The 273,950-nt window shown below is 53.2% G+C and overlaps 2 protein-coding genes across 6 annotated transcripts in view; one reads left to right on the forward strand and one right to left on the reverse strand.

The window, feature by feature from the left end:
* The first annotated feature begins 94,451 nt into the window (after positions 1 to 94,451).
* Positions 94,452 to 237,311, forward strand: GNAO1 (G protein subunit alpha o1). The gene is made up of 8 exons (XM_062007512.1): positions 94,452 to 95,140; positions 95,265 to 95,307; positions 149,693 to 149,834; positions 195,864 to 196,024; positions 220,473 to 220,601; positions 222,377 to 222,506; positions 230,065 to 230,218; positions 234,357 to 237,311. Exons 1-8 carry the CDS (start codon positions 95,023 to 95,025, stop codon positions 234,542 to 234,544), a joined length of 1,065 nt encoding a protein of 354 aa, XP_061863496.1. The 5' UTR covers positions 94,452 to 95,022; the 3' UTR covers positions 234,545 to 237,311.
* Positions 237,312 to 245,102: 7,791 nt separating this feature from the next.
* Positions 245,103 to 273,950, reverse strand: part of AMFR (autocrine motility factor receptor) — a 69,465-nt gene continuing 40,617 nt past the window's right edge. For 2 of the 5 annotated variants that reach the window (XM_062007508.1, XM_062007511.1), the window contains exons 9-14: positions 272,125 to 272,315; positions 270,628 to 270,731; positions 268,282 to 268,416; positions 265,894 to 265,977; positions 261,506 to 261,690; positions 257,964 to 259,421 (exon numbers count right to left, since the gene is read on the reverse strand). In XM_062007508.1, coding sequence (XP_061863492.1) covers positions 259,271 to 259,421; positions 261,506 to 261,690; positions 265,894 to 265,977; positions 268,282 to 268,416; positions 270,628 to 270,731; positions 272,125 to 272,315 — 850 coding nt within the window. In that variant the 3' untranslated portion in view covers positions 257,964 to 259,270. Of the gene's footprint in view, positions 245,318 to 257,963; positions 259,422 to 261,505; positions 261,691 to 265,893; positions 265,978 to 268,281; positions 268,417 to 270,627; positions 270,732 to 272,124; positions 272,316 to 273,950 lie in introns of those variants that run through there. The other 3 variants (XR_009819739.1, XM_062007510.1, XM_062007509.1) reach the window with 3 other exon arrangements.

A 273,950-nucleotide genomic window follows, 5' to 3' on the forward strand; every position in this document is an offset into this window, starting at 1 on the left:
ATGGTTTTTCTAATCTCTCCGTATTACAATCTTAACTTTGCACCTAGTCATGCAAATTGGAAGCAGGCAATGCTAAGGTTAGCCAGAAGGCATGATTTGAATCAAGTAGATTAAGAGGAAAGTGTCTGTATTCCTTAAGTAACTGGGTACACACTTCCTACAAAAACGGGAAAGTGGTTTTCTCCCCAAGCATACAAAAAGATTCACACTGGGGAACTGCACACTTAGGCAACTCCATACGTGTTTAAGCTGTATCTTCACACTTGGTGCATGGCTGTAACGCAGACACGTGCAAAATCAGAAGTCAAAAGCACTAAAGAGAACTGTTTTAAAAGCTTTCTTCAATAATAACCGAATCTGGAAAGAAAATACCCCGAGATTGAAAGCATAAAAATGGTATATATTATCATGATTCATTTAGATTAACACTGACCCTTAAGCAAAGTTCTCGTGAATGTCAGGCACATTTAAAGGTCCCAAAATAAGACATTTTAAAAGAAATCCATATTGCTATTCATCTTACAGCACGATCAATACCGAGAGCGTAGACCTGCAGGAGAACTGCCAAGTTCATAAGGCAGAAATCCGCTCTCTTAACCTCCAATAATCTTTCACTGCTTGCTAGTACATCACCCGGTTCCCACCTCCTCGCCCCTCAAACTGCCTGTGCCTTCCTCCAAACCAGAGTTTGCAAAAACAAGTGCCCAGGCCAAAAGCGAGCTGAGTGGTTGGGAAGCCCTGAAACGAGACATCGTCACCTGGCAAGCTGGGGGGTTTGACCTTGGCATCTATTTTTCAAGACTTGGGGAGGCAACATCAGATTTGACTGTTTTCCTCCAGGCAGCTCTTTGTTGAGCCTTTGGCATCCTGGAGTTTTCCCCCGTCTCCGCTGCAAAGTTTTTGTTTTATAGAAAGCGAGTCAGTGTTATCAGAGAGACCGTAACACACCAGGCACTGCCTCTGTCCTTCACCTCGGTTGCTCTGATGCAGGAGCAGAACAGCTGGAAGGAGATGAAAAACGGGCACAGTATCATATTATTCTTCTGAATTCATCCAGTTTCTCCACTGACACAGGCGTACACATGAAATTCTGCTCTGAGGAACACCTCCTTGGTGAAAGGAGCCAATTCCTTTATATTCTAAGAGATAAAACTGGGAGAGAACAGTTATTTTAGGCCTTGGCTTATAAAATCATAGAATGGTAGGGGTTGGAAGGGACCTTTAGAGCTCATCCAGTCCAACCCCCCTGCAGAAGCAGGGTCACCTAGATCAGGGGGCACAGGAACATGTCCAGGTGGGTCTTGAAGCCCTCCAAGGAAGGAGCCTCCACAACCCCTCTGGGCAGCCTGGGCCAGGGCTCCCTCACCTGAACAGGGAAAGAGTTTTTTCTTATGTTTAGGTGGAACTTTCTGTGTTCCAGCTTCATCCCATCACCCCTTGTCCTGTTGCTGGCTACTATAGAAAAAAGTGCTGCCCCAACCTCCTGACACCCACCCTTTAGATATTTATAAATGTTAATGAGCTCCCCCCTCAGTCTCTTCTCCAGACTAAACAGCCCCAGTTCCTGCAGCCTTTCCTTGTATGAAAGATGCTCCAGTCCCCTGATCATCTTGGTGGCCCTGCACTGGCCTCTCTCCAGCACTTCCCTGTCTCTCTTCAGCTGGGGAGCCCAGAACTGGACACAGGACTCCAGATGAGGCCTCACCAGGGCAGAGTAGAGGGGGAGAAGAACCTCCCTCGACCTGCTGCCCACACTCTGCTTGATGCCCCCAGGCTGCCATTGGCTTCTTGCCCACGAGGGCACATTGCTGGCTCATATTTAGCTTATTCTCAACCAGCACTCCCAGGTCTCTCTCTGCAAAGCTGCTCTTCAGCAGTTTGACCCCCAGCCTGTCCTGGTGCAGGGGGTTGTTCCTTCCCAGCTGCAGGACTCTGCACTTGTCCAACTCTTCCTCTTTCCACCCTGTGCAGCCCCCAACGTTTAACAAAGCAGTTCGGGTCTTAAAGACAGACAAGTTCCTCTTTTTGTTTTTTTGCTCCTAGCTAGACAGAGGAGAGGCCTTCTAATTAATGTCTTTGCTGTGAGGAAGGCTAGAGCATAATTTCCAGAGTTATTTACCCTGTTTGGCCAGAGTTGCTGGGCACCAGCCAGCCAGTCAGCATAGATCAGAAGCAGCTTTGCAGGTGGTAGCTGGGGGACATGAGAGGGAAAGCTGAGGTTATTGTGTTGGAGATGGGATACAAACTTGTGGGAGTTCTGCAGCTCACCACACATTTTATATTTCTATTTGATTTTGCTTTCAGCACTGTATCATCAGCACACCAAAATGAGCTAGAACCTTCTTTTTATGTGTGTGTGTAATCAAATGCAACTGCTTCCTAAAGGTGTCTGAGCACCGTCTCAGCATGGTTCAGGCTGCTCAGCTGTTGGTAGACTCACCTTGGTCTGCAAAGCCTTGGTCTGTTGATTCACAAGAGCTCAGACTGTTCATCAGGCCTCTGGGTGAGGCACCTTCAGGGAGGTCAGGCTTGTAGGGCTGCTGCTTTCTCAGAATGGACTCCTTCCCAAAATAAGCTCTGACGTGTTTACAGCGCAGAGTAACACTGAAACATTTACAGAGGGGATGGTTTTTGAGACAAAGAGCTTCCTTCAAGTGCTAAATCCTGTATATACTGTTCCTTCTACAACCCCTCTTTACCATGGCTGTAAAACCTCTGGTTTCCCTTCGGTAGCGGGGTTGGATGAACAAGTGCACGGCACCAATGATGTGCTGTTCTCCAGGCTTCGTGCCTGGGAGACACTACGAAGCAAGACTCCTGTGTGTGTATCCATTGATCTACGGCAGCTGCAGCACAAGCAGACGCCGGTGTTGTGGATATGTGAGCTGCTCTGTGATTATGGATCCATTAATAAACCGCTTGCAAGATATAATTATGCACATTAGGTGTGAAACGCAACCCACTTACGCAAGGTCTGCGCTGATGGGTTCTGCAAAATTCAGCAGATGAATCGACTCCTTTCCTCCAGAAGAGTTTTTATTTCCCTACTTCTACAGCCAATGCTCCCAGCCAGAATATCCTCCCTGAAGTCATCCCATCAGCAACATGAAGCGTTACTGAGCAGTTCATGGACCCACAGTCATGTGCAGAAACCATCCTGAAACACCGTCACTCACCTCCAGAGCAGCCTTTCATGTCTAGCCTGCATACACCAGCATAAAGATCTGTCTTATCTGCAGACTCTCAAAACAGCCTTAGAGGGCCATGGGCAACGCAGAGGGCCAGGAGCTGTTAGAGTCAGTTCACACCTGTGGAAACGCTTTATGCAGAGATGGATATAGGGGCTCCAAATAGAACACCACGCTGCTTTCAGGGCTTGGCTGAGTCCAAAGTTGATACCTAAACATCTTCTGTAGCACACGAAGTGAGATAAGAGCCATGCCACAACAGTTAAAACAGAATGATCTAATTGTGCATTCCGAGTGGGAAGCTGCCTACCAGCTAAAAAATGCTAAGCACGGCAGGTATGAGGGAGGCAGCAGCACCTGACGCCTCTTCTCTAAGCCAGGCTACGAGAGAGATACATCTGTCCTTTCCAGACACCAAAGCTGGAATCTTTTTCCAAAAAGATGCCTGCAGGTGCTGCTTAAAATAACTGAATGGGACTCTCACATATCAGAACATGACTCCTGCCTGCTGCCTTTGTTGCTCCTGAGCATTTGGAGTACTCAGTCAGGACATGAGACACCATGCTGCAGCCCAAATTCCTAGCCTCCCTACTTAATGACTGGAGTAGCTGCCTTCACATCTCTGCTTCAGCCTGTGTTACTACCACAGTGTAATAAGACACTGAAATAAGAAGCCAGTAAAGACAAGCATCCTTTCCCAGCCAAGTGATCTGGACACCCTGGGCCATTTCTGGTTTTGACCCTGGCTGTTTAACAGTGTGCTTCACAAGCAATAGTCTCTGTTTCAAATAACATACCTGTGTGGCATGTCCCACAAAAGCACAGCCTGTGCAGCCTGGGACATCCACCTGAGTACACTCTTCTGACCCTTGCATGCCAGCCACTAAGAATATAATAATACATATTATAATAAATGATACCAAGAGTAGGGGTGTGCAACTAAAGGAGTGTGATATCAGATACGGGAGTCTGATGATGGCTCTCTGGTTATTGAGCTTGGCATTGTTTTAGGAAAAAACAACATCTTAATGAATTGAAAATCTGTTTAAATTCTTCCAATTAACCAGGGGAATACAGGTGGTTTTTGTAGAACCAGCAGGAAATACAATTCAAAAGCATCAGACCCAATTATTCCTCCAACAGAGGCTGAACTACACAACTGGAGATCTAAAACAGATTATCCCAGGAGGCTATTTGACTTTCATAGCAGTTATTTGGAACAGTGATGCTGAGCATAGTACAAAGCCATAGAATGTGTACCTATCTGTACATGTTTTGGCAATGGCAGCTTTTATATTAAAACCCTTTTTTCATTTTACCAGTTGCAACAACTGTGAAAAGAAATACTTCCTGAGCTCAGGGTGTCTGCTGCCTGTCAGGACAGAGTGCCTCTTCCAGCCTTGCCTGTGACTTTGGGGATATCACTTCACCTTCTCATTCCTCAATTCCCTCACCTAAAAAATGACTTGAGATCTCCAGATCCCTGCGTAGAGAGCCAGGTGCTGTCATTATCCCCGCTGTTGAGCAACCAAGAGGTTTAACTGAGCACAAGGGATGAGTCACCCCAGCCTACATACATAAAAGGAAGTGTTTAAAAACTGCCTTTGTGAAATTAGTTCTGAAGATGTTGTTATCAGCACAGAGCTCATGGCACACAACTCTCTGTTGGTCAGGCACAGCTTTTCCTGGGTGTTCTCTGCTGTGCTGCTATCAGCCACACCATCTCATTTCATCACATTTCTTAAGCCATTTAAAAACACCTTCTTCAAAAGTATGTGCATCTTTTTGGGGGTGGCAATCTTTGGTAGAGAGCCTTTTACACATTTTGAAAACCACAGAGCATCATGAGATCAAAAGGGCCAGACAGGTTCTGTGATCTTGGAGCCGTTCTAGAAGTCCCTGCAGATTTTCAGATCTCAGGGGCTTCCAGGAATGCACAATGCAGACAGTTGCAGTTCCTCAGGGCCAGCACGAGCCAGCTGTAGTACTGAGTAACAACCCAAAGTGAACACTCAGGCTATCTCAGGTTTTCTTCCAGAGGAAGGAATCAGGGTGACACTAAGTGGTCACAAGGCAGTCAAAACACACACATACTGTAGTAACTTTCAGCAGCCAATTCTGACAACCTAGATGCAACACCATCTCTCTAGATTAATTGTATTTGCTCCTCTATTTCCAGTATTCAGGGTGTTGGGTTTTTTATATCCCCTCCTGTTAGTATACACAGCACTCTGAGAAACTAGTTAGCTCAGTTGGTGCCTGATGTGAGAGAGGAGCTTGTGTGCAGAACAGCACAAACACCTGGTCCTGCAGCCATCCCTTTGTGTTCCTGCACGTATAGCACAGGGTCCAGTCACATTCAAAGCATGGAAATCCAACACTTGTAGGGATGGCTGTTCATGGGCTGGATTTGAGATGATGGAGGGGAAGAAAGCTGAACTGAGGGTGGCTCAAAGCCCTGCATGTTGTTTCACATGGCAGTGTTTATCACTGAGCCAGCTGTGTTGCAGTCTGTTAGACTTTTGATTATTTAAACATAAGGAAAAACTCTTTCCCTGTTTGAGTGAGGGAGCCCTGGCCCAGGCTGCCCAGGGAGGGTGTGGAGGCTCCTGCCTTGGAGCTCTTCAAGACCCACCTGGACACATTCCTGGGTGACCTTATGTAGGTGGGAGCTGCTTCTGCACTAGATGATCTCTAAAGATCCCTTCCAATCCCTACCATTCTATGACTGGTACAGGTAATTGTCCAAGTGACTCTTCAGATTCAAAAGAGACTATTCCTGTAAGCTTTGAGCTCTGATTCTTGTCTCTCATAGATCCAGTGGTGGAAAGCAATTACATTTCTGAAGCTTTTTTTTTTTTAACCTTCTGTAAAGTGAAGGCAGAAACTCCCACCTGTAATCACAGGTTTGAAGATTTTGCCCAACTGAAAGGAAAATATTGCTAAACTTCACAGGAGGGTGATTTGCCACAGGCACAGCTTAGCTGGAAGTGATTTGCTGGTGGCAATCAAAGAAGTTTATGCACACACACACACACAAAAATCTCTACTCCCAAAATGCCATATCTTTTTAGAAAAGTCAGACAACTCCAGGTTTATCAGCACAATGTGTATTAATCTTAAAGAGAGTTGTTAAAACACTCTGTTCTGTTCTTATTAAGTTCTCCTGAACAGATTGTAAGTCAAAGTTTTCCTACTGCCATTCATGTTTCCTGGGCACTCACTTTATCACACACACCCAGCTTCAAGTTTGCCTCAAAAAGCAGCAAAACACTGTCGACTTCTGAACCATCAGTTTGTGCTAAAAGTCTTGTTCTTTAAGAACTAATTTCATTTGCAAGGTGAAAGTTGCATTTGAGAAGAGAGCAGAGTCCTGCTGTCCTGTCACACACCAAACACATCACAACCTCTGCTGCCATATCCCATCATAATAAAGGGGTTGGTGGCTGTTTCCTTGTGCTTTCAGAGGAATCAGTGCTCCACTTCAGTGAACACAGAGGCTGGGAGACAAAGTTAGGAAGCACATTGTCTAATGAGTCATTCAGGGCTGTAGGAAGAGCTGCTGCCATGGACAGATGGATCACTGGGAGGTGAAGTCTCACTGAGGCTGATACTGGAAATTATCGACGTTTAACTCCTCTCTCTATCAGCACATTCCATCACGGGCAGGTTGGGAGCTCTGGCACACTGGGTCCCAACCACTGCTTTCTTCATGGAGCTTGTAAAGCTTAAAAAAGCCAGACCAAGCTGGCTGCTGCTTTGGGGCTGCACCAAACTCTGCCTTAGAGAGCAAAGGAAAGCCCATTCCTGGGGTGTGTGCTGCTGAGGGAGCTGCCTTTTCACCTTCTTTCCATACAGTGCTGTTATTGTTTTTCCTTCACATTGATCTTATCCTTTGAGAATTTGGAAGGGATTTCAAAGAGGCAGCAGGGTGTTGACAGTAACTTTGTGTTCATGCTTCTCCTCTGTTGCTAGAGCTATTTGTTTTTACTGACTAGGAATTAGGATGGCCCCAGTCCTCCACCTTGATCCAGATGGGCACACCCTGGGTCAGAAGAAAGTCTCAGAGACTTTCCCTTGACTTCATAAGGGCACAGAAGTGTCCCTATGCAGATTTGATTGCACATTCCAGGTTGAAGGGTGTATATGCAGCCGCCTCTTTGCCTTCCTTATGTTCCAAGAGAGATTCCTCAGCACACTCTGCCATAGGATTTTCCTGTTAGATGTGGAGTTCCCACCCTCAAATCTTTAGTGTTGTAATTTGCTGCTTTTGTGTAATATGCTCCTCCTGCCCTGGCCTGTGCTTACCAACAGGAAAGAGCAGCAAAAGAAACAAGGCACAGGAGCAGCAGAAGTGGCTCTTCACCTCTCCATTGCCTTTGTGGCTTCCATTAGCAGAAACAGCATTTGTAGATGTCCAGTTAAGCTCAAGATTGACCCACAGAACAAGGAGAAACAAAAGTCACTTCTAGTTCCACCAGAAAGAAATTCCAGTGGCTACTCCAAGCCCCTAATCCAGCTGTGATTGGTGTATCAAAGGCAGAGCTGGTTTCATCAGAGATCCTGGATTTTGAACAGTCTTAACTGGGAGGAAAAACAGCCCATTCTTGAAAGCTGAAAAACACAGCTCAAACACCAAGTTGAATCCTGTTGCAGAGGAGCTCACGAGTGACAGCATTCTTCACAAATCCAGGCTGCTCTGGTGACTGTTAAAGCAAAGGTAGGGTGGTTGCCTCAGGATTTGTACCTCCACTCCTCCCTTCCACCCATATCACCCAATTCAAAGGCTTTCAAAGGAACTTCTGAAACCTGCTTTCCTCCCACTCTCAGATTTGCCTGAATTTGATGTGCAGACTCAATTTGTGGTGTAGAACAGAGGAAGAAAGGCACAGAGATGTGGTGATGTCTTGCACCTTGGTTTACTATGAGTCCAGGATCAAACTGAGTTTGTGCAAGGTGTGACTTTCTTGGACAAAGCCCTTTCAGGACAAGGAGAGTGACTCCTGAACCTCTCACAGGAAACATCAGCTGAGGTTCCCAGGCTGGAGCCAGACCAACTGACCTGTGTCTGCAACACAGAGCTGTCATATTGGGGAGGGGTCAGCACCTGGCTGTCTCATCTTCAAGTGACAACCCCACTCCCAGAGTTCAGATCAGATCACCCAGGGTTTCCAAAAATAGTCCCATCACCAAAGTTCTCCTGTTCAGCCATAATGCAGCAGTACCATTCCCTAACCCTGTTCTCAGAGACAGCTGAGGATTTTTGGCTGCATTTTAAAACAAAAAGGCAAAGAGAAGGAAAAGAAAAAGCAGGGGGTGGAAAACAGCTTGAGGGAGATGCCTGGCATGGAAAAGCTTTAGCCTAAATAGCTGAGCTTTGGCAAAGCTGTAAGCAGTCAGACTGCTTCTTGCAATGAAAACCACCCCACACACTTGATTAGTGCATACCCACTCAAAAAAACACAGACATCTCCTGTGTCCACAGAAACCTGTGCTCCACAGCAGATAACGTGAAGCCCTTCATTACTGCTCACCCTGCAGCAGCAAGATCAAGATTAGGTAGCAGGAGAACATTGAACTCTGAAGATAACTTGAGTCCTGGGATAGATTTCTCCTGGGAAATCAGTCTCCATCATGAGAAATTGCAGAGGGAGTGCAACCAGCCTTGCTATAGAGCAAAGAGCAGCTAGGAAGCAAACCAGGTGACACAGGCTCCTCAGCACTTACTCTATGCACAGCCATTTACACAGGCTAACCACGAGCAAGTTCTTCACATCCACATTTTAACAGACACTATCTCAACCTCTGGTAGTGTAAATTGTCCATGCTTACAGAAAACTAGTTCTGGTAGGGCTGATGACACCAGTTTGTAGAGTTCTGCATTCAGCACTTCTCAACCCAAATTGCTCTTCTGCCTGGGAATTTCAGAACAGTTCACAGACACATTTGCAGGGCCACTGATGGATGGAGTTCCTTTTTTGGCTGCTGCTGCTTCTGCTCTAGGGTTTATCTGAGCCCAGTACCCTGGGGTGTCCTTACAGCCAACCTCATCCTCTCACTCATTTTCTCCAGACAGGGGTTTTCCACGCTGTTGTCAGCTCAGAGGTTGCATCTGTGCATTTTAGCTGGCAGCCTGCTGTGCTTCATCTTTCTGAGGAAAGATGCTGGATGGGAGCTTTTCCTCCCCATTTTCATTATCTACTTTTCAGCTCCTTCCCTTCACTTCCAACCTGGAACAGCTTCAGAGTACATCTAGCTACTTTATAAAAGGGAGACTCCTGATCATCTGCTGTTTGTGTTCCTTCTCCTTCAAAGCTTTATTTTAGTTGTGGAAATTCAAAGAGAATCCTTTGGGAATCTAAATGAGCCACTTGAGAGTGTCAGAAGATTCAGGGAGCATCCGACAGCTGATCAACCAAGGATGTCTGGTGGGCAGCTCATGATGCTGGGAACAGTTTGTTTCCTCATCACTTCTCTTTTGCTTCTTAAGAGCAGCTTCCTTGATGTTATCGTGCACCAACAACTTTATGAGCATCACTTTTGAGCTTCCCAGATCTTTTGCCATCCAGTGGTTTTTGCCTTCTTCCACCACATTGTCTCTTTACTTCCACTTCTTTTGTATTTATGGTCATTTTCTCAGCAGCACCAAATTATTCACCTGTTTCTTTGGTTTGCCTCTAGATAAGAAGCAGCTACAATTAATTCAGGATCTGTTCTCATTTTGCACTCTGCAGACTGACTTCCCACACTGTTGGATCCTGGCCTCTGTCAAATCTGCTCTCACTCAGTTTGGCAACGTGCTCATTTTCCACCATGGTAACTTAGTGGCTCTTTGCTCTTGTAAGGAGTCTACTACCATTCAGAGTTTTGCCCTGTAACACGTCTTTATGTGGCAGGAACCTGAAGCACTCCTCATGCTACTGTTTTAGGGTCAAAGAAGAGGGTATCTTTGGCCACCTAGTTTAACTTGAGCACTTTGACCACTCCAGTAAGAGACAAGTATGGCTTCATGGTATTCATACCTTCAGCTTCACTGGTGACCAGTCTGCATGAAAGTGTGCTGAAAATCTGCAATGGCACTCAAGGATTTGCTTCCTGATAGGTCTCCTTGCAGGCAGAACAGTTCTTCATCATAAAGGTAAAGCTTGCAGGTTGTTTTGAAGGGGGAAAGAAGCTTAACTGGCTGTTATGTTGCAGCTCCTTCCCAGGTGGTAAGATGCCATGGCAGACCTGCTTCTCTGCCAAAGGAGGGACATGGTCTGGGCACCACTCAGCTGAGAGGGACAAGACAACAACCAGGGGAATTGTGCTTAGCAGAAGACACTAACCCAAGCACTTCAACTTCCACGTGAGAGCTGCTGACAGAGCATTTCGGAGCAGAGTTCTCAGGTCCACTCTTCTTCCTGTCTCAAGGTGTCACCCACCACATTGTACATCTTGGCTGCAACAGGCTGGATTCCAGTGGGTTTCCTGCCTTAAGCTCTACATGGCTGGAGTTTTACCTCCCATAGATACCTGAAAGTGTCTCCAGGAAGCAAATTCCACACCTACCCCACCCTGAGAACCACAAAGCTGGGAAAAAAGTCTCCACTTTCTGACCACTAAAAGAAAAAATCCCCCAGTCATTTTCCATTCAATTGGATAGTCCTTGACTTGCTTTGGAGCACACTGAAAGCAAGGCTGGTTGAGTCAGTCTGGTCTCCAGGTAAGGAGAGCTCAGTGACAAAGCCACACACCACTACTGTCCCCACCCAGACTCAGGAGTACACAAAGTCCTGACAGTGCCCTCCCATGGGTCTGTTTCCCAGCATTTATCACTAACACTGCATTTGGGAGTAAGGTGGTTGTCAGCAAACATCTGACACGAGCCCAGCAGCGCTGTGCAGCGGTTCAGCACTGCCTGGGAGCTCCTTGCTCCCACAGCTGCTGTCTGCATGCTGCCTTTTGCTCTGCTTGCAAAGTGCTTTGAAAGTAAGGTCTGCACTTTGTTTTTGTCTCTGAAGCTGCCTGTAATCCACCTTTTTTATGCTTATGTAAGCAAAACCGAGTACCTCATGTAAGTAGCTGCAGTCCCAAGCACAGAGACAGGCTGTTAAACACGCTGCTGCTCTGGGCTTCCAAACACTGTCCTCCTCCACTTTCTCAAGCGCTGGTTTTGTGACAAGCAAGAGCTTTCCTCCAAGCAAAGTGGCATTGCCACAAGGCAGGAGTGAGAAAACAGCATGAGGAGTTGTTAAGTTACATTTGAGACAGCCAGAGCAGAGGTGTGCATGAATATGGACACAAAGCCAGGGCTCTCCAGCTCCATTCCTCTGCACGCCTTTAACTGCAGAGGAAATGCTCGTGGCAATGCAGGATGCAAAGCTGATCATGCTTTGCTCTGTAAGAAAACATATGTAGCTAGGGAACACATGACTACCAAAAGATTAAAAGGAGACTAAAATCCAGCACTTTGTAGTTCCACCAAGTACTTGGAGGTTTTTTTTTCATCCTATCTTCTCTTCAAAGACTTCAGAAAATACATTAGAGACTGAAAAAGGACCCCAAAGCCTGTGAGCAGACATAGGGAAACTCAGGTGCAGTTTATGTTCCTGCTCAGCTCCATCAAATAAGGTGGAGCAAAACAGCAACTGCAACTCCAGGACCTCAAGTCACAGCCCCAGTCTCCTGCAACAGCCAGTTTTACCCTTACCATTTGATTATAGATTGGTGCAAGCTGCCCAGCATTGAACTCTCCCACTGCATCCTTGTCCTTTCCTCTCTCCTTAGCTCACCAAGTGTTTCAGAAACTCTTGGGCCCTTGCAGAGATCATGTTCCCTCTCTTACTTCTGTGCACATTCCACTAATCTACTGAGAAACTATTTTAGTTCTTCATTGTCTTCTTGGTTTCCCGAGTTTCATTTTAAGCACATGAAGCCTTTGCTATGACAAGCATTCCCCAGCAGTATACCTCTGCCCATGCACCTCCAACTCAAATGTAGTGCCAAGCACCTGCAGGAGATGCATGTTCAAAGAGACAACCACAGTTTCTTGGGATCTCGAGCCAGCAGCAGCTATTAAAAAGTCATTTGGGGCAGAGGATGCTCCAGCTGCTGATGGCTTGGGAGGAAAACAGAAGACCACTCCTATTTCTGGCACTCCTGGCCCAAGACACACACACGTAACACAGAGCTCAGAGTTCCTTCTACAGCAGCAGAACATAAGCTTCAGTCTAATTTTCCTCCTGAAGCTTCATTGCTCTTGTGGGATTTTCTGCCCTGTCCTAGCCCTAAGGGGTTGGCTTGTCAAGCACAGCCTTATCCTTACTTGTAGCAGCAGAACCAGGAGATGAAGAGCAGCTGCCTTCTTTGCATTGCCAATGTGTTTCCAAGGACCAGGGCTCACCAGAATGGCCTCAGCTCGGGAAGAGTTTTACCCAGCACATGCCTAAAGGCCATTGACCTGAACAAGACTCAGGCTTGTGCTTCAGATTTGTTCTGAATTAGGGTCTGAAAAGATGGGGTTTTTTTTCCCTGCTCATTTAAACATGGAAACCCAAGCCTCTAACACACTCTATTGAAATGTCTCTCCACTCCTGTTCCATCAGCTCGTGAATCTTGTGGCAAGGCCATTGGTTATAGGTTACTGCAACCATGGCAGAACCAGAACCTTACATTTCTCTCCACAGCATACATTCATGACCAAGATCTATGATGTTTTCTTGCTATCAGATTTAGTAAAGTCCTGGAAGCTTGTGGCATATGATGGACTCTTTGAAATGTTTTCCTTGGACTGAATATCAAGTTGCATTTTGATTAGGGGAACCATATTCTGGGGGAAGGCAGACAGTGATGAATTAACAATTTCCTATGGCTTTTTCAGGCTAGCTATTCATTTTAGGTGCAATAAAGTTGTGCCAATTGAATAATTCCACAGAGGCACTGATTGATTTGGAATGTAAAGGTGTAGCAAAGCAAACACCCCGAGAGTCTCAATCAGAAAGTGTGCAGTTTGGCTTAACTCTGATATTTTAAAAGGACCAATTGTTTTCCCAGCTGTGGCAACTTCCAAAAAGCTTTTTCTTTACAAGTTTATGTTGAGGGACATCACTTGCAAAACCCAGAACAGCATTTTTTGGGCTTCAACCATGCAGTACTAATACCAGTCTAGTCTCACCTGTCACGTCCTGCTGCTGCTTGGGTATTTCTAATCAAACCCATCATAAAGGAGCCAATGCTGGACCTCACCCACACCAGAATGGGGAAACTTCAGGCAAATGTGGAGTCACCCACTGGAACCAGCACTTACTTCCCTGAGAGCTATGACCCTCTTGGGAAGATTTGGAAAATGCAGCTTACAATAAAATTCTCCACCATTCGAAGGCAAAAAACAATTGGTCTATATTTAGGTCAAAGAAAAATGAAACAGTAGTAAACCCAGTGAATTGTAAGGAAGTCTGAGCAGTTGTGCTCAGGGGAACACAGCCACAGAGGAAGGGTTGTGCCAGCAGTCTGCCCCTGCTGCCCACTGTCAGAGATGTCCTCAAGCAGACTGGTACCTGCAGCCACATTTCCAACCCCAGGGAAGTACCCTTCAGAGGCACTGGTCCAGCTGAAGCCAAGCCAGGGATGATCTGCAGCCTGAGCTGTTTTAGGGGCTGTCTCCTGCAGTCTGAGTGGCTGAAAGGAGCTGAGAGCTTTCATGAGAACTGCTGCCCCCAACAAGCCCCAGCCTGTTGCCAGGCCCATGCAGTGGGATGTCCAACCACGAGAACAAGTCTGATGAGAAGCAGCTGAGGGAGCTGGGGCTGTTTAGTCTGGAGAAGAGGAGGCTGAGGGGAGACAGGAGGACTCTGCAACTCCCTGACAGACAGGAGGCTGCAGGGAGCTGGGGGTTGGGCTCTGCTCCCCAGTCATGAACGACAAGACAAGAGGAAAGGGGCTGCAGTTGCCCCAGAGGAGGCTGAGGTTGGAGCTGAGGCAGAGCTGTTTCCCTAAGAGGGGTGTGAGCCCCTGTGCCAGGCTGCCCAGGGAGCTGGGGCAGTGCCCAGCCCTGGAGGGATCCCAAAGCCCTGGAGCTGAGGTGCTCCAGGAGCTTCAAGGGCTTTTCCAAACAAAATGATTCCATGATTCTATAATTTCAACTACTAACTCAGTATGAAGTTTAGAACAAAGCAACCATTCAAATGCCAAGTTAAAATGGCATTCCAAGCCATACAATTGTTTGGAATTGTTCTAATGGGACCATTCTGCACTGCTGCCAGAGCTGGAGGCCCCAGAGACTTCCACCTCTCCATCAAACTGGGCTCAGCCTGGCCCTTGGGTTCAAGCTAATTGGAGCAAGCCACAGACAGTCAGAGCACAACCTCCTCTGCTCCATTTGTGAAGGAAGCTCCTCTGAGAGCTGGATGGCTCTGCACGTTGCTGGGAGATGAATCCATGGACTTTCACTCACAGGTCAGCAGTTCAGCTCTGAGGGGGATGAGCAGTGACAAGCTGATTGATCTCAGATGGCCAATCGCTGGTCTCCACAGAACACATTGGCTGGTGTGTGTTTGGTGTCTCAGGGACAAACATCCATGGCAGAGAAACCAGCTAGCACAGCTCCTCTGCAAGGTCTGGAAGGAGACATGAAAACATCCTCTTTGCTTATGCTCAGAGGGGAATGCCTTCACAGCAGCACTGGAGCACGCTGGGCTTGAGAAGCTGGCTCTTGCCAAGGAGCTTCACAGCAGCTCTGAGGAGCTGGGCTGCAGTTCCTTCCCAGCAGAGGAGATGAAGAGTTGCTAACAGCCCCTCTGCATGCCAGCGAACTTGATGCTCACCCCTAATTGGAGAAACACTGACCACGTTCTCTTCTAATCAGAAACTGTTTGTATTAAGGCTAATAACATCTCCCCCATCCTTCCAGTGCACAAGTTAAAACATGACCCTTTGCAACTCATCCACTGTCTAAAGCCTGTGATGTTGTAGCAGTAATGCATTTCTTAAATTATGTCCAGTGGGGCAGAAAGAGCCTCAAGAACTCCTTCTCTCAGGAGGGTCATTTATTCTGACAGAAATGCTAAAGCATATATCTTTCTGTCACAGCTCTGGCCCTCAGAAGAATTTCTAGATACAGAACTGCTTTTTTCATTTCTTTCATTTAAACATTATTAATTGCCTCCCCAGCCCTCTTTGCTGAAAACAATTGTCTGGGGTCAGACATGAGGGCTGTTGTTTCCATTCCTGCTATGCACAAAGGACTGCTTCATTACAGAGCCTTTCTGGAGGAGCTGCAAAGGCACTGATCCTGCTCTCCCCTGACTTCATCCTGGACTGGCTGGTTCACTACCAAAGGGACTGATCCTGCTCTCCCACAGCTGCACCCTGGACTGGCTGGTTCACTACCAAAGGCACTGATCCTGCTCTCCCACAGCTGCACCCTGGACTGGCTGGTTCACTACCAAAGGGACTGATCCTGCTCTTCTCCAGCTGCACCCTGGACTGGCTGGTTCACTACCAAAGGGACTGATCCTGCTCTTCTCCAGCTGCACCCTGGACTGGCTGGTTCACTACCAAAGGGACTGATCCTGCTCTCCCACAGCTGCACCCTGGACTGGCTGGTTCACTACCAAAGGCACTGATCCTGCTCTCCCACAGCTGCACCCTGGACTGGCTGGTTCACTACCAAAGGGACTGATCCTGCTCTTCTCCAGCTGCACCCTGGACTGGCTGGTTCACTACCAGAGGGACTGATCCTGCTCTTCCCCAGCTGCACCCTGGACTGGCTGGTTCACTACCAGAGGGACTGATCCTGCTCTTCCCCAGCTGCACCCTGGACTGACTGGTTCACTACCAGAGGGACTGATCCTGCTCTTCCCCAGCTGCACCCTGGACTGGCTGGTTCACTACCAAAGGGACTGATCCTGCTCTTCCCCAGCTGCACCCTGGACTGGCTGCTTCACTACCAGAGGGACTGATCCTGCTCTTCCCCAGCTGCACCCTGGACTGGCTGGTTCACTACCAAAGGGACTGATCCTGCTCTTCCCCAGCTGCACCCTGGACTGGCTGCTTCACTACCAAAGGCACTGATCCTGCTCTTCCCCAGCTGCACCCTGGACTGGCTGGTTCACTACCAGAGGGACTAATCCTGCTCTTCTCCAGCTGCATCCTGGACTGGCTGGTTCACTACCAAAGGGACTGATCCTGCTCTTCCCCAGCTGCACCCTGGACTGGCTGGTTCACTACCAGAGGGACTAATCCTGCTCTTCCCAAGCTGCACTCTGGACTGGCTGGTTCACTACCAGAGGGACTAATCCTGCTCTTCCCCAGCTGCACCCTGGACTGGCTGGTTCACTACCAGAGGGACTAATCCTGCTCTTCCCCAGCTGCACCCTGGACTGGCTGGTTCACTACCAGAGGGACTGATCCTGCTCTTCCCCAGCTGCACCCTGGACTGGCTGGTTCACTACCAAAGGGACTGATCCTGCTCCTCCCTGACTTCATCCTGGACTGGCTGGTTCACTACCAGAGGGACTGATCCTGCTCTTCCCCAGCTGCACCCTGGACTGGCTGCTTCACTACCAAAGGGACTGATCCTGCCCTTCCCCAGCTGCACCCTGGACTGGCTGGTTCACTACCAGAGGGACTGATCCTGCTCTTCTCCAGCTGCACCCTGGACTGGCTGGTTCACTACCAGAGGGACCATGGCTAAGATGTGCCTCCCAAAAGGGCTGCAGAGCCAGAGAGGGGTCAGTGCACCCCTCATTTGGTAGCTGAGCTCCTTGAAGGCAGCAGATTCACCAGCAGAATGAGCAGGACAGCTCCTTCCCTCCAGCCCCACAGCTGTTTGTGCTTGGCTTGTCCCCATGGGAAGCTGCCTTGGAAAAGTGGTAAATCCTCCAAGGAGGAGCACAGTCTGCTGGGGCCAGTGGGGAAGGGAGGTGGGGGCTTTGTTCTCGGTCCCAGCTGCAACACCTTGCCCTGGGTGAGCCCTTGAGCAGCAGGACCCCACACAGCCCTGGGCAGACACAGGGATGGAGCACCCAGCACTGCTGGCACCCACAGCAGGGACAGGACAGCACAGGTTGCTTCTCCCCACCAGCCCTTTGCACCCCAAAACGTGCATTAACGTTCATTAATGGTGGGAAAATCCATGGGAGTGCTCAGAGGAAAAGTGCTGGAGAACCAGGAGGTGCTGCATTTGCATGTATAATGGCACGTTTGCTGCTCCCTCCTCTACTCCCCCTCACCTTCCCCTCCCTGCTTCTGCTGCCACAAATTGGGAAGAGGCAGGATCTGTGCCTAGGCTCATTTGCTGGTGATTTGGTTAAGGCAGGGTGTAGCCACAGCATGCAAATACTCTCTTGCTTCCTCTTCTGCCTTGAAGAAGGTGCCTCTGCAGCCAGCCTGGCTAAGCCAGCAGTGGGGAGCTGCGTGTCCAGTACCAGACTCTGAGCCCTGGCCACTGCAGTTCCTCTTTCTGAGGCAAAACTGGCCAGGGATGATCCTGCATTGCCCTGCATTGCCTCCATCCCCATGGCGAGGGCCCTGGGGCTTCCCAGCAGCTCCTGCCCCTCTGGGACAGCACTGGCAGGGTTCCACCTCTCATACAGCTCTGTCCTGCTTTAAGTTTGGAGGAAGGCTCAGCTGGGGCACTGCATGGGAGCACAGAGGCTGTTCCTCCCAGCACTTTCCAAGCCTCCCTGCCTGTGTTCAGGGCACACAGGGACAAAGAGGAGGGCAGCCCTACATTCATGCCATGAGCTGCCATGTACACTCCCTCTGTACATGATGGTTCCTGTGCCAGCTCTAGCTAGGATTTACACTGGAAACAGCTCATTCCAAGATAGAAAACCTCATAGTTTCTATGAGGGTGCCAGCACAGCTCTCAGAGAGAGAACTGAGTGCTGCAGATCTCCTTGCAGTGGCCTGGATGGGACTGGGACCCTTTTGGAGGGGTGCAGCAGGCTGCAAAGAGCTGGCAGGGGAGAGCCAAGCTCCTGAGGGGCAGAAATGCAGGGAGCAGCAATCACTGTCTGCATCTCCCACCACAGCTCCTCACCTTCCTGCTGCTGTGGTTGCTGTAGTCAAATCAAGGCCTGATGTCAAAAACAACCCCAGCTAATGTCACTCAATCCTCCTCAGCCCTTTTGGCAGATTTGTCTCAGTCAGCAGCAACCACATCCCTCCCCAGTGCCCCATGAGCTGAGACCTAAGCAAAGACCCTCTCCTGAGCTGTTGCAGTCTCCTCCTGGGTCACATCAGCTGTGTGCAGCCAGTGCTGGTGGCAGTCTCAGCCTTTTCCATTTGCAGCACGCAAGGAGAGAGTTGGACTAACACCTAAGCAGCCTGGCAAGGAAATAGTCAATTCATTTGCCCCCAGCCACCCCAAACAAGCCCTCCTGTAACAGTGGCTGCTCCATACCCCCATCCCAAAGCACCTGGCTGCACACAAACAAATGTGAGGAAGGCAATTGAGGGAGGATGTCTAGGATGAGAGCAGGGAGGTGGGTATGCTGTTTACTCTCCTGCCTCCCTGTGACACAAGCAGCTTTCCTGCAAGGCCACACTCCCTTGGCTGGGTGCTGCTGGTGAGCTTCTGCCACACCTGGCTCAGCACACGAGGAGGAAGAAGCCTGGTCCTGCTCCCCAGCACAGGGGGAATGTGAAGAGGTGCCTGATAACCCCCAGGCTTTTGTGACTCTCAAAACCCCCATGAATTGCTCTACCCTTGGGCTCTGGACCAAAAGCTTTTGCTCCATCCCTTCCATGCAGCATCTTGTAGTCATTCCAACGAGGCCACTCTCTCAGAGGCCCCAGTTCAGCACCAGCCTGGGAAGAGCTGGCCTCCAGCTTCAAAGCCTACACACAGAGAAGCAAACACTCTGGTGTTTGTGCTGCCAGGGCCCTGCTCCCTGCTCAACCCTGCAATCAAACAGCACCTTTCTAACTACCATGAGGCAGAGGTACATTAGCTCCTAGCAGTGTCCCCAGACAGACCTCAGGAGCTTCTTGGACCATTCTGTCACTGCCTCCAGGCTTCTGGACCACGAAGAAACCCCATAAATCATTCCTGAAGCTGCTGAGAGCCTCAGCTTCTTTCCTTTTCTCCAGGAGACACTCTTGCTTTACCAACTCCCTGCTCCTTGCTTCAACACCCAGACTCAGCATCAGCACCACAAGAGCAGCACCACAAGAGCAGCACCACAAGAGCAGCACCACAAGAGCAGCACCACAAGAGCAGCACCACAAGAGCAGCACCACAAGAGCAGCACCACAAGAGCAGCACCACAAGAGCAGCACCACAAGAGCAGCACCACAAGAGCAGCACCACAAGAGCAGCACCACAAGAGCAGCACCACAAGAGCAGCACCACCCACCTCCCACTCCTTCACCTTTACCTGTTTTGCAGCATTTCTTCCCTTTCTGCCACGAGCAGAGGCTCAAGCAGCTCCTGAGCCCAAAATCAGGCACACAAACCCTTTCTCTTTACAAAAGCACCATCAGTGCTCCATCTGACCACAGCCTTTTATGGCCCTGTGGGCAACAGGCTGATACTCCTCAGCTGTGTCTCCCCAGGTGCCTGGGACGAGCCCTTTGCCATGCCTGCCCCTCTGAGCCCAGCGCCATGGGCTGCCCTCCTCCCTCCTCCCGAGCCCCTGGGCTGCTGCTGGCGAGGGCAGGATGCCTCAGGGGCTGGCACTGGGGACTGTACAGTCCTGGGAAGGGTTTGAGGATCCATTTTCCCCTTGAGTATGGGAAGCTCTGGGTCTGGTGTGAGAGAAGTGGGTGCCCACATCAGCAGAGTGAGGAATGAAGGAAAGCCATTGTCTGGAAAGCACAGAGGCAGGTTTAATGTCTCTGTAATGTACATTTTATGTAATGAGCCCAGGGCTGTGTTTCCCATGTGCTGTAGAGAGGCACTGTGAGAGCTGCTGGTTGGAGGCATTGAAAGCATAAAGCTTGTCCAGGGAAGGGGGCAATATCTGTGTGACAAGAGCTCGAGTCCATCACAAGATGAGGGAGGGAGCTGCCAAGGTGCCCCCCACACTTCCCAGCAGGTTGGGAGCTGGTGCCCACTGGAGCTCACTGGGCAGCTCAGACTCCTTACAGACAATGAGCTCTCTGAAGGCTCTGGGCTGTCAGATGTTCACAGAATCACAGAATCCCCCAGTTCTGGGGGCTGGCAGGGCCCTGCAGAGCTGCTGCAGCCCCAGCCCCTGCTCCAGCAGCTTCCCCTGGCTCAGGGGGCACAGGAACGTGTCCAGCTGGGGTTGGAAACCTCCTGAGAAGGAGCCTCCACACCCTCCCTGGGCAGCCTGGGCCAGGGCTCCCTCACCTCAGCACCAAAGGACTTGCTCCTTGTGTTTAAGTGGAGCTGTTTGTGTTCTGGCTCATGTCCCTTACCCTTTGTCCTGTCCCTGGGCACCACAGAGCAAAGCCCATCCCCATCCTCCTGACACCCACCCTTGAGGCATTTCTCAGCACTGCTGAGGTGCCCCTGAGCTCAGGCTTCTCTTCCCCAGGCTCAACAGCCCCAGGGCTGCAGCCTGGGCAGCCGGTGTGAAGGTGCTGAGCTGCAACCATGGGGATTTCTGATGCAAACTCACAACCAATCTTTATTTGTGGGTAAATCCCAGCCAGAAAGCAGGGCACACCGTGGAGCAGGGGCACAGCCAGCACGGTTTGCCTGCCCTGGGAGTGCATGGCTGGGTGAAAAATGCAGCAGAGAGAGGCTGTGAGCTGGCTGCTGAGCCTGCAGAGGCAGGCAGCGTGGGGAGCCTGGCACCAGGATGTTGGAGCAAAGGGCAGAGCTGTGTTCTCCAGCAGCAGCTCAGCTCAGGCTGCCCCCTGTGCAGAGCTCTCCAGTTTTTGTCTTCCTTGCATTTGACGCAAAAAGAAAGCTCCCAATGCCAGTCTGCTGCCTTTTCTCCCCTCCTCTCCCCTCCCAAGCAAAAGCTCCCCCCTCCCAAGCCATGGAGTGAGTGGGCATGTTTATGAGCTGAGAGAACACCAACCACAATGCTATTTTTAGGTCTGTGTTTTTGATGAGCATCTCTGCCTTTTCCATGATAGAAATCAGCCGTTGGGTTGAGTTCTGCTGTGAGGTTGGTTGTTTTGATCTGAAGGTGGGATTGTCATTGCTGGGAAGCACCTGGGGAAGGTTTGTGTCCTACAGAAAGCTGGGCTGGGCTCTTCTCATCTCTTGTCAGGATCCTTTGCCATGTGTTCTCATTTAGAAACGTGCTCTTTGCACTTGGCCAGGCAGGAAAAGCAGTTGGAAAGTAGCACAGACAGGAGTGACCTGTGGAGCCTTTTCCCTCCTCCCTGTGTCTCCTGGGAGAAACAGGGCACCCATAGGCCCCTCTGTAAGGGAGAGGCTGCAGGAGCTGGGGCTGTGCAGCCTGGGGAAGAGAAGCCTGAGCTCAGGGGCACCTCAGCAATGCTGAGAAATGCCTCAAGGGTGGGTGTCAGGAGGATGGGGATGGGCTTTGCTCTGTGGTGCCCAGGGACAGCACAAGGGGTGATGGGCACAGGCTGCAACACAAACAGTTCCCCTGGCCCAGGAGGAGCAAGTGCTTTGGTGCTGAGGTGAGGGAGCCCTGGCCCAGGCTGCCCAGGGAGGGTGTGGAGGCTCCTTCTCAGGAGGTTTCCAACCCCAGCTGGACACGTTCCTGTGCCCCCTGAGCCAGGGGAAGCTGCTGGAGCAGGGGCTGGGGCTGCAGCAGCTCTGCAGGGCCCTGCCAGCCCCCATCACTCTGTGAAATGAATCAGCTCCTAACCCTCCTCATGTGGGTATGGCTGCCTTTGCACAGCAGGGACTAAGCCAGAGCAGAAGGTGAGCTGCATTTGGCCACCAAGTCCTGTGGCCACGGTGCACCAGCTCCTAAGCCACTTGGCACTTGGGCTTCTGACACACAGCAACACCATGACCATGTGGGGCAGCTGGCTGCAATGGCTGCTTGCATAAATAAGAACAGCAACTGCCTTGTTCCACGCTGGTGAGGTGCAAAGTAAGCCAAGAAGCCTATCACATCTTGAGGTGATAAGGGCATTGCGGGGGTGCTGGTGGTGCACGTGGGGTGGCTTTGCCAGCCAGGTAGAGAATCACAGAACAGAAGGAACATAAAAATCCGTGTGTGTGACTTGGAAGAAGAGACCTGGTTGCACCCCAGCCCAGCCCAGCTACGTCTGTGAAACGGAGCCACGGTTAAAACAACAGCCAGACGTGTTTTGGTTTGTCTTTTTCCTTTCTGAAGCGCTTTAGGTCTCTCATTGAGGAAAGCTGGGAGGTGACTCACCCTCAGCCTGCAGACCCAGGGCAGGGGAAAAAAGGGGGGAAAAAAAAGGAGGGGAAAAAAACCCAACCAAGAAACCAAGCCCAAAGCCCAAGCATTTTGTCCGCAGCCGTTTGGGTGCGTTTGCTTTCAGTGTGCCCGTGGGCAGCCCGGCAGAGCCGCCCTGCAGAGCTCCCGCTGCACGCAGCCCCGTGCCAGCCTGGAGTAACCCACACGTGCTCTTTGATGTGGCTGAGCCTGGCAAGACACGAGGTGGGTGCAGGTGAATGCTGCTCTCTGCAAGACCTGGGCATCCCGCTGCCACAGGCACAGGGGGACTGTGGCCACCGCACCGTGAGCCTGCAGGGGGGTGAGGATGTGCCCCAGGAGGGCTCTGTGGAGAAGAGATGGACCTTGATGCTGTTTACTGGGAGCTCAGGGGGGCACCCTTGGTGAATGCATGAGGAAACACATCAAATCCTTGGTTGCAAAGTCCCCTGAGCACTGTTGATGCTTAAACAGGGGCTGCACCTCTGCACGGGCACGTCGGGCACATCCCCACTGGCCTTTGTGTGCCCCTGGGCATGGGGGGCCCCCAGAGGGTACCCCCAGGAAAGAGCAGCTGAGGATGGGCTGCGTGAGAGTTAACAGTGAAAGGGAGGGCAGGGAGAAGGCTCAGATGCTTCAAAAGCCTCTGAGCATCTCAGACCAGTAATCTAATAGAAAATTATAGGAGTTACCGCCAGTAATGGGTTGATCTTGGCTTTGACATTGCTTTTAGCCCCAAGCTCCATATTAAATAGGCCAAAGCCCAGAGAAGTGCTCTCCACAGATTATTGCTTAACAAAGCAACCCAATGGATTTTCTGTAAAGATTTCGGCGTTCTCAGCTTCAGCCCACGTTCCCTGGCTGTGGGGGGCCCAAGGAGCTCAGCTCTGTGCCCAAATACCCCCTTCCCGCAGTCTTTGAGTACCTAAGTGGGTTGTGTGATGTGGAAGAAAGAGCTGAAAGGAAAATGAGGCTCTTGGAGGGCTGGGAGCAGACCAAGAGAGGGGTTTAACCCACTGCTGCTCATTAGGAAGTGACTCTGGAGGAGAACAGCGAGGGTGATGCTCAAGGGCTGCTGAGGGCTGGGGGGAAAGTTGTCTTATAAAGGCTGCAAGTGCCCCACAGGGTTTTGTGGAGGGAGGGGGTGCCCTGCAGGGCCTGAAACGCTTCAGGAGCCAAGGGCATCTTCCCTTTCCAGGCTAAAACACCCCAACCCCTCAGCAGCTCAGAAGCTCCACCTTGCTTGTGAGCCCGCTGCCTGGGCAGGCTGGCTCTGTGTCAGGAGAACACAGCATCCAGCCGGGCTCCCTGCCGCTGTGCCAGCAGCCCTTGCACAGCAGGTTCAGTGACTTTCCACTGGGGCCTTAAGAATCCCATTTTGCTTTTAAATTCGCTGCCTCCAGGCAAGATGTAGCAAGTTTTGATGCACATGGTGCCTCTTTGTCTGCGGAGCGGTCTCACGCCTGAGGAGGGGAAGACAAACGCCAACCACCAAAACCCAAGCTCTGTCCGTAGGAAGGATGCTGCTGTGTGGAATCATGGAAGCCACGAGGGGAGCTGGGGCAGGGCTTGCCCCCGGGCACACGCTGCCAGCGGCGGCTGAGCTGGGCTGCCCCGGCAGCCAACACCGCGCTCCCTCGCCGGGCCTGGCTCGCACAGGGGTTATTTTGGGAGCAGAAGGAGAGGGGAGGCTCTGGCCCCCATCCCGCTGCCGGCACAGCCACCTTCCCCACGGGAGCTCCTGCAGGAGCCACCCGCCGCCCGCCTCTCTCTGCTGCTGCCAGAGACGGGCCACAAACAGCAGCGGGAGCCCGTTAATGAACGGCCTGGGGCGGGCAACATCTTCCTTCCATTAGGATCGAGAAATAGTCTCTGCTTCCACTGTGTGTGTGTGTGTGTGTCTGTGTGTGTGTGTGTGTGTGTCTGTGTGTGTGTGTGTGTGTGTGTGTCTGTGTGTGTGTGTGTCTGTCTGTGTGTGTGTGTGTCTGTGTGTGTGTGTGTCTGTGTGTGTGTGTGTGTGTGTGTCTGTGTGTGTCTGTGTGTGTGTGTGTATGTGTGTCTCTGTGTGTGTGTGTGTGTGTGTGTGTCTGTGTGTGTGTCTGTGTGTGTCTGTGTGTGTGTCTGTGTGTGTGTGTCTGTGTCTGTGTGTGTGTATCTGTGTCTGTCTCTGTGTGTGTGTCTGTGTGTGTGTGTGTGTGTCTGTGTGTGTGTGTGTCTGTCTCTGTGTGTGTGTGTGTGTATCTGTGTCTGTCTCTGTGTGTGTGTCTGTGTGTGTGTGTGTGTGTGTGTGTCTGTGTGTGTGTCTGTGTGTGTGTGTCTGTGTGTGTGTCTGTGTGTGTGTGTGTGTCTGTCTCTGTGTGTGTGTGTGTGTATCTGTGTCTGTCTCTGTGTGTGTGTCTGTGTGTGTGTGTGTGTGTCTGTGTGTGTGTGTGTCTGTCTCTGTGTGTGTGTGTGTGTGTCTCTGTGTGTGTGTCTGTGTGTGTGTGTGTGTGTGTGTCTGTGTGTGTGTCTGTGTGTGTGTGTGTCTGTGTGTCTGTGTGTGTGTGTCTGTGTGTATGTGTGTCTGTCTCTGTGTTTGTGTGTGTGTCTGTGTGTGCCTCCTTATATTTAACCCAAAGCCAACCCTTCCCCTGGCATCTGGATCCCCTCCAGCCTCCACGGGATGCTCTGCCACCAAGGCCGCACCTGAGCAGCTTCAGCTCGTAGGATGGGGATTTTCCAGATGCCTTTGGGACGCTGCTCCCCAGGTGAGGAAGCCATTACTCGTGACAGAACAGGGGGCAGAGCCAGTGAGCAATGCAGACAGCATGCCTGGAAGCCTCCTGCCCAGATTCTGTCCCTTCCTGCCCGCCTGGACCCTCCTGCTCAGGGTGGATGGCGTGTGGCAGCTCCAGACTCGTATGGAGGTGGCCTTTCCCTCTGAAAAATGGGTGCTGCTGAATGGGGCTGGCTGAGGTGGCTTAGCTGAACCAGGCCTGGGTCTGCAGTGGTCTAGGATCTGGCTTCAATGAGCAGTTGAAGTGGAAAATCACCCCTCACAAAGCAGGGATGGGGGTCACTGCAGTGGTGAGAGTGGTCTCGGTGTGCTGGGCATGTGGGTGCAGGGGTGCCTGCAAGGGTGGGAGATCTCCTTTGCAGAGCACAGAAAGGCCTGGAAGGGGTTTTGTCACAGAATCACAGACTCTCAAGGGCTGGAAGGGACCTGGAAAGCTCATCCAGTCCAACCCCACTGCCAGAGCAGCACCACCTAGAGCAGGGCACACAGGAACTCGTCCAGCTGGGTTTGGAATGTCTCCAGAGAAGGAGCCTCCACAGCCAGCCAGCACAACTCACCTCCCTCCAAGGCACCCAGCATCACGTCCCCACTGCAACCCAGGCAGGGCTGCCTGGGCACAAAGCTGCCTCAGCCCCTTCTCTTTCCCACCACCAACCCTTCAGGCCCTTTTCTCCTCACACCAGAGTCAGTTTTTACACACAAAGCTTTGGTCTGTCCTCCATACCCCCAAGTGCCCGAGCGCTGATGTCCTTTCCTACAGGCAAAGCACCACACTGAGAGATTTCCCCCCCTCACCCTACTTGAGATCAGCACCACACTGACAGATTGCCCACGGCCACCAACAGCCCCACTGAGCCAGATCACTGCCATCTCACCCGCCCCAGCCCCCGGGCTCACCCTCTCCCTCCCTGGTGTGCCAGAGATGCCTTTGTTGCAGTGGCTTTGGCAACAGCTTCTATCCCGATGCGTTTTCCAGGAGCACTGGTGAATGGGATGTTTGTCTCCCAGGCCTTTGCAGTTTATCCAGGCGAGTTTATTCTCAGGGAGTGGCTGGGGTTTGTGTTGCCCCAGCCCCAGGAGCCAGCACGAAGGGCTCCAGTTCCCAGGGACAGAATAAAGCCGTGGGTTGAGCCGGATCCGTGTGCGACGCGGCGCCCTTGGACTGCGCCCAGAACAGAATTTTCCACCCGTTTGGGGCTTTGCTGCAAACCTGTGGCAGAGCCTGGATTTGTCAGACAGCTCATTCGACTCCAGTATCAGAAATACCCTCCCCAAACACAGAACTCACTCCTGAGCTCGTCTGGAAGGGGCTGCGGTGGGTTGGCACGAGCCGCTCGGGCAGCTTGTGGAGGGGAATAAACGAACGCAGGGCACCCGCTGGCTGTCCCCAGGTGACTGCAGCAGGACCTCCAGCTGAATGCATCCTTCCACACCTCCCAAAAGCTTGCAAAGCCAGTCAGTTGAGTGGCTGGTAAACTGGAAAAGCCCCTGTCCCCTCGCCCTGTGCTGCTGGTGGGGACACAGCCCGCTGCCCCTTGTGACGGGCACGTTCCCACGAGCGCTGATGGCATCACTGATGGCATCGCTGATGGCTGTTGAGGTTTGCCCTCAACAGGTCTGATGTCTTTGAAAAGAGAAGGTCTAGCAGATCCTGCCTTGGGTGACAGCCCAAATTGGAGCACTGGAGCTTCAGTCTGCCTTTGGCTTCCTATTTTGACCAAACGAAAGCTTCAGGGACCTGCAGCTCCCTGCAATGCTCCAAAGCCCAACCAGCCAGCAAACCCTGCTGAGCCACATCCTCCCACTGCTGGGGCACCCCTGCACCTCGGGCTGCTGGCAGCAGTGGGGAGGAGGAAAGTGCAGTTGTTCATCATTGAGTGACTCAAAAAAACAGTGAGGGTTTTTCTGCAGGGCCCTCAGTCCACGGGCAGCCTGGACCAGCAGCCAGCTGCCTGCCTGGGAGATGATGCGCTGTGGTACCCACACATGCCGGCCTCAAACCAAGTGATCACCTGCATGGTGAAACAATGATCTCAGGACAACCCAATGCCCCTGAAAAGCTCCCAGCTGAAACCAGACCCAGGGAGAGCAGCAACACAGGATTGACCCAAGGGACAGCCACATATCCCGGCTGCGGATGCTGCTGTCAAACACCCCTCGCCGTCGGTCTCTTGGCTGAGCTTCTCTTGAGTAAGGAGTGTCTGAAGTGGGATTTCTCACCGTGCTGTTGTCCCTTGGAAACCTCCATCCAGGCTGCAGCCCTTGCCCCCAGCAGGCAGGGAGCTCTCAGCCCTGTCAGCCCAGCCCTGTCTGCTCGCTGCGTCCTGGCGAGGGGAGAGGGATGGCTTCTGGAGCAGCAGAGCGAAACGTATCTGATGTTGAAAACAAAGTCTGGAGTTGATTAGAAGCAGCCAGCCGCAGAGAGGGAAGAGGGCACTTCTGAGGGACCGCACAAAGGCGCTTCACGGGGCGTGCGCTCACGTCGGCGCGGCTCCTCCGCGGCCCAAATTATTAGAGGATCCAGATGTGCTCAAAGGCACATCCCCAGCACAGGATGCTGAAGGCAGTCTGAGCACCCACAGAGGCTCCTGCTCCCTTTTACAACCCCACAGATGCAGCTCACACCTGCTGCTCTTCCTGGCATCCAAACCCTCCCCTGCCCAGGTCTGGCTGAAAGGCTGCAGGGCCAAGGACGTGTCACCTCAGGGGAGCGCAGAGGCTGCAGCACAGGCTTAAGGTTAAAGCTTAAGCCCGGGTGTGTTGTGGCCACACACCAGCTGATTGGTTGCCTGGCTGCACCCAGCTGTAAGTCTCAATTAAATTCTGGCAATTAAGGGACAGTAGCACCGCTGCTCCCGGGAATGCCGAGCTCAGCCCTCGGTGGTGAGAGCACCGCTGCCCCCTGCAAAACACCCCATGTCACAGGTAAGGCAGTCTGCTTTGCAACAGCTCAGATCCGTGCAGGGTGGCTACAAGCTGCTGCTGCCCTCCCCAAAAGCAAGAGGGGATGGCACTGCCCTCCAGAGCAGGTCTCTGCTGCCCCTCCAGCCCTCAGCAAAAAGCCCCGACCTCTGCTCTGGGGGTCCCGCTGCAGCCAGCGCTGGTTGTACAACCAGGGCCAAACCCGTCCCGTCCTCCTCAGCTGCTCGAGCCGTGTGGGAAAGGAGCTGCTTGTGAGCAGAGCCCCGTTGGGTGAGTCCAAACAAAACACATGTGATGGATTAAAAATAAAAATGCTATTAAATTCCTCCAGGATGTGAAATGTAACAAAAGGGCTGTTGTGTGGGGCCGGGAACTCGCTTGGGCAGACAGCTTTGGAAGGACCACCTTGGATTTACTTTACCCCACTATTTTTGGCCTCTTGTGTGCAGGTTTTGCTCCTGGTCAGCGATCTAGTCATGCCCCTGTCTCCTCCTCTCGGGTTCCCTTCGCCCCACGCCCCCACAGCGGGTGAGCTGGGGCAGCCAGGCTCCCAAATGGCAGAGAGGCTGTGTCAGAAAGCAGAGCTGTCCCTCCCTGCCTGGGAAGCCGTGACCTTTCCCAGCAAGCAGAAACAAAACCCGACAAATTCCAGCCAGTTTCAAAACCAGGGCTGCAAAGCCCCAGTGTGGCCTGGGAGCGGAGGAGCCCTTTACACATCCACCCGGGACGCTGCTCGCCTTTGGTTCCCAAACACTTCGGTCCAAAAATTCACTTCAATTTTCCTCTTTGTTTTGTTGTTGGGGTTTTTTCCCCCTCCCTCCCCCAAGAGGAATATTTTAACCCCAGCAAAGCCACACGTTGCACGAGGGTTTTGTCAGCTGTGGCGGGTTGGGGATAAGCTGTTGCTGCCCCAGCAGTAGCTACGCGCCGGCGTTTCTCCTTCTCCCCACAGCCCCAGGGCTGTTTTCTGCCCTTTGCTGCTCTGTGCCCAGCTCACATAATCCCTCCTTCTTCTGCTGGCTGCCTGAGAGGAGTCTGCCAAGCTGGAGGAAGGCCCAAAGCCCCAGCTCGCTGCAGCTCCTGAGGTATTTACTGGGGCAGAGCCTCCCTGGCAGCTGCTGAGAATGAGCTGCTTTGTGCGGGGTGGCTGCGGGAGGGTGGGGGAATGGGAGTCCCCCTCCACCATCTCCCCCCCTGCGGGTGTCTGGGGTAAAACCAAAGCTTCCCAGGGCACGGTGGCCTCCAGGTGTGAGCTGGGCATGGTCCAGAGGCTGAGCAGGGAGGGTGTGCACACGAGAGCAGCAGCGTGTGCTCGGGGCCAGCTGAGGACGTGGGGACTGTCCTCGTGGCTGTGGGGCAGATGGGTTTCTGCTCCTGACGCTACAGCTGCTCAGATCCTTTCTTCTCGCAAAGATGGTGATAAAAAGTGGCAAAGTGGCCTGAGTTTGCAGGACCATTGGGGTCTGCAGGACCTTCTGGGTTTACAGGACCCCGATGTGCAGGAGTGTACAGCCGTGGGGTGTGTGAGGCCGCAGAGGGATGGGGGAAAGGGGGTGGCTCTGCCAGCTGCCCCAAGGGTGGGCTGATCACAGCAAAGCTTCTCCTCATGTTCCAGCAGAACTTGCTGCATTCCAGCTTGTTCTCGTTACCCCTTGTCCTGTCACTGGCAACCACAGAAAAAAGAGTCACCTCATCCTCCTGGCATCACCCTTTAGGTACCTCCAGGATGAGGGAACCCTGGCCCAGGCTGCCCAGGGAGGGTGTGGAGGCTCCTTCTCAGGAGGTTTCCAACCCCAGCTGGACACGTTCCTGTGCCCCCTGAGCCAGGGGAAGCTGCTGGAGCAGGGGCTGGGGCTGCAGCAGCTCTGCAGGGCCCTGCCAGCCCCCACCATTCAGGGATTCTCTGAGATGCTCATACGAGAGCTCTGGAGGCAGTGGGACCATCTGCATCCTCTCTGTGGGATGGCTGCCTGGGTCAGACCTCATATACCCACCACTTGACCCCTGGGACACACAGAGAAACCCAGGTGAGAAATGAAGGTGGGTGGCAGGGGCAGCTGAGCCTCCATCCGTGTTCTTCCGTGGTCACTGGCCATTATTCCTCACACAGTAGCCACCCTGCTCTGCCTGGAGGGAGAGGACAGTTCAGCACTGGGAGTGGATTCATTTGGGAAGTGATTAACAGCACGGTGATAATTGAACTCTATCCCCAAGTGAGTGGCAGCTGGATGTGCCAGCAGGGCAGCCTGGCACGGCTGGCACTCCCTCCTCCTCCTGCCACGGGCAGAGGGGAAGGATTTCTCCAGCAGGAGAGCGCATTCGGTGTTAAAACGGGGAAATGGGGTTTCCATCGATCGCGTTTCTCTCACTGGCTTCTCGCAAGTGCTCATTAAACTTTCATTCAATTATCCCAGCCCACGGTGGGGGGATTTTAATCCTTTTCCTCCCATCCTTTTCAGAGGGAAGAGGTGATAATGGATGCATCCACCCAGCCCTCCCACGGAAGGGAGCCCCTCGGAGTGCAGCTAATTTGATGGGGGAGAGGCAAATCTTCCTGCAGGAGGATGGAAGAGCAGTGGCGGTACCAGAGAGCCACCGGGTAACCACTGACGAGGCAGAGCAGGGAAAGCTCTCCCAGTGCCATTAATGCTCCATGTGTCAGAGCTGGAGGTACCAGCGAGAGGAAAACAACATCGTTAAGCAGGACACTCTCCCGCTGGAAGGGGAGGCACGTTTATATTCTGACAGGGGATTATCTAGGCAGCAATAACAACAGCAGGAGTGCTGCTGCTGCTACTAAATCATCATCACCCGGCGTTGCTGGCTGCAGTGGGACACACGGGTGTCAGACAGCTCCGGTGGGGTTTGCAGGGTGAGTGATGCACAAGAGCAAAAGTGGAAGAAGGTGGGTTTGCAGGGTGACGGGGGACAGGTCCCTGCCTGCTCCTGCCTCCATTTCCCCCTCTGCAGTGACAGCTGGGGGCACACTGTGGCTGCTCAGCTGGCTGCCACGGGATGATCTGAATGCGTGTCCATTTGCTCTCTCTGCCAAGGCTGAAATGGCACATGGTGCACACGACATCAGCCACTGTTTAGGACGGAGAGCTGCAGCCTGAGCTTGGCCATCCCCATGTCCCCTGACATCTTCCGTCTCCAAACAGGGAACATCAGGTCTGGATTTGCCTCTGCTCTGCCTGGAAGAGCTTTTCCCCCTGGGACCATCCAAGGACAGCCCAGCTGAGACACAGTGCCAAACCCAGACCTTGTCCGAGCCTGAAGGTGGGCTTGTTCTTGGATCCTTTATCACATTGTTGCTTCCAGGCTCATGAGGGCGTTTGCCATGAAGCTTGGGACAAATGTTCACCCATCTGCAACGCTGCCAAGCCCAGGTTTGGCTCCAAATCCCGTGTGCTGACCCATCTCTGAGGACCACAGGTTTCAGAGAGACGTGTCGTTCCCACAAGCAGCACGGCACATCCGTGTGGCACCGCTGGGCACGGCCTTCGGGAGCGTGCGAGCAAGTGTTCAGTGTCAGGGAGACACGGCGCTGGCCCCGCTGGCTCAGGCAGGGCCGGGCAGGCAGAGGAGAGCTGGGCTCTGGCTCATCTCTCCAGCCTGCCTCAGTGGCTCCATGGGAGGGTGGGAGCCTCCCTGCCTGCACCACGCTTTATCTGGGTTTCAAGAGAGCTTTTGATAAAAAACCACAAGGCAGACGGCGGCGGTGGCTGAAAGGCATCGGGGATCCAGGTAGTGAAGAAAGACCTGGCTCCTAATCAAAAGGTTCCAGGGGGCTGGCTGCTGCTCGGGGTGGGAGGGGGATGCTCCCTCCTCTTTGGAATGGGAGAGGGGGAGTGAGGCTGCAGCTTGGCTGTGAGCCCTTCTTGCACACGTTCAGCTGTGTTTTGCTGCGCCCACTCCCTTTGCTCTGCCTCCTGTGAAGAGCTGGTTTGTCTCCAGCCTCGCAGTGGTTTGTGCAGCCCCTAGTTCAAAGGCAGACGGGGCACAGAGGAAGGAGGGTCGTGCTCCTCATGGGCATGAGCTGCTGCCCCATGCCGTGCCCAACACAAGCAGCTCAGCCTCCCTTTTGCCATCCCCCTGTGGACATTGGCCTTTGGAAGGAGGGAAGGGAGTCAGAAGCCAGGCTGTGCTCAGAGCGCCAGACAAGCGTGGCGGCCGAAGGGATGGGAGCTCTCTCCCCAGTGCTTGCAGTGAGCTCCAGGCTGGAGCTGTCCTGCCTCATGCAATTATTCCACAAGAATCTCGAACTGGAACATAGTTAAGAAAGGAGGTGGGGGGTGGGAGGGTGTGGGGCCGTAGGCAGGAGCGTGGGCTGTGCCGGGGAAGGTGGAGGCAGCCCCTGCCCTTGGCCGTTCTGTCCCCACAGAGGCAGGTGAAGCCTTTACCTTAAAATAAAAGAATAAAGAGGATTTGAGTCTTTTTGTTCCTCCTTTTATCTTGGAAAGTCTCGCTTTGAATCAAGCTTCTGAAGAGTCAGATCAAAGTGGCGGCATCTGTCTGCAGAACCCCCCGGGTCACGGCGCTGAGCTGTCCCCAGATAACCCCCCCCAGGGCAGGCATCCCTGGCCAGGATGCAGGGACGGGAGGGATGCTCCCTGCAGACAGCCCATCCGTGGCTGGAAGTGCCCTCATAAATACCCAACACAATTTGCTTCCCAGCACCGGCTGTGAAGCCCTTGATGGTCTCTGTGGTCCCTCCCTCATGTCCCTGTAGGCAAAAAGCTTATTTAAACTGATGATTAAATGTAGCTGGTGCCTGTGTGGTTCGTGGGGGCCTCAGATCCCTGGGGATGGGGGCAGGGAACACCTCCAGAACCCCTTTGCCTTGGTAGCTTTAGAGTTTTCTCTGGCTGGAGGCACCTACAAAGCCCCTGGGCCGCAGCTGGCTCTGCTGGACAGACCCCCTCAGCACAGAGCCCCCCTCCCCCCTCAGCCAGCCAGCTCACTCGTTTCTGGGAACTCTTAGCCATGGCAAAAAAAATTTCCCAGCCCTGTGAGTGACTCACGGGGGAGATAATTGGCCACATCACTTATTTTCCTTCCTATTTCTGCCTAAGGAACCATCGTCCCCAGCAGCCGGCGCTGGGACACCCTGGCTTGCTCCGTTCCCCTTTGTTTTGTCTGACTTACTCACTCCAAGAGGGGTTTCTCCCACTGCCAGAGCCCCCCCTCAACAGCAGCAGAGCAGAGCTGGGGATCTGTTCAGTCCCTGGAGGAGCCACCCTGCTGAGGGGATTCTCCAGTGGCTACAAAGGGTTGTGCTCATGGTGAAAATCTCTCCTTTCCCCCCAGTCCTGCCCCCCACCGCACCGAGGCCTCGTGCAGAAGTCAGGGCAAGACCCACAAATGCCCTCACACCTCTGTTTTTCTGCAAGATTGAGGCTGAAGAAGAGAGAAAGAAAGAAAGAAATATCTTTCCAAGCAGCCCTGAGCTCACACACCCCCCAGCCTCTGGTAGCCAGGGGCTGCCTGGCCCGGGCAGGGGCTGCCGGCCCCACCACGCACCCCACGCTGCTATAAAAGTGTTGCTGAATCAGACCTAAGCCAGGCCTGGAAATTCCTTTGGCGTGAGCTGAGGGTTTCAAACCACACAGAGCTTTTGCATTGCAAAGCCTGGCTTTTTTTTTTGGTTTAAATATACATCTATATTTTAAATGCATCTGTGTGTTTTGATTCGGGAGGGTGGGGGCTTTGCTGCTTTCCTGTGGGTTTACTTGGTCCCTGACCCGATGCTGCTCTGCTCCCACGTTAAAAGCTTTTGCCTTCCAGCTGCTGGCTCATTAACACAGCTCAATTAATGCTCACTCCTCCAAAGGTATTGGATTCCCAGTCCCTTCTCACCACGCTGAGCCCAGCTCTTCTGCTGCACCGTCCTACCCAGAGCCAGACCACTGCCCCTTCTTTATGAACGGAGCTCTCCCCCTTTCAGCCCTGGGAGGGGGGGATTCGTTGTGGGTCACTGGAGCAACACCACTGCAGAAGGGCAGGATGGGGAAGCAGAGACACATCAGCTTGATCTTGGCTTCATCTCACCACCTAGAGAGTGCATTTCAACACATGTCCTGGTTAAGTGGGACCGTGGGGTCGGCTGGCCACGACCAGCCCAGGGTGAGACCCTCCCCGTGCTGCTGCTGGGGCATAAACCAGCTCCAAAACCATGAGAGATGGCAAGCAGGCAGGCTGGAGGGTTCTCCAGGGTGGGATTAAGATAAAATCATTTCCATCTGAGCCCCTGCTGACTGTGGCTGGGCAGAGCTCCTGTCACACACCCCTCCAGCCCTTCCCCTGCCCACCCCCGCAGAAAACACCTTTGGAGGGAGCTTTAGATACAGCAGCCTGAAGTTTGAGCTGGCACAGCAGCAGCTGAGGTGGTGCTTGGAGCCACACTGTGCTGGCAACTGATTTAACAAAAAGATATGATCATAGAAATGATTTTACAGATGCACAATCAGAGGGAGGGAGAAGGGGGCTGCTACAGCAATGCCTCACCTCTGGGGAGAGTGAGGAAAGGCTCGCTGTGAGCAGCACCTTTAACGCTTCAGTTGCATTCCTTTGCTGCCTGCTTAGCAGAGGTGGTTTGATTTTGGGGACCAGTCAATGCTTCAGAGGCAGAGCTGCTGTCTGAGCAGCCCAGCATGGGACCCCAAACCTGGAGTCCTGGGGTGCTCTGCAGAGATCTCTCCCCTCACGGGGGATGGTGACAAGAAGCCCCAGCAGCCTCACACCAGCAGGATTCATCCCCTTCCCTCATTTCCCAGGCTGCCCAGGCAGCCTTCTGATAGCAGAGGGTTTCTTTTGAGCAGTTTCTCATTACAGCAACAAAACAGAGGTGAGTGGGACAGAGGGGATGAACTGCTCCCTTTGCTTTGCCAGCACGAGGGTCTCCTGGTCGGGGCAGGTTGGAGGCTGGGAAGGCATCAGGGAGGGATGGGGCTGGGACCCTCAGCCCCACAGCAGCTGGGAGGCCCCAGGGAGGGCAGTGAGACGCTGTGCTCACCGGGGAGAGGAGAGCAAAGACCCTTCAAAGGGATTTCTGTGGCAAAGGGGGCTCTGACTGCCTGTCTTACCATGATTCCCTGCCCTCCCTCCCAGCCCTGCCCCAGCTAAAGGAATCATCCCCGTCCCGGGCTGTGGGTGACACAGTGCATGGAGGTCTCCAGCCCAAATATTTAACATCCAGCCTGCAACCACTTTTCTGGTAGCAAATTCCTTTCCAAAGCTCCCCTGCAATTTGTGGCAGGCAGACCTGGTTTGAGTCTGAGGATTTAGCACATTTTTGCCGCACCGTTTCGTGCCCAGAGGCCCTGGGGCCGTGTTTTGTGTGGTCTGGCCACCCCTGGCACGGCATCCCCACCCATCCTGCACGGTCCTCAGCAGCAGGGGGGCACTGGACACCCCTCTGCTCCCCATGCAGGGGCTCTCCCCACAGCCCCTGTGCCCCTTTACATCTGGGGCTGCCGCCAAGGCTCAAGGTCGTTTTGTTGTTCTTTCATTTTCCATTTTATGTGGTTTGTGGGCACGTAATGGAAGGTGGATTCTGGAGGGGTTTGTTCTCTTGCCAGCCTGAATTATTAATCTAGCCTGGCTTCTTTCTTTCTGTTTTTCCTTTCCCCCCTCCCTGATTTTACTTCAGGCAGTGGCAAAGTCACAGGCAAAGTCACCCTTGCCCCAGCCTCCCGTGGCATTGCTCCCCAACACACAGCCCTGCTCCGACCCAGGGCAGCGAGGAGCTGCCAGCCCTGGCAAGCATCCAGGCTCTTACCTGATGCTGGTGCTCAGTGAGTCAGCAGGACTAGTGGTGAAGTGCCTAAATACTGATGTGTGGCAGCCCCACATCTCTGCCCTCATGTAATCCGTGAGGAAGAGATGGAAGAGAGAGTGAAGGGTGAGTTAAAGCCTCCTCCTGCATGGGGAGACGCTGCCTGTGCCAGAGGAGAGCGCAGGATCATAGAATGCTGGGGGCTGGCAGGGCCCTGCAGAGCTCACCCAGCTCCAGCCCCTGCTCCAGCAGCTTCCCCTGGCTCAGGGGCACAGGAACGTGTCCAGCTGGGGTTGGAAACCTCCTGAGCAGGAGCCTCCACACCCTCCCTGGGCAGCCTGGGACAGGGTCCCTCACCTCAGCACCAAAGGACTTGCTCCTCCTGGGCCAGGGGAACTGTTTGTGTTCCTGTGCCCATCACCCCTTGTCCTGTGCCTGGGCACCACAGAGCAAAGCCCATCCCCATCCTCCTGACACCCACCCTTGAGGCATTTCTCAGCATTGCTGAGGTGCCCCTGAGCTCAGGCTCCTCTTCCCCAGGCTCAACAGCCCCAGGGCTGCAGCCTTTCCTCCTCACACACACGTTCCAGCCCCTCAGCACCTTGCTGTCCCTGCCCTGGCCTCCCTGGGGATGGGCACACAGGGATGTGTTACCATCCTCACGGTGCTGGAGTGGTGAGAAATCAAAAGCCTTGCTCAAGGCAACGCAGGACCAGACCTGATCCATCTGTCTGCACCCTCCATCATCTTCCTCACCCATCCCCAGCCATGGCCTTAAGGGGCTGCAGACCCCCAGGGGGTCTCCATCCCTCACAGCAGGAGCATGCAGCTCCTCATCCACTCCACTGAAGTCACACTGTTGGGGGAAGAGCCCCCACCCTGCTGCCTTCCTGGTTGCTGGCAGGAGGGAGGCAGGGTGGTGACGCTGCAGCTCTGCTTCCAGGGTGTTGCTGGCCTTGACACCCACTGTGTTGGTTTTAGGTGGTTCTGGCCCACCCAGCTGCACCCAGGGCTGCCACTCACCTGCCTGCCATCACGCTCTGCTTTAATTAGCACAGTGGTTTAATGAACACAGAGTAGCCGAGTCAGTTTTGGCTGTGTCTCTCCCCACTTTACATCCCCACTGGTACTGGTGAGGGGTGATGGGAGCCTCCAGGTTTGCAGTTCTCCTTTCCCACTGCTTCCATCCATGGACAGGCACCAAGCTGCTGGGACTAGGGGCACTTATTTGTGCTGGGCAGACTGGGACAGCATTGAATTGAGCGTTGCCATACAGCTGGTGAGGAGGGGAAGGTGCTCTCTGCCATGGCTGGGTGGATCTTGCTGCTCTGAGGAGTCTCTGGAGGGACTTTGCTAAGGAAGCCCCCGGGGGAGCCCCTTCGGCAGCAGAGACACAGAAGCACTCGTTGAAAGAGGCGCTGGGGCCGGAGCAGCCCCTGGCTCTTTGCCCTCCTCTCCCCGGTGAGCACAGCATCTCACTGCCCTCCCTGGGGCCTCCCAGCTGCTGTGGGGCTGAGGGTCCCAGCCCCATCCCTCCCTGATGCCTTCCCAGCCTCCAACCTGCCCCGACCAGGAGACCCTCGTGCTGGCAAAGCAAATGGAACAGTTCATCCCCTTTCTGTCCCACTCACCTCTGTTTTGTTGCTGTAATGAGAAACTGCTCAAAAGAAACCCTCTGCTATCAGAAGGCTGCCTGGGCAGCCTGGGAAATGAGGGAAGGGGATGAGTCCTGCTGGTGTGAGGCTGGTGTGAGGCTGCTGGGGCTTCTTGTCACCATCCCCCGTGAGGGGAGAGATCTCTGAGGAGTCATGGCAGAGCACCCCAGGACTCCAGGTTTGGGGTCCCATGCTGGGCTGCTCAGACAGCAGCTCTGCCTCTGAAGCGTTGACTGGTCCCCAAAATCAAACCACCTCTGCTAAGCAGGCAGAGGTTGTTTCACCCCTGTGTGGCTACAGCCCAGCGCACGGGGGATGCGAGGCGTTCAGATCGCCCCCTCTGAACGTGCCCTTCCGTGGGACCTCGGCAAGTGGGGAAAGCAGCAGGAACCACCAGCACGGAGACAACCTCTGAGCACCAGGCTGGGCAGCTGGGCACAGCCTCATCTGCTGCAGCAGCGAGCTGAGGCTTGGCTGAAAGAGAGGTGTTGGTGCAGAAACGCGGGGCTGGGGATGCTCGGCAGGACACCGGTGCGGCTGCAGCGGCCTCGCAAAGCCGGGGAGAGGCGGCAGCGCTCCGTGCCCCCCAGCCAGCCCGCACACGGCTCCTCTGGCTCAGCCGGCGGCCACCGACGACCCGTCCTGGTGGCAAACGCAGCATCTTTGATCTGCTGCCTCCCAGCCTCAAATATCTGTGTGCTGCACTCCAGCCACAACCCCTCCCCCGGACTAGGGAGAGGGAAAATTACACGCTGTGATTTGCAGATCTGGTGGAGATAAAACTCCCACTGGAAGGCAGAGCTGGAGATGCCAGGGCTGATGGCGCTGGGCTGTGTGTGCCGTGCCCACTGCCCTGGCGCTGGGGCTACACTGCTCCCAGGAAAACTTTCTCCTGCTGGGAAACTCCCTCCTGCCCTGCTCGGGGTGGCAGAGGAGCAGGCTGATGCCATGGAACCCTGAGGGTGGGTGGCTCCATGGGATTAGATGTGGGAGGAAAAGCAGAGCAGTGATACTTATAGGGTGGCCAGTTACATAGTGAGAGGGTTTGGCCTCAACTGTGCCCCTTTGCTCTGGAAGGGACAGAGGGGATGTTGGGGACAGAGGGGATGTTGTTGGGGAGAGGGGATGTTGGGGAGAGGGGATGTGGGGACAGAGGGGATGTGGGGACAGAGGGGATGCTGGGGACAGAGGGGATGCTGGGGACAGAGGGGATGCTGGGGACAGCCAGCTCCCAGGAGACCCTCAGCAGGGAGTGAAGTGGTGGGTACAAGTCCCTCTGGGATGATCCTGGGAGGGCTGCTGGGCGGAAGGGCCATGGCAAAGCTGAAAGCTGAGAGGAGCTCAGGAAGGGGAAAAAAACCCAAACCCCTGACGTGTGGCATATTTCATAACATGAGATGTGAGACTTTAATGGCCTAGGAGATACCAGAGAGGACAGGAAGCCTCAATGTGTAAGTGGCCCATGAAGCCCAAACACGTGATGGCATCACCACACTCCTTCACCCGCAGCCCCCACGGACAGACCCCACTCACCCGCAGCTCTGCTGCTCCACTCAGCTGTGCAGCAGATCCTGACCTGAGGAGCTGCAACAAAGCAGTAAACAAGGTTTTAAATAAAAAGTGATGCTGCCCAAAGCCAGGCTGTGGCAGGAGAACTGAGCTGGGAAAGCCTCCCAGCAGCACGGGGGGTGGGTGCGTCACCGTGAGTTGTGGCTGGTGCTGTATATCTGCAAAGCTGGGCAGTAAATCCTGTCCAGAGGATCTCCCTGAGCCACTGAGGGACAGTCACCACCAAAATTGATGGCTTAGGGGCAGCAGAGCCATGCCATAAATATAAAAGCCATGTGGGAGAGCTGGTCTCTGTGCTTCCCCAAGGGGAAGCTCATCCCCCTGCCCATCATCTCCCCCAGCCCAGGGTTCTCTCATTTTGGTTTCATAGAATTATTGGGGTTGTTAAAGCCCTTGAAGCTGCTGCAGTCCCAGCCCTGGCCTCACCCTGCCCAGCCCAGCACTGACCCACAGCCTCAGCACCTCAGCTCCAGGGCTTTGGGATCCCTCCAGGGCTGGGCACTGCCCCAGCTCCCTGGGCAGCCTGGCACAGGGGCTCACACCCCTCTCAGGGAAACAGTTCTGCCTCAGCTCCAACCTCAGCCCCCCCTGGGGCAACTTGAGGCTGTTTCCTCTTGTCCTGTCACCTGGGAGCAGAGCCTGACCCCCAGCTCCCTGCAGCCTCCTGTCAGGGAGTGTCAGAGAGGGCTCCTGGCTCCCCTCAGCCTCTTCTCCAGGCTCAACACCCCCATTCCCTCAGCCCCTCCCCAGCCCCTTGTGCTCCAGCCCCTTCCCCAGCTCTGTGCCCGGCTCAGGCAGGGCTGGCACGTCTCTGGAGCTCGGGTGACTGAAAGCGAGGAGCCCCGTCGCTGTGCTGCTGACGGGCGGGATTTAATTACCTTAAGCAGCAATTAAGAACCCTGCGCCCCCCCCCCCCACCCCGGCTCCGGCGAGAGCTGCGCTGCGGCGCCCCCTGGCGGCCGCGAGGGGCCGGAGCGGGGTGACGGGAGCGAGGAGCGGGATGTGGGATGCGGGATGCGGGATGTGGGATGCGGGATGTGGGATGCGGGATGTGGGATGCGGGATGCGGGATGTGGGATGAGGGATGCGGGATGTGGGATGCGGGATGCGGGATGTGGGATGCGGGATGAGGGATGCGGGATGCGGGATGTGGGATGAGGGATGCGGGATGTGGGCAGCGGGGAGGTCGGGTCTGCAGCCTCCCCCCAGTGGGGAGTGGGATGCGGGATGCGGGATGCGGGATGTGGGAAGCGGGATGCGGGATGCGGGATGAGGGATGCGGGATGTGGGATGCAGGCAGCGGGGAGGTCGGGTCTGCAGCCTCCCCCCACGAGTACCACGTGGAACCATCACGCGAAAGGAGGGTCTTTGGGTGGGCGGGGACGCAGCCGGGCTGAGGCGAGACGCTGGGAACTCACCCAGCCACCAGAGCTGCTCTGATGAGAAAACGAACCAGACTCGTGTAGAGTCACAGAATGGTTTCAGCTGGAAGAGACCTCTAAGCTCATGGAATGCAGCCTCTGTCCCAGCTCTGTCACCACCAGCCCACTGCCCTCAGTGTAACACCCACCCAGCTCTGAAACCACTCCAGGGATGGTGACTCCAGCAGCTCCCTGGGCAGCTCCTTCCAATGCCTGACAGCCCTGGCAGCACAGAAACTGCTCCTCACACCCAGCCTGAACCTCCCCTGGGGCAACTTGAGGCTGTTTCCTCTTGTTCTCTTTGTTGTTACCAGGGAGAACAGGCTGACCCCCACCTGGCTGCAGCTGCCTTTCAGGTACTTGTAGAGAGAAGGTCTCCCCTGAGCCTTTTCTAGGCTGAACAGCCCCAGATCCCTCATCTAAGACATGCTCCAAATCCTTTCCTAGCTTGGTAGCTGCCTCTGGATCCTCTCCAGCATCTCGATGTCCTTCTTGTAGAGAGGGGCCCAAAACTGGACACAGTATTGGAGGTGCAGCCTCAGCAAAGCCATGTCCAGGGCAATGATCAGCTCACTGCTCCTGCTGACAACACTGTTCCTGATCCAGGCCAGGATGCCCTTGGCCTTCTTGCCCACCTGGGCACGTTGCTGGCTTGTGTTCAGCTGCTGACACCCAGCACTCCCAAATCCCTCTGTGCCTGGCAGCTTCCAGCCACTCCTCCCTAAGCCTGTAGCACTGCTGGGGGTTGTTGTGGCCCAAGTGCAGGACCCAGCACTTGGCCTTGTTGAAACTCATGGCATTGGCCTTGTCCCAGCCATCCAGCCTCTCTAGATCTCTCTGTAAAGCTTCCCTGCCCTCAAGCAGATCCACACTTCCACCCAGCTTGGTGTCAGCTGCAAACTTACTAAGGGTGCACTGGATCCCCTCATCCAGATCATTAACAAAGATGTTAAACAGGAGTGGCCCCAGCACAGAGCAGTGCTCAGATATGAAGAATAAGGGAAAGGGAGGACACACTCACCCAGCCTCTAACCCCTTTGTACTGCTCTCACCCCAAGAACCGGGTGCTGTCCTCCTGGGGCTCATCAGGGGCTGCAGCTCCTCTGGTTTCAGCAAACCAGAAACAAACTCTATGAGCAGACACCTCTTGTGGAGTCATAAACAGCTGAGCAGGTCCAGGCCGCTTTGTAAGAGCCTGGTGAAGACACAGAAAACCAAAGCATCGCTCAGGATGGTGCCATCCAGCTTTCCCCACGTCAGTTTTAAGGAGTTTTATCACTTGAGGCGCCTGCTCAGCTTCCAGAAGCGTGGGCTGGCGTTGCCCTGGGACACTTTTGAAGCCTTTCTGTGCATTTGGGATGCTGTCAGAAGTGCTCTTGCTGGAGGCTGCTATGGCCTGTGACCACCTTTCATGTCCTATGGCTACAAAACCAAAATAGCCCTTTGTAAGAGGTCCCAGGGCTGGTGCCTAAAGCAAAACTTAATCCCATTTGGCTTTCATTTAGAAACCTGAATGCCAGCTGTTAGCAAGGCAAGTGCAGCCCACAGCCAGGCTCTGGGCTGTCAAACCAAAGCAGCTTTCATGAGCTTTGACCTCAGATTTGACCCCAAATCTTCCTGGTATCTGTGCTCCCCAGGGCCACAGCTGCCAGGAGCTGCAGAGAGCTCTGGATTTTAGTCAGATGCCCAGGTTTGCATTGGATTTGTTTTTGCAAACCTCTCTATTAAAAACATTGTCAGAAATAGAAGTTTCTTATGATACAGGAGTTCAGCCAAGGCCATCCTGTGAACTGAAACTGATTCAGAAATCTGAGCTTGATGGCAGTGTGCAGAGGTTGAATCACCCTGCTGAGCCCCATCAGCAAAGGCAGAGGCAGACCTGTGTTTGGGGAAGACATAATTAGCAGAGATCCCAGACCATTAACTTCATTACTGCAGCTGTGATTAATAGCCACAGCAGCAGTGTGGAGCATCACTGGGGAGGATCCCAGCCTGTCAGTGATTTCCCACCCCCAGGAGCTGCCTGAAAAGAGGATTGAAATACATTTCCAGGCACTAGCTGCTCCACAGAGCAGGTACTGCTGAAAGGTAGGAAGCTCAAGCCTGCCTTGGGAAAGGGAGCCACAGAGCCCTGTGGTTTGGTGCTGGACTCACAGAGGCGATGGAGTGATGCTGGGGCCTTGGGGCTGTTGGGTTTACACACACCCCATCTCTGTACCACACCATCACCTGTGCTCTGGGGCTGCAAACACCCCCTGAGTCACTCCATGGGTGGGCATCATGACACTTGTTAGTGTATGAAAGGCTCCTTCTAATATATAACACTGGTAATGTCACAGTGATCTGCTTGGGAAATGTTGGGGTGTGTCCCACAGCTGAACCCACTGGCCCTGGGCTGAGACACTCGTGAGTGGTTGATGTGGCACAGCTCATGCTGCTCCCCCTCCCAGGCTGAGAGTGGCCAAATGCATGTCCTGAGGGGATTTCCTCCTTGACAACTAATCCAACCTGCCTGAGGCAAATGCTCCTGAGTAACAGTCAGCAGAATCCCAGCATGGTGGGTGCTGGCAGGGCCCTGCAGAGCTGCTGCAGCCCCAGCCCCTGCTCCAGCAGCTTCCCCTGGCTCAGGGGGCACAGGAACGTGTCCAGCTGGGGTTGGAAACCTCCTGAGAAGGAGCCTCCACACCCTCCCTGGGCAGCCTGGGCCAGGGCTCCCTCACCTCAGCACCAAAGGACTTGCTCCTCCTGGGCCAGGGGAACTGTTTGTGTTCCAGCCTGTGCCCATCACCCCTTGTGCTGTCCCTGGGCACCACAGAGCAAAGCCCATCCCCATCCTCCTGACACCCACCCTTGAGGCATTTCTCAGCACTGCTGAGGTGCCCCTGAGCTCAGGCTTCTCTTCCCCAGGCTCAACAGCCCCAGGGCTGCAGCCTTTCCTCCTCACACACATGTTCCAGCCCCTCAGCACCTTGCTGTCCCTGCCCTGGCCTCTCTGCAGCAGTTCCCTGTCTCTCTGGAGCTGGGGAGCCCAGAATTGGACACAGTATCCCAGATGAGGCCTCAGCAGGGCAGAGCAGAGGGGCAGCACAACCTCCCTGGCCCTGCTGCCCACTCTTGATGCCCCCAGGCTGCCAGTGGCTTCTTGCCCAAGAGGGCACCTTGCTGCTCGTTTAGTTTATTATCACCCAGCACTGCCAGGTCTGTCTCTGCAGAGCTGCTCTCCAGCAGGTCACCCCCAGCCTGTGCTGCTGCAGGGGGCTGTTCCTCCCCAGCTGCAGGACTCTGCACTGGCCCTTGTTGAACCTCAGCAGGTTCCTCTGTGCCCAGCTCTCACCCTGCCCAGCTGGGAGGTCTGGCAGCACAGTCTCTGGTGAATCAGCCAGTGCTCCCAGTCTGGTGCCAGCAGGGAACTTGCTGAGGGTCACTCTGCCCTCCCACCTGGGTTGTAGATGAAGATGTTGAATCAGACTGAGCCCAGAACCGATCCCGGTGGAACCCCCCGGCCACAGACCTCGGGCTCGCCCGGGCTGCGCCGCTCCCCGCCGGGGCTGAGCCGGGCTCCTGCGCCGGGCTGAAGGTGGCAGCATGGACCGGGAAAAGCGAACGGCCGGCAGCAAACCTGCCCTGCCAAGAGCCCCAGGGCGTCACGGGCTTCCCTTGCTACAGGCCAGAAGCAAAAATAAATAAACCACCAAGCTCACAAAGTGCAGCCTTGCAGACTCAACAAAAGCCGTGTGTGTGTGCAACTGCGGGGTCATCTAAGCTCACACAAGCCCTCTGAGGAGCCTGTGCTGATCCTCACCTTCCTACCCCAAAGAGCATATACTCTGGGTGTAATTTTTAGTGACAAGACTAGGGGTAATGAACATAAGATTGAGCACAAAAAGTTCCACTCAAACTCCTTTGGTGCTGAGGTGAGGGAGCTCTGGCCCAGGCTGCCCAGGGAGGGTGTGGAGGCTCCTTCTCGGGAGGTTTCCAACCCCAGCTGGACACGTTCCTGTGCCCCCTGAGCCAGGGGAAGCTGCTGGAGCAGGGGCTGGGGCTGCAGCAGCTCTGCAGGGCCCTGCCAGCCCCCAGCATTCTCTGATTTTTTGTTTCACATGCCAGAACAGTTGCAGCCAGGGCTGCAGCAGGCAGCTGGTGCTTTCCCTCAGAACAGCCTGCTTGGTGATCCACAGCGCTGATTTACTGTGAGCTGCCACAGGCAACGTCACTGCCCCAGCAGGAGGGCTCAAAACCATGTTGGACCACGAGGATGTAAAACATGGATTGTGTAAACCCAGGGCTCTGTGGCAGGGAGAGACAAAAATGGCTCTGGATGATCAAAAGCTCTATCAGAGCTGATCACCACCTTCCCCCCATCCTGGGGGTGCTGGGACCCTGGGACTGGGGTGTACAGGGCACAGCCATTGCAAGCAGCTCTAAGTGCAGCTCCTCTCTCACCCCAAAGACATCTGGCTCATCTGGAAGAGGCATTGGAGCTGCCATGGCCTCATCCTTCATGCAGAAATGCTCCTTCCCCCATCCCGAGGCAGTTATTGGGCATTTACTTGGTGGTCCAACCACCCTCCTTGACTAGGTGGCACACAATGATGGAGAACGGGAGGAAGCAAAAGAAACTGGAAGCAAGTCAGTGGTTTCCTGCAAAAAGGCTGCAGTAGGAAGGGGAGACATGGCCTGAAAGCAGGACACAAACATCCCGAGGTGCCCAGAGCATCGCCCGTGGCCCCACGATGCTCAGCACCTGTGGGCTCGTGGCAGAGGGGGACAGAAATGCAAAGCAGCCGCTAATTTTCCTGACATTGAGTGCTGGAGGACCGAGCCATCCTTCTAACTAACTGCAATTGCTTTTGGACAAAGCAGGAGGGAGGGAGAGCACCCTCTGCCCACTGGAGCGGGGAGCACGAGGCTCCAGGTGGGAATGTGGGTGCTGAGGGAGCTGCGGCTCGGGCTCAGGTGCCGCCGGACCCCGGGGAAGGGGCTGAGCCGGAGGTGATGGGTGAGATGGGGAGGAGCTGCCCGGCCCCTCTCAGCCCGTCCAGAGCCGGGGGCCGCGATGCTCCGCGCTGCAGCACTTCTTGCAGGAGCTGCAGGACCCGGCGGCTGCAGAGGGTGAGGGAGGGGGCTGCGCCAGGCATTTGGCTGTGTTTCATCTTTCTCCGAGAAAAGCCGTGTGTAAGTGACCATAGAGCCACTTTGGATGGACCAGCCCTGCCCTCACCCTGCCCAGCCCAGCACTGACCCCTCAGCACCTCAGCTCCAGGGCTTTGGGATCCCTCCAGGGCTGGGCACTGCCCCAGCTCCCTGGGCAGCCTGGCACAGGGGCTCACACCCCTCTCAGGGAAACAGTTCTGCCTCAGCTCCAGCCTCAACCTCCCCTGGGGCAACTTGAGCCCCTTTCCTCTTGTCCTGTTGCCTGTTACTGGGGAGCAGAGCCCGACCCCCAGCTCCCTGCAGCCTCCAGTCAGGGAGTGTCGGAGTGCTCCTGGCTGCCCTCAGCCTCCTCTCCTCCAGTGCCCAGGCTGTGGGGACATTGTAGCAATGCAGAGTGAAGCAGCAAAACTGGCTTCATGCACTCAGACCTGTCAAAAAGTTAAACCCAAGGGATTACAGGAACTTATGTGAGTGTTGTGTGAAGGGACTGGGAGGAAAAGCTGCAGCAGCAAGTGGCCGGTGGCAGCAGGGGAAGCGCCCCAAGGTCTGATAAGCCACGGGGACACAGTGGTCCTGCTCCATCTGCCTGGCTGATAAATCAGGGTGGCTGGCGCCTGCTGAAGGCCAAGCAGCACCAGCAGCACCAGTAGCACCAGCAGCACCAGCAGCACCAGCAGCTCCCAACCTCCTGGAAGGTGTTCTGCAGCATCCATGAGTGCCCAGCAGCCCCGGGGCTGGAGACAGACCCAGCCTCGCTACGTGTCGCCTCAGTTTCTCGCCCTTCTCCTGGGACCAGGCTGCTAAAAATAATCCAGAGGCAGCAAAGAGAAGGGGATGAGTACTGGAGCCTCAGTAGCTTTGCATCACGGGGCTGCTTCATCTTGGCAGATGGGGCTGGGCGGGATGATGTGGCTGCACTCTCATCCCAAGAGGCCCTGGGAGCTGGGAGGAATCTGCCATTCATAGAATCAGAATGGTTTGGGTTGGAAAAGCCCCTGAAGCTGCTGCAGTCCCAGCCCTGCCCTCACCCTGCCCAGCCCAGCACTGACCCCTCAGCACCTCAGCTCCAGGGCTTTGGGATCCCTCCAGGGCTGGGCACTGCCCCAGCTCCCTGAGCAGCCTGGCACAGGGGCTCACACCCCTCTCAGGGAAACAGTTCTGCCTCAGCTCCAACCTCAACCTCCCCTGGGGCAGCCTGAGTCTGTTTCCTCCTGTACCATCACTTGTTACTGGGGAGCAAAGACGTTAGTCTTTGGCCCCAGCTCCCTGCAGCCTCCTGTCAGGGAGTGTCAGAGAGGGCTCCTGGCTCCCCTCAGCCTCCTCTTCTCCAGGCTCAACACCCCCATTCCCTCAGCCCCTCCCCAGCCCCTTGTGCTCCAGCCCCTTCCCCAGCTCAGTGCCCGGCTCTGGCCACGCTGCAGCCCCTCAGTGTCCCTGTGGCAGTGAGTGAGGGGCCCAGCACTGAGCACAGCCCTGGAGCTGCAGCCCCTCAGTGTCCCTGTGGCAGTGAGTGAGGGGCCCAGCACTGACACAGCCCTGGAGCTGCAGCCTCCCCAGGGCCCAGCACAGGGGCACAGGCACTGCCCTGCTCCTGCTGCCCCCCCAGTGCTGATCCCAGCCAGGCTGCCCTTGGCCTTCTTGCCCCCCTGGGCACGCTGCTGGCTCCTGTTCAGCCACCAGCACCAACCCCCCCAGGCCCTTTCCCTGCAGCATCTTTCCAGCCTGGGCTTGGTGAGGCTCAAGGACAGGAGGTATCACAGCTCCACTGGAACACTGAGATGAGCTTCCTCAGGTTTCTTCTCTCTCTCCAAGGGTGGCTGACTGAAACAGCTGACAGGTCTCCAATGTTTCAACAGACCCAACAAGCACCAGAAATATCATTTTTTATCCCCCCTCAGTTGCTCATGTGTGACATTTGCACCCTCTGAGTACATGCACTGGGGAGCTGAGGGGACAGCAGCCACCAGAACCAGTCTCCAGACCAGGAGTGAAGAAAACCCCTCAGCAAAGGAGCTTCCTCTGGGCAAAATGGAGATACTAAAAAGTCCAGTTGGGTTTGGTATGAGAAAAGGGTGACTGGATGGAGGGAAATGTTTCACTTCAGAGCCTGAATTACCACCTCAAATCGCACTGGGGGACACTTGGAGAGGAGATGCCAGTAGAGAGAAAGTGTAAAACCCTTCTGAGACAACTGATGGGGAAAAGTCTGACTGGAGGGGGAAAAAATGGGGTGTTTGGGTGGGTTTTCTCCCTTCCTAAACAAAAAGTGATGAATGAGAATTCATGAGAAGTTCATGTAGACGTGACTCTGCCTGTTTGTGTGAGGGGCAAAAACCAAGCAGCAAAGCAAAGCCACGATGCTGTGGCTCAAAAGACTGTGCCTGGTGTGTGGCATCCATCAGCCCCCAGCTCCCGTGGTGGCAACGGGGATAAAGCCCAGCTCTGAGGGGATGAAGAGCCGTGGGCAGGGGAGCTGGTCCCCGCTGCCGGAGCGATTCCTCGCCAGCATCTGCCAGGGCAGATTAATGCCTAAGTAGGTTGTGGGCTGCCTTCCAGCAGCAGTTTCAATAATCAGATGCCTCGTGCTGTTTGGACAGAAATGAAGTTGCCTTGTTACAGCAAAGAAATAAATGAGTTGACATGAAGCAGCTCGTTTGCTGGGGATGTTAAAGCTGGTGACAGCCCCAATTCCTGCCTGGCAGGGCTGGGGGGGGATGTGACACCCCCCAAGCTCCCTCCCAGGCTGCAGCATGGCTTGTGCTGCTCCTGGGTCTCCAGGAAAGCTCCTGGGAAAAATGTTAATAAAGCCCTGAGCTGATGCTTGCAAGGTCTTGCAGATAAAAACCCCAACAGGAGCAAATTCCAGGCTCCCAGGGAAGGGGCTGGGCTGGGGCTGGGTGTCAGGGCCAGGGTCACACCTCGGGGCTAGGCTGTGCTGCATCACCTCAGGGGGCAGAAACGGGACGGGGTGGGGGGAATCAGCTCTTTTCCATCAGCACCAAACTGCTGCCTGATGCTGGCAGAACACCCAGCTCGGGTTGGAGTTCTTTGCAGCTCTTTTTCCTCTTCCCACAGAGAGAAGTGGCTGCTTTAGGAAGAAGTCACAGATCCGTGCAGGTGCAGTCACTGGCACCGAGCCATCAGGCGCCCACCCAGCCCTGCCGAGGGGCTCGCACACCTCCCGGGGCTGCACCGGGGCTGGCGACCCCAAACCGTCCTCATGTGCATCCTCATCCTCCCGGAGGCTTCACTTGGCGCCGGCCCAGCCCCGGACGGGAGCTTAAGGGCCCGGAGAGGCTGGGCAGGGGATTAACAGAGCCGAGGCGGAGCTGAGGCGCAGCGGCTGCGAAACGGGCTGCGGAGGCGCCGGGAGGCGGGAGCGGGGCCGCGCTGGGGACGGAGCTCGCTGGGAGGGAGGCGAGGGCAGCGGCTGGCGCGGCCGGGAGCGGGCACGGCCGGGGCAGCGGCTCCGCGGAGCCGTGTGTCCCGGGGCAAAACGTGTGTCCCCTCCCCGGAACGACACACAGGCTCCTGCGGCCACCCAGGCTGAGCCCTGAGAGGATTACGGGGCTATTAGCGGATTGCGGCCGGGGGGGATGTTTGGAGAAGTTTGCTCTCCCTCCGCTGAGACACTCGTGGTACCCAGCGGGTGCCCTTCTACACACAGCCCCGGGTGATGCCAGGGCTGGGCTCCCCATCCCTGTGTCCCCCCACAGAGTGCCGGGGCTGGCAGGGCCCTGCAGAGCTCATCCAGCCCCAGCCCCTGCTCCAGCAGCTTCCCCTGGCTCAGGGGCACAGCAACGTGTCCAGCTGGGGTTGGAAACCTCCTGAGAAGGAGCCTCCACACCCTCCCTGGGCAGCCTGGGCCAGGGCTCCCTCCCCTCAGCACCAAAGCACTTTCTCCTTGTGTTTAAGTGGAGCTGTTTGTGTTCTGGCTCATGTCCATCACCCCTTGTGCTGTCCCTGGGCACCACAGAGCAAAGCCCATCCCCATCCTCCTGACACCCACCCTTGAGGCATTTCTCAGCATTGCTGAGGTGCCCCTGAGCTCAGGCTTCTCTTCCCCAGGCTCAACAGCCCCAGGGCTGCAGCCTTTCCTCCTCACACACATGTTCCAGCCCCTCAGCATCTTGCTGTCCCAGCCCTGGCCTCTCTGCAGCAGTTCCCTGTCTCTCTGGAGCTGGGGAGCCCAGAATTGGACCCAGCACCCCAGATGAGGCCTCAGCAGGGCAGAGCAGAGGGGCAGCACAACCTCCCTGGCCCTGCTGCCCACTCTTGATGCCCCCAGGCTGCCATTGGCTTCTTTGCCCATGAGGGCATGCTGCCTCTCAGACAAAGGCCACCATCAGAGATGAGGAAAACTGTGGGGTGAAGACAGGGTGAAGACCCTGGCAGGACACAGACAGCCCTCAGAGCCCTGAATGGGCTCATGGAGAGAATTTGTTGGCATCTGCACTGGACAAGCTCAAGAAACACCTGCAACTCAGCCAGCACTGGCCACTGCCCATGGGGTCCAGGCAGCTCCCCTGGGAAAGCTCCTTCCCCCAGGGCTGGAGGGATCCCTAAGACTTACAGTTGTTTAACCTGAAAATGTAGCAGAGGGGAAGGAATCCAGGATATGTATCAACAGCAAATCCCATTATTGGCCATTGCACATGCTGTGGCTGAGTGGGAAGGGCAGGGGCTGCACCACCCCCAGGAGGGCAGGGGACAGGCAGTGCCCCTCCCCCTGTGCCAGGGTGCAGGATGAGTCCCTCCTCATGCTCCTGGGGAGCAGCCCACGCTGACACAGTGCTGCAGCTTTTCTCAGGCTGGCAGAGGCAGAGGCTGCCTAAATATATTCCCTGGTATTTATAATTCACGGAACAAGTGGAAGCCACAGGGCCTCTGTGCTTGCCATGTGTAACACCTCTTGCTGGTTCCATCCAGCTCCTTAAACCCCCACGTTCACTTGGTATTTGGGGTCATTTGGGGATATTTACCCATCACCTCAAGGGGGAAATTCCAGGTTAACTCATTTTCACTCGGTGCTGCTCCTGCTTCTGCTTCCCCACATTTTCCACTGCTCTCAGGAGGCAAAACTGGAGGCACAAAGCTGAAAGACCTGGTGAAGATTTCACACAGGGTGGGGATCAGAGAATTACCAAATCATGTTGGTTGGCAAAGCCCTGAAGCTGCTGCAGTCCCAGCCCTGCCCTCACCCTGCCCAGCCCAGCACTGACCCACAGCCCTCAGCACCTCAGCTCCAGGGCTTTGGGATCCCTCCAGGGCTGGGCACTGCCCCAGCTCCCTGGGCAGCCTGGCACAGGGGCTCACACCCCTCTCAGGGAAACAGTTCTGCCTCAGCTCCAACCTCAGCCTCCCCTGGGGCAACTGCAGCCCATTGCCTCTTGTCCTGTCATCCATTACTGGGGAGCAGAGCCTGACCCCCAGCTCCCTGCAGCCTCCTGTCAGGGAGTGTCAGAGAGGGCTCCTGTCTCCCCTCAGCCTCCTCTTCTCCAGGCTGACTCCAGTCCCAGAGTGGGCCTTAGTTACAGCTCCAGCTCATTGTCTGTCACTGCTGGAGCTGGAGTGGGCTCTGTGGGAGCCATAAGATGGCAGAAATGAGGTGCCCCACATCCAACCTGCTGCTGTCCTGCACCTGCTGTGCTGTGGGGTTTACAAGGCACTGCCCAGTTGTGCTTCTTGCCAGGAGACACTGCTACTGCCCCTTCTGCTGCTACCACTGCCAGCAAGGAGAGGCAGGGACTGGGGACCATCCTGCACACACCAGCCCTGGAGCATCCCGCCCCTGAGGGATGCAGAGTGAAATGCCTGACCCCAGCCCCTGTGGGATCCAGGGGGTGCCTGGGGAGGGGGTTGCCTGGATATTGTGGAAATGGGCTGGAAGTGCTTCCCCTGTGTGATTTACATCCCTTTCCTCACCACACTATGCTCCAGCACCAGGCTCAGGTGTGTCTGCACTCTCCTCCCATCTGCCCCAGTGAGATTCTCGCTGCCAAAATCCTCTCTGGAGTAAAGCAGTCCCAGCTCCCAGCCCCAGGAGGGGGAAGTCTCACCCTAAAGGCAGCTCCATCAGCTCATGGCATCTCAGGAGCTGCTCCATCACGCTTCAGATCAGCACCCAGCTAATTACCTGCAGCAATAAGGGAACCCCTTGTTTGTAGTGAGTGTCTGCTTTCAAACAGTGTTTTACACAACATAAAAGGATTATTTGATAATTAACCATCTTCTCAGCCCTGCCCCTATTGAAGTGATGACATTAAACCATGCACCGTTCTCTCCATTTTAAATACCATCTAGAAGTTGATTAGTTTTGATTCACTAAAGAGCAACCCATTGAAATATTTAATCACCAGGAGACCTTTTTCATAGAAATGTGAATGTTTGATTATTTCTGCATTTCTTTTTTCTTCCCCCCTGGTAATTGCTCTCCTCTAGCTTTTGCTTACACCAAAAAAGAAGAGAAAAGAGGAGGGAAAAAAAAAGTGTTGAAGCAATTTTCCTGCAAGGAAAGAATGAAAATAGTCCTGTGATTAACACCTGGAGCATCCTTGGTGTTCACTGCCTGGCAGAGCTCCAGGTGGGAGCTCTGGTTGCCGCTGTGAGCTCGGCTGCCAGCCTCAGGACCAGCAGCCTGGGGGGATTTTCCTTTCCCAAGGAGCTGGTCCAGGCTCCTGGAGGAGTAAGTGGAAACAGAGTGGTGAGGTGAGGCCATCTGCCCCAAGGGATGGATGGTTTTAGACATGAAGAGCAGAGATTTCAGGACAGACAGGGCTGAAGTGTGACAGCAGGCTGTGCAGATCCTCAGGCAGGGACACAGTGTACAGCATCCCATGAGCTGGAGCATCACCCAAAATGGTGTGGGGATGCAGGGCTGCACAGATACTTTGCCCTCAGTTCAAAAAGGACAGGGAGCTGCTGGAGAGAGCTCAGTGCAGGGCCACAAAGGTGATGGAGTGGAGCATCTCCCTTCTGATGAAAGGCTGATTGAGCTGGGGCTCTGCAGCTTGGAGAAGAGGAGCCTGAGGGGTGACCTCGTTCATGTTTACAAATCCATCAAGGATGGGTGTGAGGAGGCTGGAGCCAGGCTGTGCTCAGTGATGGCCAGTGACAGGACAAGGGGCAACAGGCACAAGCTGGAACAGAAGAGGTTCCAAAGAGACACAAGGAAGGATTTGTTCCCTGTTGAGGTGAGGGAGCCCTGGCAGGGGCTGCCCAGATGGGCTGTGGAGGCTCCTTCTCTGGGGACATTCCAACCCAGCTGGCTGAGTTCCTGTGTGCCCTGCTCTAGGTGGTGCTGCCCTGGCAGGGGGTTGCACTGGATGAGCTTTCCAGGTCCCTTCCAGCCCTTGAGATTCTGTGATGCTGTGACAGGGACCCCCTTGCCTGCAAAAAGGGATGATGAGAGCTTCTGGTGTGCTAAATCCAGGAGGAGAAACTTTTAGAGGGGGGTGCTTATTGCCCTTAAACCTGCAGGGAAATGCATCAAGGGCTGAACAGTCACCACATGCACTCAGGGACAGGTCACTGCCAACCTGCTGCTCCAAGCAGGGATGGACACAGGGCACTAAGGGCCAGACATTTGCATCCTTTCTGAAATGGAAAGAAAAAGAGCAAACCCTGTAGCAGGAGGCTGAGGAGTCACCAGGAGGAGCAGGGTCCTTCCCCGAGCAGCCGTCTCTGCTCGGCTGTGTCTGCGCCCGCACCCGCAGAGGGAATAAACCATCTGGATGCAGACACACTTGAAATTCAGCTCCTGCTCCACGCCAGTCATCGGAAATGATGTGTTTGTTGTGAAATGAGGCCAGGAGAGCAGTGTAGAAAGCTTTTGTTTTTTTCCAACATGCCTTAAATAGCCAGAACGTCCGTTCCATCGGCAGTGAGATTCTTACCCGTTTGGGTCAAATAACGAGGATAATGCTTTTGGCTTAAGGAGAAGACTCCCAACATCAGCAAAGGGGAAATGCACATTTCAATTTGTAATTTTAAGTTGCCAATTTGCATGCAAATGTATATTTAGAAGCCTGAAAGAGCTAAATCATATGTTTTTGGCAGGCTTTTACGTGCAAAAGAAGCCTCCAGCGTGGATACGGGTTTGTATTAAATTCCATTATGTTGCTCAGGGAAAGAATAAAGTAAAAGCTGCAGAAAAGTGAAGGAACCCTGAGAAACGCAGCCAGGCTCTTCCTTGGGACACATCCTGTCATCCAGCTGCACCCATGAGACCTGGGAGCCTTCAGCCCCCACTGGAAAGAAGATCCCGCATTGACCCTTGTGGGTTGGTCGTGGCAGCGTTGGCGATGCTGCGTTGGCCCCAGGTTTGGGATTTGTTTCACCTTTCAGACAGTTTAGGGCACAGAGTGGTGCTGGTGGATGCTGTGGGGTCTGGGAATCCCCAGAACCTCTTGGCTGGAGCTGAGGGGATGTCCTCTCCCTGCCTGCTGAGGGGGCATATCCCTGGGGGTTGTGCAGAGCCCGCACTGCAAAGCCTTGACATCCTTGGGGCTTTCTTTGCTATTTTCCCTTCTACACTATACAGGGAGACTTTTCCTAACTTTTGACCTAAAGGACCCCAAAAACCTTTGGCCTCACCAGAGCTTTATTTAGTTTCCCCATGGAGAGCATTCAGCCTGCATGACTCAAACCCACAAAGCCTGAAACCACCACTGCCAGCAAAAGCCGCCGTAACCAGGAACGACACAGACCTCTGCTGCACCACTGTGTGAGGGAAACTCCTCTGGGCAGTGGCACACTTGAAAATAACCTTAAATGTGCCTTTAGAATTCTTCCCCTACTTCTTTAAGCATGTAATTGCTTTTACTTGCAGTAATCTCTACATTCATGGTTTGTTGGTCCATTAACCAGCACCCTTTCACCTAGAGTTTGACTTGCCATGAGCACCCATGGGGCTGGTGAGGGCACCTGCTTGTGTTCCCCTCTGGTTACACCCTCTCCTGAGTGCCATTTGGTTTGTAAACGAGGTGATTTGGGTTGCAAAAGGAGAGCTTGCCTGTCTCAGCACCCAGCACACTGGTGTTTGGCTCCAAGCCCTGCCTGGCCCCGGCCATGCCCTCGCTCCAAGGGACAGCGTGTTCTGTGGCTCAGAGCACAAAACGTGAAGGATCTCCCACAAGACAAAAAAAGTCTGAGGAATTAGAAGCAGCAGCGTTGCTAGGGAACCAGACATGAGCACTCAACTCCATCTTCCCCTACAAGAGTCCAAGAGAAATCCCTGAATTTCAGGTCACGTGCAAAAAGGTGTTTGGCTGGTGGCTCCCGAGCCTCCGGGATGCTGCTGGTTGGCAGAGCCAAGGGCTGCTCCTGCACCCAGGGAGCAACGACCTGGGATTCCCCACAGCCACCTGGCACACAGAGAGGGCAGCAATGGAGAACAAGGCCAGTGATGAGGGATGGAGGAGATGGAGAAGGATGGAGAGGATGGTGATGGAGGCCTGCCCTGGACTCTCTCCAGCACTTCCCTGTCTCTCTTGAGCTGAGGAGCCCAGAACTGGGCACAGGACTCCAGATGAGGCCTCAGCAGGTCAGAGCAGAGGGGCAGCAGAACCTCCCTGGCCCTGCTGTCCACACTCTTGATGCCCCCAGGCTGCCATTGGCTTCTTGCCCACGAGGGTATGTAGCTGCTCATGTTTATTTGCTGCCCACCAGCACTGCCAGGTCCCTCTCCCAGAGCTGCTCTCCAGCAGGTCACCCCCAGCCTGTGCTGCTGCAGGGAGTTGTTCCTCCCCAGATGTAGGACTCTGCCCTCATCCTTGTTGATCCTCATGAGGTTCCTCTGTGCCCAGCTCTCAAGCTGGTCGAGGTGTGAATATGAAGAGGGTCAATATGAGCGATGCTAATGAGAATCCCAGGGGCTGAGGCTGGGAGCACTATGTGTTCCCCTCACGGCCACCCAGCCTCAGTGGGGCTGCACAGCACCCATCCCCTGTCCCTGCAGGGTGCTCATCCTCGTGTTCTTCCTCACTGAGCTGGAAGTTGGACCCTGATGTGTGGCCACGTGGGATTTTGGAGCCCTGACACGCCTCTCACCGTGTTGTCTTCCAGCCCAGGAGCCAATCGGTGTCTGTTACTAAACATAACTCTCATTGTTCCTATTTTTTTTTCCCCTGAAAATATTCCAAACATCTTCCAAAGCAAAGCCCCAGAGGATGCTATTTTCATCTCCCCAGTGGGCTGAGGAGCTAGCTTTTTTCCCACCCACCAAAGCAGCCACCATTTTACATGGATTCATCGTTTCTTGCCAAGTTGCTTGATCCCCAAGCAGCCAGGGAAAGGAGCTGGTGCTGGGCTGACGCCTCTCAGACCTCACAGTTGCTGCTGTGCTGCTTTTCCCCTCTTCCCTGAAAGGATCTTGATTTTCTTAAAACTTCCTATTTCTTCAGCACCAACAGTTGCAGAGCTACCAGTCTCATCTTTTCCAAGGGACAGTAAACTGAAGGGAACTGAAACCAGGCAGCCAGAATAAGAGGAGAGCTGCTGGCACTGCAAAACGCCACCTGGATCTCAGTCCCTGCCCAAGGCAGTCGAGGCACTGCAGTATTTCCCACATGAAGCCATTTGAAAGGAGTCTACAGCACAGGGGAATGATGGCAACAGTCAGTGCTGAGATTCAGCTCACCATCACCCAGCATTGCCAGCAAAGGGGCAAATTTCAGGTGCTCTGGATTGATTCAGAGCAAAGACACTTATCCATGGTCCCCATTGGAGTTATTGACTCCAGAGAGAGGATGGGGGGCTGCAGGTATGGAAGGTGAGTGGTGGGCAGGGCAAGAGACATGCAAGAGAGAGGCTGAGCAGGTTGATTTTGGAAGACAAGACTTGATAAGCAGAACAGACCTCACCTTTGCTCCCTGGGCTACAGAGAGCCATAGGCTACAGAGGGCCATGGGCTACAGAGAGCCATGGGCTACACAGAGCTATGGGCCACAGAGAGCCATGGGCCACACAGAGCCATGAGCCACACAGAGCCATGGGCTACAGAGAGCCATGGGCTACACAGAGCTATGGGCCACAGAGAGCCATGGGCCACACAGAGCCATGAGCCACACAGAGCCATGAGCCACACAGAGCCATGGACCACACAGAGCCATGGGCCACACAGAGCCATGGACCACACAGAGCCATGAGCCACACAGAGCCATGGGCTACACAGAGCTATGGGCCACAGAGAGCCATGAGCCACACAGAGCCATGAGCCACACAGAGCCATGGACCACACAGAGCCATGGGCCACACAGAGCCATGGGCTACAGAGAGCCATGGGCCACACAGAGCCATGGACCACACAGAGCCATGGGCTACAGAGAGCCATGGGCCACAGAGAGCCATGGGCCACACAGAGCCATGAGCCACACAGAGCCATGAGCCACACAGAGCCATGGACCACACAGAGCCATGGGCCACACAGAGCCATGGACCACACAGAGCCATGAGCCACACAGAGCCATGGGCTACACAGAGCTATGGGCCACAGAGAGCCATGAGCCACACAGAGCCATGAGCCACACAGAGCCATGGACCACACAGAGCCATGGGCCACACAGAGCCATGGGCTACACAGAGCCATGAGCCACACAGAGCCATGGACCACACAGAGCCATGGGCTACACAGAGCCATGAGCCACACAGAGCCATGGGCCACACAGAGCCATGAGCCACACAGAGCCATGAACCACACAGAGCCATGGGCTACACAGAGCCATGAGCCACACAGAGCCATGAACCACACAGAGCCATGGGCTACAGAGAGCCATGGGCCACACAGAGCCATGAGCCACACAGAGCCATGGGCCACACAGAGCCATGAGCCACACAGAGCCATGAACCACACAGAGCCATGGGCCACACAGAGCCATGGGCCACACAGAGCCATGAGCCACACAGAGCCATGAACCACACAGAGCCATGGGCCACACAGAGCCATGGGCTACAGAGAGCCATGGGCCACACAGAGCCATGGACCACACAGAGCCATGGGCCACACAGAGCCATGGGCTACAGAGAGCCAAGGGCTACACAGAGCTATGGGCTACACAGAGCCATGGGCCACACAGAGCCATGGGCTACAGAGAGCCATGGGCCACACAGAGCCATGAGCCACACAGAGCCATGGGCTACACAGAGCTATGGGCTACAGAGAGCCATGGGCTACACAGAGCTATGGGCCACAGAGAGCCATGGGCCACACAGAGCCATGAGCCACACAGAGCCATGGACCACACAGAGCCATGGGCTACAAAGAGCCATGGGCTACACAGAGCCATGGGCCACACAGAGCCATGGGCCACACAGAGCCATGAACCACACAGAGCCATGGGCCACACAGAGCCATGGGCTACACAGAGCTATGGGCCACACAGAGCCATGAGCCACACAGAGCCATGAACCACACAGAGCCATGGGCCACACAGAGCCATGGGCCACACAGAGCCATGAGCCACACAGAGCCATGAACCACACAGAGCCATGGGCCACACAGAGCCATGGGCTACAGAGAGCCATGGGCCACACAGAGCCATGGACCACACAGAGCCATGGGCCACACAGAGCCATGGGCTACAGAGAGCCAAGGGCTACACAGAGCTATGGGCTACACAGAGCCATGGGCCACACAGAGCCATGGGCTACAGAGAGCCATGGGCCACACAGAGCCATGAGCCACACAGAGCCATGGGCTACACAGAGCCACTGTCTTTTATGTTTCTGTGGCATTCAGGGCTCAACTTATTTGCCCACAGTAAGAGCAGTTTTGTTTGAGAGGTGCCTTATCACAGCTGAGCCCAGAGGGGAATGCTCAGAGGGGAATCTGACATCTGGCTAAGACCCAAGGACTCTAAAGTAGATTTTCATCTAAAACTCTACATAATCCTCTGATAAGGTAACCTGAACTGGTTGTCTGTCACCCTTTTGCTACCAAACCAACCCCAAGCTCAGTAATGACCTGTAAGCCCCCTCAACCAGCTCAGTGCTGGGAAAACAAGGGGATGTTTGTACCTACCCAGAGCTGCAGTTCAATCCTGCCTGGCTGGGGGAAGCGTGCAAGGGGATGGCTTGTCTGGGGAAAATGTAAACCACTTCCTCCTTCCTTTGGCATCCCTTTTCTAAATTAGAACTTGAGCAAGTCCAAGCTCTGGGGAAGAGGATGCTGGGGAGAACCCCGTGTCCAGGTCCCAGCTGGACCTCCGGGCAGCCTCTAGCCCATTCCACCCACCCTCATCCCACCGTGATCTTCCCCTGACCCACACCTCAGCTTTCCTCCATTGCAGACTTTGCCCCAAAATTCATAGCCTATGGGCAGCCTTTGGCATGCCCATGAGGGTGAGGGACCCAGTTCCCTCTTAGCTATGCTTATTCTCCCTCTCTTTCTCCTGCTTAATATCTCCAGCCCCTGCCACCCCCCCTGTGCCAGACACCTGCCCCTGAGACACTGCTTTAGCCCTGCCAAGGGATTAGGATTACACACACTGTCAGGCAAAAACATGCCTGGGGAAGAAAGCACTTAGTGTTGTGTTATTTTTTTTCCTAAGTAGGTAAATATCCTTGTGGAGTGAAATATGAATATCCATCTCCAGGCTCAGGGTGGGATTTGGTGCCCTAAATCTCTCTCTCCAGGGGCCAGCTCTCCCCATGGGGTTTAACCTGGGGTGACCCAGGCTGGAGCATGAGATCCATGTCTCAGGTGAGGATGAGGCTGGTTGGCACATCCATCCCATCCATCCCAAAAAGCAAAGGGGCTGAGGGGAAGGGCAAAGCCTGCTGTGAAACCTGGCTGCTGAGCACAACACAGGGGGTCTGCGGGTGGGATCTGAGCCTTTGCAGAGGCAAATGTATGGAAATGTTTCCTCTCAGGTCGATGAGGTCAGCAGCCACTTCAAGGGCTATTTTATTCACAGGGTATTTAAATGTGCTGATTCATCAGTGTCCTAGTGGGAAAATCAACACAGCAGTGATGCAGAATAAATAATACCAGAAACCCACAAACGTGCCGGTGAGGCAAAGACCAGGGACAGCCAGGGCTTGGCTCTGGACCTTGGCTGTGGGAGCTGCTCAAATACCACAGCTATTATCCATCCCGGGCTCAACAGGCACAAAAAGCAGCTGAGCACACAAATAATGACCTCACCCTGCCCAGCCCAGCACTGACCCACAGCCTCAGCACCTCAGCTCCAGGGCTTTGGGATCCCTCCAGGGCTGGGCACTGCCCCAGCTCCCTGGGCAGCCTGGCACAGGGGCTCACACCCCCCTCAGGGAAACAGTTCTGCCTCAGCTCCAGCCTCAACCTCCCCTGGGGCAACTTGAGCCTGTTTTCTCCCATCCTTTAGTGTTTTCCCAAGTGGTTAAGTTTCAGTCTCAGGTAGGGGAAGCTGTGAAAGTCACCCAAAGGATCAGAGGCTGGGGGGGGTGGAATGTGGGGGAGGGCACAGCACTTCCTAAGGTCCCAGGGGGTGGGATTAGTGCCAGGCATGCTGATTTTGCTGCCAGGGCTGGAGGAGGACTTGACCCGAGCAACAATGGCTGTTGCCATTGGACGGGGGATGATGGAGCTGGAGGTGCCACTGTTCATCCACTGCTCACACTCACAGGGTGGGTTGGGCCAGGGAGAAGCAACACATCACTAGTCAAAATTCCTTGGAATCTCTTCCCTGATTTAATCTCTGGGGCTCTGCACTGGCTCCTTGGCTTTGACACCAGTTAGCTTTTCTCTTTGCCTGCTGAACCTACAGTAATTCCTCTTTGGGGCTTTTTTTTTGGTTTCTTTTTTCCTTTCAGGCTTGACAAAAAAACCCACAAAAGCTAAAAACATTCAGAAAAGAAGATGAATAAAATACAATCAACTTACCAATCACCAGTTGCTGGAAGCAAAGGCTTAAGGGAGAGAAACCACCAAGCCCAGTCTCGTGAGGATGTCAGTTCCCACTGCCAGCAGACTGGTGCCCGTGGGGACCCTGCCCTGTCACAGGAGACCCCAGTGCCTCAGCCTCACTGGTTTTGTGGGCCCAGCTACAGTCCAGCATCACATAAGAGTCTTCTCCAGACCTGGAAAAACAAAAGTAACCACCTAGATCTCTGCAGAAATGATGATGGGGAGGTAGGCTTTCGTGTCATAGAAATGCTCTTCAAAGAATTGCTTTTCTTCATTTGCTGACATTTAATGGTGGGAAGCCAGAAGGAAAATTCCCCTCAGGGTGGGTGACACTGGGTCTGCAGTTTTTCCACTAAAGTGAAAAAAAAATCCTGTAGGTGGAGCAGAACAACTCATTCCACACTCAGGACCTTTTGTTTGGTTTTAATATTTAATTGAGGAGAGGTAATTTTGTAATTAAAGGGCAGTTCAAGGCCAACGTCTGAAGCATTTCGCTTAGAAAGTGGTGAAACAAAGGGCTGTGGCATTTTGGGAAGATGTGTTGCTGGTTTTACTCACACCCTGTGCAAAGGCATCGGGGGAGAGCCCTCCAACAGCAGGATCTGTCTCCTCCTGCTCTTCCCAAGGGCAGCAGCGCCCAGGTCAGCTCCTGGCAGAGGTGCCAGCCTTGCCTGGAACCACAGAAGTGATTTTATGCTGTATTAAACCCCTTCCCAAAGGCAGCTTTGATGCCCAGAGCCCACTTGTGCCTTGCAGCCATCTCTGTGCAGAGACATCACTCCAAACCCCAGGGAAAAAGTAAAATCCTGACCCTTATCTTCAGTGTAGTCCCCCAGGTACCTTCCTCAGGGGCTCTGATGGGCTGCTGATGTGACAGGCGTCTCCTCTTCCCTTGTGGTGGCTGTTCCCAGCAGCATCCTGCCACGCAGCTCCTGGGAGAGATGGTGTCCCTGAGTCAGGGCAGAACATGCTGTAAGATGCTGGTTTTGGACATGCTCTTGTTTAAACCCAAGGATTTCCAAGCTTGGCATGGTTGACTCAAGCTTTCAAACTAAGAGAGAAGGACAGGGAGCTGCTGGAGAGAGCTCAGTGCAGGGCCACAAAGGTGATGAAGAGAGTGGGGCATCTCCCTTCTGATGAAAGGCTGAGGGAGCTGGGGCTCTGCAGCTGCTTGGAGAAGAGACTGAGGGGTGAGCTCATTCATGTTACAAATGCATCAAGGGTGGGTGTGAGGAGGCTGGAGCCAGGCTGTGCTCAGTGATGGCCAATGACAGGACAAGGGACAACGGGCACAAGCTGGAACAGAAGAGGTTCCAAAGAAACACAAGGAAAAACCTCGTCCCTGCTGAGGTGAGGGAGCCCTAGCAGGGGCTGCCCAGATGGGCTGTGGAGGCTCCTTCTCTGGGGACATTCCAACCCAGCTGGCTGAGTCCCTGTGTGCCCTGCTCTAGGTGGTGCTGCTCTGGCAGGGGGTTGCACTGGGTGAGCTTTGGAGGTCCCTTGCAGCCCTTGGGATTCTGTGTGAGGGGGGTGAGTCCCAGACCAGGCCAGTCCTCTGCAGTCATGGAGGACACGAGCAGAGGGCAGTGTCCTCGTGGGGACTGGCGCTGGGGATGAGCACACCTAAGGGCCATGGGGATGTCCTGGGGATGGACTGGCCATGGGGATGCTCTGGGCATGGATTGGCCACCAGCCTCCAGTGCTGTCTGGCTGCCTCTCCCTGTGCCTGTCCTCCCACTGCCCGCCACAGTCTCCTTGCCATCATATATCCAGTTGCCTGAAGTACCTGCTCACCGGATAAAAGATGACGTTTCAGAGGCAATTAATATCCAGGGAATATATCTCTCTGCTTCCTATGCTTGTACATTTGTAACCTGAGTCTCTGCACTGAGTTCTTTCCCTCTGCAATGCCCTCTGGGGACAGCTGATGCTGGGGGGGTGGGAGGTGGCTGCCCCCTCCCCAGCCCAGCACCACGACTCAGACCCCACGAGGTCTCCTGGGTCTGGCCTTGTTGGGGCAGGGCTGACCCCGAAATCTGCCAAAGGCCAGGGGCAGCATCCCTGGGACAGCTGCCTTTCTCCTCCCTGTGGCTCAGTTTTCTCTGGGGAGCCATGCCCTTGCTTGAAATCTGAAAGGCATTGAGAGGGCTGAATTACCTGAGAAACCCCCCAAAAGTTCAGGAGATTGTGTTTCCATTACATCAACCACACAGCTCTGCCTTATCTCCAGAGTGATGCCGTGGAGGCTCCTGGGCACCACAGGTCACTCCCACCCTCAACTAAAGGCATCTCCCTCAGCTTGTTTTGTGGCTTGTCATCTGCTCCAAGCAGGGGCATGGATTTGAGCAGAGGGCCCATCAGAGATGCTTGTGTCACGGGTTGTGTGTGGCCTCAAGTGGTTTTCCTTCCTGAACTCGCCAGGAGCTAACCAGCTACCACCTACATCAATAACATCAATGTTATTCTCCTCCAGACCCTCTCCTGTGCAGCTGTCAGAGCTCTCAGCCTGCATGTGCAGCTGGTGGAAACCTGGGCTCTGAAACTATAATGCCCAGGAGCAAGAGTGTGCTGGAGTTAAGCCAGTAAAGGCTGAGAGGTGGTCAAAACCCTCCCAGCATCCTCAGAAGGAGCAAAGAAGTTCTGCTAAAGCTGGGGGAAAGATCCCATCTCACCCAGAAACTGCTTCCAAAAAATCAAGGCCATTTCTTGCAGAACAAGCTTCTTCCAGCTTAGCAGCAAGGGCATGCAGCTGGGATACAGGGAAACGGTGCTGAAGAGCTTCTGGATCAAGGAGCAGCAGGTGAAGGACAGAGGGACCCTCAGCAAGTTCCCTGATGGCACCAAACTGGGAGCACTGGCTGATTCACCAGAGGCCGTGCTGCCATTCAGCCAGATCTGGACAGGCTCAGAATTGGGCACAGAGGAACCTGCTGAGGTTCAACAAGGGACAGTGCAGAGTCCTGCATCTGGAGAGGAACAACCCCCTGCAGCAGCACAGGCTGGGGGTGACCTGCTGGAGAGCAGCTCTGGGAGAGGGAAGCAAATAAGCATGAAGAAAGGCCACAAGACTTGGTGCTGTTTAACCTGGAGAAAGAGGAGGCTGAGGAGGGACCTCATCAACAAGTACCTACATAGTGGAAGTCAAGAGGATGGGGAGACACTTCTATCAGTAGTGGCCAGTGACAGGATGAGGAGTAATGGGCACAGGCTGGAACAGAAACAGTTCCCCTGGCCCAGGAGGAGCAAGTCCTTTGGTGCTGAGGTGAGGGAGCCCTGGCCCAGGCTGCCCAGGGAGGGTGTGGAGGCTCCTTCTCAGGAGGTTTCCAACCCCAGTTGGACACGTTCCTGTGCCCCCTGAGCCAGGGGAAGCTGCTGGAGCAGGGGCTGGGGCTGCAGCAGCTCTGCAGGGCCCTTCCCACCCCAGCACGCTGGGATTCTGTGGCTCTGTGAAGATGAGCCCCATTCTGCAGCCAAGGCTCTTGGGATGGATGCAGTGCTGAGCTGGTCCTGGGTTCTGCTCCTAGCACAGGATTGAAGGAGGCCCTGGCAAGGCAGTGCCACTGAGCCAAGAGCAGGGCCACAGGCACAGCTGCTCTGACATCAGCACTCCCAGCCCTCACCCTCTGGAAGTGCTGCCTCTGCACCAACATGTAATTTAACACTGGCACAGCCCATCTACTCCACACTGACCTTGAAGAGCATCTTCACTGGGCTCTTGTCTTCCTGGCAGGCACTGCAGGAGGTTGCAACGGGTCTTGCTCCTCACAGGAAGGTTTTCCACTGGGAAGCAGCAGTCCTGGGGAATGGGAAGATCAATCCCCCTGAAACAGAGAGAGGGGGAAGTACAGCACAGGGGGCTGGGAGGGGGCTGGGTTTGCAGGGAAGAGTGGGGAAGCAGTAAGGTCCCTGGGCTGGGTGTCACAATGCCCTAGTCCTCCTCCTCTTAGTAGTCCACTTCTTGGTTTTAGGATGTGAGGTACCCATCTGCAGTGGAGCTGTGTTGCTGTGTTCTGGTCTTGTGGGATGATCTTAGGCTCAGCTGAGCTGACTCCCAGTGCCTAAAAACCGTATTTCTATCCCCAGGCCCCATGGTCCCTTGTAAAACATGTAGCCAGAGGAGACCCAGGCAGCATGAGGAACAACAGCCACCCTGGCACACCTCTGTGCTCAGAGGTGGTGATTCACACTGCTTCCTTCATAGACTATAAAATAAGCCTGGAGTGATTGATCTCAGCTGTGGCCATCAGCTTCCAGATGCTGGCATGGGGGGACACAGCCCTGAGTCCTGCCTCCCTCCCTCCTTCACCAATCCAAGCAGCCTCCTACCAGAGCAGCTGCAGTAGAAGTGAGGCAGGAGAAATCCCCCCGCTATTGTTTTGCTCCATGTCCCTGAGCACGTTGTCCTGGGCAGCCCAAAGGCAGGACATGGCATCTCCAGGAGGTGGATCTCTCACCTGCACCAGGGCCAATGGAGGTCTCCAGGGTGTTGCTGTCACCACCTGACTCTGGACAGGGTGGATCATCTCCAGGAGATGCTGTACTCTCTCTGTTGGCCATGGAGAGAAAATTGCAATGCAGTTTAATGAAATATTAACATCTGAGCAGCCCTTAGAGAAAGAAAAACAGAGCTGCCCTGAAAGCCCTACAAAGCAGCCCAACTTCTCCTCCTTTGGCTCGTCGCAGAGCAAGTCCATGTCCCCTCTGCCCTACGGTCTGAGGCAGGGACCAGAGGCCACCCTGCAGCCCACCCTGCCTCACTGCCAGCTCCTCTGCAGAACATCTTTTGCTGGGTTTCCATGGAAACCAGCATCACACACGTGCCCCACGTCAGACCCCGTGGGGGCCTTTCCTCCTGCCTCAGCTCCAGCATCACCCATCACTCATTGTGGTATTTCCTGGCCCGTGGCAGCAGCCAAGAGCCGTGGGGCAGAGAGCAAAGCTGTTTGCTCAGTAATGCAGAGGACACTGTGGGCACACAGCACACACCTTTTTCTCTGCACGATGCACTTGCAGGTGGCATGTGAAAATGCCCAGCTCCTGGCCTGGGATGATGCAAGAGATGTGTTCCCTACAGAGGAAGAAGATCCACACGTGAAGCTTTTTCTTATTGTAACCTGACTCAAATGGATTTCTGGCAAATAATCACAGCTCTGCTCTCCTCACCCTGACCCTTCTCTCTCCTACACACATTTCCCTGCAGCTCAGCTCCCTGCTTCTTCTCCCAGGCTGTCACTGAACGGCGTCACGGCTGCGTAAGGAGGGACGTGTGCTCTGAGCAGCTCGAGGGAGATGCTGCACTGGCTCTGCTCCATCCAGCACTGCAAAAGGGACTGAACTGCTTCATGGAGCTGAGCTGGGAAAGGAGCTCATTCCCACTGTGCCAGGCTGCTGGGCAGCGTGCAGAGCTCTTACAGCCATCCAGCTTCTTTCCCCCAGCATCTGGAAGCCCTGTAGTTCCCCTGCACCATTAAAGCCTTTATAAAACAGAATCCTGACGATTCTGCAGGTTGCCAAACTAACTGCTCTCTCCCATGTTTCCAGACACATTGCTCTGCATCTTCCCCACTACTAAATCACAAATGCTTCTGCAAATGTGAGGCAGCTGCCACCTTTCCTGGGCTGTAACACCTCAGATGTGACTTTTTGCCCCTTGCCCCTGAGCAGCAGAGATGAAAAGCCCACTCACAGTTAGCAGGAGATGCTTAACCCCTTCCCACCATGGGAGTGAGAAAACAAGTGTTGTGCTGGTAAATACAGCCCCAGGAAAAAGGAGGCAAGAGAACAACATCCCTCAGCCAGCAGCCTCGTGGAGTGGCAGCGATCTCCTGCAGTGAGCTGCAGCACTGGCAGCAGCCACATCAATGCCTATAAGGATTTGTAAACCACCTTACAAGTCCCATGGCTAAGGGTTATCACTCAGGAAAAGGTCCTAATTCAAGCAAGGGCGTGAAAAAGGCCACAATGCTTTTGAAAAGGAGATATTGTTCCCAGCTCCAGGCAGCTGTGGGGATGGTTCCACCTGGAACTGACACGGTGAGGTTATGGGAGATGCACAAGAGTCCTGCTCTGGGCTGAGGTATGAACACATTCACTCCTTGTTTGATCTGGTTTGTCTGTTTCTTGAGTGGGGATGGAATTTGGAGACAACCTGTACTCCTGAAACAGGTGTTTTGTAGCCCTGTGTGTTCCCACATCATGTCCTGAGTGATGATCAGCAGCACCTCAGCCTCGTTGGGGTCACCAGGGTCTCGCCCTGTTTGGGCACAGCTGCTCCACACACCCCCAGCACCACCTCAGTGGGTACTCAGCCCTAGACACGTACCTAATGCTACAGACTGGAACAAGGCTGGGCAAGTCTCCTTGTTCAGCCCACAGCCCAAGGGCTTACTCCCTCCATCAGGATCTTGAAATCACTCTGTTTACTAAGGAAAAAGTAGCTTTTCATTCTTTTTCCTGCAGCCTTGAACCTCCAGGCTCCTGAAATCCAGCACTTTGGTGTTGCATCACCGCTGTCTCTGCTTTCGGGATGCAAACTGTGCAGTAAGGGTGCCACGTCCTTGTCCTCACAAGCTCTGAACCTTGTATTTATCTCATGAAAATTGCTATGCAATGCAAATGACTCCATTTCTAAGAGGGTTGGATGGAGGGAGCACATTCTCAATGCACAGGGCAGGGGATGAGGAACAGCCTCCATCCCTTGCAACTGCTCCGAGCCAAGAGGGAATCAAAGTTTTGTACCAAATTAGAAACACGGCTCCTGCTCCTGCCTGCAGATCTGTGTTCTGTGAATACAGCCAAAAAGAATCAAACAAACCCAACCCAATAAACCAAGAAACTTGGCAGGCACTCCTTCACTTTGAGTGGATTTGCTTTGACCAACCACACAGGGTTTCCACGTTGGCAGCATTGCCAAAAAACATGCCCCGTGGCAGCAAAGTGAAGTCCTGGGGGGCAGTGGGGAAGCCCCAGAGCCACAGGGATCAGAGAATCACAGAATCATTTCTGTTGGCAGAGCCCTTGAAGCTGCTGCAGTCCCAGCCCTCCCCTCACCCTGCCCAGCCCAGCACTGACCCACAGCCTCAGCACCTCAGCTCCAGGGCTTTGGGATCCCTCCAGGGCTGGGCACTGCCCCAGCTCCCTGGGCAGCCTGGCACAGGGGCTCACACCCCTCTCAGGGAAACAGTTCTGCCTCAGCTCCAACCTCAACCTCCCCTGGGGCAATCTCAAGGACATTTCCTCTTGTCACTTGTTACATGGTTGAAGAGCCTGACCCCCAGCTCCCTGCAGCCTCCTGTCAGGGAGTGTCAGAGAGGGCTCCTGTCTCCCCTCAGCCTCCTCTTCTCCAGCCTCAACACCCCCATTCCCTCAGCCCCTCCCCAGCCCCTTGTGCTCCAGCCCCTTCCCCAGCTCTGTGCCCAGCTCTGGCCACGCTGCAGCCCCTCAGTGTCCCTGTGGCAGTGAGTGAGGGGCCCAGCACTGAACACAGGATAATCTGACATTCTGGTGCACACAAATGCTTGGGGATGCTCAGCTGGCCATGGCACTGGGGAGTGTGTGGCATACACAGATCTTCTGGTGTTCCCCACTTCTCCATCGTGAGTCCATCTGTATCCCACCAGCTCTCCCAGTTTACACAGGGACTGCAGCAGTGTTTCTGAAGGAGTGGGATGCTAATCTATAATCAATGCTCCGGAAACCCAATGCTCTGGGATCTTATCTTTATGCACTGATTGCAATAAAGCCCTGAGTGATTCCTCTATTTGAACAGCGCCAGTCAAAACACTTCACATCTTGAATTTCATGGGGTGGATATCGCTAATGAACTCACTTCTGCATCTTCTGTAGTTCAAAAATTGTCGTCTGGAGGGTGAAGGGAATCATAACATCTTCCTTGCAACCTGCAGAGAGGGAAAAGGGAAGAGCTCTGTCAAATAAATGATTCATTCCCCAGCCTTCTCCCAGGCTAGGTGCTCGTGTTGGTGTCTTAAGAAGCTGTCTCCACGTGTGGCTTCTCTAATTGCATGGTGAGCAGAGTCAGTGATGTCCTGCTAGGGGCAAATTGTATGGGCAAATCGTCCCTTGCTGCTGGAGACACCCTCCACACATTGAGGGAAGCAGCCCCTCTCCTTGAGCAAAAACCTCTTCTTGCACCAGCCACCCTGACAGCCCAGAAATCCCAACCTGGCGACAAGTTAAAGGGACAGGACAGAGAAACAAAGGAGCATTCTATATCCCCTCAGGGCAAGCACATATATTATTGACATGAACAAGATGCCAAAATCTACTGATGGGCTGCTGTACACCAGTTTCTGAAAGAGTCATTATCCCACCGAGTTTCCAGCTCTTGATGACGCAGAGGATAAACAGAAGTTTCCTGCACAGCGCTTCATAAACACCCTGATAAATGCTCATAAGCAAGGGGCCTGGGGTGGGGAGGCAAGGGGCAGCAATCCTCTTTTATGAGAAATGAGATTGGAAAAATGGTAATCTCCTAAATGGGCATGGCTGGTGGGCTGATAAACAGAGCTGCTGGTTATTACAGTGATGAGCTCAACAGAAAAAGTGTAATCCCAGCCCAACTGTTCGGGAGATCACTGCTCAGCCTCGGCCCCCCGCTCCCAGATCATCACATTAGGCTGATGGGGGAAAATAAATGAGATCCCTTTGTGCCAGGTTGTATAATGGCATTGAACAGAAGCACTGAGCTTCATCTGGGGACTCAGGGCACTTCCTAGGCTGCCTCAGGGAAAAGGGCCCCAACCTCCCTATGTGCAACTCTGTCCTCTGCTTGCCTCTGTTCCCTGAGCATCTCTGGCTCCACCTTCCCCACTCAGCAGCAGTGACCAGAGCTCTCTTCCTGGGACCTTTTTTAATGGGGTCTGTTTCCAGCCAGCAGCCACTGGTGGGCACTGGTACCTTCCTGCCTCCCAGCAGCAGCCCAGGCAAAGCCTCGCTGAGAGGACCAGCATCCAAGCTTGCTGCTGTGCGCACAGGGAGAGGTGTCAGAGGACCAGCATCCAAGCTTGCTGCTGTGTGCACAGGGAGAGGTGTCAGAGGACCAGCATCCAAGCTTGCTGCTGTGTGCACAGGGAGAGGTGTCAGAGGACCAGCATCCAAGCTTGCTGCTGTGTGCACAGGGAGAGGTGTCAGAGGACCAGCATCCAAGCTTGCTGCTGTGTGCACAGGGAGAGGTGTCAGAGGACCAGCATCCAAGCTTGCTGCTGTGTGCAGAGGGAGAGGTGTCAGAGGACCAGCATCCAAGCTTGCTGCTGTGTGCACAGGGAGAGGTGTCAGAGGACCAGCATCCAAGCTTGCTGCTGTGTGCACAGGGAGAGGTGTCAGAGGAAGCCCAAAGCACAGCTCAAGGACTTAAATCTACAGGTTATAGGTTGTTTCTTGTCACAGTTGCCTCGGTGGGACCACAGCGGGTGGCTTTGCATCCTCGTGCACACACAAACCATCTCCAGGCTGCCAAAACCACAGGCTGAGGCCAAACTAAAGACAAAGGACAAAAATGCCACTTGATTTATTTAGCCTCAAAATGCAGGAGGAGTAAAGAAAAAAAAGAGGCCACGTAAAGAGCTGTAGGCAGCGTGACAACAGTGACAGGATAATGACTACCCAAGCAGCTCCCAAACGCCGTATGAGCATCACAGACCCACAGCATCAGCCACACCAAAGAAACACAAACAGCACCAAGTTAAATCAGCCAGCCAGCAAATCAAAGCTCTCCCCATTCTGGGAACATACCCTCAAGTCTTTCCTTCGAGCCTTTGCAAACGAGGAGCTCCGTGCAGTTGGCTTGGAAGGTGTGTGCTCAGTGCAAGTGGAGTCAGAGGGATGGAAGGGCAGGGAAGTTAGTTTTTGAGGCAGTAGTTGGAAAGAAATAGTTTGGGACACAGAGAATAACAAACAGGCCTCAGGCATTCGTGGTATTTATGGGCTTTTTCTTGTTGGTGATGTATTTTGCAGGGAGGGGAAAACCTAAAACAACGCTGGCAATAAACAGGACAAGCAAAGCAGCAACAAGAGGATGCTGGTGGCCAGCGGGCTCCGAGGGCTGGGGGGCAGCTCTGCCCTGCTTTCTGCAAGGCTGGGGGAAAAGATGTCAAAGTACAGATGAAACGACCTGTGCTGGTGTAATGACGAGGTACAAAGATGAAAAGGTTTGGTGTGGCTGAGCCCATGATTCACATTCAAGCATCAGGCTCTAAAAATAATACCCAAAGTTGTGCTTGGGGGGAAAAAAAAGGAGCTTCTTCCCCTCCCTCCTTTTCCCCACCTGAACAAATGCTGACTCCAGAGCTCGTTTTAGGGTGGACAAGGGTGTTCAGGGTCATGATTTACAACCAAGCAGCAGGAAAATGGGATGGTTTGAAGGTCTTTGTGCCAGGACTGGGTCTGGCTGGGCTGGGGCTGCATGATGCAGGGCCATCCTCTGCTCAGGAGGTAATCAAACACACAGGAGGCTGGAAGGAGTGGGCATGAGTCACCCTGGACTTCAGAAAAGCTTTTGATGCCTCAGCACATGAAAAGCTTTGCTACAGGGGCAATAAGATAGGATTGGAAAAGAGCGATTCTTGGAAAGATAAAAGAGCTGAGGACAGGAGTGAGGGCAGGAAAGGCTGCAGACATGGCACACACTTCTGCAGGCCACAGGAGCATCGCTGCCACAAGCACTGTGTGCCACAGGGCCCCGTGGTCTCCTAGGGAAATGGGCAGGAGTGGTGGCAACTGAGCCAGTAGCACAGATTTTAGCTATGGGAAAACCTCAGCTGCGCTCCAACCCCTGAACTGCAGCATCTGAGGGCTTTAAGGACCTTGTGAACAACACAAAAGGCCTCAGCATCTGTTTGTCTCCCCTTTCCTGCTTTCCCCAGGAAAATGGAGGTGGAAGTTGGTCTCTTCACCCAAGTAACAAGTGACAAGAGGAAAGGGGCTGGAGTTGCCCCAGGGGAGGCTGAGGTTGGAGCTGAGGCAGAACTGTTTCCCTGAGAGGGGTGTGAGCCCCTGTGCCAAGCTGCCCAGGGAGCTGGGGGAGTGCCCAGCCCTGGAGGGATCCCAAAGCTGTGGGGCTGAGGTGCTGAGGGCTGTGGGTCAGTGCTGGGCTGGGCAGGGTGAGGGCAGGGCTAGGACTCCAGGAACTAAAATGATTCTATGATTCTATCCATTCCTTCCCCCTACTGCCTTTTGCAGAGCATCCTGAGTGGGATTGGAGAGTGTCCCTTGCTGGGCTTCAGGACAGGGAGTGATCCCCAAAGAATTTTATTCCCCAAAAGAATGCAAGACATCTCCTTAAGAAAGATGAAGAAGTTCCAGCCCACTGGTTTGATGCAACTCAAACACCATTTGGCTGGTCTAGGAAGGGCTAGGTGTAGAGAACAAAAGAAAATCTCATTCTCCATGGCATTTAATTGGTTGAGAAAAGAAAAATCCACATTATTCCCCCCTAGCAGACAGACTCTTCTATAAACACTTTCAGCCCACTCTAAGCTCAACACAACACCCAACACCAGCTCGGGCAGAGCCTGTGCCAGCAGCCATCCCACGGCCACTGCCCGTGCTGGGGAGAGCAGCCACAGCTCCTAAAATAAACCTCCTCCATCCTGCCCCTCCCTGAGGCTTGGAAGAGGTCCTGAGGGCTCTGGTTTGTTCTCTGCCATCCCTGCTCCTGCTTGCTCTGAGAGCTCAGAGGCTCGGGGCTGGGACGCTCTGCTGCTCTGCACTGCTCCCCCTGCTCCTCCAAAGCTTTTAAAGAGCAGCTGATAGGAGATGTGGCATATTTCAAGGACAATTTATGCAAAGAAGGAAAAAGAAGGCCCTTGAAAGCCTGCTCAGTGCATGGGGTGGTATTGGAGGCTTTTACACAGACTCTGAAGCCTTTTGTCCTGTTTCTGTGGGGATGAAGTGCTGTGAAGACAGCTGAGGTGGAGTTGTGAGTGTGCACCAGCCTGCACACAGCGCTGGCACAACAGTGTTCTGCCAAACCAGAGGTGGCCATGTCTGTGAGGGAGCCCTGGCCCAGGCTGCACAGGGAGGGTGTGGAGGCTCCTGTTCAGGAGGTTTCCAACCCCACCTGGACACATTCCTGTGCCCCCTGAGCCAGGGGAAGCTGCTGGAGCAGGGGCTGGAGCAGCTCTGTAGGGCCCTTCCAGCCCCCAGCAGGCTGGGATTCCATGATTCTATGATCATCCCTTCTTCCACTGAAATGCAACCCATTGTGGGAGAAAAGAAGCTGTTTTAACACCTTCTAATTTAGGGAGGATTCTGGATTAAAGTGTGGCTGCACTCCGTGCTGTATAAAAATTAAGGTAAGAAGGTGAGCTTGCCTCTTGCAATTGAAATCAAGGCAGGAGATGGGGGGAGGATGAGACAGAGGCAACATGGGACCAAATCTCCTAATTTAGGACAAGAAATAGAGTTTTTGCTCCAGCTGGGATCTGGCAGACAGCGAGCCAGGGCTCCAATCCCCTCACATCCCCTCCTGTCATGCAGGAGCTTGTGGTGTCAGGGGCAGTGCAAAACCCAGGACAAGCAACAGTCCTTCCCCAGGCACACCGGTAACAACACCCAGTGCTTCCTCCCCAGAGGAGCTGGGAAGCTTCATTAATGGAGAATTTCAAGGATCTTTGAAATCAGCAGCTGAAAGAGGCTCCAGAAATACAGAGCAGTTTTATTTTTAGAATGGATGCACAGTCAGAACTCTCTCCTTATTGTCTGAAATGGGCTTTCTCCCAGGCTGGAAAGGCCAGCTGGGCTCTCTGAGCTCAAATGCACTGCAGCGTGAGGAGAGGGAAGAGAAAAACAGAAAACACAGAAAAAGAAACCCAGTGTGGTGGGGTTTTGCCTTTATATTAGGAAGGATGATATTAAAAAGCTGGAAAATGCCACCAAGGTACCATAAACCAGGTGGCCATGAGAAAACCTGGATTGCTGGAGCATTTCCTGCCAGGTGAGCAGCAGCAGGAGAAGCCAAAGCTCCTCGAGCATCCCTGTACCGGCAGCACATGCATGGGCATCGCTGAGGCAGGTCCAGCCACAGTGAGCTCCTGCCAAGCAATTTGCCAGCCCCACAGGGAGTCCAGGCACTCACTGGGAGCAGCCAAATTAGCAGGGCTTTGATCTGCTCAGACCAGGCATCTTCTGGGAATAAGACCAGCCTCCAAGCCCAGCTGGAGCGGAAGAGACGCAGCTCAGCCCTGGCAGGAGGGTTTCTGCCAAGCCTTGCTCGGCTCCAGCCATCACCTTGTCCTTTCCCCAGGGAGCTTTGCTACCTCCAAAAGCCTCTAGAAATTAATACTTACCCTAATAATCCACTTCTGCTTATCATTTCCATTGACTTCTTGCATTCTCTGTTCGGGGTATGATTTAGCTCTGGTTTATTCAAAGAGGGCTGAAAGGAAGCAACACAAAGAAGACACGTAAAACAGGCTGAACAGAGTACAAACAAGATCTGTTTGGCCTTGAGAAAGGTACAATTCCTATTACAGACAGGACTGAAGGACTGTTTGGACATATTTGAAAGAGACTAGAACTGTTGTCTGTAAACCTGAGGTTAAGCAAACTGCAAGTGCCCAATGATGAGCCAGACTGAGCTCTGCACACAAACCCTGCCAGCTGGACATAAGGAGCTATCAAAGTGAGATGCTTTGATCAGAGCATCTAAGCATTCTTTGCCCAGATATTGCCACAACTTAGCTTATCACCTGAGGGTTAGTTTCAGAAGGCAGTGGTGAGATTTGGGTGCCCTATAGATATAAGCACAGGTAGAGGGGAGAGCAGAAAGAAATCATCTCCCCTTCTCTGCAGCCTTACTGTTCTCCATAAATGGCTGCTGTGGTTGGGTGGAGAGAGGAGTGTGCAGAAAACAGGGTGAAGCAGCACCTGGGAGTTGAACCCTTCACCCCACAGCCAGTAGATCCCACTCCCTCAACGGTGTGGGAAAGGGGAGGAAGGAAGTGTGGATGAACAATGAGCAGCAGGAAGTGGTGATGGCCACCCCTGACCAAAAGCAAGGGCCTGACTCAGCAAACATCAGCTGAATCATAGAATCACACAACCCCAGCATGGTGGGGGCTGGAAGGACCCTGCAGAGCTGCCCCAGCCCCTGCTCCAGCAGCTTCCCCTGGCTCAGGGGGCACAGGAACGTGTCCAGGTGGGGTTGGAAACCTCCTGAGAAGGAGCCTCCACACACTTCCTGGGCAGCCTGGGCCAGGGCTCCCTCACCTCAGTACCAAAGGACTTGCTCCTGGTGTTTAAATGGAACTGTTTGTGTTCCAGCTGATGTCCATCATCCCTTGTCCTGCCACTGGGTACCATAGAAAAAGTCTCTTCCCATCCTCCTGACACCCACCCTTTAGGGACTTGTGTTTATGAGGTCCCCCCTCAGCCTTCTCTTCTCCAGGCTGAACAGCCCCAGGGCTCACAGCCTTCCCTCATAAGAAAGATGTTCCTTGACTGAGACAAGCTCCCAGCAGCCAAGGAAGCAGCCTCAGGGAGCTGCAGCCCGTGGTTCCCCTTGTGGTGATGCCCAAGGGTGAGGTGGGTGTTGGGGCTTGGCCACAGTGCACCCAGCCCATCATCCCTGTGGGAGATGTGCCCTCCACATGCAGCATGTGAGCAAAACAGTCCTGGCAAAGCACCCTGAGGGGCCAGATCCCACCCTTAGCCACAGAGCAAGTGCACTCCATGCCCTGGACATTGGGGTTTTAGATCAAAGGCAGATGGGAGAAAAATGGCTTTTTAAAACACCCAGGTCAAGGAAGGCAGTGCAGAAATGGATGTCTCCTCAGATCTCATCCAGAGGGTGTTTTCCTGCTGCCCTGTTCTTTCCATCTTTCAGTACAAACACCATCTCCCCTCCAGGACTTTGGGAAAGTTCCCATGTTTGACTTATCTTTAAAATCTGGCCTTTGGTGCAAGAGAGCTTTGCTCTGGGGTACCTGGCTGGGGCCTGACCCTCACAGACACACTGTACATAGGGCACCCAGTCCCTGTCCTGACCCACACACCAACATGAGAACCCACCAGAAATACAATCAAGTATTACTAAACAATGCCTTTTCCTCTCTCCTCTTGCTCTGTGCTGAAGTGATCTAGAGGGCCTTGGATCATACATGGCCTCACGCAGCCAACAGATGATCACTCTGATTGTTATTAACAGTGGAAGATGTTATCCTGTTCTAAAGCATTGCCCTGAGTGCTAGTCCCCTGTGGTGTCCCTGGGGTGCTGGGTCACAGCACTCTCTGCTTGAGGGTTGCAGAGTGGCCAGAGCACCCCTGGGTGCTGCCAGAGCATCAGTTTTGGCAGATGGGCTTGGAGTGTGGGAGGAGATGGGGAGAAAGCTATCTCACCTCCCTCAGCTGTTGAGCCACTGGCCAGCCTGGCCGCTGCAGTGAATGAGCACACAGCATCCAACAGCTTGCCTGGGAGGAGAAAGAAAAAGCCAGGCTTGTGTGCTGCCAGCCAACACCCGCCCTCCTCTCTGAGGCAGCTTAAAAAAGCCATTTGCTATATTCATGCTGATAGCCCAGTGTCTGTCCCCCACCACCATGCACCTTTTCCCCTCCCCTGCCCCAAAAAGCAGAGGTTGGTTTGAGGAGAATAATGCTGCCTTCTTCTTCACAGTGGATCTAAAAGAGTCAGAGACAGGAGAGGCTGGAAGAAGACAGTGCTAGGGAGAAGTGAATTCAGGAGAGCTGCAAGCAAAATACAGCTGTAGCTTAGAGGCTGCAACAGAAAATGTAGGGCAATAAATTTATAGAGTGGAAGAGACTTCAACATTGATCAAAAGTAGAGAGAAAGCATGAGGGAGATGGGGAAATAACAGAAACTTTAATTCAGGATCCTACCTGCCAGTGTAATAAATATTAATGGATAGGCTGGAGCAAAGGGAGGCTCTTTGGGAAAGCAGTGGCAAAAAACACTGAGATTGATTTCCCATCAAACAATATTTGACAAAGCAAAGCAATTAAGGGCTGAGAAAGAAAACCTAGTTTTAGCAGGGAGTGATACACAGGACAAAATGGATTTCCAAAGAACAAGTAATCAGAGCTTTTGAGTCCACCTCAGGCCTGCCAACGCCGGCCTGAACCCACGTGCCCAGCGCTTCACCAGCCCCTGCCCTCTGAGCACCCACGCAAGAACCAACAAAGTGTCTGTAACCTCAGGGCTCTGCAGGCTCCTAAAACTTGGACTCATCCACAGAGGCCACTGGCACTCCATGTAATGAGCCATGTCCACATGTTGAGCACCAGCATCAACGTCTGGTCCCACAGCCACCGGTTTCAGAGCCAAAAGCAACGAGGAAATACAACTGACAGCTTTTTATCCTCATGAGGCACTGGAAACTATTCCTGTCCACCACTGGTTCCTCTGGCAGGGTAAGTACCTACAAATGTTGCTTCTCAGCCTGGACACATATCCATACACGTCCTCACAAGAAAATACTTGTCCCCAGCACGTTAGCCTGAGGCCTGCTGCTCTTCCAGTTACCTTGGTGGGGTTTTGTCCAATCTATGCTAACAGATAGGCACAATTTGGCCTGAAGGCACAGTTGAAAATGGCCCTGCATCTTTCTCTTTCAAAGAAGGTCACAGTTACTCATGAAAAACCTCATCCTGCTGATTCCCAGTGAATCCTATCTGTGTGGGGAAGCTGGGAGGGTTCTGCCTGGCTGGACGGCTGGTGATGCACCCTGTGAGGGACTTCCACTGACACCAGTAGTATTGCAAGTAGGGAATTTGCTGACTTTTTACTCCAACAGAAACTAGCTGCTGCTTGCTATTTTCAGCTTTCTCAAGTGCTGGTTAATTGCCAGCATACAAATCCATGAGGGGGTCTTCCCCTGGCAGGATGAACCCCCTTGGCGTCCCTCAATGAGCCAGAAAGCAAAGCTCCTTCACCAGTTCACCACCCACCTCATCCAAACCAGGCTCCTCTGTACCACACACTGCAAGAGGAGCTCATCAAAGCAGCCTGTTAATCACTAGAGTGACAACTTAGACACTTGCATGACTAATTAAATAATTAAACACAGCCTGACAACTGAGGAACACAATCACACATCTGAAAATCAAACCCACCTCCCAAGCACTGGCAGCCAGGAGTAAGAAGGGATTCACCACCCTGTGTGTCCCATCACTGAGAGCTGCTGATGGGTTGTGTCTTTCTGATTACAGACCCAGCGTAAGGAACTGCACCACCACGCTCTTGGGAAGCCTTTGATCTCTGTCCAAAGAACTGCTGAGTCCTTGGGCTCAGGCACATGATGATGGGGATGATGGAGTGAGGACTGGATGCTATGTGCAGCTCTGGGAAGACCTCTGTGTAGAGTGTGTTAGCCCAGCCTTTGAGGGAAAAGGTTCAAGAAGCTGCAAACCACACTGCTGGTGCTGAAGCAGAATCCCAGTCTGAATCTGGTACAGGAAAGGTCAGATTCGTGCCTTATCTCCTACTAGACTCGCAAATTTAACCTTGGTGTCCTGGTTTTGGCTGGGATAGAGTTACTTTTCTTCCCAGTAACTGCTCCAGGGCTGTATTTTGGGCTTGCCTGAAGGGAATGTGGGTAACAGAGGGATGTTTGGCTGGTGCTGCACAGCATCGAGGCCCTTTCTGCTTCTCATCCCACTGAGGGCCCTGGGGGTGGGGGGAGGCTGCTGTGTGCACCAGCAGCTGGGAGGGAGCGTGGCCAGCACAGCTGACCCCAACCAGCCACAGGGCCAGTCCAGACCACAGCCCATCCTGCCCAGTACAGACACTGGGGGGTTGGCTGGGAGGGGGGATGGCTGCTGGGGATGGCTCAGGGGTGGGGAGCAACCGCATGGGGCAGCGCTTGGCTTTGGTCTCTCCTCATTGCTGTTGTTACACTTCATTCTTCTTCCTGTTATCATACTTGAGTTGTTCTTATCTCAACCCACAAATCTGATTTTCTTTCCCACTTCCTCTCCTCATCCTACAGGAGCTGTGGGGAGGGGCAGGGAGTGAGGGGCTGTGTGGGGTTATTTTGCCCACTGGACTGGAAACACGACACCTCAGTCCTCAGCAAAAAGCAAATCTTACTCCCTCCAGCCATGTGTACCAGACCCAAAGGGTTAAAGACTGTTGTTTTCCAGCCCAGAGAAGGCAAGCTATCCCACCTCCTCCAGCCTTGCTTTTTCAAGCCAGCTTATAAAACCCACTTAAAATATTAATATGGAGATGGTCAGAACTGCACTGGCTAAAGGGGAATTTGGAAAGATTAATTCTCTAATACAATCCAAGCCTTGATTTCATAACCTTAGAAAGCAGATTCCCTGAGACTCTCCTGGGTTGTGGCACAGCATCTCACCTGGGTTGACACCACCAAGACCTGGCAGAAGCCAGAATTTGGCATACTTTAATTCTTCAGGAAACAGCAGCATGGCAACATGGACTTGAGGAAGGAGGGAGAGGAGATGGGAAATCCAGGCTTGGGATGCCGCCAGGTTTTTACATTCTTCATGACACAGTTTGGTGCTGGCTCCCTTGCCTGGTGTGATGAGCCTGAGAAATAACCAGCCAGTGTCTTCCCAGAGCAGTGCTGTCAAGGTGGCTCATGGTTTCCACACTGCCCACAGTGTGGTGACCCTTGAAGTCACCAGGAGCCCCACAAGCCCCCAGGTACCCAGGAGGGAAGTTGATTATTCCTTTGCATGTGGTGATATTATCTGGAAGAGCACTGGCATGCTTCCACTCCAGAATTTTACTGACACACAGATAAAGAGGGGGAAAAATATCTTCCTAAAGGAATAGACAAGGTCTAACATCCATTTCAGTTCCAGAATAGATCTGCTAATGACTGCACCTCACAGCATAGCCTGTCTAGAAGAACAAAGTACTTCCTCCCAGTTCCCAGCATCTCACAAACCCTGAACCAGCTTAATAGAAACTCTTTTCTGGGTCAAAGTGGTTGAACTAGTGAGAAACCTCGATGTGCCCAATCTTGTGTGTGTTTCCACTCTGCTTACATAAAGTGATTAGTGATAAACCGATAAAAATCCAGTGTATGGATGAAGCAAAAAGAGCTGGAGGAGCCCATCACAGGGCTCCCTTGGAGCCCTGCACACCCCAAATGCAGAGCAGCTCCTTACCACTGCAAGCTGAGAAGCAAACCAGAGGATAACATTGATTTCTGCCTGCTCCAGTCTTTGAAACCAAACCCTCTCCCCTGGGTTTGCTGCTGAATGCCGGGCGCTGACACTACTGAGCATGCCTCAGCCCACTGTGCTGCTCTGAGGGGGAGTGAAGATTGCCCAGCCTGGGTTATCCAAAGCAAGAACAGATCCTCCAAATGGCAACACTGCTCTAAACAACCATGGTGTCACTAAGAGACATGGGCTTTCCTCATTGCTAACCATGCAAACAATTTCTGTGCAGCAGAAGTGTCGGTAGGTAGACGAGAGGCAGAGGGAATGGATCTCCCCAAGTTAGAGAAGCACCAGGGCAATTTTGAAAGACTGCTCAGGCACTCAGGAGCTTAAACTTTGTCAGCCTCCAAAAAATTTACTCTTTCTGTCTATATTTACAAATCTGGGTGAGAGACTGTCTAGAAAAGTAGATCCATTTAGTCTCTGTAGAAGAGGTGTGGTGGGGACTAAAAGTGTGTGGTGGGGGACATGGAGGAATGATGCTACCCCATAATTCACAGCTCCTCCAGGTGTCCAAATATGGCCAGAAATGTAAAAAAAGCATCCAAAAACATAAGAAAGCATCCAAAAATCACACAATTCCCAAATCCTAGAATGGTGGGGGCTGGAAGGGCCCTGCAGAGCTGCTGCAGCCCCAGCCCCTGCTCCAGCAGCTTCCCCTGGCTCAGGGGGCACAGCAACGTGTCCAGCTGGGGTTGGAAACCTCCTGAGAAGGAGCCTCCACACCCTCCCTGGGCAGCCTGGGCCAGGGCTCCCTCACTTCAGCACCAAAGGAGTTTCTTCAAGGCTCAGAGAAATAAGTTGCCTTCACCTACACTGCACTGGCACAATGAGAGCTCTTGTTTGCTGAATACTTGTAAAAAACAGTGCTTGTTTTTTCCATCTCTGAGTAATGTCATGAGTTTGGCCTCGGGAGATGGTGTTGGAAAAACCAGGCCCCTTTGCATCAGGCAGAAACCTGTGCTCAGGTTCTCTGACACATGCTCAAGCGACACCCTGGCTCCAGCCTCTGTTTCCTCAGCACCTCAGTTTGTTGATTTGTAAAGTTGATAAATACAGACCCACCTCCAGCTCCTGCGTAGCTTCACCATTTGTCACCTCAGTGATATCAGAGCTGGGATGGGCTGAAGGTACAAGAGTCTGGTAGTGGAGGGTTACAGCTGCAAAGGTGATGATTGCCACGTTAATAATTAGCATCTGCTGCCATCAGAGCCCATAAGACAGGTCCAAGCAGGGATGAAAATGCTGTGACTGAGCCAGCATCTCCAGTGGGTTTGTGGCTGCTCACCGAGACTCTTCAGCTTCTCACCACCCTCAGGGACCAGCACAGACTCTTGGAGTCTTAGAGCAGGGTCTGTATGTCTGGCAACAGCAGCTGATCCTCTTCCTTGCCAAATGAAGCCCACAGACTTTGCTTAGATCTTTTGCACAAACCTATTTTGGAAAAGAGAGAAAAAGACAACCCTGCAATGAAACCTCATGTTTCTTGCCCTGAAAAAAATCCCTATTCACAAAGCACAAAGCTAAACACAGCCCCCAGCAGCTCCCAAAGATGACCTCACTCAGTGAATCACTTGCTGCCTGAGGAAGATGCTCACACTTGCCTGAACAATGGAATCCAGATTACCCTTCTGCTGCTTCAGGGCCTGGTGTTTTCCACCTGCCCCTTGATAAGCTCTGCCTTGCCATCACTCCCTGCAGCTGAAGAGCTTCACAGGGGCCTCAGCACATGCCTGCCAAATCATCTCAATGTCTGCTTAAACAGCAGAGATGATCAGCAACACTCCTGTCCCATTCACATCACATCTCACTGAACCTTAACAGACACGCTCTGGAATCCCTCTCGCTACCAGCAATCTTTTTCCATCTCAATTGGTCTCTTGATAACCCAGCCAGGATTGCAGATGCAGCTGGAAAGGTGCCTTCCCCCCATGACCAACCCCTTCCCCAGCACCTCTTCCCTCTGCAGATGGAGCAGCACCAGGCAGGGGGAGGTTTGCAGAGAAACCAGGAGTTGGGAAGCATAATCCCAAACAGATGGCAGCTCTAGCTGTGCAGCCTCAGAAGGGCACTTTTAAAAGTAAATAGCAACAAATGTTTTGGTGTGTAATGCGTTGAAATCTTGATCTCACACTGAGCTTATTTTCTGAGGGTTTTTTTTTTCCCTGTGACAAATGGCTGAGGAGAACTGCTGCTGAAAAAAAGAAGGAAAAAACCCCCCTCAATCAATTAAAGGTTTGAAAAACAATTGTGTTTCAAAATCAACAAGAAGAATTCATGAAAATCAATCCTAATTCAAGAGGGTTGCACTGATTTGTTCATCTTTCCCTGCCTAAGCAACCAAAGCAATAAAAAATGATAGCTCCATCTCAGGCAAGGAAGCAATTGAAACTTCAAAAACCTTCAACATCAGCTGATGAAGCTTGATGCAGTCTCCATGGCCTGAAAGCTAAATATTCTGCAAGAGAAGCAATGTACCAGGCGGATGAGTGGGAGTCTCAGATAACTCCTAGCCCTTCAGCTTCCTTCTCTCAACAAAGCCAAGCAAACCAAGGTAAGATTGTCCTGCCACAGGGGAAAAGCAAAACTGTTTGTATCAGCAAAGGTACTGCACAGACAGGAGCTGCAGCGGTTGCTCTTTGCCAGTAGGAAACAGCCACTCCAGTCTTCCACTTTGCCCACCTAGGGCCACCACTGCAAGGCCACCACCACAGGGCCACTAACAGGGCAAACTCCCTGGCAAGGAGACCTAGAACTTGCAGTGCAGACTTTGCTACACCTCTCTGAAATGCCCCAGTCACAGGGACACAGGCAGCATGCCACAAACTCTGGAGCTCTTAAATCTCGCTGCACAAAGTTGTCCCAGAGGAGAGACGTGTTGGGAAACACAAAGTGGGTGGATTGGGCACCTGCTGCTCCCTAGATCTGGTCCCACCTCAGCATCATGCAAGAAGAAAGGCACTTTTCAGGCTGTCACTCTGGTATGGAGGGTGTTTGGGGGATCACAACTACATGTGCTGAGAGATATCTGACATAGCTCAGCATGTTCAGATCCATTAATAGTAATAGCTTAGAGGATGGTGCAGTTTTATTATGTTAAATGGAATAATCTTATGTTTCATAGAATCATGGAATGGTGGGGGCTGGAAGGGCCCTGCAGAGCTCATCCAGCCCCAGCCCCTGCTCAAGCAGCTTCCCCTGGCTCAGGGGGCACAGGAATGTGTCCAGCTGGGGTTGGAAACCTCCTGAGAAGGAGCCTCCACACCCTCCCTGGGCAGCCTGGGCCAGGGCTCCCTCACCTCAGCACCAAAGGACTTGCTCCTGGTGTTTAAATGGAACTTTTTGCGTTCCAACTTATGTTCATTGCCCTTTGTCCAGCCCCTAGGCACTACAGAGAAAGCCCATCCCCATCCTCTCAGCGCTTGCCCTTTTGGTATTTATCAGCACTGATGAGGTTCTCCCTCAGCCTTCTCTTCTCCAGGCTGAACAGTCCCAGCTCTTCCTCATAAGAAAGATGTTCCAATCCCCTCAGTAGCCCTGTGCTGGCCTCTCTCCAACAGTTCCCTGTCTCTCATGTGTCGATATTGCCCCAAATTAATGACATTTCCACCAGAATTTCCCACTCAAAAAGGGGGTGGGGGGGACACATCCCTCTGCCAGGATTTGCCCTGCTCTAAACTGACCTGAAGTCATGTGAATGTGATTCTTGCAGCACCCAGCCTTGTACAAACAAACCGTGCCCAACCACCTTCAGGCAGCTTCCTGGCAGCACAGGGAGCATGCAGAGCCAGAGCAGGGCCCCTGGTCCCCACAGGCTCATAGCATCTTGCCTTGACACCATTGACAACAGCTACTGAGTTGTGTCTTGAGGCAAGCAAACTCAAGCTCAGTGTGGGTTTAAAAGTGTTTGGGAGATAAGAGCTTCCTAGATAGGAAAGACATGCTCCCAAAGGATGGTTTCTGTTTAAGAGGCAGCAGCAACAGCACCTTGTGTCACTGTAGAGAGAACTGAAACTACAGAACAACAGAATCACAGAATGACAGGGGTTGGAAGGGACCTCTAGAGATCATCTAGTCCAAATAGTTCCTTGCAGTGGAGATGGTTTATCTGTGGGTTGTAGGCATCTTCCCAGCTCTCCCCAGCGCTCTCAAAAAGGGAGATGGAATTTGAGCCAGAAAACGAAGCTGGGAATAAGTGTGGAACGAAAAGAGAAAGGTGGTTAAGAGAGAAGGAGGAAAAACCTGGAGACAAAAAGTAACAGGAAGAAAAAAGGAAATGTAAAACACAGTCTGCAGAAGGATCTCACACATCTGAGGTTTGCACTGGTTCAGATTTTCTTCAGCCAAGGCTCTTCTCTCCATAAAGCAGTGAATTGGTTGAGACTTCCATTTGCCCAGTACAGTCACAGAAGTTATCCAGAGACACTCCATCCTTCTTCCTACGTGAACCAGATGAAGGTTTTAGCAGGAAGCCAGTAGGGACCTACATGTCCTGCTCTGGTCACAACCCAAAAGATTTAGATACCACTTGATAACTCTGCCTATATTTAAGGATTCAAGGCTCTGTTGTGCTGTGTCCTGCAACACACTCCTACTATTGCATCTCGAGCAAATGCTTGGGGACTTGCCATAGCACTGCAACAGGAATGGTAAAGAACATTGTCCTGGTTTCCACCAGGATAGAGTTAATTTTCTCACCAGTAGCTGGTACAGTGCTGTGCTTTGGATTTAGCGTGAGAACAATGTTGATAACACAGGGCTGTTTTTAATTGTTGCTCAGCACTGCTTGCACTAAGTCAAGGACTTCTCAGCTTCAAGTGCCCTGCCAGCAAGAAGACTGGAGTGGCATGAGGAACTGGGAGGGGACACAAGCAGGACCCCAACTAGCCAAAGGGCTATTCTACACCATATATGCCCAGTATCCAAACTGGGGGGAGTTGGCCAGGAGGGACCAATCGGCACTCGGGCTCTGGCTGAGAAACTGTTAGCAGGTGGTGAGTGATTGCAATGTACATCTCATGTCTTTTTTGGGAGTTCATTGCAGTCTTTTTCTGTTATCTTCCTATATTAGCACACAATATTATACTGTGCTCATATCTTATGTATCATTATATCATGTATACCATTATATCATATACATCATTCCATATATTACATTATATTCTATCTTATCATAGTCTATCATTCATGATATATAAGATGAATTGTTTTATATTGTCTCATATCATCTATCTCATGGTCTCCTATCATGTATCACTTATATGATATGACATTACATTACAGGACATCACATGGTGTTGCATTCTGTTGTATTATAGAGCATTTTCATTTCAGTTATTAAACTGCTCTTATCTCAAGCTGTGAGTTTTACTTGGTTTTTATTCCTCATGCCACTGGGACAGCAGGGAGGAGTGAGTAAGTTGCTGGCTGGGGTTAAACTATGACAAATCTTTTTAGGGAACAGAGCAGCTCCTTTCAAGGTGGCAGAGCTTTGGGATCTCTCTGTGATCCTCCCAGCAGCTTAATGTCCTTGTACTGTACTCCACAGCAAAACATCCTGGAGTTTCACCATGCCTCAGTAGAGGCCAGGATCCCAGAATCAGAGATGGGGCTGAATTTCTTACAAGGAAAGAAGAAAACGGGCAGAGATGTACGTTCTGGCAGTCTGTGCCTGGACCAGCCCAGCAACACAAGCATGTGTTTGCACTGTGTTCAGCGCTGGCATCACCCAGCAACCAACGATGCTGTTCAGTCCCTGGAGAAGGTGCAAGAAGGTGATGGAGTACCCCAGGCCAGGCTGGCCTCCTGGGGCAGTTCCTAGCATGGTGCAATCACGGGGTACATCGTGGCAGGGCATAACTATTGTACCAAAGGCTCATAGCCAGGGCCAGCTGGCTCACCTGAGCACAGGGAGACAGTCCTGCCTGTCCCACTGAGCCTGGTCCTGGGTCAGAGAGGGAGCAGAGGCATCCCTTTACCTTGCAAGCCACACTTACAAGTGGGTTACTCTTTCCTCATATGTATCCATTCTATCTGTTCACTTAGCTGGGATTTACTGGGAATGATTTTCTGCAGGGTAAAAGATTAAAAGTGTATTTATTCCTGAGCCAGACAGTCTGTGACCCATTTGCTCCAAAGGATACAGGAATTACAAGACCTCGCTACTTTTTAATGTCAAAACTGCCCTGGATAGATCCTCAGTTCCTTGTTGAGCTTTGGCTTGGTTATTTTGTAATCCCATACTAAGGTACACATGGCTGATGTGAGGGCAAGGCATGTTTTATTTGCTTGACAACGCTTGTGGAGCTGAGCAGCCCGAGATCCCTCCTGAACCACTCTCCTCTTGCTAGGAGCACAGATGCAATTGGGACCTTGGCTTTGGAGATATATGTGCCTCTGAGGTTAAGTTCATGCAGGTCAGGGCTGGCCTGAGACAGAGGAGATCTATTGTTATCACATTAACCTCCAAACCCTTTATTATTATCAAGAAGAATAAATGGCTGCTAAAACCCTTAGCCTTAGAGAAAACACATCCAGCCTGAATTTGCTCTCAGTACCTTCATCCGAACAACTTCTGGCTTTGTACATGGAGGTGAAATCCTACCACATTCATCTTCAGTACTCCAATACTCACCTCCCATCCCCCCTCGCCTTGACCTATTTTGTTCTTCATATCCAGCAAAGCAAAGGAGAGAGGGTAGAAAGAAACATCATTCTTGTGCATCTGCTAAGGGATCATCTACCTTTGTCCAGCTCACAAATCAAGAAGCTATCAATATCTTACATTTACACAATGCTGTTCATCCCACATACAAACACCAAACTATAGGACTATCTGTATCTCATGTCTGCTCCTGCAGAAAGGTGGACAAGGGCAAGTGATTAATAATTCAGTGTAATTGTCCCCAACAGTGTAGGAGGTGAAGAAAAGTACATGACAATCCATGAAGAATTCAAGGAGAAAGCAAGAGGCAGCAAGTCTAATGCGTGAAGTAGCAAAGCAGGTTGGCAGAGATTCCACCCCAGCATCCAGATGTCCTGGAGACAATTCTGTTGGGAGATCAGGGAATTCATGCAGTGCCTTTGGAAAGTGCATTCTTCAGCCACAGAATAAGCATTTTCATCCAAACCTGGGATCTTCTGGTCCAGGCAACAGTCAAATGTATCTCAGATAAACTGGACTACTACAGAAGTCTGGATTCTTCACGCTGTGACAACGCATTTTTCAACACCTTAATCATTAATGTAGCACTTGAGCTGGCCAAATGTGAAGTCTCCAACACCATTGAAATCAAGGGGAGCTTTGCTGCTACCTGGTGAAGCTGCAAGAAAGAGCCAACAGCATCCCTCCAGGGAAATGCACTCCTCTTGGTCAGTGTTACAGTACTTCCCGGCCATGGTCGGCTGCAGTAGTTAGAGATGGCTGCCCCATGCCGAGTCTCCTCAGTTCCCATGAGGCCAAGGGAGGCTGAAGTAGGAGGGTATGTGAGGATGGCACATGGAGGGTAGCTCTCTCCTCTTGCACCTGCAGCTCCTGACAGGCTGTCACCTGGGGATATCTTCAGCTCGTCTTGAGTAATTTTGTGTATTTGATAACCTTTGATGGATCTCTTCTTCACAACACTCTTCTTGCTGTTTGCTGCACCTGGATGGGGTTTAGCACCCAGCCAATATTTGGATATTAACTGATACACCAAATACAGAATTTGCTTCAGGTACCGTTTCATCCTTGACCAAGCTGTCATTTCCCCAGATACAACCTTCTCAGAGCAACATTGCCCGTTTCACATGTGCAGAATTTGCTCTCTTCCATTCCCTCCCAGTGAAAGCAAGCCATTGACTTAGAGCACTGGGAGGGATGCTCACAAAGGCTGACTTCTATAGGGTCTCTTCAAAATCAAAGGTGTGAGATGATTCCCATTACTCACTCTCTGGAGCACTGCTGGAGCAGTGTCTCTTTCCCTACACTGATTATAGCCTCTGCCAGCTGAAGCCAGCCTCCATGAATCACATCAGTACTTACAATCAGGAAGCACTGCATGACACTGAAATAACACTTGGTAAAGCTGATGCTTATTTTAAATATTTCAGCATGTATTTCTAATAGAAGAATGTGATAATTCTGTCAAAAAACCAACCCCACCTGAGTGCAGTGCTGACAACTGAAACAACTAAACAACCCTAGAAGTTTTTGCAGAGAAAAACAGAGCAGGAGCTGTATGCAACTAACTAATGTATTTGTACTTGGGGTTAGCTTCTGAGAGCTGTGAAGGAAAGATACACTCCCATTTTCAGGGATTGAATTAGCTTTCCACAATCAGATCACTCCTCAGGACTGTTTGTGTGAATGAGAGCTGCAAGGTTTCTGGCTAGCATCTCTGTAGAAACAGGAATCTTCCTGAAGTGCTGTACACGGAGCTGCTCACATTGTCTACCCGCCTTTCGCATCTGATGAGAGCAGCTCAACACAATGACACTCGTATGCAAGCAGTTGTGTGTTTGAGCTTGAATGCTTAATGCAGAAGGTTAAGTTCAGTTTTGCCAAGACCAAGCAATGACTTGATTTTCCTACACAGAGGAAGCAAGCCTATGCCTAAGCAGCATTCCTGGGTTGTGGCAGGAGTTGTTCCATCTCCACTAAACCATCACCCTTGATACTGCGGGAACAGGAATGGGAAGGGGCTGAGTAGAGGGCTTGTCCTCCTTAAGCCCCAAGCCAAGGTCAGCTACTCTGTCTCATTTTTTGCACTCTCTCACCCTTGCCTGAAAGACAACATTGTGTAGCTTCAGTTTCACTACTTTTCCAGGTTATTAGTGCACCTGCTGAATCATTCCTCCCATTATACATTTCTTACTGCAGAATGTGGACAGAAGGAGGCTTCTTCCCCACTTCCAGCTCTGCTCCATTGAGGTTCTCACATCACCAGCAAAGTGTGGATATCCACACTACCATACAAGCAGATACCGGATCAGATGAAGGAACAGAAGAGTGTATCTGTATGTAAACCTGTCCCAAACAATGAAAATGCCCTCAGGTGAATCTGTACTGATTCCTTCTCAAGGATCACCAGCAAAATAGTTAATAATGTAGCTTATGATGAAAGGCCTACAAGCCTTTCTCTTTACCTGCCTTGTGTCCTTGAACCACTAGAAAATGGAAAACATTGATACTGAAAAGTTTCCTTAGAGCCCTGAGTTGAAAGTCACTGCAGAAAAGGGAGAGGAGTTCACACCTCATTAAGGGTTATTGACAAGTTCTTTCTCACTTTGAGAAATCATAACTGGAGGCTCTCTGCAGACTTAGGTAATCTCCTGTTTCAGGCCACACAATACATTTCTTTTCATAAGAAGTAGTAGAAACCATTAATTTTATATCAAAAATCCCCCAAACCAACGCCTTTACTGTGGGTCCTCCAGCCCCAGTACATGCAGTTCTCCTCAGCTTTCCTGGCAGATCTTCTAGCTGGCATTTGTTGCTTTCCCCTGAACACATCCTGATCTCTCTCTGTTCTCCTCTCCCTGACATGAGAGACCTGAACACAAAACTTTCTAGGTTTAGTTCCAAGTCCTTTGAAGACAAGCTGCTCTACCTCTCTGTCATACAAATGTGTGTGACAGATGGCAAACACTTCTAGCCTCTTCAGTCCTAGCCCAAAAGCCTTCACCTGATTCCAAGACAAGAGCTGTCAGTGACTCCCAGGCTCTGGAGTTATCGTTGTCGACCCCAACAGGCATGAAAAACTAACAACAGAAGTAGGATTTTCAGCATCTCTCTAAACTTGGTCCAACTTCTTGATACCAAGTATAATGCAGCTCATATTCTTATCTGCTGGTTATTTTGCTGTTGTTTTTAACCTTGGTATCTCATTCTTAGTTGATATCTTGCTGATACCTCATCCTTATCTCATTGATATCTCATATCCTGCCTCACACCTCTTCCCTTAAAACAGGTCTCTACTTCTCCAACTGGCTACTCAAATTCTAAGGTGAGTCCTTGTTTGATTTGCTGCAGTAGAACATATTTGTGGAGTATGGAAGTGAGTAAGAGCGAAGTAAGGACATTTGCAATTTGAACTAGTATCTGTGCATTTCATTAATCCTTCCTCCATCAACCACTTAACCTTTATGGGTGTTCTTATTGCCTCTCATCGTATTGATTTCTGTCCACTTCTCCAATTTAGTGAGATCATGCAGTATTTTAAACCTGCCTTCCACTGCATAACTAGGTTTAGCCAGGGGGTAATTGACATCAATTTAAAGAATGAAAAATTAGGCTAAATATCCAGGGAAAACTTCCTAATGGTGAGATCTGCCAGAATGCACTGTTGTCTCTCCATGGGATTGGTGGATGCTCCATTAGCATGTACATTAAAACTGTACTAAAGGAATAGAAGATTATAGATAGGACAGAGCAACCCTGAAGTGGGAGGGGAAAGACAAGTTGCAAAGCACTGCAGGTTGCCTCCTATGGTCAACTCATCCTGGACTTACTCCAGGATGAACCAGCAGGATCAACTAGTTATGGGGATGGGATCAAGTGTGATGCTCCCTGCAACATTAAGACTGCAACATTAGGTCAAAGATTCATCTTTCTTGAGGCCCACAGGACAATTTTCCCACCCCATTTTACTACCTCCTGGAAAACTGAGAGGCACATACTGGTGGTATCTGAGAAGAGGTGCTGGAATCAATGCAGGGGTTTGCAACTGCTCCCTGAGGCCACGTCTGGACTTCAAGACCCAGATGGACTTGCCAAGTCCTGGGTCCAGATGTGTTCCCTGGCTCCCACCTCATCACACATCCTCTTACGTTCCTATAAAAGTTCCTAGGCTGGAGGAAAAGCCAGCCATAGTCTGGGCTGCACCAAAAGCAGCATGGCCAGCAGGTTGAAGAGGTGATTCTGCCCCTCTGCTCTGCTCTGGTGAGACTCTCCCTGCAGCACTGCATCCAGCTCCAGAGTCCTCAGCACAAGAAGCACACGGAGCTTTTGGGACGAGTCCGGAGGAGGCCACCAAGATGATCGGAGGGCTGGAGCATCTCTGCTATGAGGAAAGGCTGAGAGAGTTGATGGTGTTTGTTGGACTTGTTCAGCCTAGAGAAGAGAAGGCTCTGGGGAGACCCTATTGCGGCCTTTCAGTACTTAAAGAGGGTTTATAAGAAAGATGGGGACAGATTTTTTAGCAGTCTATGTTGTGCTAGGACAAGGGGTACTGCTTTTAAAAAGTGTAGATTCAGACTAGATATCAGGAAGAATTCTTTTACAATGAGGTGGTGGAACACTGGCACAGGCTGGCCAGCAAGTGGCAGGTGCCCCATCCCTTGAAACATTCAAGGTCACGTTGGACAGGGCTTTGAGCAACCTGACCTAGTTGAAGATGTCCCTGCTTGTTGCAGAGGGGTTTGGACTAGATAACCTTTAAAGGACTCTTCCAACACAAACTGTCCCATGATGCTATGATTCTAGGAAGAAAGCCCTGACCTGGGTAGTCAGAGCTCTAGATGGCGAGGTACATAGGAGGACACACCTCTCCCCAGTCTGGATGCAGCCAGTGGAATCATTAGAAGTACCCATCACCCACAGGAAGACAACACACCTGAGATCACAAAGTCATCATCCCTTGGGCACAGTCTGTTTCCATCAGTTCTGGTTACCGTCCTTCACTTCTTGAAGAACCTACTATCAATCTGATTAATTTTTCTAGCAGAATGGTCGAAAACTGATTGCAGAAAGAAGTTTCTAGGTTTTGTTTTCTGTTTGTGCCCAGGCACAGAACAGAAACATGGGAGAAGAAGGAGGACTTTGGTTTAAAATACACTGCTGACTCCCAGGTTTGTAAAGATAACAGCCCAAGCAGAAACAAGCGTGTTCTTCGTGCACCTCAGATGAAGTAGTTTAATTGCAGGAATGGACAGAAAAAAAGGGTTCTCCTACCCACCTTTTATGGAGAGGTTCTGTCACACTAAGACAAAAACCCCAGCTTTCATCTGAAGTTGTTACTGCCAGCAACCATGTTTTATTAAAGAGACTTCTGTCAGCTCCTGAAACATGGAAATATCGTTTCCAGCAACAAAACCCAGCGCATTCATCTGAAAAGCCAAGAGGCTGCTGAGGATTTTGACTGTTTGGGGGGAGGAGGCAGGCTTTTTTCTTTTCAGATTCTTGAAATTTGTCTGCCAGCAGATTTTTCAAAAAACTTAAATCTCCCTCTAAGAAAATTTGAAAGGAAACATTTCCATCAGCTCTGCTCAATTAGCAGCACCACAAAAATGGCTCAAAAATGGCTCAATCTCACAGCTGCTTCCCTGAATCTTTCTGAGAGTTGAGAGAGCAGGGGGAAGATTTGCCCATTTCTGATTTTCCCTTAAGAAAGAAATGAGATGGCGTTCATGTAGTGATACTCATGTACATTGGACAAAGGCTCTGCACTAGTCAAACAGAAGAGAAATCATTTTCTCCATGGCAGGAGGTTCAGGCTACAAATTTGTCAGATAATGAGTAGCCAGAGGCTGATACAAAAGACTAATTCTCTTAGTAAAACCCTTGGAGAGTATCCCACCACACGATTCCAAGGCTGGCGAGCTGCTGGAGAAGATGGGGAGCAAATGCAGCCATCTCACGAGGACAGCGCCGCTGGATTTCTTGATTGTGTTTTTCCTATACGGCACTTTTCGTAATGCCCTCTGGCTAGAACCATTGCAATGAAACCTATTGATTGAAATTCTGATCCTATTGATTTTACACAAGAGATTTACACTATGAAAGAGCAGGAACTGCTCTGTAACCGTTCCCATCTCCGTTTACTCCCTGCTGAACACACGTGGGGAGGCTTGCTTGTCCATCTCAATCCCCCGAGCTTCCAGAAATAAATTACTCCCAATTCAAATATGCAGAACCTATCAGCTCACAAATGTGTGGTAAATATTACAGGTCCCTGAGTACACCAACATTATTTATGAGGTTCTTTTGTCTGCTCCCATCTCACGTCTCCTCATTAACTGCATGTCATGCTTTTCCCCTTCATTTCAGGGTTGTGGAAGGAAAATGGAAAGAAGGTGTTGTGGGAGGAAAGAGGAATGGGAAACAGTGCTGAGAAGATGTTTGCCTGGAATGAAGGTGCCAGGGAAGTTGAGCTTAAAATACTGTAAGTGCTGTTAGAAATAAAATTTTTACACCTAAAGGATACAGATATGGGAACTGCAGAACTCAGGACAGCAAGTCAGAAGATCCCTGAGGAGGCAGTGAGCAGAATTCCAAAGAGGAAAACCAATAGTGAGCACACAGTTACCCACAACCAACAGCACGAATCACAGCCCTGCCTACCCTGAACCCCTGCAAGGCAGCCTGGACTGAGCATTCCCTTTCCACAACACAAGGATGTTCCTGTTAAGCCTCCTGCAGCCATTTTCTTTTTGGCAGAGAGTTAAGAGTAGGCTTTAGAGGCAAAATCATCTGCCTAAACATCCACATCTGCTTCCTAACAACCAAATTCCCCTTGGTAGACTTTGTGTTTATTCAAGTGATAGGTGTCCTTTCTATAGATCGGTCACCAGTCCTTGATATTGTTGGTTTTGGTGTGATGCATTTTAGTCTGCTGCACTCAACACTTCCTTCTTTCCTCTTGTGATCTTTTTATAGTCAGACTGTCACATATCAATCAATGTTATGGATTAAAGTCAAATAGATCATGACTTGTCCGGGCCAGTAGGAAGGCATTTTAAACAAAGTCCTATCTATTTCATTTTCCCCATTGACATTTGTTTTCTCCTGTATTTCCAGTCTTGTGAAATGGCAAAACCTGGCAGGAAAATGGCAAGACTTCAACTCGCTAGAGTTCCCTAGATGTCATGGAATGGTTATGACCAGAAGGCAGGTCATTTGGTGAGAAGACACAAAAAAACCCTCATCACAGCTCTGTCAGCTACACTGATGAAAACCATAATCCAAAATGGTGGTGAAACTTGATGCCTCGCATCAAGCATGGAAACAACTGGCATCGCAAGCGCTGATCGAAGCGATGTAAGCGTGAGGAGCTGGAGAAGGGCAGGTTCCACGAGCCGCACTGCGGGGCGGCCGCAAGCGCCACGGCTCACGGGCGTGGGCGGTGTGGGAGACCCACGGGGAATGTGGGCAACTGGGGCCTCCATGCTGCGTGGGGCTGGGGTCCGACTGCCTCGGGCCTCCAGGGACCCGACGCCCTGACAGACCCGCGGCGGCCGCCCGGCCTCGCCGGCACTGAGGTGCTCGGCCCCGCACCGCTCGGCCCCGGCATTGCCTCAGCGCCCGGCACGCAGCCCACGGAAGGCGAGAAGCTTCGGCCTCCCACGCCACGGCTGCTGCCCTCCGGCTGAGGGGGAAGGCGCCCGAGCCTGGGTCACGGCCTCCCTCTGACCCCAGCCGAACGGGACGGCTGCCCCGGCCGCGACCTCTCTCCGAGCCGTGCGGCGGGGCGGCTGCACAGCCCGGGCCGGACCCCGTCGAGCTTCTCCCCTCAGGAGAGCCGCGGCGAGTCCCGCGCCACGGCCGGGTCCCCGCTGCCGGCCGGAGCGATCCCTGCGGCCGCGGCTGAGGCGGGGGCTGCGCCGGGACGGCTGCGAGCATGCGCGAGCCGCGCGCGTCACGGGAGCGGGCGAGGCCGGCGGGAGCGCGGAGCCCCGGCGCGCCCCCGCTCTTTCGCCGCCGCTCCCGCGCCTCTATTCGGCTCCGCCGAGCGCTATCAGCGCGCCCCGCCGCCGCCGCCGCCGCCGCCCTGTAGAGACCCGCCGTCCGCTGAGGAAGCGAGACCGCGACAGCCGGGAGCACGGGAGAGGGAAGGATCCTCCCCTCCGCCGCCAACCCTCTTCCTCCTCCTCCTCCTCCCCCGCCTCCGCCTCCGCCTCCCGGCCGGGAAGAGCTCGCCGTGCCCGCAGCAGCCCCGCTGGATGCACTGAGCGCTCGGGCGCGGGGAGAGGGGCAGGAGGGAGCCGGGAGCCCCGCCGCGGAGCCGCTGCGCTGCCCGGAGGCTCACGGCCATCTGCTTTAATTCTTTGACTCCGCGGCCCACCCCCCCGCCCGCCGGTGGCTGGCTTTGCCCCTGCCTCTCCTCTGAGCCCGCGGGAGCCAGCCGAGGCGGCGGCGGGGGCTGTATTTTTTAGTATTTTTTATCCCCCTCCCCCTTTTTTTTTTTTTTTACATTTTTAATTGTTTTTTTTTTAAAAAAACCCACCATTTTTCGTCGCCGCCATGGGATGTACCCTGAGCGCCGAGGAAAGAGCCGCCCTGGAGCGGAGCAAGGCCATCGAAAAGAACCTGAAGGAGGACGGGATCAGCGCCGCCAAAGACGTGAAACTCCTCCTGCTCGGTGAGAACCCGCCGGCGGCCACCGGTCGCCCCCCGTCCCCCTCCATCGCCGCCACCGAGCCCCGCTTCCCCTCACCCGCCTCCTCCCCCACACTTATCCCCCCCTACCATCTCTCTTTCAACAGGGGCCGGAGAGTCGGGGAAAAGCACCATCGTGAAGCAAATGAAGTAAGTCCCGTGGAGGGGGAAAGCGGTGAAGGGGGTTGGGGGTGGGGAGCTGAACGGCGTTAATGGGGAGCGGGGCGGGGGCTCGCTGAGGTGAGTGAGGGCCGCGGGCGCCATGTTTACCTGAGGGGACCGCGAGGGCGGGAAGGCGGGCGGCGGGGGGAAGGCCCCGTCACCGCCGCTCCCGCTGCTGTTCGAGGCCGATGTGGTGCTGAAGTGTCGCCGGTGGCCTCTCCCCGCGGCGGGGGAGGGTGGGAGGGAGAAGGTGGGCTGCGACGGCGGTGGCCACCGCCGTCGCAGCCCACCTTCTCCCTCCCACCCTCCCCCGCCGCGGGGCGAGGCCGTGCAGATGTCCCCATGAAGCGACCGCTGTCACTTAAGCTTAATGTCGGGGTGTGATCTGCCGGCTCTGCGGATTTCAGTCCAGTCTCCTTACACCGCTCCAAAACCCGTTTATGTTGAGAATTGTTTTTAGCCTCTTTCCTTTTCCTTAACGAAAGGCTGCTCATCACCAAATCACATCTCGGGGATGGTGCCCGCGGTGGCTTCTCTGCTGAGGCTCCCTTACACACCCTCTCGCTCTTGTTTAATCAGACGTTCCCGTGCAATAAACAGCAGTGAAAAACCCTCCAACCGCACGGTCTCTGCCGACCGTGGCTGGAGTTAATTGCGTCCCAAAGGGAAGCAGGTGCAGGGGGAGGCTAATGAAGGGGTGGAGGTACTCCCGTGGCGTCGTTATTCTCTTCCCTTTACCTCATGGTTAATTAAAATACAATGAAATGCCCCGGCCTTCCACCAAAACAGACATGACGGGCTGGTTCGAGGCGGGCGCCATCACGGAAGACGCTCGGGCGCTGCCCGGGGGTCGGGGTTTCGGTTGGGGAGAGGCGGCGAGAGTGTTGCTGCTTGGCGATTGCCGGTGGTTGCAGAGGGATCGGTGTCTGGGAGGGGCGCCCGGGTACCGGGGTTGCTTAGCGAGGGCGAGAGGCGGCAGAGCTGGGTGTGGATGGGGTGCAGGGAGCGGCGGGGGGGTGTGCAGGCTGCAGTGCCGGTGCCTCTGCGGGGGGCTGATGCCGTGCGAGCCCGTGGGCAGGTCCCGGCGCGGCTGCGGCGTTCAGGCGGTTCGCGTGGTGGACAGCGCCCAGCGCGGGGATCGAACCGCCGGCAGCGCCGCCGCCTTCGGCTCCGCTCGGCTCCTCCCGCCGGCGGCGAGCGCCGCGCTCGGCTGCCTTTCGGAGAAGGTCGGGGGGAAGACGAATGGGCTCGGAAATCGCCGAAGAGTCTTGTCGCCGCTCGGCAATCTGTTGCCCTGTAGCCGCCCCGGGTGTGCGTGTGCGTGTGTGTGTGAGCGCGCCGCGGGCGCAGATCCGGGCCTTCAGCCCAGCTCCTCGCCAACCACAGCAGCTTATCAGGGGACCCGGATATTTCAGTATCAGCTCCATAGCCGCTGTGTCCAGCCCTCGGGGGTTCACAGGGAACGAAACCGTCATCCCCGCCCGAGGCAGTCCTTTTCCCAAGGCACTGCGGGGCTGGGAGGTCTCCCTGCGAGGAGGCTCCCCTCCCGTGCACAGCGGTCTCCGCAGCGTTTCCCACCGACATTTGTGTACTCTATTTCTGTAAAGGCTTAGAGCGTCTTCCCCTTTCACGGTTTTAAAGGGAGCTTTCCACCCCAACAGTTCGATTTAGGGCTGAGGTGGGGTGCGTTTGGTTTGCACTTGTTTGTGGATTGGGGGAGATGTTACTGCAGATGAAGACCGATAAATTATTTAATCTCTAGGAAGTGCTTCTGCAGAAGCATGCTGGAATGGCGGGCGAGGGGGTTTGGATGAAGGGAGAGGCTGTAGGTGCCACAATAGCAGTGCAGCAGTGCATACACCCAGAGCCCATGGACGGGAGAGCAGGCAGTGACCACGCTGTCTTACACAATTAGTCTATGGTGACTCTTGCTTTCCAAAGAACAGAGCTCTTGGGTTGTTTTTTATTCAGTGAATTGCATCAAGATGATAACCTGTTTGCTGGACTTGATCAGTATATTGAGGATTGAAATAAACCCTATGTATATATATATATATGTATATATGCACATATATACATATATTTCCATCAAACAGTCTCAGAGTAACGAGTGCTAGGCTTGTGGCTTTGTACCTGACTTGCAAATGCTGAGAAGACTGCTGTGGTGAAAGGGCTTGTAATGTGGTAAACTGGGAGGTGTCTGTCAGTGTGGAAACTCCAGTGAAGTGTGGGGTGGGGAGAGCAGTGTTGCTATGAGCACAGCAGCATCTGGAGGGAGCGGCGCAGCCGTGGGCACCGGGGAGAGTGATGTGCAGGGAACAACTCAGGGAAATTAACATTCCTGAAAATTAATTTAAATATAATGTAGGCATTAGCATTTCACCTGGTCAAGCTCCATTAGGCAGGCTTGCTGAGAGCCTAATGAATTCTTAATAAAGATTAAATCACATGTTCATTAGATTTTGATGAAAGAGACTGCTATTTTATTTTCTTAGTGCTGTGTTATTGGTGTGCTTCTAGATCATAAATCTCGTCCTCATGAATGACTGAAGCAGCTTCACACTTGGATATTGCCTGGAAAAGAAGCACAGGAATCTGTAGACAGTTGAAAAAATGCTAAGTCAAAGGAACAGAGAGCAGACATTTTTTACAGAGGACTAAGGAGAGGTTACACTCTGTCCAGCCAATCCTTGAAATATTAGGTATCAGGAGAAGAAGTGACAGGTAGAAACTGCAATAATTTGAGAGTGAGAGCGTAGCCAGGATGGGGATTAGGATTTGTAAAATTAACTGTAGGGATCTTTTAGTGAAATATTTGGAGATATATTTCATTGGGTGAGCAGCAAGTTACCCAGCAAAGAAAGAGTTGCTGGTGGATGGCAGAGAGGGTGGAACCGGGGGCTAGCCTGTACGTTTCAAAAAGGAGCAACACAGCTTAGGAATGACACTTTTCTTAGCACCCAAGCTTACTTTGACACCCTTACCCCTTTCACTTTGACTACACCCATCTGGGCTGCATTATTTTTTCACAACCGGTCCCACAATCCACTTCATGCCTCAAAATGCAGGGTCAGGGCCAAGCTAGCCAGGGGAGCAGTCCCAAAAGGCATAGCTGTGCCTTGCAAGTCAATGAGACTCCAGAGTGTGCCACAGTGTTCAGAATCAGGCTGTGACCAGATTCTATTTTCACTTGGCTCAAACTGAAAAACAGCTTTAACCAAACAAATCTGGGGCCTCCTTTGAAGCTCCAAGCCAGAGGGTGAGAGTTGCTGGACGAAAGACATCCGTCTTCCGCTCCCACCACCCCATCTCAGCAAATTCACTTTGATGTAGGACTGCAATGGATGTCAACATTGGAGTTTTTTTATTTAGATCTTATGTCTTGAAAGAAATACTAAATATGTGATCTTCTTTCTGCAGCTGTAGCATGGAATTGAGACTAGGATATTTTTGTGGAGACTTACAGCTCTAGTGAATGTATTTGTTTGTCAAAAGCCCCAGCCTAGGAAGACACCAAGCATATCTGTGCCTGTTACTGCTCAAGCAGGATACTTAAATACATGCAATGGTCCAGTGGTGAGCAGGGATGGACTGCTTGGGTGGGGATGCCATCAGCATCAAGCTTCTAGGGAATTCTGTGTTTCATCGCACTAGTGCAGGGAGGCTGGGTTAACTGGCATGGCTTCAGAGGGAAGGTCCTGCCACCTTCTCAGCAGCAGCCGTTCTGGATGGTGAGCCAGGGCAATACTTCACCTTCCCAAAGGAGGTGGTTACTGATGGCTGTGGCATGCAGAAGAAGACACAGCTTCACCTGCCCACAGGAAAAATCTTGGGATTTGGGGTTTGGGTTTGGATTTTGCCTCTGCAGAAGCAGTGGCTTCTGTCCCCACTGAGCTGGGAGCAGAAGGCTGGGTCCTGCTCCCTTTCGTAAGATGCTGGAGCCTCCATCCCTGCATGTCCAAACAGCTGTGTCTGGCTTCACCAGCAGTGCTGGCAGTACCTCAGTCATTAGGGTTCTTTGCTGTGCCATTTTTTCTGAAATGTTTTCATGTGTGATGTATGAGAAGAATGGGAACCTGCAATCAGGAGAGAAACACATGGGTGTACAATGCTTATCTTTAAATATCTACTATCTGCTCTCAAACAGCCACCAGTCCCAATAGCCATCTGATATATTGTTTTGACCTTTTTAAAAAAGCCCCTCCAAACAGCCCCAGGCTTTACTTGCTCTCTGTGTAAGTGAATTACTTATAATCTAATGAACTTCTTCAGAGGGAGCAGCAGTCCCCGCCCACTGGTTTTACAGCCCATCTCAGCAATTTGATGGTAAATGCCATTGGAACAAAATGATGTGTTGTGAACACCCACTTGAGTGCTCTTTGCTACACTCTGTGTCTCAAAGCTATAGTGACTTCACACTTGCAGCCCCTTCCTCTGGGAATAACCTCAGCCCACGGGGGCTTGTAGTGTGGGGCTGCTTTACCTCAGCCATGTGTGTCTGGGGAGATAACTGCAAGTTGTGTCTTCGTGGTCTGTCCCACTCCTCAGCATAGTTTTTCTGCCCTGCAGCACTGGGTGTGGACCCTGACTCGTCCCTGCTGTCCAGGAACTGTTTGATAATGGTGTGAGCTGGCAGTCCTGAAGCATGAACCTCACTAGAGCATGAGGTCAGGCAGAGCCAGGCTTATCCTTCATGTCTCCTGCTTTGTTTTACAGGATTTCTGTGACTTAAGGCCCAAAGTAGGGCAGTGACAGGCAGCGCCTGGGCTGTGTTTGATCTGGGTTTCAATAAGCAGGGGAAAGAGCTTCAGCCTTTATGATGAAGTTGTGTCAGTCTCCCCAGACCTGCTCCAGCACACTTTGCCCTGGCTGTGGATTTGGCACAGGTCCTATCGCACACTGTTGCTGTTCAGACCCCAGCAGGGAGGCAGCTCTGGTGGGGCTGTTGGGGCAGTAAAACCTGTCCCAGGTAATAAACCTCCTGCTGTGGCAGTTCTGGGATGTAGGGGTGGCAGCTGATGCCTTGAGGAAGGCAGAGCCTCCTGCCGGGCGTGAGAGATCATCCCGCTGGGGTCTGCTGCGGGACAGGGCCCTTCCTCCCACTGCAGCTTTTTTCCCCACCTCCTTCCCAGGTGCTCTCTTGCACCCCTGGATGCTGTGGGTGCCATGTTGCACACCATGCAATGGCACAGTGCAGGAGGTTGCCTCTGAACCAGGCAGGAATAAGAGCTGAGAACAGAGGAAAGCAAAACTGTTCATTTTGGCTTGCAGTTGCAAAGGGCAATCGTGTTTTCAGCACTTCCTTCCTTCCTTTTGGATTATTAATTGTGCTTATAAACCAAAGCATTAACCACCATAGTTTGTTCTTTTATAGCTAAGGTTCTTGTTATTAGGCTGAGAGAGATTTCAGAGGAAAGCAGTAACAGTATTAGCAGACAAGACAGAATACATTTTGGGTTTGGGTTTTTTCTTTTTCCCTGACAGTTTGTAATTTGTTACTTGTTTTAGGGACTCATGAAAGTAAAAATATCTTTCAGTGGCAACACTGAACTGCATAGCTTCTCCTCTTTCAACCTAGTTTTAAAACCTTAAAGGAAATTTGCCTGTCATATTCTGACATGACACATCTAGTTCTGTTGGAAATGTTTTAGCAATCTAATGAGATGAAAGCGGTTCTTTTAATGAGCTCTGAAGAAAGAGACAAATCTGCTGCACAAATGTATCCAGGGATCTGTTTTGTTTTATGGCTTGGCTGACCCAGAAGTTGTAAGAGACATTAGACTGAGTCATGGCAAATGAAAAAAGGTGATTTTCCTCCTCATTCTGTCCTTCCCATCTGTCTGGGACACGCACCTGATGTCAGTTCTGCAGCATGCTTACCTGGGGAATATGGGGAAGATGATCAAAATAGGAGAGGAATTAAAAAGACAAATAATGGAGGTAGAGCACTTTGTTGGCTCTTTTGCTTGTTCTGATCAGGAGAGAGAGGGAAATGAGGAAATGCTTCACTGCTGGCTAAGGCCAGAGCAGGTTGCTGGTCACCTGGAGAAGAAGAGGCAGTTAATAATGTTCTTACAGACTCATAAGCAGCTACCTGTGGTGGAGCGAGTTTCCTTCAGCTGCTTTGCAGAGTTACAGCCTATCCTTCCTTGTAGGTATCCAGCTCCCCTGGTTTCTTCTGCTTTTGCAGGATAGAAAATCACAAATGAGTGCTGCAGCTGCTGAATTTGCAGCCCCATAGCTTGATGCAAGGGTAGGATCTAAGAGCTTGATTTTGCAAACTTGTGAGTTCATTCACCTCCTGCTCAAGCTGTGAGGAAGGTAAAAAGCTTTCACTGGGAGCCAGCAGCAGTTCCCAGCACACAGAAGGACCTATCCTCTGTGCACTGAAGTCCATGGTTAAACTCTGGCTGCAGAAGACAGGATCTGGTCCATTATTCATTATGAGAGTGTGAAGCTCTGGCAGAAGAGAATTATCAAAACTGTCTCCAATTTAGGTGGTCAGGGCACTTAAAAGTCTTGTCACTCTTCCTGGTGCAATTGCCAGTCTCCTGAGATCCGTGGTTTCTGTTGGGCCTGAAATTGCCTCTGTGAAGCCTGGACTCACATGATGACTGGGTGAGCTCTGTTTTCAGGGGCCCTTTGCATATTTCTCTGTTTTGTTTTTGAAGGAAAATTTCCAGTTTACCTCATTTCAGAGAAAAGTTAAATAAGAAATATCCTTATTCTAGCCCAAGGGTTCAAGAATTGGGAGCAAAATAAGAAAGAGCCCAAATAAAGATGAGGAAGCCCAACACATCTCAATCACTTGGTTGGCTTTGAAGCCTGATTCCTTTTGTTTGTTTTTTTGGTTGCATTAGCAAAATTGAAACCAGCAACCTCACTTATTTCAAATCAATTTGAATGCTACTGACCCCAAATCCTCTCTCTGACCTCACTGGACTTTGGGCCAAGTTCGTTTTATGCTGAAGGTGATGTCTGTTCAATGCTTAATTTTATGAGAGCTGATGAATTTCAGATGCTCACATATATCCAGCGGGATACTGGAAATGGCTAAATTTCATAGAATCACATAATCACAGAATGGTAAGAGGTTGGAAGGGACCTCTAAAGATCATCAAGTTCAACTCCCCAGTTGTTTCATTGACAAAAATAAAACCAGGAAAGAGAAAAGTCTGGAAATCACATTTTAAAATGCATTGGCACAGCAACCTAAGGCCATTTTCCCTGCATCAGAAATTCTTTTGTTTCATTCTTAGAGAGAAATACTAATGATTGTTTTTGCTACAGTTTTCCTGATGCTGAAGAAATGATCTTCCTAATGTAAAAATCCCCCTAAATTGTTAATTGAAACATTCTCATTTTATTTTTAAGACCATCCATGCAAATGGCAGATGTAGGGAGGCTGGAGGATTACAGTCCTGATTATATGATGCTGTTAGGATTCTGCCTAAAATCACAAAATGCAGAAGGCTGAAAAATGCTACTGGATAAAGCAAAGGAACTGATGATTTTCTAGTGCTGAGCAAAAGGGAGGAAAAAAAGAGTCCTTTAATCCAAAGCCCAATCATTGTGAGTTTATTGTGATGATAGAATAAAACTCTTGATGGAGGCATTTCTTAGCTTACCAAGGAAAATGCTTACCCTCTCCAGCTTTCAGGTTAATTGAGAAAGAACTGAGGATTGCTCTCTCACAAGGGAGCCCAGGAAACTGTCTAGTAAGCTGTCATCATGCCTATTTTCAAATTGCTAATCAATAAGATTTCTGACATTGAAAGAAAAGGCTTCTCAGAGCTGAAATTGCTTTGTTTTTCTTTATTCCTGGGCATATCCTGCTCAACTTGGTCATTAAAGAGTTGATTGGTTTATCAGCAGACCTCTCATCTGACTATAACACCTGTAAGCTTAAAACAAAAGAGCCAAAGTGTACTTGAGAGAGAAAAGAAGTGTAGGTAACAGAGTCTTGCCATGACTTAACAAGTTTGAGCTGTGGCTATTAGTAACCTTGCTCTTCCCCATCAGCACCTCCTGTGGGATTTTGTGTCCTCTGGAGCCAAAGACAATTTATCATATGTTGTATTTGGCACAGGATAGCCTGTCCAGTCTTTCAACAGAAATTCTGCTGCTTCATGTTGTAAAAGTTGTTTTTGGGGAGAGGTTTGGAAACATCATCCCAGGAAGAAAAGAAAGCCTGAAGGTGTTGGCTGGCTCTGTTTAGGATCATGGTGTTCAGGGAAAACTTGGAGCAGGTTTGGCAGAGACAGGGTACAATACTGGTAGGAAATACAGAGTTTAATAACAAGGAAAGGGACTTTCTTCCCTTTGGCATGTGGCAGGCTACTTTGTGTGGAAATGTTTCACATCCTGAGGCCATGAGGAGCGTCTCCAGGAGATACATTAGCGAGCAGAGAGGGGCTGAGCAGGCTCTCGCTGCTCCAGAACACTCTACTCCAGAAATATCCTGTTCAGAGAGGTATTCACCGCACTGTTAGCACCTTGACACGGAGGCTGGGAATGGATGTTTCACCTCTGTGCACGTCCCTTGTCTGAAACATAACCCCCCAGTGTGTAAAACAGTCTGAAAGGCAGAGCAGTGACTCAACATGCTCTCAGGCTCTCCAGCAGCTTCAGATTTGTATTAAATGCAACTTGAACACACTGTAACAGTCTGGTACAAGACTTGGAGCGTTGCTGCATCAGCTGGGAATGGTTACAGAAGGGTGTGAGATAAGATCAGGCCTGAATTGTAGATGACAAACGTGTGTACTGCCTCCTAGCAGAATTTGGTGATTTACCCTCTCCCTGTTAAGGATGGATTGGAGTTAGTACCTCCAATTTTAAAGCATTAAGCAAAAGTGCATAAGAAGGGCTGAGGACACAAAATAGATGTTAGGCAGAATAATCTAGATAACAAATGAGAGGTTTTATTGCTAGATCTCTGGAGCTGTGGCACAGGGAAGCTGGCAGTGTTATAGTGATGTTTCCTCATTGCCAGTACAGTGCCCCTTATTCATTACAGCCCTGGTCTTTGCTGCTTCTGTACCATGGGCCTTGCTGTAATCTGTTGCCTACCTTTACAGCAAAGAAGTTACCTCATTTTGATGTCTGTCAGTGAAATAATACCACATCTGTATTTCTGGAGGAATTTTGTGTGGAAATGGTGTGGGTTGGCTCTGTATCTCCCCAAAGTTCATGGTGAGACGTTCAAATCACTTCCAAGGCACCACAATGTACATCTGCACGCCATAATTTGAGGTCATGATAGCTAAGCCTCTGTGAGTTCACCTTCTCTCTTGTGCTCTTATGTGGCTGGCATGGCAGGGCATGTGCTCCTTCGTAGCATGGAGGTTTCTGCCTGGCTTCACCCACTGAGTGGACATACCATCCTCATACTGAGTTTTGCATATAACAAAAGCAGGTTGGCTACATAAATGGTGCAGAACAGAGATTTTGATTCCTCTGCCTTGCTGAGGCCTCATCTGGAGTCCTGTGTCCAGTTCTGGGCTCCCCAGCTCAGGAGAGACAGGGAACTGCTGCAGAGAGGCCAGGGCAGGGACAGCAAGATGCTGATGGGCTGGAACATGTGTGTGAGGAGGAAAGGCTGCAGCCCTGGGGCTGTTGAGCCTGGGGAAGAGAAGCCTGAGCTCAGGGGCACCTCAGCAATGCTGAGAAATGCCTCAAGGGTGGGTGTCAGGAGGATGGGGCAGTCCAGTGCCAGGACAAGGGGTGATGGGCACAGGCTGCAACACAAAACCGCCACTTAAACACAAGATAAAAAACCCCCTCAAGGTGCTGAGGTGAGGGAGCCCTGGCCCAGGCTGCCCAGGGAGGGTGTGGAGTCTCCTCAGGATGTTTCCAACCCCAGCTGGACACGTTCCTGTGCCTCCTGAGCCAGGGGAAGCTGCTTGAGCAGGGGCTGGGTGACCTCTGCAGGGCCCTTCCAGCCCCCACCGTTCCAGGACTCTATCTGTTGGGAATCTATTCTACTCACCAGCTCTTTACATCTGTAAACAGTGCAAAAGGGTATTAAATCAGGGGCAGTTACAGCTTGCTGCAGCAAAAAAACAGCTCTTTCCACTGGCCAAATAGAGCTCCTTCCACATGGCTCATGAGAATGAGAATGGGGTAGATGCTCCTTTCCAAGGTTAGGTGGGGACTTCATCCCACAGTCTACACATTCTAAAATGGGCAGATATTTATCTGCATACCCCCAGCACAGCCACTGCAGAGCCTTTCTCATCACACTTCATCAGCACCACTAACAGAAATCACTGGGCTGAAGGAAAATTGCCATGATGAACATACACCTCAGAACTTCATCGTACTGCTCATTAATCACAACTCACCCTTCGCTGATTAATTATTTAGCCAAATTGGACAAATTTTTCCGCCTGAATGAGAAGATATTTACTTAATAAAGCAGAAAGCTCCTCGTAGCATGCCCTTGTTTTCCTCAATTTAGCTGCATGAGAAATTTAAACCCTCCTGATCTACAGCTCAGCAAAAAACAATCCACAGTGCTGTATCAACTTGTTACTTTCAAGGTGGTTTCTGCCCAGCCAGTTCTTTAGCAGGAAACCCAATGCTGCTCAATGTGTGCATTTAAGATGTTCAAATTGAGCTGTAGTTACAGGAGCTGATGGTCCTTGATGTGTTATCTGCATCTCTCTGTGTGTGCCGAGTACTGGGAAGCAGGAACAGGAGAGTGCTTTGCCAAATCCCAGCTTGAGGGTCAGCGTTCTCCAACGTTGACTGATGGCATCAGGGTCTGGATAGAAAAGAAGAAGGGCCCCCCAAGGCCCCCATCCTGACTGCAGCCTTGTGCTTGATAGGAATTCCCCTGCAAGTGTGTGGCTGGGACCAGGCAGGTGTTCCCTCTGCAGTGAGATGGGATGTTCAGGAGAGATGAAGGCTGGTGTTGGCACTGGGGGATCAGGCACTGGTAGTGAGTCAACGTCTTGGTATATTCCTTGGTGATGTTGATGTCAGTTAAATGTCTTTCACTGTAGCTAGTTATTAAAGAAAGCAACAAACCCATATGAAGAGGACAGAAATACCAGGAGACAGCCCATAAATGATAAAGAATTCAAAATTAATGCTTTCCATATGCTTCAGTAAATCATTCAGAATTGAGGCTTGATTTATTTACTTCTTTATTTCTCTGCTTCTTCTGCTTAGTGATCCTTCCAAGAAATGAATTTAGTTCAAATTCATGTTTGGATAAACAAATAGTAACATTTTCCCTACATGACAGAGCATGAAAATGGAATTATAACCCTGGTACTTTTAGTTCTCATCGGCAAGAGCAACGTGTACTATTGTGATCGAACAAATAGGTGAGACCTTCTGGCCTGAGCAGACATTCCAAATGAAATTTAAATGCTTATTTGTTTAAGTACTCTTTCATAAGACTTTGAATAGGTTTTTGGACTTTCCAGTAAAATATAGATAAAAACTTTCTCACGCAGTGTCCATAAGAATGACAGAAACCCAGCCAAAGTGGGGTGTGTGAATTCCACAGCAACTGGATGCATAGATTGAGATCTTTTTATCATCTGTGTGGTTGTGAGACTGCATCTGGAATGTTGTGTCCAGTTCTGAGCCCCTCAGTTCAATAAGGACAGGGAGCTGCTGGAGAGAGTTCAGCCCAGGGCCACAAGGTGATGAAGAGAGTGGAGCATCTCCCTTCTGATGAAAGGCTGAGAGAGCTGGGGCTCTGGAGCTTGGAGGAGCCTGAGGGGTGACCTCGTTAATGTTTACAAGTGCATCAAGGGTGGGTGTGAGGAGGCTGGAGCCAGGCTGTGCTCAGTGATGGCCAATGACAGGACAAGGGGCAACAGGGACAAGCTGGAACAGAAAAGGTTCCAAAGAAACACAAGGAAGAATTTGTTCCCTGCTGAGGTGAGGGAGCCCTGGCAGGGGCTGCCCAGATGGGCTGTGGAGTCTCCTTCTCTGGGGACATTCAAACCCACCTGGCTGAGTTCCTGTGTGCCCTGCTCTAGGTGGTGCTGCTCTGGCAGGAGCATGGCACTGGATGAGCTTGGAGGTCCCTTCCAACCCTGGAGATTCTGTGATGCTGTGATTATAAAAATAACCAAGATCATACTGTTTTTATTGTCTCTCTCATTAACTTGGGCACAAACCCATGCAGTGCAGATCCTGTCTGAAGCTCTCTAACACATCCTCCTCCATCTGTTCTCCAGGAGAATCCTCCTCCTTCAGCAGAATGATTGTCTTGATCTTTCTGAAGACTTGCTCAGTGCTTAACCCTGCACTGGCAGTTTTCAGAAGCACTGAGCCCCACAGCTGCCTGATTTCAAGACAGTAGCAACTGCTCAGTGGTGCTGACAGCGAGGCCACAGGACTTGTGCTGCTGCCAAATTAGAGATGCTACTAATCTGTATGTAGTTAAGTCCCAGTGTTAGGCATAACTCGTGTTTCACTTATGCTCAGATCCCAAACCCCAGAACAATTGATGTACACCAGCATCACTGGGCTCCAACAGAACTAGGTTATTGCACACAAATAGGTTTGTGTGCCCCTAAGCTTTGCTGAAGACCCCATCATGTCTGCTCCTGCTCATTGCTACCTGATTTTAGTGTCACCCCGTGGATCCAACCTTTGTCTAGATATCCATGCTGTTTCTCACACCTCTTGGAAAATATCAATCAGAGGGGGAAATAACCAAGCTGCTTACATTGTGGCCTTCTGCCTGCCACCATTTCCTATTGACCTCAGCTGCTCTCAGGTACCAGCTCTCAAGTTTGAGTTACAATTATTTGCCATGTTACTTGTATCAGGAGAAGAAAAGATACTGTCTGGTTTCACTGTAGCATTTTGTACATGTATTTACTGACTTACAGAAGTGAGGTTGTGTGAAATCGCTTGGGACTAAGTTCCTCCCTACTGGGTACTCACAAAACTGCATCTGAGATGTACTGTTCAGTTTTGGGTCACTTAAGCAGAGGAGTAAGCCACTGGTAAATTGGAGCCTCCAAGGTGTTTGGGGCTGGTGCACAGGGTGACTGAGGGAGCTGGAGGAGGGGAAGCTGAGGGGGGTTTCACTGCTCTCGTCTACCATGCAAAGAGGGCAAGATAGAAGATGAAGCCAGACTTCTTAGAGATACACAGTGAAAAGATGAGAGGCAAGAGACCTGCGTTTCATGGAAATGGAAATGGAATAGGAGGAAAAACTGCTTCATGGAGGTTGATGCAGAAGTGGGAAAACAGAGATTCATCATCCCTGGGATTCTCAACATTCAACAGGGACCTGAACAACCTGACTTACTGAGGTGGTAGCTCTGCTCTGGGCAGGGGCCTCTAGCCCAGTGATTCAGTGATTCTATGACAAGAAAATCTGAAGTAATCTTTATTCAATGTTCCTACCTTCTGTTTTAACTAAAGAACTACCCCTCTGTTGGAAAGCAGCTGAGGGACAGTGTTGCACAGCGTTACCAGGGTTTTCCCTCAGAATGCACAAAAAGCAAAGCTTAGCTGGGGATATTGGGTTACTGTTTTTAATTCCCCTTCACACCACTTTGGTTTGTTTCTTTGCTTCTGTGTGTCGCTTTCTTGGGTTTATTCCATGCAGCATTTCATGGGCAGCCTTCTGAAATCCTAATTTTGGGTTTGATTAACATCTCTTTTTGTTGGTGGTGTGGTTTAAGTCACCTCTGTCTGTCCTTGCTCAGCTCTGATAGTGTGGTGATGTATGGCAGTGCAGTCAGGCAAACTCTAGTGCTGATCTGGGTTAACATAACTGGGAAAAACCCCAAACCAAAACAAACCCAGAAAGAAATGTCCATCGAGTGCTCTCACAAGGCAGCAGTGAAGATTGAGATGTGGGATTGTATTGAAAGATTCAGTCACTCCTGGCTAGTTCTGTGTGTTAGGGCTTAGATTTGAGGGTAATCAGTCACGTGCAAGAACTTTGAAAAGTAGTTTTCAAAAGTCTTTCTGTACTTTTAGGCACTTAAATGACAGACTGGTTGTTTCCATACCAGCTTCATTATCTCCCATTAGTTCCTGTAAAAGAAATGCAAATCTTTTCACTGGGGTGAAGTTTCTGTGGTGTTTTAAACGAATTCCTTGTCATCCACAATGCAGTGAAAGGGAAAGTGCAGCCATTTGGTGCCATTTCAGTGTATTCACACCACCTTTTATGCTTTGGAGGTCAAATCCATTTAATCTGGTTATGCTATTTCAATCACATTTACATTTTTAATGCAAAGCTCAGGTTTGCTTCACACTAGAATGGTCTCTCTGGTTTTGTAACAATCTTTAGTTGTCCTGGGCTTTGGAGACTTCTCTCTTTTATTTCCCCTTGGCCTTAGACACACTCTTTGTAATTTATAAGGTAACTTTCCTCCACTGGGTTACCAAAATGCTGCAGAATCCTGATTAAACAAGTGGTGAAGGACATTTTCAAGCTCTGCTTTATTGGGAACAAATTCTGCAGCCTGCATGCAAAGCCTGGTCTTTCTGTGGTTAGCCTAACAGGGGTGGTTTGCTCAGGTCTGTGCTGCCCTTTAAAGGGAACAGTGTTGCATGCAGAATCACTGTTCTCACTCAGCATCCCATTCAGTCAGCCATCCCAGGGCTCCCTTTGCCTCACAAGGGCTCACCAGTTCACAGCTTCAGTAAGACACCTTTTGTGCTCTTACTGTAAGTAAACCAGGCTAGCAAGTCCATCTTGTGAAAGGGATTTGTCACATTCATACCCACACAAAAGCTCCAGAAGGAGTCTGCTCCATCTCCCTTCTCTCCACAAGTCTTCTGGTTCCTCCTCTCCTTAAAGGAAGCTTTCACACAAGCAGCCTTTTTTTTTTTTAACCCAAGAAGAAGGTGCCATGTGTTAAGTAACTTAGGAAGTATCAACAAGACACACCAGACAGTTTAGTGGTTTCTGAAGCCCCACTTGCTTCTGAATTTGAGCAAACCACCTCTCCCATTGGCTTGTGCACTAGTGACCTTCGGCTTTAACTAAGTTCCAGCATTGTCTCCTGAGGGAATGGCAATCAAGGTCTCAAATACTTGACCTGTAGCATCACTCATAAACCATCAGGAGACAAATGGGCAGGCTGGCAGAAGTTTGGCATCACCAGCCAAGACAAGAACTTAGTGCAGACAGTGAAGTGGCAGACAAGAGGCAGAAAGAGCTCAGTCTTTAAAAGCAGGAGCCAAATGGGGAATCATGATCAGGTTCAGGCTCTGGATAAGAAAATCAGGTTGTTTCCTAAGCAGTCATCCAGAAGACTGACAGCAGCTTGATACAACACTACACAGGCTGGACACTGACATCTTTATGTGAACCTTGCTCAGAGCAAGTGCCAAGATTAAGTGGCTGAGAGCTGTCAGAGCTGGTAAGAAGGGCAAAGGCTGGCAGGAGAAACGACACCCCCCATTCGCAGTGTTAGATACACGTAGTAGGATGTGACAAGAAGAGAGTGCCAACAAGGAGAGATCCTGGTGAGCCCCTTTCTCATGGTGAGTCTCCAAACACTAATTTCCTAAATGATGCTGCAGAAGCAGCACCCAAAACTCTGCAAGCTAAAAGATAAAATGATACCATGTGTTTTTCCTTACTTAAAATATGTCCTTCCATAAACAACACTAAAGCACAAAGGAAGGGAGGAGGAACTGTTTCAATTCAGCTTCAGTTACAAGCAAGCCTTCTCTAATCTCTGATTTATTCTCCCCTAGAAGACCTCCTGAATGTAAGTTCTCATGAGTAGTGGTCCTGACTGTAAGTGGAGAGACATCTGCCCAGGGTTCATGCAGTGTATATCCAACAACAGCGTGGCGAGCGACGAAATAAAAGCCAACGTACATAGGAACAGAAACAGATCTTATATCCAATAGCAAAGTAATGCTTAATTATTAATGACTCAAGTGCTGTAGTCTTTTCACTGAGCAGCAAAACATACCCTGAATGTCTCTCAGGTTATGTCACACTGACAGAGCATTGCTGTCAAAGACAATGTCAGCTTTTCAGTGATGGATCAAATGCCCTGTATCAGAGCGAGAAAGGTGAGTATTCAAATGAGAATCTCAGTATCCTCTGATAAGGAGCCAGGAATTCCAGGCTCAAGACCTGATTGATGGAAGTTGTCCTTGTCCTGGACAATATGGTAAACAGCTTCAGAATAATGAATTACAAGCAGAAATTGTACTAGTCAGTGATGGAGTAGATCATGGAAAGGTCATTTTGTCCAGCTCTGCCCTAATGCAGAACTCGTCTTGATCACATACTCCTCAGTGTTCTGTGTGATTTACTTGAAAATGACCTAAAGACACCAGGATTTTCACACCTGTGCATCACTCCTGACTGCAGATAGATTTTGCATTCAAGAATTTCCTCCAGTAGCCTAAAATGTTTGTGTGAAACTTCCTCTGGCTTAGTAGAGGAGAGCTCTCAACAATATCAGCTGTTGGAGTTAACCCTATCCCCACCAAACCCAAGACAAGAAGAAATAGGAACTGGTGAATCTCTGGGCTAAACTGTATCTTTCCTTTCTCTTTACCAAAGTTTGGGTGGAAACATTGATGAGGCTTTCCCTTTCCCATACTGAAGATTTCCAGTGTGAGAGGCTGTCCTCAGCCACAGACAGGAATTGTTCAGTCCCCACAATGGAAGGAAGTGGTTGGAGGAAGCAGCACTCATCCCAGGTGGAAGGTTTCAGTGGTTCCATCTCACATCTCTCAGTAAATTTGCAATAGGCTGTGTGGGAGAAACCAGACTCAAAGCTGAAAGAAAGACTGAGCTAATGGCAAACAAATCTGAAGTAGAGAGGTCATGGCTAGGCTGCCAGGAGCTGGAGGCAGCTTTTAGGGAACAGGCAGGAGAAATGTAGGAGTGATTATTATTATGCTGTTTCCAAGTCCTGGCTGGCTAGGCTGACCCAGCAGAACAGAGACTGTAAACCCACACGTGGCTTTTTGTCCTCTGCATTGACAAGTGTGTAGCTCTGTGGTCTTCCACGTCTTCTGATGTTTCAGAGAGAGCAATAGAGTTAATAAAGGGACTGGTCTGTCTGAAAAGCAGGCTTCAAGCTTCACAGAACAAGCATGGGTGTTATTTGGCCTCTTGGTGGTTTTCTAAATGTAGAAGATGCCCAAGAACTTGCTGTATCTGCAGCTGGTGCTTGCCAGAAACGCTTGTGTGATCTATATGGATGAGTGGAGAGAAGGGGGGTGGGAGAGAGAAAAGCCTTGGAGGGGAAACAGCTGAGAAGATACAAATGCAAATTCAATTAAACAGAAGAAAAGGAAAATCCAAACTAACACTGACACCCTGCACAAGGCTGCTGACGAGTCTTGATTTCATCCCTAAGCCTCTTGAATGAAGGAGGCAACAGTGAAGAAAATAAATGATCACCCTGGAAGGAGCTAAATTGGATGATCAGGAAGATACACAGATCAAATACGGTTCAAACATGGATCTTCTGCTATGATGTGCCCAGGGCTTGTAACAAATCCACCCAGAAGGATAGATGTGGGGCTGGTGACCATTCCAAAGCTTGTCCAACGTAGGAGAATTTCATTTTTCCAAAAGGACTGAGTTTATGTGACATCTGGGAGGCTTGAAATGGACCATGAGTGTAATCCTTTTGCTTTCCACCCTATGTAGCCATTAGAGTGACCTTAATTGGATATATTCATGTCACATGAAACGATGGCACTTTGCACTCGTTTTGCCTTCTGCCCTCAGTTCGGCTGGTATGGGACACAGAAGGTGATCTGCACCTCTTGTTCTGGTTGCTGCTGGTTTCTCGTTTTGCAGGAGAGGTGTGCAAATGCTTGGTGTCATAGGCTGTTGTAGCAGAGAAGCTGAATGGTCTTTTCTCTCAAGATAAACTGTCGTTCCTCTAGAAAGTGGTCGTCATCAATTTATTTCAGCTTCGTTCTGCTCTTTGCAGCTGCGTGAGGAGCGTGTTCAATATAACCAGTTATTCCAACAGCTTCATTTCTCCCCTAAGTATTTTGCTGCTTTTGGAGTGTCACCACAATCCCATTTAAAAGCCTGCTGATAGTAATTGAAAGCCATTTTAAGCTTGCATGTAGTATCAGGGCTTCAGCTGTGTTTTATTTCTGTCAAACAGAAATAATAGTCAGCTATGACATATACTGGGAAGCCAAACAACAGCCAGGGCTGCCACGCTTCTGGAAAGCTACATTGCTGCAAGAAACTCAACAGTTGAGAACCCTGGGAAATGAATGTGAGTCTCCCCAAGGGCTTCAGTGGGTTTTTTGACGGGGTTATGGGCACAACGTGTCATCAGCAGCGGCCAGAAGGAGGCGAGGCACTTGGCCTTTCCACAGAGGGTCTTCAGCCTGAGTTTATGAGGGGTGTTGTTGATCCTTCACCAGAAAGCAAAGAGGAACAGAAGTGAAAGGGTGCTGGCTGGGCTGGACTAACGGTGTTTAGACAAGTGGTCTTCTAGACCACGTGCAAAAGGGCACCAGCTTTGCTGAGAAGCAGAAGTCTGATGCTATCTGTTCAATTCCCCCTTCTCCATTATTTTAGCTGATATCATCTATATGCTAAGTCAGTCCCAATGAATGGCATTTTAAACATCCATTACATTATCACAGTCAGGCCAGGCTTTAAGTAAAGGAGATTTGGCTTGTTCTTTACACTGTTTGGCCCCTGTCCTGAATGTACTGCCATTATAACCATGGATTATCTGCACTGGAGGTTTTCTTCATTTCCATTAGGAGAAAAAAATTCATTGAGCACAGCAAGGGCAGGCTGAGATGGCAGGAGGAGATTGGCTGTGTGCTGACGCCTTTGTTATCCCTTGAGCAGAGCCTGACATCCCCTGACACTGCCGGGGCCTTGGCGAGGGGCTGTTATTTGTTTCAGTGTGTGGAACACATTGTTTTCCAGAAAGGGAGGAGAATCAGCCCTTTATTGAACAGGAATCACTGGGCACCCCAGTCACCCAGCCAGGCACTGAGGTTTGTTGATATACTTGGCTTTTCAGCAACTGCCTTTGTTGGGCTTATCTTTTGGTGTTTAAGGTGGATCTAGGCTCTCCTTGTCCTTCCCAGCCCCTCTGCCTTTTCTAACATAAAAACACAGGGACAGAAAGAGAGGGCATCATATTTTTCAAGCTTAGTTATCTCCATGAGGACATTTCCCTGAGATACACAGCAAACTTCTGTAGAATCACAGAATTGTTCTGGTTGGAAAAGCCCCTGAAGCTGCTGCAGTGCCAGCCCTGCCCTCACCCTGCCCAGCCCAGCACTGACCCACAGCCCTCAGCACCTCAGCTCCAGGGCTTTGGGATCTCTCCAGGGCTGGGCACTGCCCCAGCTCCCTGGGCAGCCTGGCACAGGGGCTCACACCCCTCTCAGGGAAACAGTTCTGCCTCAGCTCCAACCTCAACCTCCACTGGGGCAATCTCAAGGCCATTTCCTCTTGTCCTGTCACTTGTTACATGGTTGAAGAGCCTGACCCCCAGCTCCCTGCAGGCTCCTGTCAGGGAGTGTCAGAGAGGGCTCCTGCCTCCCCTCAGCCTCCTCTTCTCCAGGCTCAACACCCCCATTCCCTCAGCCCCTCCCCAGCCCCTTGTGCTCCAGCCCCTTCCCCAGCTCTGTGCCCGGCTCTGGCCACGCTGCAGCCCCTCAGTGTCCCTGTGGCAGTGAGTGAGGGGCCCAGCACTGACACAGCCCTGGAGCTGCAGCCCCTCAGTGTCCCTGTGGCAGTGAGTGAGGGGCCCAGCACTGACACAGCCCTGGAGCTGCAGCCCCTCAGTGTCCCTGTGGCAGTGAGTGAGGGGCCCAGCACTGACACAGCCCTGGAGTTGCAGCCTCCCCAGTGCCCAGCACAGGGGACAATCCCTGCCCTGCTCCTGCTGCCCCCCCAGTGCTGATCCCAGCCAGGCTGCCCTTGGCCTCCTTGCCCACCTGGGCACATGCCATCTGTCCTGCTGCAGGTTGCCTCAGTTCAGTGGGTTTCTCCAGCCAACTTACAGGTTATGAGTGGCCCATACTGCTCTGGTAGGCAGTGTAAGCTGGTTTGAGGATTGCAGTACACCCACACAACACAGGTTGCTGCTTGCTGGTCTCTTCTTCATCACCTCACCCCTTGTGACAAGCCCCATGACACATCTGTGTTAAAGTGGAAGCCAGCCCAGTGTAGTGGCCTCATACTGTCCTAGAGCTTAGATATTTCCCCTCTGAGAGACACCACATGAACATAGATCAGAGTATGGAAATACTTTGGAGCTCAGACTATGGAAACACTTTGGAGCAGAGACCAGGCTACATTTAATTCACTTAAAAGTTGAGGAAAAAAAACAGGCTTTCAATTTTGGCATGAAGCTCTGAACCAGTGGCAGTGTGCAAACTAGGAGGGGTTTTTCTCTCTGATATCAGGGAAGCATTAACCAAGATTTTTATGACAGATTCATGATACAGTCATCCCAGAGTGGCCCAAGGGGAGCATTTTACAGGGGTTTGGTCATCCCAGGAAAGTCTTCAGTTTGGAACTATAAACCCAGAAGTGAGTGCAGGGACACTGGTCTCAGACTCTGCTCTGCACCAGTGCCTTGCAGGCCAGTTCCTCCAAGACACCAAGCCAAAAGGGAAGAACAACTGCTTTTATCTGCCAAACAAACAGGGACCTGGCTACAAGAATCACCCAGCAACCCTGCAGACACAGCTGCCTGCCCTGCTCCGTGCTTGCTCATCTCCTTGCTGCAAGGCTGCAGGTGCAGCTGGTTTGCAGATCAGCCCTCAGGACCAAATGTGCTCTCCAAGCCTGCACCATGCTTCAGAGTTGGGTTTGGTACGTGTCGTTCATACTCAGACTAAGTTCAGGTCTCTTTCTTGTTAGGGCAGCTGCTAAGGTAAAGATTCAGAGGGCCAAGTGACTCACCAAGTGTTCTGAGTTCCTCAGCTAAGAGGTTCTGCTATAAATAATTGTTTGCATGGAGGGGAGGACACACAGACATGCAGACAGCTCTTACCTGGCTTTCTTTAATCCCAGAAATATGTCAACAGTAAAGCAGAAGAGCCAGAGTATTTTGTCATGTAGCTATAAAGAACAGCAGTAAAATGCTGTTTGCTGACCAGGATGGAGGTGTGACTTCAAACCCAAAATGAGAGCACTCATGATCCTTAGATTTGTGCTCAGATAACTGATCTGGTGCTTGATGTCTCTGGGAACTTGGCAGATAAATGTGCTGTCTCACAGACACCCAAACCCATTTCATCTGATATTGAACTTTCCATTCTCAGTTGATTTCTTACATTATGAATTTCTAAAGAAAATCCATCTCTGGGTGCTGCAAAACATGAGGAAATAGAGCTCTTATCACAGCTGGGAGAGGAGAATAGCCTGGTTTTTAAATGCCAGCACAGAACAAACTGAAAACAACCCAGGCCTGTCCAGTCCAGCTGAGGTGTGGAGGGTTCCTGTGCTCAGTCCAGGAGTGGGAAGAGGTGTGGAGATCCCATCAGGCTATGCAAGACAGAGCATATTCCACCCTCTGGGAAAGCCTGGTTGGGGTCCATCAGCTCAGCACATTTGTGATGCATCAAGGCAGATTTTCTCCCCGGATGCTGTTGGATTCTGTGTTAGCATTGCTCGGACCAGATTTGCTTTGTTGCCATCATAGTAAACATGGTACATGTGAAACTCGGGGCCATGAGCCAGTATAAAGGGGATAAGATAATGGATGTTACTTGAGCCTTTGCCTGTCTTTGTAGTCAGAGCAGTTATCAGAAGGCACTAATCCCTCTCTGCTGATTATCCACTGCTGAATGAATCCTCATACGCTCTCCAGCAGCAAAACTTGAGGGTTTTCAGGCTTGGCAGAGCTCAAAAGACCCAAGAGCTTGCCATTTATTTCCGTTACTATTCTGTTTCAATTTCAAAGCAGAGTTTTCTGCTGCACATTCCCCACTGGTTGATCACAAAAGCAAACGAGGGAAATTGTTATTTTTCATCCCAAACCTTTTGTCCTTTCCGTTTCTCTCATCCACGTGAGGCAACTTCGCTGGTCGTGAGCCGAGTGAGCAAAGGGAGCCGCTTTGTTGGGCGGTGGCAGGGAAACATCAAATGTCTGGTTCCATGGTAGCAATTTGCTCCTGAAATAAAGCAAGCCTTGATAAGTTGCTCCTCTCAGCTATATTTGTCCTAGTAAATAAATATCAGCAGGGTCTGAGCACAAACACACGTTGGTTTGCCCTGTTTAGCTATTCTGAGATCATAGAATCACAGAATGTTGGGGTTGGAAGGGACCTTTAGAGCTCATCCAGTCCAACTCCCTGCAGAAGCAGGGTCACCTAGATCAGGTCACACAGGAACGTGTCCAGGTGGGGTTTGCAGCCCTCCAAGGAAGAAGCCTCCACACCCTCCCTGGGCAGCCTGGGCCAGGGCTCCCTCACTGAAACAGGTTTTCCTTTTGTTTAAGTGGAACTGTTTGTGTTCCAGCTTCATCCCATCAGCCCTTGTCCTGTTGCTGGCTACTATAGAAAAAAGTGCTGCCCCAACCTCCTGACACCCACCCTTTAGATATTTATAAATGTTAATAAGATCACCCCTCAGTCTCCTCCAGACTAAACAGCCCCAGTTCCTGCAGCCTTTCCTCAGAAGGAAGATGTTCCAGTCCCCTGATCATCTTGGTGGCCCTGCACTGGCCTCTCTCCAGCAGTTCCCTGTCCCTCTTGAGCTGAGGAGCAGAACTGGACACAGGACTCCAGATGAGGCCTCAGCAGGGCAGAGTAGAGAGGGAGAAGTACCTCCCTCGACCTGCTGCCCACACTCTTCTTGATGCCCCCAGGCTGCCATTGGCTTCTTGGCCACGAGGGCACATTGCTGGCTCATATTTAGCTTATTATCAACCAGCACTCCCAGGTCTCTCTCTGCAGAGCTGCTCTTCAGCAGTTTGACCCCCAGCCTGTGTTGGTGCAGGGGGTTGTTCCTTCCCAGCTGCAGGACTCTGCACTTGTCCTTGTTGAACCTCAGGAGCTTCCTCTGTGCCCAACTCTCCAGTTGGTCGAGATCCTACTGACTGGCAGCACAGCCTCTGGGGAATCAGCCAGTGCTCCCAGTTTGGTGGCAGCAGGGAATTTGCTGAGGGTCCCTCTGTCCCCTCACCCAGGTGGTTGATGAAGATGTTGAGATTGTGTCAAGCTGACAACGTTTCCTCCCCATCAGACAGCCCCATGCTTGTCAGGACTTGGTCAGCACAGCAAATACCCCTGGAAATACATTCCATTAATGCTAAATGGCACGTGCTTTTGATGAGTTTGCTGTTTAGAGGCCAAGGTTTCTATCAATGGAACGATTGGCCTCTGTGGGGCCTTGGAGCGGTGGATTTGCTCAGAGGGAGCTGTCGTTTGCCAGCGCAGGGCACGCAGGGGACATCACACCCTCAGTGCCCACACTGCCCAGCCAGCTTAAGGACAGCAAGTGATAAGTGTGGGGCTTAAGCAGGCCAGAAAAAGCCCTGAAGATTTGTCTTTGAGAGAAAGATTCAGTTTTCCAGGATAGCCATAAAAAAGGTCATTAACTGTTCGGCCACATGCTCAGAGTGAAGTTCCTCATTTGAACCTCCCAAAGTCAGGATCGTGCTTCTTCCTGCCAGGCAGCAGCACCCAAAAGAAAACAAAGCAGCAGCAGGAGACCAAGCAAAACACGACAGTGACACTGTTTCCACTTGGAGCAGCGGAACCTCCCCTAATTTGGGCTGGAAAAGTGGAGCAAGTGGGAAGAGGTGATCTGATGGGTTCAGTACATAAACACACTGGGTCGGCGCGGAGCCGCAGGTGCCGCACGCTCTGCAGCAAAGCTCATCACAGCCAGGAACAGGCAAATTCCAGCCCTCCACCATCATTCAATTCCCTACAGCCCTTCCTCGAGAATTCAAAGGCATTCCAGAGCTTCCAGACCCAATGCTGGCGTTTAGTTGGGGGTTTCAGCTGTTTGACAGACAGGATTTGCAGTGTGTGTGTCACTCCTCACTTAAACACACATCTGGACCTGACAAGGCTGCCCCACCTGCTGCACACCTGAGACCCAGAGAAGATGCTTTTCTTCTCACTTCTGATTAGCAGTAATTAGATGAGGGAAGTCCATAGTGATGGAGGAAGTGTCTTCTCTGTGCAGAACCACGGTGTGGAAGGGAGCAGGACGGCTCTACTGCCGTGATTTACTCGGGGTTTCGCCAGAGCACACTCAAGCTGTAACCTGAGCGAGATCCATCGAGCTAGGAACTGTACATCCAGCACAGAAAAGACAGTGCCTGATGCAGAGGCATATGTTGCCTCATATCATGGCCAAGAAGCCAATGGCATCCTGGGGGCATCAAGAAGAGTGTGGGCAGCAGGTCAAGGGAGGTTCTTCTCCCTCTCTACTCTGCCCTGCTGAGGCCTCATCTGGAGTCCTGTGTCCAGTTCTGGGCTCCTCAGCTCCAGAGGGACAGGGAATTGCTGGAGAGAGGCCAGTGCAGGGCCACCAAGATGATCAGGGGACTGGAACATCTTTCATACAAGGAAAGGCTGCAGGACCTGGGGCTGTTTAGTCTGGAGAAGAGGAGACTGAGGGGAGATCTCATTAATAGTGACAAATATCTAAAGGGTGGGTGTCAGGAGGTTGGGACATCCCGTTTTTCTGTTGTAGCTAGCAACAGGACAAGGGGTGATGGGATGAAGCTGGAACACAAAAACTTCCATTTAAACATAAGGGAAAACCTGTGTCAGTGTTTGAGTGAGGGAGCCCTGGCCCAGGCTGCCCAGGGAGGGTGTGGAGGCTCCTTCCTTGGAGGGCTTGAAGACCCACCTGGACACGTTCCTGTGTGACCTGATCTAGGTGACCCTGTTTCTGCAGGGGGTTGGGCTGGATGAGCTCTAAAGGTCCCTTCCTACCCTACCATTCTGTGATTCTATGATATGTTCTGGCTGATTCTCCCCTCTCCTTGTAAACCTACAGATTAATCAAATCATGCATTGAACAGTGAAGAGTGAGCACTGGTTTGGTCCCTCAGGGGTATGTACCTGTCCCTGAGTGAGGGAACAGGGAGGATTTTCCTCCTCTACCTAGTCTTGTATTTCCATAACTCTTCCAGGAGCTCAATGCCTTTGAGGCCTCTACCACATTGGGCAAAATTGGGCCAAGAAACTGAAACATTGCCACAAGAAGTGCAGGAGCATCATGCAGGAGCAGACGTGCAGCAGGTGATGTGCTAACCATGGGACCCTGAGGAGCAGGCTGAGAAACTTGCAGGGGGATCCTGTCACCTGGTATCCAAAACCACTGCACAAATATGAAACCCAGTTACTTGTAAGCATTGTAAGCAAGCAGGCAGACTGAAGCCACTCTGAAAACACTCACCACTGAGACGTTGTTTTGACAGGGAAAACTGAGCTTACTAACCAGATTCAATGAATAGAATGCCACTGATGAACAGACACTGCTGAATTGCCTTCTACAACGCAGCTGGGGAACGAGAGAACAGGAGCTGAAACTCCCAAGTTCACAGCCCTCACCTCATAGAGCCTCCCCCTCCGTTTTCCCTGAAGAACAACAAAGCAGCTCAGATGCAGGTCCTGGCACAGCTCACAGACGTGCTGCTCTCTAGCAGAGTCGCAGGATATTATTCTCCAATGTAGGCCAGGTTCAGGAGTGACTCTGGAGATGGTTCAGATGCATGTCAGAAGGAAACTGGTCAGAAAAGGGGTGTGAGGTGGGTGTGAGCAGTGTAACTTGCAACACATGGGCACTCAGTGGGAGAGTGAAATTGGTTTAAGTGAGAACAACTGACAGGGATTTGGGGTGGGGGTGGCAGGAGAAGTACAAACTCTGAAAATGGCCTTTTGCTTAGAGGAGAAGAAATGGAGAGGCCAGGAAGGGATCTGTTTGTGGTGAGAAGCAAGTACCAGCCCCTAGGAACAAAAGGCCCTGTTTGCAGGATGTGCCCTGAGGAAAATGCAGATCTGTTCCAATCTCCCAGAGCTCCCTCTTTCTACTTTTCTGCTGTGCTGTGAGCCACCCTCCCTGCCAGCCCCACGCCCCAGGATTCACTCAGGGTTTGTTGATTAAAACCAAGCCACAGAAGAGCGTTGCCAAAGCTGGAGAGCAGCTGACAGTCCCCAGCCCCTGGGACTTTGTTTCCTAGTTTCCTAAGAGAGGGAATAACATTCAGTGCTGATTGCTTTGGAATTAAAAAAATGACTGAAAGAGGATTGCTGCAGCAAGAGGGAAATGTGGAGCTCACATTCTGTGTAGATGGCTTGTTAGGTCAGAGCTGGAACACGCTTTGATTTGTATTCCTGGTGATCGTAACACAGGCACTAATTGGCCAAAGAAGCAAGGGATCTTTGTTGCTGTTGCAGTTTAATGAGGAAAATATTGTGTGATGTGATGATTATTTTGCTAGTCAAAAAGCAGAGGAACAGAATGGGGAAGAAAACCTGTGAGTGAATAAAGACTGTTATTTTAATGAGTATTTCCTTGTGATAGTAAGGTGCTGTGTTCTATAACCAGTCATTAGCCCTAATATGTCCTAATGTTATACCATTATTGGATGAATTAATCTTTAGGATTATATTACATGTGATATTATAGAACTGTTTCCTTTAGTATGCTAAGCATTTTGCCTGTGCATACTTCTGCTCACATATATGCTCCCCTTTAAGCCAAAAGGACCGCTCGGGGACTAAAAGGAGGATTTGCATGATTGGAGTCTTTTGTGTCCTGTGCTTGAACACAGGCAAATCATTGCTTATGTTTGTAAAAGCAATATATATCTCTAGGAGACAGCCCTGTGTTCTGGAAAGTGAGGCAGAGACATTTGCTGAGCCAGTTTGGAGCTGGATTCTGTTCTCAGTTAAATCCAGTGGTGCAATTCCCCTCAATCCAGTGGGGTCACCCCACTACCCAGTGGTAGGGTATTTTGTTTAATGAGTGATTTGCTGTGATGTGGCAAGACTAGATGGATAGATGAGCATAATACCTGTCCAGGGCATTTTTGTTAGTGAATCTCAGAGCATTTCACAAAGTGAGATCAATATCTTTGCTTCATTTCACAGGTGAGGAAACCGAGGTGGGAAGGGGTCAAGGGACTGGCCTGTGCATCTGGCGGTTTGTTGAGCAAGCCAGAGGTCAGACCCAGAGAGTTTCCCATCTCCTTCCTCCTCCACATCCTAAAGTCCAAGTCCTCACTTCCCAAAACATGTCCCCTTTCAGCAAGCTCAAGGTACTTGCTGTCTTCTTCACACTCTGTGCCTCTTGGAGAGAGGCTTTGTAGCTCTTGGCAGCTGGTCCTTTTGAGCCTAGGGGAGAGAGTAGGATGCTCAACATACCACTGTATTCTAAACAAAGCAGCATGAAGGATCAGGAGCAATAGAATGCCAGGGATCCCTGCAGCATTTGGAACAACAGGTTGGTGCTCCTCTGGGTTGGAAGGGCTGTATGTCACAGCCACTCATTCTCATTCAGCATCACTCTTTGATACCTTTGGGTCTTGGAGGAAACGAATCTGATTCACTGAGCTTTCACTTCACATGCTACTGTATGGCTGTGGCTGAGGCCTGAGAGCCTCTTAGCTGATTACCTCCTGGATTTTAAGTAACAAAACAATCCCAGTTCTTCTTTGAGGCATAATCTAAGCAAATATTATTTGAAATGAAGCAGCAGCAGCGTTGGGCATCTTTAAAACAGGTGACAGTGTGACAGCCAAAACTGGAGCAGTCAGTGAATGTAACTGGATCTTTGCTTTAGTAAACAGTTGTGTGCAATATAATATAATAATCCATTTGAGCTTGGGAATTTGTTTCTTTAAAAACCTAATTGCCATGTTCAGATTCTGTAGCTCTGCTCAGTTTCAGTGCTTGCTGTGCTTGGAAGCCACTTCAGGGTTCCTGCTCCTGCTCTTCTTGCAAGCAGTCTCATGATATCTCCTGGATTTTCCTGGAAGCCCTAAAAGCCCCGAATGCGTGGGGATTTGAGAGACCTCAGTTCCTTTTCTCTTTTTTTTGGGGGGGAGGTGGGAAATATCCCACCCTCTGTAGAAGCACAAAGTCGACACTGGGCCATAAACCTTACAAATCCAAATGTAGCTAGAAGGAAGTATGTGTGCTCATCATACTTCTAAGAGCTTTGAAAAATGCAGTTCTTATATGGAGCAATTTCATACCAGTCATCTCTTTTAAGACCTGAACATCTGCACAACATCTAACAGTCCAGGTGTTCTTTTCCTGCCTTGTGCAGGGACCACTGCCAGTGACCATGGCTGCGTGGCTGTCATGTGCTTCAGCCCCCCCTCAGCGTCTCTTGCCTTGCTCCATCCTGGGGAAAAGGGCTCTGGCAGACCTACTCAGGGCAAGAGATCTCTCTGTCTCCTTGCTCTCTTGGTCTTGAGGTTGAAAAAATTTAATCTTTGTCCCTAAAAATCAGAGAGCAGAGCGTGCACCCCCCAGGACTGGAGCTGCTGCAGGAACGCGCCATTGGCAGACAGATGTTTGTTGCAGTTGCTGTTCAGAGTACGATTTCTGCCCTGCAGCCCTTAAATCACTGTACTGGGAGGGGTGCCTGACAGAAAGAAAAGCTGTTTTAGAAAAGAATGGAGGGGAAGGGGAAGAAACACCATCTCCTTTGCTGGCATTTCACAGGGGGCATGTCCTCCGAGGGGCAGAGCCAGGGCCAGGACTGCTGCCACGCACTAACAGAACGGGGCAGCCGCCCCCCACGTCCTTGGCAACAAAACAGTATTTTCCATATTAAATTGCAGAAGTGTTAATTATCTGGGTTCAGTAATAGCAGTAGTTATTTATTGAGGCTTACTGCTTTCCTGCATGAGCAGGGTCTGGATCCCCAGTGGAGCCATTCATCAGCGGGCTCGACAATGACAGGCCGCTGCGGGGCTTTGGGAGCACAACAAAGGCTTCTTCAGCGCTCGGAGCGAGCGGAGCTGGCTCCTGCTATGGTACAGATTTGACAAAGGCAAAAGGAAACAGAGTCCCTCCCTGATGTGCATTTCTCTTTCTGTAGTGTATTTCCTTCCCTGTGCTTCTCATAGCACTTTATGCCAGACAGAAAAGTGCTGTTGTGTTACTTGCGCTTCACAGAGGAGAAACTGAGGTCTGGAAGGGGAGAGCAACTGGGATAGATGTTTTTGGCTAATCACTGTCAGAACAAGGAACAGGAGCAGTGCCCAAGTCCTAACTCCCTGGCAAACCCATGCATTCATCCAGCTGTAGTGAAAGCCATTCTATTTCCATCAACTTGGACTGTGAGTAATAGGCAGAAGGGAAATACAGACAGTAAAGCAAAATTTTATACCCCTGTTTCAGGAGCCACCAAAGCTCCACTTTCTTCCTCCTTCATTTCTGTCATTTACTTTGGGGACAGGCTGCACAGATGCCACTGCAGTGTACTTCAGGCTCTAAGGGTATTCATAGTAAGCAGGCTCACTCCACCCAGGCTTTTTCTCCAAGCAATCTTTGCTGCTGCTGCTGTTGCAAAACATTTTAATTAATCTGGAATTTTAATTAATCGTAACCCTGCTGAAAATGCCAAGACAAAAGCAGCAGTGGAAGGAGACAGTTGCTCAGGTCAAAGCAGCCCATCCTCAGTTAGCTGTGCTGGTTCTGAGGTGCTGGCAGATGGGGAGAACACTGGCTTCTCAATAGCATTTTAAGATCCTAGACAAATACGGTGGCGTTTTTATCAACTTGGGAGGCCTGTTCTGAAGCTCTGATGGTGACACACTGTTAACTGGAAAGCTGCAAATCCCAAAAGGATTACAATGACCTTTTTTTTTCCCCCTAGATCTCCAACTGCTTCCAACAATCACTCTCACCAAAGCACTTAAAATGTTCTGTATTTTTATGAAGCTGAAAATGAGGCCGTTTGAAGACTGATTCCACGTGCAGTGAATGAACAGCAGGGCTGCATATTTCCACCTTTGCCTGAGCTGCTTCCCCAGACATGTTGTACACCTTTGGATGCTAATGGCTGACAGATCCCCTTCTTGCTCAACATGTCTAGAAAAGAAAAGAATCTTATTCCAGCCTTGCTACTTGTCATTTGCCTACAGTGCCCAGTCAATTGTGACTCCTTTGGTCGTGTAGTAATTGAGGTTCATCTGTCCAGTGGTATGAAGGCCTGGACCAGCACTCAGCACACAAACTGATTCAGCTTTCTGAGCCTGAAGGCAATTTTCACCCTCTTAAAATGGCTTTATGCCTTGGTGTACAGGCTGGGCAACCCCCAGCACACCATAAATAATAGATTCTGAAAATCTGTACAAGCTTTATTTATTTAAACACCTAAATATTTAGAATTTCATGTCATTGGCATATTTACCCCACTTGCCCTGCAGTAAAAGGTCTCAGAAGGGTTTCCACCTTTGTAAAGCTGCTGTGTTTACAGTCTGTTGGCTGATGTGTGTTTAAGGCCCACAAGTGAGGCAGACAGGATTTCACCCTCATGAGTTTCAAGTCCTTCCCCTGCTCTCTCTGGAGAGCTAGTTGGATGAGTTGCACTTTTCAGCACAGAAACTCCTCTTTAGAAAGCACAGCCATGAGGGTTTTCAGGGTCTTTGCTCACAAAACAACCCAGTTCCCCAGTTTTCTTCCAAATGCTGTGTGTGAACTAGTGCAGAGCACAGAGATTGGGTTCACCTTGTGCCTTTCCCATACGCTCTCCGCTGCTCTTTGTCACCATTTCCCCTCCCACCAAGGCACGTGCTGAAGAGCAGCAGCTCATCTGTGCAGGGAAAGCCTCTCCCTGCACACTTGGGTTGTGCCTTCTTGGTCGTGGCTGCCTTTCCAGGCTGGGCTCAGGCCTAGCCATAAGCAATTTGAAGGCTTAGCAATAAGCAGATTCCAGTGACTTGCTAAAGAGCAGAGAGGAGGGAGGAGAAGAATTGCTCCCCATCTGAGGGCTTTCCCCTCCACAGTAACTGATGTTTCCTTCTCAGCTGCTTATGGGGCACAGCTGGCTAGGTCAGCTGCATCCCTGGCTGCATCTGAGAGCTTGGAGATTAACTTCTACAGGAGCAGGACCAGAACTGTTTTCATTCACTGAGATTATTTCTTCTTCTCTTGCTATTACTAATGTAACTCCACAGAGCTCCACGAGCCTCAGCACTGCTGCTTTGGAGGGTGAAAGCGAGGATAGCCACCACACACTATAGCCTGGGGCTGGTGCTTTACTCAAATTGATGAGCTTCTTGCAGAGATAGCTCTAAGTGACTCAACTCTCAATCTGTTTAGAACCAGCTTCCTAGATTGAGGTGGAAATTGAGACTGAGTAAAGTTACTCCTCATCCCCCAGGTTATGCCTGGAAAGCAACACTTTGCCTGTGCACATTTCCTTATCACGAGTGGTACCTTAATGGCAAAACCCCCTGGCTCAAAACCGTTCAATTCATCATTTCCATCATCTGGAGGTGAGGCTGTGCACTCCAGGGCTTTCCTGTTCTTATGGGCTTATCTGCAGACCACAGTTACTGCCTGGCATCCTTAGCTGAGCCAGTTCCTCCCAACACAGCCTGTGGGAGAGGATCTGCACCCCTTGTCCCCGTGCCTTCAGCCATGCGAGAGGCAGCTCGTGGGTTTAGCTGTGTTACACGGGCACAGGCAGTGCCTGAGCTGAGCACACTTCACCTTCTCCTCCACCATGTGCCATGGATTCAGGCAGAGAGGGAGCTGAGTGTGTGTCAGCAGTGGGATCCCTGGGAACAGGTCTCTGACTGCAGGATTAGTCACAGCTGACATTGCTGTGGTGAGCACTGAATAGCACTTGGCTCTGCAGATCTTTAACTTGATGGTGGAGATGTAGGGGAGAAGCTGGAGCTGGTATTGTGACCAGGGAGCGAGCCAGCAGGTGATTTGCCCTGGACAATGGGTCTGGGAGCATCCCCTACCAGGTTCCTTCTCCTCTTTCCAGGCAGGTACAGTAAGATACAATCATGTGTTCCATGCTCTTAAACACCAGAACACTTCCCATGTACAGGGAGCATCAAGGAGAAATGCAAAGCATGCATGGAAGAGGAATGGTGACATGAAAAGCTTAGTCCCAAAGGGCTGAGGGAGAGAAGACAGAATGCTACAGGATCCTTAGAGGTGCAGAGGAGGGAGACAAAAGGCTGGTTTAGGTAGTGCAGACTGCAGAGGTTCCTGTCTTGGCAGAGGGAGATAAGGAGAAGCACAAGCAGGAAACCAGTTTGCTTGTGAGTACCTGGCAGAGGGCAATGTGGGTTAGGGAGCAGATTGCAAGGGCTGCTGCTCAAGGTACCCATCCAGTCCCCATTTCAAGACACAGAGCTCTTTTTTCCTAAGGAAATTGCTTTTCTCCTGGCTTTAAGGGAAGTCTCCTGTGCAGCACAGCTTCCATGCTGGAGGCCTTTAGTTTTTTAGGTGTGACAAATTTGAGCTGATCCCTGGAGCCTCCCAGTCACAAAGGGCCTTCTGGCTTCTGGCTCTTGGACACTCTGGCCCACGTTGTGCCAGGTGAGATTTGCTGTGTGAGGCCAGACAATGTGACCTGATCTAGCTGGACCTGCTTAGGTCCCTTCCAACCCCTGCCATTCTATGATTCTGTGATGTCCTGGGAACTCATGCTGTGTGAACACAGCTCTTGCTGTACACCAGGCAAAGCTATCACTGTATTTTCCTATGGTCACTTCTTTTCTCCCCTGCCCATGTAACCTCACTCATTGTCTCACTTTTTCCCCTTGTACTTGACATTTTGCTTCCTCTGAAACTTACCTTTTGTTTTTCCAGACATTTTGGGGTTTCTAATAATCTTTCCTCAACAGACTTTTTACCCTTTTATTTCTTCCTCCTTGTTTTCTTCAGCCACAAGTTTCCACAGCTCTTACAGCTCCATTACCCTTTCCCAGCCTGCCCAGGAGAGGGCTGGAGCACACATCCCACTTGCCTTCCAAATGTTGACAGGATGTTTTGGAGGATGAGTGACTGACAGACAAACACCAGCCTCAAATACTCTGAACACCCTGTTACTAATAGCTTCATTCTTGTTAACACAGTGAGCAAAAGTGCCCTGGAAAGGGACAGGCCATATTTTTAGCCAACCTTAAACTTGGCTTCTGAAATACCACGTTGTGCTCAGGTGTGTGTCTTACTCACTGGACTCACGTTCCCCAAGGAGATATTTAGAGGGCTGCTTTTCACTCTGACCTGGTAGGCACATGCCATCAGGCCCTTGGAAGCGTGTTTTCTTCAGACACCGTGCAAATCTGCACAGATCTGCATTAGGCAGGACCCTGAAGCTCAGCTGTAGACCATAGGTTAGTAGGAAGTAAGAAGTGGGAGATGCCTCTGCTGTGTGTTTGATCCTTAGACCTGCACAAAGGAACCAACAAAGATGTAATTTGAACCCTATTAATTGATAACAGAGTGACAGGGTTATCACTCCAGTCCCAGTCACCTCCAACATCTGATCTTGATGATTTCAATGTATCTCGAAGCAGTTCAAATACAGAGCAGCTTAGGGGTGATGACTAAGGATGTTCCTGTGCTGGCCTGGGATGGGCATGCCCTTGCCTTTTCCTCTCTAGTGGTGTTAGGACAAGATAGATTAAGGAGCAATCTCTTGCAAAGAGTCTTCAGTTTGTTAAGCTTGTAAACAACAGCAAGAGTGGAAACCATTGCAAGATGGGTAAAGCTTAAGAAATGCCAGCTGGGATTTCCCTGTGACGTGCCTGTAAGGAATGTGTGCTACTTAACAGGGCTAATTTCTTGTGCAGTGCCTGTCTCCTGGTTTCCTGGTTCTCTGTGCACATCTCCTACAGCCTGATCACTCAGGTCTCCTCTTGCTTCTCAAGGCCACCACAGCCTTTAGAATCACAGGATCATTTTGGTTGGAGAAACCCTTGAAGCTGCTGCAGTGCCAGCCCTGCCCTCACCCTGCCCAGCCCAGCACTGACCCACAGCCTCAGCACCTCAGCTCCACGGCTTTGGGATCCCTCCAGGGCTGGGCACTGCCCCAGCTCCCTGGGCAGCCTGGCACAGGGGCTCACACCCCTCTCAGGGAAACAGTTCTGCCTCAGCTCCAGCCTCAACCTCCCCTGGGGCAACTCCAGCCCCTTTCCTCTTGTCACTTGTTACTTGGAAGAAGAGCCCGACCCCACAACCACAGCCTCCTGTCAGGGAGTGTCAGAGAGGGCTCCTGTCTCCCCTCAGCCTCCTCTTCTCCAGGCTCAACACCCCCATCCCTCAGCCCCTCCCCAGCCCCTTGTGCTCCAGCCCCTTCCCCAGCTCTGTGCCCGGCTCTGGCCACGCTGCAGCCCCTCAGTGTCCCTGTGGCAGTGAGTGAGGGGCCCAGCACTGACACAGCCCTGGAGCTGCAGCCTCCCCAGGGCCCAGCACAGGGCACAGGCACTGCCCTGCTCCTGCTGCCCCCCCAGTGCTGATCCCAGCCAGGCTGCCCTTGGCCTCTTGCCCCCCTGGGCACGCTGCTGGCTCCTGTTCAGCCGCTGGCACCAACCCCCCCAGGCCCTTTCCCTGCAGCAGTTTCCAGCCCCTCTGCCCCAGCCTGGAGCTGCCTGGCCTTGGTGAGGCCCAAGGGCAGGACCTGGCCCTGAGCCTTGTTCAGCCTCATCCCATTGCCCTCAGCCCATGGCTCCAGCCTGGCCAGGGCCCTCTGCAGAGCCTCCTGCCCTCAGGCAGATCTATGCTCCTGCCCAGCTTCGTGTCAATCTGCAACCTGAGGGTGCACTCATCCCCTCATCCAGATGACTGAAGATGTCAAACAGAGCAGGCCCCAACACTGAGCCCTGTGGAGCACCACTGGTGACCAGACAGCAACTGGATTTAACTCCATTCACCAACAGGGTCCCCTAAAAAAAAGCAGGCTCCTCATGGGCCATTACTGAGGACAAGCAGGGGGACCTTCCCAAGTGAGGAGGCATGGAGGCTTGGCCTCTGTAGTCCCAGCCCAGCTGTGGAAGCTCGGCAGCGTCCCTTCAGCCCAGCACCCCACACTAGCTGCCCTTGCAAGCAGCCAAGCTCTGAGCAGTGCTTTGACACCCAGCCAAAACGATAGCATTTCAACTTGGCTGTGGTCTGTCTCTTCACAGCACTTGGTGTCAACACATCCTTCCTGTGAGTGGCCCGGGATGGGAGGCAGCACGCTCAGCAAGGGGGTTGTGCTCACTGCTCTTTTAGGCTGGAAAGAAGCCAGGCATCATCAGGGTTGGGGGGGGCTGGTTTGTTGCTGGCATTTTTTTCCTTTGTTCCCTCACTGGGGACACAAACCATTTTGGTGAACAGCATTAGAGGCTGCTGTGTTTGAAGTGCTCTCATTCATTTGCAAGGGATGACTTGTTTATGGCAAAACAGCTCTGGAGCAATTATTGCAATGCAAATGGAGAGGTACACCTTTTTCTTTTATGGATTAGCCACGAAGCTCTCAGTACAGGGAGAAGAAAGCAAGACCACTAGCTTAGGAAAACAAAGAGGGATCACAGAAGTGAGTGTTGCTGTGCCTGAATTTAGTACTGAGGGGTACCATCAAAAATTAACAACAGCCATATAAACAACACCGTGTAAGACGTGGTGTTGAGCACAGAGGGAGCGTGCAGTGGGCTGCTAAGTGCCCACATTGGTTTTACTGGCTTTCAAACTGAGGGGATGTTTTTTCCCCTGACATGATCTGGTTCTGCTGCCAGTGCCAGCACTACCCAGTATTCCCATTCATGTTTGGGGCAGTACTGTAAGAGTGCAACTCAGCACAAAAACACTGGGCAGAAGCTTGCAAGGGCTGAGGTAGACAGCATCAGAAACAGTGCTGCTGACATAGCCCAGAAAAAAATGATGAGGTAAAACTCAGTTAGAAATATAAAGGAGCTGCATTTAAGAGGGAGAAACTAGATTGTCCCCTGGCTGCAGCTGTCCTGGAAGTGCTTCACCCAAGTTCTTGTGTGGGTACATTCTGTACCAAGCAGGTGCTCTGCAGGAAACAGACTCAGTGTTTTGGAGCCAAGAGCCCAGATCTAAATGACTACAGCAAAGGAAACCTGCCCTTGTTGACTGCAGGAGCCTGTAGCATTCCCTCTCTGTGAAATACCCTCTGTGCATGGGGGTGAGCAGAGCAGACACCCTTCCCCAAGCACGCTCTGCTTTCAGATGCCACAGCTGCATGTCCACTCATGAGGAGGATGGCAAACTGTCTGCTGGTTATAGACAGACTGCTTGGGAAGGGCTTTTCTCTCCAAACTCAGAGGCATCTTTTCTGCTAGCAGGGCTTTTTCTGTTCCTTTGGCAGTTCCAGCTGGATATGGAAAATCCAGCCCAGCTGCAGACTTTTAAGACATTGTTTTAGGACAAGACCTGTCAGGAGGAATGAGGCATTTTGATGGTGAGTTGCTTCTGCTGGGGCTGTCACATGTGCACAGGAGAGGCTATGTTTGTCTTTGTGCCTGCTGTCCTTTCTGTATCTGGAAAAAGCAAGAGCCAGTGCAGTGTTTTCCTTTGGCCATTCAGCACTGAGTGTACCAATAATAGCCCAGTCACACAGTCAGAGCTGAGGGGAAGGGACGAGGCTCTATCACACCTGGGACAAAGCTGCTACTCATAATAGACAGAATGTGAGGCTCTCAGCAAGTTTCTCCAATTGCCTTTGCTCTTGGCACAAAGCTTTGGTGCCCTTGGTACCTGTGGTGTTGGAAAGTAAATATGAAAGGCAGGTCAGAATTTGTATGCTACATCTTCCTGTAGCTGAAGAAGTCAGAACGAGTTCCTTCAACGGTGAAGACAGCAGTGGGGTGGGAGGGGAGAGGCAGCCTGGTCACCTCTTGGATGTTTTGGTCTAACCCATGGTAATAGGTTGGGAGCCAGCTCTGCAGAATTAAGACACCTTTCCTTCCCTAGATCAAGGAGAGGTTGAAGAAAAGCTTTTGGAGGACAGGGTGAGATGCATTCAGACTTCACAGGCTGCATTGGTTCGTGATTGATTGCGTGGCAGGGAGTGCTTTGGGAAGCCCCATCACTCCTGAATCCTGCAGCAAACAAAACCCCAAAGCCCCCCAGCAGGATGCATTGCCCAGACCATTGAAGGAAAGCAAGTTATATAGGAAGATAGTAGGGCCAGTTTCTCTGCTAAGACTTGTCCTCCAGCCAGGTTGTCTGCTGAATAACTGCCAGGCTCATGGAACCAGGTCTGTGTGCAGGTGTGAGCGAGCATCAATCCTCAGAAGCCAAATGGTGAAAGTTCCCCCAGTCAGAGACTTTTGCCAGCATGTTTAACCAAGAGAAGAGGAGGCTGAGGGGATACATGGTCACTCTGCACCTTAAGGGGAGTCATAGCGAGGTGAGGGTCCCTCTCTTCTCTCCAGTAACAAATGACAGAACATGAGGAAAAGGATTGAAGTTGCACCAGGGGAGGTTTAGACTGGACATTAGGGGGAACTTTTTTACTGAGAGGGTTATTGAGCATTGGGATGGGGGGTCATGGAGTCACCATCCCTCGAGATATTCAAAAGACATGCAGATGAAGTACGGAGGGATGTGGTTTGGTTTAGTGGTGAGCCTGGCACTGTGACGGGAGTGGTTGCACTCGATGATCTTAAAGGTCTTTTCCAACCATAAAGATTCTGTGATTCTTCAGGGAGTTTTTACTCTAGGTTGTTTTTTCACATTTCTCTGCCCACTCTCTGCCTTTCACCCCCATTTTCTAGATATTCCCCATCTGTTCCCTCCCCGTGTTGTTTTCTTGTGCATTTTCTATGCCTGCTGTAAATCCCAACAGCCATCAAGTTCTAATTGAACTCCTGAACCCACCCTGTTGGAGTGTGTGCTGAAGCAGGCAGGACAAGCCAAGCCAGCCCTGCTGCTGCTGCTGACAGCGATTGTGCTCTGGGGAAACAATTGACAAACATTCTGCATTTAGACAAAGGGGGAGAGGACACTTGTATTCTGCAACTCTGCTCTGCAGAGCACCAGTGTTCAAGTAGGACATTTTAATAACATCCTTCATGGACAAGTGTTCTGCTTGGAACCCTTTTTTTTTGCTCCCTCCACTCAGACAATTGTCAGCCAAGGGACTCACAGGGAACAAAATGGAAGTAAATCTATTCAGAAAATTAGAACAGTCTGCATTTCTTTCTCTCTGGGCTGGATTCATTACTAGTGGGGCTTTAATCTGCATTTTTTTAGCCTGAAGCACACTCCCACTCTTACCTCTTCACAGCCATGCTGCTCTTCTCACGAATAAACAGCTCCTCCCGGATTGGATTGTAGCTCTGTGCCAAAGGCAGGCTGATGACAGGGGAAAAACAAGCAGATGCAGTCCCAGGGCCCAATCCAGCTCTTTGGGAAGGAAAGAGAAACCCTCATGGACTTCAGTAGAGTTTCTATCCAGGCCTTAACAGTCCCTTTGCTGACAGCTAATCGCAGAGAGCCCAGGGAATGGGGGTTGTAAGGGCTCTGTGTGTCTTGCCACCCTCTGTCAGGTATCTCAGGGGGCTTGAGCCCGCAGTTGCCCCCCACGTTGCACTACCAGGCGGTTCCATTTGGACTCAGACACGTTGGCTTTCCATGTGATGTGATGCAATTCCTTCTGCTGCTGCAGGTTTGCAAGGTGTCAGTGAAACAGTGAGTTCCTGAGTAGACAACCTCACAGAAGGAAGGATCCAAACTGCCAAAGGCAGTTTGAAGGGAGCAGGGTAGGCAGGGGCAGCACTGAGTGGGGACTGACATTAATATTGGTGCTCCAAGAAGAGGAGAGCGAGTAAAATCATTAAATGAGGGTCAGTTGAAAGAAAAACAAGCCAGAAATATGTAGAGGGAGGGGACAAGGGAGATCTGAATGGAATGATCAGGAAATCTTGTTGGTTTTGAGGTGGAAATAATCCTCTGAGCTGAGGCTGTTCTCCAAGCCCAGGCTGGAGAGACTTCTGCCTCCTGCACAGGCACCCATTGAGCTGGGTCACTTCTGCTACTGCTGCATCTTTCCATCCTGGCTATTTCAACAGCTAGTTTCTTTTTATTTCTCCCACTCAGTTCTTGTGTGCTTCTACAGCTAGGGACCAGCACTTTCAGCAGTAACAGGCTCACTACAGCTTTGAATTAGGAGGACTTTTGTCAGCCCACTGTTCCTGTAATTTACCGTGGTTTAGAGTGATAATGAGGATTTGGGTATGTAAAGAAACCCTAAAGTACACATGGAAATCAACATAAGGGAGTGTGACTCTGAGCCCTGGGCATTAGTGACTGTGAATGGGTAGTGAGTGCTTAGCAAAACAGGGGAGACAAAAGCCACACATAATCTTCCTGGGCTGGCAAATGCTGTTTATCTTATTTGTTTAAATGACTGGAGAACAGAAAAGCTTTTCTTTCCTTCTGTTGCTCTCTAGCTGCGTTACAGTTTAGCCATAGCTGTGCACAGTTGCTTGCTTGACTGTGGCAGGGAAGCCATCCTGGCCTGGCCCAGTATGGGACTGGGAGGTGGTCTGGAAAGTCCAGGAACCACGGGCATGAGTCCATCTCCCCACCACAAAACCCAGCAGAATGGAAGCGCTCCTTTCAGGCTTGTGTCTGAAGAACCACAAGTGAAAAACAAGAGGAGAGAAGTCCTTTAAGATTAATGTTCCTTTTGGGTAAAAAAAACTCTGAAATGCTTCCTTGCCAGGGATAGTTTCTAGCAGCAAACATCAGCTGTGGTCACCAATAACCCTGGCAGTGGGTATGGGCCTGCTTTGGGTGGCCAGCAGCGTAGCTGCACGTGTGAGTGGGGTGGAAGCACCTCGCTGTGCTACCGGATTCTGTGGCAGTGCAAATCGTTTGTAGCATTCTTGGCACTCAATTAGTGCTCCCATCTATAATTTCAGAAGCCTTGTTCTAAGAGGAGGGGGGAGGAAATACATCAGGGCTGTTATTTCTGCTGGCAACGCTGCTGCTAAAAATAAGGACATGAATGACATGGTGCAAGCTGTATCTGGATTTGTCAGTAGACAATTTTTGACTGGACAGCAGGAAACATTTCTAATGATGAAATGTGTTATGTTGTGGATTGTTATTCCTAGAGAAGAGGTGAAAGCCTCATTGCCTGGGAGCTTTTAAAGGGAGGATTTAGGAATGAAGAGGGAACAATCTTGCATCATGCTCTGATGGTCTTGAGCGTTTGGGGGTCCCTGAGAGGTATCCATGAAGAACAAGCACAGAGATCTCCCTTCCATTAGCCAAATGGAGCAGTTTCATGGTTGTGTCTGGTTCCTGGGGCTCCAGGGCTCCACTTCCCAGGGCCAAATCCTGACTGCTGCCTGGTGAGTGTGGGCTGCTCGCTGCCTCACGTTCCCTGGTGGGAGCTGCTGTGGCCACACCACTGCCCAGTCAGCAGGGCAGCTGGTGTCCCTGCTGCAGAGACTGATCACATACTTGTCCTGCCTGCAAGAGCTGCTCCTGGCAGGCTGGAAGTGTCTGGACAGATAGTCTGCCATTTGCCCACCAAGAGGGACAGCACCTCCACAGTGCTCCAGGATGTGAGGCGTGGGATGGGGACCCCTTGGGACACCACAACCCACACCTTCGAGACCTCCCCCACGCTGGGGTTTGGTCCCTGGAGAGCATGTTGGAGGGGGTTCAGCACGTGCCACCTTCTAGAAGTCCCCAAGAGGACAGACCATGGAGGGAAGAGAGCAGCTGTACCTCAGCTCTGCCCAGTCCTTGGGGTTTTTCCTGAGGGACTCCTGCTTGATTCATCAGTCTCATTCCCATCTTCCCCATTCCCTTGCCCCTTTCTCAGGCTCTTGTTTCGGCATGAGATGAGATAAATGTGATTCCCAGCTCTCTGCTCCCGGGCAGAGGTGGCTGTCACAGTCTTGCCTGCGTGGGGCCACCCAGCTTGCCTTCCCCAGCCCTGCCTGCACCCTGCCAGGGCAGCCCAGCAGCATTTAGCATGAATTAGTCCATTAACTTTATCAATTGATTGGTTTAATGAGCCACTTGTTTGCCTGAGGTTACTCAGCAGTATTGCCTTTGCTTATAGATTAGGTGCTGCTTCCTATCACACGTTCCCCACAGATGATGAATCTGTTATCTAGATATTAGTAAGCTACAATCATCACTGTTTGAAGGGGATAATGGCAGTGCTACAAAGTGCTAAGTCAGCTCTGCCTCACCTGTGCTTCCCAAGACCAGATAATCTATGTATTTGTCTTCTTCCCACCCAAAGAGCAGGGGCTGCTCCCAGCACCTCACCTCCCCAGACCTCACAGGAGGAAAGCTGGGGACTGCAGGTGAAGGGAGGAAAGTCAGGCCACAGAAGGGAGGTCTGTGCTGTTTGGAGAACTCAAAAGCTTTGAGAAACTAATGAGATGTCCAAACTTTCCAGGATACTTTCTGGAAACACTGAAGGCTGCCTCATCAGAGCAGTGCATCATGCAAAGGCCATCAGTGCACCCACTACGTGGGTGGGAAGAGAGAGTGAAAGTAGTCTGTGCTAATTAAACCTCAGCCTCTGTCAATCTCATCAGGCCTCTCCAGAAGGCAGGAATGTTTTACACCAGGGATGGGTAAATAATACAAGAGATAAGCTTAAACTCAGACAATCAGATGTGGAGTAGATGTGTTACACTGCAGACTTACCAAATCTTACTGGATGCCCTGTGATGCGCCTCAGTGTTGCTTTGCACTGTGGTGTGTCTTCCTCTCAGATACCCTTGGGAAAGACTTACAGACATTTCCAAATTAAATCAATAAGGGTTGTCTCAACTGAAGGTGAGGACAAGGGAGATGACAAAGACTGATGAAAGCAGTAGGAGGAAGAGACTCATTTGCTGAGATGATTCTCCCATTGGCGTAATGGGCAAGACATTTACACGTGTGAAATGCAGTTTGCTCTCAGTTACTGTGTCTACCTAGAGAGCCTTGCTGAAAGTGTCTTGCTGAACCAGAGCTAGTCCATACACCAGTGACAGCTGCTTTCACCATGGCACTTGCTGCTTCTGCTGGGGTCTTGTGGCAGAGGAGGAGGGGGAAGAGGTGCCAGGCATGCGCTCTGAGGGCTGTCCCCAGAGGCTCCCTTCCCAGCAGGCTCAGCTTTGTTTCTTGGTAGTGCAACACTCCTGGGGCTCCCATTAGCACAATATGGGCCTGGCAAGGAGAACTTAAGTGCCAGCCTGGCTCTGAGCCAGGCTTTCAGATGCAAGAGAGCGTCTGGCCAGGGTACCCCAGACACTTGATTCTCGATCCCTCCATTCCCCTCTGGCAGGAGCTGCCATGCCAAAGGCTGGCACGAAGCTCTAGGAAAGTGTGAGGGCTTGTCCCTCACCTGATGAGCACGAGAGAGGCTGCCTCCAGCCCTTAGTGTGCACCCTAAGGATCCCTTCAGGCTGGCTGAGTCACCCAGGGACACGAGGGAGCTCCTCTGCTTTCTGCCAGTGCTCAGCCCGTGGCCCCCTGATTTGACAGGGGTAGAGCCACCTCCCTCTCTCGTGCTGCCGCTGAGCAGTCATGGGACAGCTCTTGGATCTTGCAACAAATCCCCACCTCACTCTGCACAGCAAGGACAAAATTATTTGTGGTCTTTTGGCAGTGGGTGGCTTTCATTGTGCCATATGTCTGTATTCTTCCACTTCTCAGTTCAGGCATGGGAATGTTTGGCAGCACTCTTCCTCACAGCCCTGCCCAGTGCCCCAGCAGCCTCCCAGGGAGGCAGTGACCCACTGTCCTGCCCCAGAGAGACACACAGCACAGCAGGACCCCAGAGCAGAGCCCTTGGTGTGCCCTGTGCCAGGAAATGCCACGAGACACTGGTCTTCAAATCCTTTTTCAAACAACATTGTGAATAGCTTGGCTGAAAAGCCTGGGGAAATGCCACACAAAAGTTGTTCCTTTCTCTTTCTCAGGGCAGTTGTAGGTGGGAGATTTGGAGCTGAGGCAGGGCCTCCTCCCATTCCCAGGGATAAGTCACCTCTCTCTGGATGTATCTGCTGAGTTAGACCAACCAGGGTCTTGTTCCCCACTGGTATTTTCTGAACAGTGGCTACATTTGGGAATGCCTGAAGAGTTAATGTTGTTGGACTGAATCTTAGTGGCAGGGAAGAGCTGTGCCTTTGTCTTCCCTCCAGATAACCTGTTCTCTCAGTACAAGTGTAGAAGTGATGATTTAAATATATCCAAATGCATGTAATTAATGACAAGTGCAACATACCTCCTTCCTGCTGTGAAACCTCATTAACAGTGTGGGTGGAATCCCAAAATACCCTATCTGCCACGTTTCAGCTCAACCCTTCAGCTGGGAAAGCCTCTACCCAGCCAGCAGCCCCAAGCAGCCAGGCTGCAAGAGTTCAGACCTATGCTCTCGTGTGCCTGAGCAGTGGGGGGCCGAAGCAAGCCTTTGCCACCTCCTATTTGAAGAGGTGTCTCCTTCTGCTCCATCCCAGCTGTGTTGCAGCTGTAGGTGGAGATTTCCATGAGGCTCCAGTAAGTAGAGGCAGCAGAGGCTTTGCAGCCCCACTGCAAGAGGCAGCACAGTTTAGGCAGGTAAGGTTTGGGGGGTTTTGCTGGCTGTAGCAGCAGGAGTGAGAGGCCAAACTGCTGCTCCTCTGCCCAGGATTTTGATCACATCTACACCAGACCTCTCCATTGTGATTGCAAAATTTTCCAGCAACAGGGGACCCATTGCAATCTTTGGGGTTTTTTCCCCAGCAGCCAGATAGTGTCTGTCACACTGTGATCCACGGGGTGTGAGCCTTGGTTATATCCTCTGACGGACAGGCAGCACATTGCAGGACCGGAAACACCGTGACTCAAAGATCTCTGAGCTGAGATTAGTGGAGGCTAATGTCAGCTTGGCAGGACACCCAGGGGCTTGTGGCAAGAACACTGCTTGGAGCTGGGGCCCCTGAGCTGTAATTGTGCCAGGGAAGATGGGCCAGGATACGAGGAATGGCATAATCGCTCTTTCCAGAATTGATTCCTTCTCGGCTTAACATGTTAAAATATCAAAAGTGCTGAAAAAACTCCCCCCATCTGCTACCAGAGCTAATCAAACACATCAATTACTGCTTCAGAAAGACAGTTGCTGCTAGATTTGATATCCCAAAAAAGCAAAGCTGCTTTCAAGCATCTTTTTCTTTCGGCTGAGTGTTTTCATGACAGCACGCGATTCCTAATGAGCGCTCGTACAGCCAGGACACACAGCAAAGCATGTCAGCTGTTGGGCTCTAGGCACAGGGGAGGTAACTCTGAATCCCCAGGGATTTCTGGAGAACCAGGGGAGGCTTTGGAAACTGTGGCTGTCACAGGAGAAAATGAGTGCATCTTACCAAAGCCTTGCTCTGATACACCGAGACACGTGCTGACCCTTAGTGTCTGGGTGAAGCACACACGGTTGCTCTGTGCTCCTCTAGTGGGATTTGCTGGTGGTATCTGAATGTGAGGATGAAATGCACGGGGTGATGGAGAGGCTGTGTGTGTCCCTTGTTGCCTCTGTTGTCCACAGAATATTTGGTTATGGAGAGGGACATCAGAAAAGGTTTTGAAAGGCAAAGTCACCTTCCAGCTATCAAAACACTTCACATGAGGCAGATGGGAAACCAAAAATACTGTTCAGGTTTGGGCAGTAAAACTGACATTGAACCCATTTGCCTCATTTTTCAGGCTTTGATGATAGTTAATGACAGCTTACAGAAGTTGTAAGTGATCTAAAAAAGCCATAAAAAGCTGCTTTGTGTCCCTGTTCGGAGGATGAATTGAACAAAACCATTACGGGGCTTTAAAACACCGTTTTGACTTTGTAGAACCAGCTGTGGGATGATCCAGCTGCACTTGGATCCCCTCTGCATCTAAGAGAACATTTAAGAGGATTAATCCCAATAATTTTAATTCAACAAAATGACCTTATGTAACATTAGTGAGGAATTAATGAGAATTCTCTCATGTGGGTCACCACCAGCCCGCTGGATTGGTTTTTCCCGGGGGGGGTTCTCACCGGTCTGAGGCAGAGCATGGACAAAGTCGATTGAGTGTAGCACATTGCATGGGATCAGAAGATAAGTCAGTTGTTGGAGCAGGAGCCTTTCTGGTTTTTTTTCCTCCTCCACTGAGTTATTCTTTGGGAACACACAAAGAAGAACGCAGCTGTAAGCCTCTACTGGTGCTATTTGAAACCCTTTTGGCTGCGAGGCTTTTTCCACAGAAAAATGCAACCTCATGGAGTGCAAATGCTGCTGCAGGGATCTCTGTGGTCCAGCTGCCTGGGTTTAATGGGAAAAAATAAAAATCCTCCTCTAGTTGTTCCTGACTGTGTTTCTTTGCTGTTCTCACTGAGCCGAGCAGGATGCGTATTACAGCTAATTAGGTGCGTGTAGGGGATTCAATATTTGAGCTGAATATTAAAGGCCCCAGGAGAGGGCACATTACCAAAGTTACACAACTGCACATTTCAGTGGAACCAAACTATGCCAGTGGCCTGACACTGCAGAAAGCCCCAGTCTGCACCACTCCTGCTTGGGGTGGGACCTGGGGGTCTGGGGCAGCCTCTGCCTGAGTCTTTTGCGTCCTGTCTGGGCAGATTTGTCCTTTGGGATCATAAAACCCAGGTTTGGGCCAGGAAGCAAGACAAGCTGTTGGATTGCATCTGTATTTTAATCTCTGACTGTGCCCTTAGTCCACCATCCCTTGTCTCTGTGCTGTAGGAGCAGGGTCTGAGGTTTGGTTTTGGTAGAGATAGTACTTGTGGTCAGGCCCTCAGCGTGTGTGGGAGCACCTGCATGGCCTCCACCACAGAACCAGGCAATGGTGGAAGTTGGAAGGGCCCTGCAGGAGTCACCCAGCCCCTGCTCCAGCAGCTTCCCCTGGCTCAGGGGGCACAGGAACGTGTCCAGATGGGGTTGGAAACCTCCTGAGAAGGAGCCTCCACACCCTCCCTGGGCAGCCTGGGCCTGGGCTCCCTCACCTCAGCACCAAAGGACTTGCTCCTCCTGGGCCAGTGGCACTTCTTGTGCTCCAGCCTGTGCCCGTTCCCCCTTGTGCTGTCCCTGGGCACCACAGAAAAGTGTTGCCCCATCCTCCTGACACCCACCCTTGAGGCATTTCTCAGCATTGCTGAGGTGCCCCTGAGCTCAGGCTTCTCTTCCCCAGGCTCAACAGCCCCAGGGCTGCAGCCTTTCCTCCTCACACACATGTTCCAGCCCCTCAGCATCTTGGTGGCCCTGCCCTGGCCTCTCTCCAGCAGTTCCCTGTCTCTCTGGAGCTGGGGAGCCCAGAACTGGACCCAGGACTCCAGATGAGGCCTCACAGGGCAGATTCACCAGAATTCTGTAAACAAAGAGCTCATTTACACCATCCTCAGCACTTGGGAGCAGGGTAGCACATCCAAGTACCAGGACTCCTCTGTTCACTAGTGCAGGTAAAAAACCTATCATGAGGGTGAGTGATGGGTAGAAGCCCTGGACTGGTTGACTCTGTGCACAGTTGGGCTCAGTGATGGTAACACTTCTCACGAATAAGCCACAGGATGCTTCATTTTCCTGCCTTTGTGATGCTGCATTACCAGGTCCCTGTTGAATTTGGGTGGGGTACTAGCACCATAGCTAGGTTTGCTTTGCCTACTGAGTGAAGTGTCAGTGCTGGTGTCTTTCATGGATTGCATCCAGATGCAATCCATCTTTTATGGACAGCAATTCCTTACTTGCAGGATGCAGCAGACTGCTGATGCTCTGATGCTTGTTGGATGCACACACTTAAAATCCAGTATTTCACTGCACTGCTTCCTGTTAGAAAATGGAAATGCTGAAATAGCCCCCACAGAGCAAAGATGGAATGGCTCATTGGGGCACCCCAAATGCAGGGTACAAAAACCCACTCAGCACCCTGATGCAATGAAGGACACACATCTCTCCTTGCAGCTGCGGTGGGGATCACCCCTCTGATCAGCCTAAGGCCAGACTTAAGCATTGGTGTGGAACTCAATTAAAATATCATAATTAAAAAAGACAAAGAGCTGTTTGTAAAGGGCCCCAGGGACACAGCACCATGTGGGCAGTTTTCTTTAGTGCACCTTGTTGCTCGTTTTGCTCTGTATGAAACTGGGATTAAGAGCATCCTGCGTCTGCTTCGCATGCCTCAAAATACACTGAAATCAAAGGGTTTGGGGAAGATGCACTGACTGGTCACTACATCATCATCCTTAGCACTACAGGCAAAAATGAGATGGCAGCAAGATCCATTCTGAGTAGACACAGAAGAGCTTCTTATAACTTTCTAGCTGTTTGGCCAGCAGTTAAAGCCCAGAAGGACGTTCACGGCTTCACTGAGACCTCCTGAAGGCATCAGAGTTACTGGCAGGTGTTGGCCACAGGTTTAGCTGCCTCAGAAAAGCAAGAACCCTTCCACCATGTTCAGGTTGCTGAAGCCTGTGCAGTGGATTCAGCTGAGCTCGTGCATTTCCAGGGCTGTAGGTTTTGGCAGCACTGACAATCCCCTGATGGATTTGCTTCTTTTTTAACATGAACCAGCTGGTTTGTTTGAGTCACGTCTTTGCATGCACAGAATACTTTGGTGGTAAGGATTCAGTTTGGAGTGACCCAAAGGCATTTCCTCCAGCAAGGAGATTTCCCCCAGCTGGGAGTCTATCACAAGGCTCCATCAGTATTTCTTGGACTGATTAAAAATCCAAGTTGAGAACATCATGCTCTTTCAAATGAGCTCCATTTGCAGGTTTTTCTCCCTGACCCTGGCTAAGGAAGCTGCCTTTCTCTTAAAAAGTGAGCATGTAGGCAAACAGTCAGTCTCCATCTCAGAGGGCTGCTTGTGGGAAAAATCTGCACGGTGTGTCACTCAAGCACAGCCAGAGGGGGGAGAAGAATGAGAGTTTTGAGAGATTTGCACCCTGTCACAGAGGTCTCAGCTGTGCCTTTGCAGCCTTTGAAGCATAAGGTCATGGGCATCTGTGTTGATTTAGTTTAACTTAATCCAGGAGTTTTTAATCGCATTTCAGGCTATTAAATGAGTGAGAACAAAATCACTGGAATTTAGCTTCGTAACTCCCATGTAAACAAACTTTTTAACCTCATAGCAAGCTAAAAATACATTTTAAAGTAGCTAATTACCTCCAGCAGGAGAGGTAAATCCAGGTCTGAATCTAGCAGAAGATTCTCCATCAAGCTTTGATCAAGCCTTTCCCTTCCCTGCATGTTAAGAGTCAGATTTCCACATTATTATTTTGGAGCAAACAAAGCTTACAGAGTCTTCAAAATTAGGGCTCTTTCTCCTTTGACTCTGCCCAGCCCCACCAGAATTACTTGCTTGATTCTGATATGAAAAAGAAAAGATCATTTTTGAAAGAGAAATAGGGGAAGAAGAGAGAAAAGGAAATCATAAAAGTGGCTGTATCCCAGAATTCATGGTGTCACATCTGCTTTGGGGCAGTCACTGCCCTAAACGTGGCTGTAGGAATGGGGCTCTCAACAGCCCAGGCAGAAATGCATCAGTGGGCAAATGCTCTGTTGTCTCTTTGCTGCCACCTCCCTTCTGCCATGGGCCAGGGATCTCCTGCAGGCACAAGCAGCACCTTACACTCAGTAGCATCTTACAGAATCACAGAATGGTGGGGTTGGAAGGGACCTTTAGAGCTCATCCAGCCCAACCCCCTGCAGAAGCAGCTCCCACCTAGATCAGGTCACACAGGAATGTGTCCAGGCGGGTTCTGAAGCCCTCCAAGGCAGGAGCCTCCACACCCTCCCTGGGCAGCCTGGGCCAGGGCTCCCTCACTTGCATCTTGCACTCCTTGAGTTGTCTGGGAGTGTTTCCCTGCTCACATTGTCCATGTAGACTTCAGGAGCTCGCCATACAGAGCACTTGGGAGAGCTGAGCCTTCCTGCCACAGAGGGGAATGCTGCAGAGCAGCACACAGCCATCTGAGGTGAAGCAGTGGGTGCTACATGGGATGCTACACCACTGCAGCCAAATCAGGGCAGCGTCCCTCTGGCACCAGGCTCTGCACAAAAGATGGACCCTAACCTTGAAGTACCTTAACTTTTCCAGATGAAGGTGAGGATTGCCCTTCTAGGAGCTGGACTGATTGTTTGCAAGGTGTTTGCTCAGGATAGGCTTGGAGTGTAATAGTCTGGTTTCATTCCAGCAGCTCACTGTAAGTTTAGGGCTGTGCACTGACATGGGAAAGCTTCATTCAGCTGGAAATATCTCCATGATTGAAAATAAGTCAGCTTAGTAAAACAGAAACAGTGTGGGGTTTGTTTTCTCTGGTAGGCAACTGGGAGTCTCTACATATGTCTTTTGCAGTGCTGCAGAGAGTTTGAAACCACACCAAGTTCCCTGAATTTATCAAGGACCGTTTCAGAGGCACCAGCGGGAGGTTTTGGAGTGATGTTGAAGTGCAGGAGATGAAGCAGGGCTGTATCAGTCAGGAAGGGAAGAAGCTGTGTGCAAAGCTGTGAAAGGGAGGGTAGACACCAAACACTTGGGAGGAGGAGGAGGAGAAAGGGTGTCCACAACAAGCTCCTCCACTGAGCACTGCCAGCTCTCTCCCCCTGGCAGAGGAAGCTCCAGTTATGGAAGACTGAAAGGCTGGTCTTCAGACCAACCATCTTTTAAGGAGCTTTTTCACTGCTTCCTTAAAGGCTCTGCTGGTGCCATCCCAGAAATGCAAACACTTCTCCTTGAGAGCTCCTGGAGGGCAGGTGGGGTACCAGGAGATAGGGAAAAGATGTAAACACAGCATCTATCTCTAAATATAGCAGGAAGAAAGAGGAGTAAGAATTATAGACCAGTCAACTTCTAGAAGCTTTCAAGAGAATTGAACTATCAATCAAACCATTTGCAAGCACCTAGGAGATAAAAAGGGAGATGAGTGACATGGATTATGCAAAAATGAGGCATGTTGAACTAATCTCAGTTGGTTTCTCAGCAGAAAGAGGAGAAGGATGGTCGGTGCCATATCTAGGTTTTGGGAATGGTTTGACACGGTCTGACTGAACTTTCATGAAGTGACCTTGAAAAACAGTCAAGATAAAACTATTTGAGATCTCAAGACAAAAATGGTTGTGTAGCACAAGTCATTCCCACAGAATACAGTTACCAGTGGTTTGTGGCCAGAGCAGAGGACTCTCTGCAGGGGCCTGGGTTGATTTCCATCAGGAAAGGGGATGATGATACATCATTACACCTGACAGTGCTGTGGAGCTGGGAGAGGTGCTTCAGCACAGCAGAGGATAGCTTGGGTTATATAAGCTTGGCAGGTTAGAGAAGTGAGGACTGTGTGCAGCCTGGGGGACTGAGCCTGAAGGAGGAGGAGGACCCAGTTGGAGAAGGTGCAGGGAAGAGTTGTTGCAGTTACTAAACCTGGCTTAGGTTGGAAGGGCTGGAAGGCAGGTGCCAGGACAGCTTGTCTGGGGCAACTGTAACCTCTGCTCCAGGAGGTTTTTGGACTAGATGGGTAAATATTCCCCTCAGGAGTGACCTAGGCTCCTTGTCAGCCCTGGGCTGAGACCCAGCCCTACCACGTGTGAGCTGTCGGGTGCTTTGTTCTCAGCTGCTGTTTCACAGCTGCTGGGACGTACAGCCAAGTTCTCTTAGGCTTTGCCTTTTTGATACCTTCCTTTGGTAGTGAAAAGCTGAAGGCATGTAAGTGCTTTGTTGAATGGAATCCAAAGTGAGCTGCTACTCAGAGTACACCCCCCTTTCCAAGGATCTCATCTATTTTGTAATTAAACAGGGATCACTGAGGCACTGGCCACTTCTTTGGGATTAACGACTTGCTGGGGGATGGCAGAAGATCTGATTTGCAGTGGAACCATTTTCCTTGGCAACTACCTGTCTGTTAATGCCACTCTGAAATGAGTATGACAACCCAAGATGCAAACATAGGGGCTTTGCTGTTAGCAGCTGAGGGATGGGGGGCAGGCACTAATAGATACATTAGGCAAGGAGGTTGCTTCAGCCATCTCTCACCATTGCATTCAGAGCACCGTGTTTCATTAGTCACTTGGTGAATGAAATGGCTTTTTAATTGCTCAGAATCGCTTTTGAAGTGACAGCATTGTCTCCCCCCCTCCACAGCCCCTGGGGATCCTCTTCAATCCCTGTTCTTCCTTTGTCCTGGAGAGAACCAGCACCAGTGTGGCAAAGAAGAACCTGCCTGCAGCAGTTTCCTTTGTGTTTCAGCATCAGAAACAGATACAAGCCCTGTAGAGAACAGAGGAGTCACATTTTTTCCTACTGAAAACTCTCAGCTCCTGTTAATTTGTGGGTTGCTTAAGGAGTAGCCCACCCTGCCTGAACCTTCACAGACTTCTTGACATACTGCTCACTTCTGTTAGTTCCTACACACTTTTTCAGTGGTCACAGCCCAGCACAGTATCCAAACCCCATTGCTTTTTGTGTCCTGTGGCACACAAGCTGGCTCAAACTCCCCCTGGGAGTGTGCTGGGAGCTGGAGATGGCCTCTGGCTGGTGAAGCACGGTGGCAGGCAAGAAGAAAGGTGCATCCCAGGTGGGTGGGTGGCAGCACAAACACTTCCAAAGGACTGTGGAAAAAACTGCCACCAGAAAACCACCACAGGAGTTCATCCATCAGATCACCAAGGCGGGCAAGAGGAGAAACATTTGCTAAAGCATTGAGGACAATAAACCAGTTCATAGTGTCCTAGCAGGCTTTGGAACTGCACTAGTCAGTGGGGATTTGCTCACTCAAATATTAGGTAATGTGCTAACTGTCTGATTGATTGATCTGTAGGTACTTCCTACAGCTAAACTTCAGTGCTGGCATCCCCAGGGCTGCTCTCAGTCACTTCCCAGACAGACTGCACACACCAACAATCCAGGGTGTTTTTCTCCATGCTCTTTTCTGCCCCCTTTAAGAGTAACTCTTTCATGGCTGTGCTGTGAAGGATGGCAGCCTGTTGCCCAGTCAGCAGTATGTTCACTGAGGGATCTCAGGGCCCTTCTCCATTGCTTGATTCTGCCCCTTCAGCACAAGGAGCCCTCTGACTGGCTGGGAAGCTCCCTGGCTCAGTGTTCAGAAACAGAAGTGAAGCAACAACTTCATGACACAGAGCCAGAAAGAGTTTAAACTGTGAAGAAGACCAAAGCTTGCCTCCTTCCCTGTTCAGCCCTCTTTTTTTTGCCGTATCAAGTCTTCAGTTGATCTATGTCAGTGAAAAGCAGAAACAAGCCAGCCCTAGCTGTGGGCACCACTCTCATCCCCATCAGCACAGCTGATGGCTGGGCCAGACTCACTGCAGCTGCATCCTCCCACAGCCCTTACACTGCCCCTCCTGCCTGTCTCCTCACCCCTTTCCCACCCCCTCTTACATTTCCTTCTTGTAGTTACCCCAGAACCAAAATCCAACCCTGGGTCAGGCAGTCAGAGGGTGATTTCTGGTGATGCTTTTGCTCCCCAGCTGCCTGTTCCCTCCGGGAGCCCCGCTGTGCCGAGCTTCTTGCCATCCTGCTGGGGGAACCACTGCTGCACAGTCTCTCTTGAATTCAGAGAGGATTGGTGCAGACCCTCATGCTTTGTGTCAGCTGTAACTCTTCAGGTTTGACAAAGAACACGTTTCCCAGAAGTTGAGCAACTTTTCTGAGTAGCGGTGAATCACCGAAGGGTCCGTGAGGTGCAGCTCCGACAGCTCTGCTCTTCTCCCTTCCCTTTGCTCTTACTCAGCTGCCACTGTTCCAAACCTTTGGCTTCACACAAAGTAAAAGCTGCAGAGTACAAGGGCTGCTGTTGCCCATAAGACCTCATCAAAATCAAAACTAGCTAGAGCAAAGAAAGAACCTGACAAATCGGCGAGTCTGGATGTACTAAATCTGAGAGGTTTTCACCCCTCCCTGCTCTTCTCAGCCAGAGTGAGACAGGCCAGCAGGCTCTCCTGCTGTTTCCAGCACACCATTCTCCCTTCCTGGAGCTGAGGTACCTGAGCAGAGGGCTCTGACCAGTTCCTAAGATCAATAGCTTCAGAATTTCCTGGCCACCAATTAACTGGAACTACTGCCTGCCTTGGGCTGCCTCTGCTCGTGGCCGTATTTTGCCAGGAGCAGCTCCTCCCAGCTCAGTGTTCAGTGATGTGTGAGCAAAGGTTGTGATGGGGAGAGCAGAGAGTCGGTTGCTTGTGTTAGAAAACCTTTCTGTGAGCTTCACATCAGGGGAAGGAGATCTGTGGCTTTGTCAGCATGTTTCTATCAGCCTTGTTCTTCGTGTAGTCATCTGTTAATAACACAGGGCTGGCATCCAGCCCTGCTCTCCACTGCCATCCCAGCACTGGATCTATTGCAGGCTGCCTATGATCCCCACTCATGCTCCCTGACCCCAGGGGGATGCCAGCATGGGTCAGGACCTTGGCTCCTGGCTATCTGATTTAGATTACACACTAAGAAGGAAACAAAATCCTGTTAGGGAGAGGATACCAAGTTCTATCAATGAGCAGATCTGTTACTGAAGGACTCTCTGTTGTCCAGTGAGATCTGAGGATGAGCAAGCAAGGGCTTCATTTTGGCTAAGCAGACCACCCTCTCTGCTGTTATTTAAGAGACAGGATCATAACTTATGTCTTCTCTGGGAAGAGCTGTTGTCAAACACAGTCAGCTCTGCACATCTTAGCTGTTTTCTAGACACATCTGGGCTTAGCTCTTGAGTTACCTAGAGGTGAAGAAATTACAGGGGTAAGGCTTCTGACCTGAGCAAGGGACTGCAAGGACTGCTCCATCCCTTAGTTGCTTGAGTGGAGTTTAGTGGAGGCCAATGTGTGGAGCATCCAACACGCAGATCTGATGGGACTCTGGGTCTTGCTCCCACGTTGCTTCAGGAAGGGACAACATGACAGGCCTTGAGGTGGCCAAACTCCCAGTGCTGTTTTTAATGGAGAGGGGAGGAGAGAGGCAGTGGGAAGCATTGTGTATACTTTAGGTGCTACACAACCAAGTCATTTCCCCTGTCCATGCCTGTGTCCCCCTGCATACAGAGGTATGACTTTGGTTCCCTTTGTAAGGCACCCCAGGGGTTACTGTGAAAAAGGACTAGACAAAAACTAGGGGTTTCTGTCACTTGTTTCAGTGGTTAAGATCTGAACTGATGGTCATTGTGAGCATTGAACATATTGCCATAGACTTGAACAGCAGAGATCATGTGGGACCTGGAAGCCTCCTGCTGTGACCTGTAAGCTGCAAACACGAGGCTCTGCACTTCACTTGGGAGGGAGGTACCATATGCACAGTCCCTGCACAAAACCTCCTTGAGAGAGCAAAAGGGATGCTAATTCCAGGCACTGGGCTCAGACACACAACCAGAGAGGTTTAAAAAGAAATGCTGACTAAATTAAGTGACTTGAGCTAGCAGATGTGCTCTTCAAAAGAGCACAGCTCTCTTTTAAATGTCTCTCCCATTGAAATGACATTCTCAAGAGGTTTTTGTCCTTTTTATTTACTTCAGGATCATCCATGAGGATGGCTTCTCTGGAGAAGATGTGAAGCAGTACAAGCCAGTGGTCTACAGCAACACTATACAGTCGCTGGCAGCTATTGTACGTGCCATGGATACCTTGGGCATCGAGTACGGTGATAAGGAGCGACGGGTAAGTCAGTGTCACCAGTGCTTGGGTACCTGGAGACTCCAGAGCTCAAACAGGAGGCATTGCCACAGTCTGGGTGTGTTGGAGGGAAAAGGAGGGAGAGGGGAGGATTTACCTCGCTGTTGTGTGCCTATTGCACGTGCAGTTTGTGCCACAAACAGAGGCATAGGCACAGTTGCACATAACGTGCCCTTTGCACACCTGTGCGAGGAAGGGTGCTGGGGACTCTGCATCACAACAGGCACAGCCTCTCATGCATCAGCCAGTACAAAAAGGGTCTGTTATCTAGGAACAGCCTGCACAGAGGCTCTGACAGGCTTGGGGAAATGGAGAACGTGTGTCTGTGTGTGTGCTGGGTACAAGGGCTGCAAGGAGAGAGGTCTCGGTGCTGTTCAAATCCCTCCCACCAGCTTGCTAATACAGGAAAGCTTGTAGGATTAACTTGACTTCTGTGAAGACTCTGCTGGCTTTCACTCACACATCCTCCATTCAAGTGGACCCAAACAGCAATTTGACTGGCAAACAAGAGGATGCATTACTTCAGTGAGGTTCTCTTAGGCAGCAGCCTTAGCATGTGTCTTATCAGAACAACTCTGTGGTATTTGGCAGCCCTCTCATGCCACACACCTAGGCCAGCCTGTCCTTTTACAGTTGCTGCTCTGTTGTTACTTTAACCAGCTGCCTATTTTTAAACAGTGGCTCCTCTGTCAGGTGCCCCTGCCAGGTTCCTCTGCCTTTCCTTTTGGCATTTCTGCCTCAGACCAAGCCCACGTGGGGAAACTCAGAGCCCTGGAGAAGTCAAGGCCACGCTTTTTGTGTGCTGCCATCCCAGAGACAGTAAAATTGCTTGGCTTCACTGGAAATAAGATGATTTCAGACCTGGTGAGGGCAAAGTCCTGTATGCCACCGAGTTCATCATGACTATTTTTAGGTAGCTATCAAATGACAGACGTACAACATGCCCCAAACTCCTTATCTGAGGGCTGATAGTAAAAGCATTCACAAGAGAGGATGCCAAGGTCCTGCTGTGGTGTTACTGTATGAAGAGGCACCTTATTTCTCCCAATTACAAAGGGGTATTTTTATTTCTTTACATGTCAGGATGTTTCCCAGGGGAACTCTAAATCCTGGAGACGTTTCCATCCCAAACCCAGGGGTGATACCCTGATGCAGCTCTTGTGAGCTTGCCGAGAGCGATGCTGACGGCTTTCGAACGGAACACGCTAATCTGTTGATTGCTCAATGACTCAGCTCTCAGCAAGGCAACATATCTTGTCTCAGCTGGAAAAACCTATGCCCAGGAAAACAGAAACAAATCATTCTTCATGTCTGATAAATATTCTGTGGCAGACAGCTCTAAAATGTCATTATTTTATGGGCTTTTTTAATTGCCTGAAGCCTTAATTTGAGGAGAGAAACTCCACACTGCTTTAATGCCAAGCGTGGCAAAGCACAGGGTGTGGAGGGGGAGAGCTGTTATCAGGACTGCCAGGAATGAGAGATAGAATACTGGGCTGCACAAAACATTGTGTCCCTTCATATTCCTGTGGAAGGGATGCCAAATGTTCCTGGGATCATACGACAGCTCAGGCTGCAAAGGAGCTCAGGAGGTTTCTAGCCCAACCTCCTCCTCAAGCAAGGTCAGCTTTGAGGTCAAACCAGGTTGCTCAGGGCTTTATCCAGTCTGCTCTGAAATCCTCCAAGGATGAGGACTGCACAGCCTCTTTGGGAAACCTGGTCCACTGCTTTCCTCCCCACAGGGTTTCTCCTGTGTCAAGGGTGAAGCCCTGTTGCTTCAGTTTGTGCTTCATGGCAGTAGGGATTCTGAGTTAATGCCTTGTAAAAAAAAACTAAGTCAGATGAAGTTCTCCTCAACCTAGTTTCCCCGAAAGTATGTAGTCCTGGAGGAATTGCTGCTGTCTTCCAGTGCTGTCATGCTGACTGCATACAGAGGAGCCTGCAACAAGCCACTAGAACCCAAGTAACGATCTGGGAGGGCTGATTCTGAGCCTGATGGAGCAACGTGCCTTCAGTCAGCAAAGGGGAAAGAAACCAAGTCTCTCAGTCCATGGCCTTCCACTTGCTCCTTTCTCTTAGTCAACCTCCACAGAAAGTTGCTGGTATTAGTATGAAACAGTATTTATTTGAATCTTACAAGGCAGTAGGTGGCTTCTGCTGCCCCACTTCTGTTATTAATGCACAGCTGCTGGAAAGAGAGGCCATTAGACAGGCCATTTGTTGGGCATTAGGCTACATGGTTCATCCCTTTCCAGGCAAAGCTTTTCTATTTTAAAAGTCATTCCTCAGCCAAGGGTTTCCAATGCACATCTTTTAGTGGGGGATTTTTCCCTACTCATCACTTAAGCCCCCAAGAGGAGAGAGATTGAGACAAGGAGCCTGGGTGGTGGCTGCTCCAGCCTGATTCAGCAGCATGGAATGAGGGGATGGGCCCCCAGGGACTTCTGGGATCTTACAGCTTCCCCCACCTCAGCTTCATGGGAGATGCATCTGCTCCTGTTATTCCCTCCAAATGACACCCTGACAGTGTTCAGAGAAAAAAACCCAACCAAACCTGCTTAACAAATGCCAGTGAGGTGACCTGTGCTTTTGCTATCGAGGTAAAACAACCCAGTCCTCTCTGAGTTATCATTTTTCTCCTGCCCATAATTACACTTTCAGTGTTTGGTCTAATTGAAGGGAAAGACTGGGGGAAGAGTCCAGACGAAGCTTTTTAGCCTTTCTCAGTCAGAGTGAGATCAGTGTAGGAAATACAAGCTCAAAAGACAAATCATGAGAAGCAGATGCTCCAGGTCTTGCTGACCCTTTCTGCTGATAGGAACCTGTCCCCAGGTTAAGAACAAAGCAGCCTGCATGTAGGATTTCACTCTTATCCATGCTCCTTGTAGAGGAGAGCGGGTTTTCTTGCAGCTGTGCCTAACTCATGACAGGTTCATGGCCCACAGGCAGCACCAAAGTCCTCGTTTCAGATCCTTCACTGCAGAGACGAGGGAGCACATCCTGCCAGCTCATGGCACATTGTCACCACACAGCCTGGAAGGTCAGTCTGAAGCTCCAGAAAAGCTGGACAAGCTCAGAGCCACAAATTCTTTACGTGTTGCAAGAGGACAGGTGAAAAAGCAGCAGACAGTGAGGAGACAGGAGCCAGCTGTGGGGACAGGAGCCAGCTGTGGGAGCAGCGTCAGTGTTCCTCAGCCCCAGGGCCATCACTGTCCTGGATCTGCATCCCCAGCTAGCCAAAGCAAGGGGTCACATGAAGGAAGATGGGAAGAGGCTTGATGTCTCTTTTGGCTACTCAAGACCCTTTGTCTGGCTCAGTCCTTACCTCTATAATCAGGTTAACAGGCAGGAAAGAGTCAGGCTGTAACACATACCCTCTGGATCAAACAGTTCTCTAAAGTGCAAATGTATTAATAAAGGGAGCTTCTCACTGATTCCCTTTCAGTCTGCAGAGACAGAATGAACAGGAAACAGGTTTAAAGCCAGGAATGCAGAAGCCTAGAGGGGTGTGAGCCCCTGTGCCAGGCTGCCCAGGGAGCTGGGGGAGTGCCCAGCCCTGGAGGGATCCCAAAGCCGTGGGGCTGAGGTGCTGAGGGCCAGGGGTTGGTGCTGGGCTGGGCAGGGTGAGGGGAGGGCTGGGACTGCAGCAGCTTGCAGGGCTTTTCCAACCCAAATGATTGTGTGATTGTGTGAACAGTGGGGTACATGCAGGAATGCCCTGTCTCCATCCCTGTCCTCTCTGCATGTGCTGAAGACAGTGGCAGGACCAGGGGTGCAGCCGCAGTCACTGGCTGCCTGCCGGTTGCTGGAAGGGAGCAGTGTGTGGGAAGATGTCTCTTAAGACCTGCTCCTGCTTACACTGGCTTTTTCTACTTGTCAGCTAAAGATATTTGTGGATTTGACTTCATTTCAGGCAGGTATCTGTTCAGACCATCTGATTCCTACTTCATGTCCCTGACCTAAGCTCTCTGGGAAATGCAAAAAAGCTGCTAATAACTTCAAAGAAGGGCAGGTGAAGGGTCACCACTGTGCTGGTAGGGAGCTTCTGTGTGCTGACTGCTGACCAGTGGGGGCTGGCAGGGCCCTGCAGAGCTGCTGCAGCCCCAGCCCCTGCTCCAGCAGCTTCCCCTGGCTCAGGGGGCACAGCAACGTGTCCAGCTGGGGTTGGAAACCTCCTGAGAAGGAGCCTCCACACCCTCCCTGGGCAGCCTGGGCCAGGGCTCCCTCACCTCAGCACCAAAGCACTTGCTCCTCCAGGGCCAGGGGAACTTTGTTCCCACAAGCCCTGCTGTGCCAGCTCTGGAGTCTCTCTAACCAAAAGCTTTGCCTTCCACATCCCACTAATGTATTTGTGTCGTTCAGAAATTCCTTCAGCCCCTTCACTTTACTGTGATCATTTATCAGAAAAGAACTTTGTAATAGTAAAGCATGCAGACAGTTTATGGTAGCCCTTTGTGCCAACTAAAAGAGCCTGGAAGAGTCTGCCTCCATGCCTTTGCTCTGTGTCTTAGGGAGAATCAACCTCACTCATCATCAGGAGACATCCTGGCCAAGTGAGCTGAGACCCACAGCCAGGCCCAGGAGACCTTGCCTTGCTTGGCTCTGGACTCCTGCAAAGCTGAAGTCCTGCTCACCAAGTCAATAACATGTGATGTTCTTTACAGAGCCAAAAAAGATCACCCCAGAACCGTGTCTGGTTCTCTGTAGTCATGCTAATAAAGACAGCCTTTAGAAGGGAGACAAAAGGAGCTCGTGTCATGGCTATAAACACATCATGGCTCGCTCTTGCAGACACAATTTGGCCTAGGAGAGCCATCCAATTAAATAAGCAGGTTCTAGGTTTGGAGGTTGCCAAGGCTTCATGTAGATTTTTACTTAGGCTAAGTTCATCAATCCCTGCTCCTTTCCAGCCTGAGTAATTACAACAGAAAGCTGGCGATTCGTTTGGGGCTGAAATGTGATCAGAGCTCTGGCACCACATGAATTACAGCTGGGTACAGGGCAGCAGTGGTGGTGATGAACAACAGTGAGAATGTCAGCCTTCTGCAAGTGTGTCACAGTGCTTGTGAGCAGGAAACAATCCTGAGCTTGTGAAGGAAGGAGATGATAGTGGCTCTGAGGAAAACAGGAGAGATGGGGACTCAAACAGAAATAGCCCAGAACATGCAATAGTGGTGGAAACTAGTGAGTGCTCTAGGCAAGCAACTGCATTGCATGGACACAACTGCACCCAGAGGCAGTATCAGCTGACCTTGCTTGCAGCAGAAGATTCTCAATCACTGTCAGAGCAATAAAACCCCAGATTTCCCCAGGGTGGCACAATACACACAGTTTGATTCAAAATTCCTAAAGAATGAAAAATGTCCCTGTGAAGTGGAGCCAAAAGTACAGGCTGGGGGTGAGCTGCTGGAGAGCAGCTCTGGGACAGGGACCTGGGAGTGCTGCTGGGCAGCAAATCAACAGGAGCCAGCAACGTGCCCTCGTGGGCAAGAAGCCACTGGCAGCCTGGGGGCATCAAGGGTGTGGGCAGCAGGGTGAGGGAGGTTCTGCTGCCCCTCTGCTCTGCCCTGCTGAGGCCTCAGCTGGAGCCCTGTGGCCAGTTCTGGGCTCCTCAGCTCCAGAGGGACAGGGAACTGCTGGAGAGAGGCCAGGGCAGGGCCAGCAAGATGCTGAGGGGCTGGAACATGTGTGTGAGGAGGAAAGGCTGCAGCCCTGGGGCTGTTGAGCCTGGGGAGGGGAAGCCTGAGCTCAGGGGCACCTCAGCAACACCTGTCAGTACCTAAAGGGTGGGTGTCAGGAGGATGGAGGTGGTCAGTTTTCTGTAGTGCCCAGTGCAAGGGGTGATGTGCACAAGCTGGAGCACAGAAATCTCCACTTAAACACAGGGAGCAAGTCCTTTGGTGCTGAGGTGAGGGAGCCCTGGCCCAGGCTGCCCAGGGAGGGTGTGGAGGCTCATCAGGATGTTTCCAAACCCACTTGGACACGTTCCTGTGCCCCCTGAGTGAGGGGAAGCTGCTGGAGCAGGGGTTTGGGCTGGGTGGGCTCTGCAGGGCCCTTCCAGCCCCTCCCTGCTGGGACTGTGTGACAGAGCAGGGCAGAGCGGGCGGCTGGCAGCCTGGTGTGTGGAAGGCTGCTCTCTGGAAGGTGCCACCTTGCCAAGCAGGTTATGTGCCAGTGTGATGTTTTTCACATCAGTCCTTGCTTCAGGATGATATGTGTAGTGTTGGCATGGCAACACTTTAATCCTCTCTGAAATGTAAACACTGGGTCTGGTTTTTGGGTTCTCCCCCTGGCCGTGGGCTGGTGGTGAATGGGCAGCAGCTGGGGGATGGGCTGGGATAGAAGCTCACCTGGCTTTCCAGCCCCTCTATATGGTCAGAAACCTGTCCCTAAGAAACAAATTTCTAGGGGATAAAAAACCCTAGTGCACTTCAGCATGATTTCTAAGCAAGCCAGATGAGAGTGATGCAGTCACACCTCAAAATGCCACTGAGATGTTCCTTTGGTGAGCGCTTGGCAGGAGCTGGGCGCTGTTATGTTGGGGACACTTGCCATCCTTGCTGCCTTCCCAATGCTGAGATGAGCTTTATAGGTCCTGTGAAACCACTGGCCAGAACACATGCCATCAAGTAAAATTAGCCTTTTCATTTGAAGTAAAACAGAGGTGGGAAAGCAATGTCTCAGGAGATCATTGATAAAAGAGAGACTGTAGTTATCTCACTCTGACTCCAAGCTCTAGTCTGAATCTAATCACATCTTTCACCACCCTTTAAAGATGGTGCCTGAGTCTTCCCAGGGAGACACAGTGAGAGGACAAGGCAGTGGTCACTGGTGCCAGGAAAGGGGATTCCAGCTGGACACAGGCTCAGGCTCACAGTGCTTTCCCTCTTCTTTGCAACTCCGTCAGGAGAGATCAGGACAACCCAGCCTTGAAGGGCCACCCAGCCTTTTGGCCATTAGGAGTGTGGATATCTGTTTATGAGAGGATCAATGAAAATAGGAAAGACCCAAAAGGGGGTTTTTAAATCATGGGTATTGCCTTCCTCTTCAGGGGGCTGCCAGGAGAAAAGCTTGTCAGTGAACTGTCCTGGCATCGTTTGCTCCCTGGCTGCTGGAAAGCTCAACCTCTTCAGGTGCAAACCCATCTTTAGAGCTGCTTTGCTTTTCTGGTGGTGCCTTTGCCTTCAGCTGATGTTTCAGCTTTGATTTCTGAAGTAATGAACAATGTGAGTCAACCAAAGGATCCTTGAAAAGGTTCCCCACCTGCCCCACAACTGTCCAGCATCCAGTTCACCTCTGAAAATGCCGACCCCGTGCCGTAGGGATTCTTTCCATCTCCTTAACTTGCAAGCTCTCTCTTTCCACTGCAAGAATAAACTTGATGTGTTTGACAGTGCCTTTCTGGATGATGCAGGGAGTATTTTTAGTTTGAAAAGAAGAAAAAAAACCCACCTCAGCCCTGTTCTCTTGGAAGAAGGGCTGCCTGCCTTCCCCTGTGACATTTGGTATTCAAATGCAGCTGCAGGTAGGGCTGCCAGGGAGGTGGTGTGACAGGGAAGCACAAAGGGGAGAGCAAAGCAGCCACGGGACTGTGACAGTAGCAGTGAATTAATGAGAGTTGGGGTGCTGCTTTGCACTCCCAGAAGATACCAGTGGAAGGTGGCTTCTCTGGGAAGCAGCAGAGCAGGACAACACAGAATGCAAGGCGTTCAAAAACATTTGGCAGGACAGCTGGAGCAGAGCCTGGAGAAGGTGGAAACCTTGCTGCCTGCAAGGGGGCTTCCTGGCAGCTCCTGGATCAAGGTGGGATGCAGGTCAGGCTCCACACCACCATCCTGTCCTTGCCAGAGGATGGCACAGCCTGGCCAAGGTGGATTTCAGCCCATGGGATGGAACTCAGCACAGCCGCTCCTTGCAGAGCAGACTGCACTGGCCTCGCCCTGGGTAGTGTCTGGTGTTGCTGAACAGTCAGGTGTTTGTCCTTCTCTACAGCCTTTCAGTCCATAAGGGGACTGAAGGATCTAATAGCTAGAACAGAAAATAAGTGTCACTGTTTGCTGCACTGCACGACCAATGTTCAACACACACCACGGCAGAGGCTCCAAATACGCTTGTAGGTGTTTCTGACTGTATGAGTGGTCAAGCACTCACTAACATCCTTCCAGAAAGTCACCACCACATCTGAGACTGAAGCTCAGATTGCATCTGGCCACAGACTGATGCAGGCAGGGTGCTGTCTTCAGGTATAGCTGCAAGTCAGCTCTCCCAGCAGCGGTTGCAGGTAACTCAGAACTACTCAGCACATTTCAAATCCATGTCAGTTATTAAGTGGATTTGTTTCCATCTCTTCTGGGAAGTGTTGGGAAGCACTGCTGAGTCACGCTGCTGACTCACCACTTTTAGGAATGCCATTTAAAAGACTTGTTTTCTGACTGCCTTCTGTGCTGCTCCTGTTATTTGGATGTCTCCAGATGTAAAATGAAACGGGGCAACCCTGGCTTTAAACAGATCTCTGGTGTGTAACTCCCAAAAAGGCATAAGACAAATGCCTTGGGAAAGGGACCTCTCCCTTAGGTCTGTCTTTTGATATTTATTCAGGGATTGTGGTGAGGGATAGCACAGAAACAGGGAGAGCACACACAGGCTGGGCTTTAACAGCTTGGGAGGGAGGAAGGAGAGCTGGGGCAGGTACTTTGCTATGCTTGGGCACGCAGGAAAGGAGGGATGGGAACATGGTCCTTCCTTGCACTGGGTGCTAGTAAACTTGGGACACAATATTCTCCTGCAGTGCTCTGCTCTGGCCACAGACCCCACAGCAATTCAGCCCCTCAAGGGACAGGGCATCAGGACACTTGCAAGAGCAGCAGGTTGGGAGGGAGGGCTGAGGGTGGGTGCTGAGTTGCCTCAGACTCTGCAAACAGCAGCTTTCCTGCATTGCTCTGGCAGGGAGGAGTGCAGGCATCTCACTGACAGCCCTTCACACCCTGAGATCAGTCCACGCAGGGGAGGAGGCATTTCATGGTCTGTGGCTGTGAAGTCTCATCCTTCCAAAAGGAGAATTGTGCTGAGCTGGTGAGGCAAGGACACAGAGGCTCCCAGCTGATGCACTGGCCCTGAGGAAATGGCAACGTGCCGTTGCTGCACCGAGGCCCTGCAGCACCCTGGGGTTGGAAACCTCCTGAGCAGGAGCCTCCACACCCTCCCTGGGCAGCCTGGGCCAGGGCTCCCTCACCTCAGCACCAAAGGACTTGCTCCTCCTGGGCCAGGGGAACTGTTTGTGTTCTAGCTCATGTCCATTACCCCTTGTGCTGTCCCTGGGCACCACAGAGCAAAGCCCATCCCCATCCTCCTGACACCCACCCTTGAGGCATTTCTCAGCACTGCTGAGGTGCCCCTGAGCTCAGGCTTCTCTTCCCCAGGCTCAACAGCCCCAGGGCTGCAGCCTTTCCTCCTCACACATGTTCCAGCAGCTCAGCACCTTGCTGTCCCTGCCCTGGCCTCTCTCCCTGTCCCTCTGGAGCTGGGGAGCCCAGAACTGGCCACAGGGCTCCAGAGGAGGCCTCCCCAGGGCAGAGCAGAGGGACAGGAGAACCTCCCTTGACCTGCTGCCTCCATGTGAAGACTTTATTACCCAAATACAGGTTATCCTGAGGCTCTTAATCAGAATTGTGTATGTTGGCAGTAACTGATTAAAGAACAGGATCTCATTAAACAGCTACAATTGCTGCAGCCCAGGCTGCCCAGGGAGGGTGTGGAGGCTCCTTCTCAGGAGGTTTCCAACCCCAGCTGGACACGTTCCTGTGCCCCCTGAGCCAGGGGAAGCTGCTGGAGCAGGGGCTGGGGCTGCAGCAGCTCTGCAGGGCCCTTCCAAACCCCTAAAAGAAAAGAAAAAGGATAATCAGCCTCCCCCAGGGCTGCAGGAGCTGCAAGATGCCATTCAGCCAGGTCAGGATGGCAGTGGCAGGAGGCCAGGCAGGCCTTCCTGGCTTTTCACTCAAAGGAAGGGAAGATGAAGCTTGGAAGCAGCAAAGCCCTCCACAGCTGCTGTAAAACAGTGTCATTTTGTCTTGTGATCAAAGACAGAGTGGAAATGTGCTGGAAGAAAGTGATGCAAATCAGCCCATGTGGCTCAGGGGTTGTGATAGATGGTCACTGGGGCCCCAGGATGCCTCATCCTTCCCTGCAGAGACCCACATCCACACCACAGCTCCCCAGAATCACTCCAGGCAGCACAGCACATCCCTCCTGAGTGTCACAACCCACTCAGGAGCCAAAGAAAATCTCACCCACGGGCTTTGAAGAAATTCCCTCCTTTCTGCTGTGCTCTTTTCGCTTTGCAGGGCTGCAGCAGTTCCCAGTTTGCAGTTATTCTCTCTGTGTTGATGGCATGCCTGTTGTTAGATACCTTTCCCTCGATAAGAAACAATCCCCCTAGGTTGGCTGTTCATAATTAAGTCCTCATTTTTCCTACAGATTGGCCTAAGACTAGATTCACTCCGTTGATGAGAGGGGAATGATTCTTGATTTATGCTGAAATCAGGGGAAGGGAGAATCGAGTGACACGTGGGAACAGTCCCACAGTAAAAGGCTCAGGGTAGCTACGTGCTCATCACCCACTTGAGAACACATCTTCTGCATTTTGCAGCTATCCCTGAGCAGATGTTTGCTGTTTGATGTGAAGGGAGGGTGAGTAATGTGATCTTACCTGCTGGATGTACATCACAGATGTTCAGTCAGGTATCTGGGCTGTTGGGTCACATGTTGAATACAAGCAGTTACTTTTCAGTTAGGCTGACAGCAAAACAGGAGCAAGACTGTCCTGCAGAGAAATTGCTTCCAATTTGGGGAGGTTTTACAAGTAGGGCTGGGAGGGGAACGTACTGCACAGAGGAGATGAGCATCCATTAATGAGAGAGATACAAACAGCACCAAGATAGCTCTTCACAGGTTTGGGGAGCCAAAAAGGTGCCATCCTGTTCCCTTCTGCCTTCAGCAGCCTCCTTGCCAAGGGAAAGGCACAGTGGGACACAGCTGGAAGGCAGCTCAGCCCAGCTCCCACCCGTGTCTGTCCACCCCTGTGATCAAAGCTGAGCAGCAGGAGCCAGAGAGGCAGAAAGTGTTATCCATGGCCAGGAGAATATTTGGCTTGCCCATTGCATTGAGTTGTTCTGACAATGATGGGAGCTTTTAGTGGTATTCCAGGCAACAGGGGAAGGCTTTTTACTGAGAAGAGTTGCCAGGAGTGTGAGTTAGTTCTGTAAAGTTATGAGTTAGTTTCTTCCAAGTGAGATCCAGGTCTCATCTCCATTCCTCCCTTCTACATATCACCACATTTGTGTGCTGCTTTGCAGGGCAGGTTTGGCAACAGCCTCTCTGGAGGCACAGTGTGACATTTCTGTGCATGCCAACAACAGGGGAAGCTCAGGCCAGTTTTTCCTCACTGCTTCACCAGCACCTTAGCCAAAGTTCTTGAAGCCATTTTCCTTCCAGCTTTTATTCTCCTTAATTCTTGTCATTGGTCCTGTAAGCTTCAGAAAGCTTTTCTCCTGCAAAGTTCCACTGCAGTTATATGAGGCATGCAAAGGTTTCCAACTGGTGGTATTTGTACTGTCCTTGTTGGGGTCCCTTTGTTTTCAACAGGCTTTTGTCTCACTGCAGCATCCCTCCATGAGCATGGCAGGCAGCCCCTCTCGAGCCACAGACCTTTTGATAGCCAGCTGAAGTTCTGCTTCTCTGCCTGTGTCTTCCCATGCTCACATCCACTGGTGAGATCCTTCACCTGGGCAACAGCAAGGGGCTGAATGTGCTGGCTGTGGTTGGCATGTGGCTGCTGCTACTGCAGGCTCCTGCACTCCAGAGGCAAAAGAGGTACTGAGGCTGAAGGCCATATGCATCACTACACTGGATCATGAGCCAAGCTCAGGCTGGTCTTGTGACAAATGAGTAGGCAAAAATCCTTATTTGCTCAACTTTCTCTCCAAGAACAAAACCTCAGGGAAGGCCACAGGACAGTCTGTAGTGGCAGACAAGGCTCTGCAGGGCTGAGCTTTTGGCTCAGCTGCTCTTTGTGTCATTGCAGCCTAAGCCAGGAGCAGCTTCTGTTTCTTTTTGGTGATCCAAGCAAAAAACTCCCATGCACAAAAAGTCCCCCAACCCAAAAGCCCTGAACTGTATCCCAGGAGGAGGAAGAGGGAGCCTGTCCCCCAGTGTGAGGACGCAGCAATTGCAGCAGTGAGGCTCTCGGGCCCTGAGGTTTCAGAAGCCAAGGGCTGGACCCAAACTGCTCCTCTGCTTGTTTCACAGCCATGGGCTAGATGCACAGACATTTCACCATACTGAATCAGCTTAAAAGCCAGCTCTTGAGCTGACAGCCCCTTTCTGGCTCCCCTCTTCCCATTCCTGCAGGGTGCAGAAGCTGGCGCTGCGACATCTCACGCCGTCCTCTCCTGGGTACCGCTGCAGGGCGAGACGGCGTAGCGAGGCCTGCCCTGCACCTTTGGCAACAGAAAACATGCTCAGCTGCTACATTTATCTGGGAAAAGATGTTGAGGACAGAGCTGCTAATAGTAATCCACACAGGCAGCAGCTCTGAGCTGCCTTTCCACCACTAATCATCTGTCCCTTGAAATCCTGGGCTGCTGAGTCCCCACTTGTGGGGTCGTGCTGCTTGTCAGCCTGCATCTTCAGCCTCGTTTCTCTGGGCTGACCCAAGAGCACAGAGGGTGGAGGGAGTGGACAGACTGTTGCACCATGTCCCTTTCTCCTTTGCCATCGACTTTGCAAAGAGGAAGTGAGCAGATAATGAAGAGTGAGGGCTGATGAGTAGGGGAAGCTTGTCACTCCACAGTCATTCTATTAACTTGCTTTGAAATCCTCCAAGAACTAATTGCAGAGCTAGTGAATCTTCAGTGATGCTGTAGTGAGTGGGCTGAACTCAGTGTAAGTCCATCACAGAGCACCAGCTTTCTGAGAGTTAAATTCCAGATGTAAACAGATGTTCTCCCCAGCAGCCCTCACAAACCCTATTACACACATCAGGCAGCACCAGCACACCCTGTGCTTCTGAGCCCTGTTCTGTCAGAAGCTGTAGGGTGTTGCCTGGGATCAGGAAGAATTAGTCCAGCCAGTTCCTAGAGCCATAAAAATCAGATTTCCCTTCATACTTGATGATGCAGTTCTTGGTTCAGACCAGCAGTGGCTGATGAGATGCTACACTCAGCACTGCAAAGGAGATTTAATAGTGCAAGGACAGTTTCCAGTGAAGTGTTTGTCCTTCTCCCACCTACCAGCACTGAACTGGGTTCTCCCTTGGCTGTTCTAGCGGAGGAGCAATCCACAACAGGCTCTCAGAGGGCCAGGGGTGATGCTGACTTTGCTCTATTTCTTCCTCACTGAACCAGACAGTTACTTTTAGATTGGACATTAGGAAAAGCTTTTTCACTGAGAGGCTTGTTAAGCATTGGAAAGGTGGTGGAGTCCCCATCCCTGGAGATATTCAAAAGACATGTAGATGAAGTGCTGAGGGACATGGTTTAGTTTAGTGATGGTCCTGGCAGTGTGAGGTGAGTGGTTGGACTTGATCTTCAAGGTCTTTTCCAACCATAGTGAGTCTATGATTCTAAGATTCTGTCCTGGAGGGCATAGGTCAGGTCTCACTCCTGCCTCAGGACCAGGAGCTGAGGGAAGTATGAGTGCTTCCTCCTAAGGCAAGTGACAGGATCTGGGGGAGCTTCACTCAAGCACCCTCCTCAAATGGCAGCCTGAGGCTGGGCACACCACAGGGAGACACTGACTTCATTCCTGGTTCCTCTCAGCTGGCCTGGAAGGGCAGGCTGCTAATGAAAAGTGCCCATCGATGCTTGTGGTAAAGGCCTTAGCTCTGAGAGGTTAAATTGCTCCAAAGCCACAGAGACCCAGCCCTTGGCCTCCATCATGGGGTTCCATATGGAACCAGACACCAGGGTGTTGTGTGTAACAATTGGCTGAACTGCCAGCACCTTGGTGCACACAAACAAAGTTAGAGCTGTAAATCCAGGGTCTCTGAAGCAGTGCCCAGCACCAAAACCCAGACAGATGTGTGCTGGGAGAGCTCAGAAGTAAGGTGCAGAAGGAGAGCAGATCCAGTTCCATGTGCAGGGCCACCAGCAAAGCTGCTGAGATGGTTGTTCCCAGCTCTCACAGGAGAGACAGGGGCAGTAGGTTCTAGTTGGATGCTAAATAGTGCAGCAAGTGGTGGAGTGATAAAAGTGGCGTCTCTGCAGCTGTAACGGGTTGTTGTAAAGGTCAGGTCTGTGTGTACTCTCCCAGCTCTGTGAATAGCTGCTCCTTTCATCCCCAAGTTAAGCTTTTGAGTGGGACAGGCTGAACTAAACAGGGCTAAAGCTGTCCCATCCGTTATCGCTGGGAATGGCTCGTGTCCAGGGGCAGGCTCTGCCTCTGCAGATGCAACACACAGCGTGGCACAGGGCAGAGCTGAGAGGCAGCTGGCTCACGTGGCCCATCCTCACCACCAGCCCTCTCCTGAGGCTGCAAAGGCTGCAGTGCCCCTCTGAGGAGAGGCAGCAGCGCCCCTCTGCCAGCACAGCCAGCAGCCTTGCCTTCTGCACACCCTGCCCAGGGCTGCTGCGTTGCAGCTGGGCTTCTTCTTCCACCCCCAAAGGTGAGATGGCAGGAAAGAAACTCTGGCAATCCTGCCTCTGTGTTTTCTGTCTCTCATACTGAGTCCAAACAGAACCCCACAGCCCTGATGGCACAGACTGGCAGCTCTGCTGTGTGCAGATGAGGCTGTGAGGTTTTTGCCCCCCAGGTTCCTGGAGGTAACACAACTCTGCTCTTCCCATGCCTTTATTGCTGTCCCTCTGTTGCCATGGCAACAAGGTGCTTTTAATTGGAGTGTAAGAAAGAAAATGAATACCCAAGCAGTTTATTAAATGTCAAATGAAGTCGGGTGTCTGACAGAAATGCCCCCTGGGCCCTGAGGCAGGAGTGTGGTGACTCTCCAGGCATTCCTTCAGGAGCAGGACTCCTCCAGCAGACAGATAACAGTGCCAGAGGGGAAGGGCCTGTTCATTTGGGTCTGCATGTTGCCATCATCTTCAAAGGAGCCATCCTCCCTTCTTCACACGTCAGTCCAGGGATGTTGGAGCCAGCCCCAAGGTAGCTGGCTCAGCAAAGCCATTCCTATGTCCATGTGTAGGGGGAGGAAGGCTGATGTACTTGCAGGCTACACTACCCCTCAGCAGCCTACACTACCCAGTCCTACTGCTGCCACCATCCCCTTGTGCCCCAGAGGGAAAACCCTCAGGCAGGAGATGAAGCCATGCCCGTTAGGAACAGAGCATCTGGTCCAGGAGCCCTCTGGATCAGCAGCCCCAGGTGCTAGGCTGCTACAGGTGAGGCAGGTTGAGAGATGCTCCCTCAGTGAAGGCAGCTCATCTCCAACCAAAAGCTGTCTGTGCTCAGAGACAACATGAGCTGAAGGACGTGGTTGTGGAGCTAGAGCCAGGCAGAGTTTGAGGCAGGAAGACCTTAAAGTGGTGTGGTGTTTGGTGAAAGCACTGACCCTGTGATATGCTTTTGCATCACCACATTTCAGGCAGCAGCTTTTTGTTGGCCTCTCCAGCTGTCCCATCCATGACCAGCTTATGCATTATAACAAGAGTATAGCTCCCAGTGCTGTCTGAGGAGATGCTGTAGCTGCAGGCCTGTTCCACAGCACTCTCGTTTGCCCCATCACGCCACCTTGAAGTTTTGTATCCACTGTATCATGCAGGGGGAGCTCTTCAAGGGTTTGAAGCCCTGTGCCACTATGATTTGCAGAGAAAGCTGATGTGGGTTCACATGGCAACATCCCATTGTGATGTCTGAAAACCTAGGATTGAGTGTCAAAGCTTTGCTCAAACTTAGGGGTCACTTGATGTAAAGCATGGCAGCTCAGAGAAAGCTGGCCAGCCTAGAGAAGGTTTTGCAATCCCAGTCACTTCTGACCTTTCCAAAAGGACTGGATTTTCAAGAGTCCATATTTGGTAGATCTCCAGAGCAATCTACATTGAAGTTTGTGGCTGACATTCAAATCTCTAAACTTGGAAATGAGCCTTTGCCACTTGAACTGGAAGGTTGTTCATTCTAGAGGGAAAGGTCTTGGGAGCAACTGGGCTGCTGTGGCTAGGCAAACATGACTGGATTAGCAAAGGGCAGGGTTAGACATTACCCATTCACACAGTGTCATGTGCAATAGCAGGAGAGGTGTGGGCTGACTCTGTCTGGTAGTGTATGTGCATGCCACTACTGCTGGCCTTGTTTGTGTGGAGCCACTTTGACTCATTGAGAAAGTCCTTAGGAGGTGGGAACACTAAAGGTTTCTTAAATGCACTGGTGAAATTAGCCCTAGGAAGTGTTCCCTTAGGTCTTTCAGCCTTGGACCTCTGATATGCTCCTTGCAAGTGTTTATTGAAAGTAAGAACAGACCCAAACACATCTCTCTGGTGGTCAAACAGTGAGAAACTCCCAGTAAGGCTGGAGAGGCCCTGGGATGCTTTCAGGGAGCTGTTATCAGCTGTTTAGTTTAAGAGCTCCAATTTAGGAGAAACAAGAGCTTCTAAAAGTGTTCTGTACCTGCCTCTGCCTCCAAGGATGGGAACCTCTGCCATCCTGCACATGTTTGTTAACACAGCAGCAGCATTGGTCTTGCCAAGCTTCTACATGAAAGAGGGCAGCAGCCCCAGCTTAGTGCCTTCCTTACTGAGACAGAGGGCAGCAGCCCCAGCTTAGTGCCTTCCTTACTGAGACAGAGAGCAGCAGCCCCAGCTTAGTGCCTTCCTTACTGAGACAGAGAGCAGCAGCCCCAGCTTAGTGCCTTCCTTACTGAGAAAGAGAGCAGCAGCCCCAGCTTAGTGCCTTCCTTACTGAGAAAGAGGGCAGCAGCCCCAGCTTAGTGCCTTCCTTAGCTGAGAAAGAGGGCAGCAGCCCCAGCTTAGTGCCTTCCTTACTGAGAAAGAGGGCAGCAGCCCCAGCTTAGTGCCTTCCTTAGCTGAGAAAGAGAGCAGCAGCCCCAGCTTAGTGCCTTCCTTACTGAGAAAGAGGGCAGCAGCCCCAGCTTAGTGCCTTCCTTACTGAGAAAGAGGGCAGCAGCCCCAGCTTAGTGCCTTCCTTACTGAGAAAGAGAGCAGCAGCCCCAGCTTAGTGCCTTCCTTACTGAGAAAGAGGGCAGCAGCCCCAGCTTAGTGCCTTCCTTAGCTGAGAAAGAGGGCAGCAGCCCCAGCTTAGTGCCTTCCTTACTGAGAAAGAGGGCAGCAGCCCCAGCTTAGTGCCTTCCTTACTGAGACAGAGGGCAGCAGCCCCAGCTTAGTGCCTTCTTTACTGAGAAAGAGAGCAGCAGCCCCAGCTTAGTGCCTTCCTTACTGAGACAGAGGGCAGCAGCCCCAGCTTAGTGCCTTCTTTACTGAGAAAGAGAGCAGCAGCCCCAGCTTAGTGCCTTCCTTAGCTGAGCCAGTGGAAGAAAACAGTGAGGAGTTGCCAGGGGATTGTCCCTCCCTCGTCCCCCAGCCCTCCCTGCTGCAGCCAGAGCAGGCACAAACATCCCTGTGCAGAGGGCAGATCCTCAGCCTGTGCACATGCAGCTCTGGAGTGGATCTGGCCCCAAGGCTTGTTTTGCTATTTTACAACAGGACAAATAGAGCAACATTTCATAAGGTCCTAATGAGGCACATTGAAGAATGCCCAGGAGACAGAGACAGTATCAGTGCTCCTTGGCACCAGAGAGAGTCAAAGGCATTTGTTTGTTATCTGAAACGTTGATCTCTGTTCCTTTCAGTGCTGGGCAGACACTTTTATAGTGCAGGTTCCTGGAAGTGCTCAGATGGCACTGCTGCTGTGTTCTAAGAGTTGTTCATTCTCAGATGTACCTATAAACACTGAGGCTGAAGCAAGGAAGCATTCAGAGCCATTATGGGGCCATTAAGCTTCAAGTAGTGCTTTTCACTCTGTGTGGCCTCAAAAGGTCTAACACTTGCTGGCCCATTCTTCTTCCCATTGAATGGGACTTGTAAGAGAGGACTTGCCCACTAAGTCACCCAGGGTGGAGCCCAGCAGCATCCCAGAATGGAAAAGACACTAACTCCACCTGCCCAGGACATTAAGGGAACACTGTCTCTCCTGTAAGAGCGAGCACCAGGTCACAATCAAAACCAATACCATGAAGAGACATTGCTACAGCCCTGCACATGCCACAGCCTCACAGTACAGCACAGCTCACCAGGTGGGATCTGCAGTGTCAGCCTCCTGCTGGGTGCTGGCAGGACTGTGTCTGACAGCCATGGCCAGCCCTCTGAGCCCTGCAGTCGTCCTCTCACCTACAGACAAGGCAGTGGTGCCTCTGCTGAGGCCTCACCTTGGGTCCTGCTGGTGCCTGTAGAGAACATGCTGCTCCTTCTGTCAGGCTTGCTCTTGGCTTTTTAAGGTTTTGACACTTGTTAAACTTCAAACCACAGAATCATTTTGGTTGGAAAAGACCTTTAAATATCATTGAGTCCAACCCCTCCCCTCACACTGCCAAGCCCACCACTAAACCACTTCTCCAGCCTTGGAAATCAGAAGATGCATCCCAAAGGCACAAATGCTACCAGTGAAATCTCACTGTATCTGACTCAGGCTCCTGCTGGGACAGGGGCAGGGACTGGGGCTGGTACTGTCTGTATTTGCTGGTGACCTCAGATGAATCACTTCAGGTGTGGGCTCAGAGGGCTCTTGAGATCTGCTCTTCAAGAAAGCATCAGGAGCACACAGGGCTCCATCTGCTCACCCACACTGGTGGGAGTGGTATTTGCCAGCCTGGCATAGAATCATACAATGGCAGGGTTGGAAGGGACCTCTAGAGCTCATCTAGTCCAACCCCCCTGCAGAAGCAGGTCCCACCTAGACCAGGTCCCATAGGAACATGTCCCATAGGTCTTGCTGCAGTTGCAGGTGATGGCAGGAGAGGCTCAAAGGAGCTGTGCTGCAGGATGTGTGCACCCAGGTAGCTGATCAGAGGGAAGAGTGTTAAAGGTTGGGGAAGGTGAGCTGAGATGACCTGTTCTTCACAATGATTGAAAACATCCCCTTTGAAGCCCTGAACAGCAAAGGCTGCTGTTTGACTGGCAGTTGGAAGGTGTTACCCTGTTAAGGGAAGTACATCTCCTGCACAAAGGGTTTCCTAAGGAAGCAATGCTGCTGGCTTAGGCTGCCTTGAGAGAGCTTTCTTCATTCTCAGCTGCATCTGGGAAGCAAGTATAATATGTTCATAAAATCACTGCTGAGCAATTTAATGTGGCTGTACACTCTACTTACTCACTTTGGAAGCCCAGCTGAGCAGAAGAGAACAAAGGAATTCTTGCTTATTTAATAACTTTTTTTCCCTTGAATATCATTATTTTAAAAATCCAGTAAATGAAATCACCCCAAAGCCAAAATGATCTCAACTAGGTCAGCTGTGTTCAGTGTGGTTTCTTCCATTAGAGAGCTATCATCCTTCAGGACTGTAGCCATCCATCCATCCATCCATCCATCCATCAGGACTGTATCATCTATCCATCCATCCATCCTTCAGGACTGTAGCCATCCATCCATCCATCCATCCATCCATCCATCAGGACTGTATCATCTATCCATCCATCCATCCATCAGGACTGTAGCCATCCATCCATCCATCAGGACTGTATCATCCATCCATCCATCAGGACTGTGTCATCTATCCATCCATCCATCCATCAGGACTGTGTCATCTATCCATCCATCCATCCATCCATCCATCAGGACTGTGTCATCTATCCATCAGGACTGTAGCCATCCATCCATCCATCAGGACTGTATCATCCATCCATCCATCCATCCATCCCTCAGGACTGTATCATCTATCCATCCATCCATCAGGACTGTATCATCTATCCATCCATCCATCTATCCATCCATCCATCCATCAGGACTGTATCATCCATCCATCCATCCATCAGGACTATATCATCCATCCATCCAACCATCCATCCATCCATCCATCCATCCCTCAGGACTATATCATCCATCCATCCATCAGGACTGTATCAGCCATCCATCCATCCATCTATCCATCCATCCATCCACCCATCCATCCTTCAGGACTGCATCAACCATCCAGCTTGTAAAAATGAACATTCTTCTGTGATCTCTGAGGACACACAGGCTGTTCCACAAGATCAGCTCGTGCCCAGAACACCCCTGCAGGAGACTGCAAAAAAAAGGTGTGGTTAAAAGAAGGGATTCAGACATTAACAGTGTCATGGCAACAGCAAATTAGAGCCTCAGAAGCAAAGCTCAGCTCCATAAAGGTTTAGGGAGTCACCACACTGCAGGACTGAATGAAACATCCCCAAATGGTTTTGTCTCTTTGTGCTAATGACTCCAAGCCAAGTGCTGTTTATGGATGTTTTTGCCCAGCCATGGACTTTGTTTCTCCCCTGCACAAGATGTTAGGGTAGTATACTTGTCAGGTGAAGGTGGCTCTACCTGGGCTTCTGGGGAACTTTGGCAGCTGAAAGCACAACCATGAACATCAGCAGGTGTTTGTAGCTCAACAGCAGAAGGTTATTGTGGCAGCAAAAACTGACAGAAGAAGAAATTGAGCATTTTGGGCAAAACTACCCAGGGAGAGACTTCAGTGTGCTGAGCAGGATGATGTACCACGAGGTAACAGCCTGTCCCATAACCAGCAGTGAGACATGCAGTGCCCAGTGCTGTTTCCACCTCATGCTACATGTGTACACGCAGAGCCAAAGCTTCCTTTGCTATTTCTTTCCCCTCATTGCCCCACAGCATCTCTTTGAGGTCTCTCAGCCTTTATGAGGTCAGTCATATCAACCTGTCCAAGTATCCAGTGGCCATTCCCCCCTCCCAGAAGCTTTGCTTGCCTGATCTTTACTTTGAGCTCCATTTTAGTGTTTAGTCTCTTGATTTTGGCTGCCCAGGGGTGATGTAAGTAATGGGATGGGATCAGAGGGGGAAAACACTCCTTGCACTGTGAAAAATACCCACTAGTTTTAATCTGGGCTCATGCCAGGCTGGCAGGGAGAGAGAAACTCCAGCAGGGTATGTTCCATATACTGAAGAAGACCCAGAAGTGAGACAGCACTCAGCTTTTATCTCTCTTGTGTTTGTATCCTCCTCTCTGCCTTGTGTCCTCCATAGCTTTCAACTTTTACCTTTCCCTTTTGTCTTTGCTGTAGCAGTTTGGGAACTTGAACCAAGGTTTGAAACACTTTGGGAGTGGTGTCTCATGGGCTGCAGGGTCACTGCTAACCTTCTCACACTCATCTGCCTGGTACCAGCTGGGGAAGCCTCTGAGAATCTGAAGCTGTTGCAATATTTGCTCCTTCTGTTGCCACATTCAGAGACTCTCCTGCCTTTGTGAAGGTGCTGGGTGTCTTGTAGCAAGCTCTGCAACTTCCCATTACTCCTTGAAACTCTTTTAAGTCATTTCTCATGATACTGGAAACTTCTGGGTTTGAACTTGACCTTAATGTGAAAATTTGACAGTGCTGACAGCACGCCCCTGAGTCACAGTGTGGAGCTGTGACTGTTCCCAGCATGTTTCAGACCAACTTCTGCCTCCCAGTAAGCCTCCAAGCCTTGCACCCTTGCTATAGGCACAGGGAGGAGAGCAACCTAGCAGGCATGAAAAGTAACAGGCTCTTATGGTTTTCCTTATCCCTGGATCCACTGGAGGGGCTGGGGAGCACTTGGGTTTTGAGCCAATCAGTACCAGAGCTACCTCAGAGCAAGGGCTGAAGCTTTTAGTGGTTTGTGCAATTAAGCTGAAGTGAAATCAAGAGGGTGTTGAGGCTGGAACAGCACCTTAAGGCAGGGCATGGCAGAGCTTGAGTCTGCTGTTTTCTGCCTGCTCCCTGCAGCCCTTCCCTTTGGTTGGTTGTCTGATGGAGGGGTTTTGGGGGCTGACTCTGACCAGTGGGTTGCTGAACAGCCTCAGGGAATTGCACATAGCCAAAGCAAGATCTGGAGAGTACAACTAAGAGCAGAAACGAGCTGCAGAGAGAAGGAAGTGTAGAGAAGGCAAAGTCAGAGGAGTTCCCAAGGGCCCAGCCTCCAGTTTACAGTACAATTTGCCATTTTCCTCTTCTGTAGCAACTTTAAAAACAGCAACACTAGGACAGAGATTTCACACTTCTTGGATTTCCCTCTCCTCCCCAGCTGAGCTCCTGACTGCTCTCACTTACAGGCACCCTAGAACCTGAACTACCTCCTACACTGCTGCAACGCCCAAGCACTTGAGCCAGAGCCCAGAAAAGCCTTTGTTGGGAAGGTGATAGAGCTTATTTCTCTCCCAAAGAAAGTGTCATTGTTTCTTTGTTTCAAAGCTTTGACCTGAGTCCCACTCCAGACAAGCAGCTGGCTGGAGAAGGGCACTGAGGTTGCAGGCAGAATTAACTGGGGAGAGAGAGCTTGGGGGGAGCAAAGGGGCATTTTCTCCTCTCCAGATTTAGAGAGGTGACTATTTTGGAGGATCTATTGCACTCAGATAAAGTCTGAAAGGAGGGGAGGGGAGGGGAGGGGAGGGGAGGGGAGGGGAGGAGAGGAGAGGAGAGGAGAGGAGAGGAGAGGAGAGGAGAGGAGAGGAGAGGAGAGGAGAGGAGAGGAGAGGAGAGGAGAGGAGAGGAGGATGATAGTGAAGGAAAACAAAGAAGACATCAGCTGTATCCCTCCAAGTTTTAATTTGGTTGCCTATCACCAACTCTGTCTTAAAGAGAATAACTGTTGTCAGGAGCTTCAGAGCTCGTCTGTGCTCTGTTAATCTCCTACTGCTGCTTGTCAGAAGCCCCTTAACACAGTGCAGATTTTCTAACATGCCTTACCTTCTGCAATACACAGAGCCCTTGACTCATCTGAAGCAGCAAGAGGGAGATGCACCCTGAGCTTTCCCCTGCCTCTGCTCAGCTCTCCAACACCCTGCACCCCCCAGGCCCCCAGAGCAAAAGCCCTTCTGCTGCACCAGCCTCTCCATTTCTGCAGCTCTGCTGCCCATCACAAGCAGCTGAGTGGTACTGGCTGTGCAATCACCTGATGAAGAGTTCCCTAGTGAGGTTGAGCCCTAAATATTTGACAGAGCATCTCGAGGCTGAGACCTGCCATCGCTGGTGGTGAGCACAAGGGCTGCTCCCCACCCTCTCTGACCTGCCTACAGAGCCATTGCTAAACACCTGATGGTTGTGTTAACCCTTGTTCACCTGCAGGGTTCTGGGTAGTGGCCTTGGTGCTTTGTTTTGATGTGGGGTGTGGGTTTGCATGAGGCTCAGGCAGCCTTATCAGGCTCCCCAGGAACATCTGAGGAGTGAATGGAACTTGGGCCATCACAGCAGTATGTTCCCCTGACATTTTCTTGGAAGAGCATGGTTGCAGTGTGAGCTGCATGGGGGAAGAGCTGGCTCTGGGTACAGACACATCCCTGGTGCTGCCCAGGGTGTGATGTTACACATAGCACTCTGGGAAGTGAAGTGCTGATGGGAGCACCCTTTCTCTCCACCACTTCTTCAGCATCGCCTCCAAGCCACCTACTCCTCTGTAGCTTTCACTTGCCTCCTGAAACTTCCTGTCAGGCTGCATTTCCATCAGTGCTTTGGGGCTGCCAACGTCACTGTCACCCCACATATGTGTCAGAGCTAAGCAGCAACCCCTTCCCTCCCACAACACCCTCTCCTAACATGGGCCAGGGGACCTGAGCAGCCCAAGAGCTCTCCTGGGCCTACAACGTGCCTCTCACCCTTTGAGGATGCTGTTAAACCACTACAGACATCCCTTCACTGTGCCCACCTCACACTTGGGATGCAGTAAGTGGAGAAAGCATGAGGGAAAGGGATGGTTTCTTTCCAGTGATGTGCTAAGTAGCATCACCAATGCAATGCTGAAGGGTGAGGCCAGGGGATTGCTTCCTGACCCCACAGCAAAGCCCCAGGGGCACTGTGCTTGGTTCTGCACTATCAGAGCAAGAGCTCTTCAAATACTTCTTGCTACTTAAATGCAAGGCCAGTGGCATCCTGGGGGGCATCAGGGAGAGTGTGGGCAGCAGGGCCAGGGAGGTTCTGCTGCCCCTCTGCTCTGCCATAGCTGCTGAGGCCTCATCTGGGGTGCTGTGGCCAGGTCTGGGCTCCCCAGCTCCAGAGAGACAGGGAACTGCTGCAGAGAGGCCAGGGCAGGGACAGCAAGATGCTGAGGGGCTGGAACATGTGTGTGAGGAGGAAAGGCTGCAGCCCTGGGGCTGTTGAGCCTGGGGAAGAGAAGCCTGAGCTCAGGGGCACCTCAGCAATGCTGAGAAATGCCTCAAGGGTGGGTGGCAGGAGGATGGGGATGGGCTTTGCTCTGTGGTGCCCAGGGACAGCACAAGGGGTGATGGGCACAGGCTGCAAAACAAACAGTTCCACTTAAACACAAGGAGCAAGTGCTTTGGTGCTGAGGTGAGGGAGCCTGGCCCAGGCTGCCCAGGGAGGGTGTGGAGGCTCCTGCTCAGGTTTCCAACCCCAGCTGGACACGTTCCTGTGCCCCTGAGCCAGGGGAAGCTGCTGGAGCAGGGGCTGGGGCTGCAGCAGCTCTGCAGGGCCCTGCCAGCCCCAGCATGCTGTGGTTCTGTGGAATCCCAGCAAAAGCTGCCTGATGGATCAATGAGCACTGAATTTATGACCATTTTAGCAGGGGAGCTATTAATAAGCAATTAACTACGGATTTAGGGGTCTGCAGATGAATGTGTCCACATCACTGTCACCCTTTAACCCTGACTTGGCAGTTGTGTGTAGGGTGGAAATGACCACCAAGGCCAGCAGTGGCAAGCAGATCTCACAGCTGGAGGTAGCTGGTCTCTTGGGCTCCTGTCACTGCTCAAGGAGAAACTTTCCTCCTCTTGCTGTCTGACATGACCAAGCTCTGAATGATGGACAGGAAACTGATATTTTTGGACATTTTAATCATCAAAACAAATCAGAGCCATTTCTTCCTGCACATCCAAGTAAATGACTTTCAATACAACTCCAGTCCCCCTAGATGGAAGGAGCTGAGCTAATACCTTCATGTACACTCCATCCAATTTGATTTCTTTCCCTGAAAGTAGTTTTCTGTCTGTAAGTGCAGCTTTCCCACCATTTGCAGGGAAGGAGGCTCTGCTGGAGGTTTTGCCAGTGACAGGCTGAACAGAACAGTTTGCATGTCTTGGTTTTTCTATGTAGCAGCAGCAGTGCTGAGCTGATCAGTGGAAGGGAGAGGAAAATGGAAGTGGAAGGAAAAATTAAAGAGGTTGTGGTGTCATTACTCTGATGTAAACACTTGATACCGTTTAAGGGAGAGAACTTAGTACCATCTAACTGTGGCATGAAGAGAAGCAGCTGCCAAACTCTGTTGGCACATTCCTTTTGCAAAAACCAGTGTAACTTCTTGCTGTGGCACAGAGGAGAAACTCCAGCATCCAGCTGGCTCTGATGGACACGGGGCTGGCAAACCAAACAGGCATCTAGTGTCAAAAAAGCAGCCTGAGTTAGCATTGAACAGCATCTCTCCCTCTGCACCTCCACTGATGACAGCCATGAGTGATGATCACCTTCTTTGCAAGTGTTGACTGCACTTCCTTGAGGAGGCTGGTGGCACCTTGGCCAGGCACCCACAGTAGGCAGTGTGAAAACAGCTCCTGCTCTCCTCCTCTGCAGGGGAGAGTCCTGGATGCTGTTGGTGGTTGGCTCTGCTTGTTTCTCCCAGGCAAGCAGATCCTTCATCTGGCACCTGAGCCCCTGGGAGCAGGCTGCAGGCATGCTTCCTACCAAGCATCTGTCTCCTCGTCCTGTGGATGGGCACACTCCAGCCTTCATCTCCCACACTCCTGTTGCCTGGACTTGATGGAGGAAAATATCACACAGGAGCAGGCTCGTGGCCTCTGCCTCTCTGCCCTTGCAATGTGAAAAGGAGCGGTTTCATCAAAGCCACTGGAGGTGCAAACTGTGAGAGAGGGGAAACAGGACCTCTCTGTCTCAGATTGGATGTCATGAAAAGCTTTTTCCCTGAGAGGGGTGTGAGCCCCTGTGCCAGGCTGCCCAGGGAGCTGGGGCAGTGCCCAGCCCTGGAGGGATCCCAAAGCCCTGGAGCTGAGGTGCTGAGGGCTGTGGGTCAGTGCTGGGCTGGGCAGGGTGAGGGCAGGGCTGGGACTGCAGCAGCTTCAGGGGCTTCTCCAACCCAAATGATTCTGTGATTCTCTGTGCTTTTTATGGTTAGAGATGTTCACCTTCAGTTAGAGAGATGGGCAAGGTGGAAAGTGTCAGTAAAGAGACAAGAAACATACTTGGGAGGAAAGAGAGGATAATTAAACAAGGACTGAAAGCAGGCATTTATTGTACTTCTGGAAATGGTTCAGAGCTGGAAAGCATCTGAAGTACAGCAGAAACTGAGTGTTGCTGTCATGGTCCCAGGAGAGAGGGGCAGAGTTGTGGAAGCACGTGAACGTCAGACACAGCCCCTGTGGCAGCTGAGGCTGCTGCTTCAGTTGAGTTTTCATTAAGAGGAAGTTTTGGCTTTTTCCCACTGCTGCTTCATTTCATTCTGTGATCTTCTCAGAAACTGACTTCTAGGAAGGATTGAACCTGAAGTAACTCAGTGGGGAGACACTTAAGGAATGGCTGAAACAAAGCTCCCTGTCAGAGACGTGGGACAAATGCAGCACGGGGGGACGTGCCCAGGGGGGCACACAGCATCTCTGCAGTGGGCAAGTTACTCCCCACTCTCTCTTTTGAGTACTTGGAAGATAGATTGAGTGTGTCTTCCAGGAGGAAAAAGCCTGGAGTTTGTCTTTGCTTGAAGTGCTGTCTGACCCACAGGGCCCCTGGGAGCAGCACGCCTGGGCTGGGCCCTCAGGAGCTTTCCACTTCAGCTCTGTGAACACAACTCCTGTGCATCACTGTCTGAGCATCTTCACTCTCTGCAGATCCCTGTGATTTCAACCACTTCCTCTGGCAGGATAAATAACAGGGTTTATTCTTAGCTCCACAGCAGTGCATTCAAATCTTTAGCTAAACTCTGCAAACTTTCCTGCTTCAGATGTTTGGGCTTGCAGGGGCAGACTGCTGCTCATCCCGTGCATGACACTATTCCTTTGATACATGATCTGAAAATTCAATTATCAGCCCAATTACTGAGTGTTTCTGAGCTGTACAAGGCAGACACTGAGGCTGATGAAGTGGGAATTCCCCTTGGACGGATCAGCACCGCCACCAACATCCAGTCGCGTTTGTGGCAGCGTTGCAGCTCAGGAGGAACTGGATGTGAAAGCCTCCTGCCAAAAATCAGAGCTCTGAGCTGTGAACAGGGTATTTCACTCATCATAGAAGTCATTCTCTGCTGTTCCAGTGCCAGAGCATGGCCAGGCCAGGGGTTGTCAAAGGTGCCTTTCCAGTGGTAGCACTGGGAGTGCCTCTTGTGAGTTCTACACGCAGCTGAACTGAAGTGGAAACAAGGTGAGGCCCAAACCTGTGGTGGTACAGGGTGCAAAGGACCAGAACCACTGCCTACATGGAGCTGATCAACAGCACAGCGATATGGCATTGACATCCTGTGGTACCCCAAGGACCTGAGCTGCTCCAGGCATCAGCCAGCGGTGCCTTGTGCTGGAACTGTGAGAACAGTGGCTATTTTTGGGCAGTTCAGTGCTGGGCCCCTCACTCACTGCCACAGGGACACTGAGGGGCTGCAGCTCCAGGGCTGTGTCAGTGCTGGGCCCCTCACTCACTGCCACAGGGACACTGAGGGGCTGCAGCGTGGCCAGAGCCGGGCACAGAGCTGGGGAAGGGGCTGGAGCACAAGGGGCTGGGGAGGGAATGGGGGTGTTGAGCCTGGAGAAGAGGAGGCTGAGGGGAGCCAGGAGCCCTCTCTGACACTCCCTGACAGGAGGCTGCAGGGAGCTGGGGGTCGGGCTCTTCTCATCATTCACACCCACACAATCAGGTTACTGGGGTGGTTCCCAGGGCAAGGGGCCAGAGAACAAATCTTATGAGGAGTGACTGGGGTTATTTAGCCTGGAGAAGAGGAGGCTGAGAGGAGAATTACTTTCTGTAACTACTTGAAAGGAGGCTGTAGCAAGGTGGGTAGTTGGTCTCTTCTCTCTAGTAATGAACAATAAGACAAGAGGAAACAGCCTCCAGTTGCCCCAGGGCAGGTTGAGGCTGGAGCTGAGGCAGAACTGTTTCCCTGAGAGGGGTGTGAGCCCCTGTGCCAGGCTGCCCAGGGAGCTGGGGCAGTGCCCAGCCCTGGAGGGATCCCAAAGCCCTGGAGCTGAGGTGCTGAGGCTGTGGGTCAGTGCTGGGCTGGGCAGGGTGAGGCCAGGGCTGGGACTGCAGCAGCTTCAGGGGCTTTGCAACCAAACTGATTCTGTGGTTGCAGGTGTCTCTGAAATGTGAGGGTTACTGGTTGTGAGGCAGATGCACCTAAAAGACACTTCCATGGGGTATAAAGGTTTTATGCCTTACAGCCAACTCACTATGGGCCTGTAAACATCTACCTAATGATGCCCTCTCAGGGCCTGACTGACAGCTTGCAGTACACACTGGCACAGGCACTTCATTTGCTTCTGCCATTTACAGCTGTAAAAAAAGCAAATTCCTTTAAAATATTTGCTTGGGGAACAGATGAACCAGTAGAGAGCAGAGGACAGAGCTGCAGACATGCACAGTTGCATCAATTCAGTGACTGGAAGCAGCTCAGCAGCTTGGAGCTCTGCTGGTTCACAACTCAGTCAGAGGGTTCAGTGTCTGTGCAAGGTCCCTCTTGGCCTTCTCTGAGTCCTTGCAGAACCAGCACTGCATTTCTGAACAGGGTTGGAGATGGGGGTGTGAATGCTTTCCTGTACAGATGACACAGAACTGTTTAAGAGAAAGCAGAGAATTTACTGAAGGGAGGGATTTGGCAAGAGAAGTTCCCAGCACACAGCAACCATCACCCTCTTTCATTTGCACTGTGGCAGTCAGTGTCTGGGCACAGGAGCTGCCATTTCCCCACCTTTCCCCAGCCCCTCAGCATCTCCCCATCTTCCAGCTGACACTGAGTACAGAAGTGCCTTTTACCCTTGAGCCTCCATCAAATGCATCAGCACTGCCCTGCCCCTTCCTCCATGGAGGGGTTAATGAGCCAAACAAAGTGTGTCTGGGCAGGGCCAGGTTCCTTTGGAAAGCTCCTCTCTCCTTCCAGAGCCTCTGGATTCATCTTTCTTAAATAAACACACTTCAGAAGTCTTTTGGAGTGTAAATAAGTCAGGGCAGCAGCAAGAAAGCAATTGCCAGTGAGTGATTGGGAGCTGCGTGCAGCTGGCCCGTCCTCCCGTTTAACCCTCCTTGTTTATACCTCGATGATCTCTGCACATAAGCTCCTTCATTTAAAGAGATTTCCATGATCCCCACTTGTTTTGGGTTTTTTTCCCCTCCACCCTTCCTCCCCTGGTATTTTTTGAGCCAAGCCAGCGTTGGCTGCAAGTGCTTCAAACAAGAACCTTCTGAATGATTTAGCAACGCAGCTCCTTCCATAACAGGTTCCTCTCGGATGAAATACATCCCTGTTTATGTAGGACAGAGGTTTGGGAATGCTGTTACATTTACATGGTGAGCTAGCAGAGCAGCCATCTTCATTTGGTATGGTGAAAGGGAAAAACAGGCTCATCACAGCAGCAGGGAAATGGTCATGGACACAGCAAAACCCTGCTGGGCTTCATGACCCTGGCTGGGGGTGAGGGCAGCTGGCATCAAAATGGAAAGCTTGTTCCATTCCAAGTCCATCAGGCTGGCCTGGCAGGGTGGGATGGAGACTTTGGTGGTGTAGGTCATGCACAAGGCTTTTTTCTTGACTGTCCCCTAATGTTGGAGAGGGTTTTGTTGTGGGTTCCCACAGAAATGAAGGAGGAAGACGAGGGGGGGAAATGGCTGAAGGAGAGCAGAGATATCGCATCTCACAGCCTGTGGGTCGGTGGTGGGCTTGGCAGTGGGAGGAGAGGGCTTGGACTCCAGCAGCTTAAAGGTGTTTTCCAACCAAAATGATTCTGTGATTCCCCACCTCTGGGCTGGCCTACTTCTCCTACTTCTCCCTTCCCCTACTTCTCCCTTCCCCTACTTCTCCCTTCCCCTACTTCTCCCTTCTACTTCTCCCTTCCCCTACTTCTCCCTTCTCCTACTTCTCCCTTCTACTTCTCCCTTTGGCGTGAGAGACCCGGCATTGGCAGGAGAGATGGAACCCCAAGCAACTGAACACTGGTGACCTTAAAAGGGCCCAAGAGCAGAGGCACATTCACAGCAGCGCTGGAGCCGACCTCCAAAGCATGTAAATTACAATTTGCCTCCTTAAATAACCTCTGTGGTGTCCTGAGCTCTAGAAATGCCAAAAGCGCTGGAGCAGCTCCAGCTGAAGCAGATAACTTGGTGTTTAAATCATTTGGCAAAGCCATTTCTTCACCTCCCATCTGAAAGTGTTGGAGTGCTGAGTAGCCCCAGTGGCAGCTGCCCCCTGGCTGCTTGCACAGTGGTGCCTTTGTGGGGAAGGGGCAGTGTGCAGGAGGTGAGGAGTGCTCTGGGGTCTCTGCTGAACCCACTGTAGGTGGCAAATAGCTTCAGCAATTCCCAAATGGCCTGAAAACACAGTGAGGCAAATTAGTCATTTTATGCTCTAAATACTTCATGTCAGTGCTAAAAATGAAGAGATGAAAGAAGGCAGTGGAGAAGAGGATCAGGATGCAGCCAAAACCAAACCCCGTCCTCGCCTGGTGCCACTGAGCACGGAGCAGCGGCGGAGCCAGCGCAGCGATGCCCATGGGCACCCCCTGCCCAGCGTGGGTAACGTGGGCATCCCTGACCAGGCAGGGCTGTGGAGGAGCCCCACAGTGATGCTCGAGGTGTTTGTGCTGCAAACCAAGTCTCCTCTCGTTTCTGAGCCAGCAAAGGTTGGAACACAGTCCAAAGCCTGACGGCCTCAAGTAGCGCTGCCCGCTGCCAGCCTGAGGCTCTTGTGCTTGGTGTGGGAATCGAGGAGGGGAGACATAGGAAGCTGGCACTGAGGAGAGCAGCTGAACAACAAGTACAGGCTGTGGTGTGCCAGAGAGGGATCAGTGCAGCAGCTCTGCAGCCGTCAGTGGCCTGGGAGCCGTGGGCAGAGCAGGAGCCGCTCAGAGCCTCCTGCTCCGGCCACCGGGTCCCGTATCCACGGGCTTTCAGCTGGGAAAGGAGCCTGGCACTGGGGCTCTTTGATGAGCTGCTTTTCCTCTGGCAGCTGAGAGGCTGCTTGGCAGCTGCAGGGCTTGGAGCCTCGTTGAGCTGAATAGGAGGGAGCAGGGTTTTGGCAGGGACAAAAGAACATGCCACTGCTCCTTCAGTGGCCTCACTGCTGGGCACCTGGGCTCACAGGCAGCAGTGGACATCTTGCTGCTGGTAGGCAAGCATGGGGTGGAAATGCATTTCCAGCTTGACTTACTGCTCTGAAGATAGCAGTTCAAAGGGGAAAGCTTGACAGTTTTGATCTGTGGAGGAGATGAGAGGATGTATTTTCTACCCCTGGGCTGAGGGTCTGGAAGCCAGCCCCTGTCTGAGTGTGTGCCTGTTGAGAGCAAGCAAGGGAGCTAAGCCCTCTGAGAGTGGGAGGGTGGCACAGAACATGAAGGGCAGGGAGGTTTTCAGGAAGGGGTACTCAGCACCTGACTGTGGTAGAACCCAGGGCAGCAGCTGTATTGTCTCCTGTTCCTGCCTCTTGGAAAACTGAAACAACAGGAGGAATCAGCTGACAAATCCTCTGAAGAGGCAGCTGGTCACCCAGCTGTGCCTTAGCTCTGATTTAATCTATACATTTATTATAGTATAAGGCAGTGCTGTGTATTCATTCAGACATAACTGCCATTAGTGACCCGAGCAGATACATTTCTAAAGATGCCTTAGGAGAGAATTCTTATCCAGGTGTGTCCTGCAAAGCCTCTTCTCTCTCTTGTCACGCCCAAGTGATGGGGTTTGAGAGCCAGTGGCACAAACCAGGCAGCATATGTCATGCTGAAGTGGGACTGAGCGCTCTGGAAGGGGATTTTGCAAGTGAGAACTTGCTGTGGGCTGTGGCATCGTTGCACTTGGCTCTATGTTCAGCCACATGAGAAGGGAAGTAGGTCCTGTGTGACCTACTCTAGGTGGCCCTGCTCTGGCAGTGGGGGTGGACTGGATGAGCTTTTGAGGTCCTTTCCTGTGACTCGATGGTTATGGCGAGTGAAAAGCATTCCAGGAACACTCAAAGGGACTCAGGGCTGAAAATGATCAGTGTACAGTGTGCTCAGTGGGTACTTGCGAGAAGGAGGAGCTGGGGACAATGGCTGAACTGGTTTTGGTGTGAATGTCCAAGTCCTGCACTCTCCTGATTCTTAAAATCAAGACTCATCCCTGGCAGCACATCCCACCCCGTCCTGTCCCATCCCACCCCGTCCTGTCCCATCCCACCCCGTCCTGTCCCATCCCAGGCCATCCTGTCCCATCCCACCCCATCCCATCCCACCCCATCCCATCCCATCCCATCCCGTCCCGTCCCGTCCCATCCCACCCCGTCCCATCCCATCCCATCCCGTCCCGTCCCGTCCCATCCCATCCCATCCCATCCCACCCCGTCCCATTCCATCCTATCCCGTCCCATCCCACCCCATCCCACCCCATCCCGTCCCATGCCATGCCATGCCATCCCATCCCGTCCCATCCCATCCCATCCCATCCCATCCCACCCCGTCCCATCCCATCCCATCCCGTCCCGTCCCGTCCCATCCCATCCCATCCCATCCCACCCCGTCCCATTCCATCCTATCCCGTCCCATCCCACCCCATCCCACCCCATCCCGTCCCATGCCATGCCATGCCATCCCATCCCGTCCCATCCCATCCCATCCCATCCCACCCCGTCCCATCCCATCCCGTCCCATCCCATCCCATCCCATCCCACCCCGTCCCATTCCATCCTATCCCGTCCCATCCCACCCCATCCCACCCCATCCCGTCCCATGCCATGCCATCCCATCCCATCCCACCCCGTCCCATCCCACCCCATCCCATCCCACCCCATCCCATCCCCAAGCCCCAGGAGCTGCCAGTGCTCCTGGCTTGCCCCTGACAACTCCCAGCCTTGCTGCACAGGGCGATTTGAAGGAACTCCCTGGAGTGAAGCTGAATTAAAACCCTTGCCGGGGGGGAGCGAAGCGAACGGCAGCGGCAGCATCGCAGCCCGTGCTCAGCAGAGCTCTGCTCGGCGTGCCGGGATGAGTATGAGCAGCGCAGCCCGTCGGTGCGATGGCTTCGCTCTGCCCACAGCAGACTGGGGCAAGAACGTGTGAGGAGAGCATCTCCCAGCAGCTCTCCCTCTGCAGACCTCTGGCTCACATGGTATTGATTGAGAGGAGGTAGAAAGGAAAGACATTAGTCAAATGAAACGTTTTCACATCAGTCAATGGTCGAGTTGTTCAGCATCCCAAAGAGTCTCTGAGGAAAAGGAGAGGGAGAGTGTGAGCCCAGGACTGGCTCCAGCCCAGGGAAGAGACTGGCAGCAGCACACACCGATGCCCAGGCTCCCTCCTCCTCCCCTCGCCGTGTCAGGAGCTCGGTGCTGGTGTGCTGGAGCTCCGTGTGGGCTGTGCTGCTGAGGCTCCAGGAGACAGCTCCAGGGGAGCTGCTGAGCCAAGGCCAGGCATTCCCAGGGCACCCAAGCTGCCTCCTGGGACACGGAGCAAAAGCTCTGGCAGCTCACTTGATCTGTGTGGCTTCACAAAAATAACCCAAAAGCACTGGGGAGCAGAGAGAGCGTGGGATTCCCATGAGACACGAGGGAGAGGAAAGGTGAGAGCACAGTGTGTGCAGGCAGGGGTCTGGGCTGGCACCAGGGAGCCTCTCCCCTCCCAGTCTGAGATCAATCCCATCCCTGCTCTTGGGGCAACTGACTGCAGCAGTCACTGGTAGAAGGGCAATGTGCACATGGAGCAAGCACAGCAAAGACATGGAGCTGCCCCATTTGAGGACGCTGCAGTCAGCCGGGTGTCACTGGTGGGATGTCGGGCTCTGCTGCTCAGTAATGAAGGATAGGACAAGAGGAAAGGGGCTGCAGTTGCCCCAGGGGAGGCTGAGGTTGGAGCTGAGGCAGAACTGTTTCCCTGAGAGGGGTGTCAGCCCCTGTGCCAGGCTGCCCAGGGAGCTGGGGCAGTGCCCAGCCCTGGAGGGATCCCAAAGCTGTGGGGCTGAGCTGCTGAGGCTGTGGGTCAGTGCTGGGCTGGGCAGGGTGAGGCCAGGGCTGGCACTGCAGCAGCTTCAGGGGCTTCTCCAACCCAAATGATTGTGTGATTCTGTGATGTGGGGAGCAGAGGGATCTCTGCTTTCCCCATGCCTGAAGCCTTCAGACTGCTCCCAGGGCAGCTGCCTCAAAAGAGCAAAACCATCCTTGCAGCCATAGCCAAAAGAGTGATTGAGCAGCTTGGATTGCACACAGGTGTTCACATGCTGCACAGCCCTGGAAACCTTAACAAGTGAGAGAGGACATGGGAAGAGCTGGAGGGCTGCTCCCATGCTCTGGGGTGTGGAGGGAAGGAGGCAGCTCACAGTGGGAACCTGAGGATGCTTCAAATCAATAATGTGCTGCAGCCTGGCTGTGAAGCTCCTGGGACCCAGGAAGGCTCTGCCTCCAACAATGGATTATTTTTAAGTAGCTGGAGTCTTCAAACACTGAAGCTTAAAAAGGGAAGGAAAGAGAAGAATAGCTGATTTGTGCAAGGTCCCCTGCTCCCATTGAGGCAGTGGAAGTGGTGCTATGCATTTCAATGGGGGCAGGACTGTGCTTCTCATGAGATAAATTGCACCCTGTCCCTTTGCATGCTCTGTGCAGCTAGTCCTGGCTTGCTCAGCTTTGCTCTTTCCTGCCCACTCCCCCTCCCCAAACACCCCTCCTTCCCTGATGCTCTCCCCAGCAGATTTTTGTTGTTGTTGTCATTGAGCTATTCATTTTCCATAGGCTGCCTTCATTCCCATGGCCTTTTGCAGCTAGGAGACAAGATGTTGCCTTGGAAACAAAGCCCCTTAGATGGTTGGAGTCTCTGGGATTGCTCTGTCTGCTCCCAAGTACTTTTGGGTTATTTTTATTAAGGCACACAAAGATGCAGCAGGCTCGTAGCCAGGGCAGAAAGGAGCCCTGGGAGGTGGAAGGAGAGCGAGTGTCTTCCTGGCACTGCTCAGTGCACCAGGGATGCGAGAGAAATGGCATCTCCAGGGAGGGCTGCACAGGCAGGGCTGCTCCTGGGGCTGCAGGCAGGGAGAGGGGATTGCTGGGAGAGGAAAAGCAGAGAAGGCAGAGAGAAGAGGAGCTAAGGGCAGGGATTCAGTTGTGTTGGGGCTCCTCATTTCCCAGAGGCACCGCCACGCACACTGCTGCTGAGATGGACGTGGTGGCTGTAGGTCCAGTCTGCTCATTGTAGAGGAAATCTGATTTCCAGACCTGTCAGAATCCCACAGTAGTTGGGGTGGGGTGGGAAGGGCCCTGCAGAGCTTCCCCAGCCCCTGCTCCAGCAGCTTCCCCTGGCTCAGGGGGCACAGGAACGTGTCCAGCTGGGGTTCAAAACCTCCCAAGCAGGAGCCTCCACACCCTCCCTGGCCAGGGAGGCACATTGCCCATGTGTGCCACACACAAGGGAGCAACTTGACTGTGTGTGGCATCTCCCATCCTCACAGATGCCTGGGCTAGCAAGAAGCTCACAGGTTTGCCCATCCCTTCTGGTGCATCCTCCCTGGCACGAGGCCTCGTGTCTGCCTCGTCCTCTGGAGTGGCAGGAACAGCAACACCTTTCCCCCCATTGCTGCTGATTTTCCTTGTCAATGCTACACCATGCCATGGTTACAGAGACCTGGGAGTGTGACAGCAGGTTACAGGCCTTTTTGTCTTTGCCAGTCTTTGATGCTATATTTGTGCTTGAAAAATAAATAATAGATGCACACGACAGCATCAAAGGTTCCTTGCAGGCCCCCAGCCTGTTTCTGCCTGCCCTTGTTAAGCTGTTCTAAAGATATTTCCCTACCAGCCACTTCTTTTATGGACTATCCTGTCATCTAATGTTACACCTGAGCTCCCATTATCCCTTCTTTCTGAAAAGAGCAGGTGATAAAGGAAGGCTCCTGTTAGTAACTCCCAGAGCAGCTTCCCCTGTGGGCAGCGCTCACATCCAGCCCTTTACATTCCCTTCCTTCCCTCTTCTCTTGCTTTCCCTCTTCTTCCTCCTCTCATGCTCTCCCTGCCAAAGCCTTGGGGAACTTTCTTGATAAGGAAACAATCAACAAGCAAATCTGTTTGGGTGTGAAGTGCCTGAGCTCCCCCAGGGGGGAACTGGCTGGAGGTTAGTCCCTGTCATCCCCACTGATCAAAGGAAGAGCCCCTTACAAGGGCCTGAGTCTTGATTTGGCTGGAGATGCAGCAGAACAAGAGAGATTTATCTATGAATGTGTCTTTCATCCACTCTGAACTCTGGGACTCCTTCTAGGCAGCCTCAGGTAGCTCAACCAGCCACTCCTCAGCCTCAGCCCCATCAGCTGCAGCTTGCCAAGTGCTGCTCCACGCCCACAGCCTGGTCCTGCCTGCTGAGGAGGGTTCACAGGCAGATGGAAATTAAGAGGGAGGGAAGTCAAACAGAGGTTGTAGTAGTAAGAAGGGCAAAATGTTGCTAACCAGCCACTCAGTGAATCGTGTCTGACTTCAACTCATGCCCTTTGGGGCATTAATGTGCCGCCTCTGGAGACCACAGAGGCCTCTGGGGTCACCCCACAGCTCCATCACTGGTGTGCAGCCACACACTGAACAGCCAGAAGCTTGCAAAGGTGATGCCTAAAGGTCCCTTCCAAGCCCTGCCATTCTGTGATCCATGAAAGGCAGGGAGCATTAATCAGGCAGCTTTCTGGAGTGTCTGCATCAGGAGCTGCTGCCAGTGACGATCCTCAGCCGACGGCGGGTTTGCAGCGTCTCCTGGGAGGACATCGCTGTGCAACACAGAAAGCTGAGTAAAGCAAGGTGTGTGCTGAGGTCCCTGTGCCCACAGCACTTTGTATCCAAACACATAAGGGCAACTTGCTGCTGTTTGCAGAAGGAAGTGCCCTGACTGCCTGACGTGCTCCGTTAGATGGTATTTAGCCAGTTGCCAGGAGGATGCCAGCCTGTCCTCTTGCCCTGAGGGCCTGTGGCCTCACTCTGTGGGTGTCTGACTTTGTGCACCTCACTTTTGCTCCTGTAAAGTCCAAGTTCAACCTAAGGCAAACTCCCTTTTCTTCACTCAGCAGTGAAGGCAGTTGGTGAAAGGACAGGACTGAACAGCAGGGAACGGGAGGTGGTGAGAATCCAGAACGAAGGACTCCTGGCAAGAGGGTTGTACTTATCCTAGACCTGGACAGGAACATTCAATGGATTGGCTCAAAAGCACAGTCTCAAAGGAACCAAACACATCTGTAAAACCCAGTCAGAACCTGAAGTCAAGGGCAGGGGGAAGCCTGAGGAACCAGGGGCATTGTTCACACAGGCTTTGCCTTCCCGACAGACCAAAGCAGTTTGTTTCCATTCATTTCTCCAGCTCTTGGCTTGGATGGGAAAAGGTTGTTTAAAAACTGACCTACATGGGAAGTAATAACACCAAGCCCTCAAATAACTTTGAAACAGGCCAAAATATTGTGGTAGGCCTCAAGGCAAGTGCCTTGGCTGGATGAGGAGCTGGATTTCCCACAGCAGTTTGAGTGCAGGGGAACGTCTTTGGGCCAACCTGATTTTTCACAGCTCTTTCAGTTCTGCTGTCAGCTGGATGGATGATGCAGCCCTGTTTGGCTGCTCTGATACCTGCTCTCACAGCAGCAGTGCAAGGAATCATTTTGAGACCCCCCCCCTCCTGCCAGGCAGATGGCTCAGGCACAGTCACCAAACCCACCGGCTGCTGTAGCTGTTTGGGGATGGAGCAGTAAGAAATCCCAACCCACATCTCCCTGCTGTGGGTTTCAGAGAAGAGGCAACAGGGAGCTGACAGCAGGGTTAGGGTGGGGTTTTTTTCCTCTCCACATTGCCCTTTAAGTATAGATCTTCAACACAGACCACAGAGTAAAATAGGACCATAAAATGAGACAAGGCTCTTTCTGATGGAAACAGCGTGGCTTTCTTTGGGGACAGGTGTAACCCCCAGACTTAGTCCTTCACCAGTGTATGAGGCACTGGTAAATGTGCCAGATTAATTGGAGAGTGGAGATTAGCACCCACCATTCAGCACCGAGCTCTGAGCATCAGACTAATTACTAGGTTCCAGTGCTGCCCTAGAAATCATTGCACACCAGTGGCATTCAGCCAGAGGAACAGTCCCACCACAGGGGCTGCTTCTCCTTTCTCCTCCAAAGACAAGCATTTCTTCCAAAGACAAGACTTTCTCTTCCAAAGACAGGAATCTCTCCCCCCATTGTGGGGGGAAGCATGGAACAAAACCATGTCCCCTCTGCCCTGCCACCCTTGCACAGTTGGTGTGGAATATATGAGAGGCATTTGAAGAGTGGGGGATGTGCAGGCTCGAAGCTGTCAGGAATTCCCAAACCTGGTGTGGGTTCCCAGAGAACCACCATCACTCCCCCAGCTCACCCTCAGCCATCCCCTTTGCATTGGCTGGCTGTAAAAGCCCAGAGCTGATGCAGCTTCCCCACCTGCTTTCCCACGCTGGAGCATCAGGCACTTCCCCACCCTTAGCTGTGACACACACTCCAGTCCTCTTACATTTTATGGGCTTTTACCCAGCAGAGAGGATTTGACAGGGAGTCAAAGGGCTGTAGGCTGCAAGGATTTTGTTCTCTGCTCTGTCTGTGTTTCTCAGCAGGGCAGGAGATGGCTGGTGTGATGCTGTGGACAGCCAGCTCTCTCTCACTCGATTTGTTAGGCTTAGCTTGGCTGTGTGATGCAAATTGCTGGAGCTGATCTTTGCTTCAGCATAAGCCCATCTTTGCCAGACCACTGGGATGTGTACTGGGAGCTTTGCAGATCAGCTCCAGCTGAGGAAGGTGCAGAGGGGATGTAGGCTGGGTGCCCCCTCAAGGCATTCTCTAAAGGGATGGACTTGAAAAAGCCACTGGGTAGTTTCTTACTAGCTCAACCCCTTCCAGGGTTTCTCAGGAAGCCAAATGCCAAGCAGAGGTGGGAGACCTCGAGTGAGTTGTTGTGGAGGTGGATGAGGAGTGGAGGAGGAAGGGAGAAGGTTGTTGTCCCTGCGATGCACAGCAGCTGCTTCATGCCACGTGGATTCCCACAGATCCAGAGGTCAGCTCTGAAACACAGATGTGTGAGAAGGAGAGAGGGAGAATCACACATGTAGCTGTTTATTCAGCATCTATAACAACTCCTCTGGACTTGGAGCTGGGCCCTGCATGTCTCTGCAAGAGCTGTACTCACCAGCCCTGCTTTGTTTCCAGAGTTCAGTCCCACTGCAAATGCCATGAAAACAAGTGGCTTGTGCTGTGCTGCAGCCCCAGCAGCTGGGAAGCAGGCTCCAGATTCCTGAGGAGCACTGGGAGGAGGAGAAGGCTTTCAGTTTATGAGCCAGATTCTGCCCCCAGCTTGTGGGACCTCATTTCTCACTGAAGCAGCACTGTGCCCCGAGGTCAGGGTCTGTGTCCCCCAAGAAGATTCCCCTCCAGGGACACCCTCTGTGGATGCTTTTGATTTCCCCCAGCTGCTGATGGCCACTGCTTTTGTCACTAGGTGACTTGCTGATAACTGGTACCCTGCCTGGGGTTTGTCTTGCACCAGCAGCAAAGTGCAATGTGAGTCTTTTCCCCCACCACATGTGGTGAAACGCTCTGAGATGCAGCTTCAAGTCCAAGAGCCACCAGAGGAAAGTGGCCCAGCATTAACCTTTGAGACAGGCTGAGTGACAAGTATGATTAATCAGAGTAAATAACAGCAAGAACTGTATTCAGTGGGATTTAGCTCACCAAAAGGAAAGCTCAGGACAGCGTGGCAGACTGGCTCAGCTCTCCTGTGGATGTGAGTCAGTGCAGCCCTGTGGGGCTCAACAGATTTGTACCACGTAGCTTCACAGAAGGCTTTGCTTTTCCCTTCAGTTCTCCCCTTCCAGGAAAATATTCCTTTTGGGGAAAAATAAAAATGTCCCTTAGTGAGTGTCCAGGCAACTTCAAAGGGTCAGAGCCAGGATCTGCCCAGGAGTGGCCAGAGAGACCTGAGCCCAGCTCCAGTGCTTCCCTGCAGCAGCCCAGGCACGAGCTGCTCTGCTGGTACCTTTGTGGGCACAGATCAGGCCTGGTGCTGAGGGACAAATAATTACAGGTGGTCTGCATTGGCATGATGAAAAATAACTTGCCTGCAGAGACAAAGTTGACTGCCAGTAAATCAGTCTGCTGGGGAGAGACCTTCTCCCTTCCAGCGAGGTAACAGATGATTTGGGCTACGTGGCTGTTGCAGGCACAGGCTTGCTCAGTGGGCACAGCCTTGTGCTTGGTGACAGTGACATGTGGGAGGCAATTCAGTAACTGCAGTTGTGTCCAGGTTAGTGGGAACCCAGATCCCCTTCTGAACTGGGTTTATACCCTGTGTGTAGTGCAGAGGTAAGCACACCAGCCAGGTTGCAAAGGAGGCACCTGACCTCCTGCTGACTGCACCAGCTTCTTCTCCACATCCCAGTCATGTGAAACCCCTCCCTGGCCTGGCCCCACAGAGCCCTCTCCATTCCCCAACTGCCATGGGGGTTTGTTCTTTAACACTGGGTTATTCCATCTTTTAGCCTGATGGCTAAAGCCTGGATGTGCCAGTTGCCATCCCAGGGTACCTGAGCTCAGCTGTTGTCCCAAGCCAAGGCAGCCAGCTCCAGGCTCCCCACTGAAGGTGGACACATCCAGCATTCCAGGGCAAAGCAGAGCTGAACAAATCCCTCTCTCAGTAACAACCAACCCAAGCCCAGTCAGCTTAGGGGTGAGGGAAATCCCCCTGTGGGAAACACAGGCAGGGAAGTGGCAGTGGGGTGGTATCACAGAGCTGCAGGGATGGGCTGGGATGCTCCCACCAGGTAACGAGCAGGCTGAAGGAGACCAGCCCAGCTTTGTGCCCCCAGCCAGCTGGTACTGAGGGGCTGGGAGACAGCAGCTGGGGAAAGGCAGAGGCAGTAATCATAAAATCATGGTCACAGAATCCTTTTGGGCTGGCAAAGCCCCTGAAGCTGCTGCAGTCCCAGCCCTGCCCTCACCCTGCCCAGCCCAGCACTGACCCACAGCCCTCAGCACCTCAGCTCCAGGGCTTTGGGATCCCTCCAGGGCTGGGCACTGCCCCAGCTCCCTGGGCAGCCTGGCACAGGGGCTCACACCCCTCTCAGGGGAGCAGCAGAGGAAGCAGCCCTGCACCATTCTGTGGCTCTCTCCAGCAATCCCAGGGGCAAAGTGCTGCCTATTTATAGCTCCTGAGGCAGCTCAAATACCACCGTGGTATTCATTAGCAAAACCCCCATCGATGAGAGCTGCAAGGCAGGGGTTGGGGGGGCTGGATGGGCTGGTTTGTTTTGCTTTCTTTGATTGCTGGCTGCAGTAGAGAGGCTGAGCATGGCAGGAGGCTCAGCTCCCCTCCCCTCAGGGACAGCAGCAGCCCCAGCCCAGGGGAGCTGGGAAGGGAAAAGTCAATCAGGCAGTATTTAAAACTCTACCTGCTGGGCCCAGGGGGGGCTGGAGATTTTAATGTCATTCCCAGCTTGAGATGCAGCCTGGAGAGGGAGAAGAGAAAGGGGTATCTTCTCTTCTTGGATCCTTAATTGCTTGTTAAATCATCTAACAAATGCCTCAGCCCCTGGATGGCCCCACGCTCCCTGGCACAGGGGCTTCACCCTTGGCAGGGGGCAGCAGAAACCTCTGAAAGGACTCACTTCACCTGCCTTTGCTGGATCTATCAAACTGGGACTTCAGTGGTTCACTCTGCAAATTAGAACTGAGCCTGGAATATTTTTATTACCATTCAGCATGAGCAGTAAGCTTTGCTGGGAGCCATTGCCCTGCCCCAGCCTGTCCAGTGTCAGCCTGCTCTGCACTGCACTGCAGCCTCTCCCATCCCCAAAGGCACCTCTGGCTACTGCCAGGGAGCATCTGCCAAAAGAATCCCCTGCGCTCTGAGTTGAGCCCCACTTCTGGCCCAGGCAGAGCTGATAACCACAGCCAGAGGTGCTGGTCTTGGCTCACTCCCCCACAATCAGTGGTGGGGGCTGGAAGGGCCCTGCAGAGCTGCTGCAGCCCCAGCCCCTGCTCCAGCAGCTTCCCCTGGCTCAGGGGGCACAGGAACGTGTCCAGCTGGGGTTGGAAACCTCCTGAGAAGGAGCCTCCACACCCTCCCTGGGCAGCCTGGGCCAGGGCTCCCTCACCTCAGCACCAAAGCACTTGCTCCTGGTGTTTAAATGGAACTTTCTGTGTTCCAGTTTCATCCCATCACCCCTTGTGCTGTCCCTGGGCACCACAGAGCAAAGCCCATCCCCATCCTCCTGACACCCACCCTTGAGGCATTTCTCAGCATTGCTGAGGTGCCCCTGAGCTCAGGCTTCTCTTCCCCAGGCTCAACAGCCCCAGGGCTGCAGCCTTTCCTCCTCACACACATGTTCCAGCCCCTCAGCACCTTGCTGGCCCTGCCCTGGCCTCTCTCCAGCAGTTCCCTGTCTGTCTGGAGCTGGGGAGCCCAGCACTGGCCACAGGACTCCAGATGAGGCCTCAGCAGGGCAGAGCAGAGGGGCAGCACAACCTCCCTGGCCCTGCTGCCCACACTCTTGGTGCCCCCAGGCTGCCACTGGCCCCTTGGCCACGAGGGCACCTTGCTGGTTCATGTTCATTTGCTGCCCACCAGCAGTGCCATGTTCTGCCCTGTCATCACTGCTTGTCTGTGCCTTCTGCTCAAACCCTCTCTCATTGGAGCTTAAGCCATGGGAACTGCCAGAAGTCTCAGTAGTGGTAAAGTTGAGGCAGCTGTTTCCCAGCACAGAGACTGTGATGACTGATGCTTTGCAGAAGCAACCTGCAGTTCAATCCACAAAGCTCAGGAGAAGCCCCCAGCTTGTTGGTAACAGCTGGAGAGCTTCAGATGTGCTTTGCCATCCCAAACAGAGGAACAGTTCTGTGGCTTACACCTACAATCCCCCTTCAGCAGGCAAGGTAGCATCTGGAAGGTCTCTTTCCTCCTTGAGTGGACACACAGGTGCTTTTTCTGCACTAGGCACAAAGTACCAGCATCACACCAGGCTGCAGCCCTGTGTGGACTGGCCAGCAGCAGGCTTTGTGTTATCTGGAGCCCATGAAATGAGCAGAGTTCCAGCTCCAGGCAAACAGCCCTGATGCTTTAGGAATAGTCACTTTGCTCACAGAGCAGCCTGGGGCAGAAAACAGGCTTTTGAAATTCACTGAAGTCCTCCAGGTTTGTCTTTGCTGGGAGGTGTGAGTCACCAGCCCTGTTTCTGCAGGAGGAGCAGAGCCTGGGCAGGGCACTGGGAGGATTCCTGGGCACTGGAAGGTGAAGTTGGGTTTCTCTGTTCATGAAACTCCACCTCATTCAACTCATGGGGTGGTGTCTCCATCCAGTACTGAGGCTTCTTCAGGATGGGTGTTTAGGAGACTTGAAGCTCCTTTTCTGAGTACTGAAGTGTCCAGCAGCTTCAGTCCCTTGCATCAGCTCTTTGGGATTCTTCTCACCAGTGTGAGTGTTCAGCAGAGGCTGCAGAGGAGCTTTGATCATGTCATACCCCTCATCCTTCCCACCCACACAGTCAGGTTACTGGGGGGGTTACCACAGGGCAAGGGGTCAGACAACAAATCTGATGAGGAGCAGCTAAGGGAGATGGGCTTATTTAGCCTGGGGAAGAGGAGGCTGAGGGGGTAAATGTGGTTGCTTTCTTCAGCTACTTGAAAGAAGGCTGTAGCAAGGTGGGTAGTTGGTCTCTTTTCTCTAGTAATGATAAGACAAGAGGAAAGGGGCTGGAGTTGCCCCAGGGGAGGTTGAGGTTGGAGCTGAGGCAGAACTGTTTCCCTGAGAGGGGTGTGAGCCCCTGTGCCAGGCTGCCCAGGGAGCTGGGGCAGTGCCCAGCCCTGGAGGGATCCCAAAGCCCTGGAGCTGAGGTGCTGAGGCTGTGGGTCAGTGCTGGGCTGGGCAGGGTGAGGGCAGGGCTGGGACTGCAGCAGCTTCAGGGGCTTTGCCAGCCCAAACCATTCTGTGATTGCTGTTTTGCCCTTTCTCATTGTACCCACAACAATGAAATAATCTGCTTGCTTTGCCACAAAGCTTGTAGTACCTTGTCCTCAGTGCTCAGGCAGTACCCAGGGACACAAAGCATCTGGCATTTGGGCTCTTACCATAACCAAACCTAAGCTGGGCTGCAGGGTGCTGACAGGGGCATGGGCAGAGGAAGAGGGCAAAGCCTGTGGTAGCTGGGACAGATGGAGGGAGCTGCTCCAGCAGGCTATGAATGAGCTCCCCAGGACCCACCCAGCCCTGGGGAGAGGGGCTGTTTCAGTGTGGGACAGTGACAACACAGCACAGGCACTGCCTGCACACCCCTGTGCCAGCTGCTGATTCTGATCAGCCTTTGCTGATTTAGACCAAACACCCTGGAAGGCAAAGGCTTCCCTCTGCATTGTAAGGATGGGTTTGAGGTAGCAGACAAGAGGCAAGGTGCTAAACCAAGGAGGTTGTCTTCAGTAGCTTGCTGTAAGCACCCATCAGGAGTAGCAGCTCCTCTTTGCCAATGAGCTACAGCAATGGCAATTGGGTTTGGTTCAGCTGGTAGAAATATGAGTCTTGTTCACAGTTTCCAAAGCAATGAAAGGAAAGCTCTGCAAGTTAGCCCACAGCCCTGGGGTTTCAGGAGCCTGGGGAAGGGGGGTGAGAGCTCTGCTTACTACCAAGCAAGCACAGGCAGGTCATTCAGTCTGATCATCCTGCTTCACAAGGAGGGAAGCATCAGCCACTGGACTATTGCAGTGGGGCTGAACTCAGCTGTCTAGACATTCCCATCCTAAATCTGAGACATCTTCCTGGCCCTGAGTTGTGTCAGAACACTGTTCCTCAGGAAGAGCTGCTGCTCCAGTGACTCTCATCTTTCTCACCCAGACTCCATCTGAACTCAGCCATCTGGTCCTGCCCTCTCTGCCATCCTCAGAGCCACAGGACATTCCTGTCCCCCTGAGTCACAGAGCACCAGCCAAGGTGGTCTGTGGTAGCAGGAATTAGCCTCTGTAGCTGGGGCTCAGAGCAAAGAACAAGAATCCAGGAACAGCAATAAGCCAGCAGCTGAAAATAAAATGCCTTTCTGGAGCCTTTCTGCTGGTTTTTCTGCTCCAGAGGGCCCCTGGAGAGCGAGGGACAGGCTGCAGAAGCATCCCTGCACTGAAAACACTCCTCTGTGTACTTCATCCTGGTGTCTCAAGTGCCCAGGGACAAGGGGTGATGGGCACAGGCTGCAACACAAACAGTTCCCCTGGCCCAGGAGGAGCAAGTCCTTTGGTGCTGAGGTGAGGGAGCCCTGGCCCAGGCTGCCCAGGGAGGGTGTGGAGGCTCCTTCTCAAGGCTTCCAACCCCAGCTGGACACGTTGCTGTGCCCCCTGAGCCAGGGGAAGCTGCTGGAGCAGGGGCTGGATGGGCTCTGCAGGGCCCTGCCAGCCCCCACCACACTGGGCTATGTGTGGATGCCTTTCTGCTCCCACAGCTCCACACACATGCAGTGCTCACTGGTTTGTCTGCTAAACACAGACATTTGTTCTCACGAGGCAGGTTGCACAAACAGCATCTTTCCCATGGCTTCCTTGCTCCATCTTCCTTGTGCCCTCTCTGCTGGATGCTGCAGTGTGGCTCCCACAGCCTCCCCCTGGGCAGCCTCTTTAGCCCTGCTGCTTTGGTGAGCTGCTGCTGAAATGTCTGGCTGCCAGCTCTGCCTTGAGCATCTCGGTGACCTCTCGTTTCTTTGCTCTGCAGGCTGATGCCAAGATGGTGTGTGATGTCGTCAGTCGGATGGAGGACACAGAGCCCTTCTCCCCAGAGCTGCTCTCAGCTATGATGAGGCTCTGGGCAGACTCTGGCATCCAGGAATGCTTCAACCGCTCCAGGGAATATCAACTCAACGACTCAGCCCAGTAGTGAGTATCCTCAGCTCTGCTTTTGTGTGGTTAGAAGCTGCATTTGGGGCTCACTGAAGAAGTCATTGGCCTCACAGCAGTGAATGTGAACACAGTTGTGCTTGCAGAGTGGGATGCCTCTTGGGTCAGAAAGGATCAGGCAGGATATTTGTGACCCCTCAGGCCAGCCTGGGGTCAGAGCTGGGACCCTGAGGGCAGGTTCCCAAACAGCTCCCACAAGGCTCAAGGCAGGGTTCTACACACATGGCTCTAGTGAGCAGAGGGAACCAACCCAAGGACGTGGCTGATGGGTTCTGTGTTTGGCTGGTTGGTTACAGAAGGGTGTGAGCAGCTGCTTTGCATAGTAGGACAGCTCTTGGGTTTCCTTTTCTGACAGGCAAATGCTGTGCTGACAGGCAGCTTTCCTACAGCCAAGGCTGCTGTTGCTTTTACAGGGGCCTTGTGTTGCTCTGGTACCACAGCCAGTGGCATCTCTAGCAGCAGGGACATCCAGGTCTCTTCTTTAATGCTGATTGTCTGAATCCAAGGCTTTGGTTTGACCCATGTAAGGACAGAACTTCTACCCATAAACAGCTGCTGTGGCTCTGAACAAATGCCAAATGCCTCCCCAGTTTGAGCTCAGACCCATTTCTAATGATAATCCATCCAAACTGTTTGCCTCCAGGAGGCTGAATCATCCCATCACTCCAATCACACAGTCAGGCAAGATGTCCCCTGGCCTGGGGCAGCAGTCACTGCAGTGTGGGTAAGTGCCAGAGGGACAAGCAAGCAAAGAGGGTTCATTTTCCCACTTACACCCCCAGAGCTTTTGGTAGCCAGGGAAACAAAGGCTTCCCCAACTGGCAACAAGGGAATGATGTGTCCATGCTTAGGGCTCTCCCAGTGTCTCCTGGCAACAAGTTCAGCAGCTGGCTGGTGCCCCTGGGGAGCCCTCAGTGCCTGCTCAGATTGTGCCATCTCTGCTCAGGGCTTTCCTGGATGTCTGTCAAAACACAAACCCAGCCTGGCCTGGCTGATGGCTTTGTTCTGTGTGATGGTCCCCAGTCTGCAGCAGCTCCTCCCATCCCAGCTGGGAGGACACTCAGGGAGCTGCAGCAGAGGCAGGTGATGGGACATCCCTTGGCATGGACTGCAAACCAACAGGGCATCCTGCAGATGTGGGCTTGGTGTCACAGCATCCAACTGCATCCCTGTGATGATCCTGCCACTTTGCTGCCTTCTAACCATTTGCTAGGTGCATGTCCACGTCCAAGCTGTATCTCATTGCCTGTAACAGCCACATCAGCCTTCTCTTCCCAGCAGTTTTCTGTTGGGTTTGGTTCTTTTCCTTCACAAAAGAAAGGTCTGATGGCACAAACATACCTTTGGAGGTATAAATGGCATAAAATGCCAGCCCCTCATTGCATTACAACCTTGTGGAAGATTCTTCAATTGGTTTCGAGCCAATTACCTCGAGGAAAGCATTTTGACTCTCCTTCCATGCAAGAGAGCAGTTGAAAATAATGAGCAGAGCCCTCCCAGTGTGGCCAGCTGCTGGGCAATTCATCAGCAAGAGCTCTGAAACCACAAGCAGTTTGTAGCCATGAACTGAAGAGGCTCTGTGCTGTGCTAGCCACAGCAATACCAACGTGTGGTTGCAGCCCAGGAAAAGGAATTTCAGTGCCTTGCAACAAAAGCCTTTGCATCCAGGGGAGGATGAGAGCTCCTCCTTGGCAGGGCTGTGCTGCCTCTCTCCTTGGCTGTGCTCTGCATCCTACTGTGGCTGGACACTTGTTTTCTCTGGGCTAGATCAGATGGTGAAGCTGAAGATAACCAAACCCTTCACTTGCAGAGACCTGCTGACTTTGAGGAGCCTGTAGTGGGTCTGGCACCAGGAGCAGGGATGCTGTGGCAGGGCAGGGCACTGCAGCACGTCCTGCTGCCTCTCCAGGCCCTGGTGCCATCACACCAGATGGTGATGCAAGAGAGAGCTCAGTTGGCACTTACTCACACCCAGAGCATCCCAGTGAAGAGAGGCATGTTTTTCATTTAATCCCTCAGTGCTTTGGGCTCATTTTCTTCTGCATGAGTGAAAGATTTCAGATGATTTTCTCTTTTTTCCCACCCCTCAGGAAAGGGTTTCTCTGGATTGACACTGATGTTGGGTTGAAAGCACCAGCAACTGCCAAATGTGTTCTCATTAGGGCTCAGAAGAAGGAATTGCAGGCAATCTGGAGGGCTCTGAAGTCCCCCACTTTCAAAAGCAGCGAGGAGCAGTGAGCTGGGCCAGCATTGCTCTGATTTCAGGCTTCTTTCAAGCTGATGTTTTGCTCCATGGTGCAAAGCACAAGTTGCAAAGCCTGAAGGCACCAAGTGACCAGGCCCAACGTAGGTGGAACCTTCAGAAGCGCTCCAGGCACATCCCTTCACCCCAGAAACCACCTGCTGAATGCCCACATGGCACACAAAGTCCCAGGCTGATGAGCAGCCTGCAGGAGCTGGCAGCGTGGCTCTTGTTGGTCCATCATTCCTTTCACTGCAAATGCCTTTCATATCATGTAGTAGAAGTGAGGAACAGCTCTTCTGTCAAAGATGGGCAGGAGAGCATTGCCTCCTCCTCTCTCTCCCTTGTGTGCCTGCCTGGCAGTGTGGGCAAGCCAAGCCCTGCCAAGCTTGGCTTTCTCAGGCTCTGGAGCCAGCCTGACCTTAGCAACGTTTCACAGCTGCAAAGGGCAGAAAACAGCCCTTTGCAAAGGGCAAACACAGCTGAGGAAGAGGGGAGGTTCTGTAATGGGCCTCCTGTGCCTTGGACAGCAAAAAGGAGAGCCATAGGGACAGCAAGAGCAGGGAACAAGATGCAGCAGGTGCTTTCATCTGGTTTTTGTTGCTGCATTTTTCCCTGAGGCAAATGCACGGGTGGGTTCAGTTCCACATTCCTCATCTCTTATGTTTGTATTCCTACTTTGTCTCCTTTTCTCATCTCTGTGCCTAGGAGCTAAATCTACCTCTGGTCATCAAAGGGTCTGCCCACTGCTGATGTCTTTGTCTCCTCTAGCCAGCTGCTGTCTGTGGAAGCACATCTGTGACCCACATTTTGCCTCCCAAAGCAGCAAAACGGGGCTTTCCAGCTGCTTTCCTGAATCTCCTGCTCTTGTTCAGATTTTAAGGCTGCCTTGTGCTTCCTAGGCTCGAGTCCCTAGCTAGCCTGGTCAGCAGGGGCCAGTGCCAAGGGCAGCTTTGACCTCACCCAGCCAGGGATGGGGCTGTTTGGTGGGCAGCCCGGAGCAGACGGAGCATCCACCAGTTCCCCGTGTGCGGATCCCAACAGGCTCAGGCTCTGCCAGGTGTGTAGGCACAGACACTTTGCAAGTACACAGGCACAAAAAAAGCCAGAATCCATCTCAAGTTATTCTCCTACTCTTTCCAAGTACAGGGAGAGAGCAGTTGATGATGCCAGGGCTGTGAAAGTGGGGTGAAGGTGTGAAACGCTTTGGGGCTGCGTTCAGCCCATCCGTCTTCACACGTAGCGGAGGTGTCAGGGCTGAGCTTTGGCTCCCTCCATGGGGAGAGATGCCTCCAGAGAAGGATACAGACCTCAGCTGAGAAAAGGAGGTGCAACTGTGTGCTGCTCTACCAGAGCTACCCATAGCCCTGACATCTCAAGTCTAAGTCTGTGCCACAACCGAGCCCAGAGTGGCCGATGCCTCGACCGCTTCAAGGGCTCCTCTGGCAGGGTCTTATTAAAGAGCAGCACCACACTCAGAATAAAACCCCACAGGGCCTTCTTTCTGTCTCATGTGAGACTGTTTTCTGATGTCTTTTCCTTGCAAAAGAGTTGTCTTTGCATGATGGTGTCTCCTCCCCTCCTGCTTCTGCATCCCACGTGCCAGCACACGCTTTGTGCTCATGGAACGGTGAGGAAAGAGCCAGATGTTGCTGTGATGTGGTGAGTGGCTTCCAGACTGAGTCCTGACGAGGCACCATTGGAACTGGCTGCCCACAGAGGCTCCAAATTCTCCCATCCTTGCAAACACCCAACACTGAGCTAACTGTCAGATGGAATTCAACTCTGCAGTTGAGCAGGGGGATAACTCCAGGGGTCCAATCTAAAGCAGCACTCTGGGGCTTGCTCCTCTCACTCTTTCTCTCCTGACATTGGGTTTAGAAGGCAGAGGGATCTTCAGGATCAGCTCCAGCCTCCCTTTCCTCTAGCCATGCAGCTCTGTGACAGTGCCCCTGGCACCTGTGGGACGTGGCCACCATGCATGGCTGGTAGGACATGGTCTGTTGTAACGAGCTGCTCTTGTTGCTGCTCCCTCAGACTAAAGAAAGAAGAATGATAGCTCAGGGTTTGCATTAATATTCCCATCAGCTGCACAGATTCCATTCTCTCATCACAGCTTTTGCATTAGAACATGCTTTTCCTCGTGCCTGTCACTTGTGCTGCCCTGGCATTGAATGGGAGGGGATGCCAGCACAAATGGAACAATCCAATGGATTGGGATGAGAAGAGGAACAGTGCATTGCACTGTGTACTGAACAACACACCTCTGTGGCTTGGAGCCCAAGCACCAGTAAAGCAGAAAGGGGAGTGCATCAGGAGCAGAGCTGCAGACACATTTGCCTGAATTCATGGCCTAAATCCCCCCCATAAGGAGATGTACCCACCAGCTTTGAATAATTGAGTTCCCCCTACAATGAGCAAAACAAAAGGGCTCATAAAGGCCAGAGCTGGTTGTCTGGAATCAGCAGCCCCTACAAATGAGATGCAAATGGATTTCCAGGGAGGAGCAGCTCCCTGCTGCCAGGGCTGGAGTGCCACAGGTTGGGCTTGGGAGGGACCTCTCAAGCAGGGCTGTGGCTGGTAAATGTGAGGTCAGGGAGATCAGGGCCAGGCTGAGCATCAGTGTGTCAGAGTCTGTCAGGGCTTGGGCCTGGTAGAGGTCTCAGGCTTTGTTATTAGGCTCATGAATGAAGGAATCGCTGTTGTCATTGCCTGTGCCTAGGAATGGGTGTCACCTGCAGGAAGGGCACAGCAGCAAAGATGTTGTGTTTGAAACCAGCTGGATGTTTTCCAGCATCTCACCCTCAGGCTTCATCCCCACAGATACCCAATTTCACCCAAACCTGGGTGCAGCCTCTCCAGGGGCTGCCTCTGTTGGCCCAAAGCCAGACCATAAGGTGGTATCTCAAAGGTGAGTGTGAAGCAATGCTCACCTTCCCCTCCCACCAAACACTGCCAGGAGAAGGTGAGCACTGAGCTTCCTCACCAGAAAACTCCCTCCCAAGCAGGGGGAGCAGAGTCCTGCAGGTCTCTGCATAACCAGCTCCATCAGAGACATTGCCACTGGCTGTAGTGCCCACCCTGCCTGGCCCCTCTCAGGCACTGGCACAGAGGACTCACACAGACCCACTCTTCCCTGGGGCACAGCCTTTCTGCAGAGGAGAGGCCATGCAGGAGCTTAGTCCTAGAGCCAAACCCCCTTTCCCTGAGCCACATGCAAGTCACTGGGGAAAGGGGGAACTGTCTCCAGTGATGCTCATGCAACATCTAAAGGAGGAAAAGCAGGAGATGCTGTCCCTGGTGACAGGGCAGAGGAGAAGCTACAGAGCTGGGCTTTAAAGCAGAGCTTGTGGCAGCACTCAGCAATGTGAGAGCATCCAGGAAAGCCTCCAGCAGCTGAGCCAGGGCTGTGGCTCTGCTCCTTTCCCTCTGAAGCAGCCAATCCCACCAGCAGCTCCACTGAAAGCTCAGCACCTCTTTTGATGTGGATTTTGCAGGCAAAGGCTGGTGGCACAGTGTTGTCACTTCCCCACTCCTAATCCTCCTTCACTTCCCAAAAAAACCCTGTCTGAAGAGACCCAGGAGGTAACACAGACGTGCAGGAGGAGCTGAGACCTGTGGGTAGTTCACTGCTCAGGGACAAAGAGGGAGCGGTACCTGCTGCCTCCCTGCCAGCTTTCCTTGCCATTGCACCCTGACACTCTTGTCTTTGGCCTGGGGATTAGTGCCATCTGGACATCTTGACTAAATCAGTTGCTGTTTAATGACTCAGGATCCCAACCAGGGCTGTCCCACTGCTGGCAAAGCTCCTGCCCCAGAGCTCGCTGCTCTCGCTGCCTGCAGCAGGGGACACTGCCACGTTCTGGGGACAATCTCTGCTCTTCCCACCAGGAGCAGCCAGCAGCACTGCTAAACAGAGCCCAGGGCACTCACTCCCCAAGAAACCTGCTGAACCACAGCCCTGAAGCCTGGGTAATCTGTTCTCATCACTGACTGCCAGACCCCACAGGAATGAGTGTGCCTTGCAAAGGGCTGGGGGTGACACACTCAGTGCAGGATTCGACTCTTTTTGGCTGAGTATTGGTGTATTTTTAGGCTGAAATGTCCTTATGAAACCAGCTGGAGCTGGCAGGCTGCCACCACCAAGGGCTGGGGTTTGGGTTTTGTTACTCTGTTCAGCTTGGTTTTCCCTGCTGCTGTCTGCAGCCCCCTCTGCCACCAGCCCAGCCTCTCCCTGTGGTGCTCATGCCCTGCAGCTCACCTCTCACTGGGATCTCCCACCTTTCACCACAACCTCATTCCCATGGCAGTGCTGGTGTGCAGCTCCCCAGCCAAGTTCAGGCTCTCCTGGCAACCTGCAGCCCCTGCTCCTCCTCTCCTGTAGGGAGCCCAAGCTTCCCTCTCCCTTGCTGCACTTTGACATACCACATGCCCCCAGCTCTGCCCTCACAGCCAACCTGCCCCTGCAGGACAGGCAGCATCACTAGGAGAGAGGGCAGGACACAAGTGGCTGCTGCCAGCGAGGCTCCTGGGACGTCCTGCTGCTGGTTGGAGCTCCTCAGGGAATCAGGTACCTCCAGCAAGGCAAGTGTCCCTCTGGGTGGGTAATTCCTGCTTTATGCCAGCTTGGTTGGCATCCAGCTCCTGGTCACTGTGAGCCCTGAGGGTGCCAATGGCTGCCCTGAGCCCTGTGGCTCTGCAGTGTGTCTGCAGGCAGAGCTGTCAGAGGCCACCATGGCAGCGTGTGCCAGGCTGGGGGGTGAGCACAGTGCTGGGATGTGGCTGCTGACAGCTCCTGCCTGAGACCCTGAAATGGCAAAGAATGGCAGGAACTTGGGGGTTCTGTGTAGCCAGGCTCTGGGATGGAGCACAACATCTGCCACACAGCTCTGTGGTGTGACAGGAATCTGCTGCCTCCACCCCATCCCCAGCCAGAGGGACACTGAGGGGCTGGAGCCACATCTGAGCTGGGGAAGGGGCTGGAGCACAAGGGGCTGGGGAGGGGCTGAGGGAATGGGGGTGTTGAGCCTGCAGAAGAGGAGGCTGAGGGGAGACAGGAGCCCTCTCTGACACTCCCTGACAGGAGGCTGCAGGGAGCTGGGGGTCAGGCTCTGCTCCCCAGTAACAAGTGTCAACAGGCAATGGGCTGGAGTTGCCCCAGGGGAGGTTGAGGCTGGAGCTGAGGCAGAACTGTTTCCCTGAGAGGGGTGTGAGCCCCTGTGCCAGGCTGCCCAGGGAGCTGGGGCAGTGCCCAGCCCTGGAGGGATCCCAAAGCCCTGGAGCTGAGGTGCTGAGGGCTGTGGGTCAGTGCTGGGCTGGGCAGGGTGAGGCCAGGGCTGGCACTGCAGCAGCTTCAGGGCTTTGCCAACCCAAATGAAAGTGATTTTATGACACATGGCAGAGCTGCCTGGCACCAGCCATGGGATGAACAGCTCAGGGGGAGCCACTCCAGCCCAGAACCAGCACAGCAAGGCTGGGCAGATCACCTCCAAGCACTCAGGACACAGTTCTCTTCCTTTCTCCCTCCTCCACATTCCCACAGCCTCCAGCCTTTCCCTGCCCCACGTGGCCCATCTGGACATTCCCCTCCCTTAGGTACAGGGTGTGATTCCTCCATTGGTCCCTCTCAGCAGATGGATGCTGAGGCAGTGCAGTTCACCAGCTCACAGCCCACAACAAGCATGTAGGTGGGTGCTGCAGGTGTGCAGGCACTGCCATCCTCCCCTGGCCTGGCTGGGCTCCAGCCCTGCCTGCAGCCCCTGTGCTGGGAGAGGGAGAGCAGTGCAGCATCCCCACCTCAGCTGCTCAAGGGTGGGACTTAAACCAAACCAAACCATCAGCTTAGCTCAAAAGCCCCCACTTTTCAATACATACTAAGACAACCATTGGAAAATTGCTTTTATCTGCTGCCTTCTAAGCCCCCTGGCTTATACTCTGAAGCCTTTTGTCTGTGAGCAGGAGAGCTGGAAAGCCCTTTTTTATTTCCTTAAGCAAATAGTCCATCTAATGCCCAGCCTTGAGGGGCCTGAGGCTGGAAGAGAGAGCAGAAATGGAGGGGGAAAAATGTAGCAAACATGGTGAAACTTGCCATGAAATCCCAGGACTTGACACTGATGGTGACAAAGCAGCAGTGCTGTGCCCATGAGGCAGGGTGGCACAGCCCCTGGCAGGAAGGCAGAGCTGCCACAGCCCACTGTGCCCATCAGGGGCCAGGCTGAAGCTCCTTCTCCAGGTTCCCCCATGCAGACAGTAAATCTGTGAGATGCTGATGGCCACAGTGGTGAGAGCAGCCAGGGCAGAGGCAGAAGCCTGTGGGGTTGGGCAGAGCATGGACAGGGGTCTGGCTGAGCCCCACAGGAGCAGGGCCCCAGAGCTCAGCCAAGGAGTCCTGATGATGATTGGGTTTGGTTTGAAGTCCCACCCTTGAGCAGCTGAGGTGGGGACCCAAGGGCAGCTGAGTGTGCCACTGCCAGTCTCCTGTGCCACTGGCAGCCTCCTGTGCCACGGACTGGCAGCCTCCAGTGCCACTGCCAGCCTCCTGTGCCACTGACAGCCTCCTGTGCCACTGACTGGCAGCCTCCTGTGCCACTGACAGCCTCCTGTGCCACTGACAGCCTCCAGTGCCACTGCCAGCCTCCTGTGCCACTGACTGCCTCCTGTGCCACTGACTGCCTCCTGTGCCACTGACAGCCTCCTGTGCCACTCTCCCACTGAGCCCATGTACTTCAGGCACATATTTGACCTTTCCCTATTATCATCTTGTTTCCATTTCTTTCTCTCCCCCCCTGCAACACACAGAGCTAGGGCTGGGTCTGTGTCCTTTCATTCATCTGGTTATCTATTAGAGTGAAAACAACACTGAGACTGCCTGTAAACTATTGCTTCACCTTCTCCAGATCTGCTCTTTGCCTCCAGACCAGCAGCACGACACTCAGACACTCAGACCCAAGCCCACCATCCCTGCTCTGTCAGCCTCCACCAGAACACTCCCAGCAGCCCCTGCCCAAGCCCTCAGCTCTGGCTGGGCTCCTGTGGGTGGGCACACACTCATTCTGCTCTGTGGGCACAGGCTGTGGCCAGGGCTGCTTGGTTTGGGCAGGAGGCTGATGTGCAGCAGAGTGAACATCCATCTTTGTGCCAAAATCCTCATGCTGACATCTTCCCCACCTCCTGGCTCTTTAAGGCATTGAAGTGTTGGAGTACCTGGACATCTCTCAGGTCCCTCAGGGAAGTCTCTTCTAGAGCTGAGTTTATTAGAGGGGAGAAATAGTTCTGAGCCTTGATTGTAGGCAGCAGCTTCTCCATGCTGCTGGGAGGGAGGAGAAGAGATCCAGGGGAGAAAGAAACCAGGCACAAACTGCACATGGAGCCAGGCCAAGGTGTCAGCCTGGGTTTGGGTGGCTGCTCCAAGCCTTGCTGGGGATGTCTGCTGCACTGTGCTTCACTGTAACCCCTTCCCTGCTGGGCTACATTGAAGAGCAGCTTTGCTGGGAGCACCAGCATTGAAAAGAAACTCACTGCACCAGAACTGTGAGCCCAGGCCATGAAACACCCTGTGGGCAGTCACTGTGGCTCTGAGGCTCTGGCAGCACTTTTAATGACATCAATCAATGCCTTGGGATGGCTTTGGGTGTGGAAGGTTTGATGTCAGCATCACAACCATTTCCAAATCCTCCTTCAGGATAGTACCAGCCAGCACATCCCACCAGGCAGCCCCAAAGCCAGCCTCAGCATCTGCAGCTCCATGGCCTTGCAGTCCCCAGTGTGAGAGGGACTGCACCAAGGGAGGGGGCTGCAACAGTGAAGCCAAATCTGCAATGGGCAGGAGCAGGAGAAAAGAGAAAGAGGGAGCTGACACCAGCTGCCAAGAGTTGGGCATTGGTGACTGAGTCCAGGCAAGAAGCTTTGCTCACGTTAAACTGATGTTGGAAGCAGCAGCTTTGCATTAAGAAATGCCCAGAGGAGCATCCCACTGCCCAGATACACATAAACAAGTGACACAAGTACAGAAGTGACAAGGAAATGCAGGGAAAGTGGCTGCAAGTTTCAGTTGAGGAGCTCAACCAGCTGCATCCTGCCCAGGAGACCACCAGGAGGACATAAAAGCCTTTCCATACCCATGACAAAGAGCTGCATCTTGTGGTCCAGAGCCTTGACCAGGTCCCACCTGTGCCAGTTCCAGCCCTGGAGGTGACAGGGGATGGTTCAGGAGAGGATACAGCTCAGAGTAACCTCTTCCCACCTAGCTGGGTGAGGCTGGGTGGGTTTCCCACCTGCCTGTGCTTCCCAGCAGCAGTGGAGCAGCCAGGCAGGGCAGCAAGGCTCAGCCCCCCTGTGCTCATCCAGACATCTGCCATCGTGATGGGACACTTGGGAACACTTGAAACACTTGGTAGCAACTAGAAAATGTGCTCAATGCACAGAGGTCACCCACATGGCCTGTTTGTCTTACAAAGGGTTTCTCTGACCTCTGAGTGCCCAGGGAGCTGCCCAAGCTCCTGCTCTGCCTGACTCAGCCCATTCCTCACACAGATTCTGTGTTCTACCCCTTGTGCTGTCCCTGGGCACCACAGCAAAGCCCATCCCCATCCTCCTGACACCCACCCTTGAGGCATTTCTCAGCATTGCTGAGGTGCCCCTGAGCTCAGGCTTCTGTTCCCCAGGCTCAACAGCCCCAGGGCTGCAGCCTTTCCTCCTCACACACATGTTCCAGCCCCTCAGCATCTTGCTGTCCCTGCCCTGGCCTCTCTGCAGCAGTTCCCTGTGTCTCTGCAGCTGGGGAGCCCAGAACTGGCCACAGGACTCCAGCTGAAGCCTCAGCAGGGCAGAGCAGAGGGGGAGCAGAACCTCCCTCACCCTGCTGCCCACACTCTTAATGGGCTGCCATTGACTTCTTGCCCATGAGGGCATGCTGCTGGCTCATAGTTATCAACTCTCTCCTGGAGCTGCTCTCCATCATGTTCCCTTCCATCTTCTGCCACATACTCCCATCCCAGCAGAGCCACGTTATGCCCCTCTGCTGTGTTTTCAGCTGCCACCCCTCTGCCTGTGCATGCTGAGCCTGGCAGCCCTCTGGCACGTGGAGATGATCCCAGGGAGCTCTGGCTGCCTCCTTTCTCCACACAACCTCCTCCCTTTTCCTCACTTGTGCCTTAAATGCCATCAGTCCAACCCTCAGGGTCACACTGGGTGAAGACCCAACGTGAGCACTGTGTGTGTGCAATAGTGTGACCCAGCCTGCAGCCTTCCCTGCATGGACATGAGGGGCCACTCCTGGCATCTGGGGGGGTTCTTTTTGTTTTCCCTTTGCAGTGGGAGCCAAAAAGCTGTTTATTTTGAGAAGGGATTGGACAGGGCTGACCCTTCCATCAGCTGGTGCAGTGCTGCCCAGTGAGCAGGTCCTGCTTAGCCTGTGCTGGAATGCAGAGCCATTGATCTGCAGAACTCACCAAAAGCCATGTGGGAATGCAGGGAATTGTATTGCATGGGGCAGAAAAAGGTACATGACAACACCCATGTTCAGCCTTCTTTGTTCAGCATGAGGGGGAGGAAAAGAGGCATTTCTTGATGCCCCTTCAGAGTCTGGGGTGCAGGTAGGGTCCAGTCATCGATGGCAACAGCCCTTGTAGGCTGCTCTTCCTCTGGGGATGGCATTCATTCCCACCAGCCTTGCAGCATCTGCCCCTACATGGGCAAAACCCCCAGTACAAACATGGAATCATATTGCTTAAGGGTTCTAAAACTCAGTGTGGAAGGGTCTCGTGGTTGAAGCTCCTGAGTGTGATTTAGGGAACCTAAACTGAGTGCCAAGGGCCACCTCAGGCTTCCCCTCTCAGCCCTTGTATTTGTAGGAGGTGACAGCACAAGGGGTGATGGGCACAGGCTGGAGCATGAAAAGTTCCCCTGGCCCAGGAGGAGCAAGTCCTTTGGTGCTGAGGTGAGGGAGCCCTGGCCCAGGCTGCCCAGGGAGGGTGTGGAGGCTCCTTCTCAGGAGGTTTCCAACCCCAGCTGGACACGTTCCTGTGCCCCCTGAGCCAGGGGAAGCTGCTGGAGCAGGGGCTGGGGCTGCAGCAGCTCTGCAGGGCCCTGCCAGCCCCAGCACTGGGGGATCCTGTGTGCTCCAGCAGCAGAGCAGGCAGAAGTGTGGGCTGGGCACAGGCAATGCTTGTGCTAAGCAGGCATCTGCTCGAGATGCTCTTCTCCCCTCTGCAGCCAAGAGGGAGCTCAGCAAAGGCATTTATTGCCAATAAAGTCCATCTTGCCTGGAAGAATTCCTGATGTTTTCCAGACCTAGTGCTGCTCTGGGCCAGTTCCATCCTCCCCCTGGAAGTGGTTTGCTCCTGAGTGGATTCAGACATCTCCCACCAAGCCAGCAGAGGCTCCTGATCCACCCCCTTGGCCACAGCAGCACCTGGGCTCACATATGGCTCCCAAGAGCCATGGCCACTGGCAGATCCATGGGCACACAGCAGTGGCTGCTTCTGGCAGGGACAGGTCCTTGGGCCACCTCTGCACAAGCCCAAGTGCAGAGGCAGTAGCTGTCCCCAGCCCTCGTGGAGGTGATGTCCATGGGGCTGGTGTGTCAGGCCACAGCAGCTCTGTGCTTGGGCTGTCCTCTACAGAGTACCCCAGGCTGATGCTGGCACAGCCCTGGCCCTGCTGCATCATCAGCTGACCACAGGGATCAGTCTGTGCCTGCAGAGACCTGGCAGCACCCCAGGCAGCTGGCTGATGGGCTGCAGGAGCTTCACCTTCCAGGGCTGGTGGTGTGGTGACAGGACACCAGTCTTACAGACCTCTCTGAAGTTGCTCATGCCCAGGAGAGGGGGAGAGAGGAAAGCGGGTGCTCAGAGGACATGTCTCCAGCCCAGGTGGCAGCCTTCCCTCCTGGGAGCTGTTGTGATACACAGCAAACAAATCTCCTCCTAAGAACACTTCTGAAGGTGCTGTGAAGAGATGAGAAGCACCAAGAGTTTGCCCTTATGTGTCCCCAGCCTGGCTTGACACCACAACTCTGCAGTGCCACAAGCAAAGCTGTTCTCAGAGGAGCCCCAGCCTGGCAGGCACTAAGGAGGAGCAGGATGGCCATGTGCAGGGCACAGCTTTCACACACCCAAGAGATCCACCCCTGCCTGGGCTAACCAAGACCTTTCTCAGTGTGCATTGCCAGGCTTTGCTGTGGCTTAGCTGGGAGCCACATCTGTCTGTGGCAGAGTCTTGGCTGGGTTTGGTACCTGTGGTTTGTTGCCAGGGCTGCTTGGATGGGATTTGAATGCAGATACCCCCACAGCATGCTGGTGGGTCAGGAAAATGGGCAGATGAGAAGATCCAGAACCATGACTCCCCCTCCATCACCAGCTACACACCTTCCCTGCCATGGGGAGTGGATAAATGAGGCCCCTGATTGAAGTCAGCTCCCAACACACCCACCCCACTCCTCAGAATTGCTGTGGGCATCCTCCCTCTGCCTGGTGTGAAGGCACAGATCTCATTAACTAATGCTTGCCTTTGTGCCATTAGATCTAAATCCCTCAGCAGTGCTCTCCCTGCTGCAGGCAGACCCCCAGCACTACAGGAACACTGCAGCTGCTTTCTTCTTTCCAGTTAGAAATGCTGATGTTAGTGCTCCCTCCCTGCTGCCACAAGTGTGCAGATACCTGTCCTGAGCCTCCCTGCACACCCTGCTGAGCCTCCCTGGCCAGTGGCTGAGCAAAAGCCCCCAGCACTAGTTTCATCTGTGGGCACAGCTGATTTCTTGCCAGGGTTGGAGTCATTGTGAGTGATTAGCTCAGGGAGCTGCAGGGGCTGTGGCCACCCAGCCTGTGAGGTCTCTGCCCTGTGCTCTGACCAGAGCTCCTTCCCAAAACAAGCCCTTCCTTATCCCAAACTCCTTGTGCCTTATTTTTAGCCAGGAAGCCATCACCTCCCCTGTCAGCAGCTTTATAACAGCAGTCCTGGAGCAAAGAAGCCCCCATCAAACCCACTGATGCTGTTGCATAAAGGTTTAGGCATAGATCCTGCTCCCTTCCAGGGTGCAGAGTCCCACCTCATCTCATCCCTGCTCCAGCTACTGTCCTTCAGAGCTGCTCATCAGGAGAAAGCAGAAGCTTCCAATGCTCCAGGCTGGGGCAGAGGGGCTGGCAACTGCTGCAGGGAAAGGGCCTGGGGGGGTTACAGGAGGCAGCAGTGTGCCCAGGGGGGCAAGAGGCCAAGGGCAGCCTGGCTGGGATCAGCACTGGGGGGGCAGCAGGAGCAGGGCAGTGCCTGTGCCAGGTCCTAGAGGTGGTTACCACTGAGGAAGAGACCAGAGAACAAGTCTTAAGGGGTTATTTAGCCTGGAGAAGAGCAGACTGAGGGGAGGTGTGGTTCCTGTCTGCAGCTGTGGGAAAGGGGCTGTAGTAAGGTGGGTAGTTGGTCTCTTTTCTCTAGTAATGAATGACAGGACAAGGGGAAACAGCCTCAGGTTGCCCCAGGGGAGGTTGAGGCTGGAGCTGAGGCAGAACTGTTTCCCTGAGAGGGGTGTGAGCCCCTGTGCCAGGCTGCCCAGGGAGCTGGGGGAGTGCCCAGCCCTGGAGGGATCCCAAAGCCCTGGAGCTGAGGTGCTGAGGGTCAGTGCTGGGCTGGGCAGGGTGAGGGCAGGGCTGGGGCTGCAGCAGCTTCAGGGCTTTGCCAACCAACATGATTCTATGACACCTAAGTAAGCTGTTGAGCCTGTGCCTCAGCTGCAGCCTGTTGTGCTCCTGCCTGTGCCCTGGCTGCAGAGGGCACCTGTGTGCAGGGAAGCCTTGAGCAGCCTGAGCCCTGCATCATCCCATGGCTCAGATCTACACAGTGCTGCTGGGACATTCCAGGCAGCCCCCAGCAAAATCCCTCTGCTCATCAAACCAAGGCAAGGCTGCCCTGTGGTTGGTGGCTCAGCACCACACAATGGCTTTAATCACAGAGGCTGTGTATGAACAGTGGCATTGCCCAGATGGGGACAGTGCTGAAAGGGATGACAGCAGTGCCAGCAAGCCAGGGTCAGCAGAGCAGCCCCTGCAGCAGCTCCAGGGAGGCTTGTGTTCAACTGGCTGCTTCTGCAAGTAGCATCCTATTGAGTGATCATAAAGCAGCCTGTTAGAATAGAACATGGTAGTTTTGTCTCTCTCCACATCTCAGATAGGATCCAGGAGGTGAGATAAACCCCTTCCTGATGTGATGAAAGGCTCTGGAGAGCTTCTGTGCAGGAATGTCTTGGGAGCAGAGCAGAGGTGCTCACAGGGGATGTGTGGAGGCTTACAGAGATGTCCCAGGATCCCAGCATGGTGGGGTGGGAAGGGCCCTGCAGAGCTGCTGCAGCCCCAGCCCCTGCTCCAGCAGCTTCCCCTGGCTCAGGGGGCACAGGAACGTGTCCAGCTGGGGTTGGAAACCTCCTGAGAAGGAGCCTCCACACCCTCCCTGGGCAGCCTGGGCCAGGCTCCCTCACCTCAGCACCAAAGGACTTGCTCCTGGTGTTTAAGTGGAACTTTGTGCTCCAGCTGATGCCCATTCCCCCTTGCCCTTACACTGCCAGGGAATCAAGGGGCATAGGGAGGAGAGAGCACAACTGTTCCCAGCCATTGATTAGCAAAGCTGAGTTGTGCCAGGCAGTTTGAAAGCCAGGCAGGGGAAGCTCCTCCCAGGCAGAGGGTGTCTGAGCTGGGAAGTGCCCTGCTGCAGATGTGGCTGCAAGGTTTAACATTCCTTCAGAATGCACCTGGACACGTTTCTGCAAGGGATGTCCCAGAGGAGTAATGACTGGAAAGGTATCCCCCTTTCCTCTGCCTCTCCATCACCCCTGGGCAGGATTGGAGGCAGGATTCATGCTCTCAACACCTGCCCTTGGACACCAGAGAAGCTGGGTGGGTCATTGGTCTGACCCAGACACACTTCAGCATCCCCTCACAGAGTTCAGTGTTCACATCCCAGGGCACACAGATGAGCCCACATCTGCTTTCCCAGGGGCTGCTCCTGTCTGAGGAGGCTGTTGGTGTTGCTTTCTCCCTCTCTCCCCCAGGCAGGGCTCTGGTCACCAGCTCAGCCTGCAGCACAGGGTCCCCTCACTCCAGCAGCAGCTCCAGGGTGTGTTGCTGACCAAACTGGCACCCTTGAGTGGCCCCACAGCAGCTTCTCCTGGAGACACTTCATGTCCTGAAGCACCTCTGTTATACAGTTGCTATTCAGTGACTCTGCTCATCTGCATTTGATGCTAAAAATGACTCTGGATGCAGTCACGCCTTGGAGCAGTGCAAGTCTAACTGGGACAGCTAAACTCCAACCTGCCTTTGTTCATCCCTCCTGCCTCTCATTAGTATTAATATCAGCTTGTCAAGTTGATCTTGATATACAAGCCCTGTACAGCTCTGCTTCAGTGCAGGGCACAAACCCCCCTGATGCACCCCAAGGCAGCATCCCTGCTGGCAGGATCTGGCATGATCCTTTCTTAGCAGGGACCCATTTCCCAGGGCATCCAGCAGAGTTCATGCAGGAAGATAAGCCCATGATGGGCTGGGGAGCAGCACTCTGGCTGGGAGCAGCCTGCAAGAAGCAGGCATCAGAAGTGGCTGGTGGGGTTTAGGGGAGGGGAGCCAGAATCTCATCTGGCTGGGTGTGAGGTGAGCTTTAATATCAGGAGCAGCAGCAAGATGTGATTCATGCAGCTACAGCCTGCAGTGTAGTGCATGTGACTCCCACTGAGGCAGGACTGGCCAGGAACAGCACAGGCATTGTCCAAATCCAGCAGCAGATGCCCAAGGCCTTGCTTCAATGGGTTTGGCTCAGAAAATGTCAGATGATCCTCTTACCCTCTCAGCTGCCTTACTTGTCTCTTCCACTTGTGGCCACAACACACCTGGAAGTGCCTGAGGAGCAGCAGCAAACACCTTCTGGCTTTCTTTAGGGGGACAGTGAGCCAGCAACGTGCCCTTGTGGGCAAGAGCCAGTGGCAGCCTGGGGGCAGCAAGTGTGGGCAGCAGGGCCAGGGAGGTTGTGCTGCCCCTCTGCTCTGCCCTGCTGAGGCCTCATCTGGGGTGCTGTGTCCAATTCTGGGCTCCCCAGCTCCAGAGAGACAGGGAACTGCTGGAGAGAGGCCAGGGCAGGGACAGCAAGATGCTGAGGGGCTGGAACATGTGTGTGAGGAGGAAAGGCTGCAGCCCTGGGGCTGTTGAGCCTGGGGAAGAGAAGCCTGAGCTCAGGGGCACCTCAGCCATGCTGAGAAATGCCTCAAGGGTGGGTGTCAGGAGGATGGGGATGGGCTTTGCTCTGTGGTGCCCAGGGACAGGACAAGGGGGAACGGGCACAGGCTGCAACACAAACAGTTCCCCTGGCCCAGGAGGAGCAAGTCCTTTGGTGCTGAGGTGAGGGAGCCCTGGCCCAGGCTGCCCAGGGAGGGTGTGGAGGCTCCTGCTCAGGAGGTTTCCAACCCCAGCTGGACACGTTGCTGTGCCCCCTGAGCCAGGGGCAGCTGCTGGAGCAGGGGCTGGGGCTGCAGCAGCTCTGCAGGGCCCTTCCCACCCCACCATGCTGGGCTTCTGGCATTCTCCTGCCATTAACCTCAACAGACATGAATGTGTGCCTGTGCAAGCTTTGCCACAGGCATCCAGCTTTTGCCACTGCTTGCAGCCTCAGCTCCACGTCTCCATTCAGCCAGCAGAGCCTTTGGCATGGGCAGCACAGTCCTGGCAGGAGGCTGCTGTGGCAGCAGTGCCCAGGGAGGGTCTCTGTCCATGTGCAGCACGTAGGCTGCTGCCCTGGGTCTCTTCTGGTTAACTTGGACAACAGTCCCTTCTCCATGCAGTGGCTCTGGCATCCACTGTGCTGCTCCCACATGCTGTTGGCAACAGCAAAGGAGGAGACTTGCCCAGCTGGCTGAGTGCCTGTGTGCCCTGCTCTGGTGCTGCTGCTCTGGCAGGGGGGTTGCACTGGATGAGCTTCCCAGGTCCCTTCCAGCCCTCAGCATTCTGGGGTTCTGTGTGTTTAACTCCCTCCTTTCAGTGTGTGGGCCTTAGGGAGCTCAGGGCTTGCACAGCCTCAGCTCAATGGGCTCCTCTCCCTGTGTTTGGGAAAGGGCAGCCCTTGTGCAGTTTGCTCTCAGCAGTGAGTGGAGTTGGGCTTCACTTCCCAGAGCCCCTAAACTGAGTGACTCAGAATCCTGCAATCTGCTCCAAAACAAAGCAGTTAAGAGAGGAGCTACAGGCAGTAATGGAGCTGCTCAGCTCAGGAGTGTAAATGCTAGAGGGTTACTCATGTACTCAAACCCCTCCTAACCTCTCTTCAGCTGGTTTTAACCCCTGCAGCCCTGGGCAAGGCAGGCTGCAGATGAGAGCTGCTGTGTCATTTCAGATCTGCTTCCACTCCAGTGGGCACAGCCTTGGAGCTGGGCAGTGCAAGGAGCTCTGATGGCAGAGCTGTGCAGTGAAGATGACATGGAGGGATGTCACTGCCTCCCAAGTGCTCTTATTTCAGCTGGTTAAACAGATGCCAGCCTCTGAGGGGACTGTGTGTCATCGAGGCTGTTGGCTGTGACAGTTAATTATCTCCAGCAACAGTGTGGCTTTGAGACATGGGGTTCAAAGGGAATGCTGTCATCAGCACCCTGGGGAGCAATTTGTCCCCTCTTGGGTTTGCCTGTTCCCAAAGAGGTGGCACCCCCACCATGTCCCATCCTCCCCAGCCTCTGCTTACACCCAGCACACCTGCAGGTCCTCCCAGGCAGCACAGGCAGGGAGCACCAGAGATACCTCCAGTGGGAACTGAGAACAAGCAGCAGCTAAAATCAGTTCAACATCCCAACAGCAGCCTGCCTGGCATTCCCATTCCTGCAGCTGGATGTTCACCTCCAGGGCTGTGTCAGTGCTGGGCCCCTCACTCACTGCCACAGGGACACTGAGGGGCTGCAGCTCCAGGGCTGTGTCAGTGCTGGGCCCCTCACTCACTGCCACAGGGACACTGAGGGGCTGCAGCGTGGCCAGAGCTGGGCACAGAGCTGGGGAAGGGGCTGGAGCACAAGGGGCTGGGGAGGGGCTGAGGGAATGGGGGTGTTGAGCCTGGAGAAGAGGCTGAGGGCAGCCAGGAGCCCTCTCTGACACTCCCTGACAGGAGGCTGCAGCCAGCTGGGGGTCAGGCTCTGCTCCCAAGGAACAAATGCCAAGACAAGAGGAAAGGGGCTCAAGTTGCCTTTTGCCAGGAGGAGACCTTTGTGCTCTTCCCCTTCCAATGGGGTTTCCCATCTGAGGGGCAACTGCAGGGTCTGGGGCAGTTTGGTCCCTGCTCTGTGTCACCTGCACAGGCAGCAGCTCAGAGGCAGGGTTTGGGTTGTGTGCAGCTGCTCAGCAGCCCTGCACATCCCTCAGCATTGGCCCTCAGCCCCTTCACAGCCATTGCAGGGGAGGCTGAGCTTGGAGCTGAGGCAGAGCTGTTTCCCTGAGAGGGGTGTGAGCCCCTGTGCCAGGCTGCCCAGGGAGCTGGGGCAGTGCCCAGCCCTGGAGGGATCCCAAAGCCCTGGAGCTGAGGTGCTGAGGGCTGTGGGTCAGTGCTGGGCTGGGCAGGGTGAGGCCAGGGCTGGGACTGCAGCAGCTTCAGGGGCTTTTCCAACCAACATGATTCTGTGTTGATGTGGCAGCTGTGCCATGCCACACTCCTCTGGCCAAGCTGCAGGGGGTGCACACACTGACAGGGTCCTGCTCAGGTGCAACCAAGTCCAGAGACAGAACATCTGCTGCAGCCTGAGATGGGAGAGGTTCCAGGGCAGGGCAGCAGAGGAGTAAACAGCTTTGGAATGCAGCTCCAAAGCAGCACTGCAAATGTTGTGTGCTTCCATGTGAATGGATGACTGACCCTCACTGTGTACCAGGAACAGATGGGAAACAGAGCCAGGCAACTGAAAGAATTCAAGTCAGTGAGAAACACGTGGAGAATGATGGACCAGCACTAGGAGGGGAGGTAACAGAAAGGCAGAGGGTGTAAGGGGAGCTGGGGTGCCCATGCATTAGCATGGGAGTGACCCTGAGGCACTGGGTCACAAAGCTCAGCTCACCTGAAGCCAGGACAGGCTGGGTGCTGGGGGTACTGAGTGTTCCCCTGTCACAGCACCAGTGAAGCACTGGGGAGCTGTGAGACCCCCAAGCTGAGGTTCCTCTGGAGACATCCCAGCTGGGACTGGAAGGTGGATGCTGTCAGGAAGGAGAGAGTGGGCTAAGGGATCATTAACAGGGAGCATGAAACTGGAGAGAGATGAACCACAGGCAGATACAGAAAATGAAGAAGGAGAAAGGGATGAAGGTCTTCAGGGCACTGCCAAGAGCTGCAAGGGGAAGAGAGAATCCTCCCCTCTCCTATACCTGCTTTATACCTTGGAGTGTGTTGTTGCTGAGGACAGAGTTGAGCCTGGGTCACAGCACCAGCCCTGCAGAGCTGCCTTGGTCTGCAGGGACCTGTGGAGGAATGCAGCTGTCTCTTCAGCAGCAGGAGCTGGCAGCAGTGGTGAGCAGATGAGCCATGGGGGAGGATCTGATTTCAAACCGAGCCCCATCCACCCCCCCAGGGCCCATCATAAGGCTGTTGCAGGAGCATCTGTCACCAAACCACAGCAGCTCCAAATGCTTGGGAAAGGGCAGGACACAGATAAGGCTGCTTTGGCTGAGACCTTCCTCTGGGTGACATGGGTCCTGCAGCTCGTCACAATAACTGCAAGGGGTGCCCATGAAGTGCTGGGGGGGGGGGAGAGGCTTTGCAGGGTCTCTGTGCTGCCAGGCTCTGGGAGAGGCAGAAAGCCAGTGGCAATGACCTTTCTCAGGTAGCAGAGTGCAGGGGCCCAGGGCTGGCTCAGGGCTCTCCCTCCAGGACACAAGTGGCAAGGCTTTGCCAGCTTTCTGATGCAGCAGGGAGAGCATCTGCAGCAGCAGGACAGGGCAGCAGTGGGATGTGCTTTGGCAAGGCCCATGGGGCAGGGTGCTCCCTGGCCAGCTGGGGTGTGGGGTCACACATCAGGGTTCAACCTACACTCTGTCACATTTAGCTACACTGAATGAGAAAGTCAATCTTGGCCATTGTTTGGGCACACAGGAACCTCCTGAGGTTGAGTAAAGGCACATGCAGAGTCCTGCAGCTGGGGAGGAACAACCTGCAGCAGCACAGGCTGGGGGTGACCTGCTGGGGAGCAGCTCTGGGACAGGGACCTGGCAGTGCTGGGGGAGAACAAACTAACCATGAGCAGCAACGTGCAAGAAGCCAATGGCAGCCTGGGGGCATCAAGAGTGTGGGCAGCAGGGTGAGGGAGGTTGTGCTGCCCCTCTGCTCTGCCCTGCTGAGCCCTCATCTGGAATCCTGTGGCCAGTTCTGGGCTCCCCAGCTCCAGAGGGACAGGGAACTGCTGCAGAGAGGCCGGGGCAGGGACACCAAGATGCTGAGGGGCTGGAACATGTGTGTGAGGAGGAAAGGCTGCAGCCCTGGGGCTGTTGAGCCTGGGGAAGAGAAGCCTGAGCTCAGGGGCACCTCAGCAATGCTGAGAAATGCCTCAAGGCTGGGTGTCAGGAGGATGGGGATGGGCTTTGCTCTGTGGTGCCCAGGGACAGCACAAGGGGGAACGGGCACAGGCTGGAGCACAAACAGTTCCCCTGGCCCAGGAGGAGCAAGTCCTTTGGTGCTGAGGTGAGGGAGCCCTGGTCCAGGCTGCCCAGGGAGGGTGTGGAGGCTCCTTCTCAGGAGGTTTCCAACCCCAGCTGGACACGTTGCTGTGCCCCCTGAGCCAGGGGAAGCTGCTGGAGCAGGGGCTGGGGCTGCAGCAGCTCTGCAGGGCCCTGCACACCCCACCATGCTGGGCTTCTCTGATTCTCATCGTGGCTCTCTGTGTGAATGGTTCCAGTTCACACCTTCTCACACTCAGCAGTAAATCCATATCAGAGACAATACTCTCCCTTCCTTCCCTACAGTCCCACAGCTCCTCTTACTACCCTCGTTTCTCTGCAAGCTTCATGGGGCAAAGCTGCCATCCTCTGGCTGAGCCCTGAAGGTGCTCTCCCATGCTGCCCCAGCACGTCACCTCCCAGCCCACCAGCTCTTTGGGTGACATCCAGGCACAGAGAGCAAAGGGCTCATGCACAGAGCTGCTCTAGTCTATGCACAGTGTTTGGAAAGCATCTCATGTGCTTTAGACTGGGGCTGCTGGGGCTAGAGGTGGGTGTTTAATCCCTGGAACTGCACCTCAAACCCTGTTGAAGAGGAGCTGTGGTGTCTTTGTGCAGCTCAGCAGTGGTGGGAAGGACTTTGCTGTGTGCTGCAGCTCTGTGTTTGTAATTCAGATTGAATTGTAACCCAAACTGCTCTTTTCTTAGGAAATTATATGTAATTGGGCTGAGTTGTCTTTGAGAGAAACATCTTGAATGTGAGTGAATGGACTGTGGCTGCATGGGCACAGCTGTTGGGTTCCTCTGCAAGCCCAAAGACAGCCCCAGCCTTCAGCCTGTGCAGCCATTGCCTGTCATCGTGGATTTTGAGGCTACCCAAGTGTTTTAGAAAGCTGAAATCTCCCCCCTTCCCCCCCAGAAACCCCCAACTCCCAGCCTGTCACTGCCTAGGGGCCCCTGGGCTTTGGCCAGGCGTCTCCCAGTGCCAGCCCTGCTGGGTTTCACACTGGAGCTGTGACTCCCTCAGGCTCATTCATCTCTTCCCTTTGAAAGGACTGAAGTGGAGGCACCTTGCCCAAGCAAACTGCCCCGTCTCCTGCCCCCTCTCCAGCAGAGGCAGGAACATCTCCCATAGGTGGGAGTGGAGGTGAGGTGGATGGAGAGCTGCTGAATGACAGAGCCCAGAGGGGGGTGATCAATGGCACAGAGTCCAGTGTGAAGCCTGTGGCCAGTGGAGTTCCACAGGGATGGGTTCTGGGGCCAGTCTGGTTCAACATCTTCATCAACCACCTGGGTGAGGGGACAGAGGGACCCTCAGCAAGTTCCCTGCTGGCACCAAACTGGGAGCACTGGCTGATTCCCCAGAGGCTCTGCTGCCATTCAGCGGGATCTCGACCGGCTGGAGAGTTGGGCAGAGAGGAACCTCCTGAGGTTCAACAAGGACAAGGGCAGAGTCCTGCAGCTGGGAAGGAACAACCCCCTGCACCAGGACAGGCTGGGGGTGGGCTGCTGGAGAGCAGCTCTGCAGAGAGAGACCTGGGAGTGCTGGTTGATAATAAGCTAAATATGAGCCAGCAAGAAGGCCAATGGCAGCCTGGGGGCATCAAGCAGAGTGTGGGGCAGCAGGTCAAGGGAGGTTCTGCTCCCCCTCTGCTCTGCCCTGCTGAGGCCTCATCTGGAGTCCTGTGTCCAGTTCTGGGCTCCTCAGCTCAAGAGGGACAGGGAACTGCTGGAGAGAGGCCAGTGCAGGGCCACCAAGATGATCAGGGGACTGGAGCATCTTCCTGCTGAGGAAAGGCTGTGGGACCTGGGGCTGTTCAGTCTGGAGAAGAGGAGACTGAGGGGGGAGCTTATTAACATTTATAAATATCTAAAGGGTGGGTGTCAGGAGGTTGGGACATCCCTTATTTCTATAGTAGCCAGCAACAGGACAAGGGCTGATGGGATGAAGCTGGAACACAAGTGTTTCAGTGTTTGAGTGAGGGAGCCCTGGCCCAGGCTGCCCAGGGAGGGTGTGGAGGCTCCTTCCTTGGAGGGCTTCAAGACCCACCTGGACACGTTCCTGTGTGACCTGATCTAGGTGGGAGCTGCTTCTGCAGGGGGTTGGACTGGATGAGCTCTGGAGGTCCCTTCCAACCCCACCATTCTGTGATTGCATGATGCTATTCTATGTGCCTTGACCTGTCTGTTCTGGGAGCCAGACCCATACACTCCCACCTCTCCTGCGAATAAAGCCTTGCAGAACAGCCTCTTGTGTTTCCAGAATCCAGCACAATGGCTCAGTCAGGACCTGTGGCCCTCAGGGAAGACAACCAGCCAGTACCCTGAAAGCTGTGTTTGCCCAGACTGCCATCAGCACAAGCTCTCAGCTCACTATCAGGCGTGTCTCGGGTTCCTGGGGTTTCTGAACACTCCTTTTGCCCCAGAACCAGATGATTACTGAGGTTGTTTTTCCTTTTGTATGAAAAATGATGTGGGAAGAGATCAGAGGGGAGATGGACCAAGATTAATGTGTGGTACCTGTTTCCTTTCCCTTCTCTCCCAGCTACCTAGACAGCCTAGATCGGATTGGAGCTGCAGACTACCAGCCCACGGAGCAGGACATCCTCCGGACCAGGGTCAAAACAACTGGCATCGTAGAAACCCACTTCACATTCAAAAACCTCCACTTCAGGTCAGTCTGAAGCTACACAGATGGGATGATTTTCAGTCATGGGCTTCCCCTTCTCTCCCAAAGGAGAGATGGTGATGCTGCTGGTTGAAACGCAGCTGGCTCCTGCTGCAGATGATGTGGTGGCTTTAGGGGGGGCAACGATATGTAGTGCTGGGTGATCCTGTCTTGACATCACTGCCTTGGAGATAAGGGGTCATGGAACCTTCTTCCAGCCCAAACAACGCTGCTTTGTTGGGAGGTGAGATAAGAGATTGGCCCCAAGTCCAATCAAGCTCATAAAGGTAAAACCTTTCTGGGTGGAGCAGCTTTGGGGTTGGGCTGGATGGTCTGCAAAGGTCCCTCCCAACCCCCTCCATGCTGGGATTCCCTGGTATTTGGCCAAATCCTTTCTGAGAAGTGGGTCAGTTGTGTGTGGTCATTGCTGGCCATTGACCCTCGTGGTGCCAACCAGCAGAGAAGAGAGAGTGTGAAGACACAAAGCTGTAGACACAGTGTTCAGAGCAGGTAAAACTCCAGAGCCCACGGTCTCCACCCCTGCAGACTCGTTGGGACCCATCGTGCTGCTGAGGCTCTGCCACAGATCCCCACATCCCAAACTGGGACAAGGGGTAACAGGCACAAGCTGGAAGACAAAAAGTCCCACTGAAACACAAGGGGAAGCCCCTTTGGTGCTGAGGTGAGGGAGCCCTGGCCCAGGCTGCCCAGGGAGGGTGTGGAGGCTCCTTCTCAGGAGGTTTCCAACCCCAGCTGGACACGTTCCTGTGCCCCTGAGCCAGGGGCAGCTGCTGGAGCAGGGGCTGGGGCTGCAGCAGCTCTGCAGGGCCCTTCCCACCCCACCATGCTGGGCTTCTGGCATTCTCCTGCCATTAACCTCAACAGACATGAATGTGTGCCTGTGCAAGCTTTGCCACAGGCATCCAGCTTTTGCCACTGCTTGCAGCCTCAGCTCCACGTCTCCATTCAGCCAGCAGAGCCTTTGGCATGGGCAGCACAGTCCTGGCAGGAGGCTGCTGTGGCAGCAGTGCCCAGGGAGGGTCTCTGTCCATGTGCAGCATGTAGGCTGCTGCCCTGGGTCTCTTCTGGTCAACTTGGACAACAGTCCCTTCTCCATGCAGTGGCTCTGGCATCCACTGTGCTGCTCCCACATGCTGTTGGCAACAGCAAAGGAGGAGACTTGCCCAGCTGGCTGAGTGCCTGTGTGCCCTGCTCTGGTGCTGCTGCTCTGGCAGGGGGGTTGCACTGGATGAGCTTCCCAGGTCCCTTCCAGCCCTCAGCATTCTGGGGTTCTGTGTGTTTAACTCCCTCCTTTCAGTGTGTGGGCCTTAGGGAGCTCAGGCCTTGCACAGCCTCAGCTCAATGGGCTCCTCTCCCTGTGTTTGGGAAAGGGCAGCTCTTGTGCAGTTTGCTCTCAGCAGTGAGTGGAGTTGGGCTTCACTTCCCAGAGCCCCTAAACTGAGTGACTCAGAATCCTGCAATCTGCTCCAAAACAAAGCAGTTAAGAGAGGAGCTACAGGCAGATGAGGAGACTTGCCCAGCTGGCTGAGTGCCTGTGTGCCCTGCTCTGGTGCTGCCCCCTGAGCCAGGGGAAGCTGCTTGAGCAGGGGCTGGATGAGCTCTGCAGGGCCCTTCCCACGCCACCATACTGCGCTTCTACCATCTGTTGCTTTGTGTCTGGAGCCTTCCAGGCACCATACGGTCAGGAAAGGCCAAGAATGCTGATGTCTTCCTCCCAAGTGAGGCAGAGCAGGCACTGACAGGCCTCTCTTGTGCCACAGGCTCTTTGATGTGGGGGGCCAGCGGTCAGAACGCAAGAAGTGGATCCACTGCTTCGAGGACGTCACAGCCATCATCTTCTGCGTCGCGCTGAGCGGCTACGACCAGGTGCTGCACGAAGACGAGACCACGGTGAGTCTGAGCGGGCCCTGGAGCCCCCACGCTGCCTCAGGGGTGCTGTGGAAGCTGCAGGCTCCTCAGAGATGGCCCAGAGCTGGCTGGGCTGGGACAGGAACGGCCTTTGCCTCTGAAATCCTTGGGGAGGTTTGGGCTGCTCCACGCGCTCCGAAGCCACGTCTGTGTGCCCAGGTAATGCTGCCCCGCAGCCTGGGGTCGTGCTGCTCAGTTGCTCTGCTGTAGCTGACCTGTGTGTTTCAAGGGGACCTTCTGGCCAGAAGGAGGAGGCAGCAGCTGGGGGGGCTTTCAAAGCAAGCATGAGGGAAGCGGTGGTGCCATGGGGCAGGGGCCACACACGCCCAAGGCAGGCTCAGGGCAGCAGCACAACCTGCTGCTTCAGGGCACAGAGACTCCTTTTCCTGAGTGAGACTGGAACTGTTGCCTTCCTCAGGTAATTTGCTCTAGGAGAGCTTTGATGACTTCCCACTGTGACATTAAGCTCAAAATGCCATCTGGAAATAAAGCCAGAGAGGAGCTGCACAGTCCCTGGTACCAGAGTGCAATTAATACAAGTGAGTGACATGCACTGAAAGGCTGCAGGAAGCCTCGTGGCTGGATTCTGGCCATTCATCCACACACACACATGTTTTTGGGACTAAAGACAACTGGTAATGGTTTCATCTGTGCACAGGCTGCAGCAGCACGCTCCTGCCAGCCCTCTGAGGCTCTTTATTCCTCTGCTGGTAAAGATGCCAGGCTTGCAGGGAGCTGTTGGTGGGGAAGGAGTTGCAGGTTGCTGTTAGGTAGCAGTTGTCTCTTCCCAAAGAGACTGGGCTGTGGTTTCTGGCCTCTTCCAGACAGGTTTATGAGCTCTGGCAAACTGTTTGATGAAGTCACCCGTTTGTTTGGGCTGCCTTGGTGCCAGAATTCAGAGTGGGATTGACGTCACAACTATGTCCCTCCAGACTGAGACACCCTACACCCTCCCATGTCCCCTCCTAATCGAGTTGTCGACTCCCTCTGACCCTGGCCCTGACATGCTCAAGGACTCTCAGTCCTGTAGGATTTACTGGGAAGGAAACAAAATCTCCTGATGTGACTTGCAAACCCAGCCATTAGCTCAATGGCACAGAGCTCTGCAGCTGGGCAGGGGAAACACACCCAGGGGAGAAAGGAGGACGTGCAGGGACAGGGCAGGCACAGAAAAGCTGTGATCTGAGCACAAAGGTGCTCCACTGGGATAACAAGGGCTGTGACACCTGAGCTGTGAGGCCAAAGGCAGCCTTTCATACAGGTGCCAGTCTGCACGAGCCAGGGCCTGTGCTTCAGAGCCACAGAGCACAAAAGGGAAGGGCCTGAATGCCAATGGCAGCTTGACAGCATCAGCCCTCACCCAGCAACTCTGAGGTGGAGGTTGCAGCATCTCTCCTGGGGATGCTGAGCTCTGGCAGCAGCTGCCCATCCCCAGTGCCAGCTCAGCCTCCCCCCTCATGTGCCCTGCTGTGGAAACTGGGATTTCTGTGGCTCCCTTCTGCATCAGGAGAGCAGCTGGGCACTGCTCTGGCATTTGCTTGCTGTTTCAATCCCTCCACACAAAACGTTTCTGGGGATGCTGAGCACAGGAGGCCAGAGGCAGCTGCTGCTCCTTCACACACAGAGTGTAAATGGGGAAAGGATTTGTCAGGGCCCCCTTGGGACCCCCCCAAAGCTCAGCCAGATCAACAAAGCTCAGCCAGACAAGCAGGAAAAAGTGAGTGTCTCATCTTGCCTGTACCCCCAGCACAAATGGCAGGTGGAAACCACGACACCCACAGCCTCTGGCCCAGCTGGCCCCCTGAGGCACCCAGTCTCCTCCCTGCTAACAGGGTTCCTCTCCAAAAAGGCCAGGAGCAGCCTCTCCTCAGCCAGCTGAAGTGCTGTCTGTCTGCATCCCTCACATCTGCTGGCTTTAATGACGTAAATCAGCTTTTATTGCTTCTCACTTAGAAAACACAACGAGGAGGCAGCTGAGAGAGTGAGAGAGAGAGTGAGAGCTGTTCCTCCATCTTCATTCTCTATAGAAACATCTACTACATCTCAGGCACTTCCAGCTATATTAAGCCACTGAAGGTTTTGGGGGCTGTACAGATATCTCTGTGAGTATGAGAAGACTTGCAGAGCTTTCATTGCTGGCATGGAGGGGCAAAAGGACCTCCTGCATCTCAGGTGCCCAAAAAAAGGCCCCTGCAAAGCTGGGTGCATGGGGAGAAGAGCTTTGCCTCGTGCATTCAGTCTGCTGCTGCCTGCAGCCACAGGATTTGCAGGGGCTTCTTGCACTTCTCTGAGTCAAACCACACTTGAGGCAGGTGGAACTATGGTTAAGGTGAAGCCAGTGAGGGCTTTGGGCTCGGTGTCCTTGTGGAATCAGCTTGTCTTGCTGGTTAAAGCTCACAACAGGTTTCCTGTGGGTCATTTCAAACAAGACTGAGCAAAGAGCCTCAAACGAGGCTGGGTGAGATACCCTCCTGACCTGTCCCTGCCCCCTAAAATCAAAGTGCAGCTCTGCACTTGTAGAGAAGGGTTTTTGTGGCTTGCTGCATTCTTTGTTTCTGCTGAGCACCAGTCCTCCTGCAGCAGCTGAAAACAGGCTGTTGTGTGCAAAGCCAGCCCCCCCTGAGGGCAGGGAGTGTTTGAGAAGGGATGTCTTTTCTCTCCAGTTCACAGCCACAAAGAGCACCGTGGCAGGAGTGGAGGAAAGCAAATGCTTCTTCATGTCTGGATCAGAGAGACAGGAGTAAAACACAGAGGACTTTCTGCATCTGTATCTGTGGTTGGACTCGATGATCTTCAAGGTCTTTTCCAACCAAAGTGATTCTGTGCTTTCCAGGGCCCTTATGCCCATAAAGACCATAGGCATGGGATCAATCCAGCCTCTTCCACTGCATCCAAACACCTTCTTATGCCACTCCTGGCAGACTTAAACCAGGGAGAGGAGCAAACCCTCCGGGAAATCAGAGCTACAGCCCCCAGCAAGAGCTCACAAAGCAAAACTGCAGCCCCTGTCCATCCCATCTGGCATAGGAGATGCTGCCTTCAAGGCATCACACCTGCCCTGCATCTGCTGGAGTCATCCCAGGGGGAATGTCCTGCTTCACCTGACCTCACAGCTCTGTGCTGTTGTGTCTTTGGTCACTTTGTGTTTCATAAGCTGAGGTTACAGGAGGAAGAGCCTCAGATCTGGAATGTGGGAGGAGAGAGGGACAGCAGTGGTGGGAATGGGTAAAACTGGACAAGGTGGTTAACAGCAGTTGGTCTGCATTGTTCCTTCTAAATGGAGTTCCTAAAGGAACTGAAGAGCTGACAGTGGTGGTATGAGGCCTGTCACAGGGGCTGACACTGCCCTCTTTGCTTTGTTTCCCTGAGAGGGAGCCCCCAGCCCTGGAGGGATCCCAAAGCCCTGGAGCTGAGGTGCTGAGGGCTGTGGGTCAGTGCTGGGCTGGGCAGGGGGAGGGCAGGGCTGGGACTGCAGCAGCTTCAGGGGCTTTTCCAGCCCAAACAACTCCCTGACTCTATGATCCCACAACTGCTGAGTGTGACCTCACAGACCTTCAACACCATTTACACCTGGATGAGGCTCAGAGGTGTCTCTCAGCTCCCCCTGCAGGGTCAGCACTGAGCCCAGAGCCATCAGCTGCGTTTGCACGAGGGGATGAAGATCTGTCATCATCTCTTCTCTTGGGACCTTTGAGTTGCAGCCACATCACATGAGGTGTGGCACAGAGGAAAGCCCTCACTCCTCATGAGGAAGGCTGCTTCTGTTTGAGCACGTTAGCTCCCCTCACAAGTGTCATTTCAAAGCAGCACAGCTCCAGTGGGTCTGGATCCTTTCCAACCAAAATGATCCTATGATTCCTCACAAACTCAAAGGAGCCATGGCAAGAGAAGGAGATGTTCATGCTGCACGCTGCTGCCTCTGAAACTAACATATTTAGGTCATCCATATCTAGCCAAGACACTCAAGTGTTGTTTGTGTGCCCACTGCTGAGCATGGGAGGGGTTGAGGGCACGCCGTGCTGACCCTTGCTCTGCATTAGTGTTGGCTGGGTGGTTCACATTTCCCTGCCTGACCTGGTTACTGTGCTCTCTCTGCTCTCACTGGGCAAGGAAAATTGAATTGCAGCACTCAGAAATTGCCTCAGGAGTGACAAAGCAAAGGGAAGTGGCTTGGGAAGTAGAAGCAGGAGGGGGAGAGGGAGTTTCTGTGCTTAAGGTAACCATCAGTGTCCTTCTGGCTCAGATTATTGTTATCACTTAATCACCAAGGGAAACAAAGATTGAATGGACTGGGTGTTGCAGAAAGAACTGGGTCTCCTCTGGTGAAAAGAGGATGGGGTTTGGGGTGTGTTTCTGCCTGGGCAGTGTCTTAACTGGACTTTCAAATCGTGTGGGCTGGCGACTGTTCTCCTGTGAGGGGGCTGGTGGGGCTGCTTTCCTTGTTGGAATAGAAACTGTTTGCAGGTGTAAAGTTTTCAACACACTGATTTTAAACCTAGGAAGTGACTTTAAGAAGTCAGAGGGTCGAGAGCACTTTGTGTTAGCCCCAACACTAAGTAGGAACCAGCAGCACAATGGGGCCAAAAGGAGGTGATGTAACGTGTGTGGCGAGTGTGTCCCACCTGAGCAGGCAGCTCTGCCCTGCCACAGCAGCATGGGGAGCCCTGGGAGAGCTGTGAGGCACTACAGGGTCCTTCACTGTGGATTTGTTGCGGGGAGGGGGGTTATTTGGAGGCTTTAGTTTCTTCCCTCCTTCGGCACCCGCCTGTCCTTTGCATGTGATGGCCAGGGAGGCCTCCTCAGCCCTGTGTCCCTGTGTGAGACATTGGAGGTCTCCTACAACCATCTGTTGAAGGAATAACAGTGGCAAGGGAAAGGAAAGGGTGGCAGCAAGGCATTCTGGTGGCAGCCAGCACCAGGGCAGCTTGTGTCTGTGCATGAGAGCCCTCCTGGGGCGTGACGGCACGACTCAAGCTCCCCAGGTACAGTAACGGGAGCATCTGTACCTGCTCCCCCCGAGATCGCTCTGTGCTTCGGCCACGCAGAGACAGGGGGTCCTTGCTGGTGAATAACTCCTTCTCTTTAGCCATGGGGAAGGAAAAGGTGGATTTGAAGACCAGAACCTTTCCCAGGTCTGGGCAGTGGTTGTATTTGCTCAGGTTAACAGGGGCAGAGCTGGGGAAACAAATGGACGGGTAGAGATGAGAAAAGCCAGCTCAGGCAGCTTTGGGGAGCTTCAGCATTTGTTTCTGGAGTCTGGAGGGATGTAGAGGGTTGTTTGTGTCACTCTCCCTTTCTACAGGGGTGTCCTGGTTGGTGCTGTGTGTACGTCTGGTCGTGGCTCGATGCTGAGTCGCTCTTGGGCAACACTCTCGTCTCCTAACAGCCATTAATGCAAACTCCTCACACTGTCAGAGACACCAGTGGACTTGTGCTGGGTGCTTACACAGGCTTGCTACTGTAGGAAGGTCAGCTCCACCTCATGGTGAAGCCCAGCTTAGGAGAGGCCCTCAGCTTCTGTTTCTCAGCCCGGTGCTGCCGTGGGGTGACGTGGACGTGGCTGCTGGGGGCGAGGTGTTGGCTTAAGCCACGAGCAGCACTCTGGGGCTTCTCCACGTTCTGCTTTAAATCACCAAGGGTGTTAAAATTGTCATTCAAAACGTCCTGTGAGGGTCCCTGCTTAAAAATACACAGCTGATTGTGTTTGCTCTCCGTTGCCCTGACCTCCCTCCACTTTCTTGTCTCCTCCCAAAGGCTTTGGGTAGCCAAAGGATCTCCTTTGCAGGTTTCTACCCGGGTACAATGTTGGTACACGGGTTCATAGCAAAGAGGAGCTTTGCTCCAGGGCAGCCACACCACCCAGTACGAAACGGGGCAGCAAAACAAACCAGCCCCAGGCACGGGATGATGCACATAAGCGACACCTTGCAGCCGAGAGCCGCGAAGCAAACGCGCCTTTGTGTCCGTCCGTGGCCGCGTCCTCCCCGTGCGGCCGGTGCTCCGGGGCTGAGCGCCGCGCTGGGGCAGCGGCTGCCACGCCGGGCTGTGGCGGGACTCCCGCGGCCACGCTCACCCCGGGCTCAGCGCTCCATCAGCGCAAAGGGACGAAGCGCCGGGCTCCAGCAGCAGAGCAGGAGAGGGCTGAGAGCCCCCAGCCGCCTGCCGCACCGAATCGCCCAGCCTCGGAGCGGGGGGTGGAGGAGGCCGCCCTGCGCCCACCCAGGAGCCCCCGCCGGGAAGCGCCGAGGAGCCGGCCCGGCCCGTACCACGCCGCTGGGTAACTCCCTGACTTCTCGGGGGTGCTTCGTCCTCGCCGCGCTGCCCGGCTCCCGGCGGAGAGACGGCGCCGCCACCGGCCTCGTGTGCCCGACGCCGCCAGCCTCGGCACCTGCGCAGCCCCGCCTCGGCCGCCTCACCTTCCCTAGCCAAACAAAGGCCCCCAAATGAGCATTTGAGACGCCAAGCAAAAGTCGGCAGGTATGAAGCTTCTCTCGAACCGAGAACCACATGAACGCAAGCAAAGGCAGCCCGAGCGAACAGCCCCGAGCCGCTGGGAGTTGGAAGCAGGAGGGAACATGACACTGGGGTGACTTTGCCGTGAGCGCTTTCCACCGCCGTTAGTGCCACGTGGGGTTCTCTCTGACAGCTCTGGGGCTTTCTCATGGCTCTCCCCTCTCTCCTTTTCCACCTCTGGGTGGGTTTTTGCACGGCCTCTAACCACGGAGCTGGCTCCTGGCTGTGGGTGTGCTCCGCCAGTGCTGTTCCCGAGGCGTGAGCTAACAGCAGTGGCAGCTGCCTGGCTTCCACTCTGCTGCTTCTTACATGCCTTTCCCCACTGTGTTTTTCCTTTTCCTACTGTTCCCTCTGCCTTTTTCACTCCACTTCCAGCCACTTTCTGTTGAGCCCCTTCCCGAGAGAGCTGCAAAAAGAAAGTAATCCATTAAAGAGAAGGCAAAGCCTGACAACACTAACCCGAGTAACACACCCAGGCAAAGGTCACGGCAAGGTCACCTCCAAAATTATGTCACCTTGGTGTCTGCTTCCAACTCTAGATTAATTCAAGGATGAGCCAGTCCTTGGTTAATGTGCCCATCCAGTTGTGTGCCACCCGCGCTCCACAAAGCGACCAAAGCAAAACGAACCCTAGTGACAACTGCCTAGAGGCAAAACAAAACCCCCCCTGCATGAGATGCACTGGGATGTGAATCTGAGCCAAGGGCAACTGTAGCTCCCCATCCATGCATGGTGCATGAGCAGTCCTGTGAGCTGGGCTCCTGTCAGTCATCGCTGGGTGAAATCCGGGCGGCTCCGTGCAGCGACCTGCCCGTGGGTTGCTGCGTGCGTCACGTGCCGTAGGGCCCGCATCTGTGTACCTCTCTGTTCAGCTGGATGTATACATAAAGTTCTTATGTATATCATAGCTTTTCTTTTGTTTTGGTGTTGTTTTCCACCTTGGTTTCGTTGTTGTAGAGCTCCCTCAGTGTTGAATGGCCCCAAGTGGGTGCCTTTGGCCTGATGGCGTCTCTCCTTTCTGTTGCAGAACCGCATGCACGAGTCGCTGAAGCTTTTTGACAGCATCTGCAACAACAAGTGGTTCACAGACACATCTATCATCCTCTTCCTAAACAAGAAGGACATATTTGAGGAGAAAATTAAGAAATCTCCACTGACTATCTGCTTTCCTGAGTATACAGGTAATGAGAAAGCTGCCTACACAGGGGTGAGCAGTGAAGGGATGAGGGAGCGTTTCCCAGCTGGGTAGATCCCCAAATGCTGGGGCTGGAAGGGCCCTGCAGAGTTCATCCAGCCCCAGCCCCTGCTCCAGCAGCTTCCCCTGGCTCAGGGGGCACAGCAACGTGTCCAGCTGGGGTTGGAAACCTCCTGAGCAGGAGCCTCCACACCCTCCCTGGGCAGCCTGGGCCAGGGCTCCCTCACCTCAGCACCAAAGCACTTGCTCCTCCTGGGCCAGGGGAACTGTTTGTGTTGCAGCCTGTGCCCGTTCCCCCTTGTCCTGTCCCTGGGCACCACAGAGCAAAGCCCATCCCCATCCTCCTGGCACCCATCCTTGAGGCATTTCTCAGCATTGCTGAGGTGCCCCTGAGCTCAGGCTTCTCTTCCCCAGGCTCAACAGCCCCAGGGCTGCAGCCTTTCCTCCTCACACACATGTTCCAGCCCCTCAGCATCTTGCTGGCCCTACCCTGGGGCCAAGTTCTTTGCCAGCACCACTAAGCAGGGTGTTTGATCCCTGTCCCACAGGCAGTTTCAATGCTGTGCCAGCAGCTGGAGGTGTGGGGCTGGCAACAGGCTCCCTAAACCCTGGTTCTCAGCATCTCTCACGAGCATCAACCCTCTTGCAGGTCTCAGAAAGGTGCAGTGAGCTTGGCTATTGCAAATGGCTAACCAGTCTTTGGGAGACCAGTGCATGGGGATTTTAGGCTGTCATAGAGTCACACAATCATTTGGGTTGGCAAAGCCCCTGTAAGCTGCTGCAGTCCCAGCCCTGTCCTCTCCCTGCCCAGCCCAGCACTGACCCACAGCCTCAGCACCTCAGCTCCAGGGCTTTGGGATCCCTCCAGGGCTGGGCACTGCCCCAGCTCCCTGGGCAGCCTGGCACAGGGGCTCACACCCCTCTCAGGGAAACAGTTCTGCCTCAGCTCCAACCTCAACCTCCCCTGGGGCAACTTGAGCCCATTTCCTCTTGACACTTCTTACTTGGAAGAAGAGATCAACCCCACAGCCACAGCCTCCTGCACTGCCAGGCACCCAGGAGCTCAGTGCAGACAGCAGGTCCCAGAGCTTGGCTGCTCAAGCTGTACATTTTGGTCATGTTAGTTTAGGAGGTTCCTCAGTTTCTCTCTGGGGCTCGCTGACATCAATCAGCTGGACATGGAGACGCTTCCAGTCGAATACAGATAGCAAACAAGGTGCTGGATTTGCTCAGGAGCTGGTCCTCCATACCTCGTAACCCACAGTGCAGAGCCACAGGAAGCCATGTCCCAACCTTGGCTGGGAAGTAGGAGGCCTTGGTGATACCTGGGGATAGGAGCAGAGGCTCTTGAGCAGGGCAGTGTCCAAGAAGCTCTCCCTTCTGCTGGCCGCTGACCTGCTGGTGCCGAGGATCCCTCAGCCGTGCCCAGGCTGCGTCTCGCTTCAGCCTCCACACACCCTCGTTTGCCATTCCCAGGCAGCACAAAAACTCAGCTTTTCTCATCATGTATTATTGAAGCTCACTGGAGACACCCAGCTGAACTGAGCCAGCAGACAGGGGAGCAGATCTCTGTCAGGAGACGTGGCTGTGAACCGGCAGCACCCAGAGCGTCACGTTTCTGGGCATGCCTAACAAATTATTCACCAGAGCTTCCTACCTCTGAGCACTCCATGTTTTCCCCTGTGAGCAGGCACAAGCAGTGCCTCAGTGCTGCTTTGGGCTGAGTGGGCTGTGGCCATGGAGCTGAACGACTCCATCTGAGCTCAGATCATCTGCAGGATCCCTCTCTGGGGAAGGGCCGAACGTTGGTCGCTACCGACACGTCGCAGCCGTCTCCTCGCCTGCTTGGGTCCAGCCAGAGCCAACCTCCTCCTGGCATGTTGGTCTAAAAAGATCTAATCATGGACATTTCACAGCCTTTACAGTCGAGAGCTCACAGAAATGCCAGCTCCAGGTTTTTCTGCTTGTAAATTAGGCTTCTGCTGGCCTTCTGCTTGGCTTGTTGAGCAGCTCACCTCCATCCTCTGCTGCCACGCTTCTCCGTGCTGGAAGGTTTTTATCATGCCCACTTACTTTCCCCCTCTTCTCCATGAAGCAGACCTGCAGCTTTCACTCCTTCCTGATGGCATTTTCTGGAGCTGGTTTTGTGGATCTTCACTGAAGAAGTCTCCCAGTAACCTCACTTTGAGATACTGTTCTTACCCGTCGCTGATGGCAGACACAGGAGCAAGAAGGGATGTCGTTTTAGATACAACTTTCTCTTCCCAAGCTGTCCCAGCCCAAGAGAGGAGTCCAGTGGGGGAGGCAGACCCTCATAGCTCAGCTCTCTGCTGACTACACAGAGGGAAACAAACATAGCTTTGTTTCTTCATTGCCATGCGAACCAAACCAGTCCTCCCCAAATCTCAAACACCCCAAAGATGCTCTAAATTCCTCTGAGGTGCTGCTCTGGAAGCTGGGAGTTCTCACAAGGACCAGCCACAGACCTTGTCTCTCTTGTGCCCTCTGACAGGGCTGAAAGTTTGAAGGCTGAAAGTCCTTCAACTGACCCAAGAGGGATCTGAGTCAGAGGTGAAGAATATCTCAGCCCCAGCATTCAGCAACGCCGTGAGAAGCTGGAAGGTTCCTCGTGCTAACACCGAGAGCTCAGAGCCTTCAGCCTGCCCAGCCCTGCTTTGCTGCACACAGCTTGGAGGGTGAAGCCCTCATGGCCTTGGAAGAAAGCACCCTTATGAGAAAGTTGCCCTGAAGTTAGAAAGAACCATGTGGGGAAAGCCCCATCAAACAAGTGGATTGTCAGATCACAAGTGGGTTCCACAAGGTGCTTTTAGTCAAGTGAGGGTTCTGATGTCCAGTGTTTCTGTTGACAGAGGATGATCAGAAGACTGCATCCACAGATTTGCTGGCTGTGTGCTGGAGCACTGTTTCCATCCCTGAATTCACTCATGCTTTTAACTAAGCTGGGATACTCAGCAAAGCTGCAGCAGAATCCAGGGCATGTTCCAAACCAAGCTGGCATTAGGCATTCCCAGAAGGAGCCCAGCATCTGAATCCTCGAGCCTTTGAGCTGACTTCCCCTTCATAAAATACCCTCTTGGTTGTGCTCAGCACGTGGAACTGTCTCCAGGTTCTTTGCACAGGTCCTTGTGCAAGAGCTCACACCCAGAGAACATTTTGCTTTTACTTCAGGAATATTCTTGTCTCGTGGCCTCCATGAGCTCCTGTCTTCAACTACAAATGCACATCCATCTAAGTGCAAGTGACTTCCCAGACCAGCTGCCTTCAACCACACCAAATCTCAGGCCTGATTCATAGAATTCTTTCAGCTGGAAGAGCCCCTGAAGCTGCTGCAGTCCCAGCCCTGCCCTCACCTCACCCTGCCCAGCACTGACCCACAGCACCTCAGCTCCAGGGCTTTGGGATCCCTCCAGGGCTGGGCACTGCCCCAGCTCCCTGGGCAGCCTGGCACAGGGCTCACACCCCTCTCAGGGAAACAGCTCTGCCTCAGCTCCAGCCTCAGCCTCCCCTGCAATGGCTGTGAAGGGGCTGAGGGCCAATGCTGAGGGATGTGCAGGGCTGCTGAGCAGCTGCACACAACCCAAACCCTGCCTCTGAGCTGCTGCCTGTGCAGGTGACACAGAGCAGGGACCAAACTGCCCCAGACCCTGCAGTTGCCCCTCAGATGGGAAACCCCATTGGAAGGGGAAGAGCACAAAGGTCTCCTCCTGGCAAAAGGCAACTGCAGCCCCTTTCCTCTTGTCTTGGCATTTGTTCCTTGGGAGCAGAGCCTGTCCCCCAGCTCCCTGCAGCCTCCTGGCAGGGAGTGTCAGAGAGGGCTCCTGTCTCCCCTCAGCCTCCTCTTCTCCAGGCTCAACACCCCCATTCCCTCAGCCCCTCCCCAGCCCCTTGTGCTCCAGCCCCTTCCCCAGCTCTGTGCCCGGCTCTGGCTGTGCTGCAGCCTTGGCTGTAGCAGCAGCCCTGGCTGTAGTCGTGCCCAGCCCCGAGATGGAGGCACACGAGCTCCCCATGTCCGTGCCACGGGGCTCTTGCAGGCACCGTACGGGTTCCAGGCTCCGGGATGGCTTTAACCTGCTCTTCTCTCTTTCCTCTTGGCTCTCTCGTAGGCCCCAACTCTTTCACGGAGGCGGTGGCCTACATCCAGGCTCAGTATGAGAGCAAGAACAAGTCCCCCAACAAGGAGATCTACACACACATCACCTGTGCCACCGACACCAACAACATCCAGTTCGTGTTCGACGCCGTCACGGACGTCATCATCGCCAACAACCTGCGCGGCTGCGGCCTGTACTGACCGCGGCCCGGCCCGGCCTCACACGCGCCTCCTCTCCCTTGCTTTGGGTTGGTCGGTTTTGTTTGTTTCCTCCTCAAGAAGATGATTGAGGAAGACATAGGTAACCCCCTCCCTGCGGTCCCAGGGCAGCTGGCAGCGAGGCCTGCGGTGCCCAGCCCCCTGTGGCGGCGTTTGGGTTGGAGGCGGCTCCTTCCCTCGCCGCTCGCTCGCGGGGCACAGGGAGCTCGCGCTCTCCCCACCAAGTGCATTTCAGCTGCCAAAAGACAAAAATCCTTCAGTTTCAAAGGAATCAAAGCCTTAAAGCACTGATCAGTGCAGTTTGGAACTGAACCTGGTGGCCTTTTGTTTCCTCCCCTTGAGCTTAAGGGGTGTTAGTTCTGCTTCTTTCCCTTGGCTGTTTAGGCACCGTTCCTTTGGGGAGCGCTCCTTGCAACGTCGTGATCTTGAGGGTACCTTAAGGCTCCAGTTCCTACCCCAAAACCAGAGGGGTCCATGTCAAATGCAGCCAGCACAGCTTGGATTTCTATATTCTCCTTTCTGTTGCCCCAGACAGCTCTTTGAACAACTCAAACAGCCAGGTCAGGTTCTGCTGGTGCCTCAGACACAGTAACAAACCCTGCTAAGGCTTCTCCAAAAGCATCCTTCCCAGTAACAGCTTCACCTCTGGCCGTTTCCAAACCAGTGCTGGAACTGGCCGAGTGGTTTCAGTAACCCCCGTTTCTTTGGGCCTCTGCTGGGCTGAGTGGGCTGGTGAGGGATGTCCTGGTGGGACCCTGCACCCGGGGTTGTGCTGGGGAGGACACCAGCAGCCTTTCCCACAGCAGCTCCCAACGTGGGTGACTCCAGCACGACCCACAGCCCTGCAGACGTGCAGCACCTCTCCTTAAACTCCCTGAAACGCTGGGCTGCACCAGAAATGGTTAGTCCTGGCTTGTGGTAGGCAGAGGCTCACCTTCAAGGAGCTGAAGGAGTGCTTTGGGAAGACTCCCCGTGTCAGGGTGGCAAGCCACATAGTTCCTTACCCCACCTTGAGCATCTAAATACCCTAGAGAAACCTGGCCTTGCTCTCTGAGCCTCCTGGCTGAGCAGGAGGAGGGAAGCCTGCCTGTGTCACCTCCAGACAGCTCCAGCTCTGGTGTCTGCAGTCAGGGTGTCTCTTTTCCAGTAGCTAAAGGGAAAGAAGTGGTTTATACTGGCTGTGTAGTGGTGAGGGAAGGCTCAGGGAGCTGATTTGAGCCAAGTGATGGAGGAGGAAGGAAAAGTGCAAGGAAGAGAGAGAAGGGAGGAAGGAAGAGGCAGGGGGGAAGATGCAGAAGAGGCAGAGCCCAGTACAGCAAAACGTGAGGGCACAGAGGGGAGGACAAAATGTGTGTGGGCTAGGGGACATGGCCATCAGTCTGTCATCAAGGCTGATGCCATCAGGGCAGAGGGAAGTGTGAGAGGTGGGCTGTGAGCCCTGGGACCACAGAGGGACCCTTGGAAGTCACCCCAAAAGCTTGTTTGGGGTCTGAGACAGCCACCTCTGAGGTCTCCCTTGGCCTGGCACCTGGGGACAGGTATATGCAGCCCTGATCCCTGCCCCTCTTCAAAGTCCATGAGCCTGGAAAAACCTGAGTCTTTCCAGGCCAGCCACAAGGCCAGCTGTGTTCTCCCAGGTCCCAGGTGGTCTCCAGTACCATGCCTGAGAGGGGTGATGTCTCTTTTCTCACCTTGCCTACTGTCGAGGAGAGATGGTGGGGGAGCAGCCCCAAGGCCAGGGAGCAGCAGTGTGTGGGAGGCAGGGAAGGGAGCAGGTATGGTGGAGAGGACTGGCAGGGGAGGTCAGTTTGGGAATGAATTTGCTAAAGGAAGATGATGTGGGCTGAGGCAGCAGGGAGGACACAATATGACCTGAGAGCCAGAGGAGAGTCCCCATCAGAGGCTGGGACAGTGCTCATGGGGCAGCCATGACACAAGCCCAGCCAGGGACGTGAGCAGCAGCACTGTGGAGGAGGACAAAGGGGCTGTCACCCATGGAACCAGCTCACAGCCTGGCATGGTGAGCAGCTGTGTCAGTACCCCCCCCACAGCATTAAATAAGTCTGTAGTTAGGATTGCCCAGTGAGGACCCACAGCTGCTCTGCACTGAGGCCAGACCTCTGCCTCTCCTGCTCTCCCCACCTTTCTCTTTGCCTTACAGCACCTCTGGTGGCATTGGCTCCTGCAGAGCAAAGCTCCTCTCTGCACATTTCACCCACACATCCTGGGTTTGCCACATCCCAGCCCCTCTCCCAGCTCCATCTAACACCCCACACTGCTGTACAGCCAGAAAGCAAAGGATCACTGAGGGCAAGGCCCTGTGTTGGGTTTAGCTGAGGGTTCTGAGAGTCAATGGGAAGGGTTTCCAAAGAAAGGATTCCTGATGGGAAGCACCTGCCCAGGTCTCTGGGAGGAACCAGCTGATGGTACTGGAATGGGGCAGGGAACTGGCTGGAGGGAGGCAGAGAGATGGGGCTGCTGCTGGAGCTCATCCCACTAGTAACAGCCACGTCCAGGCATGAGCTGGGTGTCACAGTGAGGGCTCAGGAGCTGAAGGTGAGGGACATTCAGAACCTCAGGTGTTTGGAACTGCTGGGCCCAGCATGCCATCAGTCAGGGAGGGCTTATGCTGAGCTCTGCCACAGGAGTTTCATCCTTTTCATTCATTTTTATCCTCCCCCTCTGCTCTGCCCTGCTGAGGCCTCAGCTGGAGTCCTGTGGCCAGTGCTGGGCTCCCCAGCTCCAGACAGACAGGGAACTGCTGCAGAGAGGCCAGGGCTGGGACAGCAAGATGCTGAGGGGCTGGAACATGTGTGTGAGGAGGAAAGGCTGCAGCCCTGGGGCTGTTGAGCCTGGGGAAGAGAAGCCTGAGCTCAGGGGCACCTCAGCAATGCTGAGAAATGCCTCAAGGGTGGGTGTCAGGAGGATGGGGATGGGCTTTGCTCTGTGGTGCCCAGGGACAGCACAAGGGGTGATGGACATGAGCCAGAACACAAACAGCTCCACTTAAACACCAGGAGCAAGTCCTTTGGTGCTGAGGTGAGGGAGCCCTGGCCCAGGCTGCCCAGGGAGGGTGTGGAGGCTCCTTCTCAGGAGGTTTCCAACCCCAGCTGGACACGTTGCTGTGCCCCCTGAGCCAGGGGAAGCTGCTGGAGCAGGGGCTGGGGCTGCAGCAGCTCTGCAGGGCCCTGCCAGCCCCGGCTCTCTGGGGTTCTGTGTGATTCTCTGATCAGCTGCACAGGAGCTCTGGGGATTTTCTGGGGTGGCATTTTATCTGAGCAAATAAGTAACAGAGGCTGTTCCCAGTGAAGGCAGCACCAAGCCAGGGCTTCATGAGGTCCCAGCACCACTCTCACAGGAATAATTAAGACCATTTAATAGTTAAGTCGTAAGAACTATTTAAAGTAACTCAACCCCCAGCTCTGGAGCCAAGTCTCTGGTGCTGCCAGTGTGTGTATGTGTGTGTGCCACACTCCAGGCTGCATTTGGGCACCCTCTCCCAGTCTGGGCCAAACCAAACCCCTCCTGCCCACCCCTGCACAGCTCCAGCTCCTTCCCCAGCAGGCTGCTGGCCACAGGGAAAGAGGTGGAAATGCTGACACACACACAGCCTTTTCTCTCATTCTCTTTGGCATGTTGTGGGTGTAAAGCTGGATTTGAGCTGCTGCTGCTGCCATTCCCTCCCTCACTCCAGCATCACTGACACTGGCAGCAGCGTTTGGGAGGTGAAATGCTCCCAGCATTCAATGGCTGGTTGGCTGCAGAACTCCTGCCAAAGCATCACTCCCTGCTCTCTGCATCCTCCCAGCCTTTTCTGACAGATGTGCCTTCTGCAGGCAAGCTTTTGCCCACTGATTTTTCTGAACACCAGCAATCCTCACAGTTGTTTCCTGGAAAGACCTTGAGCTGCTTGAGCCGCCTTCCAGGGGCCTCTCCTGAGCAGCCCCTTGTGCTTTGTGATCGCCACACTCCAAATCCAGCCCCTCAGAAGCCCCAGGCTGGGCTTCATTTGCAGCCACCCTGTAGCAGGGATGTCAGAAACCATCCCAGGGCGTGGAGGACAGATTCTGAAAGCACAGAATTGAAACAGCTACATAGACAGCCCTTCTGCCCTTCCAAGCTAATGTGGGGATTGGCAAAAAGGCCCTTTGTGGGGTGCAGGAGGTGGTTTAGTGCCTGGAGTCCTGGTTCAGCAGCACCAGCTGAGGGGCATTGTGTTGGAAGCATCATTAGCAACTCAGGATGGGCTTTAGGCAGCAGCAAAAAGAAAGAATCACAATCAGCAAGGAGAGGGCTGGGTGAGTGGAGCCGTGAGAGCAGAGCAAAGTAGAACTGGCTCTTTGGTTTGAACAACTTGAGTGAAATAGAGAAGCTTGTAGAAGGAAGGGCCTGAAATGAGCCTTGGGTGAGGCTGCAGGGTCAGGCTGAGCTCCTTGGGTTGTGTGGAGGAGCCAGCAATAAACACCCCCAGGTTAAATGCAGCCCCTTCCTTCAGAAGGCAAAGCTTTCACTGAGACAGAGCCTTTTCACAGAGGGCAGGAGTGCAGGGCCTCCTACCACCCCCTTCCCAGAAGTTCCTCCAACTCCATCTCCCTCAGGAGCCTTGTGTGAGAGTGTATCTCCCTGCCTGCAGGAGGGGATGAGGCTGTGCTGAGCTGCCTCCTCCAGAGGTGTGAGTTTGTCTTGCAGGACACCAGAAGTATTCATGAGAGGGTGACCCTGAGCTGTGTCTGCAGGGTTGAATCTTGCCATGGCACCAGCCCCGTGCTTGTCTGGGAAGGAACATCCTTTGTCCTGAGCCCAGGGCTGCAGTCTCCAGGAGGGCAGGATGGGACACACATGATGTCCCTGTGTTGAGTGTTTTGTGGCCAAAATAAAGCTGCTCCTGGAGCCCAGGAGAGGTGCTGAGTTCCTGGGAACAGTCAGTTGGATAAGCTTAGCCAGTGTGTGTCTTTGTCCTGGGCCAGCTTTGTCTCCAGGCTTGTGACCAAGAGCTCCACAACCATTTCCAAGGAGGCTGAAACACTTGTGAGCAATCTGACCCTGTAGCCTTTGAGGCTGGTAGAGATGGTGCTGCTGAGCATCACCCTGACCCAACTAACACAAAGAGAGCAGAGGTGGCCTGGGTAGCGCAGGAGAGCAGACATGGCCTTGCCCCCACCTCCCTGGAGGAAAGAGCAGCCAGAACCACTCCCAAAGCACCCTGAGACCTGGGTGTACGTTGCCATTCCTGAGCCACCACAACCACACCAGGTAATTGATGCTGGCAGAGACAGGGATGTGACCCAAGTAAGATGTTACACTGAGAATGTGGCTGTGGAAAGGGGCTTCTCCCTGGGCTGCTCATGTCTGAGCCAGCAGCCTGACAGGGCTTTATCTGTGGCTAGTGAACACCAGCGAGCACGGCCCTTCATCACTGGTGCATGGACAAGAGGAGGAGGACCAAAGCCTGGCAGGCAGGGGGAGGAGGAGCAGAGAGCAGAGATAGGGTAAAACCATCTCCCTGTCCCAGGGAAGGCAACTCAGTTCTGCACAGGCACTGGGGAGAGAGAGCTGGGGAGGAGGAGGGAGCTGCCCCAGCCCCTCTGCCATCCACACCTTGGAGTTTAATGTGGAGATCAAACCCCGAGTGTCCTGCAGCACAGGCTGTGGCTCTAAACCTCCTGCTGAGGAGATCAGAGTGGCAGCAATGTGATTCGGGACGGACTTGTTCCCTGAGAGGGGTGTCACCCTGTGCCCAGGGAGCTGGGGCAGTGCCCAGCCCTGCAGGGATCCCAGAGCCGTGGGGCTGAGGGGCTGAGGGCCAGGGCTCAGATGGCTCTTTGCCAGCCCTTGTGACTCGGCGCTGCCCAAGTCTCACCGGCTTTGCCACAGCAGAGCAAAGAGGGTTATTGAGAGACCAGCCATTGCCCTCTGAAACCCCCCAGGCCCTCACTTCACATCCTCAGCCCTGCTCTGCCCACAGCTCCTCTCCCCTCCTTCAGCTGCACAAGGGAGGAGCGGCCATGGCTGTGCCTGGGGCTGCTGCCACGTCTGTGCCTCAGGCTCGCCACAGGCTGCCATGTCGCTGGGGCTGCCACCGTGCCACTGGGGCTGCTGCCATGTCTCTGGGGCTGCCACTGTGTCACTGGGGCTGCCACTGTGTCACTGGGGCTGCTGCCATGTCTCTGGGGCTGCCACTGTGTCACTGGGGCTGCTGCCATGTCTCTGGGGCTGCCACTGTGTCACTGGGGCTGCTGCCATGTCACTGGGGCTGTCACTGTGTCACTGGGGCTGCTGCCATGTCGCTGGGGCTGCCACCATGCCACTGGGGCTGCTGCCATGTCACTGGGGCTGCCACTGTGTCACTGGGGCTGCCACCGTGTCACTGGGGCTGTCACTGTGTCACTGGGGCTGCTGCCATGTCGCTGGGGCTGCCACCATGCCACTGGGGCTGCCACTGTGTCACTGGGGCTGCCGCCATGTCACTGGGGCTGCCACCATGTCACTGGGGCTGCTGCCATGTCACTGGGGCTGCCACCATGTCACTGGGGCTGCCACCATGTCACTGGGGCTGTCACTGTGTCACTGGGGCTGCTGCCATGTCTCTGGGGCTGCTGCCATGTCTCTGGGGCTGCCACCGTGCCACTGGGGCTGCTGCCATGTCACTGGGGCTGCCACTGTGTCACTGGGGCTGCCACTGTGTCACTGGGGCTGCCACCGTGCCACTGGGGCTGCTGCCATGTCTCTGGGGCTGCCACTGTGCCACTGGGGCTGCCACCGTGCCACTGGGGCTGCTGCCATGCTGCTGGGGCTGCTGCCATGTCACTGGGGCTGCCACTGTGCCACTGGGGCTGCCACCGTGCCACTGGGGCTGCTGCCATGTCACTGGGGCTGCCGCCACGCCTGTGCCTCAGGCTCACCACAGGCCGCCATGTCAGTGGGGCTGCCACTGTGTCACTGGGGCTGCCACCACATTTGTGCCTCAGGCTCGCCTCAGGCCTCCACGTCACTGGGGCTGCCACCACATCACTGGGGCTGCCACCACATCACTGGGGCTGCAGCCACGCCTGTGCCTCAGGCTGACCACAGGCCTCCACGTCACTGGGGCTGCCACCATGCCACTGGGGCTGCCACCATGCCACTGGGGCTGCCGCCATGTCACTGGGGCTGCCACCATGTCACTGGGGCTGCTGCCATGCCAATGGGGCTGCTGCCATGTCACTGGGGCTGCCACCATGTCACTGGGGCTGCCGCCACACCTGTGCCTCAGGCTCGCCTCAGGCCGCCACGTCGCCGTGTTTCCCCCCCAGTCGGTCTCTCCTGCATGTCCCAACTGTATTAACTGTACTTTTGTACCCAGAGTGCCTGTCCCCTGGGTGAATAGAGCGTTAGCTGTTGTCATAATTTATTGGCTGTCAGTAATGTATTTATTAGTCACGAGCTGTTAATAAAGTGCCAGCTCTTTTCTAGCGTGAGAGGGTTTCATTGCGTCCCTCGGGCCTCTCGTTCCTCGGGGGTCACTCGGCCACAGCCTCCCCCTCCTGCAGCAGCGGGGTGGGAAAGGAGAGCACCAAGAGCTGTTCTGTTTGGTGGAAGTATTCACAGGGGAGCTGGTTCTCCTGTGTCCCGGAGCAGAACTCGCCGTGGGTTCTGCTTGTTCCGTGGCTCAGGGAGCCTCTGGTCTGTACCAGAGCAGCCACATCTGCCCGCATGCAGCCGCCTCCTCAGCAGCCGTCTCTGCTCCCCAGGGCTTCCCTTGGGCCCCAGCTCTAGCACAGGCACCAAACTCTGCGTCTCTTCTCCACTTCTTGTGAGCCCAGAGGCCAAAGAGCCGTCTGGTTTGGCTCAGGAGCCTGTGCTTTGCCCTCCCTGCGGCAGCACAGTCCCAGGAGCGCCTCTCTCCCCTTTGCAGCAGCACTGGGGCCGCTTGGGTCTTTCACATTTAAGCCAAACATCTTCCATTCCTTGGGGCATGAAACAGATGCAAAGACCTTGAAGCAAGCAAGAGAGATTTTTCCATCAACCTCAGCAAAGATCGACCTCTACTCCTGTTGGCTTCCCCAGCGGTGTCACTTCAGCTGGGCTCAGACACACAGCCCTGTGCATCCCACCCTGCAGATGGAACAGACTCCAAGGCCAGCACTGAGGCTGGTGGCCAAGAGGGAAAGGATTTGTCTTTATTTGTATTGGAGAGGCTTTAAATCTTCCTCCAGGACCCCTGCATGGATGCCCAGGGCACAGAAGGTGTCAGAGTCCTTTTCTTTGCGCTTGAGGTTTATTGTTGTCCCAGGCACATGCTTTGTTTCAGCTCCACCACCACCACCAGCACTCCTGGGTAATACACCCATGGCACAACAAAGGAAAAAGCCACCCAGGTGCTTCCCAGGAAGATCTCAGCCTGCTTGCAATGGCCACAAGTCAAGAGCAGCCACGTCTCTCGTTCTCACTGTGAAAAAAGGCCCCTGTTTTATTAAAGATGAGGATCAAAGGAGGTCCTGAAGCTTTGGAAGGCAACTGCTTAGCATCCCTGGCTCCTCTTTGTCAGGGAGCCCTGGGTGTAATCTCAAAGCCTTTCAAGATGAAATCAGACATCTGCTAAATTTTGCATGCAAAAAGCTGCAGCTGAAGTGTAGCTAATAAAATGACTCACTAATAAAACATTCATGGAAGGCTCCAAAATGTGTAATTGGGTCATCATTTCATTGGGAAACACGTGTGTTCTCACTAAATCTCCAAAGCCTCCTCCTTGCTGCACCTCCAAAAGGGGCTGGGGGGGGTGTTTGCTGCAGGAGGGCAGCTGCTGAGCACCCTTTCTGCCCTGGAGCACATCTCTGCAGCTCTCAGGAGCCTTTTCCAAGGAGCTGAGTGTCCTCACACAAGGACTTAAGAGGGCTCAGCCCCAAGAAGGGTTTGCAGAGAGAGGCAAGGCGTGGGGGGGCAGCAGCTTGAGGCTTCCCTAAGCTCTGGGTTTGCAGCAGGAGCTTTGGGAGTTGGAGCAGTGACCATGGAGGGGGCATGTGCACTGAGAAAGCCATCCAAAATGCTCCCAGAGTCGTCAGTGGAGCAGCCCAAAGCAGCTTTCTGTGTGTTCAAGGTGCAAGTTGATGATGGAGAATGCTTTTGAGAGTCTGGGTGTGTCCTGTCCAGCAGCACTTTCCACTAACAGCAAGTGCTAGTGGGACACAGACACCCCACAGTGAGATCAACCTCCCCACCTCCTCCTCCTCCTCCTCCTCCTGTCCTTCTGTCCACTCCCTGCTCCTTCCTGGTAACACCTTCCATAGCATGGGGGAAAGATGGCCTTACCTGGCTTTGTCCACATGTGAAAGGACAAGCAGCTTTTTGAATGACAGCTTGTGAGAGATTGGCCTTTATTTCTGCTCCTACTAAAACTCTTCCAATGCTTCAGGTGTCCCCAGAGCAGCCACAAGCCCAGCTGGCAGAGGCACCTGACCCAGGCACCACCGTGGCCTTTCCAAAGATGGGCTGAAGGTTTTTGCAGGGGCAGAAGGGCCCAGATGGGCCAGGACCTGCCCCAGTCTCTGGGCAACCCCTCAGCACCATTCTCACCAGGAAGGTCCAGGGGTCCTGGAATTTCTTCCAGGAGGGTCCATGGGACCACCCCAAGATGGCCAAAACACCCTGTGTCCCTGTCCCCATGCACAATGTGTCCCAGCTGCTGGGACGGTGTGCTCCATCCCTCCATCCATCCATCCATCCCTCCATTCATCCTTCCATCCCTCCCTCCCTCCATCCATCCATCCCTCCATCCATCCATTCCTTCATCCCTCCATCCATCCTTCCATCCCTCCATCCATCCCTCCATTCCTCCCTCCATCCATCCATTCCTTCATCCCTCCATCTCTCCCTCCATCCATCCCTCCCTCCCTCCATCCCTCCATCCATCCATCTCTCCATTCATCCATCCATCTCTCCATCCATCCTTCCATCCCTCCATCCATCCCTCCATTCCTCCCTCCATCCATCCCTCCATCCATCCTTCCATCCCTCCATCCATCCTTCCATCCATCCCTCCATCACTCCATCCATCCCTCATCCCTCCATCCATCCATTCCTCCATCCATCCATCACTCCATCCATTCCTCCATCCATCCTTCCATCCTTCCATCCATTCCTCCATCCATCCATCACTCCATCCATTCCTCCATCCATCCTTCCATCCTTCCATCCATTCCTCCATCCATCCATCCTTCCATCCATTCCTCCATCCATCCATCCATCCATCCCTCCATCCATCCATCCATCCATCCATCCCTCCATCCATCCATCCCTCCATCCATCCATTCATCCCTCCATCCATCCATCCATCCATCCCTCCATCCATCCATTCCTCCATCCATCCATCCATCCATCCATCCATTCATCCCTCCATCCATCCATCCCTCCATCCCTCCCTCCATCCCTCCTTTCTGGAGGCCCTGCAGGAGGTGCCTCAGGGCTGCCAGCCCCTGGAGGGACAGGGCACCCCTTCCATGCCCCTCAGCTTAGCCAGGTGACAAACACACAGCTTTCTGTGCTCACCCTTGAGGTCAGAGCTGGCACCTCCCCACCTCCCTTCCTCCCAGCCCAAGGGGCGACCTTCAGCACCTCTGCAGCCACCTGAGGTTCAGCAGTGCCTGGGCTGGGAGATGTTTTGCTGTCTCAGGTTGCAGCTCAGTTGCTGTGCTCTAACTCTTGTCTCTCTCTGCCTCTCTCCGCGTGCTGCCCGCTGCAGAACCGCATGCACGAGTCTCTCATGCTCTTCGACTCCATCTGCAACAACAAATTCTTCATCGATACCTCCATCATTCTCTTCCTCAACAAGAAAGACCTGTTTGCTGAGAAGATCAAGAAGTCCCCTCTGACCATCTGCTTCCCTGAATACACAGGTAACACGGCGGGGCTGAGCTCAGCCTGATGCCCACCCCAATGCCAGGGCTGGGGGCTGTGGCACTCCCCAGGGTGGGCACAGGGATGGGGGAGCTTGTGTGTGAATGCAGGAGAAAGAACTAATCCCACAGAAGTGGTGTAGGAATAGACACCCCTTGTGACTTCACTGAGGGACAGAGAAAACACCAGGGCAGCTGCAGGGGCTCCAGCATCCCCTGTGTGAACATCTCTGAGCTGGTTCAGCCGCAGCAAACCCACCCTGGACACCAGACCCTGGGGACAAGGGGGTCCCTCAGCCAGGCAGCACCAGCCCCCTTCGCTGGCATCTCCCCTGCTGGGGTTTGGGCCTCTCCATCTCTAAAGCAGCAGCACTGTTTAGCAGCCAGATGGTGTCCTGGAGGCACCAAGAGTGGGGAAGCAGGGCCAGGGAGGTTGTGCTGCCCCTCTGCTCTGCCCTGCTGAGGTCTCATCTGGAGTCCTGTGGCCAGTTCTGGGCTCCCCAGCTCCAGAGAGACAGGGAACTGCTGGAGAGAGGCCAGGGCAGGGACAGCAAGATGCTGAGGGGCTGGAACATGTGTGTGAGGAGGAAAGGCTGCAGCCCTGGGGCTGTTGAGCCTGGGGAAGAGAAGCCTGAGCTCAGGGGCACCTCAGCAATGCTGAGAAATGCCTCAAGGGTGGGTGTCAGGAGGATGGGGATGGGCTTTGCTCTGTGGTGCCCAGGGACAGCACAAGGGGTAACAGACATGAGCACAAACAGTTCCCCTGGCCCAGGAGGAGCAAGTCCTTTGGTGCTGAGGTGAGGGAGCCCTGGCCCAGGCTGCCCAGGGAGGGTGTGGAGGCTCCTTCTCAGGAGGTTTCCAACCCCAGCTGGACACGTTGCTGTGCCCCCTGAGCCAGGGGAAGCTGCTGGAGCAGGGGCTGGGGCTGCAGCAGCTCTGCAGGACCCTGCCAGCCCCCAGCATGCTGGGCTTCTCTAAAACTATCCCATCTGCAGTTGTATGCCACATCCCAGCTACCTCCGGGGAGGCAGAGAGCTGGGTGGCACTGGCCCCCCTCCCTTCCTTCAGCTCCTCACCCCATCAGGAAGGAGGGGAAACAGTAGCTGGAAAAGGAAAATAAATCTCCAGATAACAGCAGCTGTCTCAAAGGCGATTTCAGGGCGTAATTCGGGCTTTGTGGCTTCCCACCAGGGCCCAGCACAGCCACTCTCCCTGCCCTAAGCAGCTTAATGCAATAATGCACAATTTTCAGCTCCAACATCTGGCCTCTCTCCAGCCTGCTTTACCCAAGCAAACCTCTCTGGTCAGGGGAGCCACGGGCTACCACAGCACATCCCAACCAGCTCCTGCCCCACCAAAGCCCCTCACCCATCCCAGAGCCTGGGGCAAGACACCCTCAGCCCAGGAATCACCCCCAAGGCACAAGGGGCTGGAGGGCTGTGCTCAGTGCTGGGCCCCTCACTCACTGCCACAGGGACACTGAGGGGCTGCAGCTCCAGGGCTGTGTCAGTGCTGGGCCCCTCACTCACTGCCACAGGGACACTGAGGGGCTGCAGCGTGGCCAGAGCCGGGCACAGAGCTGGGGAAGGGGCTGGAGCACAAGGGGCTGGGGAGGGGCTGAGGGAATGGGGGTGTTGAGCCTGGAGAAGAGGAGGCTGAGGGCAGCCAGGAGCCCTCTCTGACACTCCCTGCCAGGAGGCTGCAGGGAGCTGGGGGTCAGGCTCTGCTCCCAAGGAGCAAATGCCAAGACAAGAGGAAAGGGGCTCAAGTTGCCTTTTGCCAGGAGGAGATCTTTGTGCTCTTCCCCTTCCAATGGGGTTTCCCATCTGAGGGGCAACTGCAGGGTCTGGGGCAGTTTGGTCCCTGCTCTGTGTCAGCTGCACAGGCAGCAGCTCAGAGGCAGGGTTTGGGTTGTGTGCAGCTGCTCAGCAGCCCTGCACATCCCTCAGCATTGTCCCTCAGCCCTTTCACAGCCATTGCAGGGGAGGCTGAGCTTGGAGCTGAGGCACAACTGTTTCCCTGAGAGGGGTGTGAGCCCCTGTGCCAGGCTGCCCAGGGAGCTGGGGCAGTGCCCAGCCCTGGAGGGATCCCAAAGCCCTGGAGCTGAGGTGCTGAGGGCTGTGGGTCAGTGCTGGGCTGGGCAGGGTGAGGCCAGGGCTGGGACTGCAGCAGCTTCAGGGGCTTTTCCAGCCAGAACAATTGTGTGATTCAGTGCTAAGGGGCACAGTCAAGGGCCATGGGTGATGCTGGAGGAGCCACCATCCCTCCCCCTGCTTGCCTGGCCCATGGGCCACCAGGCCCCCCAACCACCCCAACCACACTGCCCTGGGATGGGGCTGAAGGCTGCACCCCTGGGACTCCCCAGTGATGCCAGGGCAGCTCCTCCCAGGGAGAGAAAAAGGGGAGTGGAGTGGGGATGGCAAATCATCAGCACCTGGGCAGGAATGAGCCTCCAACAGAGCTCAAGTGCTTTGCAATCTAGGGGAGAACAAAGCACTCTGAGCAGCGAGGGGGCCCTGACACCCCTCACTCTGTGTGTGTGTGTGTGTGTCTGTGTGTGTGTGTGTGTGTCCCCACCTCTGCCCACAGGTCCCAACACCTACGAGGATGCAGCTGCCTACATCCAAGCACAGTTTGAGAGCAAAAACCGCTCCCCCAACAAGGAGATCTACTGCCACATGACCTGTGCCACGGACACGAACAACATCCAGGTGGTATTTGACGCCGTCACCGACATCATCATCGCCAACAACCTGCGGGGCTGTGGCTTGTACTGACACCCCCAACACACACACACACACACACTGACCCCCAGACACACACACACCCCACACACACCCCCCAAAGCAACTTGGTTCCAGCGCCAGGAGAGAAAAGAAACAACAGAAATGAGAGGAAAAAACAAAGAAGGAAGAAACACCAATAAACTCCTTCCCCAACACACACACACCCCAACACACACACACCCCAACACACACACACCCCAACACACACACACCCCAACACACACACACACCCCAACACACACACACCCCAACACACACACACACCCCAACACACACACACCCCCCAACACACACCCCAACACACACACACCCCCCAACACACACACACCCCAACACACACACACAGAGAGGGGAAAAAGTACAGCAAAGTGAAGCAAAGCATGGGGAAAAGCAGATTGAATGAGAGGACAAAGTCCCAACCCCAAAGGCCATCGTGCTGGGGATTGTGCACGTTGGTAAATACAAAGGCATCAGGAGAAATTATATATATACGTATATAGAGACATAGCAAAGTAACAGCCACCCCCACACAGCTCAGCCTGGCCAGGGGCAGCCCCTCTGCAGGCACCAGGCTCCCCTCACACACACACACACACACTCCCATCATGGCCTGAGGGGTGCTGGGGGGGTTCAGGGCATCCCAAGGGGACATCCCCGCTGCTCCTGTGCCCTGGGGCTGCTCCTCCCAGCGCTGGTTCGGCCGTGGGGGGTTGATTTTTAACGATGATGGTTAGTTATGGTGGGTTGGCTCCTTCCCTTTGTGCTGGTGATGATGGTGGTTCCTGTTGGCAGCCTGGGGAAGGCCGAGCTGCCTCCCTTCACAACCCACCTCCCTCCCCTCCCCACCAGCAGGTGAGCTGCTGCCTCAAGGAGCTAAAAACACCTCTTTATTTAAGAGCAAAATGGAGCAATTCAGCCCAGGCTACAAAGGGAACCAACAGCAGCAACAGCCAGCCCCGTCCCCACAGCCCAGCCCGCCGGCAGCGCCTCCCGCCTCCCCCTCGCAGCCTCTGGGGTCCTCTGGGGTAGATATTTTTAATCCTCCCCCCTCCTCCAGCTTCAGCCCCTCACTCCCTGGAGCCAGTGGGGTTCCCCTCACCCCCATCTTCACCCCCTCCCGCTTCAGCCATTCCCTGGCCTGCAGCTTTGGCCCCGGAGGCACAGCTCGGCCTGGCTGCCCTGGGCCTTGCCACCCCACAGACACACCTCCTGTTTCCTTCTGTTTCGTTCATTCTCTCATTTCTTTAGGTCTGGCTCTTTTCTTTGCTTGGTCTCTGTTGGGTTTTTATTCCCCTCCCCAGTGAAGGCTTGTCTGTGCTGCTTTCTTCCCCCTCAGCCCCGCTCGGTGGCCGCCGGGGTGGGACTTTCCCCTCATGGGGGGATGTTTGTGCTGAAAAAAGGCAGGAAAAAAAGCAAAAAAAAAGCAAAAAAACCCCTTAAAAACAACAAAAAAAAAAAACCAAGAAGGAAAAGCAATTCAAGAGGTTTCAAAAGCAGCCTCCCAGAGCACTGGAGAAGCAAACAGAAAGGAATGTAGGTGTTGCCATCGCAGCCATGACCCAGCCGCCATCGTCCTGCTCCCGACCCCTCAGCCCGGCCTCGGCACCCAGTTCCCTCCTGCTGGAGAAGAGCACTCACTCCTGTTGCAGAGAAACAACCAATAAACACAGAGGAAGCTAACAGAGAATCATAAAAAACACAAAGAGAAAAGGAGAAGAATATTATATATATATATATATAAAGCGCCAGGTCTTTCTAAGCCTTTCTATTACCAATCAGTGAGGTTTCTGTGATATATTACACACTGCCAATCTCTTTCTCTGACTAATGGAAAACAAAAGTTCATGTGTAGCTCAATAAAGAGAATGTTTGTCTGTACCCTGGGCTCTCCCCTCGGCCTGCTGCTTTGCTGAGGGAGGAAAGGATGGGAAACAACCCAGCTTTGGGGGAGGGTTGCTGCTGGGAGGACAGGCAGGGATCACACAGCATCACAGAGTCTCAGGGCTGGAAGGGATCTCCAAAGCTCATCCAGTGCAACCCCCTGCCAGGGCAGCACCACCTAGAGCAGGGCACACAGGGACTCATCCAGCTGGGTTGGAATGTCTCCAGAGAAGGAGCCTCCACAGCCCATCTGGGCAGCCCCTGCCAGTGCTCCCTCACCTCAACAGGGAACAAATTCTTCCTTGTGTTGCTTTGGAACCTCTTCTGTTGCAGCTTGTTGCCCCTTGTGCTGTCATTGGCCATCACTGAGCACAGCCTGGCTCCAGCCTCCTCACACCCACCCTTGATGTGACCATTGACAGTCACCCCTCAGTCTCTTCTCCAAGCTCCAGAGCCCTGGCTGCCTCAGCCTTCCATCAGCAGGCAGGAGGGGCTGAGCTGAGAACGGGCTGTGAATCTCAGGAAGGTGCTGTGTGGAAGCCCTTCCAGATGGCTCTGGTTGCTGCAGAGCATCACAGAGAGCCAAAATCCTCTCTCCCCCCCAAAAAACCCTCCCCAGGCAAGAAAGCATTGTAACCTCCTTGGGAATGCAAAGATGGTCACCAGAGTGAGGCCTTGGTTTGCTGGCAACACCAGGAACCCCACAACAGGCCCAAAAACAGAGAGGAAGGTTCGCCAAGAAAGTTCTGATTTCCTCCTTGATGCAGGAGAAATTTGGGGGTTTATTAGAGATGGGGGGAAGGTCATAATTTGAGGGTTTCTTGTAGTTTCAGCTTTTCACAATTTGGGGGTTTGTTTCTCACCTTCTCCACCATCCCAGGTCCTTGGGGAAGGTTTGTCAGGCAGCCTGGCCTCCCATGCTGGGCCACCCCTCCAGCTTCACAGCCAGGCAGGATGGTTCCACACAAGCTGCTCCATCATCACCCAGCAGCTCCTGCCCAAGGGGGTTCCTGCAGCCAGGCAGGATGGTTCCACACAAGCTGCTCCATCATCACCCAGCAGCTCCTGCCCAAAGGGGTTCCTGCAGCCAGGCAGGATGGTTCCCCATCAGCCAGCAGCTCCTGCCCAAAGGGGTTCCTGCAGCCAGGCAGGATGGTTCCCCATCACCCAGCAGCTCTTGCCCAAGGGGGTTCCTGCAGACAGGCAGGATGGTTCCACACAAGCTGCTCCATCACCACCTAGCAGCTCCTGCCCAAAGGGGTTCCTATAGCCAGGCAGGATGGTTCCCCATCACCCAGCAGCTCCTGCCCAAGGGGCTTCCTGCAGCCAGGCAGGATGGTTCCACACAAGCTGCTCCATCATCACCCAGCAGCTCCTGCCCAAAGGGGTTCCTGCAGTCAGGATGGTTCCACACAAGCTGCTCCATCATCACCCAGCAGCTCCTGCCCAAAGGGGTTCCTGCAGACAGCCAGGATGGTTCCCCATCACCCAGCAGCTCTTGCCCAAGGGGGTTCCTGCAGACAGGCAGGATGGTTCCACACAAGCTGCTCCATCACCAGCCAGCAGCTCCTGCCCAAAGGGGTTCCTGCAGCCAGGCAGGATGGGTCCCCATCACCCAGCAGCTCTTGCCCAAGGGGGTTCCTGCAGACAGGCAGGATGGTTCCACACAAGCTGCTCCATCACCACCTAGCAGCTCCTGCCCAAAGGGGTTCCTGTAGCCAGGCAGGATGGTTCCCCATCAGCCAGCAGCTCCTGCCCAAAGGGGTTCCTGCAGCCAGGCAGGATGGTCCCACACAAGCTGCTCCATCATCACCCAGCAGCTCCTGCCCAAAGGGGTTCCTGCAGTCAGGATGGTTCCACACAAGCTGCTCCATCATCAGCCAGCAGCTCCTGCCCAAAGGGGTTCCTGCAGACAGCCAGGATGGCTCCCCATCACCCAGCAGCTCTTGCCCAAGGGGCTTCCTGCAGCCAGGCAGGATGGTTCCACACAAGCTGCTCCATCATCACCCAGCAGCCCCTGCCCAAAGGGGTTCCTGCAGCCAGGCAGGATGGTTCCCCATCACCCAGCAGCCCCTGCCCAAGGGGGTTCCTGCAGACAGGCAGGATGGTTCCACACAAGCTGCTCCATCATCACCCAGCAGCTCCTGCCCAAAGGGGTTCCTGCAGCCAGGCAGGATGGTTCCCCATCACCCAGCAGCTCCTGCCCAAGGGGCTTCCTGCAGCCAGGCAGGATGGTTCCACCAAGCTGCTCCATCATCACTCAGCAGCTCCTGCCCAAAGGGGTTCCTGCAGCCAGGCAGGATGGTTCCCCATCACCCAGCAGCTCTTGCCCAAGGGGGTTCCTGCAGACAGGCAGGATGGTTCCACACAAGCTGCTCCATCACCACCTAGCAGCTCCTGCCCAAAGGGGTTCCTGTAGCCAGGCAGGATGGTTCCCCATCACCCAGCAGCTCCTGCCCAAGGGGCTTCCTGCAGCCAGGCAGGATGGTTCCACACAAGCTGCTCCATCATCACCCAGCAGCTCCTGCCCAAAGGGGTTCCTGCAGTCAGGATGGTTCCACACAAGCTGCTCCATCATCACCCAGCAGCTCCTGCCCAAAGGGGTTCCTGCAGACAGCCAGGATGGTTCCCCATCACCCAGCAGCTCTTGCCCAAGGGGGTTCCTGCAGACAGGCAGGATGGTTCCACACAAGCTGCTCCATCATCAGCCAGCAGCTCCTGCCCAAAGGGGTTCCTGCAGACAGGCAGGATGGTTCCCCATCAGCCAGCAGCTCCTGCCCAAAGGGGTTCCTGCAGCCAGGCAGGATGGTCCCACACAAGCTGCTCCATCATCACCCAGCAGCTCCTGCCCAAAGGGGTTCCTGCAGCCAGGCAGGATGGGTCCCCATCACCCAGCAGCTCTTGCCCAAGGGGGTTCCTGCAGACAGGCAGGATGGTTCCACACAAGCTGCTCCATCACCACCTAGCAGCTCCTGCCCAAAGGGGTTCCTGTAGCCAGGCAGGATGGTTCCCCATCACCCAGCAGCTCCTGCCCAAGGGGGTTCCTGCAGCCAGGCAGGATGGTTCCACACAAGCTGCTCCATCATCACCCAGCAGCTCCTGCCCAAAGGGGTTCCTGCAGCCAGGCAGGATGGTTCCACACAAGCTGCTCCATCATCAGCCAGCAGCTCCTGCCCAAAGGGGTTCCTGTAGCCAGGCAGGATGGTTCCCCATCACCCAGCAGCTCCTGCCCAAGGGGGTTCCTGCAGACAGGCAGGATGGTTCCACACAAGCTGCTCCATCACCACCTAGCAGCTCCTGCCCAAAGGGGTTCCTGCAGCCAGGCAGGATGGGTCCCCATCACCCAGCAGCTCTTGCCCAAGGGGGTTCCTGCAGACAGGCAGGATGGTTCCACACAAGCTGCTCCATCATCACCCAGCAGCTCCTGCCCAAAGGGGTTCCTGCAGTCAGGATGGTTCCACACAAGCTGCTCCATCACCACCTAGCAGCTCCTGCCCAAAGGGGTTCCTGTAGCCAGGCAGGATGGTTCCCCATCACCCAGCAGCTCCTGCCCAAAGGGGTTCCTGCAGCCAGGCAGGATGGTTCCACACAAGCTGCTCCATCATCACCCAGCAGCTCCTGCCCAAAGGGGTTCCTGCAGTCAGGATGGTTCCACACAAGCTGCTCCATCATCAGCCAGCAGCTCCTGCCCAAAGGGGTTCCTGCAGACAGCCAGGATGGTTCCCCATCACCCAGCAGCTCTTGCCCAAGGGGCTTCCTGCAGCCAGGCAGGATGGTTCCACACAAGCTGCTCCATCATCACCCAGCAGCCCCTGCCCAAAGGGGTTCCTGCAGCCAGGCAGGATGGTTCCCCATCACCCAGCAGCCCCTGCCCAAGGGGGTTCCTGCAGACAGGCAGGATGGTTCCACACAAGCTGCTCCATCATCACACAGCAGCTCCTGCCCAAGGGGGTTCCTGCAGACAGGCAGGATGGTTCCACACAAGCTGCTCCATCATCACACAGCAGCTCCTGCCCAAGGGGGTTCCTGCAGCCAGGCAGGATGGTTCCACACAAGCTGCTCCATCATCACCCAGCAGCCCCTGCCCAAAGGGGTTCCTGCAGCCAGGCAGGATGGTTCCCCATCACCCAGCAGCCCCTGCCCAAGGGGGTTCCTGCAGACAGGCAGGATGGTTCCACACAAGCTGCTCCATCATCACCCAGCAGCTCCTGCCCAAAGGGGTTCCTGCAGCCAGGCAGGATGGTTCCCCATCACCCAGCAGCTCCTGCCCAAGGGGCTTCCTGCAGCCAGGCAGGATGGTTCCACCAAGCTGCTCCATCATCACTCAGCAGCTCCTGCCCAAAGGGGTTCCTGCAGCCAGGCAGGATGGTTCCCCATCACCCAGCAGCTCTTGCCCAAGGGGGTTCCTGCAGACAGGCAGGATGGTTCCACACAAGCTGCTCCATCACCACCTAGCAGCTCCTGCCCAAAGGGGTTCCTGTAGCCAGGCAGGATGGTTCCCCATCACCCAGCAGCTCCTGCCCAAGGGGCTTCCTGCAGCCAGGCAGGATGGTTCCACACAAGCTGCTCCATCATCACCCAGCAGCTCCTGCCCAAAGGGGTTCCTGCAGTCAGGATGGTTCCACACAAGCTGCTCCATCATCACCCAGCAGCTCCTGCCCAAAGGGGTTCCTGCAGACAGCCAGGATGGTTCCCCATCACCCAGCAGCTCTTGCCCAAGGGGGTTCCTGCAGACAGGCAGGATGGTCCCACACAAGCTGCTCCATCATCACCCAGCAGCTCCTGCCCAAAGGGGTTCCTGCAGCCAGGCAGGATGGGTCCCCATCACCCAGCAGCTCTTGCCCAAGGGGGTTCCTGCAGACAGGCAGGATGGTTCCACACAAGCTGCTCCATCATCACACAGCAGCTCCTGCCCAAGGGGGTTCCTGCAGCCAGGCAGGATGGTTCCACCAAGCTGCTCCATCATCACTCAGCAGCTCCTGCCCAAAGGGGTTCCTGCAGCCAGGCAGGATGGTTCCCCATCACCCAGCAGCTCTTGCCCAAGGGGGTTCCTGCAGACAGGCAGGATGGTTCCACACAAGCTGCTCCATCACCACCTAGCAGCTCCTGCCCAAAGGGGTTCCTGTAGCCAGGCAGGATGGTTCCCCATCACCCAGCAGCTCCTGCCCAAGGGGGTTCCTGCAGCCAGGCAGGATGGTTCCACACAAGCTGCTCCATCATCACCCAGCAGCTCCTGCCCAAAGGGGTTCCTGCAGCCAGGCAGGATGGTTCCACACAAGCTGCTCCATCATCAGCCAGCAGCTCCTGCCCAAAGGGGTTCCTGTAGCCAGGCAGGATGGTTCCCCATCACCCAGCAGCTCCTGCCCAAGGGGGTTCCTGCAGACAGGCAGGATGGTTCCACACAAGCTGCTCCATCACCACCTAGCAGCTCCTGCCCAAAGGGGTTCCTGCAGCCAGGCAGGATGGGTCCCCATCACCCAGCAGCTCTTGCCCAAGGGGGTTCCTGCAGACAGGCAGGATGGTTCCACACAAGCTGCTCCATCATCACCCAGCAGCTCCTGCCCAAAGGGGTTCCTGCAGTCAGGATGGTTCCACACAAGCTGCTCCATCACCACCTAGCAGCTCCTGCCCAAAGGGGTTCCTGTAGCCAGGCAGGATGGTTCCCCATCACCCAGCAGCTCCTGCCCAAAGGGGTTCCTGCAGCCAGGCAGGATGGTTCCACACAAGCTGCTCCATCATCACCCAGCAGCTCCTGCCCAAAGGGGTTCCTGCAGTCAGGATGGTTCCACACAAGCTGCTCCATCATCAGCCAGCAGCTCCTGCCCAAAGGGGTTCCTGCAGACAGCCAGGATGGTTCCCCATCACCCAGCAGCTCTTGCCCAAGGGGCTTCCTGCAGCCAGGCAGGATGGTTCCACACAAGCTGCTGCATCATCACCCAGCAGCCCCTGCCCAAAGGGGTTCCTGCAGCCAGGCAGGATGGTTCCCCATCACCCAGCAGCCCCTGCCCAAGGGGGTTCCTGCAGACAGGCAGGATGGTTCCACACAAGCTGCTCCATCATCACACAGCAGCTCCTGCCCAAGGGGGTTCCTGCAGACAGGCAGGATGGTTCCACACAAGCTGCTCCATCATCACACAGCAGCTCCTGCCCAAGGGGGTTCCTGCAGCCAGGCAGGATGGTTCCACACAAGCTGCTCCATCATCACCCAGCAGCCCCTGCCCAAGGGTGTTCCCTCACGGTTCCTGCTGTTGACAGAACTCCAGAAGCAGCTCCTGTTGGCACTGGGGAAGTCAGGGGTGCTTGTCCTGGGGTGACCTTCTTTTTCAGCCCAGAGGCTGGTCCATGTGCTCCTCACATCCCCTCCCACTGCAGGGGGTCACTGTGCAGTGAGGCTGTGGGCAAGGACATCAGCCAGGGGCTGGCCAGGGCCTGCTCCCGAGGAAGCGAGGGGAAGAGCTGCCAGGAATCCAACAAGAGGAGGCAAGGCCAGAGGGAAGAGCCCAGGAGCCTCTGGAACATCCCCACCCCTCCTTGGGTCGGTTGCAGGAGCCTCCCTCCACCCACACTCCCAAGCAGCCCCTTTGCCCATCACTGCTGCAGCCTGAGCAGCTGCAGGGCCTTGTGCAAGAGGAGCTGATGCAGGACAGGCTCCTGGATCTTCTCCTTCCCAGCACTGGTGCTGGGTGAAGGGCTGGATTCCAGAGCAGGGCCCCTCAGCACGCACAGAGGGCTGGTGGCCAGGAAAAGCCGATGCCAGTACCTTTCCCAGCACTGTTCTGGGGGCTGGTGGAATTTGGGGTGACCAAGACGCTCCAAAGCTCACAGAGCACCAGAGGTAGGAGGAGGTGGAGGATCTGCCCAACAGATCCCCAGGGAAGCAGAGGCTCTGTGCTGGAGGAGGGCGAGGGAACCCTCTCCAAAGGGGTTCCTGTAGCCAGGCAGGATGGTTCCCCATCACCCAGCAGCTCCTGCCCAAGGGGCTTCCTGCAGCCAGGCAGGATGGTTCCACACAAGCTGCTCCATCATCACCCAGCAGCTCCTGCCCAAAGGGGGTTCCTGCAGCCAGGCAGGATGGTTCCACACAAGCTGCTCCATCATCAGAGGGAACCAGGGCACAGCTCTCCCTCCCTGGTGCTGGTGCCAAGCCCCAAGCCGGGTCAGGCTCAGCACCAGTCAGCGTGGTGTGATCTCAGCCAGCAACCAGGACACCCAGCCCAAACCTGTCCTGGCTGCAGCTCCCCCTCTGCTGAGCTGAAGCTGGGGTCACTTTGCAGACAGATGCATGAAATGTCCCAGAAACAGAGCGAGGAAGAGCAGCCTGGGGAAGGGTGAAGCACTTCTGGGCTGCTGCTCCTGCCAGAGCCACCTGGGCTCCGCTGCCCCAAACCCCACGCTCGTCACACCCACAGCAGAGCTCATCCCTTCCACACAGCTCAAAGCCCTGTTTGATGCTCACAGTCCCTCCAGGCAGCTTTCCTCCTGTTGCTGTGCTCCCAGCCTGAGGCCCAGCAGCAGCCACTGCTCTGCAGCCAGGGCACGGCTGACACGAAGCTGTGTGGGGGCAGACCTGGGTGAGGGCAGCAAGGCTCTTCAGAGGCCCCTGGCCAGGCTGGAGCCACGGGCTGAGGGCAGTGGGAGGAGGTGTGACAATGCTCTGGAGCACAAGGGGCTGGGGAGGGGCTGAGGGAATGGGGGTGCTGAGCCTGGAGGAGGCTGAGGGCAGCCAGGAGCCCTCTTGGACACTCCCTGCCAGGAGGCTGCAGGGAGCTGGGGTCAGGCTCTGCTCCCAGGTACCTGGACAAGAGGAAACTTGAGGACTCCATGAGCTTTCCAACCCACCACAGAGACACCCAAACCACCTCCAACACTGACCAAGACTTTATTTTTGTGGGTTTTTCTCTTGTTTTTTAACAAGAACCAACCAGCTGTGCTCTGAGCTAAACCAAAGGCTGCAAAAGAGCCGTGTCCTAGCAGCACTGCAAGGCAAGGCTTCCCAAAGAGCTGGGCTCAAATCAACTACAGCCACCCACACAGCAGCTCCTCTGGGTTAAAGTCACCTTCCAACGGCCTAAAAACCAACAGTACAATAAAAAAGTCACCAACAGCTCTGGATGCAACTTGTTGGGCTGCAGCTCGCAGGGCAGAGCCGAGGCTGGGGCTGTGCTCAGCCCTGACTCCTCCAGCCCTTCTCAGTCACCTCATGGTGCAGGGGTGGGGTTAGAAATGAAACAACAAAGCAAGCTCTGGGGGCTGGCCCCGTGTCCCACCCAGCACAGGCAGCCTGGGGGGCTGTACCCGGCTGCCTCAGCCCTCGGGACCACGCAGCGCTGGGAGCTGCAGCCTCGCCTCCCCCTCTCTCCATCCTCTCAGTCTCACTTGTGTGTGGCTACAACAGGCAAAGGCAGGCAGTGCAGCCCCGGGGAGGTGCCAGGGGCAGGGTGGCCCGTGGCAGGGGCACCCCAGCAGCAGCCAGCCCGTTCCCTGCCCGGGGGTGCTTGTGCTTTGTCACACCACACCGGCGGCTGCTTCTGCAGCTCAACAGCTCCCAGTGCCAGCGTCCCCATCACAGCACACAGCACACCCTGCGCTGCCCACAGCAAGGGGCTGCTGCCAGGCTCTGGGTTGCATGCCCTGGGGCAGGGTGGAAGGGCTGGGGGCTGCTGCCAGGCTCTGGGCTGCGTGCCCTGGGGCAGGGTGGAAGGGCTGGGGGCTGCTGCCAGGCTCTGGGCTGCGTGCCCTGGGGCAGGGTGGAAGGGCCAGGGGCTGCTGCCAGGCTCTGGGGGCTGCTGCCAGGCTCTGGGCTGCGTGCCCTGGGGCAGGGTGGAAGGGCCAGTCCCGAGCTGCAGCTGCAGCCAGCCCAGCCCTGCTGCAGGTACCTGCCGTGGGGCAGGGGCTGCCTGGGGCTGGGGCTGCTGCAGGTACCCACCGTGGGGCAGGGGCTGCCTGGGGCTGGGGCTGCTGCAGGGGCACCCACCTCACATACAAAGCGGTACAAAAAGGGCTCCTGTGCCAGCTGCCCAAACTCCAGCTGTTGTCAGCCCCACACAGCCCAGCCCTGCCACAGCCCCCCCGCCTGTGACACGCGGTGGAAGGTGCGGGGTGGGGGGTGTTTCCTTTATTGGCCGTCGCTCACAGGAGGATGAGGAGGAGGAGGAGGAGGAGGAGGGCCGCTAGGAGCGGTGCTGCAGCTGCAGCCTGCGCTCGGCCGCGGCAGCCAGAGTCCTGCGGCGCACGGCGGCGGCGTCGGGCCCCGCGGCCTCGGGGCCGGGCTGCGGCTGCCCCGGGCTCGGCTCCTCCTCCGGGCTTCTGCTTAGATAGCGCCTGCGGGGAAAGGGAAACGCTGAGCGAGCAGCGGGGTGGGACGGGGGAGGGCTCGGCTGAAGGAGAGGACGGGAGCGGGGAGAGGAACGCAGGAACAGCACCGCGGGGAAACGGCTGGCGCGGCCTGCTGAGGGGCAGGCACGGGGCACACGGCACACACGGCACACACAGCCCCTCACTAACAGCACACACAGCCCCTCACAGCACACACAGCCCCTCACAGCACACACGGCACACACAGCCCCTCACAGCACACACAGCCCCAAACAGCCCCAAACAGCGCACACAGCCCCTCACAGCACACACAGCCCCAAACAGCACACACAGCCCCAAACAGCCCCAAACAGCGCACACAGCCCCAAACAGCGCACACAGCCCCTCACAGCACACACAGCCCCTCACACACAGCCCCTCACTCACAGCCCAACACTCACAGCCCCACACTCACAGCCCAACACAGCCCCTCGGTCACAGCCCCTCACTCACAGCCCACAGCCCCTCACTCACAGCCCCAAACAGCCCACACAGCCCCTCACAGCCCCACACAGCCACTCACAGCCCCACACAGCCACTCACAGCCCCACAGCCCCTCACAGCCCCACACAACCCACACAGCCACTCACAGCCCCTCACTCACAGCCCCACACAGCCACTCACAGCCCCTCACTCACAGCCCCACACAGCCCACATAGCTCCACACTCACAGCCCCACACAGCCCCTCACTCACAGCCCCACACTCACAGCCCCTCACTCACAGCCCAACACAGCCCCTCACTCACATCTCCACACTCACAGCCCCACACTCACAGCTCTCGTGGGATGGGAAGAAAATGCAACTGGTGGGTTGAGATAAGAACAACTAAACTGAACTGACATGTAAGAGGAAGAATGACAGAATCACAGGTGGGGGTTAAAGGGACCTTTAGAGATCATCCAGCCCAACCCCCTGATAACAACAGCAATGAAGAGAGACCAAAGCCAAGTGCTGCCCGATGCTCCCCACCCCTGAGCCATCCCCAGCAGCCATCCCCCCTCCCAGCCAACCCCCAGGGTCTGTACTGGGCAGGATGGGCTGTGGTCTGGACTGGCCCTGTGGCTGGTTGGGGTCAGCTGTGCTGGCCACGCTCCCTCCCAGCTGCTGGCTTCCCAACCTGACACGTTCCTGTGCCCCCTGAGCCAGGGGAAGCTGCTGGAGCAGGGGCTGGGGCTGGGGCAGCTCTGCAGGGCCCTGCCAGCCCCCACCATGCTGGGATTGTGTTTTCTGCACCACTAAAGCACTTTTCCTTCTCTTTCAGCAGCAGCTGGATGCTGGTAAATGCTACAAGTGAAAAAGTTCCATTCTCCCTCCAACACCTACTCTCAGTTGGGCTCAAAGAGCCAAAGTTGGGCTCTCCCTCTGCAGAGGTGCTGACCTGCTGGTGATGAGCTACTCTGGCAGTCAACCCTGTGCTGCTCTGTGCCTCAGAGCCTCACTCTGCACTGGGGTGGGCTCAGAGCTGTGCCAGGGGACAAGCTACAGGTGCCCAGAGGACTCGACACGAGTGTTCTCCTTGATTACAGGCTCAGCCTAAAGCCTGCTGGAGAAACCCTCTGATCTCACAGAATCATGTTGGCTGGAAAAGACCTTTAAGATCACTGAGTCCCAGCCCTGCCCTCACCCTGCCCAGCCCAGCACTGACCCACAGCCTCAGCACCTCAGCTCCAGGGCTTTGGGATCCCTCCAGGGCTGGGCACTGCCCCAGCTCCCTGGGCAGCCTGGCACAGGGAAACAGCTCCATGGGGCAACCTGAGGCTGCTTCCTCTTGTCCTGTCACTTGTTACTGGGGAGGAGAGATTGAATCCCCCTGGCCACAGCCTCCTGCAGACAGACCCACAGAACCCTTTGGGTTGGAAAAGCCCAAAGAGCTGTGCTTCAGCCCCTCAGAGAGCTGGGCCCTGTCAGAGCTGCTTCTATCAGTGACAGCACCCTGAGCCTGCTGTAGCAGATGCAGTCATTCCCCTCACTACCTCTTGCCTCACCCCAGGCTCCCAGAGGTCAGAATCCATTTGTCAGCATCCCTGGCAGTTTGAGGCAGGAACCTACTTGCGAGCTTGCTGCAACAAGTCCTCCTTGCGCTGCACCAGCATCCGCTGCCTTTCATCCGCTGACTTGGAGAAGCGGCTCCCCCTGGCCTCAAAATCCTCTGCTTGAGCAGCCTCTGCCTCCACTTCACTCAGTTCCACCACCTCTTCCAGCCTGGAGTTGAGTTCAAGTGGCACTCTCTCAGTCTAAGAGGAAAGGCAAAAAGCTGTAAGTCTCTGCAGTATGTTCCAACGGGAGCCTCTGGGCATCACATCAACCAGCCACAGAGAGCCCTGGGAGGCTCTGCAAGGAACCAAACTCCCCTGCTGCCCCCACATCCCCTGGGCTCCTATGGAAACACAAGCCAAAAGGCAGAACAAAGCTATTGCAAAGAGCCTGTACTCTGTAAGGCTGTATCTTTCATGGTGTGTTGGAAAGTGATCTCAACCATTCAGCACTCCTAAGGAATGCTCCCTGGAAATGGGGCAGGGCAGGACAGGCTGATGCTGCAGCTGATCTGAGAGGCTGAGCAACAGGGAAGAAACCCACATCCTCAGGGAAGAACAGCAAATGCATTTGAGAGAGGCAGGGAAGTGCTGCAGAGAGGCCAGGGCAGGGACAGCAAGGTGCTGAGGGGCTGGAAAATGTGTGTGAGGAGGAAAGGCTGCAGCCCTGGGGCTGTTGAGCCTGGGGAAGAGAAGCCTGAGCTCAGGGCCCCTTCTCAATGCTGCTCAGTCCCTAAAGGAGGATGGATGGGGCCAGGCTTTGTGCTGGGGTGGCCAGTGTCAGGACAAGGGGTGATGGGCACAGGCTGGAACACAAACAGTTCCCCTGGCCCAGGAGGAGAAAAAGAAGGAGAAAAGGAGAAAGGAGGAGAAAAGTCCCTTGGTGCTGAGGTGAGGGACCCTGGCCCAGGCTGCCCAGGGAGGGTGTGGAGGCTCCTTCTCAGGAGGTTTCCAACCTCAGCTGGACACGTTCCTGTGCCCCTGAGCCAGGGGAAGCTGCTGGAGCAGGGGCTGGGGCTGCAGCAGCTCTGCAGGGCCCTTCCAGCCCCACCATGCTGGGATTCTGTGAGCTGCAGAGGGTATGTGCTTGAGGAAGGTATTTTCACCAGGTTCTGCAGCAGCCCATCATGGTGTGTTTGTGCTGCAGGAGCCAGGCTGGCACTGCCCCACTCACAGCTGTACAAGGAGCTGTCAGCCCTGCAGGTCACAGCTCTGCACCCCTGGCAGCTGCTGACACCAGTGACACAAAAAAGGGGACCAAGGTGGAACAGCCTGTCCTGATCACAGCCCCCACACACATCTGCATCAGCTCTATGGTGGGAAGGCCACATGTGACTCAGTGTGGCAGTGCCAAGAAACACATCACCCCAACAAAGGCCCTCAGGGTTTAGCCAACATTTGATATCCCAGAGGATTACTCAAACAGGTCAGGTGCCACCACTGTGTGCTGGGCCTGGCAGGGCCACAGCAGCCCCCAGGGCCGGTGTCTGTGTCCCCAGAGCTGGGACTGGCAGCAGCAGAGGGGCTGCAGCAGCTGGTGTGCAAAGCAGGCTGAACCACTGCAAAGCTCTGGAGAGGTCTCTGCAACAGCATCTCCCCAGCATGATGCCTTTGGGAGCAAAACCCAAGCCAAGTGCCATTTCCTGGGAGGCAGGAATGTCCCAGGCCATGCCAGAGCAGTGGGATCACAGAATCATGATGGCTGGCAAAGCCCCTGAAGCTGCTGCAGTCCCAGCCCTGCCCTCACCCTGCCCAGCCCAGCACTGACCCACAGCCCTCAGCACCTCAGCTCCACAGCTTTGGGATCCCTCCAGGGCTGGGCACTGCCCCAGCTCCCTGGGCAGCCTGGCACAGGGGCTCACACCCCTCTCAGGGAAACAGTTCTGCCTCAGCTCCAACCTCAACCTCCCCTGGGGCAACTTGAGGCTGTTTCCTCTTGTCCTGTCATTTGTCACTTGGGAGCAGAGCCTGACCCACCCCTGGCCACAGCCTCCTGTCAGGGAGTGTCAGAGAGGGCTCCTGTCTCCCCTCAGCCTCCTCTTCTCCAGCCTCAACACCCCCAGATGTTTGTTAACACCACAAAGATGGAAAAACCACTACCCAGATCCCAGTCCTCTCTCTGAGCACCAGACTGGCTGCTGGGGAGGCTCTATGGACAAAAGCATCAAAACTAATTGCAGCAGAAGGTGTGACAAGCCTCAGCAGGACAGCAGGTGGCAGAGGCAGAAGCCTGTTTGCTGCAGCAACTGCTCCTCCTTCAGGCTCCAAGAGGAAAAGGAGTCAGTTTTGTGAAAGCCATGGGGCTCTAAGTAGAGCCAGCAGGTGCTGAAGCAAAGACAACTGGATTCTCAAGGGGGCTGGGGAGCAGGAGCTGAGCTCCCAAGTCAGGGCTGAGCAGTCCCAGGGGTCACAGACACACAAATATAGAGGAGAACCTCTAAAGATATTTTAGCACATGGAAACAGGAGTTGGCAGAAAATAGCTCCAGGTGCTGCTCTGGGATCTGTTCTAACAGGCAGTAACAGCAGAGTCAGGAAACAGGGGAGGCTGGGTGAGTGTGCATCAGGCACAGCACAGGGCTGCTGCTGTGTCACAAGGGTGAGGGACCAGCACAGCTGACCCTGAGCAAGAGCCTGGCAGAATGCAGCCTGGGCATGAGCCAGCAGTGTGCCCAGGGGGGCAAGGAGGCCAAGGGCAGCCTGGCTGGGATCAGCACTGGGGGGGGCAGCAGGAGCAGGGCAGGGATTGTCCCCTGTGCTGGGCCCTGGGGAGGCTGCAGCTCCAGGGCTGTGTCAGTGCTGGGCCCCTCACTCACTGCCACAGGGACACTGAGGGGCTGCAGCTCCAGGGCTGTGTCAGTGCTGGGCCCCTCACTCACTGCCACAGGGACACTGAGGGGCTGCAGCTCCAGGGCTGTGTCAGTGCTGGGCCCCTCACTCACTGCCACAGGGACACTGAGGGGCTGCAGCTCCAGGGCTGTGTCAGTGCTGGGCCCCTCACTCACTGCCACAGGGACACTGAGGGGCTGCAGCGTGGCCAGAGCCGGGCACAGAGCTGGGGAAGGGGCTGGAGCACAAGGGGCTGGGGAGGGGCTGAGGGAATGGGGGTGTTGAGCCTGGAGAAGAGGAGGCTGAGGGCAGCCAGGAGCCCTCTCTGACACTCCCTGATAGGAGGCTGCAGGGAGCTGGGGATCAGGCTCTTCACCCATGTAACAAGTGACAGGACAAGAGGAAAGGGGCTCAAGTTGCCCCAGGGGAGGTTGAGGCTGGAGCTGAGGCAGAACTGTTTCCCTGAGAGGGGTGTGAGCCCCTGTGCCAGGCTGCCCAGGGAGCTGGGGCAGTGCCCAGCCCTGGAGGGATCCCAAAGCCCTGGAGCTGAGTTGCTGAGGGCTGTGGGTCAGTGCTGGGCTGGGCAGGGTGAGGGCAGGGCTGGGACTGCAGCAGCTTCAGGGGCTTTGCCAGCCCAAACAACTCCCTGACTCTATGATCCCACAACTGCTGAGTGTGACCTCACAGACCTTCAACACCATTTACACCTGGATGAGGCTCAGAGGTGTCTCTCAACTCCCCCTGCAGGGTCAGCACTGAGCCCCGAGCCATCAGCTGCGTTTGCACGAGGGGATGAAGATCTGTCATCATCTCTTCTCTTGGGACCTTTGAGTTGCAGCCACATCACATGAGGTGTGGCACAGAGGAAAGCCCTCACTCCTCATGAGGAAGGCTGCTTGTGTTTGAGCACGTTAGCTCCCCTCACAAGTGTCATTTCAAAGCAGCACAGCTCCAGTGGGTCTGGATCTACAAACATCCTCCAGAGTTTGTTGTGTCTGCAGCCTGCTGGGGAGGGAGCTGCCCCAGCTCAGCCTCAGCTGAGTAAGAGGTTGGCTATTTAAGTCACTAAAGGCTGCAGAGGCAGTCACACATCTCTCAAGTTCACTGTCTTTTCTTCCTGCCACATTTTAGAGCCCTCAGGGAAGAGCAGCAAAGCCCAACATCACCCTCCACTCACACCGAAGCTCCCCACACCTCTTCCTCCAGAACACAGCCCTGTTACAAGGGACATGATGCTCATTTGCAGTGTCTGCAGACAAACAGCATGGGAAGGGGGAGAGGAAGGGGAGGAGCAAAGCATCCTGCTCTTTGTATTCCACAGGTGGGCAGAGACATCACCCTTTGCTGCTCTGTCACCTGGGAGTGTCACCTTCCAGGAGGAGAAACACAAAGGCACAGGAAACCCTTTACAGCAGCACCACGATGAAATCTTCCTTCAGTTGCCTGACAGCATTAGTTCTGGTGTGAAATGTAAGGAAGGGAGGCCACAACTGGAGCTGGTAAGGAACCAAAGGCCCCCACCTGCCCATGCAGCCTCTAATTGTGCTTCTTTCCCCATCCTTTCCCACCAGCTTACCTGGGTGATGGCTTCTGCCTCCTCCTGATCGCCGCTGTGCCGCTCCACAGAGCTGCTGAGTGCAGGTCTGATGCTGTCAGCACGCTGCAACACAAACATCAGCCTTCACACAGTGTGGGGAGCAGCAAAGCAAACCCCAGCCCTTTGAGCACCACTCAGGAGCAGGGAAGTTGGCAACAAACTGAAGGCACAGTGTTGAGAGCTGGCTGTGGCTCCCCACAGGCACAGCCCAGGTGACACTGTGCACCTCTGATGTGCACAGAACCAGGACCCAGCACTGTCCCCAGCCTGCTTCACTGAAATCTGTCACTCATGAAGCACAAGGCAGTGCTCTGCCCACCACCTTCTCTGCAGAAACCCTTCCTAAGAGCTCAGTTCAATCACCTGTCAGCAGAGAAATCAGCTGGAAATGTTCTAAAGGCTCTGCACAAGAGAATCCAGAAGAGCTGCTTTAACTGAGCAAATATTTGCCTGTAGCCTAGCTAGGGCATTGTCCATATATGTAGGGCTGGTGACTGACTGCTGCATGCACACAGGTTGAAACAAAGCAAACAACAGTTGCCAGGGCTTTTTAACCAGGGCTTGGCACTATACTATGTGTTTGTATGGGCAAGCCCTTTCTGCATCCAGTCACAGCAACCAGGGGCAAGCTAAAAGGCAGGAGTGAGAGTTCCCCATCCTGCATCCAGTCACAGCAGTCAGGGGCAAGCCAGAGGGCAGGAGTGAGAGTTCCCCATCCTGCATCCAGTCACAGCAGTCAGGGGCAAGCCAGAGGGCAGGAGTGAGAGTTCCCCATCCTGCATTCAGCCACAGCAACCAGGGGCAAGCCAGAGGGCAGGAGTGAGAGTTCCCCATCCTGCATCCAGTCACAGCAACCAGGGGCAAGCCAGAGGGCAGGAGTGAGAGTTCCCCATCCTGCATCCAGTCACAGCAGTCAGGGGCAAGCCAGAGGGCAGGAGTGAGAGTTCCCCATCCTGCATTCAGTCACAGCAACCAGGGGCAAGCTAAAGGGCAGGAGTGAGAGTTCCCCATCCTGCAGCCCAGTCACAGCAGTCAGAGGCAAGCCAGAGGGCAGGAGTGAGAGTTCCCCATCCTGCAGCCCAGTCACAGCAGTCAGGGGCAAGCTAAAGGGCAGGAGTGAGAGTTCCCCACTTTCTTTTGTACAAGCAAAGACCCTGTAGTGGTGGTTTAGCCCCAGACAGCAGCTCAGCACCACACAGCTGCTCACTGGCTCCTCCCCTGACAGAGGCTCTGAAGGGCAGAAGAAACTCTGGGCTGAGATACCAGTTTCATCATTGGCAGAATGAGATCTCTCTTCTTAAAAGACAGGTAGTGAAAAGGAAAATGACAGAGAAATAAACCCTGAGAAGAACAAATCAAAACTAGCTGCTTGCCAGCAATGAACCAAAGCCCAGCCTGTTCCCCAGCACCATCCCCTGGGCAACTTCTCCTCCAGTTTATATACTGGGCAGGATGGGCTGTGGTCTGGCCCTGTGGCTAGCTGGGGTCAGCTGTGCTGGCCATGCTCCCTCCCAGCTACTTGTGCACCCCCAGGCTTCTCACTGGCAGGGCAGGGGGTTGACCTGAAAAGTTCTTAGTACAAGCAGAGCTCAGCAACAGCTCTAACACCAGAGTGTCAGTGAGGCTGTCCTCCCAGTAAATCCAGACCCCAGCTACTGGGGAGAAAATGAACTCTGTCCCAGCTGAAACCAGGGCAATCTTGTGAATGGGTAACAGTAAAGCACACCTGAAACCCATCCCAGGACATCTTGTGTGAGAGGAACAGAAGGATACACCTCAGTCCCACAGCACTGGGAGACACTGCACTCCAGATGGATGCTGCAGCACAGAGACAGAACATACACTGTGCTGAGAGAGGCCTCAGCAGTGCTGAGACAGCACTAAAGGGTGGGTGTCAGGAGGATGGGGATGGGCTTTGCTCTGTGGTGCCCAGGGACAGCACAAGGGGGAACGGGCACAGGCTGGAACACAAACAGTTTCCCTGACCCAGGAGGAGCAAGTGCTTTGGTGCTGAGGTGAGGGAGCCTGGCCCAGGCTGCCCAGGGAGGGTGTGGAGGCTCCTGCTCAGGAGGTTTCCAACCCCAGCTGGACACGTTGCTGTGCCCCCTGAGCCAGGGGCAGCTGCTGGAGCAGGGGCTGGGGCTGCAGCAGCTCTGCAGGGTCCTGCCAGCCCCCACCATACAGAGGATATGTGAAAACTGTTTTGGTGCTTCTGACTGCAACATCTTCCTACAGGTAAGTGTGTAAGTAAGCTAAGCTGGATTCAACAGTGTTCCACCTTGCCTGTTCCCCTCACTCACTGCCAGCAGCCTCAGCTCTGGGAGAAATCAGGAAGTCAGTGATTTTAGGTCCAGCTTTCTGACTCACCTGTGTGGGGAAAGGGACCTGGATGCGCCCTTCCAGGATGTTGTCAGTGGTGATCTCCACAGACCGAGTGAGCTGCAGATCCTGGAGAACCAAGTGGTAAGGAACCTGAGGGAACATCTCCTGGATCTGATGGGCCTGCAGGAGGCAAGGGTCATCCAGTCAGCAGCAGCACTAAAGTGACCTGGTGAGTGTCTCAGCAGAAAGAGACTTCAAACTGAACAGCCCAGAGGTGCTGCTCATGATATGATAAGCTGTGAGCAGAAAGAAAAGCAAGAGAAAGGAATCTCATGCTGGCCTTCACTTCCAGGGCAATTCATTTGACTCCACTGAAGCCAGAAGCAAAACTGCAGCTCCTATGGAGACACCACATGCTCCTGATAATTCAGGTTCCTCAGCAGTGCTTGTGGATGAACAAAGGCTTCAAAAGCTTCCCAGCCCTCTCTTTATGACAGCCCTTCTAACAAGGATCCATAGGAAAGTCACATGAGTGACTAAAGTTACAGCAACACTGGAAAAAAGAGATAAATGCCACTTTTCCTTGTCCCAGCCAGGTTCCAAAATAGCACTGGAAAGGACTCATGGAGGAAGGTTTAATAACCCACCTTCTGCAGCCACTCTGCCTACAGACCAGTGTAAGAGGGCCTGAAAGCTCCAGTAAAGCAAACTGGGTTGTCAGGGAACTGCTGGTGTTCAAGCTGCCTAAATATTCTCCAAGTCAAACAGACAGAAGCAAAGGGCAGACAAACAAAGTGCTCCCAGTGCCCAACAGCTGGGCTCCACAAAATAACAACATCCATGTTTTAACCACTGCTGGAAGTTAAGGGCACTGGGGGAATGAGACCAACAGCAACAACAAGGGTGGAAGGAGGTTGGAGAGCAAAGCAAAACCCAGGCACCAGCCTACAGTGAGTTCAGCCAGAAGCAACTACAGCAAACCTAACTCTCTGTCCTACTAACCTGGGACCAAAACAACTGATTGAACCTTTCAGCCTCTGGCTTTTCCCTTGAAACACTCCCCCAGGCTTCCACCCAGTAACATGAAGGAGAGTTTGACTTACTCTCTACTCAAAACCACCAGCACACTAACAGCTTGCTAAGCTGGGCCCTCCCATTAAAGCAGGTATTTGGATGTAAGCTGCTACTGTACTTTTAATAGTGCTCAGTGCTAAGGAGCCAGAACTCATCCTCAACAAAACCATTCCTGTCACTGTGGCCAGTAAGACAACTCAAGTGCCCTTGGTGGAGTGGTGCTGTGTATTTCACCAGTAAAGCACCTGTATTTCACCAGTAAAGCACCTTCCTGCTCCCTGCCTCAAAGCCCCTTGGCCTTGTCCTGTTGAGGCTTTGACAGCAGGGAAGGCTCTGGGAGAGACCTCACACTCAGGAGATACCTCACTGAGCATTTATTACTATGCACACAGAGGCTTTAAGAAGGAAACAGCACTTCTCAAACTAAATGAACCCAAGTGTGTTTCATGAGGCTGTATCCTACCCTTGTTGTACATTACAGTGCCTATGTGTGAAGCCAAACCTGGGGTTTCACCCTCAGCACTCCTGTCATCTTCATGAGCCAACGGGAGCTGAGTGTGCTGCAGAGCCTCACCTCACAGGACTCTCCCCAAACAGCTCTCTTGGAGCTCAGTGCTATTAAAAAGAACTACTAACAAAACCCTCAGAGGCTACAGAATAGGTTTGATCAGTTGACCAACAGCTAAACTCCATGGTTACACACTTACACCTTCCCCACTACACATTATCAATGAATCAAAGACTTATTAAGGTTGGAAAAGACCCTTAAGACTGAGTCCAACCATGAACCCAGCCCATGGCCAGCACTAAACCACATCCCTCAGCCCCCCTCCAGGGGTGGGGACTCCAGCACCTCCCTGGGCAGCCTGGCACAGGGGCTGACATCTCAGCTGGTGAAGGAATTTTCCCTAAGCCCCAGCCCTTGGCACAACCTGAGGCTGTTTCCTCTTGTCACCTGGAGCAGAGACCAACTCCCACCTGGCCACAGCCTCCTGTCATGGTGTTGTGGAGTGAAGGTAAGTCCTGACAAAAGCTAAGGAAGCTGCACTAAACCAGCTGAGGAGGAGTCTGCCTGTCCACACAGAAAGCACATGCAGCTTTTCTCCCTCCTTTACCTACCTCCAGACCTGTTCTTTTATGTTTGCACACTGGAACCAACACACAGACCTAAACCAAAGCTTCTCTCGCTCCTAAGATCAACTTTCATGTAGCATCTGAACACTGTTTTGGCTCCCTTCCCACCTGTTCTCCACCTGCAGCTACTTCTTTCCCTCCCCAACAGGAAGGCTGAGGTGCAATCTACTGAAGCAGCCTTACCATAGCATTGAGCTGGGAGTTGCTGGCTTGTGCAATCCCAAGGATGTTCGTGGTGTGCATCACTTCTACTGAGAAGCTGGGCAGCCAGCTGGCAATTCGAGAGCCTAAGGACAAGAAACCACCACAGAAAGTCAAGTCAGAATAGGAGCTTCAGCAGGCAAAGTACTTCTTCATGTATTGCACAGAAGTTGTCATATTCCTGCCAAGGACACACATGGAGTTGGGCAGTGCCATCCAGCCCTAAGGTCTCTCAGCATGGAGACTGCTGGAACCCACCTCTTCAAACACAGTGCCATAGTGGCAGAGCAACCTGAGAGCCAGAAGAAGGTCAAGAAAACAACACATCCTTCTTTTTCTTGCTTTAATGTTCCCATTAAAGGCAGAATTAAAATGATCCAGAGCCAAATTCAGTCCTGGGATACAGGAATAACTGCAGTCATTTTACTAGGAGCAGGTCAGCTTCTGAACAGGCTGAACCTGAGCCCAAAGTAGATCAACCTCTCCTAACTCCACAGCAGTCTCCCAGGTCTCCAAGGCACAGGAGAGCAGTAGCTATCCAAAGCCAGAGTGGTACTGTAAACATGAATGTCCTTTGGAGACCTAAAGCACCCCAAAAGCAAGAGCAATGCAAGAAGATGTCAGTCTCAGTGTACCTGGCAATGTCTGACCCTTCTCTGCCCATTGTCCTCCTCCCACAGTCCCCAAAGACTGCAGAAGCAGCACAGATAAAGAATGGGTCACTCTGTAAGCTCACAGCTTCTTGGCTACACAAGACAGAGCCCCAGGCTGAGTATTTGCACTACTGAAACCTACTGAGAAACAAAGATGACTGTCACCAACACCTGGGGAGCTGTGGAAGGCAAGAACACACCAGTACCAAAACAGTCACATTTTGGAAGATGAGCAAGAGGAATTGTTGCACACACAGAACTCATGATGCTCTCAGACCACAGCTGCTTGCTGAGTGGCTACAACACACCACTGAGGGCACCAGAATGACACATGAAACCCTCCTGGGCTCATGAATCCACCTAAGAATAAGCTTCTGCAGACTCCTGCACCTGGGCAAGCACAGGATGTCTCCTGTAAACTGAGTGGCAAATGGACTTTTGACACCCTCACAGGAGCCAGGGACAGGAGAAAGATCACCTTGTGGACTGCAGCACTGAGGCTGTTTCCTCTCTGGCTGTCACTGATTAACCTGGATTTCCCCCTCTGCTGGTGAGCATGGCAAGCACTGAGCAAATGCCACCAGAAATCAAGCCAAAAGGGGCACTGGTGCAAAATCTGCAAGACATCTCTGCAGCTCTGGCCAACCTCAGAGACACTGGTGTGAGCTCTTGTGACAGAGCTGTCAGAAGGAGACGTGTGTGAGCCACTCAGGAAGAAGCACAGCTCCAGTTTCAATGGAAGCATGGACAGAATGTCCCTCTGGAGAAGGTTGTTCCCTTCCTTCCTCTGGGCAGCAGCACCAGGTACCCAAGCTGCCTCACTCACCATCGAAGTGGAAGAAGTGGTTGTGCTGGTTCAAGCGTGGTCTGCCTTCTGCTACTGCCACAGGCACCAGGTTCTCATCCAGATTCTCCCTTTGGTGATCCTCTCGCACATGATGGCTGTCAGTGATGTTAAGAGACATCCTGCAGGTGGGGCAAGATGTATCTTGTTCCAACCAGGACCTCAGGCAGGAGCTGACAGGAAAACAACAAGGTTATGGTGAGCTTGCAGGGGTTTTCCAAGCCACCAGGGCACATCAAGCAGCTGTGGCTACCAAACCAACACATGGGCCCTTCCAGGGTACACTCAGATGAGCAACTGATGACTCTGGCTTAGGGTTCTCATTTCCTTCAGCTGAAGCCAAGGGTGCACTTTTGCTACACAGATTCCTCCCAAACTTAAAGCACTCTGTGTTAGCCCTCTAGCTCAAAACAAGCAAGTTCTCCCCAAACAGGTCTGTGCCACTACAATGCCACCTTGCAGGAAGGGACAAGTGTTTGAAATGCAGGTTGAAAGGCTCAGGGCTGTGCTTGCTTTTGGTTCAGACTGATGTGACTCCATTGCTGGATCAGTTGTGCTGATTTGCAATAGGGAAGAACTGGATTTCACAGCTCTGAACACGTCTCCCATGGTACAGCCATCCCTGGCCATACCCACTTGGTACCACACAGCAGAAGGGCTCAGTCACCTAAAGCACCTCAGTAGAGGGATGACCAACAACAGGCCAAGCTCAGCAATGTTTCAGAGCAGCTCTTTTAAACCTGACTGCTTCCTAGAAGATAAAGGAGAGAGTTTCAATGGAGCTTAAAAGATTCAGACCCCCAGTTGCATTAAAGTTCCTTCACAGGCACAGAGCTGAGCTCAGCAACGTGACTCTTCCCTGCCAGTCTCCCTTCTACTCCAAAGACATGGCTATTCAAAAGGTTCCCATGCAACTGAGAATGGACACAGCATTTAGGCTGTTGGCAAAACCACCAGGCTTTTATGAGGAGAGAAATCCTTCTTAGGTTGTAAACAGGGCTCCTAATTACACCTGGTTTCATGTGCAAGCCTAAGCCATCCACTGTTTCCTCCCTCTGTGCACCAAGCAGGGAAGTGTCACAGCTTCAGGCAAAAGGATCCTTTTAGATACAGAGAAAACAACTTTCTGGAGAGAAGAGAAGAGCCTGGGCTTCTCAAGTGCTCAGTAGGTGACTCATGCCAATCAGTAGCACTGGAAGAGGAGTCTCTGCCACAGAGGCAGTTACCTCATCACAGACTCCCTGGCACACAGGTTTGTCAGAAATGACAACGAATTAGCACACAGATTGGAACCTCTGGCTTGCCAGTTACCAGAAAGGCAAAAAGCTCTTTGCAGGCAGTAACTTGCTCACATGACAGCACAGGGACAATTTAAGTGACCACACATGGTAATCACATGGCCCTTCAGAAGCTCCTGGTTTAATCCCCGTGTCTCCTCTCAGTTGTAAGCACAGGCAGGAAAACATAAAGCACTGCTACAAAAGAGCTAAGAAAAGGCACATCCAGCTCAGCACATTGTCACCACAAGCATCTGCTACTATCCACTGCTCAGTGTGAGAGACACAGAGAGAGATCCTTTGGCCAAGAGCCTCCCAGTTGCAGCTACCAGCTGCTTAAGGACCTCTTCAGCTCCTGTGGTTAACAACCCTGATGGACCCCTTGTGAAATCACATCAGACCTGGCCTCCACAACTGTCCTGGAGGGCTCATCACCACACAAGGATGCACTGTGTACAAATCCTCCCTGTTTCCACTTTAAAGCTCATATCTGAAAGGTCCTTAAGGATCTAACTCTCACCTTCCCTCCTT

This window comes from Colius striatus, chromosome 14 (assembly GCF_028858725.1).
Source record: "Colius striatus isolate bColStr4 chromosome 14, bColStr4.1.hap1, whole genome shotgun sequence".
Lineage (NCBI taxonomy): Eukaryota > Metazoa > Chordata > Aves > Coliiformes > Coliidae > Colius > Colius striatus.

Bases quoted from the DNA above. Each gene is read 5' to 3' on its own strand.
- GNAO1 (XM_062007512.1), top strand. From the start codon at position 95,023: ATGGGATGTACCCTGAGCGCCGAGGAAAGAGCCGCCCTGGAGCGGAGC. The intron at 95,141-95,264 runs GTGAGAACCCGC...CTCTTTCAACAG, and splicing joins CGTGAAACTCCTCCTGCTCG to GGGCCGGAGAGTCGGGGAAA. The intron at 149,835-195,863 runs GTAAGTCAGTGT...TTTGCTCTGCAG, and splicing joins ACGGTGATAAGGAGCGACGG to GCTGATGCCAAGATGGTGTG.